Source organism: Schistocerca piceifrons, chromosome 4, assembly GCF_021461385.2.
Source record: "Schistocerca piceifrons isolate TAMUIC-IGC-003096 chromosome 4, iqSchPice1.1, whole genome shotgun sequence".
Classification (NCBI taxonomy): Eukaryota; Metazoa; Arthropoda; class Insecta; order Orthoptera; family Acrididae; genus Schistocerca; species Schistocerca piceifrons.
In genome coordinates, this window is record NC_060141.1 from 641,237,800 (window position 1) to 641,526,157 (window position 288,358).

General features: G+C 40.3%; 1 protein-coding gene across 1 annotated transcript; it reads right to left on the reverse strand.

The window, feature by feature from the left end:
- Positions 1 to 5,199: 5,199 nt before the first annotated feature.
- Positions 5,200 to 199,793, reverse strand: LOC124794805 (tyrosine-protein kinase hopscotch). Its single transcript, XM_047258461.1, has 17 exons — positions 198,902 to 199,793; positions 186,564 to 186,814; positions 186,262 to 186,381; positions 175,002 to 175,162; positions 174,745 to 174,876; positions 157,885 to 158,012; positions 149,768 to 149,980; positions 132,492 to 132,613; positions 121,020 to 121,173; positions 94,339 to 94,486; positions 94,090 to 94,200; positions 83,550 to 83,683; positions 72,831 to 72,995; positions 47,173 to 47,313; positions 24,376 to 24,543; positions 24,123 to 24,292; positions 5,200 to 5,750 (listed from the first exon to the last, which is right to left on the reverse strand). Exons 1-17 carry the CDS (start codon positions 199,628 to 199,630, stop codon positions 5,426 to 5,428), a joined length of 3,372 nt encoding a protein of 1,123 aa, XP_047114417.1. The 5' UTR covers positions 199,631 to 199,793; the 3' UTR covers positions 5,200 to 5,425.
- Positions 199,794 to 288,358: the final 88,565 nt, after the last annotated feature.

Here is a 288,358-nt window from a genome sequence, read left to right on the forward strand (position 1 = left end):
TGGCAAATACCTGGTCCAGTCATATTAATATACCCAGTGCCTATATCCCATGTCAACTTGCAATAACCACTCACAGAGAGCAGGTGGCACCACTAGCAGTGGAGGGAATACCCAGCATATCAGGGGGATGCAGAAAACATTGCAGTTGTTGTCATAATATAGAAGCAGAGTGATTTCTCTGACGTCCAAAAGGGTACGATCATTGGTTTTCAGGCCAAGGGTGGAAGCATTTCCAAAGTGGCTAAGTTTGTAAACTGTTAAAGTGCCACCTTGGTTAAATTACACAGTGCATGGAAAAATGTTGCTACCCAAAACCTGCGCTGAGACAACTGTGGTGCACCATGAGCTGTAGATGAGAGAGGTGAGCAACAGCTGCAGAAATGTGTACGGGTGAATGGAGTGCAGCTGTTGAACAACTGACTGGGCAGATGAATCAAGAGGCTAACAACAGCAGATAATGCAATGTGTCACACAGCTTGCACTGTACCTGACTGGTTTGAAGTGCACCAAGATCAGTTTACCATACTTTCCTGGCCACCAAACTCCCCGATGTTAAAGACAATTGAGACTGTGTGTGCCATGGTTCCTCACCAACGAAACATAATGCAGCTACTCACAGCAGTGGAGAGTCAGCATGGCTCCACAACCCTGCTGGTACCTTTCAGAACATCAATGACACACTTCTTGCATATCTTGCAGCGACCAATGCTGCAAAAGGTGGTTATTCAGACTTTTGACATGTGGTCACATTAAAGTGACTGGACAGCAAAATTTTTAACAATACTGATTAACAATTTCCAGGAACAATAAAAACCAGCCATGATGTTTGTCAATAATAAATATCTGTTGTGCATCTTGTAACAGTAGTCTAAGTCCGGTAGTCTAAGTACCCTGGCACTGGAACAGCATAACATTACACAAGAGTTTTCATTCAACAGCGCCAATGAAAGACGTTTAAAAGCAACTTTTGCATAATACAAAATCCAACTTAAACATCTTATTTTAACAAATCTTTAAAACATGTGGCTGTGAAGGTACATCTTACAATGGAAGTTCTTATACACTTATTAAGTTTCATTTTAAATCCACACTACATTTGATGAAATGTGAGAGGTTAATGTCCCATTGACAATGAGGTCATTAGAGATTTTATATGCATCTTTGTGTATTATAATGGAGAAGGAATCACAGCACACTAACAATAGGCAACGAAGTATTTCTTTTGTGCATAAATTTAAAAAAAAAATGTATTTTAAACCTAAATGTTCTTTACAAGTCTGTGAGTATGATTCATGAAAGTGTTTGTATACCTTCGGAACAAAGGAGTCACAACTTTTCCTCAACTGAGACACAAATTCCAAAGGGAGCAACTGAAACATTTATAACACTAATACATAGATCCAATTGCTGTGGCTATTTTAGAAGGTGATTTTGCTCGCAAGATAGGATTGTAGCCTCAGTCTAATACCAAATAAAACAGACTACAAATGAAAACTGGAGTAATCTTTTGTATAAATATTATTCATACACCCGCATATTTACATACCTATTTTACATGCACAGTTTGGTTCAGAATACAGTTCAGATTATGTGTGGCATATTACTTTATGAAGCATGAGAGAGTGGCTCACTGGACATTTCCACCAGGCACAGCAGAATACTTACAAAAATAAGCAATTGTCAGACAGATCACCTGGCATACCATTTACGTTGGGCAGATAATTTAGGACATACAGATAACTGCACTGTGAGCGGTTGTAAATTACTTTAAAATTTTCACACTGAGTTCTGATTACATTACATAATATAATGATATCTGTTTCAGAGTACAAATACTTATGTGAGAACCATTATGACAAGACCTCATGTTTCAAAAGTGATTCATCAAAAGAAATGGGCATTTTGTTTCGTGACTCAGTTTGAGAAATACATATATTATACATTGGTAGTGGTAACCAGAATGAATGGTATGTTGCAGTACGTTTCAAGAAGAAGAAAGCACTTCACAGATGCCTCTCTCTCTCTCTCTCTCTCTCTCTCTCTCTCTCTCTCTCTCTCTCTCTCTCTCTCTCTCACACACACACACACACACACACACACACACACACACACAGACACACACACACACACACACACACAAACAGTTTTAATGGTTTTTAATTCTCTTTCTGAAAGCATTTAATTGCACACTGTTCTTAAAACAATGAGTGCTTGTACAAAATGAAATGGAAACATCACCAAACGTTTTACGCATATCTTTTCTAACAGAATAACTAAACATTTGTCAGATATGAATTTTTCTCCCATTTTTGTCAACTTGAATTGTGATATAGGAATTCAGGATGTTGCTGGAGTTGTTGGAATACACAGAATATTCTGTTATAATTGAGATCAGCTGTGTTGCTCTCTCAAAAAATGTAACATGATCAGTCCCCTGCATAATGCCACATACTAAAGACATATTACCCACTAACAAAACATTAAAATGTTTAGTTTTCTTTCTGCCCATCAGATCTCACTCACTGATATAGGACAAAACAATTTTGCTGCCTTTATCAAATTTACTGAGGTTGTAGAATCCAAGATGAAGAAACTGATCATCAATTGGCTTTCAGTTATAAGAAAAAAAGTAGTTTGTGCAAAAAAAAAAAAACACCCTCAACAGATTAACAAAGAGAAATTATTGCACCAGGTTTGCAAATGAAACACTTATCACTGTCTCAAAAAATGAGGTAACTCCAATGTTTACATAATGTGATGTGCTAATGAATAAGATGCACAGATTTAAAATGGTTATCTTTTTTTAGCAACAGTCTTTAAAAATAATGAAAAAAAATGCTTACTTTAAAAGTTCAGTAAATGACACATTACTGATATAAAAACGATAAATTGTGTATACCTTTCACTTACCAGTACGATTTTCTTACAAAAAATAAAAATGCCCCTTTTTCCCCCTCATTGTTAAAACTGTCAAACTAATTAATTGTTTTAACCTGATAACGTAACAGAGAAACCTCCCATCTTGAAATGACAAAAGCCGATGTGAAGTTTCTATCTAGTTTTTAACTCACGGGAGAGCTCCTAAGTAGTGTATTGTCTTGGATTTATTTTGTTAATTTACCTTTTAATATAGGGCACCAAGAGTTATTAGTGAGCTGCTTGTTTTAATTGCCACTATATGAATTCAGCATGTTCCTGTACAAGAATTCTTTACTAGTTCAGTCACTCTCCCTCTCTTTCAATTCATATCACCTTTAGTTTCTTAACTGCTTATCAGTAATTAGATGAGTGTATTGTTCTATCTCACAAGCAGTCACTTGCAACTAAATCTGCACCAAATACTATAACACAGATGCTCTGGTGATACATAATATCAATTTGTTTGTAAAATTAGTTTGTGAAAGAAACATGAGAGAAATTTTTACAGTTATTTAACAATATTTTACCACACATTCTCTTCCTATATCATATGTGACGTGCACAATATATTTTAAGTGTGATGTACATGCCATACAGTAATACCCTGTAGCATCTGTCTATGTTTCTGACACACTAAACTCATTACTAGTATGCTGCAGGGAGAGAAATGTTGTGGAAAGGGTAAACTTCACTTTCCTTATGACAAATTATTATGAATCATATTTAGAGGCAAGTTTAAATGGAATCTGAAACTGCTTTGTAAGGTAATAGATGTTACAATGGTATATGTTGCAAAATTTGAAACATCAGTTTTAACCTAACTGTGAAAATAAAAATTGAAATCTTGCTTAATTTCACTGTGGCTGCTCATGCAGTCTTTGACTGCAGAAATAGGATTTGTCTGAAATCTTCCAACGTCAATCAGTAAAAAACTACACAGTTGTGTCTTAAAGCACAACTGTGCACCATAGTCTTCATCATACAGTGATGCCATGAGAAGAAATGTGTGTACAAATTTATATCTCATTCTAATCTGCAAAATGCAGCTGACTGAACACAGCGTTCCCAAATAAAAACACTGGAAAAAAACACAATACGCATAATATAAAAAAGATAAATGATATTTATTGAAGTTAGGTGATATGATTACTTAACAAATGGACATCTACAAATATGAAACAATATAAATCATTTAATGGCTAAAAATAGAAACGTCAATGACTCTTAAAGAACTCTGAAACAATACTTTTTAATCAGCAGCATAGAAAACAACAGTGCTATAAAGTTTTCATATAAAAGTAAACTAAGTTTGTCAACTTTATGTAACACACCAGCTGAAGGTCAGGTCTTAAAGCTCTTTGCTTGTTTTAAGTGCCATCACAAAAGTAATATCTCACATCTTGACTACTATACACATATATGTACACATATATGAAGAATTAATGATATCAATATAATGGAAGGAAACATTCCACGTGGGAAAAATTATATATAAAAACAAAGATGAGGTGACTTACCGAACAAAAGTGCTGGCAGGTCGATAGACACACAAACAAACACAAACATACACACAAAATTCAAGCTTTCGCAACAAACTGTTGCCTCATCAGGAAAGAGGGAAGGAGAGGGGAAGACGAAAGGAAGTGGGTTTTAAAGGAGAGGGTAAGGAGTCATTCCAATCCCGGGAGCGGAAAGACTTACCTTAGGGGGAAAAAACGACAGGTATACACTCGCACACACGCACATATCCATCCACACATACAGACACAAGCACTGTAATAGAACAGTTGGAGACTTTATGTAGTAAATGGTCATTTACTCAAGAACAGACGGCCAGTTTATCAAATGAGGTTAATGATATGGTGGATGTTGCCACTGGACAAACCAAACTACTCATCAAAGAAATGCTTGCACAGTACAGAGGGCTTATTGATGAATGTGAAAAAAATAGTGGGCCTGTAAGAGTGACAGAATCAGATTTGCAAGGTTGCTTGTGTCTGTATGTGTGGATGGATATGTGCGTGTGTGCGAGTATATACCTGTCGTTTTTTCCCCCTAAGGTAAGTCTTTCCGCTCCCGGGATTGGAATGACTCCTTACCCTCTCCTTTAAAACCCACTTCCTTTCGTCTTCCCCTCTCCTTCCCTCTTTCCTGATGAGGCAACAGTTTGTTGCGAAAGCTTGAATTTTGTGTATGTTTGTGTTTGTTTGTGTGTCTATCGACCTGCCAGCGCTTTTGTTCGGTAAGTCACCTCATCTTTGTTTTTACATATATGAAGAATACACTATATCAAAAAGCAATATGAGCAACACAATATATTTATAAGAGCAACAATATTGATGGTATAAAAAACAAAACTGTACAAAAAATCATATGTTTGTGCCACTTCTCCTGCACAGCAGTACATAATTTTGCACACAAAGAACAAAATATTTAAATGCAGCACCACAGAAAAATATGCACCAATTTCAACAAATGTATCACAGTATAAAAATTTGAAAACTGACTAGAATGCTGGTTGCAACTCGTAATGAATCATCAAATCCTCAATGCATTTAACAAGTTCTGAAAATTTTGGACGATGGTATGGTTCAGCCTGCCAACACGGACACATGAGCTTAATATAAAGTTCTTGTGGACAGCTGCATGGGCACGGCAGGCGTGCACCATTCTCAAGTGCTGTCAGCAGAGCCTGTTGATCTTGATGGTTGATACAAGCTGGCAGAATAGGATCTTCTCCACGGGAAAACATTTCATATAATGTCACTCCATATGACCAAACATCTGATTGAGGAGAAAACTTCCCATCTCTCAGACTTTCAGGTGCATACCTATAAAAATGGTGCAGAACATTAAAAAATAAATTAGTTTTCAACTACAAAAAAACTCAATTTATTAGTACAGCCTGTGGCACAAAGGAAATACAGAAGAATGTGAAGAAAAGGGAGGGGCAATGTTAGAAATGGGGCATTATGTTGTATTACATATGGATGAGAACGATAGTAGGCCGTACCATTATTGAAGGCTCAATCCCAACATTCCTTGCCTGAATGGGCTTAAGAAAATGACAAAAAAACCTACACTCAGAATCTGAACACTGCTGCTCACATATATGAGTCAGTGACACAATGACTGCACAGCTTCATTCAGCAAGAGTGAATGATGTAATGGAGCAAAGGCCTGACTCATCAAATGAAACTTTGCTAGGAAGAATAAACACGATGTCAACTGTGACAGTAGTACTGCTACAGAAGCACATTATTATTACCAGCCTAGAAGTTTAGCTTCTTTTATTACTGTTCTAAAGGTCCATGGTTTACTCTAACCCACTGCTCATACTCTGAATAAAAGCCCTGAGCTATGTCGGCTGAAGACTCCAGTCGCTTTAATTGTGTCAAGTGCCATGACAAAAGACGGGTGGTGAAGTGGATAAAAGTTCACAGCACCTCTAGCCTTTGGGATACGAAATTACCCCTACAAGCAAATTAATAAACTGCCATTCCTGAATACCTATGCCTTCACCCAAGTGAGCCATACAAGAACTCTTCTGGAACACTGCATGCATGGCAGCACCAGATGGGTGTGGGATCCTAGACAGCAGAATCAGCCAGTACAGAGTGTCTGGACTCATACACATTGGCACTAATTAAGTGATTGGTCATCATCATGTCCATAGCCAGAAAGTATAATACAAGCACAAATGTCCTGGCACCTGCACAGAAACACATTCTCATTCTGAGTGCTGGTGATGGCCCCCTCAAAATGCATAGTTGAACAGTGGCAGTAACTGCTAATGTATTCGTGTAACGAAGGTGTAGGAAAAGTTTTAAATAAACAGGCATTTGCGATTATATGAAAGGGTAAATGAGAAGACAACAATCTCGAAAGACAGATGAAGGAGAAGAAAATTTTATATGTACCTAACTCTGATGAACAGGTTGTCAGAGACTGACACATAATTTCCATGTGCCACATGTTCTTTATTTTACATTGTCACTAGCAAATGAAGTGACAATGTCCACTACACTACTCTCTTTACCACTCTTTTTCTTTCTGAGGTTTCCTCCTGACAGCATATGGTCTCAACTGTTTTGCTTTGGTTGATCCTTTGCTCATGTTACTATACCTTTTTTGGTAATCTAGTGAGAAACTATTGACTCAGGCTTCTACATTTGTCGAATTATTATTGGTCACACTGACATGTCCTGTTAATACAGTCATTTGCAGACTTACTAGCTGCAGCTTACAAATTGTGCAAGATATGCATTTATGTGCCCCTTCTACTTCCTATTCCACAGTCTTTGTTCACAACGGAACCCCCACCGTCACCACTGTCTTCGCACTTACCATTCCAATGGTATCAAAAATGTCTCAACTACTATCCTCTCCTATGGATTCTCTCTCCTCTACAGGCAGATCAAAATCTGTCACCACTTGTCCAATAGACTGTGAATGGCATGTCAGTGGAATATCTATGAGCCCTGTAACGAAAGGAAGGAACAAAGCAAGGAAGATTGTGTTCAACACTCCATAGACATTGAGCTCATTAGAGATGGAACACCAGCTCATATGGTGTCAAGGATGGGGAAGGAAATTGTCTATGCCATTGCAGAGGAAACATTCAGGCACTTGCCTGGAGCAATTTTGGGAAATCAACCCCAGAACACATATTGGCTCCCTCATTGTGAGCTGAGTGGAAGGTTTGAACCAGAGACTTTGGAGGGTCTATAATAAACTACACTATGACTTGCTAGGCTTATGCCACAGGATTGAGAACTACAGTGTCCCCATAAATGGGTTAAATGTACACTACCCATCAGAGCCTGCTAACCCATATAGCTGACTGTATGGTGTGCACACATAGTCCTTTAAGTTAGCTGACTCTCCATCCAGTCCATTTGATGGACTTCAGGAGACCCCAAAGTACGGTTTATATTCCAAATACACATGGATTAAAATAATAGTGATCAATTCACAATGAAGTGCCAGAGTTTGGAGTGCACCTAAAAAGCTTTGGAGGTCACAAAATATTAGGTACAGAAAGCTGATTAAAACCCAAAATTGATAGCAGTGAGATTTTGGGGGTAAAAATAAGGTTGGGCTAATGGGAAATTGAGGTGGTATATTTGTCACAATAGACAAGAAACTAAAATCCACTGAGACAGAAATAGAAGCTGCATGAGAGATTGTTTGGGTGAGACTGAACATTTAGGATGAATATAAACTTATAATTGGTTCTGTCTACTGACCACCAGACGCACCCTCAGACATAACACAAAACTTTAGAGAAAGTATCAGTTCACTAGTATATACGTTCTTCAATCATTCTGTCATCACTGGAAGAGACTTTGATCATTGAACCATCAGATGGTACAGCTAAAGATATGGAAGTAGTGACCATGACAAGACATCCTGTGAAACAACACAAAATGCCTTCTCTGAAAACTATCTAGAACAGATAGTTCAAAAGTTCACTCATGATGGAATATATTGGATCCAATGGCAATAAATAGACCTGAGTTTTTGAGGATATCCAAACTGAAACTGGTATCAGTGAGTACGAGTCACTGGCAGTAGTAATGGTTACCAAATTATAAAGGTCAACTAAAACAAAAAAGGCCTACATGTTCAGTAAACTTGATAAAGGGGACAGTAGTGTCATAGCTCAATGAGGAACCTGAAATGTTTGTAGGCAAGAGCAAGTACAGAAACTGTTACTGTAGTTTGGAGGTGTAAGTGACCAAACATTACACACATATTTACCTAGAAGAACAGTTCAATATGTGAAGGACCATACACAGAATACAGACGTCATAAAGAAACTTCTAAAAAAACAATTGCTACTGCAAAACAGATGTAAAACAAAACACAGGGTTACGGATAGGGCAATGCTAAATGAAACTTATTTGAGTATCAAAAATGCAATTTATGAAGCCATCAACAAATACAATAGCAGAACTATAGTGAATGACTACCCACAAAACTGAAAATAAATTCTGGTCACAAGTAAAGAGTATAAGTTTCAAAGAAGTTAGAGTCCCAACACTCACGGATGTCACAGTAAATGAAATGGAGGACAGCCAAGCAAACATAGAAATTCTGTTGATTGGCGACTCCATGTTGTCTTGTGCACTACGACCAGATAACAGGTATACTTGAAAAAAGACAGCATTGGTCGTATATTTTTTACTATTGCAAAATCGATTTTCTGTCACTGAGTGACCATCTTCAGTGCTATATTGTATAACTTAAACTGGGATGCACTGTTGTCACTTAGCTTACGGCAATCACATAGACTGTGATTGCCGTAAGCTTAGTGACAACAGTGCATCCCAATTTAAGTTATACAATATAGCACTGAAGATGGTCACTCAGTGACAGAAAATCGATTTTGCAATAGTAAAAAATATACGACCAATGCTGTCTTTTTTCAAGTATATAGAAATTCTGCATTATGTTTTGTAATGTTCCTTTAAAGAGGAAATTCGATAAGAACTGCCCCAGTTAAATTCTTGCACTACTACAAAGATGAGTAATACACATAGTACTGTCCATGGTGTTGAGAAACAATTGAAATCACTGGAACTGAGCAAAGCTCCATGACCCAATAAAATCACAATCAGTACACAGAAATTGCTGCCGAGTTAAACCCTGCTTTAACCATAACATCTTGCAGGTCCCTTGATCTTCAAACATATTCTGAGCTCAGACATAATGATCTATCTTCAAAAGAATGACCTTCTCCACACCAACCAGCATGGAGAAGCCACCTCCATCAGTTCTGCAAAGTCCATCTCACAGTTTTGTCACAAGACTCCTGAAAGCTATGGATCAAGTCAGTCACTCAGGTGCAGTACTTCCTGATTTCTGAAAAGCATTTTATCCAGTTTCACACATATGCTTACTAATTAAAGTACAATAATATACAGCATCATATGGAATTTTGTGACTGGGCTGAGGATTTCTTGGTAGGGTGGAAGCAGCACATCATTTTGGATGGAGAGCCAGTGACAGGTGTAGATGTTGACTTTGTGAATGGGCCTTTGATGCTCTTTTTATAGATTAATGGCCTGGCAGATGATATTAACAATAAACTAGATGATATTAACAGTAACCTCAGACATTTTGCAGATGATGCAATGATCTACGAGGGTAATCCCAAAAGTAAGGTCTCCTATTTTTTTATAAGTACAGAACTCTGTTTGTCTGGCAGTTGGTCACACTGTTATGAAGAGTGCTTCACGCACTGTGTGTAAACATGCGCATGCCACGCTGAGGTGCTCAGTCTTGGCTTGGCAGCCATTGAGAATGAAGCTTCCATTGGATGTTACCGCCGAGTGTGAATTGCGTGCAGTTATTCAGTTTGTGAACACAAAGGGCACAGCGCCGATTGAAATCTATTGCCAATTGACAGAAGTGTATGGTGAGTCGTGCATGGATGTCCAAAATGTTCGTAAGTGGTGTAGAGTTTGCAGCTGGTCGGACCAAAATTCACGATGAATAAAGGAGCAGGAGACTGTCAATTTCTGAGGAGACAGTGCTGAAGGTTGAGCAAAGCATGCGTGAAGATCGGTGGATCACCCTGGATGATATCTGCACACTGGTTCCTGAAGTTTCCTGAAGCACCGCTCACAGTATTTTAATGAAAACATTGAACTACCAGAAGGTGTGCACAAGATGGGTGCCACGCATGCTGACTGAGGACCACATGCAGGAACGAGTTGATGCTTCCTGCGCATTTCTTCACCGCCTTGCAGCCGAACAGGACAACTTTCTGGACTCAATTGTCACGGGTGACGAAACCTGGGCATATCACTTTACACCTGAGACCAAGCAACAATCACACCAGTGGCAGCATCCTTCTTCGCCAAAGCCATGGAAATTCAAACAAACACAGTCTGCCAGTAAAGTCATGAGAACCATTTTTTGGGATAGGAAAGGGGTATTGTTGGTCGACTTTATGCCTACAGGGACCACAATTAACGCTGACAGTTACCGTGAGACTCTGGAAAAACTCAAAATGGGCAATACATAACCAGAGAAGAAGAATGTTGAGCAAGGGCATACACAATCTCCATGACAATGCTCGTCCACACAACGCTCGGTGAACCGTTGCTCTCCTGCGACAGTTTCAGTGGAACATAATCACCCACCCACCCTATAGTCCTGACTTGGCACCCAATGCTTATCACCTGTTCCCTAGGTTAAAAGAACATTTGGCCGGAAAGCGATTCAGCTCCGACGGCGAGGAGAAATAAGAGGTGTATAACTTTCTAAACAGCATGGCGGCAAGCTGGTATGACATGGGCATACAAAACCTGCCACAGCGTCTACAAAAATGCATAAACAGAAATGGTGACTATGTCGAAAAATAGATAAATGTTCAAGCTGTAAATTGATGTAAAACATTGCAGAAATAAACAGGTCTATGTACTTTTAAAAAATAGGAGACCTTACTTTTGGGATTACCCTGGTATAATGAAGTACTGCCTCAAAAAAGTTGCACAAATATCCTGTCAGGATCTTGATAATATTTCAAAATGCTGTAGAGACTGGAAACTCACTCCAAATACTGAGAAATGTAACAATTGCTCTCTTCACAAAACTGTCCTATCTTACGACTAAAATATTAGTGTGCTACAGATGGAATCAGTCAATTGTTGTTGTTGTTGTTGTTGTTGTTTTCAGTCCAGAGACTGGTTTGATGCAACTCTCCATGCTGCTCTATCCTATGCAAGCTTCTTCATCTCCCAGTATGTACGGCAACCTACATCCTTCTGAATCTGCTTATTGTATTCATCTCTTGGTCTCCCTCTACAGTTCCCCCCCCCCCCCCCCCCCCCCCAATACTAAATTGGTGATCCCTTGATGCCTCAGAACATGTCCTACCAACCAATCCCTTCTTCTAGTCAAGGTGTGCCACAAATTTCTCTTCTCCCTAATTCTATTCAATACTTCCTCATTAGTTATTTGATCTACCCATCTAATCTTCAGCATTCTTCTGTAGCACCACATTTCGAAAGCTTCTATTCTCTTCTTGTCCAAACTATTTATCATCCATGTTTCACTTCCATACATGGCCACACTCAGTCTAATCATACAAATACCTACAAGGAACATGGACTGTGGGAAAATTGTACAAATGTTGAAAATTAAGTGGACTGATAAGACAAAGAATGAGGAGGTTCTGCACAGAATCGGAGAGGAAAGGGGTATGTGGAAAATACTGACAAGTAGAAGGTACTGGATAATAAGACACCTGTGAAGACATGAGGGGATGAGTTCCATGATACTAGAGGGAGCTGTAGAGTGCAAAAACTGCAGAGGAAGACGGTGATTGGAACACATTCAGCAAATAATTCAGGATGTAGGTTGCAAGTGCCACTCTGAAATGAAGAGGTTGGCACAGGAGAGAAATTCGTGGTGAGCCGCATCAAATCAGTCAGAAGGCTGACCGACTCAAAAAAAATTTGTACGGGTGTGAAATGGAATCATCATGTACACTTAATTGTATGTGAAGCAGGTGAAAGACTCTGATTCACTGTGAGCATACTGGAAAAATTCAATTAGCCTACAAAAGAGATTGATTAAAAAACACTTGTGTGTTGCATCCTAGAATGTTGTTCACATATGTGGAACCCACTGCAATAGGACTGATTGGGGATACTGAATATATTCACATAAGGGCAGCATTATGGTGACAGGTAAATCTGACACACTGGAGAGTGTAACAAAGACACTGAAAATCTAAACTGGCAGACACTTGGAGATAGACACAGACTATCTGGTGAAAAAACACTAAAGAAGTTTCAAGAATCAGCATTAAGTGAGGAATTTGGGAATATACTACAACTCCTGACATATCACTCCAACAGGAGCCACAAAGACAAGAATAGACCAATTGCAGCGAGCACAGAGTGATTTAAACAATTATTCTTCTCACTCACCATATCTGAAAGGAATGGGAAGGAGACCTAATAAGTGGAACAATGGGAAGTAAGTTTGTCATGCACAACACAGTCGTTTGTTGAGTTTAGAGGTAGATGTAGATGTGCAATAAGAACACTGTGTGAAGTTGATAACCAAAGACACCAAATTTCTCTCTTTTTGTGACACTTTACTATTGCTTATTTTGACTATGTTTAGGCTAACTGCCTCCATCAGATCAAATAACACTATAAAACATCAGTATAATGTATATTGTCAAATAGTACACATTTGTATGATATGTAGATGCACACCTCATACATATGTGTACTATTTGACAACATGCATCATATTGTGTTTTAAAGTATTTGATTCAATGATGCCAGTTAGCTGAAACATGAAATCAAAATATGAAATAACAAAGTGTGACCAAGACAGAAAAATTTGGTGTTTTTGTGCATGGTCATGGCTGCTGACTCACAAAGATGTCCTGTCTGTTATTTTGATAACCACCCATCTTGCAGAATCCTCCTAAGGGAGTGAGGGAATCTTACACTTATGTGCCCTTACATTTACTGTTTAATGGTACTTGTGGTTAACAATGACAGTGAATTTATGATGAAATGTATAATTCACAAAAAAAAAAAAAAAATCTATGCAGACTACACATCCCCATCTAGGGTTCAGAATGGAATTTTAAACTATGGTGCAAAAGTCTTCAACAGGTTGCAGGTAGATATCAGGCAGAAAATTGACCTCAGATATTCAAAAATAATGTAAAACAGATACCTCATTTGGCACTACTTACATAATTTATCAGAATATTAGGATTCAGGAACCTAACTTCTGCATAACTCTAATGATTATTTGAATGGGTACTGACTTTGCCACATTACAGACATGTGTATTGCTCTGTGTAAAATTTAAAATTACATAAATGATTTGTTTGAAGTAGAGATAAATTCAGCAGCTGAGTAGTATAGGGGTATGAGAAATTCAGAAGAGTAACAAAGAGGGCAAAGAAAATAGAAATATCTTGTATAGTTCCTAGACTACATAGCCCTCCAGGCAAAAAGTAAGGGAGTCTTAGAAGAAAGGGAATGTACAATACACTTCGTGTAAGATATAGGTGCAGGATAAACAAAGATAAGATGAAGATGATGAGTAGCGGAAATGGCAAGAATGACAAAGCAGTACTGGTAGTAGACTGCATCTATCTACCAAAATTATACGAAGTGCCTGAAGAAACAAGGGCATCAGAAATAGAATGGTGCATTCTGAAGAAAACATTCCTTGACAAAACAGGTCTGGTATCAGGTACTGATGTGGAGATGAGAAAGAAGTTCCCAAAAGTGTATGTCTTGAACACAATATTGTTGTTGTCTCCAGTCCAGAGACTGGTTTGATGCAGCTCTCCAAGCTAATCTACCCCGCGCAATCTTCTTCATCTCCAAGTAACTACTGCAACCTACATCCTTCTGATCTGTTTAGTGTATTCATGCCTTGGTCTCCCTCTACGATTTTTACCCTCCGCACTTCCTTCCAATATTAAACTGATGATCCCTTCATGCCTCAGAATGTGTCCTACCAAACGATCCCTTCTTCTAGTCAAGTTGTACTGCAAATTCCTGTTCTCCCCAATTCTATTCAGTACCTCCTGATTAGTTATGTGATCTACCCATCTAATCTTCAGCATTCTTCTGTAGCACCACATTTCAAAAGCTTCTATTCTCTTCTTGTCTAAACTATTTATCGTCCACGTTTCACTTCCATAAATGGCTACACTCCATACAAATACTTTCAGAAACGACTTCCTGACACTTAAATCTATACCCGCTGTTAACAAATTTCTCGTCTTCAGAAACACTTTCTTTGCCATTGCCAGTCTACATTTTATATCCTCTCTACTTCAATTATCATCAGTTACTTTACTCCCCAGCTGAGCGGTCTAAGGCACTGCAGTCATGGACTGTGTGGCTGGTCCCGGCGGAGGTTCGAGCCCTCCCTTGGGCATGGGTGTGTGTGTGTGTTTGTCCTTAGGATAATTTAGGTTAACTAATGTGTAAGCTTAGGGACTGATGACCTTAGCAGTTAAGTCCCATAATATTTCACACACATTTGAACATCTGAACTTTGCTCCCCAAATAGCACAACTCATCTACTACTTTAAGTGTCCCATTTCCTAATCTAAGTCCCTCAGTATCACCTGATTTAATTCGACTACATTCCATTATCCTCATTTTGCTTTTGTTGATGTTCATTTCATATACTCCTTTCAAGACTCTGTCCATTCCATTCAACTGCTCTCCCAGGTCCTTTGCTGTCTCTGACAGAATTACAATGTTGTCGCCAAACCTGAAAGTTCTTATTTCTTCTCCATGGATTTTAATTCCTATTCCAAAATTTTCTTTTATTTCCTTTACTGCTTGCTCAATATACAGCGTGAATAACATTGGAGATAGGCTACAACCCTGTCTCACTCCCTTCTCACCCACTGCTTCCCTTTTGTGCCCCTCAACACTTATAACTGCCATCTGGTTTCTGTACCTTTGCCATAAGAATGGGAACATTAGCACATTTGCTAAGGTATCCAGGAATAGGTAAGGTGGCACTTAAAGAAACAGCAGAGGAGATCAACTCTGAATGCAGACCAAAAGATGGACTGTATTACACTGCGTGTGATGCACTGAGTGAGATCTGACACACTTCTGAAAATAAAGCACATCTACAAAGAAGTAAAATTCAGTTGTGAAAAGGAATTAAGAAACTGCATGCAATTCAGTTCAAGCGCATTGCATCTCGCTAAACAAATAATATCAGAAGATCTCTTATGCCTAAAATTCCCATGAAACACAGCAACTGGAATAGACATACCTGCTATAATACTACACCCATAATACAGTAAATACCATTCTTTTTTCTTCTGTAATACATACAGAGTGATTCATGAAGATATGCAGATGTTTTAATATGTTACTCTACAAGTGAAAATAAAGAAAAAAGTTCATATAAACATAGGTCTGTAAATATTGAGTTACAGAGTTACAGCTAATAAAAGATTTTGCCTGAAATTTAGAATCTTCGTTAATATGAAGCCATCATAAAACTGTACGAGGTTGAAGTAAAGCATGATTTCCATTTATTTTGTTGTTATTGATTTGGTGAATCTAATAAAACATGTTCCAGACATGTACCTGCAGTAGTTTTCCAGAACATCCAGAGAAGCAAAGAAGTAATTTTGTAAAATTTTTAATTTGTTAACTATCTGGCCCAATTTGTTTTTTAAATTCCAGACAATTGCACAAAGTTTTCAACAGAAGTTGTAGATAATTTAATTTTGGAAAAATGATTGTAATAATCTTAACTGAAACTGTATGAATGTGTCAGATAATCTGCTTTTATTAATACCATAGAACACGTGAATTTATCTTAAACCGGAAAAAACACAGTGTTAAGGAAGTTGTATAGTGTACATACAATTTCACAATACATTCACAATAAATGTTCAAAAATGTCTTCACTGAGTTCAATGCATTTAGCTCCATGTGTATGAACAGATTTTGTTGCTCATTTCAGTTTCACAGGGTTGTTCTTAATTCCACATCTACATCTACATCTACATTTATACTCCGCAAGCCACCCAACGGTGTGTGGCGGAGGGCACTTTACGTGCCACTGTCATTACCTCCCTTTCCTGTTCCAGTCGCATATGGTTCGCGGGAAGAACGACTGTCTGAAAGCCTCCGTGCGTGCTCGAATCTCTCTAATTTTACATTTGTGATCTCCTCGGGAGGTATAAGTAGGGGGAAGCAATATATTCGATACCTCATCCAGAAACGCACCCTCTCGAAACCTGGCGAGCAAGCTACACCGTGATGCAGAGCGCCTCTCTTGCAGAGTCAGCCACTTGAGTTTGTTAAACATCTCCGTAACGCTATCACGGTTACCAAAAAACCCTGTGACGAAATGCGCCGCTCTTCTTTGGATCTTCTCTATCTCCTCCGTCAACCCGATCTGGTACGGATCCCACACTGATGAGCAATACTCAAGTATAGGTCGAACGAGTGTTTCGTAAGCCACCTCCTTATTTGATGGACCTATTGCATTCATAAAGTGAGCAAGTAATGTCTCATGTATATTTGCCATAAATAAACACCATATTGGTGTATTCCTCTGTCGTAAAATATTTCATAAATAATCTACAAACTACAACAGTTACTATGTGGTTTCATTTAAATACACTGTTGTTATTACGTTCTTTCACTGAACAATACATAAAACTAACTCATTTCAAGATTAGGAAATGACTGAAACAACTCACTAACAGTTGTCAACAATGACATAAACATTTCTACGTTCTTAATGGAAAGTAAATAAATTTACTTGTATAATAATCTTTGCTTTTCTGGATGTTCTGGAAAACTACTGCAGATACATGTCTGGGACATGTTTTATTAGATTCACCAGACCAATAACAACAAAATGAATGAAAATTGTGCTTTACTTTAACCTTGTACAGTTTTGTGATGGCTTCATATTAGCAAAGTTGCTAAATTTCAGGCAAAATCTTTTATTAGCCATAACTCCGTAACTAAAAATTTGCGGGCCTATGTTTATATGAACTTTTTTCTTGATTTTTACTTGTAGAATAACATATTAAAATATATGTATATCTTCTTGAATCATCCTGTATACTAAACTGGTAAAACTCTCGTTTAGGCAAAGTTGCATCTAGTAATCTGATATCGATTCCAAAGCACAGAATACACTGGCATTCATCACATTAACTACAAATACAAAACATTCACATTATTATCCATGCTATATTTTTGATAATCTTGTAATTCAGTGTACAGTTTCCAGGATGTATCTACCAAAAACACAAATAATTGATGCAGAAACATTTTCTTAGCAAAATATTCAAAATTCAGGGTTCACTAAAACTGTGTACTTCAAAATTCAACACCATTAATCAGTCTCTGCTTTAGGATTGACATGATTTATTCGGAATCTCCTCATTCATGCCTTTCTAAAGCTCACTTTGTCTTTCCTGAAAACTATATATTTCAAACGTTATCTTCAATCAAAATTATTGTTGTCATAAGAATTCTACAATGTTTTAATCTAAGAATGTAATGTTTCCAAAATTTCATTGTCTTAGTACTGTAGAACTGATTTTTTTTAAATATATAATTTTACTATTTAAGGATGTTGGGCCAATTGTCAACCAAAATAATTTTACTCCATAATGTGTATATTTATCCTCCACTTTTCTTGTCTTTTATATTATTATTAAAACATAATAACTTCATATTCAAGCAATCTGTAAAGTCTTACTCATTTCTTTAAATACAGGGTGTGCACAAAGCTACAGTCAGTGTGCACCAAGGTACAATAGATTAAAGTTACTTGCATATAGTCAACCTCTGTTTGGCCTTTATCTAGCAGCATTCCATGTTAGAATTATATTTAAAGTCAGTTTCATAGACTAATCTTTATACAGTCAGATGCTGCTACAATACACAGAAGAGCCAACGAAACTGGTACACTGCCTGTAGGTCCCCCAAGGGCACACAGCAGTGTCACAACACAATGTGGCATGGACTCGACTAATGTCTGAAGTAGTGCTGGAGGGAACTGACACCATTAATCCTGCAGAGCTGTCCATAAATCCGTAAGAGTATGGGGCGGTGGAGATTTCTTCTGAATAGCACGATGCAAGGATGCCAAAAAAATGGTTCAAATGGCTCTGAGCACTATGGGACTCAACTTCTGAGGTCATTAGTCCCCTAGAACTTAGAACTAGTTAAACCTAACTAACCTAAGGACATCACACACATCCATGCCTGAGACAGGATTCGAACCTGCGACCGTAGTGGTCTCGCGGTTCCAGACTGCAACGCCTAGAAACGCACGGCCACTTCGGCCAGCCAAGGCATCCCAGATCTGCTCAATACTGTTCATGTCTGGTGAGTTTGATGGTCAGCAAAAGCGTTTAAACCCAGAAGAGTGTTCTTGGAGCCACTCTGTAGCAATTCTGGATTGTGGGGTGTCACATTGTCTTGCTTGAATTGTTCAGGTCCCTCGGAATGCACAATGGACACGAACAGATGCAGGTGATCAGTCAGGATGCTTATGTACGTCACCTGTCAGAGTCATATCTAGACGTATCATGGGTACCATATCTACATCTTCATCTACATCTCCGTGCACGCTCGAATCTCTCTAATTTTACATTCGTGATCTCCTCGGGAGGTATAAGTAGGGGGAAGCAATATATTCGATACCTCATCCAGAAACGCACCCTCTCAAAACCTGGCGAGCAAGCTACACCGCGATGCAGAGCGCCTCTCTTGCAGAGTCTGCCACTTGAGTTTGTTAAACATCTCCGTAACGCTATCACGGTTACCAAATAACCCTGTGACGAAACGCGCCGCTCTTCTTTGGATCTTCTCTATCTCCTCCGTCAACCCGATCTGGTACGGATCCCACACTGATGAGCAATACTCAAGTATAGGTCGTACGAGTGTTTTGTAAGCCACCTCCTTTGTTGATGGACTACATTTTCTAAGGACTCTCCCAATGAATCTCAACCTGTTACCCACCTTACCAACAATTAATTTTATATGATCATTCCACTTCAAATCGTTCCGCACACATACTCCCAGATATTTTACAGAAGTAACTGCTACCAGTGTTTGTTCCGCTATCATATAACCATACAATAAAGGATCCTTCTTTCTATGTATTCGCAATACATTACATTTGTCTATGTTAAGGGTCAGTTACCACTCCCTGCACCAAGTGCCTATCCACTGCAGATCTTCCTGCATTTCGCTACAATTTTCTAATGCTGCAACTTCTCTGTATACTACAGCATCATCCGCGAAAAGCCGCATGGGACTTCCGACACTATCTACTAGGTCATTTATATATATTGTGAAAAGCAATGGTCCCATAACACTCCCCTGTGGCACGCCAGAGGTTACTTTAACGTCTGTAGACGTCTCTCCATTGATAACAACATGCTGTGTTCTGTTTGCTAAAAACTCTTCAATCCAGCCACACAGCTGGTCTGATATTCCATAGGCTCTTACTTTGTTTATCAGGCGACAGTGCGGAACTGTATCGAATGCCTTCCGGAAGTCAATAAAAATAGCATCTACCTGGGAGCCTGTATCTAATATTTTCTGGGTCTCATGAACAAATAAAGCGAGTTGGGTCTCACACGATCGCTGTTTCCGGAATCCATGTTGATTCCTACATAGTAGATTCTGGGTTTCCAAAAATGACATGATACTCGAGCAAAAAACATGTTCTAAAATTCTACAACAGATCGACGGTTTTGCACATCTGCTCGATGACCCTTCTTGAAGACTGGGACTACCTGTGCTCTTTTCCAATCATTTGGAACCTTCCGTTCCTCTAGAGACTTGCGGTACACGGCTGTTAGAAGGGGGGCAAGTTCTTTCGCGTACTCTGTGTAGAATCGAATTGGTATCCCGTCAGGTCCAGTGGACTTTCCTCTATTGAGTGATTCCAGTTGCTTTTCTATTCCTTGGACACTTATTTCGATGTCAGCCATTTTTTCGTTTGTGTGAGGATTTAGAGAAGGAACTGCAGTGCGCTCTTCCTCTGTGAAACAGCTTTGGAAAAAGGTGTTTAGTATTTCAGCTTTACCCGTGTCATCCTCTGTTTCAATGACATCATCATCCCGGAGTGTCTGGATATGCTGTTTCGAGCCACTTACTGATTTAACGTAAGACCAGAACTTCCTAGGATTTTCTGTCAAGTCGGTACATAGAATTTTACTATCGAATTCACTGAACGCTTCACGCATAAACCCTCCTTACGCTAACTTTGACATCGTTTAGCTTCTGTTTGTCTGAGAGGTTTTGGCTGCGTTTAAACTTAGAGTGAAGCTCTCTTTGCTTTCGCAGTAGTTTCCTAACTTTGTTGTTGTACCACAGTGGGTTTTTCCCATCCCTCACAGTTTTACTTGGCACGTACCTGTCTAAAACGCATTTTATGACTGCCTTGAACTTTTTCCATAAACACTCAACATTGTCAGTGTCGGAACAGAAATTTTCGTTTTGATCTGTTAGGTAGTCTGAAATCTGCCTTCTATTACTCTTGCTAAACAGATAAACCTTCCTCCTTTTTTTATATTCCTACTAACTTCCATATTCAGGGATGCTGCAACGGCTTTATGATCACTGATTCCCTGTTCTGTACATACAGAGTCAAAAAGTTCGGGTCTGTTTGTTATCAGTAGGTCCAAGATGTTATCTCCACGAGTCGGTTCTCTGTTTAATTGCTCGAGGTAATTTTCGGATAGTGCACTCGATGCTCTGTCCCTACCACCCGTCCTGAACATCTGAGTGTCCCAGTCTATATCTGGTAAATTGAAATCTCCACCTCAGACTATAACATGCTGAGAAAATTTATGTGAAATGTATTCCAAATTTTCTCTCAGTTGTTCTGCCACTAATGCTGCTGAGTCGGGAGGTCAGTAAAAAGAGCCAATTATTAACCTAGCTCGGCTGTTGAGCGTAACCTCCACCCATAATAATTCACAGGAACTATCCACTTCGATTTCACTACAGGAAAAACTACTACTAACAGCGACGAACACTCCACCACCGGTTGCATGCAATCTATCCTTTCTAAACACCGTCTGTACCTTTGTAAAAATTTCGGCAGAATTTATCTCTGACTTCAACCAGCTTTTTGTACCTATAACAATTTCAGCTTCAGTGCTTTCTATCAGCGCTTGAAGTTCCGGTACTTTACCAACGCAGCTTCGACAGTTAACAATTACAATACCGATTGCTGCTTGGTCCCCGCATGTCCTGACTTTGCCCTGCACCCGTTGAGGCTGTTGCCCTTTCTGTACTTGCCCGAGGCCATCTAACCTAAAAAACGACCCAGCCCACGCCACACAACCCCTGCTAGCCGTGTAGCCGCTTGTTGCGTGTAGTGGACTCCTGATCTATCCAGCGGAACCCGAAACCCCACCACCCTATGGCGCAAGTCGAGGAATCTGCAGCCCACACGGTCGCAGAACCATCTCAGCCTCTGATTCAGACCCTCCACTCTGCTCTGTACCATAGGTCCGCAGTCAGTCCTGTCGACGATGCTGCAGATGGTGAGCTCTGCTTTCATCCCGCTAGCGAGACTGGCGGTCTTCACCAAATAATATCACGCCAATTGCATGCCACCCACACCATTACAGAGCCTCCAGCAGCTTGAACAGCCCCTGCTGACATGCAGGGTCCATGGATTCATAAGGTTGTCTCCATACCTGTACATATCCATTCACTCGATACAATTTGAAACAAGACTCATCCAACCAGGCAACAAGCTTCCAGTCATCAACAGTCCAAAGTCAGTGCAATGGGTCCAGGTGAGGTATAAAGCTCAGTCTCATGCAGTCATCATGGGAGTCCAAAAGCCCACATCAATGATGTTTTGTTGAATGGTTCGCATGCTGACACTTGTTGATGGCCCAGCACTGAAATCTGCAGCAATTTGTGGAAGGGTTGCATTTTTGTCACATTGAACAATTATCCTCAGTTGTCGTTAGTCCTGTTCTTGCAGGATCTTTTTCCGGCCGCAGTGATGTCAAAGATTTTATGTTTTACCAGATTCATTATATTCATGATACATTCGTGAAATGGTCATATAGGAAAATCTTCACTTCATCACTACCTCGGAGATGCTGTGTCCCATCGCTCCTGGGCCGACTATAACACCATGTTCTGACTCACTTAAATCTTGATAACATAGCATTGTAGCAGCAGTAACTGATCTAACAACTGTGTCAGACACTTGTTGTCTTATAAGGCATTGCCAACTGCAGCACCGTATTCTGCCTGTTTACTTATCTCTGTAATTGAATATGCATGCCTAGACCAGTTTCTTTGTCACTTCAGTATATAATCACAAGCAGTCTTTAGAGTGGTCAGTTATACAATCACTTTTGTAAATTTCCATTTGAACGTTTATGGATGGACAAAATATCATAGCAACCTGTTATATTTTATTAGACATATCGAAGTCCAAACACAAATTACAAGAAAATGAAAATTTATCCCACTAGTGTTGAGTAAAGCTATTTTATAATTCATTTAAAGTTATAAACTGACAACTGGACTTTAGAAGAAGATAAATACTTTTGAGGAACACATTCAGAAAAAGTAAGTACAGTTACACCAATTGTCATCTTTACATAAAGGTATTAGGCAGCCTACTGGCAATAAAAAATAAATTAAAAAATTAAATTAATTATATGGATATAATAGAGGGAAACATTCCATGTGGGAAAAATATATCTAAAAACAAAGATGATGTGACTTGCCAAAAAAAAGCGCTGGCAGGTCGATAGACACACAAACAAACACAAACATACATACAAAATTCAAGCTTTCGCAACCAACGGTTGCTTCATCAGGAAAGAGCGAAGGAGAGGGAAAGACGAAAGGATGTGGGTTTTAAGGGAGAGGGTAAGGAGTCATTCCAATCCCGGGAGCGGAAAGACTTACCTTAGGGGGAAAAAATGACTGTCCCTTTTTTCCCCCTAAGGTAAGTCTTTCGTTTGGTAAGTCACATCATCTTTGTTTTTAGATATAATTAAATTAATTAAAAATACACTACAATCACCCTCATGTTCATCTGTAAAATCAGTTCACCAAATTTCTTATAAACTCCCAGAACAATACAGAGTTGCTTCAGCTCAGCAGCGCCCTATATGAAGATTCATTCTGCATATGCCAACAAGACAGATAATTAATACGCTTTTTATCTGTAAAGACAACATGTTATCTCATAGCTTACACACAGATAATGTCCTCAGCAATGCCTGAACAAGAATAAATTATGACAGCAAATTAAATGCATATGAAAAATGGTATACCTTGGGGTGAAAGATAATATGTTCCATAACACCAATGACAGAAATGCTTGTTTCACTGTCACATTTATTTACAGTTGCTCTTCAGCATTAGTTTCTTGATGACTGGTTCCAAACAAACACATAGCAGATTTTCTCCTCTTAACAATTTCTGCTTCTCCTTCAATTATGGTATGTATCTCTTGTTTATACAATTCTCTAATGTCTGATTTCTGTGTGTGTTGCGCTCCTGGTGCTATTGTGTGTTTGTTTATTTTTACATAATTCAGCACAGTCTGAACCTCCCAATTTAAAAATGTGTTGACATCATGACATTATCGCAAATTCATATTTTTAAATACTATTTATAATGAACAATTCTTACCATTTGATGGGAAGGTCCCTGCTTGTTTTCATCTTGTAGTATCCACTGTTGCCTATAAATTGAGCAAGACCAAAGTCAGATATTTTGACGTGGTGTTCATTAGCGACAAGGATGTTTCTTGCTGCTAAATCACGATGAACTATATTCTTTGTTCCAAGGTAATCCATACCCTATAGACAAAGCAAACAAATCATAAATACAGTTGTGTGTCTATTATTTCAAAAATGTATGGGGTAAGAAGTGTATTTCATACTTTTGCAACATCTAGTGCAAATTTTAAAAGATTTCCATCCTCTAGGGATTCTTTATGTATCTTGAGGTAGCTTTGGAGTGATCCATGTTGAACGTATTCCATCACAAGACTAATTTCAGGTTCTTCAATAACTCCTTTTATTTCAACAATATTTGGGTGTTTCACAGTCTGGAAAACAGAGAGTAAAGAGTTACAACTTTATAAAAAGCAGTTTTAGTACCAATGAAAAGATATAGCATATATTATATAAGAGTAGGAGTGATCGCATGGGCCGATTATTTATTTCCCAGTGACATAAAGGATGATGATCATCATCATTACTACTCGTTTAACTGGAAATGTGTCAGTACAACATGGGATGCAATCTATTGAGAGATATGATAGTCTTATACTTGTTATATCACATGAGATAATATTATAATGGTTTATCACTAACACATAAGCTATTTGTATGGTGCTGTAATGTGTGTAGACATAATGTTCTAAACTTCAATGACTTACAGGTTAATTGCTGTGAACATACAGTGCTTTACACGATTAAGTTTCTGCACTTCCACTGCACTTTGTATAAAACTACACATTAAAGCTTGATATCCAATACCGGGTCAGTTCAAACCTATTTCTTTCCATATGTGCGAAAATTGTATTATTTAAATAACTGTAACATAAAGGCCAGGGCATTAAATATGGGGTAATGGTATATATTTTTCTCATGAGAAGCTATTTCAGTAAGATATTCAAATTTCGGTAAGAAACTATAACTTCATTTTTCATTTATTTATTTATTTTTTGCTTTGGCTTACTGTAAATAATAAAAAAGTGACAGTCAGACAACATTCTCATTAATAGGTTTTCAGTTTCAGTGAACAATTGGCAGCCCTCTTCTCAAAAATCCTAGGAACAACAATATAGAAGGCATAGTAGTACTAAAAATGGCAGAAATCAAGATTTTCATACTGTCCAGAAAAACTCATTAACGTATGTATATCCTATAAAAACAGAAATTTATTGCCATTGCAAGAGAAAAAATGGTGAATTCTTACTGAGCAACCACACACAATTCAAAGAAAAACACAATTTTCTCTGACTTCTAGTAATAATAATACAGTAGTCTGACATGTGGCTGGCACTTCTCTCAACCACCTACTCCTGTTCTCTGGCTCTATAATATGGTAGTTTTCATTTTTTAGCATTATAACTGAGTTGCCTAGAAGCTAATGGAGTTAAGTGCAATTTCCAGATGTATGAAATTGAGTGTAGCATAAAATGGTTATGAATGTCCTCTGCCCACAGCGCAAGAAAGGTAAGTTGTAAGTCCAACAGGTGATGAGATCTAGTGTCAGAAATAAGTAATATGTCTCATTTCAACTTAATTCTCAATGGCCAGGGTAGGTAACTACATTGACCAATTATTATGCAATTGTTACTTTCCAACTGCTTGCTGCGATTCAGAAGGGCCAAATATGGATGCTGATTCTGACTCTAAACTTAACATGTTTCAGGACATTATATTTTCAAGCATGGGAAAATCACAAACCAAAGTGGATCAAAAAATAAATGAGACTAAATGCACAACTGAGCTTCATTGGTAATAGGTTTTGAGGTTAATTGCTCTGCTAGCAATGTACTATCTGATCTTCATTTTTTACCACTAATTTTCTTAATCTTTTTTTACATTTATACCTTTCCTGTGGAATAGCACTGTCATAGCACAGTGTCCTTATCTCCATTTATAAAAACTCTTGCTGCAATTGCCAATATAAATAATAAGACCAAGGCAATCAATCAGATTAAGAGAAAGCAAGACCACAAAATGGATTGTATCTGCAAAAAGCTGGAGAGTTGCTGATTCATGTGAGAAGGCATAAAATTATGTCAGTTGTTTTTATTGTTTCCAGTCTCCAGAAAAGAAGTTATCAACACCAGAACTTGGCATTGCAAAGGTGTCTTGTGTACAACAACTGTGAACCTACAATCTCTGCATGCACAATCCAACTGAAGGGACAGCGAATACATATCTTATAACTGTGGAATGAGAGCCAGCTGCATGGGGCTGCCAAGAAATAAGTACTTACTGACTGGAAATTATTCTCATAAATGTCATACAGATTTTTGTGTCTTGAAGAAACTAGATGTCACTGTTAGCAACGTTTTAATGACACAGAACAATGACAACATGAAGTGCTAAATATTCCAAAATCTTTACTGCCTTAAGAATGGAAATGAAATACAAGAATTCAACAATCAGATATCCATTTTACATCTACCTGCCTCACAACTTTTTTGGATGTGCAGATCACCTATTTGTAAAAAGAGCTTAGAGGCCTTTTAACAACATATACAAGTAAAACACACACACACACACACACACACACACACACACACACACAAACACACTTGTGTATTTAGCTACTGGGGCCCTAATAAGCCTCCCCCCCCCCCCCCCCCCCAAAAAAAATAAAATAAAATAAAATAAAATAAAAAAAATATGCGGTCTGCACAGCTAAAAAGATTGGTATCTGCTTGTCTAAATGATAACACATTCACCACTTAACAGTTAAATGATGAATTAGTTGTCATTTAAACACATTTCACAAAAATTAGTGCCAAGTCTTTACATCTGTGAAATATCACCTCTTCTAAACCATGTACTCCTTTCTGTCACAGTGTGCCAGCAGGAAATGCTGTTATCTCTTATGACCAGTTAGGTTCTTCTCTTCATGAGGTAGAGTAATTTACCATAGATGTTTGATTGTTCAACTCTTGTGTTTAATTTCCATTTCCATTCTTAAAACAGTAAAGATTTTGAAAAATGGAAAATCCAGGACAGAATGTAACAATATTATGAACATGGTAGTTGCTATTCACCATACAGCAGAGATGCTGAATCACAGATAGGCACAACAAAAAGGCTGTCACAAAATGAGCTTTCAGCCAGCAAGCCTTTTGTTGAAGAAAGACAACAGAGGCAGACACACATACACACAATCATGCAAACACTACACACACGCACATGACCACAGCCTATGGCAGCTGAAGTCAGACTATGAGCAGCAGACCACGACAGGAGAGGCAACCGTGTGGGGGTAACGAGGAGACTGGGTCAGAGAGAGCAAGGGATAACAGGGTAAGATTGGGGGACAGTAAAAGTGCTGCTAGTGGGAGCATGAAGGGACGAGGTGGAGAGAGGGAAGGACAGCTAGGTGCAGTCGGGAGGTTAGATGGAGGGTGGAGAAGAGAGAAGGGATAGAGGAAAATGATAGAAGTAAAAAGACTGTGTACATTGGTGGAATAGAGGGCTGTGTAGTGCTGCAATCGGAACTGGAAAGGAGCTACATGGGTAAGAACAGAGGGTTATGGGAACATAGGATATATTGCAGGGAGAGTTCCCACCTGCACAATTCAGAACAGCTGGTGTTAGTGGGGAGGATCCAGAAGGCACAGACTGTGAAGCAGTCACTGAAATGAAGAATGTTGTGTTGAGCGATGTGCTCAGCAACAAGTTGGTCCTGTTGTTTCTTAGCCACAGTTTTTCGGCGGCCATTCATGCAGACAGACAGCTTGTTAGTTATCATGCCCACACAGAATACAGAACAGTGTGTGCAGCTTAGCTTGTAGATCACATGACTGGTTTCACTGGTCGTCTTTGCACACTCCCACTAGCAACACATTACTGTCTCCCACCCCTACCCTGCTACTGCTATCCTCCCCCTCCCCACCCCAGCCTCCTTCTTACCCCACATATAGCGATATACCTTCCAGGCATTGCGCAATATCCATCCTCCTTTCACATAACCTGTAATATCTTGATGTAAGAATGTCAGTAAAGCTAAACACACTTGACAGTCTGCTAGGTTAATTTGTTCTTCCAGCTTGTCAGCTGTATTTCCATTCCTGAATCACTGCCAAAAACTTTATTTTTCACAGTTTTCGGCCACCCGATGTCATGAGCACTAAGTTTCTCCATATGACCCATGTTTGTAAGGATTCTTGTAGTTTTTCCTCTTCAAATGTCATCAATACATTAATGAAAGTAACGAACAATATACCATTGCCATCTGCACCTTGTCCCTGCACGCTCCCACTAGCAGCACCTTCCTCTCCCCCACACCTACCCTGCTATCCCTCCCCCTCCCTGCCCCAGCCCCCTCCATACCCCCACCTGGTTGCTTCTGCCATCATGCGCTGCTGCTCATAGTCTGACTTCAGCTGCCAGAGACGACAGTAGGCTTAATTCATAAAACATACTGTACAAGAAGGGGTGAAAAATATTTATATTTTTTTATAAAGAAAAGATTTGTACTTATTCCCTTAGCTATCACAACCAGATGAAAACTCAGAATCGTGTAGTCAATGTTAAAAAGAATATAATTGGATTTTTGTGTGTGTCACCCACAAGAGAATCAATATCTGTTTTAAAACTGGTTAATTTTAGTATCATATCACCTACAGTTTCTCGAAAAGCCCAACAATAGTAACTCAACTTGCATTTGAGAGTCCCGAGTTCAGCTCTCGGGTCATCCATCCACATATTGGTTTTCTGTGGTAATCCAGATCGGTCCATACAAGTGACAGGATGGTTACTTAGAAGGACCATGGTTGCTTCCCTCCATTCCAGTAGTAAGAAATCCAAGCAAAGCTCCATCTCTCATAATCTTAGCTGTGGTAAAACACTAACGATCCTCCTTTCTTCTAATGTAAAGATATTTAAATGAGTAAAATTAAAGCGAACAATGGAAACTCCAGGTACGAATATCAACAATGTAGGAAAAGACAGATTGCTACTTACAGTAAAGAAGATATGTCCTGTTGCAGACAGGCACAATTAAAAGACACTTACATAAAGCTTTGGGCTACAGCCTTCATCAGTAAAAGGGAGACAATCACCATTCACATCACACATACAAGGAAGCACACCTCACGCACGCACGACCACAACTCCAGCATCTCGGACCATCTTGGTGCTCATGTGGGCATGAGGTGTGCTTGCTTGTGCATGGGAATGGTGTGGCTGAAAGTTTTATGTACGTGTCTCTTAATTATGCCTGTCAGCAACTTGACACGTCTTCTTTACTGTAAGTAGCAATCTGTCTATTCCTGCACTATCAAAATTAAAGCCAGTCATTTTTGTGAACACTTGTGTCCAAGAAAATACCAATTCAACACATTACAATCAGATTGTGGCATGTTAAGGGCTTATGTCATGGCCAGCCAGCCACGGTCTTGGGTCAGCCCTGTAGTGCAATATGTATGTGTGTACTCTTCCAGCTGCCTGGTGACACATGATATTGGTAATTTTCAATATAAAAGAATACTGGGAGTCCATCTTAGTAGCTTCTTCTGATCCATTCTTTCTGTCTGTTAAAAAATACTGGGTATATTTCAATACAACACAATGGATAATTTTCCTGTGAATGGTATAGTACAGCAATAGAGGGTTTCAACTCGATTTCATTCTGTAATCTACACTCCTGGAAATGGAAAAAAGAACACATTGACACCGGTGTGTCAGACCCACCATACTTGCTCCGGACACTGCGAGAGGGCTGTACAAGCAATGATCACACGCACGGCACAGCGGACACACCAGGAACCGCGGTGTTGGCCGTCAAATGGCGCTAGCTGCGCAGCGTTTGTGCACCGCCGCGGTCAGTGTCAGCCAGTTTGCCGTGGCATATGGAGCTCCATCGCAGTCTTTAACACTGGTAGCATGCCGCGACAGCATGGACGTGAACCGTATGTGCAGTTGACGGACTTTGAGCGAGGGCGTATAGTGGGCATGCGGGAGGCCGGATGGACGTACCGCCGAATTGCTCAACAAGTGGGGCGTGAGGTCTCCACAGTACATCGATGTTGTCGCCAGTGGTCGGCGGAAGGTGCACGTGCCCGTCGACCTGGGACCGGACCGCAGCGACGCACGGATGCACGCCAAGACCGTAGGATCCTACGCAGTGCCGTAGGGGACCGCACCGCCACTTCCCAGCAAATTAGGGACACTGTTGCTCCTGGGGTATCGGCGAGGACCATTCGCAACCGTCTCCATGAAGCTGGGCTACGGTCCCGCACACCGTTAGGCCGTCTTCCGCTCACGCCCCAACATCGTGCAGCCCGCCTCCAGTGGTGTCGCGACAGGCGTGAATGGAGGGACGAATGGAGACGTGTCGTCTTCAGCGATGAGAGTCGCTTCTGCCTTGGTGCCAATGATGGTCGTATGCGTGTTTGGCGCCGTGCAGGTGAGCGCCACAATCAGGACTGCATACGACCGAGGCACACAGGGCCAACACCCGGCATCATGGTGTGGGGAGCGATCTCCTACACTGGCCGTACACCACTGGTGATCGTCGAGGGGACACTGAATAGTGCACGGTACATCCAAACCGTCATCGAACCCACCGTTCTACCATTCCTAGACCGGCAAGGGAACTTGCTGTTCCAACAGGACAATGCACGTCCGCATGTATCCCGTGCCACCCAACGGGCTCTAGAAGGTGTAAGTCAACTACCCTGGCCAGCAAGATCTCCGGATCTGTCCCCCATTGAGCATGTTTGGGACTGGATGAAGCGTCGTCTCACGCGGTCTGCACGTCCAGCACGAACGCTGGTCCAACTGAGGCGCCAGGTGGAGATGGCATGGCAAGCCGTTCCACAGGACTACATCCAGCATCTCTACGATCGTCTCCATGGGAGAATAGCAGCCTGCATTGCTGCGAAAGGTGGATATACACTGTACTAGTGCCGACATTGTGCATGCTCTGTTGCCTGTGTCTATGTGCCTGTGGTTCTGTCAGTGTGATCATGTGATGTATCTGACCCCAGGAATGTGTCAATAAAGTTTCCCCTTCCTGGGACAATGAATTCACGGTGTTCTTATTTCAATTTCCAGGAGTGTATGACCCTGATGACTGAACAGTGAAACCCCTGAAGCTCTCCATAATTTTTATCTTAACTTTAACCCTTGACCAGCGCTCATGGCCCACAGCCACACTGCCGACGGTCCAAAAGTGGGCTGCTGCCTATGGGTTGGGAACCACTAATTTAGACAATTTTACATGACTGATTCCTAATAATAAGAAAATTATTTTACAAGAATGCATAACAATTTGGTTCTTATTTACTGTATGTTACCCTAATAATGATGTAAAACACACAAGCCAAAAGAGATAAGTGGAATGCTCTATTAGAGGTTCTCTGATCATGGACCAAGTAATACATATTCAGTGGATTTCAGCCTCTGGTATAAATAGTGTAAATAAAGTGGAAATCATATTACATATGAGATTAAATGTAGTCAATCAGATTGCTCAATTTTGTGCTTCATTTTCTCAAAATGCAGTAAACTGCACTGACCTTCCATGGCTTTTAGGCACCTCAGTTACATCCTACACTCACAACTTTCAATCCTGCTAAGATAAATGTTTTAATATACCACCTTACACTGTCTCCTACGCTGTTGACTAAACATTAATGCTTAGTTATCGGATAATAAGAGACTCTTATGCCGTTTGTTGGTGCCCCATAGAAAACAGTAAACCGCGCTGCCCTCTGCAGCATGTGTGTTGCCATACACTATAACAGCAATGAATGATGTGAATAAATGTGTGGCTGAAATTACTCTGTTGTGAAGTTCTTTAAATAGTGGTAAGTAGCAACATTTTGGTGCAGAAATCCAGGAATGTATGAAGAGATTAACTGCTATAATACGTTTAAGAGAAGTCCACATCAATGGAGAACATCTTGTATGACTTAAGTCTTGAAATACAATCAAGCCACACCACATTAAACCTACACAGACAGCAGAGGTATCTGTTAGCAGACAGCAAACATTCCTAATGAGGGTAGATGGATATACTGGATGGAAGTACCATTTCTTAGCAACAACTGCCACCCATTAGGAGGGTGATCAGTACAAATGCACCCTCACAATGATAAGAAGAACCCCTCATCACAACTGATTCAGTGATCACAATTCTTCCTGAATTGTAATGCTGACTACACTCGAACACTGAATGGTTTTTGAGAAATATGCATACATTTGACATTCCTACATTGGCAGACGAAACTGGACACAGTCAGCACCACCCAAAACCCTAGAAGGGCTGACTACACTCAATGACTAAACATTAATGCTTAGTTATCGGATAATAAGAGAGTCTTATGCCGTTTGTTGGTGCCCCATAGAAAACAGTAAACCGCGCTGCCCTCTGCAGCATGTGTGTTGTCATACACTATAACAGCAATGAATGATGTGAATAAATGTGTGGCTGAAATTACTCTGTTGTGAAGTTCTTTAAATAGTGGTAAGTAGCAACATTTTGGTGCAGAAATCCAGGAATGTATGAAGAGATTAACTGCTATAATACGTTTAAGAGAAGTCCACATCAATGGAGAACATCTTGTATGACTTAAGTCTTGAAATACAATCAAGCCACACCACATTAAACCTACACAGACAGCAGCGGTATCTGTTAGCAGACAGCAAACATTCCTAATGAGGGTAGATGGATATACTGGATGGAAGTACCATTTCTTAGCAACAACTGCCACCCATTAGGAGGGTGATTAGTACAAATGCACCCTCACAATGATAGGAAGAACCCCTCATCACAACTGATTCAGTGATCACAATTCTTCCTGAATTGTATTGCAAGTGAACAGTTCTACACTCAAACACTGAATGGTTTTTGAGAAATATGAATACATTTGACATTCCTAGGTTGGCAGACGAAACTGGACACAGTCAGCACCACCCAAAACCCTAGAAGGGCTGACTACACTCAATGACTCAATTTGCTTGATGGCACTTGAATACACGGCCAGACAGAAGCCTGAGAGAATTACACTGAAAAATGCAAATGTTCTTTTCAAAAGATGAAAGTACTTTTATGAGGAGCATGTATAAGGGATATAAAATTTAGCTAATATGTGGATTTTCCAATCTCAGCAGCTCGTCAACATGCCTATCATCAAACTGTATCCTCCCAGTATGGCCTCGATTCTGGGAACAGTTCACGGCTTCCATAGATGGAAATCTGATGTTATTGATTATGAACAAGCAAATATTCCTCCATGGATATCTATTGTTTCAGCTGATGCAAATGAGTGGACAAAGTAAATTTTGAAATCCAATTACCAGGCTAACTACACGATTATCATGGACAACCTTATTGCTTTTGCTGTAGGTAGCTCAGAGGTTCTTAATACCAACTGCACTGACTATCATAAGCAGATCCAAGGACTACAAGCAGTAGGAGAGGAAGTGTATTCTGATGGGAGAGTGTTTGCCCTGAACTATTATGTGCACTCCCATAAAAAATTTGTAAACACTGGCTGATCCATGCATGAAGGCAAAAGATCCAGGAAGGAAAGTTACACAACTCATGGAGTTTATGACAAGGAGGTAGAGGGAAACATCATTACACACAAGATATATGGACACACTGTTCCACTAGAGAACTATGTAATCACAGCATCTGCCTTTCACATGAAGATTAAAATGGAGAGTGACAAGAAGAAGAAATAACAAAATTCAGACCTTTTCTGTGTGTGCTGTAAAGAAAGAGGACACTGGGGCCAAGATTGCTGAAAAGTTGCAAGCTTACAGGTTAGAACAGATATCCTGAAGAAAATGAAGTGCCGTTTCTTATGTCTGAGATGTTACTCCAGTCAAATGCTGCTCAAAAAGGCCAAATAGTGAAAAGTTTTGCAGAAATGTTTTTGACAAGTTTTCTATATGTTTTTAAGGGTGTTGTATTCAATCTTTACAAGTCCCACCAAACTTTTTGCCCACAATGGATGAAAAATGGGGAAAAACATGAAAAATGGAACTTTTTTGGGTTTTTCACTTATAACTTGGAAATTATGCTATTTTCGGCAAAGCTGTAAATAAAGAGGATAAAATTCCCCACAAACTAGGTACGAGTGACATTTTGCCAGATCAACTGTATGGCATGTAGTGCATGTCTTGTCATAGTGGAGGGGTAAGATGTTTGTGAGATGGCACTGACATCCCCATCCTGACATGGTAAAGGCCTGTCCTGTGTGTTGGCCTTTCGCACTGGCAATTGTTTACGAGTTCACCCTTGGTTGGTTGAATAGAACATACTTGTGATCGGTAAATTCAGTTTAAATGTATAAAATAGCCATACTTGATGAGTTAAAAGTGAGAAGTGTGTTCTATGTGAGGGTGACGATGGAAGAAAAAAGCCATCACTTAGGCCCGAAGTGGCTTAAAGAATGTTCTTGAAGCAAATAAAAGAGGGAGGATGGGACAGCTGCCCTTTTGAAGGGCAAAACTGTGGGTAAGGTTCACGAACAATGTCGGAAAAAGTACACTAACAAAAGATTAAAGAGAATGAATGGGCAAGATAGTCATGCAAACACAGCTCTGTAGAAATAATCTTCAATGAAATGATGGTAATATGTGTCACTCAGGAAAAATTTCTCTCAAATTCAAAGAATAAGGACTGCTTAATAGAACTGTTACTGGACAAGTTGGCCACGGCAGGCATACCTTCCAAGCAAGATGTGGAAGATGGTGATACTCTGCTTGTAAACATTGCACTATCTTTCATCCCCACACATTCAACTGTAGTTGTTGCAGAAGACTTGGATGTTCTTGTCACTCTAACAGGCCTCAATCAATTACGTAATGCATTATTGATAAAACCAGGGAGGGAGAAAATCCCACAGCAGTTTTATTCTCCTTAGGGAATTGGCTATCCTGCTCAAGAGAATATCCTGTTTTTCTGCAAGCAGTTAGTGGCTGTGACACTACTTCTGCCAACAAATGGGCCTCCACTGCTCGAAGCTCTGCCTTAACTGTGACACAGTTTGTGAGAATGTCAGCTACCTCAATTTGCAAGACTTACAAGAAGCTGTCTTGGCAGTAGAGGAGGAGCAAGGAGACTGAAACGATGACTATTTACAGCAGAAATTAAGCCATATTTCATATTGTTGTTGTTATAATTTCCTGTTGTGAAACTGACCGCACTACTGTAACAAACACTTAACACTGGTTTCAATTTTAATTTATTATAATTATAATAGATAAATAATTATTTAGCTATTCTCAAGTGAAGATGAGGGCACTGGTGCATGAAGTGTGAAGAGAATGAAACTTCTTTCAAATTTCTTCAAAAATTTTATATCAATAATAAAACATAATATAATAATAATAATAATAATAATAATATACAACTACATAAATCCGTAATTATTGATACATGTTCAATCACCCGAAAGTTCCTAAATGCAATATAACATATACCGTACAGTTAAAAGGAAGTCACGCTTGATCAAGGTCCGTGTCACTTTCCATTTTTGACCAGACATAACGTCTGAGAAAAGAAAGAAAGAATAATAATAATAATAATAATATTTATTATTATTATTATTATTATTATTACCAAATGCCAAATAAAGCACAATTGTTATATCATTTAAATAAATTATTTGAACATCTTTTACCTGCAAGAGTGATGAAAGCTATCATTGTGCTGTTTCAATAAACATCATAGCATATTGAGAGATAAGGAGTCGAGTTTTGGTGGTGACACTCAAAATTACGCTAACTTCAACACGCACTACACAGCATATAGTTTGTCTGATGAAAAACGTCACTCCGATCTATTTTGTGGGAAATTTTATCCTCTTTATTTTCATAAATTGTCAACTTCACTGAAAATTTCTACGCTATAAGTAAAAAACCCAAAGAAGCCCCATTTTCTCGTAGCTTTCTTGCATTTTTGACCAATTTCAGGAGGCAAAATTTTGACAGAGCTTTGAAAATTTATAGAAAACTTTTCAAAAAACTTCTACAAAACTTTCCACTAAGAATCAGCATTTGACTGGACTATGTGGCCACAAGAAAAATCATTGCTTCAAATGGGGAAAGGCACCCAGTGCAAAATGTAAAGCTGAGCACCTAATTTATATCTATAATAGCTACCTCATGAAAATGAACAAGACTGAAACAACAACTTCCAACTTCATACATTTGCAAACTGTTTGAATGGATATTTGAGGACCAACTGGTAGGAGTAAAGTGACAATTGCCATCTTTGACAAATGGCATCAGTCAAGTTTTATCCATCATTCACTGATCAAATCTCTCCAACTCAGTGTCACTGGAACCACAACTCTGGAGATAACGACATCTCGGCTACTTTACACTTCATCCCTCTCAAAGAGCAAGGTTCATTTTGATATGTGGATGTTGAAGCAGTATTCCACCATACCAGTAGTGAGTTTCAAAAGGAGCAATACATTCTCTTTTCAACTGGCAGTGGCACAAGATGTAGGAGACAGGGCACTGAGGGAGGGTACATGGCTAGCAGATCATAAAGGAGACACTGTAGATCGTCCTATTGAAGTCCTGATCAGCAATGGAAAATTGTGAGCTTGGAAGAACCAATTAAGATGCCACCTTGATTGTTTCTTCTTCCCACAACCTTCAGACATGTTTTTTGTGCAAACAGAACTGGTACTGCATTTAACAAGACAACCATCAATTTCATTCAGCGCAGTTTCAATGAGATGTTTGATAAGTATGTGTGCCACTTTTAGAACTTGGAGACAATTGACATAACACAGCATCAAGAGTTCCAAGAGTTATACCACATGGGTAAAGGTTGCAGATTTGTATGCCTGGTTCAGAAGGGGGATATCAACCACACTACTGTTGAAGAATCTCTTCACTCCTTATAAAACTGGTTGCCTGAGGATTGAGAACTGAAACTTATTTATCATGAAAACATGTCAAACAACATAAAGAAGGATCAAGTAGAACTTGCACCTGAGGACAATATAGTTGGAAATATATTTTGCCTGCCATACCATATAGTGAAAACACAAGGCAATGTAAGTCTCAAACAAAGGAATGTGTATGATGTATCACAGGAATCAGACTCTCCATCTCTGAATGATGCCTCAAAGCAAGACCAAATTTACTTGTAGAAATCCTCACATCCTTATCACTATTCCATAAACTACAGTGGGATTAGCATGTGATGTGGACCAAGCTTTCTTAAGTTGAATTTGAATGAATAAGACAGAGATCTCACTAGGTTTTTATGGTATCATGTTCAACAAGCTTATAATGGTGCCTATACCATCATGGATGATGTGATAATGTATTGTTTTGAGCATCGGTCATTTGGACACTTCCTTTTGTCAGCAGCCACAACTGAGCTAAAACACAAAATATTGATAAACACCCATGGGTGTCAGCAGTCAGCTGATTCTACATACACAGATGATCTTGTAGTAGTGAGAGAGATGGTGATGAGACTGCAAGAGTTTATCATGAACTGACAGCACACTACCTGTAAATAACCCTTCTACTTTTCAAATGGGTGACTAATTTGATTACACTGATGTACACACACTTTTTGATGAGTTACCTAGCCTGTAATGACAGTACAAGAAAACAAGACCCAAGGAAGTAGTTTATTCGCTGAATAGTGATTAAATATTAAAATAAATTTATAGCAGTCTTTGAAAAATTACGGAAATGAATTATCCACTCTACAACTCACCATTAGCCTATAAACACAAGTTACCAAGCCAAAAATAATACACAAACTAAAATGCATGACTTTGTTAGTTTATATCAGTGGTCTTATTCCATTACATTGTACACAGAATGCTATCCATTTATTTTGTACACAGAATTCTATCTTGTATAGTCCTAGAGACTTCTTTAAAATGCCTGTCCCTAACTGCACTTGTTAAAATCCAAACCAGCACCAGTAACTGACACTTACAAGTAATGTAACAACTCTTTGTCGTTTAGTTGGTCACACACAAGAACATTTTAGCAATGGGCCAGGAACATTTCCAGAGGATTCTTGAAGACCTACAGTCCCACCTGTGCATTAGTGGAAGCGCAACCTCAAGGCTGTTATCCGCAGTTCTGGGAACTACTGACTCAGCCTCTCAGGAGGTACACATAAAGGTAGAGTTCTGCATTGGGCCTCATTCAGCCAAGTCCATAAGCTTTCAGTGAGCTGGTGACTGACATGCTACTCTGGCGAACAGGACGCTCATATTGGCTACCCTGCAATCTTTCTCACACAATTTTAAAGAAACTACTCAGTAATAAACTGTGTTTTACATCAGTAATACCTTTGTGTGTCAGCTTCGTGGTGAAATACCTATCATTTCATAAATGGTCATAGTTATTGTGATATTTCATATGTAAGTAACACACTACTTGAAATTCAAAAGGTATACAATGAGAAATAGGGGTCAATATGAATTTGTGTTTGGTGCATGTTAGACCATATATTGCTGCATACGAAATTTAGCCAAGATACTGAATTTTTTGTTGGACTTGGGAGGAGGTCTCTATCTGCCAACAGTCTTGAGAAAATTGATGTTATATAGTGCACTCATCTATGATTCCATGTGCCAGTGATAAGGCTAGAATGAAATACACGTAACACCTCTCATATCTCACAAATGGTTTGAGATATCAAAATGATATTTTGGCAAATGATTGCATGGAAAGAGGAGAGTATTTTGCCATATGCTAAACAAGCAGAACTTTCTTATCTACCATGATATATGAGTAACTGCGGACTTTTACAATGAATTTTTTAAGAGTCTTCAATATCTGGTGAAATGTGAATTAGTGCGCCTTTCCAGCAAGATAAGTGAAGAAATCTATATTTATACTGAGAATGTGCTTTCTCATAAGCCTTTGAGCTGATTTTTTCTCAATACTTTGTACAATAAATCACAGTTTCAGTGTGCTATTGCAATTACAACTGCATTAAGATGTTAGTGAGGTGACATTCTGTAAACTCCACTTTGTTTTTTTTCAAAAGATGCAAATTTTGACATGGCAACCATACAAATATAGGGAATACTTGAAATTTGCCATTGATGAATGAGTGGTTTACAGGTGACAGCAACTTCAAGTTACTTAAATATAATGAAGAGGTTGGACCAATGACCACATTCAAAAACTTATACAACTGTACAGTGAAAAAAACTTATACAACTGTACGGTGAAATACCTTGTTTGTGAAAAGTGACACACAATAATTACACAAATAAAAATTATAAATAAATAGAGCATACAAAGATTTGGTTGAAACTTTTCTAGACATTATTACAACTGTTGATCAAGTGTTACAAAAACTAGCAACAGCATGAAATAAGGGAATACCTCAAAAACATGAAAGCAGACAGTTTTTCCTGATGTGAGTGAAAATACAACATAATATACCATAAGTAACATCAACATCTTTTGTAATGAACTGTTTTGAGATGCAGAATGCAAGGCAGACTGTAAATATGTTTCATTAAGGGCCACTGATGACGCTTTATTTTAATACAACAAAATGCATTTCGTGACAAAAATATGCGTTTTGTGTAGCTGCAAAGATGGATTTAAAATTCTTTCAGTAATTTCAGAAACAATCACAGAAATATTTAGGTCTCTTGAAACAAGCATAAAAGGGAGCGGGGGCAGGACGTTGTATACAGCACCAACACTATAGCGAGTGCCAATAAATTGTTGCTTGAATTATATTCATTACTGTAGCCTATTACCCATAAGTGTTGTGTTCATTATTTTACAGGTCTTACAAATTACTGTTCTTTACAAAGACTCAGACAGCTGGCGACTGCCACAATTTTCTTCCTAGTGTTGTCTACATGTTCTCTTGAAGAAATTAATTACTTTCAGAGTGCGAAAATGTACATAATAAATAAAATGGCTATAAAATGCTGCACAGTTCAATGTACGTGCAGTGTGACACAGTCGCAACTTCTGAAATCCATTGCCTGTGGCCTCTGGCCTGTCAAGCACACATGGCAGTTCTCAGTCCACAGATAAATCGAGAAAACCTGCCGATTTGCCCCCACACACGAGCAGACCCAGCTTGCAGGCTAGATCCAATGGGCAGGGATTGCATTTAATGGAAAACAATGGGCCTCAAATCAGTGGGCCAGATCCATCAGAGATATCCACGGAACTGGCCCAGAATTCTGGCACTTAGCAGGAATCTGCTTATGAGAGACCAGATTTGGTTATCGTAACATTAAGGCATTCGTGAGAGATAATGGTCCCCACCTATGCATTCCTAGGACAATGTTTGGAAGGATCATTAAATTTAAATAATTTTATATCATAACAGTACTTTAATTTGTGTACTGTATCATCATCAATTACCCTAAATCACGGATCATTGTTAGTGTGAACCAGTAAAATGTCATCCACAACATTACAGTCCAGACGACTTACTTTCTTAGTACATGTGCCAGAGAAGGCACTGTCTTTTCACATTCTTTCTGGCATCCAAGAATATCAGTTTCCAGCTCCACATACTTTCCAGTAGCATGGATTGATACATACAATAATACTTCATGTTGTTCGTCTGCATGGTTCAGACTTCTCACTTATCTCCAAAATTACAATGGATGCAGCAGTTTTGATGAGCCTGATGTACTTGTATGTAATTAGATCCAAACCATAATATGTAGCAATATTCACCCACAATCATGTTTCAAGATCATAGAATAATAGGCATATGAGATGTAATCAAAAGATAAGGTAACTTTATATTTTTATGCAAAAATATTTATTTATTCATCAATATTCATGATGTCCCCTTCAAAGTAATCCACCTCAGATACAATACACTTGTTCCAATGCTTCTTCCAATCCTCGAGGTACTCCTCATAAGCACTTCTTGGTACAGCCTTGAGTAGTTTTTATTTCCTCAGTCATTGAAAATCTTTGTTCTTTCATACGTCTCTTCAGTATTGGGAACAGAAAACATTGCAATGGGCCAAATCTGGTTAATATGGTGGCTGAGGCACGTCGTGTTGTTTTTGGTCAAAAAATCTCTCAAGCAATGATGAATGAGCAGGTCCACTGTCGTGATGCAAAAGCCATGAATTGTTTTTCCTAAATTTCGGACATTTTTGCATATTGCTTCTCGCAAGTGGCACATAATGTCAAGGTAATACTCCTTATTGACTGTACGCCCTTGAGGCAAAAATTCATGACGCACTACGCAGAGTAGTAGAAAAAAAAAACAGTGAGCGAAACTTTGACATTTGATCAAACTTGGTGTTCTTTTTTTTCGTCTTGGCTCTCCGGGATGCTTCCATTGGGCTGGCTGGGCTTTGGTTTCAACATCATAACTGTAAACCCATGTTTTGTCACCAGTTATTACCCTTTTGGGCAAATCAGGATCAGCACTGACATCATACAAGAGCTCCTGAGCGATGCTCATGCAATGGTTTTTCTGATCAAAATTGAGAAGTTTTGGAACAAACTTCACTGACACACGTTTCATGCCCAAAACATTTGAAAACATTGCATGACCTGAGCCGACCAATATGCCAACATCATCAGCAATTTCTCTTACGGTAATGCGATGACTTTCCAAAATAATTTTCTTCAGAGCTTTGACGTTATCATCTGTTGTTGACATGCTGGGCGTCCCGAGCAAGGTTCATCATTGGCATCTCCTTGACCATCTTGGAAGAGCATGTACCACTTGTAAACATTTGTTTTATTTAGAGCAGCCTCACTGTATGCCACTGTTAACATTTCAAGTGTTTTGGAGCACTTGATTCCATTTTTCACATAAAATTTTATGCATGTTCTTTGCTCTATTTTTTAATAATAATCGAAAATCACCGAGCACACTATAATATGTCTAACCTTTCTATCTGTCAAAAATGAATGAAGTATGGTATTGTGTACAGTTGAAACTGTGAACATATGTTTCGGACATGTGTACCAACATAAAAAAAAAAAAAAAGAGAAGAAGAAGAAGAAGAAGAAGAAGAAGAAGAAGAAGAAGATCGATAATCGAATGTACGTTGCCTGTGCAATTAGAAAAGTCACTTACTTTTTGAACAGCCTTCATATATAGTTGTTCCTCATTTGAAATGTTTACACACATGGTACCAACCTCTTTGAAAACATTGTCTCTGTCTTCAGTGCTCATATCAAAAGATCAGAAAATGGGGAGCACAAGAATGTTGCAGTATAGTGGTACAAGTGTAGTTTAATCCTATTATTTTTTTCCATCCATGTAACTTCTACATCTCAATTTAAGTATCGTCATGGTATCACTATCTAATTCATTAGGACTCACATGATCATCCAGAAGTTTACCTCAGCAGAGAAGTGCCAAATCGAGGATTGGATAGTTGTCTCACTGTAGAGTATTAAGAGCTTCTTTGAATGACATGACGAACATGATAAGCTCATTTAAGTTCTTCTCATCTATAATCTGAAGTCTACTCAATTCTCATTGTGTGGGCAACTACTTAATCTCGATCAGAGTACCACATACTGAAACCAGCATTTCCAACGAGGTGTTCCATTGGTCTCTGACCTCTAATGTGAGTGATTTTGTGAGTCTCTTTCAAAGACCAACTCTTACAATATGTCACTATTGCTTCGCATCATCTCCTCTACACAAGTTAGTTCTGGCTGTGATGCTAAAAACACCAACTTCAAAGTATGTTTGAGCAAAGTGCAACGGCAATTGACGGTGCAAGGAAGTCTAGTTAAGTCTTTCAGAGCTGCCACTATATTTGAACCCTGATATATTATCAAAGATGCTAACTTGATGAATTCTCAGAAATTTGCAAAGATGCAAAATGGTGAACAAGCTCCTATAAAACATTAACTGCTGCTTCTTCCTCACTGGGAAATTGGGCAGTAAACAGTACTCTGTTCTCCATATGCTAATTCTTTGCTAATAGAGGATACAATCACTGTAGTATAGGTTATTTTACATGCATCATCCATCCACATTACAGTTTTCGAAGCAGCTCTTATCTGTAAAAGCAGCATTAACTCATAGAATATGCACATTTTTAAGAGCATCTGCAGTGGATTTTACGATTCTTAACTGTAGTTGGTTGGGATAGTACAGCCTCCAATCGATTTTACGACCCACTTCGGCTCCTACAGGTATGAATGCTTCGGATATTTTTTTGAAACCTGAGTCATGAATGGCCTAAGATCTTCGAAGCACATGAGTGCCACTGAATCGTAAGTAGCACACTTTTACACACATCAAAAAAAGTTTTGCATCACCTCAGTTCCGAACCTGTACAGAAAATTGGAATAGAGATCAACATAAAAATCATTTCTGCCCTTTTTATTGCTCATGAAAACCAAACATTGCATGTTGTACCATCATACAGCAAGACAATCAGAGGTGGTGGTCCAGATTGCTGTACATACCGGTACATCTAATACCCAGTAGCACATCCTCTTGCAGTGATGGTTGCACTATCGGTTGGAGGATCGCATTTACATATTGTACAGCCATTATGGCGCCTTCCATGACCACTAGCAGCATATGTCGGCCTCATGTAATGCCACCCCAAAACAGCAGGGAACCTCCACCTTTTTGCACTCACAGGACAGTGTGTCTTAAGGCATTCAGTCTGACCGGGTTGCCTCCTAACACGTCTCTAATAATTGTGTAGTTGAAGGCATATGTGACATCCATCAGTGAAGAGAACATGAAGCCAATCCTGAAAGGTCCATTCGGCATGTTGTTGGGCCTATCTGTACCGCACTGCATGGTGTCGTGGTTGCAAAGATGGACCTCACCATGGACGTCAGGAGTGATGTTGCACATCATGCAGCCTTTTGAGCAGTTTGAGTTGTAACACGACAGCCTGTGGCTGCACGAAAAACATTATTCAACATGGTGGCGTTGCTGTCAGGGTTCCTCCGTGCCATAATCCGTAGGTTGGTTGGTTGGTTGTTTGGGGAAGGAGACCAGACAGCATGGTCATCGGTCTCATCGGATTAGGGAAGGATGGGGAAGGAAGTCGGCCGTGCCCTTTCAGAGGAACCATCCCGGCATTTGCCTGGAGCGATTTAGGGAAATCACGGAAAACCTAAATCAGGATGGCCGGACGCGGGATTGAACCGTCGTCCTCCCGAATGCGAGTCCAGTGTCTAACCACTGCGCCACCTCGCTATAATCCATAGGTAGTGGTCATCCAATGCAGTAATAGCCCTTGGGCAACCTGAGCGAGGCACGTCATCGACAGTTCCTGTCTCTCTCTGTATCTCCTCCATGTCCAAACAACATCGCTTTGCTTCACTCCGAGACGCCTGGACACTTCCCTTGTTGGGAGTCCTTCCTGGCACAAAGTAACAATGTGGACACAGTCAAACCACGGTATTGACCGTCTGGGCACGGTTGAACTACAGAAAACATGAGCCGTGTACCTTCTTCCTGGTGGAATGACTGGAACTGATCGGTTGTTAGACCCCCTCTACCTAATAAGCGCTGCTCATGCATGGTTGTTACATCTTTGGGTGGGTTTAATGACATCTCTGAACAGTCAAAGAGACAATATCCACAGTCAACATCTATCTTCTTGAGTTCTGGGAACCAAGGTGATGCAAAACTTTTTTTGATGTTTGTAATACGTGATTCTTCACTACCTACCTCAATATCCAATAAATATACATCATTTTCTATTGAATAATGTATTCGTTTTAAAGACCATCAATGATGAAATGGAAATCAGTGTGGGTTTGCAACAACATAAGTTGAGATATTTTATGTTTATTTTTATACTGAGAATGAGCTTTTTCATAGGCTACTGACCTGTCATGTCCTCTGGTACTTGCCTAGCAAAACACTGTTTGAGAATTCAGTCACAGTTATGATTATATTAGCATGTTTGTGAGATTAATCTTTGTAAACTGTGTTGAGCTTTGGCAAAAGACCCAAATTTCAACATGTTAACAGGAGAAGTGTAGTGGTTACTCAAAACTTGCCACTGATGGCACACTCCTGTGCACTTTAGCACGGGAATGAGTCAAGAGTAAGAAGCGACTGCAGTGCCACAGTTCTCAGGCTCTTTATACTCACAGAACTATCAAGGGAAGGAAAAGGCCAGTACAGCACCGACACAACAGCGACACCTTTATTTCTAAGGTACACAACCCTCAACACTGAACTTGTACTTGCTCCATTTCTGATCTCTGTAATTATCGTCAGGCTGTTATTTCAGCTGGTCACAGTGCTATAAAGGCCTCTTCCAGCTTATTCCACCCAACAAAAGTTGTTGATCCAGCATATTTTACACAATATATTTCTTTTCAATACCCTTAAAAACTTGATCATATCAAACGCTTTGAGACTTTCCTCGAAGTTTCATTGCAAGTGTTTTTATAAGTAGTATACAGCTGTGCTTCTTTTCTTTATTATGTGTTCCTAATATGATAGAGACAAATTGTAAATGGGCAAGCAGACTGATAGACCAAGAGCCCAAGGTCCTATCTGATGAGAGCATCACATCACAATTTATAACCACCACTTTAAAAGCCTGCCAAGCAAATGTATAATTCAATGTCAAAGGCTATGCATTCTGCACAAAAACCTGAATAACATGTGAAATTATCCTTTTACATGTTGATGACAACTACAAACAAACATGAAGTTCTTGAATGAGAAGAAACAAACTGTAATAAAATGTTTCCAGTAGTGCTAAAATGGATAAAATGTCATTACTTTAGTGTATGTGGTGCATCGTAACAAACAGAAAATGTGTATTTGTTGGTTGACTTGCTATAATATATTGTATAATTATAAAAACCATGAAACATTTCAAAAAAACTGGTACAGGTAAATTGCCAAGAACATCATATGTTCCAGTATGTGGAAGACAAACACTCAAAGTTTTTTTTAATATATAATGTTTATAAATGTTCTAAGTATCAACCTTTCATAACATGGCATATATCTAATTGGTAGTTCAGTTTTGCACATACTCAACCCAGCATATCGGGAGTGAGAATAAGAACAGCTGGTGTGAGGTGCTGTTGCAAGTCTTTGAGGATCTGTGGTAGAGGTGGAACATAAATGCTTTCCTTGATGTAAACTGAAAAGGAAAAATTACAAGGCGTAAAGTCTTCTGAATATAGAGGCCACTCAAGTAGTGCCAAGTCTGCAGTCACAACACAGCCTATCTCATAAGTAATGCTGTGCCAACATACCATTCTGGCCATCTCCTACACACTTGTGGAAATGTGGAAGGGGACATATTGTTGAAAGGTGAAATCTCTGCTATCAGTTTCAAAGAATGTCTTTTTGGACACGGTACAGAACAGGTTAACTTTCTCAGAATCCCAGAGATGCCAGACAGTTGCATGTACCTTCTCTGCCCCCACATGCAAAAGATGAGTTAGCTGACCTCCTCCGAAAGATGAAAAATGCTTTTGTCACTGAAGATTAATTTGCTTGCAAACTCGTCATTTTCAAGATGATTCTGCATATTAGTGCAGAACCGTACATAGTACAATTTCTCATCATGGCTTATGGATTGTGCATGAGCTACAATTTGTACAGCTTCACTCTTAATCGCTTATGAAGGATTTTCCAGACTGTTTGTTGAGCGATGTTTAGTTTTCCACTAGCTCAATAGGTAGCCTTTGTATGACTTTGCAACATCACGTCACTCTCTGTACATTCACTACCGATTGGCACACGGCAAAACATTTCTCTGCCTGGTTGCTCGTTTTCCACGCTAACTTTACAGCACAGCACCACATTAGAGAGAGAGACAGAGAGAGAGAGAGAGAGAGAGAGAGAGAGACTGTCTTTCACATATTGTATCATACTTCCACTAAACCATGGGTAAAAGACTTTTATATTAGCAAAACACACTTTGTTAAAAAGGCGAAACAGAAGGAATATACATTTAACAATCAACCACACTAATATGGCGAGGCTGCATAAAAACAAAAATAAATGATAGAGCTCAAATAAACTAAACAGACTTTACCTTCATAATAGCTATCTCACGCTCGAAATCTTGCATGCTTGTGGCAAGGGCACTCGTTTTCAGTTTTTTTATTGCAACTAACTGTGGCTCAATATCACCACCCCGTTCCATTGAACCTTTGTATACTTCTCCATAAAAGCCCTGTAAAAATAATGCATGATTAAAAAATACCAATATTGATGAGAGTTGATTTACTATCACCTGCAAAATAAAAAACAAGACCAAGGGTTGAGAGAACTTAAGAAAGAAATAGAAAACACATATGCACCACACTTCTGTACAAGAGTTCCCTTGGCAAGAGAAATTGGCAGACACTAAATAGAGAGGACAAACATGAGATGGGAAGATGTACAGGTACTGGGGGAAAAAAAAAAGGATGGATAGTTAAAGTTTAACACTCTACTATGATGAAGTCATTAGCTCAATACTGGATTAGGGATGGGGGAAGGTAGCAGTGGTTGCACTGTTAAATGAATCAACCTATCAATTGTCAACAGTGATTTAGAAATGTCATGATGGGACCCTTACCAGTTGGATCTCATTCAAGAGATTGAGAAGGTCCAAAGAAGAGCAGCAAGATTCGTGACTGGTACATTTAGCCATTGCGAGAGGGTTACAAATCTCATAGAAAGTTTGAAGTAAGATACACTTGCAGACAGACGATGCGCTAAACGGAAGAAGCTGCTCACTATATTCCGAAATCAGATCTTTGCCAAGGACGTAAAGCATATATTATTATCACCAACTTTCACATCATGCCATGAACACCACTCAAAGATAAGGGAAATTAGGGCTCGTACTGAGACGTTCAGACAGCCGTTTTTCCCTCGTGCAATCCGCGAGTGGAACAGAGGGGCGGTGGGGGGAGGTGGAGGGAATGTGACTTTGGCACGAATTGTAGCCTCCACCACACACCACTTGGTGCCTAGCGGAGTATATATGTAGATGTAGATATCCAGGCAGATATGGCTAAAAGATGGATCTGAATCCCAGTCTTCTAAAGTATGAAAGCAGTGGCTTGAGAATTACATTAGGTATAGCAAAGAAGCAATTTCACCCATATTCTGATAACAAGGGAGACTTCTCATCAAAGATAAGAGTAATTTTCCTTCCATACAACAGACATTGTGATACTTATTTAACTCACGGATCTGATGTATCTGCAGTATGGAATATTAAGTTGTAAGACTGTTTCACCTTTGTCCCCACTAGGAGTAGCTTCTCTCTCAAGAAAGATTGATTTGACTGTTGCTAAGGAATATTTTCTTGCCTCATCACAAATCTTTGTTACAGATTTCAGAGATTTCTGTGAATCCTTCACTCACCAAAAATTTAATTTCATCAATCATTAGATTTCTGAAGATTTTTATTGTTTTAACCTAATCAATGCACAGGGGTATTTTCACTGGTTTCATATTACAACAATAATTACATTTCTATCACTTTTCCCTTCTCAGTTAACATAATATATGAGATATTCAATTATCACTTTCAAATTGAGTGAAGTTGCATGGTGATAAGACACTGGATTTGTAATGAGGAAGATGGTGCTTCAAATTCCTGTCTGGTTATCCAGATTTATGTTTTCCACAAGTCCTCTCAATCTGGAGAGGACATGCCAAATTCCTTCCTCGTCCTTCCTCAAACCAAGCTATTGCCCCAACTCTGAGTACTCCATTGTCAAACAGATGCTAAACCCTAAACATCCGCCCATCCTTACTTCCTCATTTTCAAACAAATTTCTTTGCATGTGCATGAGGTGCTGCCTTCAGCATAAATGCTGTTTGTTTTCTACTACATACAATAATTTGTGGTTAGTTAACACTCAAGCAACACCTTGTGCTATGGCTGTAAATGTGACAATATTGGTCATGTTACTAAATTTCCAAATTTTAAATTATCGGTTCTGCCATGTTCCAGCTTTGTTTTTAATCATCAGTCTTTCAACTCGTTTGATGTGGCCCACCACGAATTCCTCTTCTGTGCCAACCTCTCCAATTCAAAGTAGTACTTGCACCACATGTCCTCAGTTATCGGCTGGCTGTATTTCGATCTCTGTCTTCCCCTACAGTCTTTACACTCTACAGTTCCCAAGTTCCAAATGGTACCTTGCTAGTTATTCCCAAATGCAGTAACACATGTTCCACAAACCTGTCACTGTTTTCCAAACATTCCTTTCTTTCACGATTCTGTGGAAAACCTCCCCCCTTTCTTATCTTATCAGTCCACCTGATTTTCAAAATACAGTGTATACATGAAGTCTGGGAGCACTTTCAATTATTTATTGCGCAAGAACTAAATACTGTACAGATGTCATACATATTGCATTTTGAAGAGAAACTCTGAAAGAGGTTTTTTTTTTTTTTTTTTTTTACACTCGACATTCACATCACACACACTGGGACGTTCGTTTCTTTTTGCCAGGCACAAGCAACCATCATAACGAATTTGTTGTGCTAGTGGTAAATAGCCTTCTTTGCTGGTGGCTTCTTATCGTACTTGGTTCTAAACATCCATTGAACAGCTGTAGCACACTTGTTTTTGTCGAACTTCAACTCACAGAAAGCTCGCTCCACACCTGAACTCACCATGTTTGTGACGAGCACTGACTATCGGCAATTTACCAAACTACGCTGTGGCGATATACATGGAAAAAAATAAATAAATCACAGTTTCTCTTCAAAATGACATAAGTATGATATCTGTATAATGTTTGGTTCTTGTGCAATAAATAACTGAAAGTGTTCCCGGACTTTATGTACACACTGTACTTCTGCAGTACCACATCTCAAATGCTTCGATTCTGTTCTGTTCCGCTTTTCCTACTGACCATGATTCCCTGCCATACAAACTGTGCTCCAAATGTACATTCTTAGAAATTTCTTCCTCAAATTAAGACCAATGTTTGATACCAGCAGACTTCTCTTGGCCAGGAATGCCCTCTTTGCCTTTGCCAGTTTTTGCTTTCCATGTCCTCCTTGCTTCACCCATCATGGGTTAATTTACTTTCTTAACTTTTTCTACTTCATGATCGCTAATTATAAGTTTTTCACTGCTCTCATTTCTGCTAGTTGTCATTACTTTTGTCTATTCACAGTTTATTCTCAATCCATATTCTGTATCCATTTGACTTCATACCACTGAACAGATTCTGTAATTCTTCACTTTCACTGAGTATAGCATGTCAACAATGTATCTCATCACTGATATCCTCTCACCTTGAATTTTAATTCCACTCTTGAACCTTTCTTTCATGTCCATCATTGCTTCTTCGATGTACAGACTGAAGAGTAGGAGTGAAAGATTGCATCCTGTCTTGCACACTTTTTAATTCCAGCACTTTGTTCTTGGTCTTCCAATCTTATTGTTCCTTCTTGGTTCTAATATATATTTTATATTAACCATCTTTCCCTACAGCTTACTCAAATTTTTCTCAGAATGTTGGAATATTTTGCACCAGTTTACATTGTTCAATGCTTTTTCTGGAACCACAAATCCTATTAGTACATCTTGATTTTTCTTCAGTTTTCACTATACTTTCAAGCCTAATGGCAGAACTGCCTTTCTGGTGCTTTTACCATTCCTAAAGCCAAACTCATCGTCATCTAACAGATAATTTTCTTTCCCATTCTCCTGTATATTATTCTTGCCAGTGACTTCGATGCACAAGTGTTAGGCTGATGAGTGATATTTTTTGCACCTATCTGCCTTTGCTATCTTAGGAATTGTGTTATTGATATTTTCGCAAAAGTTTGATCGTACATCACCAGGCTCTTAGATTCGACACACCGGCTTGAGTCTGGTTGCTATTTCCTTTAATGACTTTAGAAATTCCATAAAATTTGTAAAGTGTAAAATTTGTATATATTTTATGAAACAAAAATTCTATCTATGTACCTACAATTGAAAAAAAAAGTCCAACTTTTATGTCCATCCATTAAGCTAGAGTCTCTTGAGTATTTTATTATTATTATTATTATTATTAGTAGTAGTAGTAGTAGTAAAGTATGAGAGATGAAGACATGAAAAACTGGTTTGTTCCATTCAAATCTTTCAGCTTGTATTTTACTTGTTATGTTTCCTTATAGGGTAAGTTCAAATATTTCACTTTATTGCAGTTATGCACAAACTTACCTACTATATTCAATAGTCTTTCTGAAATTGTACTCTCTGTTCTGTTTATATGTGGCTAAGATTGATTTTTTGCACAACATGAGAATCCGAATGTCACACACAGAACTCGGAAGCATCAACACACAAATTTATAAGAACTTGAGACCAAGGGCATCCATACGAAGTTTGTAAGTATGGGGGCAGGGGTTAGACCTGAGGGTACAAAGTATTTTTAATATTTTGGAAGACAAATGGCAACTTGTTAGTTGCCATAAAAAGATTCCAGTTCTGACCCGGTTAAAAACCTGCATAACACTGACTTTTAAATGATTTTCTTGAAAGAAATACACCTGACTACATTATATTTTTTCTTTTCCCTGAGAACTATGTGGGGCTTGGTCACCCCTTGTCTAAAACAGAAAGACAGTAACTGGTGTCACTGGTTAGTTATGAGGTAACATATTTATATTTAGTGTGACATAAATGAAATTAGTGAATTATTCGAAGATAATTGCCCAATAGTATGAGGTCTGTTCAAAAAATACCGGGACATTCTTAATTTAGCACCAATGCTGTGTTGGAGAGGAATACAGGGTGATTCAAAAAGAATACCACAACTTTAAAAATGTGTATTTAATGAAAGAAACATAATATAACCTTCTGTTGTACATCATTACAAAGAGTATTTAAAAAGGTTTTTTTTCACTCAAAAACAAGTTCAGAGATGTTCAATATGGCCCCCTCCAGACACACAAGCAATATCAACCCTATACTCCAACTCGTTCCACACTCTCTGTAGCATATCAGGCGTAACAGTTTGGATAGCTGCTGTTATTTCTCGTTTCAAATCATCAATGGTGGCTGGGAGAGGTGGCCGAAACACCATATCCTTAACATACCCCCATAAGAAAAAAGCGCAGGGGGTAAGATCAGGGCTTCTTGGAGGCCAGTGATGAAGTGCTCTGTCACGGGCTGCCTGGCGGCCGATCCATCGCCTCGGGTAGTTGACGTTCAGGCAGTTACGGACAGATAAGTGCCAATGTGGTGGCGCTCCATCCTGCTGAAATATGAATTGTTGTGCTTCTTGTTCGAGCTGAAGGAACAGCCAATTCTCTAACATCTCCAGATACTGTAGTCCAGTTACAGTAGCACCTTCGAAGAAAAAGGGACCAAAAACTTTATTGGCTGAAATGGCACAGAAAACGTTCACCTTAGGCGAGTCACGTTCATACTGAGTTGTTTCCCGCGGATTCTCAGTGCCCCATATACAGACATTGTGACGGTTGACTTTCCCATTAGTGTGGAAAGTTGCTTCATCACTAAACACAATCTTTGAAACGAAAGATTCATCTGTTTACATTTGAGCAAGGATAAAATCACAGAAATCGATTCTTTTAATCTTATCAGCTGCAGACAGTGCTTGAACCAATTTCAGACGATAAGGTTTCATAACTAACCTTTTTCGTAGGACTCTCCATACAGTTGATTGTGGAATTTGCAGCTCTCTGCTAGCTCTGTGAGTCGATTTTCCTGGGCTGCGAACAAATGCTTGCTGGATGTGTACTACATTTTCATCACTCGTTCTCGGCCGTCCAGAACTTTTCCCTTTGCACAAACACCCATTCTCTGTAAACTGTTTATACCAACGTTTAATGCACCACCTATCAGGAGGTTTAACACCATACTTCGTTCGAAATGCACGCTAAACAACTGTCGTCGATTCACTTCTGCCGTACTCAATAACCCAAAAAGCTTTCTGTTGAGCGATCGCCATCTTAGCATCAACTGACGCTGACGCCTAGTCAACAGCGCCTCAAGCGAACAAATGTACAACTAAATGAAACTTCATAGCTCCCTTAATTCGCCGACAGATAGTGCTTAGCTCTGCCTTTTGTCGTTGCAGAGTTTTAAATTCCTAAAGTTGTGGTATTCTTTTTGAATCACCCTGTACAGTTGGGGTCCTGCACACACTTGTGTTTAATGCGTAACTGCCACAAGTTTCATTGTTGCATGTCTGTTAGTTATTGTTCAGTGCAGTTTTGAGTAGAAAGTTGTGGCACGCAATGTGCGAATTTCGAGATGCCAGAGTTAGAGGAAAAATGCATCTGTGTCAAATTTTGAATGAAACTCAGAAAACTTTTACACAGACACACCAAATTACGCTGGAACCCTATGGCGATGGGTGCTTGAGCTGTACTTGATGTTATGAATGGCTCACACAGTATAAAAGTATCCAGACGGAAGTTAAAGAAGACCCTCGTTCAGGACGCCCATTAACATCTACCGATGATGCTCATGTCAGGAACGCCAATGAAACTGTGCATGCCAATTGAAGACTGACTGACTGAGATATTGTAGAAGAATGTAACATTTCCATTGAATCATATCACAAAATCATAAGACAGCATCTTGGAATGTATCGTGTTGCCACCTAGTTTGTCCCAAGTCTCATGAGTCAAGACCAGAAAGACCTTTGCCTTGCAATCTGTGAAGAGCTTTTGGATAGCACAAACAAGGAAGAGGTGTTCGTTAAGAGAATCATAACTGGCAATGAGATGTTGGCCTATGGTTATGATGTTGCGACCAAGGTTCAGCCTTCACAAGGGGTTAGGAAAGGTGCTCCAAGACCAAGAAAAGCTCGTCAGGTCAGGTCAAATGTCAAATCTATGCTAATGGTTTTCTTTGATTTTGAAGGATTAGTTCGTCATGAATTTGTACCATAAGGACAAACTGTTGTGACATCTTTTCCAAAGCCAAAAACCCCATTGAAAGCATGAAGAATTGCGACAGATAAAATTTGCAGGTGGTGCTCCATGCAACCCAGCAAGAGGCATACCAAGACTGCTTCTGGAAGTGAAAACACCATTGAGAATAGTGTATCTATTGTAGAGAGGAGTATTTTGAAGGAGATTATGCACAATAAGTACAGGGTAAGCGCAGAAAAATTTTGTGGACAACGTTACAGAATTTTTTGAACAGACCTCATATAGTGGTGCCATCTGACATTGCTATGGAAACCTGACCCTCACAAATGCTGTGGCACCACTAACCAGAGAGAGCTCATCATTAGGAGCACCTTCTGGCAAGATCACACTAGAATCCAGCACATAAGCTGGCCCAAAACTGGTCTGAGTCAGCCGCAATGCAATTTGGGGAGTGTGTCAGAAGTGTGCAAACAGTTTGCCTATTGCATTTATACCGTGGACTCTATTTGTCAAAGGCAGAAGTTTGATATGACATTGACTGGACTTCGACTGGAATGTGTACTTTTGGCAGCTTGCAATGTTCCTGAGAAACATTTGTCTTCTTGTGATTAAACTGAGATGAGACCCCGGGAAATCAGACCTTTAATATTGTTGTAATTAGTCGAGATTGACGGTTTCCTCCCACAGAACACTCACAACAATTATTAACACAAACCACACAGGGTTATCAGGGATGACAACAGCTGTATTTACAGGCAGTTCAAGTGTTAGTGAATGAAGCTGGGATGTCTCTCTCACACCACCCTTGTTTACAGCTCTTCCAACATTTAATGAACAGCATGAAGAGTGGGACAATTTCTGCTGGTGATTGCAGTGATATATCTCAGCTTGTCAAAAAGACTATGTTCTTGTCAAAAAGTCCCATAATTACAGAAGACAGAAACTTGAGTCATTAATGAGTCCAGCAGAACTTCAGTTGCCTAGATTTTTATTTATTTTTATTTATTAATTTATTTTTACAAAAAAGCATTGCAGCCATGTTAGAACAATTTTATGTGGGCTGGTTTGCTGATCTACACAAATTAAGCAGGAACTGCAATTTCAAATGTTTGTTTGGGCAGAACTATGCAGACTTTTCAATCAGGGACTTTACAGTGGGGCTTATGCCCAACTTGGAAGTGAGAAATCACATATTAAGGAATTCAGATACTTCTCTGACAGAAGTAATGAGAACAGCTCATGCTCACAACACTATCCGTGCAGCTCAATGTTCATTCAAGATGAATATTTATTCATGCAGGATGTCATGCCATGTCCAGCAGTGCCTTCAACTGCTCTGCAGTCCAGCTATATTAGTGACGATGACACACATCAGCAGCAGCACTGTTGCTTGGCTGTAAATGTTTCTTTTCCAACACATCAGTTTTTGTTTTGTTTTGCTTTAAGGCGTAAAAACAACTGCAGTCATACAAACGCAAGTCAAAACTATAGAACATGAACACAGAGAGGAGTTAAACGACTATACGTCAGTCCCTATGGACAGAATAGGAGACAGATAAAAACAGGGGCATGGAAAATGGGCTAAAAAAAAAACCCTACAGAAGTGGAGATCCAAAACTAAAAATTAAATGGCCTTCACCATATTGCTTCAGCAGATGAAAAGTAAAACATGGTCGACAGCCCATGCGTCATTCACTAAAACGGCTGATAAATCAGATGGCAAACCCAAGCTGGAACATAAATTGTTAAAAAAGGGCATTCCAGCAGGAAGTGGCAGACAGTTAAAATTTGGGTGCAATGTGTACAAAGTGGTGGGGTAGCACCACTTAGCAGACAAACAGCATGCATACCTGCTAAGGAGGAAGTCACAGCGGTAAGACAGTGGTAGTTCAGCATGCATACTCTCAACCGGGCCGGTGTAAAAGGCACCCATGGCTGAACGGATGCCACTATGGTGGATAGTGTTGAGACGGTGTAAGAGGGATGGGCACGCAGACGCATAAACAAAGCACCCATAGACGAGTTTTGAATGGGCAAGAGACCGGTACAAACGGAGGAGGATGGTTCAATCGGCACCCTAGGAAGTACCACTGAGGACACATAGGACACTGAGGGACTGTGTACAGCGAGCTGCCAGGTAAGACACATGGGAAGACCAAGAATGTTTCCTATCGAGCATGAGCCCCAGGAATTTAGTAGTTTCAATGAACCGAAGGGCAAGAGGCCCAAGATGTGGAGATGGTGGGAGAAACCATTTGCACCACCAGAAATTCGGACAGATGGTTTTGTCTGGGGAAAAGCAAAAGCCATTGTCGATGGTCCACGAGTAACGACGATCAAGACAGCGCTGAAGATGCCGCTCAGCGCGACAGGTCCATGGAGAGCTGCAATAGACCGCAAAATTATCAACAAAAAGGGAGACAGAGATGTCTGGTCCGAGACAGGCCATGATAGGGTTAATGGTGATAGCGAAGAAGACGACACTCAGGACAAAACGCTGAGGCACACCGTTTTCCTGGATAAAGGTGTCTGACAAGGCAGAACCCACACACAACTTGAAAACTCGATCTTGTAAAAATGCCTGAAGGACACAGGGCAGATGGCTACGGAAGCCCCACGTGTAAAGAGTACAGAGGATACCAGTTCTCCAGCACGTGTCATAGGCCTTCTCCAAATCGAAAAACACGGCCACAGTCTGGGATTTCCGCAGAAAGCCATTCATGACATGGGTGGACAAAGTGCAACACATCAGTCATGTGCTTTTATTGACGTGCAACATGCCATGAGTACGGTAAAAAGACACACTTGCAAGAGATATGTATTAGCATTTCTGCTGCAATTATGTCTCACACAGCAGAAGTGACCTGAGTGAGTGATCGGTTTACAGACATGCAGAGTACTCAGAACAAGGCCAAAATATTGTACTTAGATGTGTTCGTTTGCAAATAACCTGTGAGGGTACTCATGCACACCAGCTCTTCTGTGGCCTTGCTAAACCAGTCTACTTAAGTTTAGGGTAACAACCTATGCAGGCAGCCAAGACTAATCTTGGGCCTATGGATATCATCATGTGCCTTTGATATGAACGTTTCCAGTTTTACATACTTACAACCAAATCACTCATTCTGTAAATTATCTGTTGGTTGCCAACACCAAAGAGGGCAACACTTTTGGGATAGATTTTTCCGCATTTTTGAATTTCATTCTCATAAAATATTTTTAGATTTCACGCTCATGAAATATCGCATGCCACACAATTTGAAGGGCTTTATGCCTCCATAAGGACTCTCCTGTGACAGATATGCTCAATTTTTCTCATTTGGATTAGTGGAGACAAATGCGTTCAGAGCTCACATCACTCTTCAAGTGACGGCTGCCCCATCTTTTTTCAAAGCTTGCCCGGTGCTCATGACTTTAAAGGATGCCTTCAAATCTGAAATGAACAGACTTATCCATAAAGCTGCATTAACACTTATTTTCCACAGTCACTTGGCCACTCCCCTAGTAACAGTATGCACGCACATACAACAGCACCATGAAAATTTATGGTGCTTTTAAATTCACTATAAATGCAAAGCCTGAAGTGGAAATTTATTCTCTACTGACCCCTTACAAACTTTTTGCAAAATTGGGCTGCAGCATTTCATTCAATAAAACTGACTTCACAGAGGCGTATTTTGAAAAACTGGATGCAGCATCATAATCTTATCTGATTCTAAGTATGCCCTACAGCCTTTACTGTTATAATTGGTTAGCTTTTGGAATCCTTTCAGCCCCTGCCATTCCATTTTATGGCCAAATTACTACAAGGTATTCCCAATTGTGCCACATACCTTGATATTTTGGTCACAGATGCAATTCCAGAGGAGAACATTCAAAATATTGAACTTTTCTTCCAGAGACTAGCAGTAAAGGGGCTTCAATCCAACTAGCACAAGTGTTCTTTCATGCAGTCTTCCCTCACATATTTAGGGTTTAACCTCCCAGCAAATGGACTGGAAGCAACAAGGGATTATGTTGTGCCAACTGATTAAATGCAGCCCCATGAATACAAAAGACTTACAAAGTATTTCTAGGTAAGATCAACTATTATGGCTGACTCACTGTAAACCTATCAGAACACTCTTGTCCAATGAATCAGCTATGATGTAAAGGCACTTATTGTTGCTGAGTCTCTTCCTCCTATTGAGCACTTGAGTGTCACCTTATTAGTTCAGGCCCTATCCAACATGGATCCTCGGGAAGATTTCCTCCACCATAGGTGCTTGATGTGTACTGAGGCATCCATCCAGACACTTCTGTGGTACCATCAAAATCAACTATGCCTCCAGCTCTCCTGGTCATTAGCCACCTGCTTATTGGTCCCTGGCAGACACTCTGACCCCATGGAGAATTTGCACCTTCCATGAAGCTTTTTCCTTGCTCCACTCCACTGGACTGCTCCTACTATATCTTTTCCCCCCAGCAGTCACTGCTTGAGTGGGAAAGGGATGTAGTGGTACCACCCATTATCAATATAGAAACACAACAGCTGGTGCAACATTATTGTTGACTACTGTTGCACCACTACTCAGAGGTGGGTGCTTGTTATAAGAATGCTCTCAGAAAAGACCACACCAGAATCCTATATATAAGCTGTCCCTGGGCTAATCTGAGTCAGTTGTGATGTGATCTGCAGAGTGAGTGATCAATGTGTTATAGGTGTTGCTAGGGTATTCATATTGAGGGCTTTGTCATAGGTGGAACTTTGTGGTGTCAACTGGACTTTGCTTTGGAATACAGACATACAATAACTTGCACTGTTTCCAGGGTGCATCCTGTATACATCTGTTGTTGTGAACAAACAGGGACAAGCCCCTGTTGGTGTTGTGTTTAGATTGCCTATTATAAAATGTTGTGTACATCTGTTTTATTTTTACTTACTTCTTTTCCAACTTCCCCTCTGTATTTTATTTTGTACACTGTCAATCAGAAAACATATGCTAATGAAATAACTCTCCAAATAAAACTTCAACCACATAAAATTGCAAAAAAGTGTTTGGTTATCAATTTTAAAGACAGTACACACATATCATACTGTTTCTGATTTTATCATCTTTATCAATAACCCATAAATACTTCTTGGCTGATAGCTGAATCACAGCACGTTATTAATAAAAGTTTTCATGGCACTCCTACAAGAGAAGCTTACACACATCTTTTTTTTTTTTTAAAAAAATTAAAAAGATACTTGGCATGAACAGAAACGGAAAAAGGTGTATAGGGACAGAAAACTTTTCAAAGTATAGTACAGGAAAGTCACCCATGACTTGCAGAGTATCATAGCACAAGACAAAAATAAACAATGGTACATAAGAGAGATGTTGAAAAATAAAAATTAAAAAAAAAAAAGACCTGAACTGGATTCAGGTGAGAAGTTAAAGCTCTTAGATCCTAGCGAAAACTCTCCTGAACCCATTTCTCTCCTCACCCCTATGATACCTTGCACTCCTATCTTCTATATCCTCCACAAAATCTACCATCCAAAAATTCTGGATGCCCTGTTATAGTTGATTAATGTGCTTATAGTGAAAGAGTTCCAGCCCTCATTGAACAACAGCTTCAACCAACTGCCGGGAGCCTAATCTTCCATGTCAAAGATACCAACCACTTCCTTCACTGACTCTCTGGTGTTCATACCCTTCATCTCCCGAATCTCTGCTTGTCACTGTTGATACTACTACCCTACTATACACCAGCATCCCTCATAGCTGCAGTCTAGCTGTTACTCAACACTACCACGCCCAAAGTCTTTCACACTCCAAAAGCAGTACCTCATTCCTCATACAGCTTACTAGCTTCATCCAAGCATGCAACTAATTCTCCTATGCATGAAAGGTATACAAACAAATCAGCAGCACAGTCATGGGCACCCACATGGCACCCCCCTATGCCAACCTGTTTATGGGCCATCTAGAGAAAACCTTATGAGCCTCCCAACTCCTGGTATGCTTCAGGTACATTGACAATATCTTCAAGATCTGGACTCACGACCAAGACACCTTATCCTCATTCCCTCACAATCTCACCACCTTCTCTCCCATCTGCTTCACCTTGTTCCCTCAATGCAGTGTGCCACATTCCTGCACATTGGCCTCCTCTCTTATGGCTCCATCTACACCTCTCTCAACATAAAACCCATCAACCACCAACAGTACCTGCATTTTGACAACTGCTATGCATTTCACACCAAAAAATACCTCCCTTACAGCCTGGCCACCTGGGGATGGTATACCAGCAGTGAAAAGAACTCCCTTGCCCAGAATGCTGAAGGTCTCCCAAAGGCCTTCACAGACAGGCACTACCACGCAGACCAAGTCCCTAAACAGATTCCCCATGTCATATCCTCACTCACTGCCAATCCTCCCACTACCTCCAAAAACTAGCTACAAAGGAGCATCCCCTTTGTTACCCAATACCACCCCAGGCTGGGTCAACTGAACCACATTCTTCATCAGGGCTATGATTATCTATCATCATGCTCTGAAACGAGGGATGTCCTACCCCAGTTTACTCCCACCCCTCCTAAAGTTGTGTTACGTCAACCAACAAACCTCCACAACACCCAAGCCCATCTCTATGCCACTCCCAGTGCCAGCCCCCCAGCAATTCATTCCAGTCATCCAGTCATGTCACAGGCTTATTATACCCCATCAGAGGCTGGGCCACCTGTGAAAACAGCCATGACATATACTAATCTACTGCAATCATTGCACAGTTTTTTTTATATTGCTATGACAAACAACTATAATCCATTTATCATAAGAATAAACCTGATGTAAACAAACACAAACGCGATGATTGGTCAGAAGCCGTAGCACACATACACTAGTGTTGTTACTCTCTTGAAAGTAGGTCCTACTTATGTATTAGATATCTTATTATTAAGTTACATTAAATGAAGCTTTAAGATATTCAAATGTACTAACAATCATCAACATTTTTCTTAATCACGCTTTAGCTACATAGTTTTCATTTCAAAAATCGTGTACAGTCACAGCCTCTGCAACGTTGTGCTCTGATTGTCACGCTGTTAATGCGCAGTATGAAAATGGCTGAGGCTGCTTTCTGTTCCATAGTGAAATACATGCATGGAACACGGTTAAAAAGTGGCAAGAAACAGGCTCTTCTTAACGTCTTTCATAAATTTATGGAGATAATTGGCTTTGAAGTTTTCCCATGGTTGTATACAACACAGCTGATAAACACAAACACATTCAATGTGTAGTGCAGTTGGTAGCGTGATGGAGTGTGAGCCAAATGCGGTAATTTGTGCAATGGTTCGAATGTCCCCAGTATCATCTGTTTTTTTTTTCCTTGTTCAATTTGAAATACCTATATCTCGTAATTATGAAACTCATCATCATTTTTTTATGAATAATGCACATCTTCTTGTTTCTAATTACATATTGGATGTAAAATTCCTGTTTCCATTCCAAATACAGCTTCTTAATTATCAAAGTTTTATGAAAGACTGTTCATAAAAGTTGTTGAAATTAAGAAAACAAAACAATTTAATTTTTTAAGGCAAAAATGAAAAACCAAATCCTCTTTATCTGGACTATGTCCATTGTTTTATACCACAGAGGTAGATAAGTATCATAGAAACATGAAAAACAACCATTTTCACAGCATGGAGCACATCATACAAATTCTGCATTTTTGCATTTGCTACTTTACCATCACAATATGAACCCAACAGAACTGATCTGGAGCAAAGCTGCGGGATTTGGCTTGAGTTGTAACAAGACTGTTAAGCTGCCAGACGTACCGGAATGCTGATAGGCTCATTACCAATGTAGCAGGTGACTGTTATAACATCAAGTTGAACACACATATTTCAAAACGACACGACACATACAAGTCACTGAGCAAGTTGACAAAGCAAGACGTGTGAACACGGTAACATTCAAATGAGCACTGAGTCCAAGTCTAGCGGTCGCTGGCTGGCTGGTCACTTAGGTGGCGTGGCTGCTGCATGGCTGGCAGACAGCACCCATGTAGAGGACGCGCGTAATTGCTCGGCGGCACTTTGAATGATTGGCGAGTCACAACACTTTTCCCCCCTTTGAAATTTTTTCACTGGTCTTGATGGAGGTGGCCTGTAGATTGCTAACGTCCATAGGCGTTGTTTGACTGGCCGTAAAGTCTCAAGGAGGAGGCTTCCTGTACGGACGAAAGTGTCCCTGATGATAACGGGTCAAGATGACAGGAGACGTAGGGGTCGAATCTGCTAGGGCCCCGTGCACCAATCTGCCCGTTGCGGCAAGTCCAGTTGATATAACAGGAGACATGGGCGATGTGTCAGCGTCTGTAGGAGGAGGAGGCAAGTAGATTGGCTCCGACAGATGATGGACATCCGGTTCCTGCATGGGCTCGTCTCCTGGTGGTGTCCGTTCTTGTACTGGCACCGAGATGACGGTGAGAGGGCTGCGTTGTGAGTAATGAGAGATGCCAAGATCCCGAGTGTCAGGTAGAGCTGAAGGTGGTGTAGTGACATTCGGAACAGGCGCTGCCGGCACACGAGGCCGAAGCTGGTCCGAATGACGCACTGCAACACCCGTGTCCATCTGGATTTCATACAGGCGTCGCCCACGGTGTCGTAAGATGCGGCCCGGACTCCATTTTGGGCGCCTGCCATATCCCCGTACCCAGACAAGGTCATCGGAGGGGAACCGGCCAAGCGAAGGCACCTGCGGCCGTGAGGTGGAAGGCCGGAGAAGATGAAGTAGCATGCGGGGCTGTCGGCCGTGTAAGAGCTCAGCCGGGCTGTGGTCGCCCATGGGGGTGAAATGGTAAGAAGCCAGAAACTGGAGAAGTGCATCATCAGCAGTAGAAGAAGTCAGGAGTTTCCGCATCTGAGCCTTAAATGTGCGGACCAGTCGTTCAGCCTCACCGTTTGATTGTGGATGGAATGGAGGTGCCGTGACATGCATAACGCCGTGATGAGCACAAAAATCTGCAAATTCGGAAGAGGCAAATTGCGGACCATTATCAGTAACAAGAGTAGAGGGAAGGCCTTCCAAAGAAAAAATGCGGACGAGAGCACTTGTGGTTGCCGCGGTGGTAGGCGACGTGCAATGGACAATGAAAGGAAAGTTAGAGTAGGCGTCAATTACGAGGAGCCAATAAGTATCTGAAAAAGGTCCGGCGAAGTGAGCATGAATGCGCTGCCAGGGCGTCTCAGGCGAAGGCCATGCTGACAAAGATGACTTCGGGGCGGCGGCCTGTGACGCACAAGGGCTGCAGGCAGCGACCATGTGTGCTATTTCAGAGTCGATGCCAGGCCAGTACACATGACGGCGCGCCAGAGATTTTGTGCGAGACACACCCCAGTGCCCTTGGTGAAGGAGGCGCAAGACCGAAGCATGCAAAGACACAGGTACCACAACACACGGCGAATCATTGTCGGTGGAAAGGAGGATAAAACCATCCCTAGCCGTGAGGCGGTAGCGCAAAGCGTAGTAGTTCCGCAACGGGTCAGAAGTCTTAGCGGACGGACGATCTGGCAAACCCTTCTGAATACAGCGTAAAACCCGGGAGAGGGTAGGATCAGAACCCGCAGCCGCCGCCAGCCGGTCCCCTGTGATGGGGAATCCGTCCACAACCCGCTGCTCGGCAACATACAGATGGAAACACAAAAATTTGTCCTTAACGAATGCCAGATCAGGACCCATGGGAAGGCGAGACAGTGCATCAGCATTCACATGTTGAGCCGTCGGCTGGAAACGAATCTCATAATTGAAATGAGACAAGTAAAGAGCCCAACGCTGGAGACGGTGTGCAGCCTTGTCGGAGAGGGACAATGACGGAAGAAACAAGGAAACAAGCGGTTTGTGATCGGTAACAAGATGAAATTTGGATACATAGAGAAAAACATCAAACTTATGATGAGCATAAATAATGGCCAAAGCTTCTTTTTCAATTTGAAAATACTTTTGTTGGGCATCCGTGAGCATTTTGGAGGCATAAGCAATGGGTTGTTCAGAGCCGTCTGAAAAATGGTGCGCAAGGACTGCACCGACCCCGTATTGAGAGGCGTCCGTGGCAAGAACAAGATGTTGGCCAGGTCGATAAGTAGCCAGGCATGGGACCTGTTTCAGCATAGTCTTCAATTTCTGGAAAGCCGCATCACATGATGCGAAAAGGCATGGCTTTATGCAAAAGGCGATGCAACGGCTGAGCCACTGAAGCAGCAGATGGTAATAACTTGTGATAGTATGCTATTTTCCCCAAGAAGGCCTGCAGTTCTTTAACAGATGTAGGGTGAGGAAGGGCATCGATCGCAGCGACAGTTTGCTGAAGTGGACGAATACCATCCTGAGAGAGTTGAAACCCCAAGTACGTGATAGATGCCTGAAAAAATTGTGATTTCTGAAGATTACACTTAAGACCAGCAGTCTGTAAGACATGAAAAAGTGTGCGGATGTTCTGAAGATGTTCTTCAGTGGTGGAGCCAGTGACAACAATGTCATCCATGTAATTTATACACCCAGGGACAGGGAGCAATAATTGTTCCAAGATTCGCTGAAAGAGAGCAGGGGCACTGGCAACCCCGAATGGCAATCGTTGGTATTGATAGAGGCCGAAAGGCGTGTTAAGGACCAGAAACTGCCGGGAAGCAGCATCGAGAGGAAGTTGATGATAAGCTTCTGACAGGTCAATTTTAGAAAAATACTGGCCTCCCGCAAGTTTAGTGAACAATTCTTCAGGTCGGGGCATAGGGTAAGTGTCGATGAGGCATTGCACATTTACAGTGGCTTTAAAATCGCCACAGAGACGAATATCACCATTGGGCTTGGCAACGACAACGACAGGAGAGGACCACTCACTGGAAGTGACAGGAAGCAAGACTCATGAAGTAGTGAGACGATCCAGCTCCTGTTTTACCCGATCATGAAGGGCCACAGGAATGGGCCGAGCCCGAAAAAACTTTGGCCGAGCAGTGGGTTTGAGCGTGATATGAGCTTCAAAGTCATTTGCATGGCCTAACCCAGGAGAAAAAAGGGACAAAAATGTCGTCGACAAGGAATCCAATTGAGCATAAGAAATAGCATCACAGACGATATTGACAGAGTCATCTATGGAGAACCCAAAAAAGCAAAAGGCATCAAAACCAAAAAGATTCTCTGCGTTACTCTGGTCGACCACAAATATGGGAACAGTGCGAACGATGGATTTGTAAGATACCTCAGCATTAAATTGTCCCAAGAGAGAAATCTTCTGTTTATTGTACGTCCGTGATTGCCAAGTGACAGGTGATAGGAGTGGAGAACCCAACTGAAGATACGTCTGAGAATTAATTATAGTGGCAGCAGAACCGGTATCCACCTGCATGTGAACATCCCGACCAAGGATTTGGACAGTGAAGAATAACTTCCCTTAAAGGGAAGAAGTGAAATTGACAGACAACACAGAATCAGAATCAGCGTCATGTTTATGACCATCATGTATGCGGTCGGATTTGCAAACGGAAGACACATGACCTTTCTTTTTGCAATTGTGACACACAGCAAATGTTGGGGACAATCCTCGCGTGAATGTTTCGTAAAACACCGCGGACATGAAGTAAGTTGCCGCGGGTTTTGCTGCAGTTTCTTAGAGAGTTGTTTACGGTTAGACCGAGGCTGCACGTGGGAGCACACTGTGGCCATGTTGGCCGGCGGGGACGCAGCGCATGCGTCGTCAACAGCACACAGAGGTTGTATTTCCCCGACATCATGCCATGCGTCTATTTGCACCCCAGCGGCGCGAGAAATTCCAAAAGACTGCGCAATGGATCGGACTTCATCTAGAGTCGGATTCGTCAACTGAAGGGCACGTTGCCGGACTTCTTTGCCGGGTGCCAACCGGATAATAGCATCCCGTGCCGTGGAATCGGCATAGGATTCTTTGTGAACGTCAGTAACAAATTGACACTTTCGACTGAGGCCGTGTAGTTCAGCAGCCCAAGCGTGATAGGATTGATGCGGTTGTTTTTGACAACGATAAAACGCAACACGAGAGGCTACCACATGCATTTGCTTTTGAAAATAGACAGACAGAAGTGAGCACATTTCAGCAAAGGACAAAGACACAGGATCTTTCAAAGGAGCCGATTGCGACAACAATCGATACATTTGAGGTGAAATCCAGGAAAGGAACAGAGACTTACATGTTTGTTCGTCTGTGACATGAAATGCCAAGAAGTGCTGTTGAAGACGTTTTTCATAATCAGACCAGTATTCTGCTGTCTCGTCGTAAGGAGGAAAAGGAGGTATAGCCAACAACGAGAAACGCCCCGCATTTGACGCCGCGACAAAATCGCGAATCGCTGATGTTAGAAGCATTTGGTGTTCAATGAGACCATGCAATAGTTGCTCGACAGTAGCCATGGAAACCTGTGGGTCAACGATGAAAAGGAAAAATCCACTACCTCGTCGCCAATTGTTATAATGTCAAGTTGAACACATATATTTCAAATTGACACGACACATATAAGTGACTGAGCAAGTTGACAAAGCGAGACATGTGAACACGGTAACATGCAAATGAGCACTGAGTCCAAGTCTAGCGGTCGCTGGCTGGCTGGCCGCTTAGGTGGCGTGGCTGCTGCATGGCTGGCAGACAGCGCCGCATGTAGAGGACGCGCTTAATTGCACGGCGGCACTTTGAATGATCGGCGAGTCACAACAGTGACACTTCCAGAACTGAAATGTATTTCTCGGATTCGGATAAGGAAGGAGCTAAGAGATTACCAGACGACTGACTGTAAGTGATACCTTCAGTGGCTTCAATATTTAACTATATGGTGAAATCCTTCAATACTCTCTTACATTACAAACAGCTTATGCAGAAAAATAGCCCTGTGGTTAAGTCAGGAATTTTCATCATTCTTGTTTTTAATTACGGTAGTACATTAGCTAAAAATTATAACATGTTGCAGTTTTCATCCAGTCATCTTAGCAGCATATTGTGGGAGATTTCATATTATTTAAAAATTAAATGACATTCGAAGCTGTATTGCTCCTCTGCTCGTCTCTTTTTTACGTGTGAACTGCAAGCTAGCTGTACCAGCGGACCTGCCAGTGCTGTCCAAGTTAAATGTGCCGGTAAAGCTGTTGTCCCGTATTATCGCTAAGTTGATGTACGTGTAAGCACAGCACCACATACCCTTATTAGCAAAGTTGACAGTACTTGAGAAAGTTTGTCTGCAGTCCCACATGGAACGGAAATCCAATGAGGTTCCAGCAAATGTGGAAGAATACATAGTGCAATGTTTACATCAGGTTTATTCTTATGATGAACGGATTATAACTGTCCACCAGTATGAATGGCCACTGCCAAACTGTGGCCAAAAGCAAAGTGGACCAACATGTGGCACAACATGCAGCTGAACATAACATGCTTGATTTCAATGGCTGCTTCACACCCTGGTCATCCGGATCCTCTCCTCCACCACTGGCTTTTCTGGATTGTGCAGATGGGAGATGAGCTGACAACACAATCTCTGGCCACAATATCATCCTAGCCTCAACGTACCATAACATACTGTCAGCACACCCTCCATACAACTGCTTCCACCTCCTCTGTCCTATCACATCCTCCAAATTGGCACTGCTCTCTGCCAATGGACCCACTGGTCTTTTCCCCTTCTCTGCTCTTCTCCTTTTCCATCACCCCTCCCTTCACCTCCCCCTCCCACTTCCACTTCCACTTCCACTTCCATTTCCTCATTCACAAGCCTCGCAGGCTTATCTTGCCATCATCTAGTCCTTGAACACACTGCCAAGCATTTCTCACTGCTACCCCCCCCCCCCCTCCCACTCACTCTGCTATCCCTACCCCTTCCCCACACCACTTGGTATTGCTGTTTCAGATCGGTAGAGTGGTTGGAGATAGTGGGTATGTGTGCGTGAGTTGTGCTTGCTTGTCGGAATATATATAGTGTGTGTGTGGTTGGGGGGGGAGAGGGGGGGCAGCGTGTGTGTATATCCTTTCTGTAGGAGACTTGGCGGAAAGCTCAATATGTAACAGTCTTTTTGTTGTGGCTGTTTCTAACTCAACATATCATCTTTACGGTGGGAAGCAATCTATCCTTTTCACAATATTTGCGTTTGATTTTTTTCAGTCTTTTTAACAAGTCTCTCCCTAATTACATTTTATATTATCATTCTCACTTTATGTAAAGGATATGTTAAAAGTTATGTGTAAATATTCTGTCAGTTGGAAAAGAAAATTGTACTTAGAGTGATGCACTTGTTTCAGATGGTAGTTACCATATATACCCTAAGCATATTTTTACTCATCACATCATTTAATTCTGTCAAAATACAATCAGATATGATAATCAATTTATAACTGAAGTTAATTTTATTATGTATGTAGGTAGTCATGGACTCTTTTTTTGACTGAATTCTTAACCCATTTCTTTGTCATCTTAGGCTGAGTGATGGATAATGGAAATCACTTATATTTTTATTATTATCTTTATGAATGTCATTGTTGTTTCCAAACTGTGACTTCTTGTTGACAGCAAACTTTATAAGGGAGTAAATACACTGTGTGGCTGTTATAAGTATGTTGAACTGTTTAAAACATTTATCTACAAGAGGTTATATAATTGACATTATGTATTATCCTTATTATAAATCTCTGGACAAAAAATACTTATTTGTATTTTTCCTCAGTGATGAGCTGTGTCAGTGGCCCCGAATATAAGGTGATAAGACATTAGTGATCGGGGACAGGTACTTGCTACTAGTTAAAATAGAAGGAAAAGTAGTGGGAGAACATGGACTAGGAGGAAAGGAATGCAAGAGGATGCCGGCTGGTTGAATTTTCCAGAGTATAATTTCATCACTAACATTTGTTTTAAGAATCAGATAGTAAATTGTATATGAGGAACAGACTTAAAGACACTGGAAAGGCAGAGATTTTAATAACAGGTATTAAACTGTTAGATATTTTCATGGTAGATGAGGACTGAAACCATAATTTATTGGTCATGAAGTGCAGATTAAAACAGAAGAAATCACAAAAAGGTAGGAAATCAAGGAGGTCATTTGAAAGAACCAGGGGCGGTTGAGATTTTCTACGGGAGCATGAGGCAACTACTCACTGAAAAAAGAGGAAATGGATACAGTAGAAGATAAATGGGTAGCTATGAAAAATGATATAGTGAAGCCAGCAGAGAATCGAATAGGCAAAAAGACAAAGCCTAGTAGGAACCCTAGGATAGCACAGGAGACATTGAATGTAACTCATGAAAGGAGAAAATATAAAAATGCAGAAAAGGAAGCTGGCAAAAGGGAATACAGATTTTTAAAAAATGAGATTAACTTTAAGTGTAAAATGGCTAAGCAGGAATGGGTAGAGGGCCTCTCACAGCAAAATTAAACAGAGTTTCGGAGGAAAGAAAAGGAGTGATATTACTATCAAAAGCTCAGTACAGAAGGACTACATAAGGGAAACTAACTTGATGGTTATGTTACAGAAAAGGAAAAGGAAGTAAGTGAAGATGAAATGGAAGAAATGATAAAGTGAAAAAATTTGCCAGAGCACTGAAAGATGTAAGTTGGAACAAGGCCCCTGGAGTAGTGACACTCCCTCACAATACCTGAAATCCTTTGGAAAGCCAGCCATGACAAAGGTGTTTTACCTGGAGTGCAACATATACGAGACAGGTGAAATACCATCAGACTTCAATAAGACTGTAGTAATTACAATTTCAAAGAAGGCAGGCACTGACAAATGTGAAGATTATCAAACTACCAGATTAATAAGTTATGGTTGCAAAATACTGACACGAAGTATTTACAAAAGTATGGAAAAATTGGTAGAATCTGACCTTGTGGAGGATCAGTTTGGATATTGGACACATTTAGGAACACACAAGGCACAATAACTCTATGACTTATTGTAGAAGACATGTTAAGAAAAAGCAAACCTACGTTTATAGCATTTGTAGACTAAGAGAAAGCTTTTGAAAATGTTAACTGGAGTATTCGCTTTGAAATTTGGAATGTAGCAGGAGTTAAATACAGGGACCAAAAGGTTGTTTAAAATGAGACTGCAGTTACAATATCCGAAGGACATGAAAAGATAAGCTGTGGTTGAGAAGGGAGTGAGGATGATGATGTTTGGTTTGTGGGGCGTAGTCAGTGCCCGTACACATTCTCAATCTGTACACAAGCCAATCTAGCCATTTTCATGAATGATGATGGAATGATGAGGACAACACAAACACCCAGTCCCTGGGCAGAGAAAATCTCCAATCCACCCAGGAATCAAACCGGGACCCTGTGATCCATTAGCCACGAGCTGTGGACGAAGGGAGTGAGACAGGGTTGTGGCCCTTCCATGAAGCTATTCAATCCATGTACTGAGTAAGCAGGAAAGGAAATAAATGGTAATTGATAATTCTGTAATGGGAATATAATTTCAGGAAGAAGAAATAAAAACTTTGAGGTTTGCCAAAAACATTATATTTCTGATAGAGGTAGCAAAGGACTTGGAAGTGCAGGTGAATGGACTGGTTTGAATCTTGTAAAGAGGGTATAGAATTCACAGCAACAAAAGGAAAACTAGGGTAATGGAATGTAGCTGAATCAAATCAGGAGATGCCTGTAGAACTGAATTAGGTAATGAGGCACTAAATGTAGTAGATGAGTTTTGTTATTTGTGCAGCAAAATAACTGCTGCCGGTTGAAGCAGAGAGGATAGAAAATATAGACTGGCTACAGAAAGAAGGGCACTCCCAAAAAAGAGTGGAATTTGTTAACATCTAACATAAATTTAAGCGTTAGAAAGTATTTTCTGAAGATATTTGTCTCAGGTGTTGTCTTGTGCAGAACTAAAATGTCGAACATAAGCAGTTCAGACAAAAAGAGAATAGAAGTTTCTGACATGCGTTGATACAAATGAATGGTGATGATGGATAGATGTGAAAACCAATGAAAAGGTACTGAACTGAATTGGGGAAAAATGCAATTTATGGCACAATTTTGCTAAATGAAAGGATCGGTTGATAGAATACAACTTAAGGCATCAAGGCCTCATCAATTTGGTAATGGAAGAAACAGAAGTATTTTCTATAGCCAACTTTGTTAACAGTCATTTAACTTAAGGAGAAGTTGGAGAATGTGTGAAGAAGGCAAGAGTGTATTGTGTGAAGCAGTTCCAACGATTGAAAACCCAGCAAACAAATGTTTGTAACAGTGCACTGTGTTTTCGGCACATAATGGTTACTGTGTTCTCACACCGAAGGTCCTGGATCACAGTCTCCTGCTGCACAGCTGTGGAGGGAAGATGAGACTTTATAACTGGCACATGAGCTTCCATATGCAAGTACATGCAGTTTGTAATACCAATAGGCAAATCTAACTGGGGTGCTCACTGCATATGGCATCGAAATTTATTGTACCTAGATCACCACTAAATGGTAAACAGTTTGGAAGTGATAAATCATGAGCAAAGAGTTTAATTCTGTACCTGGTTTTGGAACAATGCACAAGTAACTCTAAATTATTGTTTGTAATGTTTTAGTAACTGATGACGCATATTTTATTTGCTTGGTGTTTTCAATAGAAATAATACCCACAGATGGTTTCCATTTTCAAAGTCCTCCCAAAAAGACTCTCAAAGATGTGTTACGTCAGACACTTCAAAAAGTATTGCTAACACCTGATCAGAGCCCTCGTCACATTACAGAGTCATTTTACTGTCCTTAGATGACTGTTTTCCTGGAAAGTTGATAGTTTATCACAGCTTATCAGCTGGTCACAGAGATCTCCCAGCATCACTCAAGACTATCATTAATAAAAAGGAAGATTATGGTTTAATAAGTTTTATCAGTGTGGGCACCTAAATGAACTGGTGTGCCACACTGAAATTGCCAACTAAACTATTAAAGAAATGAAAGATTTGAGATACCTGTGAAGCTATAACAGCGGTGACATTTCGAGACTTCTTTTGGTGATGAATGCTTTCCCTGCCTGTGTTAGCCTTCTTGTTATATTCTCCTTGCTTCACCCAGCGTGTACTATTTTGCTTCAAACTTAGCAGAATTCCTTCACTTCACCTACTACATGGTCACCAAATTTCATGTAAAGTTTGCCACTGACATAATTTCTGCTTCTCCTCTTTCTTTCATTTGCTCGTAATCGATATTCTGTGCTCAGTAGACTGTTCCTATAATTCTTACTGACTGTCTCAGAGGATAGCAATGTTATCAGTGAATCTTCTCATTATAACCTTTCACTGTGAATTTTATATCAGTTATAGTCCTCTCTTGTGTTACCTTTTTTGCACCTTTGATATACAGGTTGAACAAGAAAGGTGAAAGGCATTTCTGCACTAGACCCTTTTTAATCCGTGTGCTTCTATCTTGGTCTTCCATTCTTATAGCTTTCTCTTGCAGATATTGTATATGACCTATTTTTCTCGGGAATTTCAAACATTATGCAACATTTTACACAATCAAATGCTTTTTCTGTGTCAACAAATCTCATGAAAATGTCTCAATTTTTTATTAAGTCTTGCTCCTATTGTCGAGTGTAGAATCAAAACTGCCTTTCTGGTGCCTTTGCCTTATTTAACAATGAACCTATCATCATCTAACAGATCCTAAATTATCTTCTTACTATTATTCTGTAATACAGAGGCATGTGGACCCCATTTTCAACAACTATTTAATATGAAACACAAATAGTCTCGTTTGCAAGCATGGTAACTGGCATAAAAACAATACTTATTTGCTCAAAATAATAACTTTAGAGAATTTTGAAATAAATCACATGTATTAACCACAAATCATCTTACCTGTCCAATTCTACCTTGTAAAACAACATTGTAGTCTTCATCCAGTTCAAATATAGCTTGCATTGTGGTAACACTATCAACAGAGGCATTATCTTGTTGGAAGTTGAAATTTGTTAATATAGATGATATGTCCGGTGTCAGTAGCTCCTCTTCCGAATACTGGTCCTGTACAAATCATGACAAACATTCAATCTATGACATTGTGCAGAAATTTCAGTAACTGATCAAAAAACTATAGCTAGCAGTCAAAAGAAAACATAATTTTAATGGTACCTACTCAGTACATCATTACCAGTAAGAGGGGAAGGGGTGAGAAATGTCTAAAAATGGTCCTCACTACAGAACTAATGAAAAATTATCTAAATAGCAAGAAAACATAAATTATTAAGGTCATAAAAATGAGGCACTATTGTATTATGAATTTTTGTTTTGATAACTCATTTCTTTTTGTTTTAAACAACATACTTTAAATAATTTAGGTGCTGTGTGTTTTATTTACACTTACTCTTCAATCAATTACTAACCAACTCTCTTGTCAAACAGGACAGAAAGGAACATTTCATGCCATAAAACTGCACATTTTGATGAAAACTTCAGGATGTCAGATGTGGTTAACATTATTTATTAGATGCAATTCTTCACAGGTAAACATCTTCCTGCATCTCAGACATAACTGCATAAAAATGAGAATGTTGCTTTACATAATGAATAACATTTTTCCATTATGTACCATGTGCCACAGTCGACTTGCTTGCATGCTTGAGTGATACAGCCAGCTATATCTGTGGAGAGAACAGATTTTCATATGGTTCCTGATGAGGGGCAAAACCTTTTCAGTAGTTGCAAGGGCAACAGTCTGGACGACTGACTAACATGACTTTATAACACTAGCCAATAAGGCCTTGCCATGTTGGTACTGCGAACAACTGAAAGCAAACCGAAACTACAACTGTTCCATTTCCTGAGGAAATGCAGCTGTACTGTATGGTTTAATGATTATGGCATCATACTGAGCAAAATACTAAACAGATAAAATAGTTCCATATTTTGATCAGAGGTGGGGACAACAAAGGATAATGATGTTATCAGTCTAGAGGTTGGAGCAGGTAATGTTAATTGATTAATTTAGGGAGGATCAAAATTTAAAAAGAGAAATGGATACAGAACTAGATACAGAGGGAAACTGCAACAAGCAGCAGCATGAAGAACACGGCTTATGGTCAGGTGAGTATGTTACTGTAAATAGTCTTCACGGGTTTGCTGCCGGATCACGTGCAAATTCCACAATATTTCCTCAGAACAACTGTCCGACATCTTTAGGTGGTTCAACCTTGCTGGTGGAGTCGCACCTAACCACCAACAAGGTTGAACCACCTGAAGATGTAGTCGGACAGTTGCTCTGAGAAAATATTGAGGAATTTGCACAACGTGATCCGGTGGCAAACCCTTGAAGACTATTTACAACACATCTGCGGGGAAAGCTTGAACAGTACATTACTAATGACATAAACTCAAATAGGGTAACATAGGAGTAGCAAAAATAATGAATAAGAAAATACAAATGCAGATGAGCTTCTACGAGCAGCATAATGAACACATTATCACAGCCAAGGCAGACACAGCATCTCATACAGTAGAAAAAGTTAATATGCCTACAACCTATGTCAGTGAACTGAAGAAACTGTAAATTAGACAAATTGTTCAGACATTTAATGGAGATCGGGAATTGCAATTAAATATTAGGAGAAGGAAATTAAGAAAAAATAGTACACAAATGTAGGCTGGGGGAGAGGAACACAAGGGGATGCCACGCGGTAAAATTTTGCACAGAGTGCAATTATAAAATTGGAAACTGTACAAATAGCAGTAATTAACATTGTATACACAAAAAATACTTGAAGACACCAGTAGGTTTCAGATAGTTTATACAGGTGTTAGTGGTCTAGACCTGTAGTCATGAGATGATGACTTTAGCTAGTAATCAAATCCTTTTGAATTCTGCATTACATCCCAGCCACTGCTAAAATTTTGAATAAGAATCACCAGCAATGGTGGCCAAATGCTTCTGGTATAAGAAGTCATCCTTGTTTTGCGTAAGGTCCATCAACGAGAGAGACAAAGGACAAAGTTTCAGGGTAACCTCTTGCTTTTGGGCTGGGGAAACTTCCCCTAAATGAGAACAAATCGGAAATGATCAACAGCTGGAGGTTGCAGATGACAACAGAAACTGCTGTGTTAAAGACACATAAGGCAGTACATGTGACCTGCAATTGAGAAAGCGTCATGATATCATTCCAGTAGTAAAAGATTATGGAACAGTCACTCATTTAGATCTGTAGAAGGCAACTGCCAAAAGGGAAGTTAACCATGAGAAAAGATTAAGTGGTCATCGAAAGAGTAACACTCTAGAAGTTGGAGCGTTGAAAGTCTGAATTCTGAATATGCCACGCAAGCTAGAAAATCTGAAAATGGAAATGCAGAGACTCAGTATAGATGTAGTGGAGGTCAGCGAAGTGAAATGAAAATAAGGAAAGAATTTCTGTTCAGATGAATATAAGGTAATATCAATAGCCGCAGAAAAGAAGTGGTGGTATACTACAATTTGGCAAAAGAATTCATAGAGGATGAAGTAATAATTTGAGTATGAATTAATTTTGTGTTACTTTTCTTATTCTATGTACATATAACAAAATGTGTTATTAACATCAGCTGTTCCCGGTTGAAGGTGAAATTTTACCACAATGACGACACGATTCATGTAGCACAACCAATGGTTTACATTAGGTATGTTATGAGAATCATAAACCACAACTGACAATTCACTGTAATTCCATCGGAAACACACAAGAATGGAAGATCAAGTTTAATGAAATGGGTAGCGTCCTGAATGAAGGCTATAAGACAAACATCGACAAAAAGAAAACAAGGGTACTGAAGTGTATTCAAATTAAATCTATGATGCTAAAGGATTATATTAGTAAATGACACACAAAAATCTGTTGGTGAGTTGTGCCATTTCTGCATCAAAATAACTGATTTTGACCAAAATAAACAAGATATAAAATGAAGGAATGAAGGTTGCCAATAGCAGAGCAAGCATTCTGAAAGAGAGAAATTTGTTAACATCTAATTAAAACTTAAGCCTTGGGAACTTTTTTCTAAAAGCATTAGTCTAGAATGTAGTTTATTATAGAAATGAGACATGGACTATATACCTTGCAGACAGGAAGAGTATATAGAAGCTTTTGAAGTATGATGTTACAGAAGAATGCTGAAAATTAGATGGCTAGATTGGATAACTAATTAAATGGTACAAAATTGAATCACAGAGATAATTCATGGCCAACATCACGAATAGAAGGGATCAGCTGGTAGGACACATCCCACAGCGTCAAAATAATAATCAATTTGGATATGGAGAGAATGGTAGGGAGTAAAAATTGTAGAGGGAGACCAAGGCACAAATATGGTATATAAAATTCAAATGGGTGTGGACTGAAATAGTTTCACAGAGATGAAGAGACTTGCACTGGATAGACTAGTGTGATAAGTTGCACCAAACCAATCTTCGGGCAGAAAATAACAGCTGCTGAGAATGGTGGAGTCTATGATATCACTAGCCATTGGTGTCATGCAAGAGGGAAACAATTTACAGTATACTGTAAGGATACGAAAATGTCTTTGCTAAGTCATTCTTGAATAAGACATGCAGAAATATGAATGACCCGTGTGGAGTTTGCTGGTCTCCCATCGGGCACCTCCCCAGGTGGCGGATAGGGGAATGCTCACCAGATATGGTGGGTACCGGGGAAATAAAATACCCGGGGTGGACCAAAACTAGCAACTGCTGCCTTGTAGTATGATATTGGCTTATCAAAGGCTAAAGGAAGAAAACCTTGAGTAAAAATTACCTGGTCCTCCAGGTTGGGGGTTGTGCAGTGGGCCAGCTCCTCACTCACATAAAAACATAAAAATGCTAAAAAACCTAATAATATGCCTTGGAAAAATTGGAACTTTGGACGACGAACTGGCAATGAGAAACGGAAAATTATGTTTGGATGCTGGAATGTGCAAGGTATTTCCACTAAAATAAATTTACTCCCCGCAGAACTTGAAATGTTCAACATGGATGTTGTCGTACTCTCTGAAACAAAGAAGAAAGGCCAAGGAGAAGAAGAACTGGATAATTATGTACATATCTGGAGTGGGGTATCAAAAGCAGTAAGAGCCAAAGCAGGAGTCTCCATTATGATAAAAAAATCATGGAAAGAAAGAATCACAAATTGGACATTCATCAATCAACGTATAATAACTGTTGAAATGACATTATTTGCTAGGGAAGTTGTGATTATTGGCGTATATGCACCCACGAACGACACAAAAGATAAATCCCAAGAAGAAAGGAACTGATTATCATGGGAGATCTGAATGGAAGGGTAGGAATTAGAGAATCTTGTAGAATAGTAGGAAAACATGGAGAGGACGAATATAATGACAATGGAGAACGATTGATTGCAATTTGTGAACAATTTGATCTAAAAATTACCAACACATTTTTCAAACATAAGGACATTCATAAATATACTTGGCAACAGAACACCAAAGAACTTCGTTCTATAATAGATTATATTATCATTAGGCAAACAAGTAGTTTCAAGGCAGTAGACGTCAGATCTTATAGAGGAGCCCAGTGTGGATCAGACCACTATCTAGTTAAAATGAAGTCTTTCTGGCCATGGAAGAATGCAAGGAGTGATACAAGTAACATAAATAAAACAAACCAGACTGAGAAAGATGAAAATTTACCTTTTAATATTGACAGCCTACAAGACGAAAGTATCAGAACACTCTTTGCGGCCAGGATGGAAAGGAAACTGGTTGAATCATTTGAAGGAAGTACAGAGGAAACATATGACTAGATAAAAGCTAATGTGAAAATCATGGCAAAAGAGGTGTTGGGTAAAAAAGATAGCAACCACAACCGTGCAGCAGAGTGCTGGTCAGAGGAACTAGAGGTCCTCATTAGAGAAAAACGAAATGCGTTCCTTCAGTGGTTGAATGATAAATCAGAAGAAACAAGGTCAATATACAAGGAAAAGAAGAATGAAGTGCCAAAAAAAATAAGGATGGCAAAAAATGAAGCATGGGAAAGAACATGTGCCAAGGTGAATAGCAAATTAGGATTTGGGAGAGCAAAAGAAGCATGGTCAGTATTAAAAGGGCTTCGACAGGATACAAAAAGCAAAACTAATCTCCAACTGATAACACAAAAGGAATGGGAAGAGTATTTCCAAAAATTATTAAATGAGGACAGAGAAGAATATCTAGAAGAAGGAACAGGGGAAGATAAAGGACATGAAGATGATGAGATCCATATTTTAGAAAGTGAAGTACTTCAGGCGTTGAGAACAGGAAAGAATGGTAAATCACCGGGACCAGGCAATATCAATCTGGAGTGTCTGAAATATGGTGGTGACAAAATTGTGAAACTGATAACACAGCTCTTCAACAAAATGATACATGGAGATTCAATACCCAACGAAATGAAGCTAGGTTACATTAATACAATATTTAAGAAAGGAGATCGCAAAATTTGTTCAAACTATCGAGGAATTTGTGTTACAAACACATTAATGAGAATTTTTGCGAAAGTAATTAAAAACAAACTGGAAAAAAATTTTAGAACCCAAGAAGAACAATGTGGATTCACGGCTGGGAGATCATGTGTAGACCATATTTTCACATTACGACAGATTTTGGAGAAACATAGGGAAAAATCAAAAAGTATAGGATTAATTTTCATAGATCTAGAAAAAGCGTATGATACTGTTCCAAGAAAATTACTTTGGAGAGCACTACATATGGCAAACATAAACCCTTCCTTGATTAAAATAATACAACAGATGTATAAAGATAACATTTGCCAAGTGAAAGTTGGTAATAAACTTTCACAGAAATTTAGAACAAGCAAAGGCCTTTTACAGGGCTGTCCCATGTCACCATCATTATTTAAAATCTATATAGATATTAGCCTTAGAACATGGTCTCGTAAATGTAATAGTATGGGATTAGAAATAAGAGATGGAGTTTACCTACATCATTTATTATTTGCTGATGATCAAGTAGTCGTAGCACAAGATGGGGAGGATGCTAACTATATGTGCAATCAACTAGCAGTAGCATACAAAACTTGGGGTTTGAAGATTAATTACCAAAAAACAGAATACTTGACTAATGATTCAGATGAGCTATACATTGAAGGAAAGAAAATCAAAAAGATAAACACTTTCTGTTATTTGGGATCCATTTTAGAAATCGAGGGAAAATCAGACTCAGAAATCAATAAAAGAATTAGTAGCGGACGGAGGGTCATTGGGATGCTTAACTCAGTCTTATGGAGCAGGAATGTAATGAGCAGAACTAAAAAATTAATATACAAATCCATATTAGAGAGTGTGGTTCTGTATGGAACGGAGACCTGGACAATTAACATGAAGCACATTAAAAAATTACAAGCTCTAGAGATGGACTTTTGGAGAAGATCGGCAAGAATCTCCAGGAAAGAAAAGATAAGGAACACCGAAGTAATAAGGAGAATGGAAATAAAAGAAAGAATATATGACGTAATGGATAGGAAGAAATTACAGTGGTACGGGCATGTACGACGAATGGAGGAAGCCAGAATACCAAAATTGATACTGGAGTGGGAACCGGAGGGGAGAAGAAGAAGACGACGACCTGTGACCACCTGGCTCCAAAATGTACAGCACACAATGAGGAGAATGGGCGCAGAGGAAGAGGACACGCAAGATCGAAACACCTGGAGAAATATTTTGAGAGTATAGTTTAAGAACGTTTATTGTTTGTATTGTCATTTCCAGGTAAATTATTATGTTGGAGATAAGCCTCTGTATTTAGGAAAAGCTCAAAATAAAAAAAAAAGAAATATGAATGAGACTAAATGTAAACTCAGATGTGAAACTGAGCTTTACCATACTGATAATGATAAAGCTTTTTTGATTTGCCATTTCATATTCATTTTACAAACTTTTTGTCTAACATATACTATGATTATATTATTAATATTCTGTAACTGGTCCTATACATGGTTTTGTTCTTTGTCGTGCAGTGTGTGACACTTAGTGCTGTTCTACAGCATAAATAATAGCACAATTAAATCAACATTTGGTAAGGAACTGAATTCCAATCCTTTCCTAGTGGAAGAAAAAGTCACAATTTATGTGGTTTGATCTCCACATTTTCTTTTTCATTTAGCAGTTTTACGTGGCCATGGTGGTATAGCAGGTAGAGCACTAGACTTCAGCCCTGGAGCTCTGAGGTTCAATTGCAAGCAGGGTCAAGCATGTTTGCTTGTTCCATTTCCTCCAGGAAGGCATCATGTCCACTTAGCCTGTTATCAAAATGAGTTCCAGAAACCTTTTCCAGAAGTAAAGGGTGGCTGGGTAGAAGAATCCATCATCCCAATCAATCCTCCTACCAGTGCCGTGGCAAATAAAGAGTCTGCAGTCAGGCTGATAGCCCCTGCCGGACTTGCACTACAGACTTTACCTATACCTGTACCCTTACCTTTACCTTTGCAGTATGTTGATAAGTTCCAAAGTGCCTCCACAAACAGTTCTCCAGTTCTGGCTGACTTCTCTCCACAGAAGTAGAACATTACTAACAGTCTGAACAATTGTATATTATTTCCATCTTTGCTTTTTCAATGTATAAACTGAACAGTATGAGCTAAGGACTGCATCACTGTCTTACAGTCTTTTTAATCTGTGCACTTTGTTCTTAATCTTCCAATCTTATTGTTTCCCCTGTTTCTTGAAAATATTGTACTTACCCATCTTTTCTTAAAACTACCTCCTATTTTTCTCGGAATTTTGAATATCTTCCGCCATTTTACAATGTCAAACGCTTTTCCCAGGTTGACATATCCCATGAATGTCACTTGATATTTCTTCATTCCTGCTTCCTTTATGAAGTGCAATGTCACAACTGCCTCTCTGGTGCCTTTACATATCCTAAAACCAAACTGATAATCATCTAAGAGACCCTCAATGTTTTTCTGTATATTATTAGTTTCAGCAACTTGCTTGCACCAGTTTTTAAGCTGACTGTGTGATAGTTCTCAAAATTATTTGTTCTTGCTCTCTTCAGAAATATGCGGTTGCTATTTTTTCAAAAGTCTGAAGATACATTGCAAGTCTCACAGATTCTACACATCAACTTGAATAGTTGTTTGGTTGCCATTTCCACCAAAGATTTTAGAAATTTTGATGGAATGTTATCTATTCCATCTGCCTTACTTTATTTCGCGTCTCCCAAAATGGTTTTGAATTGTGACTCTAATACTGGATCCCCTCTCTCTTCCATATTTACTCCAATTCCTTGTTCTCTCATGTCATTAGACAATTCCTCCCCATTATAGATGCCTTCAGTGTACTCTTTCCACCCATCTGCTCTCTTCTGTGTTTACAGAGAAATTCCCACAGTGCTCTTACTGTAGCTTCCCTTGCTTTTAATTTCACCAATGGTTATTTTGACTTTTCTATATCTACTAAAAGCGGATAAAAATTCGCTTGATGCCTTCCCAAGTGACAGTCTCCATTCCTCCTGAAATATGTAAGTGAAGACAAGACATGGCTTAAATTCAAAGAAATAGTATCAACAGCAACTGAGAGATTTATACAAAATAAATTAATAACAGATGGAATTGACCACCCCATGGTACAAAAAACAGGCCAGAATACAGCTGCAGAAGCACCAAAAAAAGCATGCCAAATTTAACAGAATGCAAAATCCCCAAGGTTGGCATAGTTTTACAGAAGCTCAAAATTTAGTACAGACTTCAATGTGAGATGCAAAAGTTTCCACAATGAAACTGTATCTTGAAGTCTGGCAGGAAATCCAAAGAGATTCTGATTATATGTAAAGTACATTAGTGGCAAGACATAATCAATACCTCAGATGTGCACCAGTGACTCTAATGTTACTGATGACAGTGCCACTAAAGGAGCTACAAAATGTGGTTTTTTGAAATTACTCCACCAAAGAAGACAAAGTAAATACTCTAGAAATCAAATCCATAACTGCTGCCAACATCAAGTAAGTGAGAATGAGATACCTTTCGTGTAGTAAAGCAGCCTAAATTGCTTAATAAAGGCAAGTCCTCTGATCCTCATAGTACACAATTAAATTCCTTTCAGAGTATACAGATATAATAGGTCTGTACTTAACAATCATATGCTACCACTTGCTCGATGAAAGACTTGTAACTAAAGACTGAAAAGTTGCACAAGTCACACCAATACTCAAGAAGGAAATATAAGTAATCCACTGAATTAAAGACTCTTATCACTGATGTCGTTTTGCAGTAGGATTTGGAACAATTACTGTATTCAGTCATTATGAATTACCTTCGAGAAAATCATCTATTGACACACAGTCAGCACAGATTCAGAAAATATCATTCTTGTGGAACAGAACTAGCTCTTTATTCTCACAAAGCAATGAGTGCTATCAACAGAGATTTCAAACTGATTCTATATTTCCACAAGGCTTTTGATACTAATCATCATAATCAGCTTCTTATCAAACTGCATGCCTACGGAGTATCGCCTCAGTTGTGCGACTGGATTTGTGATTACCTTTCAGGAACGTCACTGTTCATAGTAATCAATGGAAAGCCATCAAGTATAACAGAAGTGATGTTTGGCATTCCCCAAGAAATACTATAGGCCTTCTGCTGTTTCTAATCTATATAAATGATTCAGGAGACAGTCTGAACAGCCATCTTAAATTGTTTGCAAATGACACTTATTTAACATCTAGTAAAGTCATCTGAAGACCAACACCAACTGCAAAATGATTTAGACATGATATTGTATGGTTTGAGTACTAATAGAAATGTATTAAAGTTCAGTTACACGATTAATCGCAAAAATCTAAAGGCTGTCAATTCAACTAAATACCTAGGAATAACAATTATGAACAACTTAAACAGGAACGATTACATAGCTAATGTTGTGGGGAAAGTGAACCAAAGACTGTGTTTTATTGAAGATGATTTAGAATATGCAACATGCCTACTAAAAGAGACTGCCTTACTATACTTGGCTGCCCCCTGCTACAGTACTGCTGTGTGATATGGGATCCTTACCAGCTGGGACTGACAGAGGACATGGAAAAAGTTCAAAGGAGAGTTTTTTTTTTGTTTTATCACAAAATAGATGAGAAACAGTTATGAATATGACACGTGAGTTGCAGTGGCAATCATTAAAAAGAGGACTTTTCCATTGTGATGACATCTTTTGGCGAAATTTCCGTCTCCAACTCTCTCCTCTGAAGGTAAAAATATTTTGTTGAATTCACTTATATAGGGAGTAATGATCATAGTAATAAAACAGGAGAAATCAGAGCTTGCACAGAATGATTGAAGTGCTCATTTTTCCCACACACTGTTCGAGAGTGGAACGGTAGAGAAGTAGAGTGAAAGGCATTTAACTGTGAATTGCAGAGTAGTCATGTGGATGTCGAACCTGTTGCTCACATTAAAACCACTGTGAGTGTAGTATTAATTAATTACTGGAGATGGAAAAGGTTACTATTCTGACACAAGATGTATTACTGTGCATCTCACTCACTGTGTAAGTAACAGACATAATCCAAAATTTCATACTTATTACGAAATGCAATCGATAAACTTACCTTTGATTCTCTGTCTAGTAACCACGCACCTTCCAAGCTACTGCCTCCACTATATCGTGTTGAAAGACCACCTATTGACACATTATCTCCATCCAGAGTCCCATTGACTCTCGGATAATCAAGATCTGTCATTTCTGAAAATTACATTTTAATTACTTATTCTGCATGTCATTGTTACTGCGGCTTTGAGAAAAAAAAACATTTTTTTGTTCGGTTGATATTTTAAATGTTTTCTATGTTACCTTACATATTCAAGATTGGTATTTTGATTTTCAGATGTGAAACACAGTACTAGCAAAATAGAGAAAAATACATTTAAAAATTATGTTCAGAAAGTACAAAACCTGGCGACAAACGATCTCCAATTTTAAAAGAAATGATATACAAATTCTTGTGGCGTACTGGGAATCAGTATCAAGTATGTATGTACCAAAGGTCTCCTTATTTATTGTGAACTAAAGTACTAGTAAATTTAGGTGTTTTTCTAAAGTTTTCAGTTAATTCAGAACATGTGTCTGGTGGCCAATAGAAGTATTCAATTACTTCTTTTATCCTATTCTTGATAGTTATTCTGAACTGAATCATTTGCATGAAGACTTAATTGCTACTTCAGCTGACTAAAAATTCTTATCTATTGCTGTGAATACAGCATCTCCCATATCATGGAGCCTTTCATTTGGTATATGTTAAATGAGTCCCATATATCTGTCATCATTTATTGCAATTTTTTATTATTACTGTTATTATTATTGTTATTATCTCTTAGTATTGTACTACAACATCAGGCACTATTTTTCTTCAATGCTTTCACAGTGGATCACTAATGTAATATGATCCACCAATTCTGTATCTGTTGGGGGCATTTTTTGGGGGCTGGTATAAATGAAACATGACAAGGGACACAGAATATCCAACATATATAAATTACCATGCAGATAATTTGTCACTGCAGAAGATAAACTACAAAGTGAGCACCAAATTATATTCAATAATACAGGATGTATCAAAAAGAATCACCAAATTTTAAAAAATCATAACTATTCTGTTATTTGAGATATGTGCTTGAAGAATGTATTATAGGAAAGAGCAAACTATAGGGTTTTAGATGGTTCCCACTAGGTAACAGCAGTGTATGCCCACTTCAGTTCTAGTAAAAATGGTGTTGGTACAACAGAAAGTGTTTTGTGTTCTATGTTTTGTGCAGTGCAAGTCAGTAATAAATGTTCACAGTGACTTTTGTACTAGGTATGGTGTGGATCCTCCTAGGGCACAGAGCATTAGACAATGGCATGAACAATTCCAAGAAACAGGATTTTTGTGTAAAGGCAAATTGCCGGGACATCCCCTAGTGTCTGACACAGACGTTGAACACATCCACCTTAGTATCATAAGGAGTCTGCAGAAATCCGTTTGCCATGCACCTCACCATGCCCTCGATGTCCATCTGGTGTGTTTTGGGTTGACATTTATACATGAAACCATACAAAATTCAGTAACTCCAAGCTCTTTGTGAAGGTGACAAACAACAATGTTTGGAGTTCTGTAATTTCATTCTTGGCAAGATGGAGGATGATAGTTTTCTTCCACACTTAGTGTTTAGTGATGAAGCAACATTCCACTTAAATGGAAAGGCGAACTGTCATAATGTGAGAATATGGGGTTCGGAACAATCACATGAAGTTGTACAACATGAGAGGAACTATCCAAAATTTAATGTGTTTTGTGCAGTTTTCATGGGAAAAGGTATATGGTCCATTTTTCTTTGCAGAGAACACTGTTATAGGAAGCACATATCTCGATATGCTTGAGAACTTTCTTTTCCCACAGTTGAAGACTTCATTTACCAACAGGATGGGGCACTGCCACAATGGCATCTGGAAATGCAGGAATTTTTAAATCAAAAGATTACTGAACAATGGATTGGTCACACTGAACCAAATGATTCAGCCTTACATTACTGGCCTCCAAGGTCACTGGACTTGACTGTATGGGATTATTTCTTGTGGGGGTTTATAAAAGACTGTTTTTGTGCCTCCATTACCAACAACAATGAACGAACTGAGACATTATGTAAAAGCAGCTGTGGAAGCTGTAACTAAAGACATACTCACTGTAGTGTGGGAACAATTTGAATACCGCACTGACATATGCCATGCATATAAAGTGGGGCATAGTGAACACCTATGAATGGATATGAAAAAAAAAAAAAAAAAAAAAAACTTTCTGAGTTTCCTGTTTATCAAAAATCAAAATTCATTATATACGTTCATTAGTTTCATAAATACAGATGTGCCAAATTGGATGCACCACGTATATCAATATTGAGATGGAAATTATTGCAGCAGGTAACACCCTCAATAAGGACTAAAGCTGGGTTTCTCATGGGATTACGCCAGAGGCAGATCACAGTATGCGCTGTGGACAAAGACTAAAAAACATTGTCTTGAATCATACATGGCTAGGCATGAAAGGCATTAAGATTTGTAAATGATTTAGTAGTGTAGGTTACATTCTGCCAGAATTTTCCATTACCACATCAGCATTAGGATCTGTAATACAGCTATAAGAGGACAGTACTGTCAACTGTTTGATAGTCAGCAACCTCTGGCGACTTGGCCAAATGTTTGTGGGGTTTGACTTTGTTGGATGGCCGAGATCACTTTGTTACAAAATTATTATTCAAATAAATATGGATCATAAAACAAGTGGAACAGGTAGAAATCTTCAATTCACATTTTCAGAAGGTTTTGTTATGATACGAACCTCTGAAGAGAATTTTGGCATTCGCTCACTACCCATTTGGGTCTGCACTCACTATTCACATTTTCTTGTATGTGTCTTCCGAATTTGCCTCCTCATCTGCAATATATTTATTCTATTCACTGTGATAACTACATACAAAACTTAATTTCATTTTCTGGTACATTACTGAAAGTTCATAATCACTCACTCTACTTCTTGCTGTTTCACTAGCCCCTCATCCCATCTTCTGTCTTGTGTTAGCATCATACATCACTGTCACTGAGCTCTGGAGAGATACGCAGCTACTATAAAAGTTTGTGTTGGGAGGGACCCTTCTAAGGACACAGTGACTACAGAACAACGAGTGTAAAAAAGACATAGAGTAGAGAGAGAGAGAGAGAGAGAGAGAGAGAGAGAGAGATGCTAACTCAAATGCATTTGGCAGTTAAATGGGCAATGCTTGAAGCCCTCATTGAACAGCGTAGCAAACGCTTATCAAAACGCCACTCACGATACTCAAAGAAATACAAGTCATATAGAAAGGATATCAGTGGCATGGTAGTTAAGAGTCCAGACATTGATGACTGACACAAGAAACGAAATTATGGGTAGCAAAGCAGGAGTAGAAATGCTAAGCTCTTTTTCAAATGTTTCCTTACAAAGGAAAATTCAGGAATACTACCTTATTTTAATTCTCGTAACACTAGAGCGAATTAAAATAAGGTAGTATTAATTCTCGTAACACTAGAGGCCCCCCCCCATGAACCATGGACCTCGTCGTTGGTGGGGAGGCTTGCGTGCCTCAGCGATACAGATGGCCGTACCGTAGATGCAACCACAATGAAGGGGTATCTGTTGAGAGGCCAGACAAACGTGTGGTTCCTGAAGAGGGGCGGCAGCCTTTTCAGTAGTTGCAGGGGCAACAGTGTGGATGATTGACTGATCTGGCCTTGTAACACTAACCAAAACGGCCTTGCTGTGCTGGTACTGTGAACGGCTGAAAGCAAGGGGAAACTACGGCCGTAATATTTCCCAAGGGCATGCAGCTTTGGCCTTGTAACACTAACCAAAACGGCCTTGCTGTGCTGATACTGTGAACGGCTGAAAGCAAGGGGAAACTACGGCCGTAATATTTCCCAAGGGCATGCAGCTTTGGCTTTGTAACACTAACCAAAACGGCCTTGCTGTGCTGATACTGTGAACGGCTGAAAGCAAGGGGAAACTACAGCCGTAATTTTTCCCGAGGGCATGCAGCTTTACTGTATGGTTAAATGATGATGGCGTCCTCTTGGGTAAAATATTCCGGAGGTAAAATAGTCCCCCATTCGGATCTCCGGGCAGGGACTACTCAAGAGGACGTCATTGTCAGGAGAAAGGAAACTGGTGTTCTACGGATCGGAGTGTGGAATGTCAGATCCCTTAATTGGGCAGGTAGGTTAGAAAATTTAAAAAGGGAAATGGATAGGTTAAAATTAGATATAGTGGGTATTAGTGAAGTTCGATGGCAGGAGGAACAAGACTTTCGGTCAGGTGAATGCAGGGTTATAAATAAAAAATCAAATAGGGGTAATGCAGGAGTAGCTTTAATAATGAATAAGGAAATAGGAGTGCGGGTAAGCTACTACAAACAGCATAGTGGACGCATTATTGTGGCCAAGATAGACACGAAGCCCACACCTACTACAATAGTACAAGTTTATAATGCCAACTAGCTCTGCAGATGATGAAGAAATTGAAGAAATGTATGATGAGATAAAAGAAATTATTCAGGTAGTGAAGGGAGACGAAAATTTAATAGTCATAGGTGACTGGAATTCTAGAGTAGGAAAAGGGAGAGAAGGAAACATAGTAGGTGAATATGGATTGGGCGTAAGAAATGAAAGAGGAAGCCGTCTGGTAGAATTTTGCACAGAGCATAACTTAATCATAGCTAACACTTGGTTCAAGAATCATAAAAGAAGGTTGTATACATGGAAGAATCCTGGAGATACTAGAAGGTATCAGATAGATTATATAATGGTAAGACAGAGATTTAGGAACCAGGTTTTAAATTGTAGACATTTCCAGGGGCAGATGTGGACTCTGATCACAATCCATTGGTCATGAACTGTAGATTAAAACTGAAGAAACTGCAAAAAGGTGGGAAATTAAGGAGATGGGACCTGGATAAACTGAAAGAACCAGAGGTTGTACAGAGTTTCAGGGAGAGCATAAGGGAACAATTGACAGGAATGGGGGAAAGAAATACAATAGAAGAAGAATGGGTAGCTCTGAGGGATAAAGTATTAAAGGCAGCAGAGGATCAAGTAGGTAAAAAGACGAGGGCTAGTAGAAATCCTTGGGTAACAGAAGAAATATTGAATTTAATTGATGAAAGGAGAAAATATAAAAATGCAGTAAGTGAAGCAGGCAAAAAGGAATACAAAAGTCTCAAAAATGAGATCGATAGGAAGTGCAAAATGGCTAAGCAGGGATGGCTAGAGGACAGATGTAAGGATGTAGAGGCTTATCTCATGAGGGGTAAGATAGATACTGCCTACAGGAAAATTAAAGAGACCTTTGGAGAAAAGAGAACCTCTTGTATGAACATCAAGAGCTCAGATGGAAACCCAGTTCTAAGCAAAGAAGGGAAAGCAGAAAGGTGGAAGGAGTATATAGAGGGTCTGTACAAGGGCATTGTACTTGAGGACAATATTATGGAAATGGAAGAGGATGTAGATGAAGATGAAATGGGAGATATGATACTACGTGAAGAGTTTGACTGAGCACTGAGAGACCTGAGTTGAAACAAGGCCCCGGGAGTAGACAACATTCCATTAGAGCTACTGACGGCCTTGGGAGAGCCAGTCATGACTAAACTCTACCATATGGTGAGCAAGATGTATGAGACAGGGGAAATACCCTCATACTTCAAGAAGAATATAATAATTCCAATCCCAAAGAAAGCAGGTGTTGACAGATGTGAAAATTACCGAACTATCAGATTAATAAGTCACAGCTGCAAAATACTAACGTGAATTCTTTACAGACGAATGGAAAACTGGTAGAAGCCGACCTCGTGAAAGATCAGTTTGGATTCCGAAGAAATGTTGGAACACGTGAGGCAATACTGACCTTACGACTTATCTTAGAAGAAAGATTAAGGAAAGGCAAACCTACATTTCTAGCATTTGTAGACTTAGAGAAAGCTTTTGACAATGTTGACTGGAATACTCTCTTTCAAATTCTAAAAGTGGCAGGGGTAAAATACAGGGAGCGAAAGGCTATTTACAATTTGTACAGAAATCAGATGGCTATTGTAAGAGTCGAGGGACATGAAAGGGAAGCAGTGGTTGGGAAGGGAGTGAGACAGGGTTGTAGCCTCTCCCCGATGTTATTCAATCTGTATATTGACCAAGCAGTAAAGGAAATAAAAGAAAAATTCGGAGTAGGTATTAAAATCCATGTCAGAGACAGCAAAGGACTAGGAAGAGCAGTTGAACGGAATGGACAGTGTCTTGAAAGGAGGATATAAGATGAACATCAACAAAAGCAAAACGAGGATAATGGAATGTAGTCGAATTAAGTCGGGTGATGCTGCGGGAATTAGATTAGGAAATGAGACACTTAAAGTAGTAAAGGAGTTTTGCTATTTGGGGACCAAAATAACTGATGATGGTCGAATTAGAGAGGATATAAAATGTAGACTGGCAATGGCAAGGAAAGTGTTTCTGAAGAAGAGAAATTTGTTAACATCGAGTATAGATTTAAGTGTCAGGAAGTCGTTTCTGAAAGTATTTGTATGGAGTGTAGCCATGTATGGAAGTGAAACATGGACGATAAATAGTTTGGACACGAAGAGAATAGAAGCTTTCAAAATGTGGTGCTACAGAAGAATACTGAAGATTAGATGGGTAGATCACGTAACTAATGTGGAGGTACTGAATAGCACTGGGGAGAAGAGGAGTTTATGGCACAACTTGACAAGAAGAAGGGACTGGTTGGTAAGACATGTTCTGAGGCATCAGGGGATCACAAATTTAACATTGGAGGGCAGCGTGGAGGGTAAAAATCGTAGAGGGAGACCAAGAGATGAATACACTAAGCAGATTGAGAAGGATGTAGGTTGCAGTAGGTACAGGGAGATGATGAAGCTTGCACAGGATAGGGTAGCATGGAGAGCTGCATCAAACCAGTCTCAGGACTGAAGACTACAACAACAACAACAACAACAACACCAGAGAAATGACTGACTTAGATATTAGTGTCAGTGGCATTGAGGAAACACCTGAAATTAATAAAACTGAACAAGGCCGCAGAACCTGATGAAGTCCTTGTCAGAGTCTACACGGAATTTGCAGGTGAGGACCCCTTCTCTTACCAATGATATACCACAGAGCAATTGAACAATAATGTACCACAGAGCAATTGAACAAAAAACCTTCAAAGAAAGCACAGGTAACACCCACTTACAAATAAGGTAGTAGAAGTGACCTACAAAACAACTATTAAATACCACTGACATCCGTCGGTTATAGAATCTTACAATATATTCCAAATGCCTTTTCAGAAAATTACCTTGAGCTTTAATTTTAGAACTGACCCATGAGGGTACTGTCTCAGATCTCTTGGTTAAAAACTGGCCGGAACTTTACGATTCAGTTACACAGAGCAGGGTACCAATGCTCATAAGGCCATTACAACATCAATGACTATGCGTCAAACAGAAACATAAGAAAGATATTGCTGCATAGTCAGTGGGGCAAGAAATTGATTTCACATTACTTGACCAGTTAACATGAAAAATTCGTCTCTGAAACTGAAAATATTGGTTGTAAACGCACAAAGTTCAAGAGTATTGTATAATACACCTTAGACAGTTATGTGCCACATAAAAAGTGAGAGATGGGAAAGACTTGCTGTTTTTCAACAGCCTTGTTGGAAAGCTGTTCTGACAGCAAAGAAAGCTTCACTGCTAGTCAGTAAGTTAGTCAGTAAGTTATATATCTGATAGATCATTTGAATGATTCTTTTAATGAAATGATTTGAAGCAAGTCATTACTACTTATGCAACTAGAAGTTTAAAAATAGGCCAAAAACGCATATGGTGGGCCCTGAGTAAAGCATTAAACAAATTTGAAAGCAAAAATTCGAACTACTGAGCTGACAGAAAATCCTACAAAGTTTAAATGTTCTGTTATTAAGACCAAAGTTGTCTGGTTGGATACTCAGTGATCACAGTTGCATTCCAAAGGAGGATGACAGAGAGAAGGGCGAAACACTAAATTTTTTTTTCCAAAATTTCAACTAACTGAGATCCTACTGCGAGTTTTGCAGTGCGCACATCATGGTTTAGTGATTAGCACTGCTGCCCCTAGATCAGGGGGTCCCAGGTTTAATTCACATCTGGGTAAGAGATTTTATCTGCTTGGGGAATGGGTGTTTTGTTGTCCTCATAATTCATAATCATTTCATCATCATCGATATGCAAGTTGCCAAAGTAGCATCAAATAAAAAAAAATTGCACTAGGCAGCTAAACAACCCCAGATGGATCTTCTGGCCATTAATGCCATACGATCATTTCATTTTTATGGATGTTTCTTTTCATCATCACTCAAATGTCAAAACGAGATACATCAAAATAAACAGCCATGGGATAGGAAGTCAACTAAAGTCACTCAAAAGATGAAAAGTGATAGAACCTGATGGGATATGTATATGAGTCTACATAAGAGTATGCGAAAGAAGTTGATCCTGTTCTGCAGAACTCTACCAATGTCACTGGAGGAGCGACTGGTTCCCACTGATTGAAAAATGTGCAGATCATTCCTGCTTTCAAAACGGGTCATTGAATAGATGCACGCAACTATATGCCTACATTGCTGACCTCACTGTGGTGCAGAGGTTCAGGACACATTTTATGTTAGCATAATATGACCTTCCTGGAGGCTGAAAAATCTCTTCTGTAGGAATCAACATGGATTTCACAAACAAGTACCATGTGAAATGGCTTATTCTGTTTGTTCACAAAACTCAAAAGGCAATAAATATCAGCATCCATGTTGATGCCACCTTCCTTGACTTCTAGAAGTCATTTCATAGAGTTCTGACCTGTCACTTAATGAACAAAATACAAGCATACAGATTATCAGCTAGCTCTGCAATTGGACTGATGATTTCCTGGCAAAGAGAATGCATTGTTTTATTGAATGCAAGAATCCTCAGTAAGTGTAGTCCATTCATGTAGGTGGTAGCATATAAAAACCTTGTTTGATTGATGCTGAAATACTGCAATTCAGCCTGGCATTCATACCAGACAGGATTGATAGAGGAAATAGTGACGTAGCGAGACAAGAAGTCCACTTAATCACAGGTCTGTTCAGTAAGTGCTCTTCAGACTTCAATAGGAGACACTACAAAGGGCATTGTACATCATGGTTTGATTTACTGTTAAAATTCTTGGAGCGTATGTTCCTAGATATGTCGGCCAAACTACTATTTTCTTCTACATATCCCTCATGGAAAGAAATTAGACTGATTGAAGCTCACATGAAGGCTTACCAAAAATCATTCTACCCATGCACCATTCACAACCAAAACAGTGAAGTGGGAAAGAGAGAGTGCCAAGTAAAAATGTGTGGGATGGGAAAGACCTGCTGTTTTTCAACAGACTTGCTGGAAAGCTGTTCTGACAGCCACATACCATAACACAGCTTGCAGTGTATACATATAGATGTAGTTCTCAGATCAAACCTAATGAGGTACCTCAAACACAATTATCCCCTCCATGTCAATCAGTACAGACTTCATAATTAAACACTGGGCATGAAAAACCAAACACACAATTTCTCACATGACATCCTGAAAGCTGTGGATCACAGCAGTTAGGTGAGTACAATATGTCTAACTTCCAAAAAATCATATGACTCCATGCAACTCCATCAGTTATAAATGGAAATTGTTCAGCTCATGTTGTACATAAATGATTTGGCAAACAATATAAATAATAACCTCAGATTTTTTCAGATGATGCAGTTATGAATAATGAAGAACCACATGAAAGAAAGATGCATAAATTTTCAGTCAGATCGTAGTAATATTTCAAAGAGGTGCACTGACTGGAAGCTTATTCAGAAAAGTAATATTGTGAACTTCAAAAAGCTCAGTAGATGCTATTATATGACTAAAATATCGGTGATTCAAAACTGTAGTAAGTCACCTCATACAAATACCTGAATATAACAACCTGTGAGAAAATGGAATGGAATGATCACTTAAACTTAATCGTAGGTAAACCAGCTGGGAGACTTTCATTCATTAGTATAGGAAAATAGAAAAATGCCAGTAGTCTACAAAGGAGTATGCCTACAAAACACTCATGTAATACATCCTAGAATCTTGCTCAAATGTGTGGAACCCATACCAAATACGACTAACAGAATACTGAATGTACAAAAAGAAGGGCAACACAAATAGTCACAGGTTTGTTGGACTCATGGAAGAGCATTACAGAAATGCTGAAAGTCTTAACTGAAAGATGCTTGCAGATAAGACTCCAAATATCCTACATAAGCCAATTTACAAAGTTTTAATGTAGAAATTCCTCCCTGGCAATTAAATTACTGTATACACAATTTTATTGACCAAATGAGGGTAAAAGTGACAGAATACACTAGATTTCTTTCAGTAACTAAAAAACGTATATATAAAAATTGTAAAGCTAAAAATAAAAGATTTTCAGCCATTTTCCTTTTACCTGAATGACAATAAATGAATGTTAAATATAGGATAGTAAAAAATGTTCATAAAATTACATACCTGTTCCCATGGATGAAATACTAAGCTTTGAAGTGCTATAATCCTTTGTAAATGGCTTAAAAAGTTTTGGAAATGGTGATGCATAGGAATGAGCTCTTCTTGAGTTGAAAACTGAAAATAATATAAAACAATGGAAGTGATTAGTTGTGAATTTGATGATCTTGTAGTCATAAAGTATTTATCCATTATTAGCTAAGCTATGAAGTGGGTAGTAATTTGCTTCCTTGGCTGACCGTGATAGAAACATACCTTCATACAATATCTGATTAATGTCTCTCATTATAGCCTGTGGTTTCTTTCTTCTGTATGGATCTAGATCCCAGCAGTCTGACATCAAGTTATAAATTGCATCTGGGCACAACTGTGGTTTAGGTAATATCTTACCAGAAGAGTAGAGCTGGAAAAATTGTTAAAAATGTTTTCATTGACAAGACAAACTTATTATTGATATTGAGGCATTCCCTGGAACAACTTAAATGAAATATACAGAGTTCAAGATACACAACATCAAACATTTTAAATAGTTTTTTATTCATTTCAAACTCTCATACCTTGACTAAATTTCAGTGAAACATAAACAAAATGTTGTGGTTCCAGAATATATGATGCGATAGTGAATTTTTTAAGAATTACTGAGTGATTTGGATTTAAGTTACTTAGTTGTTCCAGAGAACATCTAAATTATTAGTCTGAAAAACGGAAGAAGTGTTTTTAATTATCAATGGTTAAAACTGGAATAAGTGAGTTAGAGCTAATATGTATTCAAATATGAACAGTTGCCTCATTTTGAGCACAGCGCTATAAACACTGAGAAGACACTGTAGAAAGCAAGCCAACCTCATATGGCAGTGCATCCTTCACATCATTATAACATTTTCTCATTTGCTTATCAGCATAGCTGAAAAAAATAGGTAGGTTCACTATGCAACACTCCATGAAAATAATTATTGCATAGTACGAAGGAATGGCATAGAAAGAAATAAAAAATGTACAAGATATTCACAAGGAAAAGCTTACCTCCTAACATAATGCAAATGGACACACAAAAAATCTACTCACCAAGTAGTGGCAAGAGAACAAAAAAAGGTTTACCTTTTACTAGCTTTTGAAGTCAGTGGCTCCTCCTTTTGTCACAAGAATTGAAGGGGAAGGAAGAGTTGTGAAGGAAAAGGAGTGGAGAGGTTTAGGGAAAGGGATACAGTTCAGAAAAGTCACCCAGAACCCCAGGTCAGGGGAGACTTACCAGGTGGGATGAGAGGGTAAGACTGATTGTTGTGACTGCACCGGACGAGATTTGAAAACCTGTGAGCGTAAAGGTGAAGGATGGGGCAATATGCAAGACAGAAGGCCAGGTGGGTGGCAAGAACTAAGGGCATGTTGCAGCACCAGTTCCCCCCTGCAGAGTTCTGAGAAATTGGTGTCTGGGAGAAGAATCTAGATGGCGCATTTGCTGAACAGGCACTGAGGTCATGACTGTCTTGTTGTAGAGCATGCTCTACAATGGGATATTGTGTGTTGCTGTATACACCCTCTGTCTACATCCATTCATCCTGACTGATAACTGGGTGGTAGTCATGCCGATGTAAAAGGCCGAACAGTTTTTACATAACAGCTGATACACTACATGTTGTTTCACAGGTGGCTCACCCTTTGATAGTATATGTTTTGCCAGTTACACAGCTGGAATAGTTGGTGGTAGGAGGACACATAGGGCAAGTCTTGCACCAGGGACGGTCACAGGGTTAGGAGCCATAGGGTAGGGAGATGGGTGCAGACGGAGCATTGGGCCTGACAAGGATATTGCAGAGATTGGGAAGGTGATGAAATGCTATTCTAGGTGTGGTGAGCAAAATCTCAGACAGAATGGATCATTTCAGAGCATGATTTTAAGAAGTAATGGCCTTGTTGAAACAGCTGATTAATACAATCAAGACCAGTATAGTACTAGGTGACAAACGGTGCACTCCAAAGTTGTTTTTTGGAGGTATCAGCAGTACCAGGATTGGATGTGATGGCCCGGCAAATCTGCTTTTGAACTAGGCTGTCGGTATAATCAGATCCAGTGAAGGCTGAGGTGACCGTGGTGGCATATCGCTGTAAAGAGTCTGCATCCGAACAAATACACTCCTGGAAACTGAAATACGAACACCGTGAATTCATTGTCCCAGGAAGGGGAAACTTTATTGACACATTCCTGGGGTGAGATACATCACATGATCACACTGACAGAACCACAGGCACATAGACACAGGCAACAGAGCATGCCCAATGTCGGCACTAGTACAGTGTATATCCACCTTTCGCAGCAATGCAGGCTGCTATTCTCCCATGGAGACGATCGTAGAGATGCTGGATGTAGTCCTGTGGAACGGCTTGCCATGCCATTTCCACCTGGCGCCTCAGTTGGACCAGCGTTCGTGCTGGACGTGCAGACCGCGTGAGACGACGCTTCATCCAGTCCCAAACATGCTCAATGGGGGACAGATCCGGAGATCTTGCTGGCCAGGGTAGTTGACTTACACCTTCTAGAGCACGTTGGGTGGCACAGGATACATGCGGACGTGCATTGTCCTGTTGGAACAGCAAGTTCCCTTGCCGGTCTAGGAATGGTAGAACGATGGGTTCGATGACGGTTTGGATGTACCGTGCACTATTCAGTGTGCCCTCGACGATCACCAGTGGTGTACGGCCAGTGTAGGAGATCGCTCCCCACACCATGATGCCGGGTGTTGGCCCTGTGTGCCTCGGTCGTATGCAGTCCTGATTGTGGCGCTCACCTGCATGGCGCCAAACACGCATACGACCATCATTGGCACCAAGGCAGAAGCGACTCTCATCGCTGAAGACGACACGTCTCCATTCGTCCCTCCATTCACGCCTGTCGCGACACCACTGGAGGCGGGCTGCACGATGTTGGGGCGTGAGCGGAAGACGGCCTAACGGTGTGCGGGACCGTAGCCCAGCTTCATGGAGACGGTTGCGAATGGTCCTCGCCGATACCCCAGGAGCAACAGTGTCCCTAATTTGCTGGGAAGTGGCGGTGCGGTCACCTACGGCACTGCATAGGATCCTACGGTCTTGGCGTGCACCCGTGCGTCGCTGCGGTCCGGTCCCAGGTCGACGGGCACGTGCACCTTCCACCGACCACTGGCGACAACATCGATGTACTGTGGAGACCTCACGCCCCATGTGTTGAGCAATTCGGCGGTACGTCCACCCGGCCTCCCGCATGCCCACTATACGCCCTCGCTCAAAGTCCGTCAACTGCACATACGGTTCACGTCCACGCTGTCGCGGCATGCTACCAGTGTTAAAGACTGCGATGGAGCTCCGTGTGCCACGGCAAACTGGCTGAAACTGACGGCGGCGGTGCACAAATGCTGCGCAGCTAGCGCCATTCGACGGCCAACACCGCGGTTCCTGGTGTGTCCGCTGTGCCGTGCGTGTGATCATTGCTTATACAGCCCTCTCGCAGTGTCCGGAGCAAGTATGGTGGGTCTCACACACCGGTGTCAATGTGTTCTCTTTTCCATTTCCAGGAGTGTATATTTGCCTCGAATGCCAAGGCTGTATGGGAGGGAATGTTTGATATGGAAAGAATGGCAACTGTCAAAATGTAAGTACTGTTGTTTGTTAGTACGTTTAATGTGGACAGAAGTGTGTAGCCGGCCTTTGGTAAGGATGATATCAACATGAAGGAAAGTGGCATGGGATTCTGAATAGGACCATGTGAAATTTAATTGGGAGACGGTATTTAGAGATTTCTGGAATTTTAACAGATTAGCTTTATAGGGGAAAGATGTCATCAATGTATCTAAACCAAACCAGGGACTGAAGACTTATGGATCCCAGGAAAGCTCCATCCAAGCAACCCATGAAGAGGCTGGCATTGGAAGGAGCCATCCCGGTTCCCATGGCCACATTCCTGATCTGTTTGTATGTCTGTCCCGCAAATGTGAAGTAATCGTTGGTAAGTATAAAGTTGATTAAGGTGAGCAAGAAAGATGTCATATGTCTGGAATCAGGTGGGCATTGACTGAGGAAATGTTCAGCAGCAGACAGACCATGTACGTGGGTGAGTGGGTGGGAGGGGGGGGGGGGGGGGAGCTTGGGGGGAGGGGGGTTGGTATAGAGGGAGATGGCATTGATGGTGACAAGCAAGGTGTGTGCTACGAGTGGGACAGACATGGATTTCAGAATATTGTGGAAATCCAGAGTGAAATTTCACTCTGCATTGGAGTGTGCACTGATATGAAACTTCCTAACAGATTAAAAGTGTGTGCTGGACTGAGACTCACATTTTGGACCTTTCCCTTTTGCAGGCAAGTGCTCTACCGACTGAGCTACCCAAGCACAACTCACAACTTGTCCTCACAGTGCGAAATGATGAAAAGCACATAAACTGGATGAAGTAAGTGTGGATATGGTGAGAGCAGCTAGCACTGGTGGAGAACAGTGGCTCTACTGGGTCATGAGAACAGTATGGATAGAAAGGAGGACTCCTGAGGCTAGAAAAAGGAAATGATAGTAGCAGTTATTATGACGGATTGCATGAAACTATGCCATGTTTATAGGGGAGTAACTCTGATGTGCCATGCTATCAGGATATTGGAGAAGATATGGGAAAAAACAGTATAGAAGATAGTGAAAGGAAGTCTGAGGGATGCACAATATGAGTAATATCAGCATAGACCTGGAAGGTTGACAGTGAATATAATTTTTAGTGTAAGGCAGCTCCAACACTGGCACTGCAGATATCATAAGGATTTAGTAACGGTATTTGTGGAAACTGAGAAGGCATATGACAGTGTGAAAAGAAACTAGATCAGGGAAATACTTCAGAAAGGGAAATGGAGGTCTGATTGTGAGAAGAATAAAGGGAAGTTGTCAAGGAAGTTTGAGTTGTGTACAAGTAGGAGGAGAGAAGATAGGCTGCCTGGAAAAGAGAAACAAGCTGATGCAAGAGAGTGTGCTATCCCCTCTTCATTTCATCATTGTTATGGATGAAATAATGACAAAAGTGACAGTATGAAAAAGATATTAGAATGGGAAAGCAATGATGTTTCCAGATGATTTTATGGTGTGGGGAAATGGAGCTGGAGAGGAGCAAGAAAGCCTATATGTGTGAAAGGAAGTTGTGCGACTTATGGATTGAAATTTAATGCAAAAAAGTGTGAAGTGATGGCGACAATGAGGAATAAGTGGAGAGTAATAATGGGTATACGTGTTGAGAAGGCAAGTGCTACAGAAAGTGGAAAGTGTCAAGTACCTGGGGGCCATACTAGAAGACACTGAGGAGTGGGGGGAATGACACAGACATCAGTTAAAAGGGATGCAAGCCCATGGATTTCTGCTGAGTGTGAGAAGCCTCGTCTGGAAAAAGGATGTACGAGGGTGGTTTGAAACGTTCTTTGAATTACCATGAGGGTTCAGCACTAGCACTACGAGTTGTTCACATGATATTCCAGACTGTTGCCTGTAAGCACGTGCCACATCAGTGCTCTTGGAAGAGAGCTGTGGCGGTGACGTGGTTCTGTTGTTCCCACGTAGTAATTTGCCGAGATGGAAAAAAATCAAGATTCGAGCAGTGGTTAAGTACTTCGTAAAGAAAGGTATGGAAGCAAAGGACATTCATGCCAATGTCCAGAATACACTGGGGGACTCTGCTCCTTCATATTCAACTGCTGCCAAGTGGACAAACAAATTTAAATTTGGTTAGGAGAGCTTAGACGATGATTCACGCAGTGGTCGGCCAAGACGTGTCACTATTCCAGAAATCATTGCAAAAGTGCACGAAATGGTCACGGAGGATCACCGATTGAAAGAGCGTGAAATTGAACAATCTTGCCACATGTCATCTGAAAGGGTATATCATATTTTAGAAATGAAAAAATTATCTGCAAGATGGACTCTTGATGCGCGCCTGCACACATGTGCCGTTGCCATTGCAAAATTACACAAACTAAGGTATGAACTGTTGCCACACTCTCCTTATTCACCTGATATGGCTCCGTCAGACTTCCATCTCTTCCCAGAGCTGAAAATTTTTCTTGGAAGATGAAGATTCACTTCAAACAAAGATTTGATAGCCACAGTTGACAACTATTTTGCAGGCCTGGAGGAAATTCACTTTCGAGATGGTATCAAGGCACCGGAACATCGTTGGACCAAGTGCATTAATCTACAAGGAGACTACATTGAAAAATAAAAAAAAGTTTCAGGGATGTAAGTACTTTTTTCTATTCCATTCTCTGAACTTTTCAAGCCACACTCTTAACACCAAAACACAAACAAATGTTGTAACAAACATTTTGCTTCATCATGCACGTACGCATCAGAGATGTGAGTACTGAAGAAAAAGCCAATGGGCAGGATACAGGCTTGCAAAATGAAATATTAAAGAAGCATGATAGGCCTAACAAGAATGGACAGAGAAAGGAATAAGAAGGTGAGGGGAAACAGCGACTTAGAAGCCACTGCAAAAGACCACAGAAGTGGCAAGGTTTAGATGGTATGTAGTACATGTTACAAGCATAGGAGTTGGTAGGATACCAAGACAGGCTCATGAAATGTGGTAAGAGATCTAGACCTAGAGGAAGACCGAGAGACAAACGGTGTTGTTGGCATGTATGACTGTACGAAGAAGAGGGGAGAAGATTTGGACAAAGTGGAGAGGGAAGAATGGTGGGAGAGCTGATGAACAGGATTACATTCCAAGCAGACCCAACAAGGGACTGGATACTGTAGAAGGTGACGATGGTGAAAATTTTAACATGTTTTTCTTAGTTAGATTTTTCATCTGTCTGTACGCTACAAAATCTGCAACTGATTTTACACTAAGTTTCAAATGAGTTACACACTTTACACTTTAAACATAGCTCAGAATTTGATGAGAATGAACCACTTCTTGCTTTTGAATCTGTATGTGTGGTGTGTGTCTGTCTGTGGTACAAACATTGCAGTTGATTTCTAACAAACTCCCTGATGAGCTAGAGACTTGAAACTTTCCAACATAGCTCAGCATTGGATGACAATGCAATATTAACTGACTGTCTTGTCTGGTATGTGGCAGAGAGTACTTTGAATACCACTGTTAATTCGCCCTTTTCCTGTCATGACTGTTTCATGGCAAGAATGGCTGCTGATAACCTTCCATGTGAATCGAATTCTCTCTCATTTTTATCTACACAGCCTTTTCACAAAATATATATAGGAGGAAGCAATGTATTGGTTGGCTCAGGTGAAGAGAAACTGAAATAAACCTGATACTTACCGCATGTCTCTGTAGTAATCTCAACAAAATGGTTGAAATTAACAGAAAAATTTCACACACACAAAACTAAAAAGCAGAAAATAATTATTTAAAAAAGAACACTTTTTTTAAAATGTACTAAAAGTATAAGATAATTTCTTCTAGACCCATGCAGATTCCTATTCCTTGAAGATTGTCCTGAAAATATGTGCTTATGAATTTTTAATAGCTATGACAGTACTTGTACAATTAATACCAAGAAATGTGGGGTGCATGCACCAGATAATAGTAACAACTGTAGAGAGTAGCTGGCACTGAGAAAAATCACACAGAAGTTCATATCATTTGCAGTGGAATAAAACTGTTAGTGACTTAAGTGAACTATTCATCATCAATTGGTCAGCAAGTATAGAATTAAATGGTTTAGTTGAAGAAGCAAGAAAATGCATTAAAAATGTCATATCACAAAATTTTAAAGCAACTAGATGTAGCATCAACATTTATCCTGAAATTAACACAATTTAAAAAGTTCTAAAAAAATTGAACAAATTTTCTCCAATTTTGTTATTGACATTATTTTCCAAAATATTCAAAGAAAGTAAGGTATTCAAGATCAGTTCACATTTAAGTGGAAAAAATATACTTAGCATATTTTAGTTTTGGTTCCTGAAAGATTGCTCAACTGAGAATGCTATTTATGCATTCACTCATCAAATACTACAAGCCTTAAATAATGTAGATCACTATTTTGTGATCTCTCCAAGGCCTTTGACTGCATAGATCATGATAACCTCTAAGAACAGCTCAAGTTTTATGGAACTGATGGCTTTTCACATTGCATACTTGACAAACAGAATGCAAAATGTTGTGCTGAATAATTCAGACAATGTCAGAAAGGTAGAAAATTCTTGTGACTGGGGTAAAATCACAAAGCAAGTCCTTCAGTGCTCATTTCTGGATCCACTCCTATTCTTTATATATGTTAATGATCTACCACTTAACATTCAACCAGCAAAATTGCTACTTTTTTCCAGACAATACTAGTGTAACAATAGATCCCATTTGAGGCAAAGCAACATAAGAGTTAGTAAATGATAATTTCCAATGAATTATTAAGTGGTTCTCTGAAAATGGACTCTCCCTACATTTGGAAAAACACACCACATTCAGTTCTGTACAAGAAACATAGTCATACCAACTGATGTAGCATAGGAGCAGGAGTCAGTAAGCAGGATAAAATGCTCGACATTTTTGGGCGTACATACTGATGAAAATTTGAACTGGAAGAAGCATATTACTGAGCTTCTCAATCAATCAAGTTCAGCAGCTTCTGCTCTTCATATTACTGCTAATATTGGAAACAAGCATATCAACCTCCTGATATATTTTGCACATTTCCACTCAATAATGTTGTACAGAATAATTTTCTGGGGTAACTCATCACTTACAGAGAAAGTATTGAGAACACAAAACTGAGCAGTAAGAAAAATGTATGGTGTTCACCCACGGATGTCACATAGGTACCTCTTCAAGGGGCTAGGCATTGTAACTGCACCATCACAATATATATTTGCTCTCATGAAATTTGTCATAAATAATCAATCACAATTTAAGAAAAACACTGCTGTACATACCTACAAAACTAGAGTGAAAAATGACCTTTATTACCCATTGTTAAAGCTGTCAGTGGCTCAGAGAAAAGTTCAATATGTAGTTATAAAGATTTTTGATCATCTGCTCAGTAACAAAATGTCCGACAGGTAGCGAAGAAAGTTTTAAATCTAATTTAGAATTATTTCTCCTGGAAAACTCATTCCGTCAACTGGAATTTCTTCTTAAAAACTGGAAGCCAGGAAAAAAACCCTAGTTTTTTTAAGTGTAGTTGCACGAGTAGGAATAAAATGACAATGTGTTCATTAATGTTAACACTAATCATGTACACATACCCTGTAAACTAACTCATTCCACATCATTTCGATAAAGAATCGTTCAAAGGATCTACAGAACATGTAACTAAGTAACAGCTTGCAGAACCAATATGTTGCAACAAACTACACATAAAAACGTGATTTTTTTTTCCAGGGCTCATACCTTGGGTTCTATTGGTGGTAGTAAGGTAGGCTCCAGTGTTTGGATAGCCCTTGCAGTAAGAACCATTTTCATATCCAGCAGATGGATCATCTATACTGTAACTATCCTACAGGACAGGGCTAAAGTTTGAATGTTACACACTTCCTACAGATTAGGCAAATGGAGAAAATTGGTTAGTTCTTTTTGCATCAGAAGTGGTCTACAGTATGATTTAAGGGGCTTATGAAGGCACCATTTATCCAAGGGTGGTGTGTGAGAAAATCTGAAAAAAGCATTTTTCACCACTTTTTCGCTATCAGCAGTGGATATCTCATTGATCGAGGAGTCTCATCTTTCTGTTTTGAAAAATCTTTATCAATTATTGAGAAACATCCCAAAAGCATGGTTTCTCGATTCCAAAACCAAGCCGCAGATTTCAGGATGACTATGCACAGCAAATAGCCGAATTTTTAAAATATATTCCCAAGCTCCTGACCTTGAACAAACTTGAAAACTTTCTCGATATCTTTACCCACTTCTGAAATCCAGAGTTTCAAAGTTACACTGCCTGTACACAGAAAATCTCATGTGAGGCAGAAACATAAATGGTTCAAATGGCTCTGAGCACTATGGGACTTAACATCTGAGGTCATCAGTCCCCTAGAACTTAGAACTACTTAAAACTAACTATCCTAAGGACATTACACACATCCATGCCCGAGGCGGGATTCGAACCTGTGACTGTAGCGGTTGCACAGTTCCAGACTGAAGCACCTAGAAACGCTCGGGCACACCAGATGGCGCAGAAACATAGTTTATAAAGTGGCACAGAATGGAGAAATATGGCATCAAGTATTTGCATTATTATAAGAAGGATTCTGGAAACCGCATGTTGTACTACTGAAGCTCTTGAAAATTTTTGTGCACACAAAATGCAGTCTGTAGTGTAAAATTAGTTTCACATATTTCAATTTCACAAAAGTACACTACCAAAATTTTACTGACCCTTTTTTTTCATATGATGACATGGCCTGCAGTAGAAGGGTTAAGAAGGGAACCAGTAAAAAATTCTCCTGTTGGAGCACAAAAAAGGTGAATATGCTTCTGTTCAAAAGACTGATTGAAAAGTGGGGTACAAGCTCCCTCACTGTAGCTTCCCCAGCACCTTTAAGAACTTTCCCAAGAATGTTGGCGTATAAACATCTTTGTGCTTTTTTATGTTAAGAGAGGAGGACACAGCAGCAGTGGGAAAAAGAGAGAAAAGTAATAAATGCTCGAAGATAGTAGACAGTGGTTGTGGTGTAGAAAGAACGGAGGAGCCAACGGCAGTGTGAGAGAAAGATAGGGGCCCAGTGGCACTGGAACAGATTCGACAGGGACAGAATAGTGCTAAGAAAGAATGGAGACAGTGTGTGACAAAGCAAGCTGGAATATTTTTACTTCCCCCTCTTGTTTTGCCATCTGCCCCCTTAAAGTTCATTTTTACATTTTTGAACTAATTACCATGAACATACGTAAGTATAATTACCATGAACATACATGAGTATAATTTGCATTTTCATAAAAGAGAAAGGTTGGTCCTCAGTTTTAAAGAATATAACAGCAGATCTAATTTTGTGCTTAGTTTTATGTATGTAATTGATTTTCTAATTTATTTCAACTATTCCTAGTTAGTATCTTTTGTTATAAAGTGAAATCAGTAATTATTTTGTAACTTAAATTCTATTGTTGACATATAAACAAATTTAATTCTGTACTAATTATAAGCATTTGGAGCAACAACTAATAGTATTCCTAAAGGATCTATTTGACTCTATCCAAAAACATGTTAGCCAAGCCAGCCCTTAATTAATTCCAAAGAAATTAACAGTTTTGTCACAAGTGTTGTTCGCATAATGATATTTGTTAATTTCATGATTTAAACAAATAATTCGGCCTAACTCTTGTAGTAGAAGAAACTGTTAAAAACACACAAGATTTCAATGTATTCAGTTAATTTAATGGGTTAAGTTTTAATTGTAATTTCTGTAAATTAAACTTCAAACAATGTGCAGTTTCAGCACCTATTATTGTGAGGATATATAAGGGCCCGATTTTTGGTCCTGAGACAGTCAGCCCATGGCTGAGTTTCACACCAGGAACCTGGATTAGTCAGATCAACAACAATGCATCTGTGAAATAAGTGTAACACAATTAGGCCATGTATTAAAACAATGACAGTGTCTGTTCCATGCATACCTTATTATTCTACAAGAACTGTGAACCCTGTGGTTGGGCTTTTAGTGCTTGTACATGTTCAACAGTAAACTATTGCAGCAGTATCTGGATATTTGCCTGCAACCTATTAATGAGGCTTATCAAAAGTTAAACTGTAGTGCACTGGACATATAACTGTAGTATTGGGGGGTTGTGAACAGTGAAAGTAAAAAACTGTGAAACGCAAAAGGGCACCTGTTGGCTACAGAATTTAAAGTAGTCAGTGTTGTACTTCCACACTCAATTTTTCAGCCAGTGTAGCAATGCAGTACCTCAGCACGGAAGACAATTAATGAGGAAATAAAGTAGGTGAACATCACAAGTGCCAATCGGAAAGGAATAAATAGAAGGCGAAACTGTAAGTGGGTGAGAGCCAGTGATAATGAAAGACAGAATCTATGACAGTAGCAATCAGAAAGAAAGAGATAGTGACAGTGAAAAGTGATAGCAGCAGTAGGGAGGAATGAATGACATAATAGCAGTAAGAGAGAGCACAAAGGAGACAGTGACAACAAGAGAAGAGAGTAAGAGCAGGACAGACTAAGAGAGACTGTAGCTGAGAGACAGGAGACAGTGAAGTTCGTAAGCTCCAAAGAGATTCTGACAATGAGTTGGACTGAATGAGTGAGTCAGAAAGGGCATGTGAGAGTGGAGGAGTATGAGTGACTTACAGTGATGGACTAGTGGGTATGAGCTAGTTACAGTTGGGTGTGGGTGTGAGAGATGAGTTGCATGTTAAAAAGAAGCTACAAGTTTTGGAAAAATTTTTAAAAGCACTGAATAACGTAGAATGAGGCAGCTGATACACTACTTTTCAGTCTTAGCCTTTTAATCAGAAGCATATTTGCCTTTTTGAGCTCCAGCAGGAGCATATTTCCGCTGGTTATCTATTGCCTGTGCCCCATGTTTTCCATTTTAAATTTTACAAGTCTTGCCACAGCTATTAAAACTTCACAATCCAAAATTTCCAGTGTTATCTGTATGGGGTTAGGAATCTGTATGGGGCTACGAGAAATGATTTTAAACTTTTTAGTTCATTTCAAAAATGTGTTATTTTTAAAACTTTTTCATTAAATAATTTGTTTTGGTGTGAGAAAAGACAGTAATGTGACAGTTGTGAAAGCTGCTAACAAATAATTCAATATAAGGTCACACCCAGAGCATATTTTGCAGAACCATAGGCCCATGATGATAATGAGGCTGTCACTGGAAGTTTGGGACCTTATCTGAAAGTGACATAAAAAGTTAACAAGAACCACTTTATCCCAGAACTTCACCATGAAAGATTCCGAAGCAATGTAGAACTTTATTATCAGAGTGCTGTGACTTAGAAGAAAATGTTGGTGTTCTTAGTTTGCATGATTTATGTTCTGTGTGTGGTGTCTAAATTAGGAAATTGTGAAACATGACAAGGGCTGCTCAATCTATAAATTAGCAGGGAAGATTTAGCAGAGAAGATCAGCAATGAGATTTAAGATGCTACATGCTTTCAAAGGGCCTGAGTGCAGGGTGCCAGCATAAGCAAGGAATGAGCAAACAAAGACCTACTCCAGTTCAAGTATGTGTCTTGCTGGTCTGACTGTTTCTTGAGTAGCAATGAGCAAACAAAGACCTACTCCAGTTCAAGTATGTGTCTTGCTGGTCTGACTGTTTCTTGAGTAGCAATGAACTCTTTCTAAAGCTAACTTTACAGTACACTTACAGTGTGAAAAGTGGTATATAACATTAGCATAAAATGAACCTCAGTATGCAACTTCCAAAACGTAAAATGAAATATTTTAAATACAAATACACATATATTTCAAGACAATGAAGATTCATTGCAAACAATAAACGCAAACCACATGTGGCAAGAAAAAGCTGTTTCATTTATTTGTGGCCACAAAGTCCTACAGTAGTAATTATCAGCATAATACTGCATGCAAACGAGGATGACAGGACAAGAATTAGTTAATGACATTAATAAAAAAGATTTCTAGTGGTGACAAAGGAGAAAAAAGAAACATGTTTATTTAGCTATCAGCTTTAAAAAAAGCATTCCAATTCAATAGTAATGATAATCACTTTTTTTTTTAACTAAGAAATAACAACACATCACAGGAAACAATTACGAAGTCCATTTTTTCCTAATATTATTCCATCTTCTAATTTCCATATCCTCATGAATATGTGCATTTATGTCAGTGTTAACTCTTATTATGCTAATGTATTTTTTTAATGGCAAAAGGCGTGATAAAAAAAGATTGCTAACAACAGCTGAAATACAATGAAGATTAAATCTAAAATCACGTGTTATATGTATTTTTAAGATCACTTTCGTAGAAGTTCAGGTCAACTGATACAAGCTGTGTAAACATGTAACTATTAAATATATCATTCTATGAATAAGAATTTTGGTAACTATTATTAAACCCTTCATTTTCTACATAATCAATCTCCCATTTATAAAAAAAGCTTCAAACTCCTGATTACATTAGAAACGAGTTAATACGAGGTTTGTTAAAAAGTCTCCAACACCTTACATTATTATTATTATTATTTCTTTCTTTTCTCAGATGTTATGTCTGGTCAAAAATGGAAAGTGACGCGGACCTTGATCAAGCGTGACTTCCTTTTAACTGTACGGTATATGTTATATTGCATTTAGGAACTTTTGGGTAATTGAACATGTATCGGATTTCTGTAGTTGTATATATATGAGTTTGGATGTAGCTGTATTGCACTGATGTACTGGTGGATATTGTGTGGTATGACTCCTGTAGTTGACAGTATAATTGGTATAATGTCAACTTTATCCTGATGCCACATGTCCTTGACTTCCTCAGCCAGTTGGATGTATTTTTCAATTTTTTCTCCTGTTTTCTTTTGTATATTTGTTGTATTGGGTATGGATATTTCGATTAGTTGTGTTAATTTCTTCTTTTTATTGGTGAGTATGATGTCAGGTTTGTTATGTGGTGTTGTTTTATCTGTTATAATGGTTCTGTTCCAGTATAATTTGTACTCGCCATTCTCCAGTACATTTTGTGGTGCATACTTGTATGTGGGAACGTGTTGTTTTATAAGTTTATGTTGTAAGGAAAGCTGTTGATGTATTATTTTTGCTACATTGTCATGTCTTCTGGGGTATTCTGTATTTGCTAGTATTGTACACCCGCTTGTGATGTGATCTACTGTTTCTATTTGTTGTTTGCAAAGTCTGCATTTATCTGTTGTGGTATTGGGATCTTTAATAATATGCTTGCTGTAATATCTGGTGTTTATTGTTTGATCCTGTATTGCAATCATGAATCCTTCCGTCTCACTGTATATATCGCCTTTTCTTAGCCATGTGTTGGATGCGTCTTGATCGATGTGTGGCTGTGTTAGACAATACGGGTGCTTGCCATGTAGTGTTTTCTTTTTCCAATTTACTTTCTTCATATCTGTTGATGTTATGTGATCTAGAGGGTTGTAGAAGTGGTTATGAAACTGCAGTGGTGTAGACGATGTATTTATATCAGTGATTGCTTTGTGTATTTTGCTAGTTTCTGCTCGTTCTAGAAAGAATTTTCTTAAATTGTCTACCTGTCCATAATGTAGGTTTTTTATGTCGATAAATCCCCTTCCTCCTTCCTTTCTGCTTAATGTGAACCTTTCAGTTGCTGAATGTATGTGATGTATTCTATATTTGTGGCATTGTGATCGTGTAAGTGTATTGAGTGCTTCAAGGTCTGTGTTACTCCATTTCACTACTCCAAATGAGTAGGTCAATATTGGTATAGCATAAGTATTTTTGTTAGTCTTTGTCTATATTTTTCTTTTAGTTCTTCTTTAATATTTGTATTATCTATTCCAATTTTTTGTCTGTATCCTAGATATTTATAGGCATCTGTTTTTTCCATCGCTTCTATGCAGTCGTTGTGGTTATCCAATATGTAATCTTCCTGTTTAGTGTGTTTTCCCTTGACTATGCTATTTTTCTTACATTTGTCTGTTCCAAAAGCCATATTTATATCATTGCTGAATACTTCTGTTATCTTTAGTAATTGGTTGAGTTGTTGATTTGTTGCTGCCAGTAGTTTTAGATCATCCATGTATAGAAAATGTGTGATTTTGTGTGGGTATGTTCCAGTAATATTGTATCCATAATTTCAATATAATAGAAGGAAACATTCCACGTGGGAAAAATTATATATAAAAACAAAGATGAGGTGACTTACTGAACGAAAGCGCTGGCAGGTCGATAGACACACAAACAAACACAAACATACACACAAAATTCAAGCTTTCGCAACAAACTGTTGCCACATCAGGAAAGAGGGAAGGAGAGGGGAAGACGAAAGGAAGTGGGTTTTAAGGGAGAAGGTAAGGAGTCATTCCAATCCCGGGAGCGGAAAGACTTACCTTAGGGGGAAAAAAGGACAGGTATACACTCGCACACACGCACATATCCATCCACACATACAGACACAAGCATCATCTTTGCCTCTGCACTTCCGCCTCGACTGACATCTCTGCCCAAACTCTTTGTCTTTAAATATGTCTGCTTGTGTCTTTATATGTGTGGATGGATATGTGTGTGTGTGCGAGTGTATACTCGTCCTTTTTTCCCCCTAAGGTAAGTCTTTCCGCTCCCGGGATTGGAATGACTCCGTACCCTCTCCCTTAAAACCCACTTCCTTTCATCTTTCCCTCTCCTTCCCTCTTTCCTGATGAGGCAACAGTTTGTTGCGAAAGCTTGAATTTTGTGTGTATGTTTGTATTTGTTTGTGTGTCTATCGACCTGCCAGCACTTTCGTTTGGTAAGTCACCTCATCTTTGTTTTTATATATAATGTATCCATAATTTGTATTATTTAGCATGTTGGATAGTGGGTTCAGAGCAAGGCAGAAGCAGAAAGGACTTAATGAGTCTCCTTGGTATTATTATTATTATTATTATTATTATTATTTGCAAACACTTGATGTATTTGAATCTAGTGAACCTGCAATAGCTGACCTCGAACCTTCCTGCACATTTGTGAATTTTTTCCTGCTTGTCGATAGCGTTAGTTGCTGGCAAGCAGCAGTACAGTGAGGTAGTGTGTGCTGTGCTCGTGTTGGTTTTCCATTTCAAGGGAAATGATGGAATGACTGGAGCAAAGCTACTGCATCAAATTTTGCTCTGGGCATCACACTGATTAAGGAATGGTACAACCTGTACAAAGACAGCTCCCCATTGGTGGAGAGCAAGCCCCACTCTGGTCAGCCACCAACATGATGAAATGACTGGTCATTGCCAACATGAACACTGTGGTGATGCGGAACTGTTGTGTGACTATCACAGACATTGCAGAAGAGGTGCGCATCAGCACTTTTCTGGCACATTTTATTTTGACCAAAGATTTGGCCATGGAGTGAGTGTTGGTGAAATTTGTGCCTAAGCTGCTGATGGCAGAGCAAAAGCAACTTCATGCTGAAGTCTTCTAGGACATGCTGGACTCAAGAGTGACCCCGATTTCATGAACACCATAATGAATGGTGACAGTTTCTGGGTGTACAGGTATGACCTGGAAACCAAACCCGGTAATCACAGTGGAAGCATTCCTTGTCAATAAGACCAATGATCTTGTGCCAAGTATGCAGCAACATCAAATTGATGCTGACTGCTTTCTTTGACTCCTGCAGAGTGGAACACCATGAGTATGCACCACGGGATCAAACAGTCACCAAAGAGGACAACAGGAACGTCCTCCATCACCTATGTGATGCTGTGTGGTGCAAGGGACCGGACTTTTAGTTAACAGGAAATTTGCGACTCCATCACGACAATGCTCCAGAACATTTCTCGTGCTTGATTCAGACTTGATTTTTGACAAAAATCCAGATTCCTGCGCTTCAACAAGCTCCTTACTCTCCTGATGCAGCCCTGTGACTTCTGGCTGCTCCCAAATTCAAGAGGCCCTTGAAAGGAGTGCGATTTCACACAAGAGAGGACATTATGGGAATAACAAGAGCCAAGCTAAACTCCATTCTGAAAGAGGCTTTTTAGGCATGCTTTCAACAATGGCAGTACCACTGGGAGATGTGTGTGAAGTGCCAAGGAACTACTCTGAGGGTGATTAGGTGTCCAATGGTCCATGTAAGCCACTTTTTTTCCCAGCCAACGGTCGGATGCTTTTCTAACAGACCTCTTATGTTACATTTCTGATAAGCATGCAAGTGAGAAAAAAATTTGGAACAGTTGTGGAATTATATTTATGTTTCATCGGAAGTCACTAAATGTTCTCATTATTAAACACTAGATGAGTACAGTGCGAGTAATTTGCACTCAGAAAAAGTTAGTTTTCCAAGGATCTCAAAGTTTATACATCATACTTCCTGAACTGTGTGTTGTACAATGAAATAATTTTGCAAGGACATTAAATGGCATATTTGAACGCTGTATTCAAAATTTGTTGTAAATAGAATTAGTAGTAAAGAAGTAATAAATTAAAATGTCATGCCTGATGCAGCAGTTTTACTGCATGAACAGCAACATGTAGTTCAGTGATTAACTTTTTTTTCATTTCACCATTTTGTGTGTGGTGTCAGCATGAAAAATGTTTGTAAGGCTTTGAAACTGTGTGTAAAAGGGTGTTGTAGGTCACTAGGTAGTCTCATTTTCAAATACTGGATGAATATAGCTGGGTACTGGCATGTGGCAAGTTGCACTGTCTCAAAACATATACAAACTGCTAACTGTAATACTTGTCTTACTGTATTAAACCTCTAACATAAGCTTATAGTTCTTTAAATTTGTTCAATAATTACATGAAATACTTAAAATCAAATTTTTGTTTCCCCAGGAAACTGTTAAATAGGAGGCCTGCAACTGGGTATGGTGCCATGAACAAGGTTAGCTGTTTAGTAAAATAGATGTCATAATTTATGCAATAGGGAATGAGACAAAGTCGTAAAGGAGTTTTCCTATTTGTGGAGCAAAATAACTGATGATGGTCGAAGTAAAGAGGATATAAAATGTAGACTGGCAATGGCAAGGAAAGTGTTTCTGAAGAAGAGAAATTTGTTAACATCGAGTATTGATTTAAGTGTCAGGAAGTCGTTTCTGAAAGTATTTGTATGGAGTGTAGCCATGTATGGAAGTGAAACATGGACCATAAATAGTTTAGACAAGAAGAGAATAGAAGCTTTTGAAATGTGGTGCTACAGAAGAATGCTGAAGATTAGATGGGTAGATCACATAACTAATGATGAGTTATTGAACAGAATTGGGGAGAAGAGGAGTTTGTGGCACAGCTTAACTAGAAGAAGGGATCGGTTGGTATGACATGTTCTGAGGCATCAAGGGATCACCAATTTAGTACTGGAGGGCAGCATGGAGGGTAAAAATCATAGAGGGAGACCAAGAGATGAATACACTAAACAGATTCAGAAGGATGTAGGTTGCAGTAGGTACTGGGAGATGAAGAAGCTTGCACAGGATAGAGTAGCATGGAGAGCTGCATCAAACCAGTCTCAGGACTGAAGACCACAACAACAACAACAACAACAATTTATGCAAAATGCTCCACATGCCTTTAAAAAAATTAATCTATAAGTTTGTGAATTTCATGTAATTTACAGTAACTGGCATCAGAAATTACTATAGCGGCTGGTACAGGACCAATGGGAGTTGCAATCACTAAAGAAATGAGTGCACTAAGACATTATCAATAGCATAGTAGAATGGAGTTGCTTCTGGAACACAGTGAAGAAAAATCTTTTTGGTCACAGGGATGACAGAAATTGCATATACGTCACCATACAGTGAAGACCTGTTGGACTTAGTTTTTTCTGGACTGCATACAGCAATATGTGTGCACAGCTGCTGTACTCATAAATTCAGGAATGAAGCCAAATTACGGATTTGTAAAAAATTATCTACTTTGGCAATGGACTGTGATCAACTTGGTAATGAAATTTAATTACAAACTGTAATATGATGATATTTAAGCCTTTATTTATTGACAACAAACACAGACTAGCAAACCCAGTTAGTTATTTGCTGAAAAATGTGTGTTTGATTAATAAGCAATTACAGTTCCCACAAAGCCACTGGTTGTCACATAAAAGACATTGAAAATTACTCCACTACTGCATAATATAGTAATTTTTTGCAGTTCATATTCTACAGTTAACTTTATGAACTACATACTGTGTTTGCACTGATGTATGATCATACCTAGACTAACAGACAGACAAGTTGAAGACATATAAAAAAAAGATCATGGATTTAGTTCAGAACTTCAAGCTCCCAATCAACCAACAGTTAAATTTAAAAAGAAGTGTCATATTGCACCTGCAACCACCCAGAAATGCTGCTATCCTGAGAGCATAGTGCCAGGAATCCTCATACCAATACACTGTAGGTGTCACCTGGTAACAAAATGCTTTATAGCACCCAAATAAAAGTCCAACTGCCAATGTTCTGTTTGCCTGAAGGAAATTACAAAGACTCATGAGATAATTATTAAAACAATCTGCATATTACTGTCTTCATTTTAATCACAGTGTGAGATAGAACCATATTGATTGCTTCAGAATGAATTTTTCAATGTGCTCCAAAATAAGATAAACTCTGTGAAAATAAAAGTGATCGAAATATGTGAGGGACAGTCAAAGTTTTAATGAACACATAAAAAGTATGTATTATATTTTTGTTTATGTACGCTTACATTTCTACAGCTTGGGTACATATTGAATTACCACGTCAAAGTACCATAGCACGCTGCTAGAAAAGCCAGATCAAAATGGTGCAGCCCACTGATAAACTGGAGATGGGTAGAGTTCATTTTCATTTGGCTCCTCTAGTGGCATTGTACGGGGAGTCAGCATATACTAAAACTGAATAAATGTCATTGCAAACAGCAAAAAATTAATTACACAATTTTTTTTTAAGGTGGTCAGTAAAACATTATGACTATCCCTCGTATTCCTAACTACATTCCTGCCATGGGTGCAATTATTTGTTTTATTTGATACTGATTGCAAATGATGCATATAAGTGCAAAATTCTTATCCCAAAGTGAGGTTAATAAATACACCACCACATAAAATGACCATCCATGTCTGATTTAAAATTTTCAAACTACAGTTCTGAACAAGGATTTAAATCCAGAACCATATTTTTGCTGGGTAGCCCAAACAAACTAAATCATCAAAGCACTCACAACGCCTCTCTCTTAACTTTCCAAATTCTACATAGGCCCAATCCAAAACCTCTGTACTATCCAAAGGCCTCACCTTCAGCCCCACTCCCAGATTCAACCAAACAGCCCTCGTCAAAGATTTACTGTCCTACACTCGTACTCTCTGCTGGAAACATCACTTTGCCACGAAGAAAAATGATCCTAATCCTACTCCTAATGATCCAACTCCCCAAGACACCATCCAAATTGAACCCTGCCTGGAACAGTTCCGTCCTCCGTCGCAGCGGGACCCGCCTCCTCTTCCTCAAAATCACCCTCTCCAAACCTTCCAAAAATTTCTGACTTCCAGCCTTGCGTCTCAATCCTTCTTAAAAAACCTTAATCCTACTCCCAACATCACAACTGCCGAAGCGCAGGCTATCCGTGATCTGAAGGCTGACCGATCCATCGTCATTCTTCCGGCGGACAAGGGCTCCACGACCGTGGTACTTGATCGTCGGGAGTATGTGGCTGAGGGACTGCGTCAGCTTTCAGACAACACCACATACAAAGTTTGCCAAGGTAACCCCATTCCCGATGTCCAGGCGGAGCTTCAAGGAATCCTCAGAACCTTAGGCCCCCTGCAAAACCTTTCACCTGACTCCATCAACTTCCTGACCCCACCGACACCCCGCACCCCTACCTTCTACCTTCTACCTTCTTCCTAAAATCCACAAACCCAATCATCCCGGCTGCCCCATTGTAGCTGGTTACCAAGCCCCCACAGAACATATCTCTGCCTATGTAGATCAACACCTTCAACCCATTACATGCAGTCTCCCATCCTTCATCAAAGACACCAACCACTTTCTCGAACGCCTGGAATCCTTACCCAATCTCTTACCCCCGGAAACCATCCTTGTAATGCCACTTCCTTATACACAAATATTCCGCACGTCCAGGGCCTCGCTGCGATGGAGCATTTCCTTTCACGCCACCCTACCTAAAACCTCTTTCCTCATCACCTTAGCCAGCTTCATCCTGACCCACAACTTCCTCACTTTTGAAGGCCAGACATACCAACAATTAAAGGGAACAGCCATGGGTACCAGGATGGCCCCCTCGTACGCCAACCTATTCATGGGTCGCTTAGAGGAAGCCTTCTTGGTTACCCAGGCCTGCCAACCCAAAGTTTGGTACAGATTTATTGATGACATCTTCATGATCTGGACTCACAGTGAAGAAGAACTCCAGAATTTCCTCTCCAACCTCAACTCCTTTGGTTCCATCAGATTCACCTGGTCCTACTCCAAATCCCATGCCACTTTTCTTGACGTTGACCTCCACCTGTCCAATGGCCAGCTTCACACGTCCGTCCACATCAAACCCACCAACAAGCAACAGTACCTCCATTATGACAGCTGCCACCCATTCCACATCAAACGGTCCCTTCCCTACAGCCTAGGTCTTCGTGGCAAACGAATCTGGTCCAGTCCGAAATCCCTGAACCATTACACCAACAACCTGACAACAGCTTTCGCATCCCGCAACTACCCTTCCGACCTGGTACAGAAGCAAATAACCAGAGCCACTTCCTCATCCCCTCAAACCCAGAATCCCCCACAGAAGAACCACAAAAGTGCCCCACTTGTGACAGGATACTTTCCGGGACTGGACCAGACTCTGAATGTGGCTCTCCAGCAGGGATATGACTTCCTCAAATCCTGCCCTGAAATGAGATCCATCCTTCATGAAATCCTCCCCACTCCACCAAGAGTGTCTTTCCGCCATCCACCTAACCTTCGTAACCTGTTAGTTCATCCCTATGAAATCCCCAAACCACCTTCCCTACCCTCTGGCTCCTATCCTTGTAACCGCCCCCGGTGTAAAACCTGTCCCATGCACCCTCCTACCACCACCTACTCCAGTCCTGTAACCCGGAAGGTGTACACGATCAAAGGCAGAGCCACATGTGAAAGCACCCACGTGATTTACCAACTGACCTGCCTACACTGTGATGCATTCTATGTGGGAATGACCAGCAACAAACTGTCCATTCGCATGAATGGACACAGGCAGACAGTGTTTGTTGGTAATGAGGATCACCCTGTGGCTAAACATGCCTTGGTGCACGGCCAACACATCTTGGCACAGTGTTACACCATCCGGGTTATCTGGATACTTCCCACCAACACCAACCTATCCGAACTCCGGAGATGGGAACTTGCTCTTCAATATATCCTCTCTTCCCGTTACCCACCAGGCCTCAATCTCCGCTAATTTCAAGTTGCCGCCACTCACACCTCACCTGTCATTCAACATCATCTTTGCCTCTGCACTTCCGCCTCAACTGACATCTCTGCCCAAACTCTTTGTCTTTAAATATGTCTGCTTGTGTCTTTATATGTGTGGATGGATATGTGTGTGTGTGCGAGTGTATACCCGTCCTTTTTTCCCCCTAAGGTAAGTCTTTCCGCTCCCGGGATTGGAATGACTCCGTACCCTCTCCCTTAAAACCCACTTCCTTTCATCTTTCCCTCTCCTTCCCTCTTTCCTGATGAGGCAACAGTTTGTTGCGAAAGCTTGAATTTTGTGTGTATGTAAGTGTCTGTTTGTGTGTCTATCGACGTGCCAGCGCTTTCTTTTGGTAAGTCACATCACCTTTGTTTTTAGATATATTTTTCCCATGTGGAATGTTTCCCTCTATTAATTCAATATATATATAATTTGTTATTAACAATCCGAATGAATTCAAAAGTAATAGCAGTGTACATGGCTACAACACTAGGAGAAAGGATGATCCTCACTACTCAAGGTTAAATCTATCTTTGGCTCAGAAGGGGGTAAATTATGCTACCATAAAAGTCTTTGGTCACTTACCTAATAGCATCAAAAGTCTGACCGATAGCCATATAACATTTAATTAATTAAAAGAATTTCTTAATGGCAACTCCTTCTACTCATTAGATGAATTTTTGGACATAGTAAGTGTGTAATTTCTGCAAACCCAAAAAAAAAAAAATTATTAAAAATACTAAGTGTCATGTAATATTTTGTGTAATGTAATATCTTGTATAGACTCCTTTTATTAACCTGACACGTTCCACATCATTACTAAGTGTCGTATTCATGATCTATGGAAAAAGTACTAATCTAATCTAATCTAATCTTTAATTTCTACTACCGGAACTTAAATTCCATTTTCAGATTCCTTCTTGGTTTCTTTTATTGTTTGCTCAATGCACGGACTGAATAATATCAAGGACAGGTTGCAACCCTGTCTCATCCCCCTCTCAACCCTGCTACTTGCCTTAAGTTCGTGTTCCAGTCAACATTTTCAAAACCCTTCCTTAAATCAACAAATGCTATAAACTTAGGTTTGCCTTGTTCAACCAATCTTCTACTAAGATAAGTCACTAATGTCAAGCATGTTATTACATTTTTTGAGAACCCAAAATTATCCTCTCCCAAGGTTGGCTTCTATTAGTTTTTCAATTTTTCTGTTTGGGGGGAAAAAATCAGTATTTTCTAACCATGACTTATTAAAGTGACAGTTCAGCAATATTTAACATCTTTGATCAAATACTATCTTTGGTAATGTAGTTATTACATTGTTTCTGAAGACTGAGGGTATTTTGCCTGTCTCATATTTCTTGCACACCATGTGAAATAGTTTTAATGTGACTGACTGTCCCATCAAACTCAATAATTCAAGGGAAGACTTAGATCTTTTAGTATTCTTCTTGCAGTACCATATCACTCATCTCATCTACTTCATCTTGAAGCTCATTTCCCTTGTGTAGCTCTTCTATACATCCTGGAACATTTCAGTATTGCCATCTTTGCTGAGCTCTTGATATTCATATAGTTGCATCCCCTGTTTTTTTTTTTTTTTCCAGAAGCCTGTTTAATTTTCCTAAAGGTGGCATCTATCTTTCCCATTGTTATGTAAGCTTCAATAACTTTACATTCTTCATCTAGCCACTTCTGCTTAGTTATTTTACACTTCATGGCTATTCTCTTTTGTCTGCTTCATTTGTTGCAATTTTACATTTTTTCCCCCTTTTATCAATCACATTCACTGTCTCGCGTGTTATCCAAGGATTTGTAAAGGGGCTTTTTGCCAATTTTACCTTCTACTATCTTCACTATTTCATCTTTCAAAACTATTCATTTGTATGCTATCGTATTCTTTCCCTCTGTTTCAGTTCATATTGGCTAATGTCCCTGTTGAAACTTTCAACAACCTCCAGTTTTTTAGATAATCTGTAATTTCCCCTTCCATACCCCCCCCCCCCCCCCCCCTTTCAGGCCATGTTCTCCCGCTGTTTTTTGTTTTTCCTTCTCTTCCTTTTCCTGCTACTGAATTCCAGCCCATCATCACAATCACATTTATTACTACCCTAACATTTTATTTTTTTTAAATAAATGCTTTTAGTCTCTTCATCATCTGTGGAGCTAGTTGTCGTACAAACTTGATTGTGGACTTCATGACTATCTTGGGTATGATAAAATGTTCCCTATACTGCTCATAGGAGTTTATCTATTTTCCTATTTTCTTGTTGATTTTTATATCTTCCATTCTATTACCCCTATTTAATTTTGTATTTATAACCCTATACACACCTGAACAAAAGTCCTGTTCTTCATTCCATCACACTTCACTAAGTCCCACTACATTTAACTTCAACCTATCTTTTCCCATTTTTAAAGCCTATAGATTCCCTATCTGATTAAGGATCTACCATTCCGCACTCTGACCCTTAGAAGCATTTTGTTTTTTCTGGTGACAATATCCTTCTGAGTAGCCCCACGAGAGATCCGAAAAGGCAATAACAGATTTTGGACAAAAATATGCAAACACCACAAGAAATACATGCCTGAACATAAATAATGATTCCAGCCAAGCCTGTATGTTGCACTGTTGTATTTGACAACAGACACCACCTGTGCAATGTTCTCATCACATTGGAACAGTCAGTCATGGCCAGAACAGTGTTCTGCTTAGTTGTGAGCACATTATGTGGAAGCTAAGTGGATTCAAATGTGGGCAAATTGTTGGTGCTCATATAGTGGGTGCTTCTGTAACCAAGGGAGTCGAAGTATTTGGTGTTTCAAGAGGCACCATAACAAAGATTTATACTGCATGCAGGAAAAGTGGAAAAACTTCATCTGCTAGTCACAAGACAGACAAAAGTGTGTGTTTCATGATCATAGCAGATGATCATCAAAGAGGATTGTGATGTAAAAAGTGGACAACTCCCTGTGAAAGTCACTGCAGAACTGAGTTTCGCACTTAAAAACCCTGTCAGGAACAAGACACAGTAAAGGGAGCTGCTGAAGCAGGGAAAACATGGTGCCAAAGCCATAAAACTTGGACTAAGGAGCAATGGAAGAAAGTCATTGGTCAGATGAGTCTCATTTCACACTATTTCTAATTTCTGACCAAGGCTACATCTCAGGAGTGAAAGATAGTCAAGTTTAGAGATGATATGGCTAATCATAATGTGATATTCCTTGGGCCCCACAGTTACTATGCAAAGACACATTATTTCCAAGGAATATGTTACTCTTCTGTCTGATCAGGTCCATCCCATGGTACAATGTTTGTTACCCAATGGCGATGTGTTGTAAGATGACAGGGTCCCTATTTACATAGCTCACATCATCCAGGACTCATTTTGTGAGCATGAGCCTGAATTGTTACATCTCCCATATCTACCAGTCACCAGATCTCAATGTTAGTGAGCCTTTGTGGTCTACTTTGGAGAGAAGTGTCTGTGATCACAATCCACTTCCATCATTACCTGAACTTGCCACTATTTTGCAGGAAGAATGGTAAAAGAGTCCCTTGAAAACAATACAGGACCAGTATTTATCCATTCTGAGATGACAGGAAGTGTTTTGAGTGCCAATGGATTTACTAAACCGTATTAGGTATGATAATGGGTTGGGTTTTTGATGTTTTCATATTTTTGTCCAGCTCTTGTATTTTATCCAAGAGAATGCCATTTTGATTACCCCCATGTCCTCCGGAAAAATATCAGCTGTAGTTTCCCCTTGCATTCAGCAGTTTACAGTAATGCCACGTTGGTCAATGTTACAAGGCAAGAGCAATCAAGTTTTTAGGAAGATAAATTACAGTGTACATTCCACTGCATTGTGAAACTTTCATTTTGGAGAGATAAAATTTTACTGAATAACATAAATACACTGGGTTACCTTCTTAATCATGTCAACATTGCTTGATTCTGGAGGATGCTCTCCATAAGCAAAAATCTGCCAGAGTGTTGTACTGAATGCCCAGACATCAGCAGGAACTGATGATCTTGCCATTTCAACATTTGTAAAATACTCTGGAGCAATCCAGTGAATACTGAAATGAAAAAACACACATACTTCAATGTAAAACCACTACACTTAAATATCTGAGTTAATTGTGTATTAATGAATTAACAGCTTCATTTTTGTGACACTCATTTAATGATTAATTGTGATTACTGGCTCATCGTCTTCAGGTGTTCCGTGAATATAATTACAGAGAGTTCATTAAGAGTTCCTACATAAATGTTATGCCATAAGAAGGGCATGTTAGCGCAGATCTGGTTTTAGTCTGCTCCACAGTAATATACACTTGTTTTAAATACATGATTGCAGGGAACTGTCAATAAACTTTGTGTGTATGTAGAACATAACATAGAATACCAGAAAATGTTTAGTCACTAACTGAGATGTGTCATGAAAATGAAGTATCACATGACTGAACTGGATGTTTCATATAATAAATTTCTACACTTGTAGGACACCCTATTGTCCTGGGAATCTTTCATAAAACAGCCTTAACTGCTGCATATTAAATTCAGCGAAAATTGGGAATAAACTAAAATACATCGATGCAGGCCTCAATAAATGCCACATGTCATTTGTCACAATTGGTGCCCATATATACAGGACACACACACACACACACACACACACACACACACACACACACACACACACACACACACACACACACACACACACGAGCAAAAACATTATAACAATCTCCTTAATAATGTGTTTCATCCCTGCTGCTGATTCTCAGCAGTTTGATGGTAATTTTATGGAGGAATAATGCTCCTAAACCACTGTAGCAGAGTTCTGGCTTCAAGAAATGGACAGTTATACTGCAAAGGTGACATCACTGCCAGGGAAGACATCAAGAATGAAGGGATTCAGATGGTTTGCAGCTGACAACATGTCTTCGATTATTACCAGATGTCCCACACAAGTGCAGGATAATGTCTCTCATATCATAATACTGTTCCCATAATACTGTTCCCACCAGCCTGTATTCATGGCATGCTGCATGTTTCAAGCCGCCATTCACCTCGATGGCAGCGTTTGTGGAGACGATCATTGATGTAGGGTAGCAAAACTGTGATTCATCTGAAGAGCCGACATGTTTCCATTGATTGATGGTCGAATTCCAATAGTCCCGTGTCCACTGCAATAGTAACTGACAATGTCTGTGGGTCAACACGTTAACATGTACGGCGATCTGCTGCTGAGCTCCATGTTCAACAATGTGTGATGATTGGTGTGCTCCAAAACACTTGTGCATGCACCAGCACTGTGCTCTTTTAGCAGAGATGCCACAGATCACCATCTATCCTACTTCATATGGCAGACAAGCTTTCAAACCCCACATTCTGTGAACAGTTGTGGATGTCGAACCATTCATTCAGCACCTAGTGATAGTTTCACTGTTCTTCTGCATCTTTTTGTAGATGCTCAAGACAGTAGCACACGAACACTCGACCAGCTTGGCTGTTTTTGAGATACTCATTCACAGGCTCTACGCAATAATAATCTGCCTTCTGTCAAAATCACTTATCTCAACAGATTTCCCCACTTCCAGCCTATATCTTCTCTAGACTTATCCCCCATCTGTGTCTGCTCCAGTTACATGCTTTTGTTACCGCATCATGTGCGCACAGCACCATCAAGTGCCACCTGATGTCACTGTTGGCAGTGTTTGTAATGTTTTGGGTTCTCAGTGTATATCTCAAATATTCAATGACAAAACAGAATGTAGGAAAAATAGATAGGGCATGCTGAAAGGTAATGTGTCTGAATTTTTTATGTGAAAAATCTTACATCTTGTTAAATAAAATTAACTTTACTAGAAATCTACGTCTTTATTCTTCATGTTTACATATTTATTTGTCAACATGGGCATGCTGGTGAAGAACAAATTTCTTTGAATGAGAGACCACTTTATTGATGCTCTCACTGGAGAATGTCTCACTTTGTTGATGGAGTCATAATTTCACTTCTGCTTCCACAGCTTCTTCACAGTCAAAGTGAAGCCCTCAAAGATGTTTTTAAATTTTTGGAAACAGATGAAAATCAGATGGGGCCAAGTCGAGACTGTTTGGAGGACAACTGATGACAGTGAATGCAAAGTATCTGATTGCTACAAATATTACAGCACTTGTGTGTTCTGACATTGTCATGCTGAAGGAGATGGTACTCCATAAGTGGACCAATTCTTCGAATTTGAAAACTGATTACAGCATGTTGTTCCTCATGTAGCTACATAGTAATGTTACATACCACCATGTTACATGCTACAATTCGGAGCTTCCTAGTGGCAGAGGATTGCAGGAAAGTCAACTTAGTAATATGCATGACAAGCAATACTTCAATCAATATTGAGAACAGAATAAGAAATTTGAAGGCATTACATTTCAGCACACCCTCGCAGATTCAGAGGACATAATATTATATAGCACATGTATTTAATGAAATATTGTAGAATGACCAAATACACTCTCCAGCATGTGGGAGCAATCTTCATTAAACACCAAGATAGATTCCATTATACTGCATATACGTTACACATAAATATGTTATATATAGAGTGCCCAAAAGAATTTTTCACTACCCTCATTACCTGTATAGTTTGTGATTTTTGATCAGTGAGCTCTTTCTTTACACTTTGATGACTAGCATAAATCTGTGTAAAACCAGTGTAATGAAGAGAAAAGTAAACCTCACATTTTCAGTGTACGAGGCACATTTTTTTAAAGTAAGTACCATTCTGAAATACAAGTACAACATGCACACTTGTTGAAAAGTCTATTTGGTTTATTTTTACTTCAAAATGGTACTTACTTAAGCAACACATCTTGTAATTCAGTAGTGTGTGCCGTATAAGTTGGATGATAAGGAGTTAAGGAACTAAACATGGAAGTCATCTGGCCCTTGGTCAACATGTAGTTCATCTGGAGTTAGTGACATAGGCCAGAAAAATGATCAAATTATGAAAGTATGTTGGAGTGGTAAAATCAAGTCATCAAAATCAGTATAGACTGAAGCGAGAACTGAGAAATAACTTAATAAGAAATAAAAGTATATGAATCAGGCTGTAACATACAGCAGAGCAGGTAGGGGCCTCGCAGGACTTGTCTGTGGCAACAGGAACGCCAGCCACATCTGACCCACCACCAACCTGATTAGGGGCAGAGACTGCTACAGAGTAAAGAATGCCGTCTATCTGGAAGATTTTACTTAGTTAAAAGTGACAAGGCTATAAATTTGGTGTACATCAACTGTGTCAATAATAATAAAAAAGGTGAAAGAAATAATTGTGGCAGCAGGTGAGTGGGCCCACAGCTCTGCATGCAACAGGTGACATCTCTCCAATAGTCATCCCCTTGAGTCAGAGTGTCAAAGAGGAGAACAGACTCACTATTCATTGGAGTATCACCCCTAAAATGAAAAATAAAGATTGGTAGAAAAAGGGGCTAACCACACAAAACCAATCAAAGCATAGTACAAGAATGATGAGCAAGTGTCTTGCATCTCCAGTCATGAATGGGACCATGTGGCTTATCTATACTGTTCTGTCTCTCACCACATCTCAAAGGGTTATTACCAGCTTAAATCACTTATGCACTGTCACTCTAGGAATTGTGCTTCATAGTGGTTGCCCATAGTCAACAACACCAGTTGATCAACACTGTGGTATCGACAGCATCTCCATCGACCGCACGTGACATGCCGCTCTCATGTTCATGGGATATGATACATTTAAAATTTGTCTCTGTGGGTCCTGCTCTCTCCAGTGTTCACCATCTCTGATGGGTAGCACCATGAATGCCACCAGATGACCTCGAATTCACTTTTAACCGTGTTCAATTGTTTCGTCAATAAATCTTTTCAAGGCACCGAACACTGAGTTCCACTCCCAGATCTCGGATGACTTGCAGCGAGAATACTGAGGTACAGCACAATTCTACTAATCTTAACAGTTATCCAGTGACTGTATCCTGTAACTGCAAGCAAGTGATGCAGACTGTGTAAAGGATGATTCAGAAACTGGAATATTACAGCACCAATGAAGGACTCATAGCATTACCAAAGTTGTGTGTTTCTCATGTTTTAAATTGTATATATTGTAAATGAATGTATTAATATTTCATCCTTTTCATAGATATCTGGTCTGTTAAGCTACCTCCTAAGTTATGGACACAAAATACATTCCTGGTGTGGAGGCTGGTTTGCTGTGATTCCATGGCAGTAGTTGGTACAGTGAAACACAATTGCATTTTCTTTTATAGAATTATTATATAATATTTAATTTGTGTATAGAGTGGCAACTTATGGAGAGCAACCACTCACTGCATTTACCTAGTTTCACAGCCAACAAACCAATTGTTGCTAGCAAGTATTACCAAACTGGAGGAAGCCAACAAACCCAGCAACAAACTACGACAGAAGCACAGAATGCCAGTGGCCAGGAGCTATCTCCACAATTTCGCTCTTTTAATGCAAGGTAAAAGGTATGGATGGAATACTGGATGCAGTTAGAACAACACTTTGCTGCCTACAAAAGTCAGGTGACTAATGACATTCATTCTTGTTTTCATGGCTAGGAGTACATATTTTACATTTATGTAGAAAGATGTTCCCTCAGTTACAGCCCCAAACCATAACCTATGAAGACATTGTTAGGAAATTGTACAAAATTTTTGAAGCTCAGGTTCATGTAGCTGCTGTTGCTCATTTCAATTTTTTTTCATATATATCATCATAATAAGAGAATGGACTGCTGATCTCAAGGGCATGACTAGGAACTGTAAATTCAGCTGCACTTGTGGAGCTTCTATTCAAAATAAAGTGCTTCATGATGCTGTTATCCATAACCTTGATGACAATAGAATATGGTCTGAGATTCTAAACCATCACAATCCTGTTCTCAATGATGTTCTCAAAGTAATCGAAGCTTAGAAGTAGAAGGCTTTGCGGACCTAGACTTGAACACGTCTGTTGTTGCAATGTTGGCCGCAGATAATTCTCAGAGGCCCCAGTCCAGCATGACACATGTTGACAGCAGTCGCCGAGTTCACTGCTAACTCAAGCACACCAGTCTTGTGTAAATGCACGACTGATCCTTCAACCACGCGCAATACTGACATTGATATGAATCAGGATACACACAGCAAATATGACTGCAATACATATTCAAAGTAAATTCTGTTCTCCACAAATTCTGAAGTGAGAATATAGAAATAAATATGACATCTCATGATGAACCTGTACCCGCTCCTCCTTGTAACGCACACACAAACTGTGAATGAAAGTGCAAAAATCACAACATGGCATGCACAGTTAAAAAAATCTGGCTCATTCCACTCAGTTCGTCTCTAACAGTGGAACAGCTACAAGCTCTATCAATCACAAATCAGGCAAAGACAGTCCTCTGAAACTAAAAAAATGACAGTTACATTCTGAGGACAAACCACACTCTGTTCATTTCCTTACAGATTTGCAATCCCTCTATGCCATTTCAGTCAGATATTGATGCTTCAATCACACTGATCAATCAAACTACTTACAAGCAGCTGGGACACCCTCAGCTACATAAATCACATCTGCAATTCACAGCCTACAACAGCAAAATTATCTCTGTTCCCAGGATGTACACTTTGCAAGCAAAATAAAGAAATACAGCTACATTGGTGTCATTCACAGTAGTTGAATCACACTTTAGTACCAATATTTTTGGCAAGGATACATTTGATTTGTTTGGTTTACATATTCAAAACAATGTGCTTCCTATTGATAGGCAAGGTTTCCACGCCAACACTCATCAACTGTGTGAAATACGGACATTTGTTCAATGGCATACTGGAAAATGCAAAGGATTTTCAAGAGGACATTATGCTTAAGGGCAATACTCAATTATGTGGATGACAACATTGTGTCTGGACAAAGGCTGGAAAAGCATAGCAAACATTTAGAATCTCGTTTTCAAGTTTCAACTTATGCAGGACCCAAGTGTAATCTGCAGAAATGTTCCTTTTTCAATACAAAAGTAGAATATTTGGGCCATCTCACAGATGACCATGTTGCTTGTCCCTTGACTAAGCATTTAAAGGCCATTCAGAAATTACCTTATTGTAAAAATGTACAGGAACTACAAGTAGATCTTGGAAAACTGACCTACTATATCAAGTTCAATCTAAACACAGTGTACATTACTGCTCTTTCACATCACCTCCAGTGTAAAAATATTCCTTTTCAGTGGACTGGAGAATGTGGACAATCAGCTTAAAAAATGACAAATCCATTGCCCAGTCACCCATGTTTTATTCATTTTAATCTGCAAAAACCAGTAGTACTCGCAATTGATGTAGCATCACATGGAATAGGTGTAATTTTGTCTCACAAGTTTTGAAACATTGAATGCCCCAAAGCATTTGTGTCTGAGATGTTGAATAAGGTCCAAGTCAACTGCACTCATCTGGAAAAGGAAGTCTTAGCAATCACATATGGCATCCTGAAATTTTGTAAGTATCTGCATGACACAAAAATTTTTCATATGACTGATCGTAAGTCACTGATTGCTCTGTTTCATCCAAAGTAAGATGTGCCCAATCATACAGCACAGAAGCTGTAATGTTGGGCACTAATTCTTTCCAAACACCAGTATGAAAGTCTTGATCACCCTGCAGCACAGTATGCTAATGCAGACACACTGTCTCACTTACCTATGAGAACTGATCTAGAATCTGATGCATCAGAAGCTCCTTGTCTTCAAATTGATCACTCGGGTTCAAAAGCACTGCCAGATTTCCCACTGATTGTCAATGGATTGCGCAAGCTAATGAGCAGGCTCACTCGCTACATTTACTACATTCGATTGGTTTGGTCTCAAAATACAAAATTGATTTCAGATGCACTAGCGTGAAAATACTATGCTTTAAACACAGCCTTTCTCTTCGGAATGGTGCAAATGCACTACATTCTCCTAGTGAACAAAAACCAGTCATGATTGCCTCATCATTGAAGCGAATTGTTTTGAAACTTTAACTATGAGGACATTGGGAACATTAGAATTAAGTAGCTAGTGCACCATCATTATACATGGCCTCGGCTGGATAAGCAAACAGAACACAAACCCGTTTGATGCCATGGATGCACATACAACATCCAAGAGTTTTTCAACTGGCTTTGATTTGGTGGTCCTTGACAATGCATCCATACTACATGAACTTGCTGGTCTTTTCTGGAACACAAAGTGACCAGTTATCATTGATGCATACAGCAAGTATTCATCTGTCATTCCACGTATCTGACAACTAGCACTAGCACTATCAAAGCACTTGCCTCTGTCTTTTATTTAGAAGGTTTGCCTCAACAATAACTGTTTCAGATAGTTGTCCAAAGTTTTCTTCATGGGAATTTCAGTAATTTGCCAGCAAAATGGAATTCATCATATATGAACAGCACAATTTTCTGCTTACTCCGATGGTGAAGCCAAACTTCTCATTCACACTTTCAAAGCTCAGCTGTCCAAACTTCATGCCTTAAACTTGAGGAGAAAATGCTTTGTTGTTGTTTCTCAGCACATATCACACTCTGCCTTTTAATGACACCGTGCCAGCAGAATTGTTACATGGTTGTCACCACTGTACTCTGCTGCATCTATCTCTTCCTCAATATCCTGCTAACTTTACTACAAAGTTCTGTAAGAAGGATAAAGTTTTCTATCACATCTATAACAAACCTCACATTGTCACTCCAACCTGGCACTGTCACTCACACGAGTGCCTAAGCTCATTATCCCATTTTCGCCAAAACAGGCACCCATCAATAGCACCAAAACCAACTTCGTTCTTGTGATTATTGTCATTCTCCCACAGATTTTCATATTTCAGAAATGTTGCCTGTATCCAGACTATTGGCCCTAAGTTGCCTTTGTCGATACCCAACACCTGGGCACATGGGTTGTCAGACAACTCTGGCATGGATGCTGACACAATTCCACATACACAGCTACTGCTGCACCATCCATCACAACTGTCAGCAATGTCAGACGCAGACACTGAGCCGGAATCAACCACACAATCTTCAGCATCATCAACAGCACCAATGCTGCATTCAGGTGCTGTTGGATGGAAGTGCTACCTTTGGTAGTTTTGGCAGATGGCCGGTGGTTCGCAAGTCAAACGTCAAGATGCAGGTTGGTTGGTGCCATCTCCCACCGCATGACAGCTACCTCTTCCAGCAGCACCGTGACATAGACCTCCCTCACATCATCTCACACATCCACACTGTGCTATGATAGTGCACATTTTTGGTGGTAGAGGAATGCTGCATTGATGGTGTCTTCATCAATTGCACATGGCATGATGCTCATATCTCCATGGAAGACAATACACTTAAACCTACCACTGATGGGCCTCCACAAGTCATGATTTCTCCAGCACTCACTGCCTCTGATGGATGGCACCATGGACACCATCAGAGAAAATTGTCTTCACATCATTCCTGTTGACAAGTCTTTTTAAGATGCTGCACACTGAGCTCTGGCGCCAGATCTCGAAAGACTTGCAGTTGAATACATTGTTACAGCATGACACTACTAATCTTAATGTCTAGCCAGTGACTGTAGGTTATAACCACTAGCAAGTGAAACAGTATGTATAAAGAACAATTCAGAGACAGCACCACTGAAGGACTAGTAGCATTACAAAAGTTATGCATTTCTCACGTTTCAGCTTGTACATGTTATGAATAAATGTGTTATTTTTTTTTTTCATTTTGTAGATGTGTTAAGCTACCTCAGAAACTCTGGACACAACCAACACTGTCTACAAATTATGGGTCTTAGGTACACCTAGGAGAATGCAACAGAACTGTGTGCTGTCTTTTTGGAGGCAACAGAGAGGGCTGTGTCAACCCAGACAGAACACAAAAATCTCCACATGATCTATTTGTCCTACAGCCATTCATTATTATTACCAATACAAATGTTCCAGCTCTACGGAGTCAGGCAGTGTGCACAGGAACACCTGGAATGGAACCCATATTAATGATATAGAGTTATATTCACCGATGAGTGCAGTATTTGTCTTAAGCCTTATGATCACTGTAGAACAGTGTGGAGGCAGCCAATTATTGTGCAGCAGTATCACAGGTTAAATAGGGAAATGGGTCAGTCACATTTTGAGCTGGTCTCATGAACAGATACTGTACATCTCTCAAACGTAATTTCAGGACTGTTTAGTACTGGGGAAGGACCCTCCAACCAATTGTCCATCCCCATAGTCAGTGTTCCCACAATGGGCTCATCTTTCAAGATGATAATGGACAAGCACACCATATCCACTTCGAATACTTTCCACCAGGAGGCAGGATCTGCTCAGTGGAATGGCCTGCAGTAACTGCTGACATAAATCTGAATGGACACACTTAGGACCAATTAAATATTGCAGAGTGTCATGTCACAGGAACCCTGGCATACTGGATCACCTTAGAAGAGCAACCATCATAGAGTGAAATACACTTGAGCTATAACGAATGAATCACTCTGTGACTGCATGTCAAGAAATATCCAAGCATTTTACAATGAACTGGATAGCACAACATGGTACTGAATATTACCCACCAGTAGATACTGATTTCACAGGTGTAAACTTTTGAGCTGACAATCTGTTTTAGTTATTCTTTTGTTTTTGTTTTAAAGTGAAGTTACTTCTTTAGTTTTGTGAGGGTTATTCTTCCATAATTACTACCACTGAAATTAAGACCAAACATGTTTGGCGATTAATTTATATTGCAGAAGTACATGCACAATAGCAGTATACTCTTTGGGAATAAAACCCCTCAACCCTTACTTGGGCCATGTTTCTCAGATTGGTTTTTCATTGTAGCAGAACTAGATGATACATATGACCTCTGTGAAAAAGCAAAACAAGGAATTTGGCTACACAAGGCTACAGTTATGTGTGCAGCAGAATTATTTAGCCTAAGAGTCACTATGAGTCACTATATTTGGTATACCTTATGGCAAAATAAGTACTGAGAATATGCAATTTATTGCTTTTTGAAAGGAACTGTTATAAAACTGAAGAACTTAACGTCCAAGAAAGTACTGTCAGCAATTCTTTGGCAGTTGACTGGAGGTGATCCAAGATGAATCCGTATCATACTATACTGTCTGTACCCAGGCTTAAAATAATTGAACAAACTCACATCAAACATTGGTCTTCTTTCTAAAAAAATACTTCTTTCTGAAACAAAACAATGCATTCCACTGAAACTGATTTTATACCACAGTTATCATGTGTTTTACTACAGAGGAACAAAGTAGTGTGTAGTCTTTACTACCAATGACACAGAGAAAAACAATATTTCCAATATTGAAAGAATCACAGCCAAGATAGTAAAAATTGTTTTAAAAATAAACAAAACATAGTCCATGGAAATTGTTCAAGTCCATGCATTCACAAAGTTTGTGATATGGAGGTAAAAACCTCTACAAAGAGTTATACATACTGACAAAAAACAGTCGATCATCACACTACAAGTTGATTATGTGGGATTTTAGTGAATCAGTAAGACAAAATCCAAACATCAATTTTCAGTGGAAAACTCTGAATACAATATCATAAAAGACATGGCTCACTGGTAGAATCTGCTGGGAATAACATGTCTGTTCATTAGAACTTTCTTCCACAAGGATAAAATAAACTTGAATTTGAAAAGAACCAAATGCCTCTAAACATGTAACTGACATTTTATCAGTTCATTTTGAGACACTTCTGGACTCTGAACATACAAGAGGCTGAAATATTTCTCTTGTGAATAGTTTTTGATTTAGAAACAAGAATCCAGTTGTGTGGTTATAATGGTTATTGGCTAAAGGCACAAAGTGCAACAGAATCAAATGAAAGAAGGAGAACATACAGAGTAATTATCATTTCTAATATGTTTCATACAGGAATGAACATAGCAAAAAGTGGGATATTTAGAATATATAATTACACATCTGCTTGTGGTCTTGACTGCTTAAAATATTGTTAAGTGGGCGAGTGGTATCTTTTTTTTCTTTTCTTTTTTTTTAATTTTTGGCCAAAAATAAATTATTTGGGATCATATACTACAACAGCAAATTCTTTTATCAGCTGCAAGTATATTTTTATTTTTAGAGCCCAGACCAGACAAAACAATGCAAACCATTAAAACTGTTACTTAATAGATTAAAATTTTGATTTCTTCTGGTTACAAGCATCAAATATTACGGCCACTGCACTACAAATATCTCTCAATTACTGTGTATAAGAGTACAGAATCAGACTTAAATAACCTCCTTATTAATTTAGTTTACTCTTTCAGTTATTCAGTGTTACCCACTCAGATGATGAGTATTCAAAGAGTCCAGGATCTGCCAGTTTCACCAAAAATGTATTTTCATTGTGAGTGTGAACTAGAAGCTTCCAGCATCTAATATTTCCATGAGCTACTCCACGCTCTTCCTGCATAAAATTTAAAAAAAGAAACAAATGTTAATGATAAAGAAATATTGCAAGTTATTGCAATTAAAGATAAAAATAGAACAGATTAGAAAAATAAGTTAAACATGGTAATAAACAAAATAACTGTGCATATCCTTGTCTATATGGAAACACCATGGATTTTCACTGATTTTCTTAAGAGTGATGTATGTTGCTTTCACTTGCATATAATATTTGTAGTGTACTTTACATAATGTATGTTAATTACTGTACTTTGCATAAAAATACTTGCCACTAAAACAGTGTTTTCAGTTTTGTACAGAATATGACAATCACCTTCATATTTTTAATAAAGAGTGGGCTTTCGTTCATACTCACTTTCAAGGAAGACCAGACATCGTACCACTTACTGTAATCCAAGATTCCACAATGTGTAGCTGTATGAAGTGCTTTCTTTGATATGACCCACATTTTACCCATATTATTAAGAGTTACATCAACATGAACACAATTCTCAGGAACATATTTGTGTATTCATTTGCAGAGTGCATACCATTCATTCTATACACAACTCGCAACATCACCACAATTTTGGATATAACAGGTAAAAATCAGTGGTCTCTATACAACCTGAATCGATAATTCTGGTCTTGGAGTCTGCATCATTTACCTTATGGCATTTAGGCAAAAGTCTGATCAGTCTGTATGTGATTAAGGATTATTTACTTATTTTTGGTTATAAATGTTATGTTTTTGACTGGACAGTACCTGAAGTGAGGAACTACTAGGTCACAACAAAATTGTGGTACTTACTTAAACGGCCACCACAAACAAAATTAATTCCTAAGAATTTTATTATAAATCTTGTGGTTTTGTTCCTGCATATGGTAACAGAAAATTATGACTAACTCATTAAATTAAAATTGTTAAGTCACAATTACTCTGCATATTCTGCACTACTGCCAAATGGTATTATGTGCCACTTCGACCAAGTATCCTAGTTGTTCAAACGGACCATGTGGTACAGTAGCCTGAAGCACATATTATCATCCTGAAAACTCAATAGTTAATCTTTTGCTAACAGAAATATATTGTCATATCTGTACTATCTGTGTCTATGACACTGAGTGATAATCATAAATGCTGACAACCAATGCTTCATTTCTGACAACAAATGTCTAAAAAGTATTTCAATTTAGATTAACAAGTAGGTGCCCTTGCAAATGTTAATATCAATTGCAGCTTCAAGCATACTCGCATAGTTCATTCAAAATTTTTATCATAACTAGTGGCATTTCTGAGTAGATGGTTTTTACTTTGTTCATCATTTGGAACATTTGATTTTTACTAGTTACACTTACTTAAAAGCTTATCTTCTATACTGTATAAGGAACAGAACACATAAGCAAAACATAAGTGAAAATAAAATAGAATGAATTTTGTGATCAGTCTCTCAGTTTCTGCATAACACTCAATTTTTGAAATAATACAGCATATCTGCCACCAAATTCTGCACTATATTTTGAAGTACCTGACTAGCAGAATAACAAATGAAGATAGACTAATGACCATAAATCATGCCAGATTTTGAAACAGTTTACTGTCTTCCTCTCCAGAACTGCACAACAAGAAGGAACTACTAACACTGATTATTTGTAGCCTACATGGTTTGGAGAATTGGACAGTAAAGGGGAGCCACAATGAAAAACACAACAAGCTTTCGAAGCAAGATGTTGCAGAAGATTTCATGGACAGAGAATGACCAATGAAGAAGTCTTCAACAAATTAGAAAGATAACATCATTGTGGAGGACTACCAAGGAACAGAAGGATTGATAGGTTGGACACCTATACAGAACTTGCTTGCTCGATGTGAAATTAATAGAAGGAAAAAAGCATGGGCAAAATGCACAATGAAGAGCAATACTTTAGTATATCAGGCAGACAAAAATATCTGAAATTGAAAATGTACTCAGAACAAAAGACACTTGCAGAAGAGGAAAATTGGAGAAGTAGAATTGCTGCTGATCAATTTATGGACTGAGAACAAAAGAAAAAGAAGAAGATTTTGAAACAGTTTACTGTGTTCCTCTCCAGAACACTGGAGCATATAATATAATAGACTCATGAGGATGCACAACTGAAAGGTACTTTTTTCCTTCCTATACTTCACTTCCTTTCTAACTACAATACAGTGCCCACCAAGTACGAAAATCATTGGTACATATGCTCAGACAGCAGCATTTAGACATTCGGAACAAGTAGAATCACTTGGTGAAATGTACCATTTAATCCAGTACTAGTTCTAGCCCCCATATATTACACCATGAAGAGCAATTTGTAAGAGAACTCACATTATCTAAGTAAGAGTATTCACATTATTAGATTAGATTAGATTTACTTTCATTCCAATTGATCCGTAGTGAGGAGGTTCTCCAGGATGTAGAACAAGTCAGAAAAACAACAATACATGACAAATATTTATAACTCAAACAAATAAGCTAATGTACCATTCCACAGGTTCCAAGTGGCATGGTCGTCATTTTTTAATGAACGCTATATGAAAGAATCATTTTACAAATACTAATGCACTGAATTTAAACTAAAAAAGTTTTTTTATTTATTTATAATGTAATAAATGTGTAATACAACTACTAAATACTTATTTACAATGAACACATTACTGCACTGAACTGGTGCAGAAGTTAGATTGTACTTACACACACACACACACACACACACACACACACACACACACACACACACTTATTTACAATGATGAACACATTACTGCACTGAAAATGTGCAGAAGTTATATTGTCACACAAATCAGTTGGTTCTACTGGGAAATTCATCAATGGAGTAGAAGGAGTTGGCCACCAATAATTCCTTTAGGCTTCTCTTAAACTGAATTTCATTGGTTGTTAAGCTTTTTATGGATGCTGGCAGGTAATTGAAACTGTGTGTTCCTGAATAATGCACACCTTTTTGTACAAGACTAAGTGACTTTAAATCCTTGTGAAGATTATTCTTATTTCTAGTATTGATTCCATGAATTGAACTGTTTGTTTGGAAAATTGATATATTTTTGATGACAAATTTCATTAAGGAATAAATATATTGGAGAGCAGTAGTTAGTATCCCTAGTTCCCTAAACAGGCTTCTGCAGAATGTTCTTGAGTTCACACCACATATAACTCTTACTGCACGTTTTTGTGCCCGGAAAACTTTAGCTTGGCTTGGTGAATTACCCCAAAAAATAATCCCATATGACATTATGGAATGGAAGTAAGCATAGTATGCCAGCTTTTTCATTTTTATATCCCCTATGTCTGACACAATTCGCATTGCAAATAGAGATTTGTTAAGATGCTTCAGCAGTTCTGTGGTGTGCTCCTCCCAGTTGAATTTATTATCAAGCTGTAATCCCAAGAATTTAACACTGTCCACTTCTTCTATCTGCTTGTCATCGTATGTTAGGCATATACTCATGGGACATCCCTTACAAGTTCTGAACTGCATGTAGTGTGTTTTGTCAAAGTTTAGTGACAAATAATTGGCTAGGAAGCAGTGATTAATGTCCACAAATATTTTATTAGCTGACCTTTCTAAGACTACACTTGATTTGCTATTTATTGCAATGTTTGTATCATCAGTAAACGAAACGAACTTGGCTTCTGGTAATGTTACTGATGAAAGGTCATTGATATACACAAGAAAAAGTAGGGGGCCCTAAAATGGAACCTTGTGGTACTCCACATGTAAGTAGTTCCCAGTTGGATGATGTGCCTGATAGCTTGATACATGTCTCTTTCCTAATAACACCCTTTGTTTCCTGCCAGAGATATAAGATTTGAACCATTTTGCAGCATTTCCTGTTACACTATAATATTCTAATTTAATTAAAAGGATATTGTGATTTACACATCAAATGCCTTTGATAGATCACAAAATATACCAGTTGCCTGCAATTTTTTGTCTAATGAATTAAGCACATTTTCACTGTAAGTGTAGATAGCCTTCTCAATATCAGAACCCTTTAGAAATCTGAACTGTGACTTTGACAGTATGTTATTTGAGATAAGATGGTTATAAAGGCGATTGTACATTACTTTTTCTAAAATTTTTGAGAATGCTGGCAACAAAAGTGAAATTGGACAGAAATTTGATGCTATTTCTTTATCTCCCTTCTTAAACAGTAGCTTAACTTCAGCATATTTCAACCATTCAGGAAATATTCCACTGATAAATGACTGGTTACACAGATAGCTTAATATTTTACTTAACTCAGAATCACATTCTTTAATTAACTTTGTTGATATTTCATCATATCCACTAGATGTTTTTGATTTTAAAGATTTTATGATGGATATTATTTCTGCTGGGGTAGTGAGGGTCAAATTCATATTATGGAAGTTACTTGAAATGTCTGGTCTGAGGTATTCCATAGCAGCATCTACAGAACCTGACAACCCCATCTTGTCAGTAACAGTTATAAAATGTTTGCTAAAAAGTTCAGCAAAACTATACATGTCTGTCACCAATGTATCATTTTACTCTTAATTCTATTTGTCCCTCTCCATGTTTGGTTCTACCGGTCTCCTCCTTCACTATATCCCATATAGTCTTTATTTTGTTATCTGATATGACTATAATCATCTAGTGATTGTACTGTTGCCACATCAGTACCTTTTCACAGTAGTAAATAGCTACCAGATCCTGGTGTCAAATTGCAATTACGTACATGAAGTGACCTGAAAAGCAGAATTATGGTACAACCAATCAATAATACACTCCTGGAAATGGAAAAAAGAACACATTGACACCGGTGTGTCAGACCCACCATACTTGCTCCGGACACTGCGAGAGGGCTGTACAAGCAATGATCACACGCACGGCACAGCGGACACACCAGGAACCGCGGTGTTGGCCGTCGAATGGCGCTAGCTGCGCAGCATTTGTGCACCGCCGCCGTCAGTGTCAGCCAGTTTGCCGTGGCATACGGAGCTCCATCGCAGTCTTTAACACTGGTAGCATGCCGCGACAGCGTGGACGTGAACCGTATGTGCAGTTGACGGACTTTGAGCGAGGGCGTATAGTGGGCATGCGGGAGGCCGGGTGGACGTACCGCCGAATTGCTCAACACGTGGGGCGTGAGGTCTCCACAGTACATCGATGTTGTCGCCAGTGGACGGTGGAAGGTGCACGTGCCCGTCGACCTGGGACCGGACCGCAGCGACGCACGGATGCACGCCAAGACCGTAGGATCCTACGCAGTGCCGTAGGGGACCGCACCGCCACTTCCCAGCAAATTAGGGACACTGTTGCTCCTGGGGTATCGGCGAGGACCATTCGCAACCGTCTCCATGAAGCTGGGCTACGGTCCCGCACACCGTTAGGCCGTCTTCCGCTCACGCCCCAACATCGTGCAGCCCGCCTCCAGTGGTGTCGCGACAGGCGTGAATGGAGGGACGAATGGAGACGTGTCGTCTTCAGCGATGAGAGTCGCTTCTGCCTTGGTGCCAATGATGGTCGTATGCGTGTTTGGCGCCGTGCAGGTGAGCGCCACAATCAGGACTGCATACGACCGAGGCACACAGGGCCAACACCCGGCATCATGGTGTGGGGAGCGATCTCCTACACTGGCCGTACACCACTGGTGATCGTCGAGGGGACACTGAATAGTGCACGGTACATCCAAACCGTCATCGAACCCATCGTTCTACCATTCCTAGACCGGCAAGGGAACTTGCTGTTCCAACAGGACAATGCACGTCCGTATGTATCCCGTGCCACCCAACGTGCTCTAGAAGGTGTAAGTCAACTACCCTGGCCAGCAAGATCTCCGGATCTGTCCCCCATTGAGCATGTTTGGGACTGGATGAAGCGTCGTCTCACGCGGTCTGCACGTCCAGCACGAACGCTGGTCCAACTGAGGCGCCAGGTGGAAATGGCATGGCAAGCCGTTCCACAGGACTACATCCAGCATCTCTACGATCGTCTCCATGGGAGAATAGCAGCCTGCATTGCTGCGAAAGGTGGATATACACTGTACTGGTGCCGACATTGTGCATGCTCTGTTGCCTGTGTCTATGTGCCTGTGGTTCTGTCAGTGTGATCATGTGATGTATCTCACCCCAGGAATGTGTCAATAAAGTTTCCCCTTCCTGGGACAATGAATTCACAGTGTTCTTATTTCAATTTCCAGGAGTGTACATTGAAAAACTATTTGGCATTGGCAGGGCCAGATGTCAGTGCCCAACAGGCACAATATTTCATTAAGTGACCATGTTGTTGTCATTGTGTGCACTGAAGAACTGACTACAGAGGACCTGGAGCAGCAAGATGCTCTCTTTGCATTGTTTCTGGTCTGCAGCTTTATCTGCCATCCATGCCCAGTATCTCATCCTTTACTTCTCCCAGCATATCATTGCTCCATATTGTGTTTGCACCCAGATACCTGTGCTGCCAGCACCTCTGCTGGTCCTCCGCCTTCCCCTGAAGTCAGTTCATTATGGGACAGCTCATTCATCTTCTCATAAGTGCAACTGCAGGTTACCAGGCCTTACTAAGGATGTAGCCACTATCAGGACTGATCAATGGTTCCCTTATTTGAATCGTGGTATATTCTCTAATGACACAGTCCCAGAAGTCTGTGTCAGAACCTTAGTATGGGCATAATCCATTCCATGTAATACCAATAGGCAATGTTCCATACCTGCAGGCTTGTTAGGCTGCTGCATTTGGTGTGCTGTTGGTATCCTCAGCAATGATCTTCAACAGTGAAACTTTCTGGCATATTAAATTGTGTGCCGGACCGAGACTCAAACTTGGGACCTTTGCCTTTCACAGCCAAGTGCTCTACTGACTGAGCCACCCAAGCCCAACTCACAACTACCGATGACCGTAGCAGTCTGGTCCCTTCAATCCCACTCCCAACTCATCCTCACAGCTTTAATTCTAGCAGTATCTTGTCTCCTACATTCCAAACTTCACAGGAGCTCTCCTGCAAACTTTGCAGAACTAGCACTCCTGGAAGAAAGGATATTGCAGCGACATGGCTTAGCCACAGCCTGGGCGATGTTTCCAGAATGAGATTTTCACTTTACAGCAAAGTGGTTGGAACTCTCATTGTCATAGATGGTGCAGTTCCTATGTTCTAATGTTTCAGCATCCCATTACTTTGCACCGGGTGGGGGCATCTGCCTGTGTGTAGGCATAGGTAAGTGTGCAGCTTCTTCCAGTTCATGGTGTGGCCCAATGTGCTCCCTTCATTTTACCATGATATCTGGAAAGAGGAGTGTCCTACTCACTCCAACTGATATTCTGGTGTATAGAGTTGAGATAGTTTGAGGAAGTCATTCAGTTTGTCTCTTTCATGAAGTAATATGACACAAGCATCATTTACATACCGGAAGAAACAAATAGGTTTCCACCGGGCTGATTCCAAGGCTTCCTCATCAAAATGTTCCATATACATGTTGGCCACAACTGGTGAAAGTTGGCTCCCCATGGCTATTCTTCCAGTCTGCTCATAGTAGCTGTGGTTGAAAAGAAAGTATGTCAACATCAAGACAGCTAAAAGGATTGGTCTTCTCTATGTCAAAGTTCAGGCTAATAAGTTCTAAAGATTCTTATAAAGTCAGTCATGTAAGAAGAGAGACAATGTCAAAGCTCACGAGGATGTCAGTATCCTTACGTCTGAAGTTGCTAATGCAGCCAACAAAATCCACAGATTGGCGAATGTGATTCGAACACTTCCGACGTAAGGGCTGCACAAATCTTCAGGTATTTAGTGAGTGAGTAAGAGGTGTGATCAAAAAATAATAGGAATTTTTGTTTTTCTTATAGAATCTTTATTTATTCATCAACATCAATTTTGTCCCATTCAAAGTGATTGTACCAGTTCTTTTTCCAATCTTGGAAGCACTTCTGGAACTCACTTTTCAGTCATGACTCCTTCAGTCATTCTGTTTTTATCTCATCAATGGTGGCAAAACGATGTCATTTCATAGTTCTCTTTAGCCTTGGGAATAGAAAGAAGTCACAGGGGCAAATACGGTGGCTGAGGCAGCATAACTCAAACATTGAGTTGTGAGTGGGAGCATTATCATGATGCAATTTCCACAAATTGTTTTGCCAAAGTTTTATTCATTTTCTTCAGACTGCTTAAGGCAAACAGTGTATAACTTTCAGCTAGTATTCCTCACTGACCGTACAACCATAAAGCAGGAACTCATGATGCACTATCCCATTGTAACTGAAGAAAACAATGATAAGAATCTTCACGTGTTTGAACTGGCTGAATTTTTCTTTTGGTCTTGGGTCTTGAGGCAGTTTCCATTGGGTTGATTACGCCTTGGTCTCAATGTCATACCATATACCCATGTTTTGTCACCCATTATAACCTTCTTTAGAAGTTCTGGATTGTTGCCGACTTTATTCAGCAATTCCTGAATTATGTCTCTGTGATGTCATTTTCTGTTGAAATTCAACAATTTTGGAACAAACTTTGCTGCTACACGTTTCATGTCAAAAACACCTGAAAAAATTGCTTGTCATGAGAAAAAGGATATGGCAAGTGTAATTGATGTTCTAGGGCATCCAGGGTGGTTGCCATCTTCAACGCCTTCTTGACCTTCCCTGAAATGTACATACACTCATAAACTCTTGTCTTACTCATAGCAGATTCACCAAAAGCCAGAGTCAACATTTCAAGTGTGGTGCTGCACTACCATTTTTCAAGAAAAATTTAACACAAATTCTTTGAGTCATCTTTTTTAAAAGTAAACATTTACTGAGCACTCTAAAACACATATAAGCTTTTCAACTGACAACAATAAAGTATAAATTCAAAAAAGTAGAAAAAACATACATACATCAGGAACATAGGTATCACCGTGACAAATTTTATTTTTTGAAACTTCGGTGTATAAAGTCTGTGAAATTAAAAATTTCCCATTACACTTTGATCACATCTCGCACATCAGGGCACCAATGTTGCTAATAACAGAACATAAAGGCACCCCATCTCTATGAATTTTCAGCAGTCCATGAGATCACAATGGAACTAGTGCTCTTTGTTGTAGTTTCTTAACAACCTCATTTGGCAAGCCGTAATCTTTGAGAAACGCCATGGTCTTCCTCTCTATCCTCTGCTAGGATCAGCAGTATCTTCCAGTGTGCACTGTCTTCTAGCAGGTCACAGATCTTTTCAACCGAATACCAGTGAGATACGACCACAGTGGACTGCCTTTGTTGGCAGGTAAGATCATGATATCTGAATCTTCTCTTAGTTCCCATATGGCAGCCCTCTCCCTGCTAGAGATGTTCAGTTTCATAGATGTTGTTCATGTGAGACCATAACAGATTTTGTGATGTACTACTATAGGTGTGTCAGCTGGAAGTCATGCAGCTGCTTGTTCTACTGTGATGATAATGTCCATGATAGGTGCAAATTTACGAGTGGGTACAAAATTGAGTCCTTTCTTAAGAACTGAAACTGTGTCCTCATCCAGTTGTTTGGCCATATGATTGATGTGGTCTTGCAGGGAGCATCAGAAGGATTTCTCTCTTAAGTATGCTCTCAAATTTTGATGTTTGACCTGGCCTTCCTTTGTGCAGAGCCTGCTTTGTCCTACACGACACTGTCAGTCTATTCCCACTTCCAAGAACTGAACTGGTCAGCCAGCTGTAGATATAATTTGAATAGTTCTTTGTTAGTCAAGTCTAGGTACCAGCAAGTAAAGTGTCCTCTCTCCCATACCATGGCTATGCTGGCATGTTTCTTGATTTTTCTGGCTGCTGCTGAGTCAATGAGATGCATTATCTTGGCAAAGCTTAGCACAACATGTTCTTCATTGCATCTCATAAGGAATGCAAAGGCACTCAGCAAACAGCTCTTCTGTTGCTGCAGCTTGTCAAGTCTTTTCGTGCTGTGGGACAGCTCCTCTGTAAAAGTATGTGATGTGATTTTTCATTCTCTCCTCATGAAGTAGTTCACAGGTGAACGGACGGATGTCAGTGTCCAAAATACACAATATTTCAACAAGCAACAACTAGGAACAGCAGAAGTGTTGCCAGAAGGAATGTCTGTGCGTGAAAATAGGATGGAGAAACAAGGTAGTAGGAGGAGTGGGGAAAGAGATGCTGGGTGCAGATGATGGACAGAGTGCTGATCAGAGAGGAAGGAGGGGGGGGAAGATAAAAATACCATGTCGGTCCTTCAGCAGTCAGTTCATCAGTGCACCTGATGATGGCAATGTGGTTGCTAGCTGTAACGTTGGCCCACTGGGCACTGAATGTAACATTAAGTGATTGCCTTATCATTTTAAATCATTCACTAATCGAGCAGTCGCTCGGCAACAGCTACAGTGAGCAAATAATGTTGTGAGAATGTAAAAGGTGAACGACCTGTGACGTAACTTGTTTATTGTCAAAGCACCGTCAGAGATGCTGTGAGTTATTGACTTTGAAAACCGCGGCGCGAAAAACAGACAGAAGAAGAACACTTTTTTACACATTTTTTTTGATGTACAAGATATTCTCGATGAACAGCTACTCATTCTTCTCTTGTCTCCTGTAACTTGTGTTGGACGCGTATGTCTTGCCGCCGTATTATTATTGTTAAAAAATAATATTGTTCTAGTGTAAAGTAAATGTGTAATACTAGAAGTGCCTAGCAGTAGATTTATTGTGCGACGTGTATGTGAAAATGTCAAAGGAATTGTTTTTCATTACGAGAAGTGCCAGTCAAAACGGCATCCATGTTAAATCCTTCGTTGCAGTGTAAGTTTGTCTATTAATCGCCATAAATTCAGATTTAAATGGAACTGGTGTATGGACTATTTATTTAATATAGAATCTATGTCTCACTCTTTCATGACGTTATTTAATTTTCTTTATGTTTCTGCCAAATAGAGAGTTCACAGTCACGAATTCTTTCGTCGAAATCGGACGGAAGTTGTATGCGGCGAAATATTTTCTCCGCGCCATGTTCTACTGGTAAATGCATGATAAACTACGGTCCCTTAGGAAATTCATGTTGAGCTATTCAAAAATAATTACATTTTGAATAGGCATTTACTCTCCTCCGCAATGCAACTTCTGACTGATCAGACGATCCAACAAGAAACAGCCGCACACGGTCGGCGTTCGCAAATATGTTTCCACCGCTGATTATAGCTATATGTTACAGCACAAAAGTAAACATATTGTTATAATTAGCGGCTACGAACGGGGACATTTATAACTGTATGTTTATGTATACACATTACGTAAACATATCATTATAGGGGGGAAGATAAAAATACCATGTCGGTCCTTCAGCAGTCAGTTCATCAGTGCACCTGATGATGGCAATGTGGTTGCTAGCTGTAACGTTGGCCCACTGGGCACTGACATCTAGCCATTCACACACAAACTATTTTGTCAAGAAATATGCCGGGAAAAGCTGAAGAATCACCATAACAAATACATACCCCATTCCACACCTAAATGAATTTCTTTTGAGACCAGCATACAAGAAACTTTTTATAAATGTTTAATTCACAGATGCTTATTGACAAATTTGTTAAACAAGAAGCTCAACACATCACTGTTATTAATACACCCTTCAACCTGCAGAGGTTCGCAAGTGTAAATGTTATTTTTCAAATACTTCTGGAGCAGCTAACCAAAAATGTACTAATGTACAAACTACATGTGTGACATTATTGTCAAAGACATGGATCAGCAATGTCGCTCAACTAAACTCTTCATTTTCTGATCCGGACTGCATGAAATAGGCCTAAAATTTAATTTAGACAAATGCAGTTTATTTCAAGAACAAAGGAACATATAGAAAACAGCACCATTCAGAAACTACAGACTCATTATTGAAACGAAACACCCTGATGAAACTAAAGGCATTTCTCGGAAAAATTAAATAATTCATTCAGGTAATTACAAATGTAGCTGAAACTGTGCACCCAATCAATTGCTCTGGTGTAAATCTATGCCACAAAAATTTCTGAGGAGTGTGACAGCATTTTTTATGCTTAAGAGAAAGCTTCAGTCTGCCCCAAGCCTAGCAATATTTGAAATTGGGAAATTATTAATTCTCACAGAAGATAAATGCAAATACATAAAAGTCTTGTCATACACAATAGAAACCCTGACGGCATTTAACCAATCAATTATGCATCAAAGACACGAAATCAGAGTCCAGTAAACTACTTCCTAATTAGTTATCATTTACATGATTAATTAAGTTCTACATTTATTAATTACAGATCACATGCCATTAGTAGCACTTACTGCTCACACAAGTGATTCTGTATATCCAAAATGAATTTAAATGATCCCTCACTATGCAATTTTTTTCCTCAATGGCACAAACTGCTGATAGTACAAGTGTCCTAATGAAAAGCACGTACGTGAACCAGTATCACACAGCAGTTCCCCGGCCACTACTATGACCACAGGTTCAAATCCCTTTGCACAAGGAACACTGGCGTGGCTGGTGACACAGAAAAAACAGTATCGCCTGGCGACAGGTATGCTGGATATGGTTATCCAACAACAGTGAAAAATTATCATGTTTTGACAGATTTGCTCTACAGTCAGGTTTTACTCCATGGCCAGCACTGAAACAAAAATTAGAACACCTCTACATAGACTATGCCAAACCATTTGGTGGTCTGAGTTTCTGCTGATGCATTATACAATGTCGTAAATGCCATCCATATAATAGCAAATGCTACTGCTGAAGCAATCCTGAAAGCACCACATAAAATTTTTACCACAGAATGGGTACTACAGGCAACTGTCCCAGATAATAGACCACAATACATTTTGGGTGTTCACAAAGTTTTAGGTTCAGCTAAATCTGATGTAAAATAGCATCTGCTATATAACTGTTATGATTATGAACAAATGGGTATACACCTGCAACCACTGCAGATACTAATACTACTACTAATAATAAAGCACATAACTCATCTGATGAAAGAAAGAAATGATTTTGTGGAATTTTGTTGTGTTGTACATAATTCAGTACAGTTTATGGCACAAACAAAATAATGTGTAATCTTTTGGTACTCTCTGTGTCACATTTTTGTTTAAGTGGACATTTAATGCTTTTTTACTTTTTTGGACAAATGTACATGATCCTCAACACCTGAATCAGTCCACGAATTATGCTTATTGACAAATCAGACACTGGTATGTTGCATCAATTCAACCACTTATGCCTACTGTACACTTCTTTGTTAAATTTTCATTTGAAGCACGTTTACTTGATTTTGTCACTCTTTTGATCAATGGTTCTAGTCTGGGAGACCTTAGTTCCTTTGCGGCTAAATTTTCCTGGTAATTTACCTTTCTATTAGCACTTAAAATAGATTCAACAAAGTTCATGTTGACAGTGCACATGAAAGCTGATGCCCACACAGTTAACAACCAAATTGAAACATGAACTGCCATTTGTGGAGATGATTAAATCCAACTAGTAATGTCTACCAAAACTGTCCCCTGTCTCTAGGTAAAAAAAAAAAAACACCTACTAAACTGGTGCACTCTCCTGTTAGGAATACAAATGGATTCTCTATGATAAAATGCAAAGCCTAATATACACTCCTGGAAATGGAAAACAGAACACATTGACACATTGACACCGGTGTGTCAGACCCACCATACTTGCTCCGGACACTGCGAGAGGGCTGTACAAGCAATGATCACACGCACGGCACAGCGGACACACCAGGAACCGCGGTGTTGGCCGTCGAATGGCGCTAGCTGCGCAGCATTTGTGCACCGCCGCCGTCAGTGTCAGCCAGTTTGCCGTGGCATACGGAGCTCCATCGCAGTCTTTAACACTGGTAGCATGCCGCGACAGCGTGGACGTGAACCGTATGTGCAGTTGACGGACTTTGAGCGAGGGCGTATAGTGGGCATGCGGGAGGCCGGGTGGACGTACCGCCGAATTGCTCAACACGTGGGGCGTGAGGTCTCCACAGTACATCGATGTTGTCGCCAGTGGACGGTGGAAGGTGCACGTGCCCGTCGACCTGGGACCGGACCGCAGCGACGCACGGATGCACGCCAAGACCGTAGGATCCTACGTAGTGCCGTAGGGGACCGCACCGCCACTTCCCAGCAAATTAGGGACACTGTTGCTCCTGGGGTATCGGCGAGGACCATTCGCAACCGTCTCCATGAAGCTGGGCTACGGTCCCGCACACCGTTAGACCGTCTTCCGCTCACGCCCCAACATCGTGCAGCCCGCCTCCAGTGGTGTCGCGACAGGCGTGAATGGAGGGACGAATGGAGACGTGTCGTCTTCAGCGATGAGAGTCGCTTCTGCCTTGGTGCCAATGATGGTCGTATGCGTGTTTGGCGCCGTGCAGGTGAGCGCCACAATCAGGACTGCATACGACCGAGGCACACAGGGCCAACACCCGGCATCATGGTGTGGGGAGCGATCTCCTACACTGGCCGTACACCACTGGTGATCGTCGAGGGGACACTGAATAGTGCACGGTACATCCAAACCGTCATCGAACCCATCGTTCTACCATTCCTAGACCGGCAAGGGAACTTGCTGTTCCAACAGGACAATGCACGTCCGTATGTATCCCGTGCCACCCAACGTGCTCTAGAAGGTGTAAGTCAACTACCCTGGCCAGCAAGATCTCCGGATCTGTCCCCCATTGAGCATGTTTGGGACTGGATGAAGCGTCGTCTCACGCGGTCTGCACGTCCAGCACGAACGCTGGTCCAACTGAGGCGCCAGGTGGAAATGGCATGGCAAGCCGTTCCACAGGACTACATCCAGCATCTCTACGATCGTCTCCATGGGAGAATAGCAGCCTGCATTGCTGCGAAAGGTGGATATACACTGTACTGGTGCCGACATTGTGCATGCTCTGTTGCCTGTGTCTATGTGCCTGTGGTTCTGTCAGTGTGATCATGTGATGTATCTCACCCCAGGAATGTGTCAATAAAGTTTCCCCTTCCTGGGACAATGAATTCACGATGTTCTTATTTCAATTTCCAGGAGTGTACATTATTCATTCAGAAATGCACAAAATAAGTTTTTCTATCTGACATCTCATCTAATTATACTATATACTGAGTGAATTGCTATTCTGAGCAGTGTGCTACTGTCTAGCAGGATTTATGCCAAGTTAATGGGGATAAAAGTCTGCTCCAGTGTGCTACCACCTAGTGGCACTGTCGCAAACTTGTAATTAAGTGGTAGGAGCTAGCTGAGTATGCCTTGAACTGTGCACATTGTTCATCAAATCCATATATATTAGACCCATAAGGCAATTATGTCATGTCAGTTGAGCATAAACAAAAGGTCCTTAAATCATGCACAACTGAAGATGATCTTGCAGCCCTGATGCCAAGTTTCGTAGAGACTAGAAAGTAGGAACATAGCACAGCCTTATATTTCAGATTATTGTATCTATCTTAGGTTTAATAGCTTTCAGAGAAAAATAGTCAATAACTTCACAAGGTGTCAAAAGTCATGGTGTTCACATATTCTTGTGCTCTTACACAGGGGCAGCCACTGCCCAAATTTATCCCTCATCAATTTGCAAACTTCTGTAAGGAATATGAAATCTCACATATTATCACATCCGCCACGCTCCATCCTCAAACAAAAGGGAGGCAAAGCATTTAGTTCTAGCACACAAAACCAAATGTTTAAAATTAGTACAGAATTTACAATAGATACAGCTCTCACTCTATTGTTGAGCACTAATAGGAGTGTGTCAATCATCAATAAAAGTCTGGAAGAATCCTGTACAGGTGGCAAATGGAAAAACTTCTGTTCTTACTCCTATGAATGGCAACACTCTGCCCACAATACATTCTACTGTTCTATTTTGGTGTAAAAGTCTGAACTATGAGTTTCAACTGGTGCCTAGGTTAGCAGTCGAACAAGTTTGAAGCCGCACGTGGTGGCCTAATGCATGTGGGGGCCTCAGGTAGGACACTTGTTGGCACCGCTGGAATCAATTGCAACTTAAGTGGTCACATCAAACGCCACTCCAGTCAGCACTGAATATACCACCACCTACTACAAAACAACTGACTTGAGAGGGTACAGCAGAAAGGGTGTTATCCTACAATGTCATACCAAACATTCTCGGTGACACAATGGCTCCAGAATACAACCTTCCTCCAGCATTCCAGAAGCACAAGTGTGTATGTTTTAGGCCTTTATTGCCCATTTCAAGTATGAGAGGTTCTAAGTTTCTTGAGATCAATAGTGACCCAGGAGGACCTACGGAATTCTCACAGTTTTGTAGGGAAATGCAGTGCCGTGCACATAATTGGTAATTAATGGGACTATGGGTGGTGCATCACATGGACCACACTCCTCAGACCTACTTCCTATAAAGGATACAGTATAGACTGACCACAGCCTTACCATGGTATCACCAATGCTAAGTTCACTGCTCTAACAGTTGGAACCTGAAACAATAGAACTTGCTCTTCAAGGGCTTGACACACATGGACACTCTTTGACATAATACTAACTTTGATGATATGTTTATGTGATATCACTGGAATATCTCATAGGACTGCTAAAGTGGCCATGCTTCTACACAACCAATGTAGCACTATACGCTGATCAATTCATCAATTCATTTATGTTGTATATTTTTGTGTCAATCTGCTTCAATCTGTTTCTGTAGACACAAAATGCTTAAGTTGTTCTTGTGTGTTCTATTCACTGCTTCTGAGTAGAAAAAAGACTTTTTTTATCAACTTCAGCAATAAAAGAGAAAAATAGCCTTTGGAATTATCACTTGCTTGACATTGTTTATGCACACATGTAAAAGAGAGCGAGGGAGGGATGGGGGAGCGTGAGAGGTGGAGGGGGGGGGGGGGGGGGGTTAACACCCTGGTACTGATGCCATAACAATATAGAAAATTTGCTGCATCCTGTTGAACCTTAAAACATATTTCTTAACTGAGTAATTCATTATGAATACGTTTGAAAACTGTGCTACAACACAAAATAACGTGAATAAAATTTTTGAAATATGATGTGTGTCAAATGATTACAGATCAAAACACAGAAAACGATTATAGTCTTTAACACGAAATAAGGAAAAATGGAAGATAAAGGCTTAACGGATATTACTGAGCACTTATCTTAAGTGTGTGTATCACTCACCAGATACCACAAGGCAGTGGCAAGATAGGAACCAGCTTCCACTAAGTCAACTTGTTTCATATCTGCCTTATGTTCTCTCAAGTAGGCATCCAATGGTCCAGCAGGCAGGTACTCCATCACCATGGCAAGTGGGCTGCTCATTGTAACACCATACAGTCTGACAATTGCATTTGAATGGAGGAATGCCCACTGCCCAGCGAGTTCCATGAATGACTGAAGAAAAAGACAACACAAACTGTTACAATATACCACAACACATTTTGTATATGTCAAAGTACATCTATACAGAAATGTAACTGCTTCCTCTCTTGTGCCAACCTCTTCAGCTTAGAGTGCCACTTGTACCTTAAGTCTTCAATTATTTGCTGGATGTATTCCAATCTCTGTCTTCATCTACAATTTTATCCTCTACAGCTCCCTCTATTGCTATGGATGCTATTCAATAATATTTCAACACATGTCCTATCATCCTGCCGCTACTTCTTGTAAGTGTTTTCCATATGTTCATTAACTCACGGATTCTGTGTAGTACATCCTCATTCCCCATCTTATCGGTCCACCTAATTTTCAACATACTTCTATAGCACCACATCCCAAACATTTCAGTTCTCTTCTTTTTCAATTTTCCTGTAGTCCACTACCCTACTGCATTCATAAAGTACATTCATAGGAATTTGCTGCTCAAATTAAGGTTGATATTTGACGCTACTAGATTTCTCTTGGCCAGGGGCAGTCTTTATGCCTGTGATAATCTGCTGTTGATGTCCTCCTTGCTTTGGGTGTGATGTGTTGTTTTGTTTCCAAAGTAGCAGAAGTCTTTAACTTCACCTACTTCATGGTCCTTAATTTTGAAATTATGTTTATCACTCAACTCATTTCTGTTAATTGTCATTTTTTTGTCTTTCTTCAGTTTACTCTCAATCCATATTATGTACTTACTAGACTGTTCATTCCATTCAACACCTTTTGTAACTCTTCTTCACTTTCATCAGTGAATCATGTCATTGGTATTGTTTCACTCTGAATTTTTATCCCACTCATTAACCCTCCTTTTATTTCCATCACTGCTTCTTTGATGTATAGATTGAGCAGTAGGGACAAAAGACTACATTCCTACCTTACACCCTTTTTAAAGTGAGTACACACTCTTGACCATCCACTCTCATTGTTCCCTCTTGGTTCTTGTACATACTGTATATTGCTTATCTCTCCCTATAGCTTACTCTGACTGTTCTCATGACTCTGAACATGTTTCACCTTTTTACACTGTCAAACACTTTTCCCGGTTGACAAATGCTGTGAAAATTTCTTGTTTCTTAAGTATTGCTTAAAATATCATTCATGCTTAAAATATCAATCACATCATAACTGCCTCTGGTGCCTTAACTTTCTGCAGTCCAAACTGCCTATCACCTAAGACATCCTCATTTTTCTTTTTCATTCTTTCATATTTTTCTGAATAGCTCACAGTATGACTCCACACTCATGGTTTCTGCACACTAACCTGAATAATTGCTTGGCTGCCACTTTTTCCAACAATTTCAGAAATTGGAAAGGAATGTTATCCATCTCTTCTGCCTTATCTGATCACATATAATTTAGAACTGTGGAAATTATGTAAAAAACTAAATCATGTGCATTTGCTAGAAATAAGCAAACTGAAATATGCAGAACATACCAGGCATGGACTTCACATAAGCAGAAATGGAAAGCTCAAGTTAGTGAACCAGAAAATGGAACTTTGTAAGGAGCTGCATAAAACCATGGACCCAATCATCTTAGATTATAATCAACAAGATTTTTTAGGCTCAATTTCAAGCAACACAATTTTACTGAATTAAACTCCTTGGGTTGTAAAGAACCCCGTTCACATACCAAAGAAACCGACTTAGCAGTGAGTAAATTGTCACTACAATGCAGTGTTAAAGACTTGTGTAATAATTTGACTGACTCAGAATACCATGTCACAAAGTGTTGTAAAATATCAGTGCCCTTTAGGATAATGCATCTAAATGTGCAGTATCTTAGGAATAAACTCAATTTGCTGCAAGTATTTGTGGATGAGAATTCACCACACCCGTTAATAATTACAGAACATGGACTAAAAGACAATGAAATTGAGTATTACAAATTAGATGGTTGTGTGTTAGCACTTAGTTACTGCAGGCAAAAACGCAAAGGGGGTAGGATGGCAATATTTGTAAATGAACATCTTCCATTTAAGAAAATTGCATTTGTTGAACAATACTGCAAAGAAGGAACATTTGAAATGGCTGGTGTTGTGATCCACATAAACACTCATTCAAGCAGGTTAGCTAAACATAAAGTTATTGGTATGTACCACACACTGACCGTAGCATAGCTGGAGACTTAAATATTGATGCAAACTCCTTTAGTATAACCTATTTGAAAATAACAGATATATTAAACTCATATAATCTCACAAATATACTGAACTCTGACACTAGAGTAACAGAGCCAAGCTCCGGTAATATAGATTACGTAATAGTGAACAAAAATGTAAAAGACAGTGTTAAATTTTAAAGTGTTGATTTTCATTACTCAGATCACTATTGTCAGGTGTTAGAATATTTAAGGTTTCCTGTACCAACAGCAACGAAGATAACTGAGAAGAAGTGGATCCTGAATAGCACCAACATCAGTGCCTTCAAAACTAAGTTAGCAGAGGAGAAATGGGACACTATTTACCAAACTAAAGAGTCCGAAAAGAAAGGGGAAAAATTTTATAGGACAGTGCTGAAGCATTTCGACTGCTGCTGCCCTCTCAAAGAAATGACCAGGGTATGAACCAACTCTCATCTTGAAAGTAATACTAGGCTGAAACTTACGCCTAGGCTGATTAGGATAAGGCAGAATATATATGAACAAAGCTACATATATACAAGGAAAAGTACAATCAAACGAAAAAAAAACTTTTATGACAGGCCTTTTACACTTGAGTAAACAGATAAACAATGAGGCAATAGAGCGTTCAGACAACATAGGTAAGGCATCCAGGAGACTAATCAATAAACATCGTAAAGCCACCAGCAAGGGGCAGAGTGAACCAGTTAGCATTAGACACGACAGCCATCTACTGAAAGATCCAAATGAAGTATATAATTTATTCAATAAGCATTTTATCCCTCCTTCTGACCATCCAGCGCCTATTATAGATCTACAGGCTGGCTCACCAAATGATGTCATGGATGGTATAGAGCTCGAATTTATGGAGGCAAATCAACAGGAAATACTTAACACAATACAAAACCTAAAGAACAAGCATTCATCTGGATGGGATGGTATCTCAAGTGTGGTGTTAAAGAAAAGTGCCAATGAAATAACTAGGCCCCTTACCAATCATATCAACTGTAGTATTAATAAAAACATATACTCAAATGCCTTAAAAATAAATGTAATTCAGCCATTCCATAAGAAGGGAAGTAAAGAAGAAGTTTCGAATTATAGACCAATATCACTCATCCCTACCTTCAGTAAAATATTTGAAACAGTTGTCCCATCAAAATTCACAATTTTTTCAAGACACAAAATGCTTACCGAATTGCAGCATGGGTTTAGGAAACACCTAAGCACAGCCACTGTTGTTACCAGTTTCTTCCATGATGTATATAACAATATAGAATGGAGTATGCACACAGTTGGCATATTCCTTGACCTGAGAAAAGCTTTTGCCTCCGTAAACCATGAGCTTCTCTTAAAAAATCTGTGGGTATACAATATCAGTGATGCATCAATGAAACTTCTACCCACCTATCTGGTGAATCGGAAACAGTATACGAAACTTACACATCAAATTGACAATAAGGTCTTAACTTTTAAATTCAAAAGTGAAACAGTGACACAGAGAGTCCCTCAAGGCTCAATTCTTGGACATTTCTTCTTTTTAGAATATATTAATGACGTTGTACACCCCATTAACTTGCACATTGTAAATTATGCTGATAAGACCTCAGTTTTATTTCATGGTAAAGATTGTGAGGAACAGAAATTTTCAGTAATGGGATACTAGAATTAAGTTCATATTTTCATGCACAAAGATTAAAGATCAACATAAATAAATCCCAGATGCTAATATTTACAACTGGCAGCTCACATCACTCACGCGTAAATGAGGTATGAAGCATAGTGGCAGAGGAAGCAAACGAGTGCAAATTTCAAGGGTTCATCTGGACTCAAATCTCCGGTGGATTAGCCACATTAAAGCTGTATATAAAAAAGTCAGCACTGAGCTGTATCTTCTTAGCCAGCTGTCCAAATGGTGCTCACCCATATGCTTAAAGCTGTGTATTATGGGACACTCTATCCCCAACTTAGCTACTGTATAGAAATTTGGGGTTGTGCTGCAGACATTCACCGTAACAGAGTACCATTGCTACAAAAAAGAGGGTTAAGGATTATACATGGAATAGGCAATAAAGACTCTTGCCGTGATCAGACAACACAAGTACTTCACCATATACTCTTGGTATCTTTATAAATTAATTACTTTTTTGTCTCACAGAAAACTGAAGTAAGTTCATTGTTGGAACACAACCTATGACCAGCTTAGAAACAGAAGTGATGACACTTTCTGCAGGACCTGACCATCATTTTGCAGGACACAATGCTCCAGCACATACAGTGCTATACCACCTACTGCACTCCCCTGATTAAAGCCCTCATAAGTTCAACTTGCTATTAACCTAGGAGAGACAGCGGGTAGGTAGAAAGAGAACTATGATGGGCTCTGTAAGGAGAAGGAGTCTAATAATGAGCTAGAAGAAGAAATGGGAATAACTATTGACGACATATGGTATCCAGTATTATAGTCAGAGTTAAGCTGAGCTTTGAAAGATATTTATATATTTATTTAGATTTTTTTGTGTGGAGTCATCAATATGATGGCTTTTGCAAATGTCAAGTACAGTTGCAAACATATGAGAGTTGGAACTTTAATAGTGGCAGCTTTTTATGTACAGCTCATACAAAATAGATGCATATTTCGAAGTTCTACAAACCTTCAGAGTAGTCACCAGCATTGTGTATAACCCATTGCTAGTGATGTGGAAGTTGTAGGATACTCTTAGCAGTGCCAGTTGTGTTGACAGTTCAAGCGGTGCGGTCTATTGGATGCTAATGCTGTTGCAGAGTGTGCTGCTAGGTGTTCAGCAAGGACTGATGGCTCAGTACACAGAGCACCCTGTAGGACAAGACTCTGGACAGTTGACTGTCACTGGCAGCCCAGAAAGCTATGAAGCTTGCCCCATCCATCACTGGCAGGCACCAAAGAAGGGAAGCACTTTCTTAGCTGGGGAGGGTATGGGAACAGCAGGGGAGGGGGCGATGAGAGGGAGACAGGGGTGGGGTAAGGAAGAGGTGGGAGGGTGAAAGGATGTAACAGAGGCAAAAATACAAGAAATCGACACGGGGTAGAGTCGGTCACGTTTTTGGTGAGCCTCAGCATGAGAGAGACAATTCAGGTTCTTGTAATCTTGGATCTTGCTTTCTTTTTTGTAAACTGGGCAATATAGTGAGCGTGAAGAGTTGACATCACGGGTGATGGAACACAGTCTCTTCCCTCCTCGAGTGAGTGGCCACAGTCAACACATAGAGGGTCTGCCATACAGCAGGAAGACATATGCCCAAAATGCAAACACCAAAAGTACCTCTTAGGTAGAGGGACGTACGGTTTCATGCCACATTGGTAACGCATAACCCTGACCTTCTCTGCAAGGGTATCCCCCTCAACAGCCAGAATAAAGGGGCCAGTATTGGTGTGATTGTCTTTACGATCGTTCTGCAGATGTCAAACACATGAACACTGCATCACTCCAGATTAGCCCAGAGTTCCTCATCAGTGTACAGGATGAGTTCCCTGTGAAAAGTCATTCTCTGGACCATATTCAGAGACTGGTGAGGGGCAATACACACTTGTATCACAAGAACAAAGGGCTGCGGATTGGATGGCAGAAGAAGCTTTGATCAATAGGGAACCCAGCTACATCTTAGTAAGACACTCCACTTCACCAAACTTGTTCTCCATACTCGCACACACGCGCGCGCACACACACACACACACACACACACACACACACACACACACACACACATACACACACACACACGGGCTTTGTGACAGTGAAAGTGTCCTGTCAGTCCTGATACAGAGCAGGTAGCATGGAAAGTATTTCATCCCATCCCAAGACAGCAAGCCTGGCTCTCCCCCCAGGGTGTAACTAATGAAGGGAAGGCAACAGGATCATATGAAGCAGCATTTAATGATCCACTACCACTGAAGAAACAGCCATTTGAGAACAGCCAAATTTTGATATGCTTTATGCACTAAGCACCTGCCATGAAACCACCCATTCTGACCAGGGGCTCTCACCACGGGTGCCACCCATCCACAGCAAAGGTGTGGTGTGTGTACTGTAAGACCTTCGGTACACGCACCATCAGATTATTTGACTTGTCGCTCTAACGAAGTAGGCGAGGGTCAGCAATATGTCTCGTGGTCTTATCGTGGCATGCTTATCTTCTGCCGTTAGGTCAGATGATAGAAATGCCGCTTGCACGCTTACAGTAGCAGATTGACGGTGACCAACTTTAAACAGAACTTGATTAATTTTCACACATATTTATTAAAATAATAAAAATCATAGATATTGCGTAACTTGATTCGGGATGCCGTTTACAATTGACAATCTGAAGTTCCTTTGGTCTTGGTACGTTAACCTTACTCTCACATATCTCTGATACTTGACAAAGTGTCTATACATTTCTCTTCATGGCTATGTACAGGAATATGATAATCTTATTAGGTGCAGACTGAAACTTGACTATAGACCGGTACAGACAATTGCAGACTAATGCAGACTAACGTAGATTGACTAATCGGAGGTCTGCACACTCGCCACAATACCTTGAGCGTTCAGGCATCACTGCGCGAGTGTGATCCACGAGGAGAAAAGGCTCTACATTAGCAGCAATCTCATTGGCTGTGTTACATATTAATACGTGGATCGGGGGAAGCAGAATTTGGTCCGTCTCTAAGACAGCGCCATCTCGTAGTGCGGAGATGGACAAGCGCTGCGCATGCACTGTTGTGCTTAGCGGGGCGTGCTCTATTGGGAAAGTTGTGTACGCGCTGACTACACGGCCCTATGTACACAACAAAATGTCATCCAACATGCGGCAGTTGCCGGGAGTTCCGATGCTCCAGGATGACAAGCAACCTCTCCTTGGTGGCAACAGCTCAGGTATCATTATCACAGGGGGCTCAGCCAGATGGGTACATAACAGCTCTACCACATGGACTGGCTACACATGCTGATGACCTAGCAGGACAGAGGTGGGCTGTGGCAGGGAAGGAGGAGGGAGGGGGGAGGGGGGGGGGAGAGGAATCCATGTCGTAGATGCTAGGAGGGAGTTCTTACCCAAATGGCTAACACTAAAGACAGAACATTTAGAAGTGGAGGTCAGACCCCAAGGGGGGACCAAAAATGCCAAAAAGGATGATAGAACAGGCAAGAGAAACAAATTCACAAGGAATACAGGAAAACAAGTGGATAGCCAGGTTGACATAAATAAAAACACCATGAGAGGAGAAGGAGGGGGCAGCAGGGAAGGAGCAAGGTTTGGGAGGGACGGGCACGGTGAAGAAAATGCAGCCCAGGAAGGAAGAATGGGCTGCAGTAGCTCAGGGCCTCATATGTGCCAGGCCAGGTCCTGATGTATGGCCTAGCTCTATCACACATTGAAAGCATATTATTTTTTATTGACTACTTTTAATGTTTGGGTATATGGATTCTGAAATTGATATGTGCATTTATCAAATGACCTCTGAATGGAAATGGAAGCATGGATTATGGTGTTATAATTTTGGAACATGGGATTCTCATTACAAAAAGAGTTCTGTGTCACATAACTTTATTCATGTCCAATGTTCCCCTTATGATTGACCAATACACAGCCTGTGAGATTAATAATATGATCAGTGGGATTACTATTTGAGACCCAATGCCATGTCTAACTATAGAAAATAATTAGCCTAAAGTATAAGCTGCTTTGAGCAGCACCAAAGATCAACCCAAATGTTTAGTAAAGATTCAAGTTACCTTTATATACTTGTCACGTGATTCCTGCTTCAGAATCTTCATTGCAACTTCAATCTTCTTTCCTTTCGATACTTTCCATATAGTTCTATATACAATACAGATTCCACTCCTGCCTTCTTTCTTCTGATCTAAAGAACAACAATGTATGTTATCTTCAATAATGCAAATCCATATTATAGTCACTCGCGCGCACACACACACACACACACACAGACACACACACACACACACACACACATTTTGATATAGTTCAAAAATTTTTTGTGACTTGTCAAGTTTTTAAGCCTATTTTCAAAAACCCAAAGCCTATAGTGTTTTTTGCATAATATAACTGCATACTGTGTTCCATTTAGTTTTCTCTTTCAAAAGTAGTGTTAATTGGTGACATCAAATTACATTAGCAATGTTTTAACATTGTTATATCAGCAGGACTACAGTTCAAGACACAAGTTATTTTTGGTAAATTCATTAATTTTATTCCAGGTTTTTCTCTCATCAGTTAAACAAACCACATGCTTAGTTATTGTAGCACCTACAGATCTTCAATGTAATCTGTTATATTTGTGGTGTTACATATATTTTGAAATTAAAATACTATTAGCAATGCTAATTTAAAGTTAATGATTTACTGATCACTTAAACATGGTATTAGTCAGAACACAGCCTTACTGTGAAAGCCGTTCTCAATCATGGGATAAATTAACTGCTGTTCCTAAGCAGATGGAAGTCACTCTGAATTCTGTCAAGTGATGGGCAGCTGCTTTTGCGTGGGGAGGGCTTTTAAGAAACATGTACCACACATACTGATCTACCGTACATCAATTATCATTCTCTCCAATGGGTGTTCTCTGCACAAAATACAAGATCCATTACTCCTCATCACCTTGACTGAGTAGTGTTCCAGTGGTAGGTCTTGGAGCCCTGTACAAGTACGGCAGGGAACAAACAGAAGTCAGGGTATTACATCCAGCCCCCCAGCCAACAGACCCAAAGTGCTGTCTTCCACTGAAACAGATGCAGTGACAAGTTATGGCATGCTGGGGGATGCCACACTGAAATAGCTGAGGATCACACAATACACCTCCTTGACTGCTGCATCCACCCTTTCATTCCCTGCTATACCCATACGCCCTAGTACCCAGCAAAAAGACACCACCTTCCCCAGTTGTTGTAGTTTAGGAGGGCATCCTGGATATTCTGGACTAATTTATCTGCTGGGTGCAAACATTTCAAAGAGTGAAGGGCACTAAGAGAATCAGAACAGACAAGAAACTTAGCACTGGAAGAACATCTCATCTGCTCCAGTACCCAAAGGATAGCATATATTTTTGCCTTGAAGACAGCAAAGTCTTGAGGCAATCGGATGTTGAGGACACGATCTGGAAAAACAACAGAGCAACAAACTGTGGCCCCTGTTTAGACCTATCTGTAAAGACAGGTACATATTTGTGGTGCTCAGATAAAATGTCAGAAAATATCATATGCAAAACAGAAGCAGGAGTGCAATCTCTTCTATACTGCACCATATATTCTTGACAATGTTCTTTTAACTAAGAAATTTTAAATTGTAATTCGACTTATAACTCATTGGTTAATAATGACATCATGCAGTCAGAAGTGGGTGGAGCCTCCATTATATAAAGTAAGACGTGCACTGGTTTCTCCAGTTGTGATTCTCCAACAGAAAGGGGTTCCTACTCAATGGTAATTCAACGTTTTATAGCTTTATAGCCGTATAACTCTATGTATTTTCATTAATGCATGTAGCCCTCTAATTAGTGCTTTGTATACATCTTGTAGGTCTGAAGATGACCACAGTAGTGGTCGAAACCGGTCACATTGTTAAATAAATCGTGATCAAGACTGTTTTTAATAGTAATTATTTACAAGACATTGATCACTGCTGTTCCCGTAATGCATTCAAAAGTAATATATAAAATTACTCTGCACCTCAACAGTAACCAGGGCAACAGACTGTTAAAACCCTGGATTTGGGGTCATACTTGGTCCACATGCTGCATGCAGACCCCAAACAGCCTTGTGGTTCTTGAACAGTTGGAGAAAAGGAGTATCAGAGGCAGATGAGCAACAGTATGGTACACAGGTGAAGTCAGAGCCGTGAGGAACTTAACATGCTTGACGCACCATGAGGAGCTCTCGCTAGATGGTGGGTGGTGGTTTACTGGCCTCATCACATAGACTGGGTATGGGACTAATCCTATAAGCACCTCTGGCCAGCCAAACCCCTGATGGTGGACAGCATCAATGATCTTCAAATAAGAAGGCCTCATCCAACCAAACACCATGCATCTACAGTCCAGCCACGAATACACAAAAGCCCCATAAAAGTGGAGCAGATGCGCCCTGTCTGTACCCCAAGACCTGTGGCTAAGACACATTATGACATTCAGTGCCTTGAAAGATCTGGCTTTCAGGTTTCTCAGGTGTGGCAACTACAACAATTTGGAGTCAAAAATGAGGCACAGAAATATCACTGAGACTCTAAAATGTGGGATGGTGTCCCTCATATGAGGTGTTTTTGCAGCCTACTCCTCTAACCTCCACAATGTATGTTGCATCTGATAGCTCACTTTTGAAACACTGGAAGAGGAACAGAAAACAGCAAAATCATCCACAAATAAGGAGCACTGCACAGGACTCCTTACCATAGAGATACTGTTGATGGCTATGGCAAAGAGTGTAACACTTAAAACCTGAGGGATGCGTCTCTCCTGGTCAAAATGGTCTGACAGTGGGTCACCAACTCAAGTCCTAAAAAACCATTGAGACAGGAAAGACCATAAGAAGATGGGGAGGTGGCCACGACAGCCCCACTGATGCAGTTGCGGGGGATACTGTGCCTCCAAGCAGTGTAATACGCCTTATTGATATCAAAGAAGACGCCAATACAGTGATGTTTGTGTATGAAAGGCTGCAGAATAGCTGCTCCTAGTGGAGTCAAGTTGTAGACAGTGCACCAAAATCTCTAGATCAGAAACTGAGAGCGGCCTAAGGAGTTGCTTGGTCTCTAACAAAAAGATCAGATGATAGTTAATCATTCACTCCACGGTCTTTCCTACACAGCTTGTTAAGGCGATACTCCTGTAACTAATGAGATATATGCAGTCCTTTCCTGGTTTGAGGAGAGGCGTCAGAATTATCTCCCTCCATGAGGCGGGGAAGTTACCTGTCTACCACATAAGATTAAAACATTTGCGGAATATTTCCTCTGACGCCGCTGGCAAATGTCAAAGCATGCAGTACCAGATTTGGTTGTGACCAGGTGTCACAAGTCTGGCACTGTTGATTATAGCTCCCATTTGGAGAAAAGAGAGTTGTAGGACGCAGAACAATTGGATTTGAAGGTCAAGTTGATAATCTCTACAGTCAGACTGTAGCGACAAAATGCCAGATCCCGGCTTCCATTGGCACCAATTTTTGCAAAGTGCTCTGCCAGTGCCTGAGTGCCAGATGTTGTCTGGAGACACCACTCTTTCAGCACTGCTGCTATTGGTAAACAACAGTGTTTACTGGAATTCCTATGGGTGGCTTCCCACACTTTTGTAGAACAAGTGGAACGGTTGATAAGAGTCCAGGAGCACTTGCTGTGACCTATTCTTGCTCTCCTAAACTCCATGTCAAGCCCTGGCTCTTGCGACTCGGAAGGCTAATAGGGTGTCTGATATAGGGCAGCATTTAAATTGTCGAAGAGCCAAAAATCGTCTCGGATTTGCTGAGTATCACTCATCTGTCCACCAAGATACAGGTCACCGCCTAAGATGACATGAGGACTTGGGAATGGATAATTCAGCAGCATGATCGTTTACTTGTGTGAGGTGGTCCACCCATTCCTGGACAATGCCATGATGTTCAAACACAGCCAGCTGTCTGAACAGCATCCAGTTAGCCTTGCTGACCATCCATTTTGGTGGCTTTTGTGTTGAAATTCATAGTGAAACATCAAGCTAAATTGGCATAAGCAGCAGGAAATTATACCATACTTGGAACAGAAGGTAATGCTCCATCCAATACATGAATGCACTGTGGGAAGTGGACACTGGAATGAAAGTCGTCAGTGACCTCCCACTGAACAAAGTGTGCAAGAGCTGGAGAGCAGAAAGGGAGGTTGACAACTAAGAATGACAACAGCAGTACAGAAATGAGTGTGAGTACCTGTGTTGAGGATGCACAGCTCATGAGACATCATGAGACTGTACAAAACCCGTCCCCGAGGGCAAGTAGAGGTCGAACCCCACAAGACATGATGGGCATTGAGGTCTCTCAGTAGGAGAGAGTTGTCACAGGAGTTGTTCCACAAAATCTATGAGAGCCTCAGATTCTACTGCATCTTGCAGAGGTAGATACAGAGAGCAAACAGTGATCCTTCGACACCCATGAATTTTGACAGCAACTGCTTGCAGGTCAGTAGCCTTGGGGGAGAGCATTATTGACAAACACAACTCCTCCCTTGGCTCCATCCCCAGTGAGGTCTTCCTTTCGGTATAGCATGTAGCCCTCTAGCACAGGGGCATCAGTACCTTCACAAAATATTTCTTGTAAACACTGGCACAGGGTCATTCCTGTGCTAGCAGATTAAGTTCCTCCACATGTGTCTTGAACCCATTAATTTTCCACTGGAGGATGGGAGCCATCTATCACAGAGGTAGCACTTTCATCCCGACTTTTTGCTGGGGAGTGGAGCCCACTATGGATGGAGGCTCAGTTTTGGGGTGAGATGATTGACCCAGTCCGACATCGAGGTCCATTACCTCCAAAGAAGTTTCAGAGAGACGTCAGATAGGAGACATTGTCAGACTGTGTACTTCCTGTATCTGTAAATGGCACCAAAGAGATCACCATGTGTACTCAAGGCCAAATGCACCAATGTTGATTACAAAGTAAGATAATTGAGGGTCCCATGATCACGGTTGAAGCTTAATCATGATTAAGTTGCCTCTGCACTGCACCTATGTTAAACACAATTAGCAAAACGTTTTCAGCAACTGGGAATCTGACCACAGTTCACTCCTTGCACTACAAAGGAAATTGCCCATTATACAAGCAAAGATAATGACAATCACTGTCTATGGTACTTATGCAAGCTTTTCAGTTTGTTATCATAATGTGAGTATTGTTACTGCATTGTGGAGAACAAGAAAAGGAGGTCTACTTTCTCAAAATTTGAAACTGATAGCATTTTAGAGCTGGATGGCTGGAAAGCAAAAATTTTAGAATGAAAAAAAGAAGAAGAAGAAGAAGAAGGAAAGATTCATGTACTGTTAAGAAGAGTCAAGCCTCACCAATGGCTTTTACAGAAAATAATACTGTATGACAATATGAGGTAGGTTTTAGCATAAATTATTCATTAACTCAATTAAAACTTCATCCCATTTTCAGCTTTATTGAATATAGAGTCTGCCTCGATAGCTGAGTGGTCAGTGCGACAGAATGCCCTGCTAAGGGGCCCCGGTTCGATTCGTGGATGGGCTGGAGATTTTTCTCCGCTTTGGGACTGAGTGTTGTGTTTTCATATCATCATCATCTCATCCCCATCGATGTGCAAGTCGCCAAAGTGGCGTCAACTCAAAAGGCTTGCACCAGGCAAACGGTCTACCTGATGGGTGTTGGGTGGCCCTAGCCACACGACATATCATTTCATTTCATTGAATATAGTTAAACTATTCTGTTTAATGTCAGTTTGCACATCCATAATATCAATATTCCATTATTGCATTGATTACCATCAGTCTGAAGTAATGTACTTCAACATCGAGATTCATTCTTAATTTCATTTGAATGGAGATGGAGGTCTTTCTCAGAGTTGCTTATTATCACTGAAAAAGATATTTACCAACAAGATACAACCATGAGGCTGTCCATAAAACCAAGAAATAGGTGTACATATTCCACACGAAATTTCATAATACAAAAACTTCCAGTGGGTGATTTGCATCTACTTTCTGATACAGACTGACAGTTATATTAAGATTCCTGCCCATTGGAATAACATTCCAAATGTTTGGGCTTTGCAGCAAGAATTGCAGCAGATACATTACTTATAATAAACAACATTGACTGCTGCATATAATACTTCTATTAAATTGAAAAGAAAGACTCAGAATCTATTAGAAAACGAGACCTGCTACCTTCTGGTTTACAGATCACCACTCTCTCAATTAAGCTATGGCTCCAATAGGAGTGAACTCCGCGAATAAGTATACACTGTGTAAAGACCATTGTGATATTCCTGTCTGGGGCCACCAGTATTTTATTTTGCTAGAAGCTCACCCTGATGCAGCTTGATGCATGTGAAGTAGCATAGTACAAAAGTGGAGTGAGGTACAAGTGACAGATGGTACAGTATGTACCAGTACCATGGGAGAGGCTGCCAATTATACTGACTTACTTCTTCTGACTGGTCGGAATGTTCGTGTGCTAGGTGCCAAAATGCCTAACTTCTCTTATTAATTGTTTATATATTTTTCATTGTATTTAACCTAGTTTTAGTATGACAATCTCTCATAGTTACCCTACTAGTCTATCATTTTGTTTATCCAATTTCACTAGTTTTGAGAAACATAACAGTAAGGATATTGCAATTGAAGTGCTTTGGACACCTTCAGGTGACTTTGGTGGGCCTGGGAGACAAATTACACCAGCTGCGCTAGTCACTCTGTTTCAGGTGTCCTGGAGGGCCGGACACGTATATCTGTTTTGGGCTTTCTGGAGGGTCGGACACGTATCTCAGTATCATGTGTTACTTTGGTCACTGAATGCCTCTGTTCTATGTATCAATATTATGAAAAGGATAGATAGTTGCTACTCCCATATAGCGGAGATGCTCAATTGCAGAAAGGCACAACAAAAAGATTCACAAAATAAGCTTTCGGCCAACAAGGTCTTTGTCAATAGACTACACACACACACACACACACACACACACACACACACACACGGGGGGCACGCACATGCAAGCGCAGCTTGCACACACATGACCACAGTCTATGGCAGATGAAGTCACACTACAAGCAGCAGCAGTGCACGATAGGAAAAGCAACTGGGTGGGGGTAAGGAGAAGGCTGGGGTGGGAAGGGGGAGGGATAGCAGGGTAAAAGTGGGGGATGGTGAAGTGCTGCTGGGGAGCGTGCAGGGATGTGCAGAGGGTAGTGCAGCTATGTGCAGTCGGGAGGTCAGGCAGAGTGGGGGAGAGGAAGGGGGGGGGGGGGGCAGTGGAAAAGGAGAGAAGTGAAAAGTGCATTGGTGGAATAGAGGGCTGTGTAGTGCTGAAGTGGGAACCAGAAGGGGTTGATGGGTGAGGAAAATGACTAATGAAAGTTGAGGTCAGACGGATTACTGGAACATAGGATATATTGCAGGGAGAGTTTCAACCTGCACAATTCAGAAAAGCTTGTGTTCGTGGGAAGGATCCATATGGCACAGCCTATGAAGCATTCATTGAAATGAAGAATAGCGTGTTGAGTGGCATGCTCAACAACAGGGTGGTCCTGTTGTTTCTTGGCCACAGTTTATCGGTGTCCACCCATGCGGACAGACTTCTCTCCTTTTCCCACATAGAATGCAGCACAATGTTTGCAGCTTAGCTTGTAGACCACATGACTGGTTTGATAGGTAGCCCTGCCTTTTGATGGGATAGGTGATGTTTGTGACTAGACAGGTCTTGCATATAAATCTATCACAGGGATATGAGCTACGAGGTACAGGGTTGGGAGTAGGAGTTTTGTAGGTTCGACGGATGGCAGAATACCATTGTGGGAGGAGTGGGAAGGATAGTGGGCAGGACATTTCTCATTTCAGAACACGATGAGAAGTAGTCGAAACCTCTCCTTTTCCGCCTCCACCCCTACCCCACCCTTCATGCACTGCTGCTGCTGCTGCTGCTGCTGCTGCTGCTCGTAGTGTGGCTTCAGCTGCCACAGACTGTGGTCATGTAGGTGTGAATTGCACTGTGTGTGTGTGTGTGTGTGTGTGTGTGTGTGTGTGTGTGTGTTGTCTATTTTTGATAAAAGCCTTGTTGGCCATGAGATTATTTTTTGAGTCTTTTTGTTGCGCCTATCTGCAACTCAGCATCTCTATATATCTTGCTTATGGCTTCACCTAGTATATAGTGCTTTGCATATTTACTAAATTTTCTTACATTATGCATATAACTCTAGCGTGTTCTTGTACCTTCTCTATTTATACAATATACCTCATTAACTAGATAATCTTGCTCGTGCACTGGTACAGTGTTTTATCATTTTCTTTATGGAATGGTGTGCCACAAGGTACGAGGGGCCCTCTGGCGGTTGCATTCCTATAACCACCTCTCACCTTTGCGGCATTTTGGTGGTATCGCCAACAGAGGGTGCTGATTATGTGTGGCAGTTCATTTTCATTCACTGGGCTTCTTTAGCTATTTGTTTTGTAATTCTTATATTATTCTTTGTACTTGGAAAGTTGTTTATTTTTTATGTCATTATCCAAAATATTGCCATTTGATCTGAATTATTGTCACTTAACTTTTTCCTTTTTAACAATCTAACTCTTGTCATGTTTGAACTCCTTGAACTTTATTACAGCAATGACTTTTATAACTTATAAGCCCACTATTGACTTTACTGATGGTATCCCTCTTTTAATTTTACGTTGTACAATTGTTGTTGTTGTTGTTGTTGTTGTTGTCTTCAGTCCTGAGACTGGTTTGATGCAACTCTCCATGCTACTCTATCCTGTGCAAGCTTTTTCATCTCCCAGTACCTACTGCAACCTACATCCTTCTGAATCTGCTTAGTGTATTCATCTCTTGGTCTCCCTCTACGATTTTTACCCTCCACGCTGCCCTCCAATACTAAATTGGTGATCCCTTGATGCCTCAGAACATGTCCTACCAACCAATCCCTTCTTCTGGTCAAGTTGTGCCACAAACTTCTCTTCTCCCCAATCCTATTCAATACTTCCTCATTAGTTATGTGATCTACCCATCTAATCTTCAGCATTCTTCTGTAGCACCACATTTCGAAAGCTTCTATTCTCTTCTTGTCCAAACTATTTATTGTCCATGTTTCACTTCCATACATGGCTACACTCCATACAAATACTTTCAGAAATGACTTCCTGACACTTGAATCTATACTCGATGTTAACAAATTTCTCTTCTTCAGAAACGCTTTCCTTGCCACTGCCAGTCTACATTTTATATCCTCTCTACTTCGACCATCATCAGTTATTTTGCTCCCCAAATAGCAAAACTCCTTTACTACTTCAAGTGTCTCATTTCCTAATCTAATTCCCTCAGCATCACCCGACTTAATTAGACTACATTCCATTATCCTTGTTTTGCTTTTGTTGATGTTCATCTTATATCCTCCTTTCAAGACACTGTCCATTCCATTCAACTGCCCTTCCAAGTCCTTTGCTGTCTCTGACAGAATTACAATGTCATTGGCGAACCTCAAAGTTTTTATTTCTTCTCCATGAATTTTAATACCTACTCCGAATTTTTCTTTTGTTTCCTTTACTGCTTGCTCAATATACAGATTGAACAACATCGGGAAGAGGCTACAACCCTGTCTTACTCCCTTCCCAACCACTGCTTCCCTTTCATGTCCCTCGACTCTTATAACTGCCATCTGGTTTCTGTACAAATTATAAATAGCCTTTCGCTCCCTGTATTTTACCCCTGCCACCTTTAGAATTTGAAAGAGAGTATTCCAGTCAACATTGTCAAAAGCTTCCTCTAAGTCTACAAATGCTAGAAACGTAGGTTTGCCTTTCCTTAATCTTTCTTCTAAGATTAGTCGTAAGGTCAGTATTGCCTCACGTGTTCCAGTGTTTCTACGGAATCCAAACTGATCTTCCCCGAGGTCGGCTTCTACTAGTTTTTCCATTCGTCTGTAAAGAATTCGTGTTAGTATTTTGCAGCTGTGACTTATTAGACTGATAGTTCGGTAATTTTCACATCTGTCAACACCTGCTTTCTTTGGGATTGGAATTATTATATTCTTCTTGAAGTCTGAGGGTATTTCGCCTGTTTCATACATCTTGCTCACCAGATGGTAGAGTTTTGTCAGGACTGGCTCTCCCAAGACCGTCAGTAGTTCCAGTGGAATGTTGTCTACTCCGGGGGCCTTGTTTCGACTCAGGTCTTTCAGTGCTCTGTCAAACTCTTCACGCAGTAACATATTTCCCATTTCATCTTCATCTACATCCTCTTCCATTTCCACAATATTGTCCTCAAGTACATCGCCCTTGTATAGACCCTCTATATACTCCTTCCACCTTTCCGCTTTCCCTTCTTTGCTTAGAACTGGGTTTCCATCTGAGCTCTTGATATTCATACAAGTCGTTCTCTTATCTGCAAAGGTCTCTTTAATTTTCCTGTAGGCAGTATCTATCTTACCCCTAGTGAGGTAGGCCTCTACATCCTTACATTTGTCCTCTAGCCATCCCTGCTTAGCCATTTTGCACTTCCTGTCGATCTCATTTTTGAGACGTTTGTATTCCTTTTTGCCTGCTTCATTTACTGCATTTTTATATTTTCTCCTTTCATCAATTAAATTCAATATTTCTTCTGTTACCCAAGGATTTCCACTAGCCCTCGTCTTTTTACCTACTTGATCCTCTGCTTCCTTCGCTACTTCATCCCTCAAAGCTACCCATTCTTCTTCTACTGTATTTCTTTCCCCCATTCCTGTCAGGTGTTCCCTTATGCTCTCCCTGACACTCTGTACAACCTCTGGTTATTTCAGTTTATCCAGGTCCCATCTCCTTAAATTCCCACCTTTTTGCAGTTTCTTCAGTTTTAATCTACAGGTCATAACCAATAGATTGTGGTCAGAGTCCACATCTGCTCCGGGAAATGTCTTACAATTTAAAACCTGGTTCCTAAATCTCTGTCTTACCATTATATAATCTATCTGATACCTTTTAGTATCTCCAGGGTTTTTCCATGTATACAACCTTCTTTCATGATTCTTAAACCAAGTGTTAGCTACGATTATGTTGTGCTCTGTGCAAAATTGTACCAGGCGGCTTCCTCTTTCATTTCTTAGCCCCAATCCATATTCACCTACTATGTTTCCTTCTCTCACTTTTCCTACTCTCGAATTCCAGTCACCCATGACTATTAAATTTTTGTCTCCCTTCACTACCTGAATAATTTCTTTTATCTCATCATACATTTCTTCAATTTCTTCAACATCTGCAGAGCTAGTTGGCATATAAACTTGTACTACTGTAGTAGGTGTGGGCTTCATATCTATCTTGGCCACAATAATGCGTTCACTATGTTGTTTGTAGTAGCTTACCCGCATTCCTATTTTCCTATTCATTATTAAACCTACTCCTGCATTACCCCTATTTGATTTTGTGTTTATAACCCTGTAGTCACCTGACCAGAAGTCTTGTTCCTCCTGCCACCGAACTTCACTAATTCCCACTATATCTAACTTCAACCTATTATCACTGAAGAATGTAGTGGCATGTGGCAAGCCTGCATTTCATGGCTATTGTACGACGGCTTGTTTTGAACAGTGTTGCTGTTGACAAGATGACTCTTGCATATACTATTATTTTTATATGTGTGACAACACTGGCACTGATTTTGTGTTTAGTTTTTGACAATTCCACTAAGGCTCCAGTATATTAGGACATGATTTTATAAAACAGGTATACCTCGTCATATTTAAAGTGCATAATTTTCATATGTATGTCAGTAATACTTTTCATCGTGGTATATTTCATTTTTTTCAGCTGGAGATAATCTGCTAGTTGTATTTTTTCCCATATTTTGCTGGGGATCTGAAGATGGTCACTGTTGACTGAAACCCGTAATCTGAGGACCTACATGTTTGTGACCATAGACATTAAATAAAAGAAATTCATTCTACATTTTTGGGTCACTGTTCCACCCACGACCACGTCACAGCTTATGGAATGGGAAGAAACCCTAACAAGTGGCAGCAAAGTAAGTACCTTCTGCCAGTCACTTCATAGTGTTTTTCACAGTATGCATGCCTGTATGTATGTGGAAGTAGATATAATAAATATAAAAACTTAAATAATCTAAATCAATATGATCACTTTCACACTTAGTCTTGGAACCTACATCTACACCTATACTCTGCAAACCACTGTGAGGCGCATGGCAGAGAGTACATCCCATTGTATCAGTAATTTGGGTTCCTCCCCATTCCATTAACATATGGAGTGCGAGAAGAATGATTGACTGAATGTGTCTGTGCATGCAGTAATTATTCTAATCTTATTCTCAAGATTCCTATGTGAGCGATACATAGAGGGTTGTATTATATTCCCAGAGCCATCATTCACGTCCGATTCACCAGATCAAACAAACCTCTGACCATCTGTGCAGCCCTTCTCTGCATATGTTCAATATCCTCTGTCAATCTATTTGGTATGGGTCCCACACACTCGAGCAATATTCTAGAACTGATCGCGAGAGTGATTTGTAAGCAGTCTCCTTTGTAGACTGATTGCACTTCACCAGTATTTTACTAATAAAATGAAGACTACCACCATGCAGGAACACTTTCTCAATTTTGCGTAATAGCACTTGCATACATTAAAAACAAGCCGTCGTACAATAGCCATGAAATGCAGGCTTGCCACATGCCACTACATTCTTCAGTGATAATAGGTTGAAGTTAGATATAGTGGGAATTAGTGAAGTTCGGTGGCAGGAGGAACAAGACTTCTGGTCAGGTGACTACAGGGTTATAAACACAAAATCAAATAGGGGTAATGCAGGAGTAGGTTTAATAATGAATAGGAAAATAGGAATGCGGGTAAGCTACTACAAACAACATAGTGAACGCATTATTGTGGCCAAGATAGATACGAAGCCCACACCTACTACAGTAGTACAAGTTTATATGCCAACTAGCTCTGCAGATGACGAAGAAATTGAAGAAATGTATGATGAAATAAAAGAAATTATTCAGATTGTGAAGGGAGACAAAAATTTAATAGTCATGGGTGACTGGAATTCAAGTGTAGGAAAAGTGAGAGAAGGAAACATAGTAGGTGAATATGGATTGGGGCTAAGAAATGAAAGAGGAAGCCGCCTGGTACAATTTTGCACAGAACGCAACATAATCATAACTAACACTTGGTTTAAGAATCATGAAAGAAGGTTGTATACATGGAAGAACCCTGGAGATACTAAAAGGTATCAGATAGATTATATAATGGTAAGACAGAGATTTAGGAACCAGGTTTTAAATTGTAAGACATTTCCAGGGGCAGATGTGGACTCTGACCACAATCTATTGGTTATGACCTGTAGATTAAAACTGAAGAAACTGCAAAAAGGTGGGAATTTAAGGAGATGGGACCTGGATAAACTGAAAGAACCAGAGGTTGTACAGAGGGTCAGGGAGAGCATAAGGGAGCAATTGACAGGAATGGGGGAAATAAATACAGTAGAAGAAGAATGGGTAGCTTTGAGGGATGAAGTAGTGAAGGCAGCAGAGGATCAAGTAGGTAAAAGGACGAGGGCTAGTGGAAATCCTTGGGTAACAGAAGAAATATTGAATTTAATTGATGAAAGGAGAAAATATAAAAATGCAGTAAGTGAAGCAGGCAAAAAAGAATACAAACGTCTCAAAAATGAGATCGACAGGAAGTGCAAAATGGCTAAGCAGGGATGGCTAGAGCACAAATGTAAGGACGTAGAGGTTTATCTCACTAGGGGTAAGATAGATACCGGCTACAGGAAAATTAAAGAGACCTTTTGAGATAAGAGAACGACTTGTATGAATATCAAGAGCTCAGATGGAAACCCATTTCTAAGCAAAGAAGGGAAAGCAGAAAGGTGGAAGAAGTATATAGAGGGTCTATACAAGGGCGATGTACTTGAGCACAATATTATGGAAATGGATGAGGATGTAGATGAAGATGAAATGGGATGATACTGCGTGAAGAGTTTGACAGAGCACTGAAAGACCTGAGTCAAAACAAGGCCCCCGGAGTAGACAATATTCCATTGGAACTACTGACGGCCGTGGGAGAGCCAGTCCTGACAAAACTCTACCATCTGGTGAGCAAGATGTATGAAACAGGCGAAATACCCTCAGACTTCAAGAAGAATATAATAATTCCAATCCCAAAGAAAGCAGGTGTTGACAGATGTGAAAATTACCGAACTATCAGTTTAATAAGTCACAGCTGCAAAATACTAACACGAATTCTTTACAGACGAATGGAAAAACTAGTAGAAACCGACCTCGGGGAAGATCAGTTTGGATTCCGTAGAAACACTGGAACACGTGAGGCAATACTGACCTTACGACTTATCTTAGAAGAAAGATTAAGGAAAGGCAAACCTACGTTTCTAGCAATTGTAGACTTAGAGGAAGCTTTTGACAATGTTGACTGGAATACTCTCTTTCAAATTCTAAAGGTGGCAGGGGTAAAATACAGGGAGCGAAAGGCTATTTACAATTTGTACAGAAACCAGATGGCAGTTATAAGAGTCGAGGGACATGAAAGGGAAGCAGTGGTTGGGAAGGGAGTAGGACAGGGTTGTAGCCTCTCCCCGATGTTGTTCAATCTGTATATTGAGCAAGCAGTAAAGGAAACAAAAGAAAAATTCGGAGTAGGTATTAAAATTCATGGAGAAGAAATAAAAACTTTGAGGTTCGCCGATGACATTGTAATTCTGTCAGAGACAGCAAAGGACTTGGAAGAGCAGTTGAATGGAATGGACAGTGTCTTGAAAGGAGGATATAAGATGAACATCAACAAAAGCAAAACAAGGATAATGGAATGTAGTCTAATTAAGTCGGGTGATGCTGAGGGAATTAGATTAGGAAATGAGGAACTTAAAGTAGTAAAGGAGTTTTGCTATTTGGGGAGCAAAATAACTGATGATGGTCGAAGTAGAGAGGATATAAAATGAAGGCTGGCAATGGCAAGGAAAGCGTTTCTGAAGAAGAGAAATTTGTTAACATCCAGTATTGATTTAAGTGTCAGGAAGTCATTTCTGAAAGTATTTGTATGGAGTGTAGCCATGTATGGAAGTGAAACATGGACAATAAATAGTTTGGACAAGAAGAGAATAGAAGCTTTCGAAATGTGGTGCTACAGAAGAATGCTGAAGATTAGATGGGTAGATCACATAACTAATGAGGAAGTATTGAATAGGATTGGGGAGAAGAGAAGTTTGTGGCACAACTTGACCAGAAGAAGGGATCGGTTGGTAGGACATGTTCTGAGGCATCAAGGGATCACCAATTTAGTATTGGAGGGCAGCGTGGAGGGTAAAAATCGTAGAGGGAGACCAAGAGATGAATACACTAAGCAGATTCAGAAGGATGTAGGTTGCAGTAGGTACCGGGAGATGAAAAAGCTTGCACAGGATAGAGTAGCATGGAGAGCTGCATCAAACCAGTCTCAGGACTGAAGACCACAACAACAACAACATGCGGATACTGTCTGCACACTGTGTTGTGAGTAGAGCCAATAGTAAAGAAGTAATAAATTAAAAATCATGTCTGATGCCGAACTTTTACTGCACTTTTCTTTTCATCCTTTTGTGAGGGGTGTCAGCAAGCAAAACTTTCTTAAAGGTTTGAAATTATGTGTAAAACTTGTTGGAAGTCTCTAATGCTCTCATTCACCAACATGATTACATCTTTTTCTCCGTCTGCTTCTTTTGTTGAGTATTAATAATGCAGCACCACACATCAGTGATTCTTTCTCTTCACTCTTGATGGGAATACTCAATGTGATATGTTTGCTACCAGTTCCGCATAGCAGGTGATGTGAATATGTACGAAGAAATTTTGGTTGCTATTGTAGACAGAGAGACGAACAACAAACATTGTTGAAACTTCCTGGCAGATTAAAACTGTGTGCCCGACCGAGACTCGAACTCGGGACCTTTGCCTTTCGTGGGCAAGTGCTCTACCATCTGAACTACCGAAGCACGACTCACGCCCGGTACTCACAGCCTTACTTCTGCCAGTACCTCGTCTCCTACCTTCCAAACTTTACAGAAGCTCTCCTGCGAAACTTGCAGAACTAGCACTCCTGAAAGAAAGGATATTGCGGAGACATGGCTTAGCCACAGCCTGGGGGATGTTTCCAGAATGAGATTTTCACTCTGCAGCGGAGTGTGCGCTGATATGAAACTTCCTGGCAGATTAAAACTGTGTGCCCGACCGAGACTCGAACTCGGGACCTTTGCAAAGGTCCCGAGTTCGAGTCTCGGTCGGGCACACAGTTTTAATCTGCCAGGAAGTTTCATATCAGCGCACACTCCGCTGCAGAGTGAAAATCTCATTCTGGAAACATCCCCCAGGCTGTGGCTAAGCCATGTCTCCGCAATATCCTTTCTTTCAGGAGTGCTAGTTCTGCAAGTTTCGCAGGAGAGCTTCTGTAAAGTTTGGAAGGTAGGAGACGAGGTACTGGCAGAAGTAAGGCTGTGAGTACCGGGCGTGAGTCGTGCTTCGGTAGCTCAGATGGTAGAGCACTTGCCCGCGAAAGGCAAAGGTCCCGAGTTCGAGTCTCGGTCGGGCACACAGTTTTAATCTGCCAGGAAGTTTCATATCAGCGCACACTCCGCTGCAGAGTGAAAATCTCATTCTGGAAACAAACATTGTTGTTGACCTTGGTAGAACAATGTTGCAATTAGAAACATGTTTTTAAACTCAGTGTAAATGCAGCTTAATAGACAGTTACTATATAAATACTCATGTGGACTCCATTATCCATTATCTTGACTTTTGCTAATCATTCATGTGTTCACCAGTGTAATACAAGCAAGATACTGGTTATCTGAAAAATGTAGGAAAATTAGAAATAATTAATTTATGTACAAAACATGTTTTTTCATACTTTTGTAAACTTGAAGGGTCTTCACGTCAATGCACTGTGGTGGACTTGACTTCAGTTCTTCTTCCAAGTTTACCCCAGATAAATCTTCCACAGTCATATAATCCAATTTGCACAGTAGTAACTGAGACTTGTCTGTAATGAGAGAAATGTAAATCACAATTTTAAACAGGTGTCTACAACTATGTCTGTACAACCACAACTGACAACAGAAGTACATCATATTTTAAAATATGTTGCAATATGACAAGAATACTAACCATATTCTGATGGAGGAATACATTCCAGAAGACATAAGCCCTCAGAAGTTGATCGGTAAGCAGCAACAAGTTGAGGTATAGATTTATATTCTTTCTCGTCTTTACTGAAATAATATCGTTCATTTCCCAGTTTCTCAATTTTGTATGTTTTCGGTTTCAAGCTGTAACAAAAAACATAACCCAAAGATTTATATGATTATTATATGAAGACACACAAGACCAACCCAACAGAAGCAAGGTTCATTTACCCCTACATATGGCTTTATCAAAAATTTGGATAACAGAAAAATTCCCCAAATATCAGATCACAGTAATACATCATCCAACCCATAAAACTGGAGCAATACAAATAACTACCAAGAGAGACATACCACTGCTAGACTTCACAGACAAGATTTTCTTTGCAATATTGTATAGCAGGATTACATGACAACAAGAGCAAGAATTAAATGAATACCAAGGTGGTTTTAGACCAGGTGTAGCTGTGCAGAACATCGCATTAAAATTACTCATACTAGAATGCAGGAAATACGTGTCTCTAGCAAGAACATTTGTAGATTTTAAGAGGACATATGATCTGTTAGATAACAAACAGTTCAGCTGTAGAAAAGGCAAAGGCACCAGAGGCAGTTCTGACTTTGTGTTTAACATTAGAGGTAAGACTTAGGAAAAATTAAAACCATTTCATATTATTTGTCGATCTAAGAAAAGTGTTTCACATTGTAAAATTAACCAAAAGAACTGGTATAACCTATGTGGAAAGAAAGGTAATATATAATATATGTAAGAATCAAGAAGGATCAATAATAATGGGAGACCAAGAAAGAAGTGCTCCAGAGGGGTCTAGGAGTGGCATTAAAATCCATACTGAAAGGATATTAATGAAAAATGTGGCTGAAATGAACTTGGTGAGAAACTTAACATCAAAACTGGGGGCCACAAGGCTGCTGAAGGGAAATAACACTACTACTTTGGAAGCAAAATAACATATGATACACAAAGTAATGAAGATCCAAAATGCAAGCTGGTACACATGAAAAAGGTATTCTTGATCAAAAGAAATCTATTAGTATCACACACAGACAAAATTTGAGAAAGTTATGCCTGAGAATGTACATCTGAGCTACTGTGTATGGAAATAAGTGATAAACTGTGGGAAATGTGGAAAAGAGGAGAACAGAAGCATCTAAGACATGTATAAACTGGATGTGCAAAATTAAGTGAAGTGATAAGGTAAGAAATGGGGAAGTCTTCCAGTGAATCAAGAAGGAAAGAAATATGTTTTAAAAAATGTGAGAAGAAGAAGGCACATGATGATAGGACATAAGAGAATGACTCATTATACTAGAGAGAACTGAAGAGGACAAAACGTGGGTGAAGACAGAGACTGGAAGATTTCCAAAAAATAATTGAGGACAATGTGTGTTAGTACTAATAAGGGATGAAGAGGTTGGTACAAGAGAGAAAATAATGCCAGAATGTGTCATCCATTACAAAAAGTGTCTACAGACATAAACACTGAAATTTTTTAAAAAAATGCAAAATTATTCAAACTAATAGGTCTCTCTACAACCAACATAATATCTAAAGTCCACTCCAGAAGCAAATTTTCTGTCTTTGAATGTACAGTGAGAGAATTGTTTAAGGTTAACCAGAAGAACATCAAAATTGGAAACTCAAAGATAACATAAATTTAAACTATCTGATGACCTTGCTTCAAAAACATTCAGGAAACCTGATAAGTTAAATCACTACAGAAAACAGTGAGGAAAATTGTCCTTACAACAGGCTCTGTAAAAACATAAATTACATTAACTAACCCAACAATCATCAACAAAACGTCATGAGAAGGACAGGAAATCAAAATCATAAAGCTACTTAAACATTTAAGAGAAATCATGCCATTCAACCTCAACAAAAAATTTAAGTGATGTAAATAAAATAAGCAAGCTGCACATCACCCAGAACAAATACAATAAAACAAGCCACTCCACAGCTTCAAATGAAAACACTACAAATGGTTTTGCCACCAGAAATAACAAATGCCAGTGAAACCAACCAACACTGTATAAGTAGACAGCTAACATATATGACGACCCCAGAAGTCAAGTGGTCTACGTGACATTTTTGACAAAAATGGGTTAAGTACAGGAATGAGACTGATAATACTAATCTGTTCGGTGGTAAAGGGATCCCAGTGATTTTATAGACAGTACGTGCCATCTATCATGAAACCCCTTGACTATTTGGTGTATTGTAGTTAAACAGTGGGGCACTAGAGGTTCAATACCACTAGGACACCCTTACCACCAAACAGTGCAATAGATTCTGTTCATGGAAGCAGGCATCAGAGCTAGTGATAAAGTGTGTCACCACATTATCTTTCACACAAGATTAGCTGACACGTGACCATTTGGTGCTGTGTTTAGTCACATTTGGGCATTTCATACAAAGTAACTGTAAATACATCGTTTGTATACAATGAATGGGAATGAGAAAGGTACATCCTAAGCTGCAAATGATTGGTACATTTTGTTACAATACAATTTTTATCTAGTTGCTTACATATTTCTATCTGGGTAACTATTTATTTATTTATTTACTTAGTAGTACAAGTACAGAAACTTTAGGCCTCTCATCAGTGTAGCAACAAAAAATGACATTGTGTATGAATCTGTTTTAAAAAAGTAGTTGCTTCCAGATCCTATGCCAAGGCTGATAATAGAAACAGTCTGGCGATACCAATAATGACAATGACAGTTATATTAGTAGTAGCAGTGATGCACCACTGTTTGGGGGTGGTCGTGATTCTGATAAAGACAGTGATTGGAATCCTTGTGATGACGATGATGAAACCAATGAGGCTTCTTCAGGTACATTACATTTTTAAGTTGTATATGTCTGAAGCCAGATACGTATCTAACATGTTTATTTTTGTGTTTACATTTTAATACAATTTAAGGTACCACAACATTGTTAGCCGACACTACAAAAACCTTGATTTCATATACATTATTTTTAGATGACACAGAAGAAGAAGCAGAATGAAGACCTGGTCAAATTGAGGACTTGCTAGCCAATGCTATTCCCCCTTGAACCACAGCCCGGGAAAAAAAGGGTGAGAAGGAAGCACACTTTGAAATCTCAGAAGAGGAAGACATTGAGGAACACAGGACAGTCTTGATCGCAATATGACGCTACAAGGGGCTAAAAAGTTATGTAATAACAATATTCCCCATGAGCAGAGGGAAGTAATATTTAGATATTATTGGACACCAGGTAGCTGGGAACTTTAGACATCGTTCTTGAATGGTGCCATAGACTTACAGCCTGTGTTGAGGAAGAAAACCACAGCTGTTACGCACAAAGAGGTATCGTCTATTTATAAACTGGATGGTTTTAGAGAGTGGAAAATCCTTTTTGTAAAAACACTTGACATATCTAACAAAAGGATAAGAAATGGTGTCATTAACAAAAGATCTAACACATAAGGCATTTCGCCATGTGACAAATGGGGAAGGAAGGAGTTCCCAAATAAAATTCCAGCAAACAGAATTGCAATAATGTAGGAGCATATAAGAAGATTCCCAATGTACACGAGCCTCCCTGCCGCCGTTGGATAAGCAGCTGAGCAGCAAGTTGTATACTCCTAGCCCACTCATTTGTTACATAGTTTAATTCTTAATTTCTTTGCGTGTTTTTGGTACTTGAATTGTTTAATTCATAAATTTCGGGCGTATTATAGTATTTGAGAGTTGTAGCATCGCGTTTTAGTACCTGAATAGTGTAAATTCACGTAGTCTCCTCCCGCCGCCGAGCAGTGTCAGCAGTGCGCAAGTAGCAGCATTACTGCATTTACTAGGCAATCTTGTATTTTAATAACCGTTTAAATTTTGTTGATTTGTTTGCGCTCTCTGTAGATTAGTTCAGACGTTCTTTGCAAAACAGTTTTTAGCATGGATAGGGACTGCAACTGCTGTGTTCGGATGCAGGCTGAGTTGGCATCCCTTCGCTCCCAGCTTCAGGCAGTGTTGGCTTCAGTCTCACAGCTTGAGGCTGTTGCCAATGGGCATCACTGTGGGGGTCCGGATAGGGGTTTGTCGGGGACGGCCAGCTCGTCCCACGCATCCCCTGATCGGACTACGACTGTGGTTGCCCGGGATACTGCCCGCATTGAGGCTCATCCCTCACCTGTGGTAGAGTGGGAGGTCGTCTCAAGGTGTGGCAGGGGGCGAAAGACATTCCGGAGGGCTGAACGGAAAGCCTCTCCAGTTTGTCTGACGAACCGGTTTCAGGCTCTGTCTCAGGCTGATACTGATCTTCGGCCTGACATGGCTGCTTGTCCTGTTCCAGAGGTTGCCCCTCAGTCTGCAAGATCCGGGCAGTCGCAGAGGGTGGGCTTACTGGTAGTTGGGAGCTCCAACGTCAGGAGCATAATGGGGCCCCTTAGGGAAATGGCAGCAAGAGAGGGGAAGAAAGCCAATGTGCACTCCGTGTGCATACCGGGGGGACTCATTCCAGATGTGGAAAGGGTCCTTCCGGATGCCATGAAGGGTACAGGGTGCACCCACCTGCAGGTGGTCGCTCATGTCGGCACCAATGATGTGTGTCGCTATGGATCGGAGGAAATCCTCTCTGGCTTCCGGCGGCTATCTGATTTGGTGAAGACTGCCAGTCTCGCTAGCGGGATGAAAGCAGAGCTCACCATCTGCAGCATCGTCGACAGGACTGACTGCGGACCTTTGGTACAGAGCCGAGTGGAAGGTCTGAATCAGAGGCTGAGACGGTTCTGCAACCGTGTGGGCTGCAGATTCCTCGACTTGCGCCATAGGGTGGTGGGGTTTCGGGTTCCGCTGGATAGGTCAGGAGTCCACTACACGCATCAAGCGGCTACACGGGTAGCAGGGGTTGTGTGGCGTGGGCTGGGCGGTTTTTTAGGTTAGATGGCCTTGGGCAAGTACAGAAAGGGCAACAGCCTCAACGTGTGCGGGGCAAAGTCAGGACATGTATCGGTATTGTAATTGTCAACTGTTGAAGCTGCGTTGGTAAAGTACCACAACTTCAAGCGCTGATGGAAAGCACCGAAGCTGAAATCGTTATAGGTACAGAAAGCTGGCTTAAGCCAGAGATAAATTCTACCGAAATTTTTACAAAGGTACAGACGGTGTTTAGAAAGGATAGATTGCATGCAACCGGTGATGGAGTGTTCGTCGCTGTTAGTAGTAGTTTATCCTGTAGTGAAGTAGAAGTGGATAGTTCCTGTGAATTATTATGGGTGGAGGTTACACTCAACAACCGAACTAGGTTAATAATTGGCTCATTTTACCGACCTCCTGACTCAGCACCATTAGTGGCAGAACAACTGAGAGAAAATTTGGAATACATTTCACATAAATTTTCTCAGCATGTTATAGTCTTAGGTGGAGATTTCAATTTACCAGATATAGACTGGGACACTCAGATGTTTAGGACGGGTGGTAGGGACAGAGCATCGAGTGACATTATACTAAGTGCACTATCCGAAAATTAACTCGAGCAATTAAACAGAGAACCGACTCGTGGAGATAACATCTTGGACCTACTGATAACAAACAGACACGAACTTTTCAACTCTGTATGTACAGAACAGGGAATCAGTGATCATAAGGCCGTTGCAGCATCCCTGAATATGGAAGTTAATAGGAATATAAAAAAAGGGAGGTAGGTTTATCTGTTTAGTAAGAGTAATAGAAGGCAGATTTCAGACTACCAAACAGATCAAAACGAAAATTTCTGTTCCGACACTGACAATGTTGAGTGTTTATGGAAAAAGTTCAAGGCAATCGTAAAATGCGTTTTAGACAGGTATGTGCCGAGTAAAACTGTGAGGGACGGGAAAAACCCACCGTGGTACAACAACAAAGTTAGGAAACTACTGCGAAAGCAAAGAGAGCTCCACTCCAAGCTTAAACGCAGCCAAAACCTCTCAGACAAACAGAAGCTAAACGATGTCAAAGTTAGCATAAGGAGGGCTATGCGTGAAGCGTTCAGTGAATGCGAAAGTAAAATTCTATGTACCGACTTGACAGAAAATCCTAGGAAGTTCTGGTCTTACGTTAAATCAGTAAGTGGCTCGAAACAGCATATCCAGACACTACGGGATGATGATGGCATTGAAACAGAGGATGACACGCGTAAAGCTGAAATACTAAACACCTTTTTCCAAAGCTGTTTCACAGAGGAAGACCGCACTGCAGTTCCTTCTCTAAATCCTCGCACAAACGAAAAAATAGCTGACATCGAAATAAGTGTCCAAGGAATAGAAAAGCAACTGGAATCACTCAATAGAGGAAAGTCCACTGGACCTGACGGGATACCAATTCGATTCTACACAGAGTACGCGAAAGAACTTGCCCCCCTTCTAACAGCCGTGTACCGCAAGTCTCTAGAGGAACGGAGGGTTCCAAATGATTGGAAAAGAGCACAGGTAGTCCCAGTCTTCAAGAAGGGTCGTCGAGCAGATGCGCAAAACTATAGACCTATATCTCTGACGTCGATCTGTTGTAGAATTTTAGAACATGTTTTTTGCTCGAGTATCATGTCGTTTTTGGAAACCCAGAATCTACTATGTAGGAATCAACATGGATTCCGGAAACAGCGATCGTGTGAGACCCAACCCGCTTTATTTGTTCATGAGACCCAGAAAATATTAGATACAGGCTCCCAGGTAGATGCTATTTTCCTTGACTTCCGGAAGGCGTTCGATACAGTTCCGCACTGTCGCCTGATAAACAAAGTAAGAGCCTACGGAATATCAGACCAGCTGTGTGGCTGGATTGAAGAGTTTTTAGCAAACAGAACACAGCATGTTGTTATCAATGGGGAGACGTCTACAAACGTTAAAGTAACCTCTGGCGTGCCACAGGGGAGTGTTATGGGACCATTGCTTTTCACAATATATATAAATGACCTAGTAGATAGTGTTGGAAGTTCCATGCGGCTTTTCGCGGATGATGCTGTAGTATACAGAGAAGTTGCAGCATTAGAAAATTGTAGCGAAATGCAGGAAGATCTGCAGCGGACAGGCACTTGGTGCAGGGAGTGGCAACTGACCCTTAACATAGACAAATGTAATGTATTGTGAATACATAGAAAGAAGGATCCTTTATTGTATGATTATATGATAGCGGAACAAACACTGGTAGCAGTTACTTCTGTAAAATATCTGGGAGTATGCGTGCGGAACGATCTGAAGTGGAATGATCATATAAAATTAATTGTTGGTAAGGCGGGTACCAGGTTGAGATTCATTGGGAGAGTGCTTAGAAAATGTAGTCCATCAACAAAGGAGGTGGCTTACAAAACACTCGTTCAACCTATACTTGAGTATTGCTCATCAGTGTGGGATCCGTACCAGATCGGTCTGACGGAGGAGATAGAGAAGATCCAAAGAAGAGCGGCGCGTTTCGTCACAGGGTTATTTGGTAACTGTGATAGCGTTACAGAGATGTTTAATAAACTCAAGTGGCAGACTCTGCAAGAGAGGCGCTCTGCATCGCGGTGTAGCTTGCTGTCCAGGTTTCGAGAGGGTGCGTTTCTGGATGAGGTATCGAATATATTGCTTCCCCCTACTTATACCTCCCGAGGAGATCACGAATGTAAAATTAGAGAGATTAGAGCACGCACGGAGGCTTTCAGACAGTCGTTCTTCCCCCGAACCATACGCGACTGGAACAGGAAAGGGAGGTAATGACAGTGGCACGTAAAGTGCCCTCCGCCACACACCGTTGGGTGGCTTGCGGAGTATAAATGTAGATGTAGATGTAGAAGCCATTACAGTAGAGCAAAAGCTCCAAACTGAAAGTACTTACATTCAAACTTAAGTGTGGCAATGATGAGTAAAATGTATGAAACATTTTGCCGCAAAGACAAAAAAGTGAAACCTAAAAGCTTTCACAAGCCTCATACTGATACCTGTGTTACTTGTGACAGGTTGCAAATGAAAATTGTACATGGTACACCAGATGAAAAAAAGGCAGCTGAAGTTGAAAAAGAATTTGAAGGCAGAAGCAGGAAAATAAGCCAAAAGGAAATGCAAGGAATTAAAGGATGGCAACCATGTTGCAATAAGCTTTGATCTTCAAAAGATGTTGCAGACACCAAATGTGACGAACTCAAAAGCCTACTATATGCGACAGTTGTGGACATAAAACCTCAATATTCACAACTTAACCAGTGGTACTGCCCATATGTTTATGTGGCATGAAGGACAGGCAAGTAGGGGTTGCCAGGAGATAGCATCTTGCCTGCTGAAGTATATCCAGTCTTCCTCACACTGTGAAGCACATCTCAGCCTTCAGTGACAACAATGGAGGCCAAAACCAGAGGCATCTAATAGTAAACTTTTGGTGTTATATTGTCACGAACACCCAAACTGAAACTGTTCATCACTATTTCCTCATTTATAGTCATTCATACAATGGATGTGATCACGACTTTAGGATCATTGAACTTAAAAGTGAGAGGAACCAATGTGACTGGATGAATCTGGCTGCCACAGTGAGTCAAAAATTTGTTGTTACTAAAATGACAGATGAAGACTTCATTGATCTTCAACCACTAGCGGTACTTTAGGAACACTGTGCCAGGGATACGAGGAATGCAGGTACTTCATTTTGAAAAGGCAAACCCGGGTACCATTTCTTATAAGACAACATCAGTTGAAGGTATTCTGCCTTACCAGAAACTGCCAATGAAAAAACAATGAACAGGAAAAATGCCTAAACAACTTCCCAGTCTTCAGTTCACTGCTGTGAAACCAAAGCTAAAATACACAAAATATGAAGACCTGATGGAACTTCTGCAATTTGTGCCACCGATACACCACCAATTTTATAAACATTTATCCCATGAAACAAAGACTGGGGAACCATTTGGAGCTATTAATAATGTGGGTGATGATGATGATGATGATGTCGCTACGGACTTGGATAACAACACCTATGACACAGATGGTGATTGTGATACGAATGATTTACAAAATACAAATAATCAGTACACTATTGACGCAATACTGTATCCTGTTATAAAAATAAATGTCTGTTATGTTGAGTATGTACTCTGAGCATTATCATTTTATTCTATTGTAAGTGATAAGTAAAGGGGTCTAAGTGTGTATTGCCCATTCTTTGTACCTGTCCAACTATAAACCAGATGTTCTACCTATTTATTATCACTGGTAATAAAAGGCTAAGGACCTGAGTATTCAACTGAAATGTTCAAAATGGTGAAAATCTCATGTCCCCTCCTATGAAAACCATTAAACTTTGACTTGCATTTTCTAGAAACTACGATTTTGTCATTTAGACCCCTTGACCTCTGGGGTCCTCATATTATACACAGCAGAACGATCAGAATGTGCGTAAGCACAAAATATCAAGAAAACGAACAATGGAAGCTAGCTTCTATGAAGGTCTACAAGGAAATGGAATTGAAAAGAGCATGATCAGCTATAAACATACATTATTTTTTGGACATCTGATCAAGACACAAGGCAGCAGAATCATCAAGGAAATATAACAGAAATGACAGTACGGTATGAGCAATACTATATGGATTACAGAAATTAAGGAAGATTTGAGATAAACACAATAGAAAATTTAAAAAATGAAACAGACAAAATCAAGAAATTTGAAGAGCAGCACAGCAGACTACAAACCATGATCAACAAACAGACAATGGAAAGAGTGATTTCAGAAGAAGAAAGAGAGTGGAGATGTGAGAGAATGAAGTACTGTGTCGACAGAAAACTGGAAAATTGCTTTTTATCAAACTGATTAAAATGAAATTCTCCAATGAAGAATACAAATAGTACTGTGTTTTGTAGAAACGAAATCACAAATTATATAGCAAAGAAAGAAATTATTGTCTGTTGTATGGATGTAATTCACCTGATGTGAAAGCAATTAAGAAATTTTATCATAAGTTTCTGACAACTGGAACTGTTCTGAAACATTCTGACGGTGCATGCCACAGCGTTTCAAAAGAAACAGTGGAGGACATCAGACAAGCCTTTCTCAGAAGGCCACAAAAGTCAATTCAGCAGGCACCTAGGCATCTTAATGTATCCTGAGCAATACTGCACTGTGTAGAAAACCTGCATCTCCGTTTTAATATTTACAAACTGCAAATTCTACAACATCTGATGCCGAATGACAAACCACGCTGACAACAATTTGCTAAGGATAAGCTGCAGTGTACTAACATGAATGCCAGCTCCCAGGAAAGACGTTTCTTCTCAGATGAGGCAACCTTTCACGCATGTGCAGCAGTTATGTGATATCATGTTCAGATTTGGGGCTTGAAACATAGGCATAATATCGTTGACCATGTTCATGATACCCCTAAACTGAATGTCTGGTATGGGCTAATGCATGGCCGGATTGATGGATCATTCTTTGCAGAAAGCGCAGTGCATGGGTCAGTGTATTTGGATATTTTGGAGCAGCTTGTGTGCTGTTGTGTAACGTGTGCTGTGGTCTTCAGTTCAGAGACTGGTTTGATGCAGCTCTCCATGCTACTCTATACAAGATTTGCAACCCAACATCAACTTTCAACAAGATGGAGCTCTGCTGCATTGGTCAGCAGCTGGATTCAAAACTTCCCGATCGCTGGATCAGATGTGGAGGATCTGGCTACCAAGTTCCCCTGACATTACCCTGTTGGATTTCTTCTTGTGAGGATTTGTGAAGGACCACATGTACGCAACCAAAAGGGATGATATTTCTATGTTAAGATGTCATGTCCCTGATGTGATTGCAACAGTGACAGAGGACATGCTATGAAGAACATGGCCCAAGAAACTTAACACAGACTCAATATTCCTCATGCTACAAATGATTCACATGTAGAAGTGTACTGATGATTATGAAATAATTTCTTTGAAATGCCCTACCATATGGTGCAATTTCATTATCATAACCATTTCAGTTTTCTATTCTTGGGTTTTTGAAATGTGGGAGGTTTGACAGGGTCACCCTGTACCCTGTACTATGTTTATTATCTACTATATTTCAAAAATGTGCTAAAATTTCAAATATTCTGTGAAAAAGCATACATCATCTACAGTACAGGTAGAATATTAAATAAATCTCACAACTTTGACAGAATTATGTTTGCAGGCTTGTCTTTTATGTATGTAATTAAGTTTCAGACTATTACATTAATATTCTTACAAGACATTTTAATTGTTTACTAAGAAATTTTGTATCACAATATTTACCTTTCTGTTGTGCAGACATCCAAATAGTAGACATTATACTTGGTTTCACTTTCTCTCAAAATAAAGCAACCAGCTTTGTTGTTCCTCTTTTCTTGTAACTTCGCATACGAAAATTCTCCTCTGTAAACAAAAGAGCCATTTCAGTTAAAACATAAGTCATTAACTGTAAATGTTGCCTTTGGCTGGAATTAATGATTCAAACCAGAGATTTTTAAAATTAAATCTTAAAGACAATACAGCACTTTTACTTCAATCGCTGCAATTGTAAAACACAACTAAACTGCAAAATATAGCTGACTTACCCAACAGGACCATGGCACTTCAGCATGTACAGCCTTTTCAGTGATGGTGTTGGAACATCTTTACACAAGTTGAAAGTCCATTTCACCATCAATCGATAATAACCATCCAGGAGGCTTACAAATGAAAGTAACATAGGAGTGGACTGAAATTTTAAGTATGAAGGTATTCCTGTTTTTCTTGATATTTCTATTGTACGATCACTTCTGACTGATATAAAACAAAGATCATCTATTGCACAGAGATGTGACCACTGGAATAAAGAAAGATATTGAATCAGTGGAATACTTATATTACAGCCCTTCTGATATAAAATTATGGAAGAAATTGCTTTGCATAAAAACTTTAATATTCTGGTACATTTTCTGAACTGCTTCTATTGCTCAAATTCCCATTTCCAATGAAAACTAATTAATTAATTCAATCATGCCCATCAGCCTGAGCCTGAAACAAATACAGTTTCACTCATTAATGCAGTGGAATTAAATTTATAAAACTTGCATTACATTTGTATTTTTAAAATGATATTGTGTGCCAAATCTGCTGTGAGCTGCAACATAGATAGTACACCTTTCATGAACTTTTATTCATCATGTTTGACAGTTCCCTTCATGAACAGGGACTTCCAGTGACACAAGTGAAATAACACAGTGACAACTGATGTATGTAAATGTAACTGTCATTAAGCTGCTGTAAATTATTTGTACTTGACACAGTAAATTTAAAAGGAAAACTTGCTCATTCCTCAGTAAAATATATTAAATAGCTGCATTAATCACCTGCACTAGCTATATGACTAGACAATCACAATGCTACTTGCAATACAACAGTTATGTAACTTACATCCACAGCAGCAAAAGTCTGTTTACATTACTTGTCATGCACCAAACATGGACATACAAACATTTGAATCTAGGTATAAAGATGTAAACTGTACAAGTGGCTAATTATGTATTTATTTAATTTTCTATTGAATATGTGAGGCTTCTGAATTCCTTATTTCATGTTTGAAGCTGATATAATGAGGATTTTTTCCTACCAAACTACAGAAACCCTGTTCAGAGTCTTACACAAAGAGGCAAAATATACATGATTTTTAACTGTATGAATCACAGTTCAGCAGGAGATGATTTATATTATTTACAACAAATGAAATTATGGAGTAAATGTATTAGACATGCAATTGCAAGTCTTTGAAAATGGCCTCTGCTAAATATTAGGGTACCTAATTCATACAATGTGATTGTTTTTGCTGACAATATATTTTTATTTCACTTTCATTGCACTTGAGAATCAGAGTTGCCACAAGTTCCCCCAAGTGAAATTCCCTGATTTCTAGACAAGTTTTAGCATTTTTCCCTGACAAATTTTGAGATCTTATGGGTAAGTAAAGATGTAAGTTGACAAAAAAAGTATGTACTTCTGTATTTCTAAACATGTAATTAATCCCATTTCATATGAGCACTACACTTTGTTCTATGTATTTGAAGTTTTCTGGCAAAACCATTGTTTGAATTTACTCATGTATAACTCACTTAAGTGACCACATGATGTGATCGCAAAATGGCAAAAAATGCAAGGGAACCCTCAGCTTGACTCACTTCTAAAGATTCTTTTATGGTTTTGAAAGGTATTGTTTAGGGTGCTGCAGTTATCTTGTGATTTTTTTTTTTGCCACTATGGCTTATATGTGAGCACAAGCTGCTAACAAAGTACTATGATGCAAATTTACTGTCACACAGCCATTCAGCACAACATTTCTGGGCATACAGTGCCTTTACTATAGCAATGTTTAGTGCTAAAAAATATCCAGTGATGTAAAAAACACCACATTAACACTGGCACTATGGGTAGGCATAATACATACAGCTACAGATTTATTCATTCATGCTGGAATGCATAACAATACAGGAACGAAGATAGAATACCATGTATTATAAATGTTTAGGTTGTACAAATTCAAGAGCTAGTAGACGTTAATAAATTAATAGTTTCCATATGTTGAATGGATCAAGTGATTTTTAAAAGTAATTTTATTGTAAAACCACACTAATATGTTTAAAAATATACCATAATTCCTACTCGCCAATAGACAGGTAATCAAAACCACCACAGTGAGAAAACTATTTAACTTAGTAGCAATGACACAGTGACAACCCACAAACGCAAGTCCAAACAGAGCACAAAACTGAGCAATATAAGTATACATTCTACAAAATGCGCAGAAAACAGGAAAAAGCACAGTCTATAACATGTCATGTGCAACTTCCCGATTCCTACAAACTCCGAGGAGTAAATCGACTAAAAAAATTAATAAGCAAAGGACTTCCCAGAATTGGCCAAAAACTGAAATGGAATTTTGAAACAACCATCATAGATTTGATGATCATAGCTAAAAATCAGGAGAAATAATGAAATAATCAGGAGGTGGAAGGAAATGCTGAAAATCAGGAATCTTTGTCCTAAATCAGGAGAAGACTAGAGGTTTTCAATAGATGGATTTGTCCAGTTTCAGAACACACATGCGATGAAGAAGACGTTAATGAAATCAACCCTCTCATCTAAAGAGGAAGCAAGAACAACAGAAACATTGGGAAAGCAGGGCAGCAAGGCATACCTTGCCGATCTTCCCTCTTCACTGAAAAACCAGTGGTAAGGTTTTATAAGTAACGCCAAAATTTGACATCAGAAAAGGATAGGTTATATCAAGCTGTGCAAGGATATGTCAAAAATGCCAAAATCTTTAGTTCACATTTGAGCGCCACTATGCTGGCGTGCAAGATGAATGTCCGCTGTCTGCTTGACCACCACAACTGCATTGGAGAGCTTAGATTCTTCCATATGGCTGATTATGGCCATCTTAACCTAGTTAGTGAAAACAAAAGACTTGCTGCATACTGTGCAACATGCCTGGAATTCTGACACCTTGTGGGCCTTGATGCCCTCAGACCTCCCGTCATTCATCGCTAATTTCACCTTTCTTGGTTTCACCATGATGTACTACTTCATTACTACAAGAGTTGTCGCATGACTGAGGATGGAAAGTTTTTTGTTGACAACACTCCTTCAACAATCAAAAGCTGGTGTGCCTTTGAAGGTGAGATACCAAACAAAAAACAGAGTTTCCCAAAGAGCCGCTGATATTTCTGGCGGATTCTTTGATACCTGCAGCCTCTGCCTGTGTGTTTGTGGAGGCTGGACCTTGAGATTGTACCAGCACAATGCAAGAATAAAATATTCACAGTGTCCCTCATGCCTCATAAGTGGCCCGAGTTAATGAAACGAGATTTTGGCAAATGATGGGAAGGAAATATCTCAGCATTTTTCTACATGATAAGCATGTGGAATTTCCTTATCTATCACATTTTATGTAATGGAATGATGTAATTTTTTAAGTCTTCGATAGCTGCCAAAATGAGAATTAATGTGACTTTGCAACAAGATAAATAAAGAAATTACATGTATGTTTTTATACTGAAAATGTGATTTTTCATACATTTTTGGCCTGAATTGACCACATTTCCTAATTTAATTAACCACTGTTTCAGGATTCTGTCACAACTGCAAGTGCATTAGCATGTTAGCGAGGTGACATTGTGCAAACTCCACTATTTTTAACAAGGAAACAAGAGAAATGTAGCTATCACTCGAAATTTGCCACTCCTGAGTGAGTGGTTTTCAAGAAACAACAAGTTTTACTTGCTACAAATATAACGAAGGGGCTGGACCTATGACAATATCACAACACGTACAACCGTATTGTGAAATACCTTACTTGTTAAAATTGACACATGGATGTTACACAAACAATGCTGTAAAAAATAGGGCATTCAAAAAGAGGGTTGAAAAATTTCTAGACAGTATTCCAACTGTGGACCACAATATTGTTATAAAAACTAAGCTGCGGAATTTGAAATGAAATTTCAGAAAAAATTTTTCATTTGTGTGACCATATTGTCTGTAGCTGCTTTGTAATAACTAAAGGTAAATTAAATCCATCTTTGCAGTACAGTACAAGAAACAATAGTGCCAAACAAGGAACTATATAAAAAAAACTCACAAGCTGATGGCACTTCCTGATGAGAGCAAAACTCTTAAGCAATAAAATCAATATCTTTTTTAACAAACTGTTTTTAGATGGAAAAAGGAAACCAAATGGTATATGTGTTTCATTAAGAGCAATGATGCTATTTTATTTCAATAAAACAAAACACATTTATTGACAGAAATACACATTTCCGTGGAGTCACAATATAGATTTAAAATACCTACAGTGATTTCAGAAATAACCACAGAAAAGAGGCCTCCGTTTGAAAGAAGTGTACATGGAAGGAATGAGTTGTGTAAACAAATACTATAGGTGACTGCCAATAAAATGTTGGCTCTACTAAGTTCGTTATTGTTAGATGTTACCCACTGTGTTATGTCTATTATCTTACATGTATTGTGTGACATTTCTTTTGAGAAATATGTGAGTGCAAAGCGTACAAACCATCAGCAACTGCTGACATTTTCTTCTTCTTATTGTCCATACTTTCTAAAATATAAAGAAACTACTTTTGTAGTGCTAAAATGTACTAGAGTAAATAAAATGTCTATAAAACTCCACACTGTACTTGCTGCCAGAATGTCGTAATTCCTGAAATCCACTGCCCATGGCCTCTGGCCTGCCAAGGAATACCGCAGTCCTGGGTCCGTGGATAAACCAAGAAAATCTTCTGCATTACACCACACACGAACAGACAAGCCTGCGGGCAGATTGGTGAGACTAGATCCATTGGGAAGGGGCTTCACATTAGTGGGAAACGACGAGTCCGATCCGTTAGACACACTCACAGAAATGGCCTGCAGTGTGGCCAGCTATTCACAAGTGACAGACACCGTGTTGGATAAATGACACCGTGATGATCACGCAACAGATAACTTGTGCAAGTACTGAGAGTCAATAATAATGAGGATAGTAACCAATTCACTGTAAAGATGATCGCTGAGCTGCAGACAGCCACACAGAAGAGACAATCACACTCTCACAACTAAAGTTTCAGCTATAGCCTTTGTCAGAAAACAGGAGCACTCACACATTTATACTGTCACTCAAACACAACTCGTGAACACGACTGCCATCTTCGGTCCCTGTGTTTACAGTCTCTAAAATCAGATCCAAACAAAGCACTCATCACACCTCCCTGTCTCTCATCGGCAGTTACTAGACTAGAGGCTAGAAATAGTGGCAGCAATGACTGCAAGCTGAGGGCAGTGGTAGGAGGAGACGCAGTAGGAGTGAGGGAATAAGGAAGTGGTGCACATACTCAACTGCACCAAACCAGCAACAATGCATGATATCCCAGTTAAAAACCATTTCATCTACCGAGACAAAAACGAGATTTTTCCAGTGTCCTTTTCAAATTTCTCTGATATTTCCCTGATTTCACTGACACTTTTGAAATTCCCTAATTTCCAATACTTGTGGAAACCCTGAGAATAAAACCACAAGACAACCTGGAGTAAAACGAAAACCTACACCATAATTACTGAGTCAACTTCAGGTTGCTGCTGGACCCTTGAACATATTCTTAGATTGAATACAATAAATTTTCTTGAGATTGAGAAGCTTATTCCATGAATCAGCATGCTTTTAGAAAGCACTGCTCGTGTGAAACTCGGCTAGCCCTTTTTTCACATGATATACTGTAAACTACAAATGAAGGGCTACAGGCAGATTCCATATTTCTAGATTCCTGGAAAGCATTTGACACAGTGCCCCACTGCAGAGTGCAAATGAAGGTATGAGCACATGGAATATGTTTACAGATATGCGAGCCGCTCAAAGACTTTTTAAGTTATAGAACCCAGTAATTTGTCCTTGATGGCGAGCGTTCATCAGAGACAAGGGTATCGTCAAAAGTGCACGAGAAAAGTGTGAGGACTGCTGTAATTCTCTATAAACAAAAAAATGATTTGGTGGACAGGGTGGTCAACAATCTACAATTATTTGATGATAATGCTGTGGTGCAACAGTAAGTTGTTGATGCTGCGTGGCTGCAGGGGAGGATACAAGATGACTTGGGCAAAATTTCTAGTTGCTGTTATGGAAGGCGCTAGCTCTAAATGTAGAAAAATATAAGTTAAAGCGGATGTGTAGGACAAATGAACCCTTCATGTTTGGATACAGCACTAGTAGTATCCTGCTTGACAGGCACTTTGTTTAAATATCTGGAGATGATGCTGCAAAGCGATATGAAATGGAATGAGCATGTGTGGACCCTGGCAGGGAAGGCAAATGGTCACCTTCAGTTTATTGGGAAAATTTTAGGAAAGTGTGGTTCATCTGTAAAACTACACATAGGATACAGGTGCGGCCAATTGCTGAGTACTCCTTGATTGTTTGGGATCCATACCGCTTCAGATTACAGGAAGACATTTAAGTAATTCAAAGGTGGCCTGTTATATTTCTTGCTCGCTAGTTCGAAAAACACATAAGCGTTATGGAGATGCTTCAGGAGCTCAAACGGAAATCCCTTGAGAGAAAGCGTAATTCTTTTCGAGGAACACTATTAACAAAATTTAGAGAACCAGCATTTGAAGCTGACTGCTGAACGATTCTACTGGTGCCAACATACATTGTGCATAAGGACCACAAAAGCATGATACAATAAATCAGAGCTCATACAGAGGCATATAGAGGGTCGTTTTTCCTCGCCCTATTTGCAAGTGGAACAGAAAAGGAAATGACTAGTAGTGGTACAGTGTACCCTCCACCACATACTGTACTGTGGCTTGCGGAGTATCTGTGTACATGTAGACGGGAGATAAGACAGAGTGAAAATAAGCAAACTAAGTTTCTTTATTAATTTCTCTTTATTTCGAAAAAAATCTTGTGGATGTATGGCTGTGTTGTTGTTCTGGTATTCAGTCTGCAGACTGATTTGATGTTGCTCTTCACACAGTCTGTCCTAAACAAGCCTCTTTATCTCTGCTAACTACCGCAACATCCATTTGAACATCCTTACTGTAGTCAGACTGCAGGTAAAACAGTTGTGGACGTAAAAGGATAGCAGTAGTTGAGAAGGGAGTGAGATACGGTTGTAGTTGAGCCTTATTTTATTCTATCTGCAACAGAGGAGGAAACCTAGGAGAAATCTGAAAGTGAATTACTGTTCTAGAAGGAGAAACAGAAACTTTTTGTTACTGAGGACATTGTAATTCTGTCGGAAATGGCAAAGGACTTGGAACAGAAGTTTAATAGAGTACAGAGTCTCAGGAAGAAGACAAAATATGAACATCAACTAAAGTAAAAAAAGGTAACGGAATTAGCCGAATGAAATCAACTGACACTGAGGGAATTAGATTAGGAAACGAGACACTAAAAGTAGTCTATGAGTTTTTCTGTTTCAGTAACAAAGTATCTGCTGATGGCCAAAGTAGACGGGATATAAAATACAGACTGGTAATAGCAAGAAAAACATTTCTGAAATAATGTCATTTGTAAACATCAAATATAAATTTTGTTGATAAGAAGTCATTTATCAATGTATCATTCTAGAGTGTAGTCTTGTACAGAAGTGAAATACACACAGTAAACAGTTAAGACATGAAGAGGATAGCAGGTTTTGAAATATGGTGCTACAGAAGAATGCTAAAGATTAGATGGTTGGATACAATAACTAATGAGGAGACACTGAATCAAACTGGAGAAAAACATTTCATGGCATAATGTCACTGGAAGAAGAGGTGGTTAATATGGCACATACTGAGGCATCAAGGAATCATCACATTTGTAATGGAGGGGTGTGGAGGGCTAAAAATTGTAGAGGGAAAGAGATCCCATTATAGACTATGGTAAGCAGGTTTAAACAGATGTATGTTGCAGCAGTAGTTGTTCTCTGCATACAAAAATGATTTGACAAACAGGGTGTGCAGCAATCTGCAGATGTTTACTGATGAGGCTGTCGTGTACGGGATGGTGTCATCATTAAGTGACCGTAGGAGGATACACGATCACTTTGATAAAAATTCTAGCTGGCATGATGAATGGAAGCCTGCTTTATACGGAGAAAAATGTAAGTTGATGCAGATGAGAAGGAAAACAATCCTGTAACGTTACAGCATTAGTAGTGTGCTTCTTGACATCATCACGCCAGTTAAATGTCTGGGCATAACATTGCAAAACAATATGAAATGGAACAAGCACATAAGAACAGTAATAGGAATGGCTAATGGTCAATTTTGCATTATCAGGAGAGTTTCAGAAGACTGTGGTTCATCTGTAAAGCAGAGTGCATATAGAACACTAGTGTGGCCTACTCCTGTGTATTGCTCAAGTGTTTGGGATCCCCACTAGGTCAGATCAAATAGAGACATCAAGGCAATTCAGAGGTGAGCTACTAGGTTTGTTATCAGTAGGCTCAATAAACACATGAGTATGACACAGATGTTTTGTAAACTCAAGTGGGAATTCCTGGCGGGAAGCTGATGTTCATTTTGCAGAGCATTATTAAGAAAATTTAGAGAACCAGATTTTAAAGCTGACTGGAGAACAATTTTACTGTTGCCAACAGACATTTCACATAAGAACATGATAAGACACATTAGGGCTCTTACGGAGGCTTACAGACAGTCATTTCTCCCTTTCTTTATTTGCAAATTGGTCTCTGCGAATTGGTTTGTGGAGTATGTATGTAAATGAAGAATCTTCCACAGGATAGACTAGCATGGACAGCTGCATGAAACCAGTCTTTGAACTGAAGGCCACAACAACAGTAACAACTACTTCATTATAGATAACTTCATCATCTGTGAAAAGTCTGAAGTTATTACTGAAATTGCATCCCACATCACTAATACACAACACAAACAACCAGGATCTGTATACCATTCCCTATGGCAGGGCTGAAGTTAGTTCTACTTTTGTCCATAACTCACCATCTGAGATAACAGACTGTGTTCTCCCAACAAAGAAATCCTCAATCAAATCACAATTTTCTTTGACACCCCATATAATCATACTTTCATTAATAATCATTTGTTTAGTACTGAGTTAAAAGCTTTCCAGAAGTAAAGAAATACTGCATCCACTTTATTCTCTTGACCCATGGTTTTCAGGCTGTCATGAAAGAACAACAATTTGTGTTTCACATGACTGATGTTCTCGGAATCCACGCTGGTTGGTGTGGAATATGTCTTTCTGTTTGAGATATTACATCATGTTTTAGATCAGAATATGTTTCAAGAATCAAGAAAAGGCGAAAGTTGATAAGGCAATAGTTTTGTGGGAAACTTCCGCAACCCTTCTCATAAACTGGTGTTAGCAGTGCCTTCTTCCGATCTTCTTCTTTTGTGGCACTTTAGGTCACTGTGAATCTTGGCATCTTCAACAATTCACTGCCAGTTATTACAATCCAATGCTCGAGATTTCCATTCCCCATAGCTCATTTCCTAGAGGTCCTATATCAGTTCTCGGTTGACCCTGTCCTTTTTTATCTAGTTCCGTTATCACTCATCTGCCACCACATGCTCATTCATTATGATTAAAATGACAGAGGACTTGGCCGTTAATTATGTATAGACTCTGAGAGGGATTCCATCACATCTTGCAATGTTGTTTAGTTTTAGCTGTTTCTCAACATCACTGACACTAATATCTGTGTCACCCCTCTCCGCAGAGGTGCAAGAAGTAAACTGGAGCAATATCTCTGTTTCTTCTGAAGTAAAGGAACATTTGAAAACAGAATCAGCATTTCCGCTTTTGCTTTACTACCTCCAATTTCAGTTGTTGGGTCATCCATGAGTGTCATGAATTACATGGCAAGCACATTTTAATAGCAGTTCCAATATAGAACCTTTCAGGGATAAACATAAGGGAAATATGGAAGCGTCCGATCCCGCCCGTCTGCTTTGACCCATGACGTCACAAATATGGCGGAAACAAAAACAAACACACACACTTTCCACAAGAAGCCTAATGACACTAACGGGACAAGCGCGGGAAATGGGGTGTTTTGGGTGGGGGGCAAACTAAATATAAACAAATTTAGACGCGTTGCGTAGCTACAACGTGTAAGTGAAGACAGCCATGCATGAATACCCACCCACCTCCACAGGGGTCGTAACCCCTGCAACCCATAGAAGATAAAGATGCTTCAGTAGCTGATTAGTGTTTTTTGTCTTTAAAAAAAAAAAAATCTCACGGGATAGAACGAACAGATCAGAAAGATAAATATAATAAACTAAAACAGAAATTGGAGGAAACAGATAATTAAAATAAGTAACAAGTGTTTTTAAATTAAAAAAAAAAAAAAAAATCTCACGAGATAGAACGAACAAATCAGAAAAGCAAATAAAATAAGATAAAACAGTACTGGAGACAGCCACACTCAAACCAAACTCCGCGCCGTCATGGCGTCACACACAACACCCTTACGTCACGGGTCAAAGCCGACGCATGGGATCGGACGCTTCTGTCGACCCAACAGAAGACTCCTCCTCAATGACAGCGTTCACAAAAACCATCACTGAATTACAGAAGTGGTAATTTATATAATTATGGTAAGGAATTCTAATGAGTACCTGCTCTATGGTAGAATAACAATACAATAGAGTTAACATATCTTATGAAGTAGATAAGTGTCTAACTTAATAGTCAACACAAACTGAATTGTAATGTTCAAAATAGGAAAAAAGATGAAACTTGTCACAAGCCTCAGACATGACATTTAACAGATTTGTCTGTATCAAGCCTTATACTAGACTATGTTGCAGGAGAAACAAGTAGTGAGAGCATGGAAAAGAAGAGACAAAAACTGAATATGGGCATGAGACCTCCATATATGGTATAGATATGGAGTAGGAAGTAAGAGACATGACATGACAGGGGGTTTAGAAACTGCAGGCAGGTGCAGCTTTCTCATGCAGAGAGCTGTTTCACCATTCTACAGTTCAGTATCAATGCAATCAGAGTTAAGTATTATGTTGAGTCATTTTTGATTAACGTAAGCCCTATAGGTAATACAGAGCAACCACTTCATTTATTCACACTTGATATGCCTTGCAAAAATGAGCTATCCCCAAGAATCCACACTAAGCTGGCAGACAGCAGCTTCATCTTCTGCACACACTTATTCGGACAGTGACATATGGATAACTATGTTATTAAGAAAGTGCTCTCACAGCTGTTAATGTCTGCTTTTGCAACCATAGTCAGTACTTCGTCTACAAGTAGCTACTGAGGTGTCATCAGTAGACTTAGTGAATACTATTCCAAGTCTCAAACAAGAAGGAATCCTCAGTAGTAGCAAAGAATTATTCTATGTTATCTTTATCAAAATCAGACAATGATTGATGGACTACAGATGCACATCAGGGATGTGGAACACACAAAAATATGAATTGTGGCAGTTTCAGCTATGGTAAATTACTTTCCACTTGTTTTCTTCAACATGCATAGGCTAAAGTCTTATTTACAACTAATAAAGTTCCATTTTTTATATTCAAGTGCAAAAGTGGCAAGACTTTTTCTATCCTTCTTGATTAAAAAACATAGCATAATTTGTGGTAAAGGTATCTAACAAAACACACAGTAATTTGTTGGGGACTGGAATTTTACTCTGAGATGAAGTCATTCACTGTGGAACAAGAAATCTCAGATTGGCACGAAATGTAGCTATAAGGAGTGTAAACTTTAAAAACTTATTTGTACCAGTTTCTAGAAATTGTAGCAATGTCTTATCCGTTATACGTAATAAATATTTATAAAACCCAAAACAGCTTTGCATAAAATAATCATCTTGGGGTAGAAGCTCTTTTTTCCTGTGTTTGTTTTAACAATACATATGTTTTTGGATGGGGTCCGTCTTTAGCAAAACACAATTTTGTTTTTTATGCCATACATGTTTCACTTCAGTTGCAGCATTTTCAGTGGGCTTTTATCTTTAACAGCCATAAAATAAAAGCCTACTGAAGATGCTGCAACTGCAGTGAAACAGGTATGGGATAAAAAACAAAATTGTGTTTTGCTAAAGGCGGACCCCATCCAAAAACATAGGTTTAGTATAAAATCATAACATACTGAAGTGACCTGTGGAGCCAATTTATTTGCCCATGATGATGTAATCTCATTGTTAAGCACATGGAATATTATTTATCAAGAGCTTTTCAATATTCATTTAAACAGAAACACACAGCCCACAGCTCGTTACATCGGTATGGCACATAAAATGGAATATCTGCTGCACGAGAACACGGCAACAGATCATGGACAAGTACAACAATTTAAACATATCTCAAAGTAATTATAGTAATTAATAATTGTACAAAGCTACTTAGGGATATATTATAATTTCACCTGTTTCTTTCCATCATACCGGAATGAAATTCCAGGCATTTCTTTGTGGAATGGGTTTATTTTCATCCACACTGCGACAATAGAGCCTCCCTCATCCATTAACGCCTTGTACTCTTCAGTCAAGTAATTGGGGGCCATTTCCTCAAACTGTTTTAGATATTCACCTTTCACATACCATGCATCATGTTTGCTACTACCATTACTAATTTGACATAAAGATTCATGTATTGGTCTTTTAATAAAAAACATATGATGCTTAACCACTTCTTTGGGTATATATTTCTTGTAATCACTTTCTACATTGTCTCTATCTACACCTGTCTCAAGCATCACCCTGTACATATCAGCTACACCTAAGCCAACAAGTTCCCATTTGTACTTGTCGTAGCTGATGTCTGGAATTTTATTGTTCATCACATCTTGTCGGGCTTGATTGAAGTAATAGTCATAGGCTTTAATGTCAACCTTCCTTAATCGTGAAAGACTAGGTACTTTAAATCTAATACGAAACTCGTACTGTTCATTTTCACACAAAGTCCTATAATCAGGGCAGAAAAATTTGGTGTCCCGAAGCTTCAGAGCAAAAAGATACCTAGCAACGGGGCCTACTCCAATCTGTTTACATATTTCTACGCAAGCGTCTTCTGCTGTTGGTGAAGCTGTTATGTCAATCTGTAGAACTTTATCAGTACACAAATAAACAGTGATAAATTTCGCATTTTGTTCCATTGCAGCAGTTACACTGTCACGAAGACGTAGTCATTACACCGCTGTCGCTGCAGCCGTCGCAAACGCCAGCGTTGTATTTTCTTCACCTTAATCTACATACCGACACCTATAGCACACTTTACTGGCGAACACAGCTAAATCAAAATATTTACTTGGTTCATTGTCCGCTATCTCTGACAGGGTTCAATATTATCTCTGGCAGAGACTATAAAACGTGCGGAACGATTCGATCGTTCTCATTCGACTTATATCAAATGTCCTGTTATCCTGCCTTCATCACACGAATAAACCTGATTAAATTGCAGTATTTTTCCATGTTTACTGGAATCTCATTGGATTTCATTTTAAGTATAGTGGGAGCCAAGCTGTCACGAGTATGTTCAAGTACGATAATGAGGATAAGTTTTATGCTGTGCGTTACGCGCAATTCGACTGAGCGATAATACAGGACAACAGCTTTACCGGCGCATTTAACTAGCTGGTCCGTCTAACCTGTAGAAGTGTGAGCAGTTTCAGTTACGGTTTAAAAAGAAACGAGCAGAGAAACAATACAAAGTTGAATTCATTTAATTTTTAAATGGAGTGAAATAATTTCGGCAAAACACCAGCAATACCGCCTTTTCTTAGGACAGGCATAAAGCATAACATCCTCGTTCTCAGATAACATAGTATTGTAATTAAAAGCAAGCGTGATAAAAATTCTTCTGAGACACAGGGTAATCTTCTGCTCGAGATATGTGTGACGCAAGATTATACTGCATAGTGATATAGTGAAGCCACTGGAGGTATTACTTCCAGTCAGTTGTCTTATAATCTCTCAATTCGTTCCACATTCGAATCCAAGAAAAACGTTTCGGTAGTGCTACAAAGATAACGAGTCGGTCACCAACAAAATCCACAAAGGCATCCAAGCGCTATATTTCCTCCTCTTCTTTTATAACATGCCGTTGTGCATCCCACCAGTGTTCAACAGTGATGTTTGACAAGAGCTTCGTACATTAGTTCCAGTACGTCTGCCGCATTTAAGTATCTATTTTATAAAATATCAATAAATAAATATTTATATTGGCAATGAAAACTGGAATTTTGTGTGCAACGTGTAATTAGAGACAAGAAGATGTGCATTTTCCATTAAAATGATGATTACATATGTGTTACTTAGCATAAATTTGATGAATATTATATTTAAAACTTGCTGGTGTGCCATACTGAACGAAAAAACTGAACATAGCGAGATTTGAATCCTCGATCCATGGTTTCAACGTTGCTGATTCAGCTGAGCATTTCGTATTAAAAAAAACTCCATAACTGTAGTAAATACAATTCCTCAAAAAAATCTAATGTTGATTTTTTTTCAGAGTTTGCGAAAAACATTAAGAAATATCCTGTTTCTCGCTGCTTTTTAACGGTGTGTCCACGCGCGTTTCACTATTGAGCAGGAATCACTGTCTTCTATTTTCATACTATTTACCATCAGCGCGAAAATCAGAACACAACAGTACAGAATGTGCGACTGTACATGATTTTTGAATTAAAAACTACATAACCAAAAGGTGATTAAGAAAAACGTTGATGGCTGTTATTACATTAGCGTATCTTAAAGTTTCATTTACCATAACATAATAATAAGAGTGCAACAACACCAGTGTACATGTGCTATGGCTGCTGACCATTCATCACATTTGTGTTTGTTTACTTCAGGTTTATTCTTATGACGAACAAAGTATAGTTTTACTATTTCACAACAAGGAAAAACATTCAAAATGTTACTATAAAAGCGAACAATAATAATGACTCTCTTTCACTTTCTGTAAAATGGTAATGCAAAGGCTGTTAAGAAAGTCGAGAAAACTCAATTATGCATTCATTTACGATGACTATAAAAACAAATTTATTGTGTTGCTTTTCTTAACAGAACTTCACAACTCAAAAATAAAAATTACGAAACACGTTAATTTGAGCATAAAGAGGAACCAGGAGTCCACTTGTCTAAAACGTAACATATAACAATTGAACTGTAACTTTCATATAGAAACCACTGTTTGGAGCATTGCACTGCAGATAACACCTGTATCGGTCTATAAAGTCTTACAAATCAAATTGTAATGAGAAACGATTTCACAATAAATTATTTTACATCGTGAACACTGAGTATAGCTAGAGATGTTATGGTGTTCAAACATAAATAGCATTGTAACTGACATAATGTGGTGTATTTACTGGAGGTAAACAAAAATATTGATTAGTAATATTTGTTAACAGTTTCCAATTTACTTCGCTAATCATAAAATCTCACTTTTTTCTTCTTTTATTCAAACTTCTTTTGTTGCTTTGTTGGTCTTTCCAACCTCATAGAACTCTAATGTTCTGTTTCAATTCTGTCACTGCAGTCTCTAAACTACTCACACACCACGAACTTGCGAATTAATATATAGTGGTGAAGACAATTACTGACAAACAATAACAAAACAAAATAAATATGTAGTATATTGAAATGAGAAAAAGATACAAAAATACCAAGCTCAAATTCTGTGAACATGATAAAGGTGCAATATAATTGCACGAAACTGTTCACAGTGCTTGATGAGATAGTTCATTAATTCTCTACAGAGATAACTTGCTCCAAGCATTCATGTGGAAACCTTAACGGCCTTCTTGAGTTCGATGCACTGATATTTACACCAGGCAACAAAATAAAAACTGTATGGGATATAGTGAAGACAGAGACAGGTCGGACCAAAAAGAAAGAGGGACAGATATCTCTAAAAATAAATGGGACATTTATAACAACTGCATGTAGTGCTGCAAACATCTTAAACAAGTAATTTGATTCTGTTACTGACAGCTTGGGTTTATAAGGTTCGGTAGGCAGGGCAATGGACTATCTGAGACCTATATTTACAAATAACTTCAGTAAAATGTAAAAGACACTCACATCTGTCAAAGAAGCAGCATCCAACATAAAATCCTTAAAACCTAAGTATTCTAGTGGTTATGATCAACGAAGTTAATCAAAGAGCGTTCATGCAAGTTGAGATTTATCTTAAGTTATTTGTGTAATGAATCTCATAAGCAGAACATTTCCAGACAGGCTAAAATACGCTGAAGATAAACCTCTTCACAAGAAGAGGGATAAAGAGATAGCATAAAATTATTGAGCAATTTCACTTTTTCTGACTTTTTCCAAAATATTAGAAAAGGTTGTGTTAAAGCGGCTCCTTCAGCAACTGACTGGAAATAATATATTGCCCAAGTTACAGTCTGGGTTCCTTAAGGGTCCTTGTATAGAGAAAGCTATTTACACATACAGGGAGAATGTACTTAATTCATTAGATAACATATTAGAGGCTACTGGTATTTTCTGTCAAAAGTCCTTGATTGTGTGAATCACAGCATTGTCTTACATAAGTTAGAATATTATGGTGCCACTGGCAGTGCTGTGAAATGGTTTGAGCCTTATCTGACTAACAGGAAACAAAGGGCGTTGTTGTAAAACACATGTGCAATAAGCAGATAGTCCTATCCGATTGGGAACTAATTACATCTTGTGTTCCTCAAAGTTCCATTTTGGGGCCATTGCTTTTCCCTATGTACATTAATGACCTATCGTCTGTTACACTGCCAGATGTTAAGTTTGTTTTGTTTGCAGATGATACAAACATTGCAATAAGTACCAAGTCAAGTACAGATTTAGAAATGGCTGCTAATCAAATTTTCACTGATGTTAATAAATGGTTAAAAGCTAATTCACTGACATTAAACTGTGAAAAGTAGCACTGTATGCAGTTCCGAACCCATAAGAGATTTCCTTCCAGCATGTGTATAACATATGATGACATGTGGTTCGAAGAGGCTGACAATGCTAATTTTCTGGTATTACAACTCATAACAAATTTAGATGGGAAGAGCGTACCACAGAACTGCTGAAGCGCCTAAACAAGACTGTATTTACAGTGAGAATGATGTCAGATGTAGGAGAAACAAATATAAAGAATATATACCTTGCTTACTTTTGTTCTATTACATTATACATGATCATATTCTGGGGTAACTCTTCAAAACAGGCAAAGGGTTTTAGCATGCAAAAGAGCGTAATGAGAATAATTTGTGGTGTAAATTCAAGAACATTATGCAGAAATCTGGTCAAGGAACTGTGTATTCTAACCCCTGCTTCTCAGTATATTGATTTGTTGCAAGCAATATATCTCTATTTCCAATCAATAGCGCAATACATACTATCAATACTAGGAATTAGAACAATCTATATAAAGATCTAAAATCACTTACCTTGGTCCAAAATGGGGTCCAATATTCAAGGACACACATTTTCAATAAATTGCCAGTAACCATGGTTTCAGATAAAGCACAGTTTAAACAGAATTTGAAAGACTTTTTGATAGGGAACTCCTTCTACTCTATAGATGAATATCTTAACAGGGACTGTTAACCAGCTTAGGTAAAAAAATTCTGTTGGACTTCAGTTTTTGGCAGCACTTGGTCACAACAGTAAAGATTAGGTATTTTACGTATCATAAATTTATTAAAAGTGCATACTATGTTTCAATCTGACATTGCCTTAATTCTGTAAATATTAGCAGTTCCAGTTTAGTGTAATATGTTCACCTATTATGACGATCTCTGGACGAATGATCAGTGTAGTGTGTATTATACTCAAATGTTTTATGTTTTTTATGTTATACTTTTTGATATGTTCCACATCCAAAAGAATCATCTCATTTTTGGATCCATGAAACGAAAACTGAATCTAATCTAATCCAATATTAGGAGGTGATTCCCCTGGGGTATATAGTGATTGGATATCATTGGGAAAGTTTTCCTTTTTTGGTTTTTCCTACAGATGATAGGCTGGTTTGAGCATGTCAACTGACACATTTATGTGTTTGCGTTTGCTCTCGATAATGAAATATTTTTCGTGCCGTACTATGACAGGGAAAGGACTTGCATATACACGTCCTAATGGTTTTCTAACCCTCTTAAATCCCAAGAAGACATGAGGACATGGTTGCAGGTCTCTTGTATAATTACTGATCTTGATGTGCTATATGTAGGCTACTAGGCTTCAGACATAACATTTGCTTGTGCAAATCAGATGCAAACAATTCAGCATCAATTGTCGTAGCTGGCTCTTCAAGAAATTCACCAGGAAGCCTTATAGTTCACATACTATATGAAGAATGGAATAGTTTGATGTCTCTTGTACTGCAGTGAACAATCCCAGGAGAACAGTAGGACACTTTCCGTCTAGTTAGAAGTGTTATGGGTCATGAATGCAGACTTCAAAGTTCTATATAGTTACTCAACATTGTTGTTAAAAGGAGGATGACATGGAGTTGTGTGTTGAGTTTTCGTTCTACATACTATTCCCAAATTACCAAACAACTGCGATCCAAACTGTGTTCCTTGGTCAGTCATTAACTGCCAAGGAATGCTGAATCTTACAATCCACTTCTGCTGGAAGGCCTGTGGGACTTTTTCAGCTGTGATGTCACTGAGTAGTATGACTTCTGTCCAGTATGTGAAATGATCAATACAACTCAAGCCGTAAGTTGTAGTAGTGGGACAATATTCGTTCCAGTGCAGTTTTAATTAATTCAATATGGCAACAATTCCTGGGTGCTCCCACCCCACTTCTCTGTTGCAGGGGATGAGGCAATATCCCTTTGTTGACACGAAATATATTAGCAATTGTAAATATGGGCAACCATCAGATGGATAATGGATAGACGACAATGAAAATTTGTACCAGGCTGTGACTCAAACCCAGATTTCCTGCTTATTGCAATGGTTGCCTTGCCATTAGGCTATCCAAGTGTGACTCACAGCAGACCCAAACTTCCATATGACATCAACCATGTGTCTTCAACCTGAGCTCATACACCTGTTATGTATATTACCCTACAGGTGAGAGCTTTCACTTTGAAGTCACTTATGTCCAAAGGGACTTTGTATTGTAATTCAGAATAATGCAGGTACTGTGATATTGTATTTATCCACCAATACTGGGGAAGCAACTTTCAAGCAAAATGTCTCGGCCTAATGGAAATATATGTAATGGGTGTACAAGCATAGGTTGTAGACACGTGATTGATGACATATGGAAGTTAGAGTCTGGCTATGAGTCATGCTTGGATAGTCTAAAGGTAGGGCGAGCACTTGTGATAAGCAGCAAATCCATATTCAAATTCCAGTCAGGCACAAATTTTCATTGTTGTCACTTCGTTATATGCCTGATGATTGTCCATATTCGCAATTGTGAATACATTTCACATATTTCATAATGACTGTAGTTGCTGCAGTACCTGTTCCTGAACTGGTAGGAAAAAGACTCAATCTGTGCAGTGACGTCACTGCAGTACCTATTCCTGAATTTGTGGGAAAAAGACTCAGTCTGTGCAGAACTGCTGGAGATGAGAGACATAAGTACTATGTTTGGAATTGTATTCACTTATGAATATGTATAGTATCCTGTTGGAAGTATTTCCTAAATTTTAGTTTGGAAATATAAATGACAATTACACTGTAGCCTTGCTGCTTGAAATTCAAATAAACACAACTGTTTAAATTTGGCAGGGTGATAGAAAAACGTTCCTGTGAAAAAAATGGATCTAATCATGCGAAATGGGCGGTAAATTTGAGTAACATGGTGTTTTTTTATTTCAGTATTAATTAAGTTAATTAATTAAATTGCTGGTAAATATGTTCAATTGACGAGATGTTGGTGTTGGAGAGAGAGGAGTTTAATAAGTGTATTACCTATAACCATATGGCTGATGCCTGCAGCCGTAGCCTCCTACACAAGGAATGGAAGGAGATGATAATGGATGATCATAGGAGGAATACTTTTCAACGAATAATGATGATGAAGCAGGATGGGATGAGGATGCTCCTCTTGGAATTCATAGAGGCTACTGCCTATGCTGAAGCTGTTCACGGTTTTTTTTTAATGGCCGGTGAATCCACAGTGCAGGAGACAATTACATCCTATTCCACTACCCCAGACTGAATGAACCAGAGGTGCTCGCCTTGGCATATGGGGCTCGAATGAGGTTGCTTGAAGCGGGTTTTCTTAGCCTTTCCGATCATGTGTATGTATATGTTCACCTTGCCATGCGATGTAGTCTACAATACCAATCCAAACTGGCAGGGAACTGTCCTGCTGCCACTGCCAGAAGAATTGCCTCCTACCGATCTACAATCGTATAGCTACTGAGCAACCCGTACATAGATACATCGTAAGAAGGGATAGAACAACGAAATATCACTGAAGTTTTGGAAGAGTAGCCTTCTACCGATCTGCAAGTGAATTAGTTACTGAGGAAGTTGTACATAGACATATATATATGGTAAGAAGAGGTAGGACAGCAAACTATCACTGAAGTGTAGGAATAGTAAACTCCTACTGATCTGCAAGTGAAATACCTGCTGAGGAACTTGTATACAGGTACATGGTAAAAAACGATAGCACAGCAATCACTGAAATGTAGGAAGGCCTATACATCCTATCATAACTGACAGAAAATGCTTCACAGTTCTAATTACCCATTGAAATTGTTGAAAGAAAACCAACGCTCATAAACAATGGATCGTCATGAAACACAGGCACCGGGAATTGAGAAGAATCATTGTAATAACACAACTGCTGCTAAATCCAACCCCAAAAGATCTAGCCAGGGGAGAGAGAATGGTGGCAACAGCATTTGTGTTCCCTTTGATGTGAAAATACAGACTAAGCAGCTTAGAACCAGCCTTACCTCCCCTCTTACCTCCTCTCCTCCTTCCCTCTCCTCCCTCCATTGATAGGGATACTAGTTTTACAGGCCTGTTGTCACCATCGTTTATGGTACATAAAGAGAACTATCTGCTGACAGTGATAAACTGTTTCCAGTATGCAGAAACCAATCACAGGCGAACACAAGACCCAAGAACGAGACGCATCTTGCAAGTTGTAAAACGTATTTCTCGGTAAGACTGCCTCCCTTGAACAATATCAACCCACGAACCCCCCCCCCCCCCCCCTGCGGTTTCTGACGTCAGAAAGTGCGCTTTGCGTGTTCTTCGAACACTTGCTGTCTTCAGAAACCGCAGGGGGGGGGGGGGGGGGGGGGGCTCGTGGGTTGCTGTTGGCAAGTGATCAGTCAAGGCTATCCAAACAGATATAGGTATAAAAGGGCTGCAGTAGATGGCAGATGTTCAGTTGTATTGCAGTGACAATGGAAACATAATGCCTAAGTCGAAAACATGGAAGGACAAAAAGACAGGCGCAACTCGTTCTTTACTGTGGGCTGCAATAAGAAGAATTAATTCTTCAAGAGCAGCTACATCTGCAACACGTGCTGCTACTGATACAGATGAGGTGCTTGGCGCCATTGTTGATTTGTTTTCTAATTTAGACGACGAACTACAAGAGCCACGAGACGTTATTCAAGAAGCGTCTGATAGTAGCGAATTAAACACTCCACCTATTGAGGAAACAGATAAACATTTTGGAATAAAGCGGAAAGCTGAAGGAGATCTTCGGCCTGATTCAGCAGAACATAAGCAACTACGTGAGGAATCTTCAGGTAACGAAATAGAAATGGCTGAAGAATATTCTGCACAAATTCGTTCTGTAAATAGTGACAGTGGTACTGATGGTGGTACTAATAGTGTGGATCAGTCATCAAAGTTTTTTATGTGGAAAAGTGTAGATGCTATTTTAAAATGGTGATATACATTAATACTCATTTGTTCCAAGTATGGGGCTATGGACACAGCTGGCAAGATATTAAAGATGCTCAAGGTAATATTTATGGTAAACGTTATGTAACGTCTGCAGCCTAATGGTATTCTAATCAATTAAGTCAATTTTTATCTAAAGCTCAATTTTATAGTTTACCTGATTATTGTTATGTTAAATCTATATCTACTGATTTAATTCCTGTTGGATTAGAAGCTTCATTTTCCACAAGTAGTAGATTAAGTGGATCAGGATCTATAACACATGTACCATTTATTATTTATACTAAAGGCGGAAATTTAGCTGTTGCTCATGAAATAGTTGAAATAAATAGCACATCTACTAATCCAATGTTAATTAGTGGTATTAAGGGAAAGAAAGATGTATCAAAAATTATGTGGGGAGATGGATATAACGATTATCCTTCTTGTACAACAGTAGTATGTAATTGGCCTAATTATGATTCAGGGATTATACCCTTTGATAATAATGGTTCAGGAAAAAAGAATATGTGGAGTATACAGAATGAAGTAAGAGGACCAGTATTATTAAATAAAATATATTCACAAGTTATAGCAAGTTGGGCAGTTGATAATTCAGAAATTTTTTCATGGACTTACAAGCCACAAATAGGTATAATTAAAACAGCACGGCGTGCTCATGGTATTGGTTTAGCAGATAATACATATATATTAGGTTCAACGAATAGAACTGCTTTTTCAACTGTAATGAAAAATGTAAGTCCATCTGGTTTTGCAATGCATGAAGAAAACGAAAAATTAAAACCAATATCTAATGATATAACATTATTTGTATATGACCAGTGTATTGAAAAAGGCCAGGAAATAGGTAAATTAAATGAAATTCATCAAGCACCTCAAATACCTAATTTCAGTTTAGGTATTAATCCTGTACCAAATAATACTCCTACAGAAGGAAATTCATTTGTAAATGCTAAAATGGTAATTCAGATGACAACTAGAATTACTACAGGCACTAATTATGAAACATATAATTCTCAAACACGTACATTAAGTCATACTGACGAAATGTGGATGACTTCTTCTACTAAATCATTAGTAGATGATTTGAGATGTGTTTGTTTTGATTCTAATGCAGTGGATAGTACTGATATATTACCTGGGTCTTCTACACGTGTTTCTAGTAATTTAAATGTACCAAAAAATAAAGAAAAAGAAGGTAGGAATCGTGATCATAGTCTATCACCTATTTTAGGTGAAAAGGATGTTGAGGATTTACGATAAAACAATATGTATTATTTTTGTAACAGTTTATATTCAATAAACAAATTGTACAAAGAAAATGGATTTAATTGTTTTTCTAATTTTATATCCCATGTAGTCCAATAATATTTACAAATCCTTTGTTCCCATACATCCCCTTTGAAATATTCAATATTAGAACATACAAATACAGGAGTTTTATCAAGAGTAAAATCTCCTTCAAACTGTATTTGAATATTAGTAGGATCACCACTAAAAATACATTTTAATTGTTCAAATGATCCTGGATCAAAATTGGGATCATCCATACATATTAATCGTTTATTAGTACATTCCATCAACCCAAATGTAAAATGTTTATTATTTTTATTACACCATCCTGTATTTATCATAGCACTTGCTACCACACGAGCGAATGTAGATTTAAAACTATTTGGAGGACCTATTAACTGAATACAATTTCGTTTTCCATTTGTTTTGTTTAATACATTATACAATGTACAGATACAATCATAAATAACATCCCAGTCACCACCAAATTGATATTCTAACAAATGTTTAATTGTATCTAAAGTTTGATTGTTTTTCATTGAAATAATATGAATCAAATTGTTGTGCATATGCTTGAAAATACACTTCCTTTGCATTCAAAAGATAATTATACAATTGTCATAAGGAAAAATCACTTAGCATAATTTGAATATGTTTTACAACATTTGAAAAAATCTTATCACTTAAAGTACGTAAAGAAATATTATTTCTCAAAAATAATGTATTTTGTTAATTGGAACAGTAACATGATTTTCTACGATATTACCTACTTCTGAAAACGTTGTACTTTTTTGTAATTTGGTCTGGATTTAAATTGTCCAGATAAATTTGTGCACTGGTTATCAAATTCCGGGCTGCTTGAGTCACTTTCAAATTGGGATTCTCCAAATTCACATACATTTGAATTTCCCTTAATTTGGCTTTGTACCAAACATTGCGGGCTAATGTTTTGATTTTCTGCCCATTGTAAAATTGACAAATCATAAATACATTTTCCGGTTTGTCTGACCATGACAAAGAAACATATCCGTCTTGGTTTCGCAATGAAATACTTGAGGAGATTGATTTTTCCATCAAAGTCATAAGGTCCGATGACCCTAGTAAATTCAGCCCGCCCAAAGATAGAAGTGATGCTGTTGTGGAAGATACATCTGCTTGATCTGTAATGTCGTTTACAGTTGTGAATGAAGTGGATGTGTTCTCTATTACTTCCTGTTTTTTCAAGGAAGAGAAAGACGAATTTTCCACGTTTTGTGTTTTGTGTGAATTTTCTATAAAAATTTGTAATGATTTTATAATTGTTTTTATATTGGTTTTGCCTGAAGACGTTATGTGACCAATTCCTTTCGAATTTGAGCATATTGCAGAAATTAACGAAATGCTCTGGTTTTTGGAACGGTTCCACTTGTCTTGAATGCAATTCACTATTTTGAATAGTGATACTCGTATATTTTTTGATAAAGTGGTTATATAACCATACAAGGAATCTATACATTCTTGTTCTGATTGATATAATTTAACAATTTTAATTAGTGAAGTTATAATTTCTAAATATGGTACTGAATCAGTACGGTCAGTGCTTTCAAGTTTTCTTTTTCTACCCCTTCTCTTAGGTGTTGAATTTGTATTGGTACCTTCTTCTTCTTCTTCTTCTGCTTCAACAACATCTAAATCTTTACCTGGGGTTTTAGGAGGTTCTTGGTCAGTAATGTCTTCAGTATCAGAATAGTCTGAAGAGGAAACAGTAGCACTAATTTTATTATTGGACATGATTTTAGATCCAAATAATTGGTTAATGTCTTTTTGATTTGGATGACAATAATAAATATTTTCTTTTCCTGTTTTCAGTAACCTAAAACATTTTAAAATTACACTTTAGTCTGTATTTGTGACACATCGTGACAAATATATTTATCAACAAATTTTGTATGTATTCTTTCTCCAAATGTTGCTTTTAAACATACACTCCTGGAAATTGAAATAAGAACACCGTGAATTCATTGTCCCAGGAAGGGGAAACTTTATTGACACATTCCTGGGGTCAGATACATCACATGATCACACTGACAGAACCACAGGCACATAGACACAGGCAACAGAGCATGCACAATGTCGGCACTAGTACAGTGTATATCCACCTTTCGCAGCAATGCAGGCTGCTATTCTCCCATGGAGACAATCGTAGAGATGCTGGATGTAGTCCTGTGGAACGGCTTGCCATGCCATTTCCACCTGGCGCCTCAGTTGGACCAGCGTTCGTGCTGGACGTGCAGACCGCGTGAGACGACGCTTCATCCAGTCCCAAACATGCTCAGTGGGGGACAGATCCGGAGATCTTGCTGGCCAGGGTAGTTGACTTACACCTTCTAGAGCACGTTGGGTGGCACAGGATACATGTGGACGTGCATTGTCCTGTTGGAACAGCAAGTTCCCTTGCCGGTCTAGGAATGGTAGAACGATGGGTTCGATGACGGTTTGGATGTACCGTGCACTATTCAGTGTCCCCTCGACGATCACCAGTGGTGTACGGCCAGTGTAGGAGATCGCTCCCCACACCATGATGCCAGGTGTTGGCCCTGTGTGCCTCGGTCGTATGCAGTCCTGATTGTGGCGCTCACCTGCACGGCGCCAAACACGCATACGACCATCATTGGCACCAAGGCAGAAGCGACTCTCATCGCTGAAGACGACACGTCTCCATTCGTCCCTCCATTCACGCCTGTCGCGACACCACTGGAGGCAGGCTGCACGATGTTGGGGCGTGAGCGGAAGACGGCCTAACGGTGTGCGGGACCGTAGCCCAGCTTCATGGAGACGGTTGAAAATGGTCCTCGCCGATACCCCAGGAGCAACAGTGTCCCTAATTTGCTGGGAAGTGGCGGTGCGGTCCCCTACGGCACTGCGTAGGATCCTACGGTCTTGGCGTGCATCCGTGCGTCGCTGCGGTCCGGTCCCAGGTCGATGGGCACGTGCACCTTCCGCTGACCACTGGCGACAACATCGATGTACTGTGGAGACCTCACGCCCCACGTGTTGAGCAATTCGGCAGTACGTCCACCCGGCCTCCCGCATGCCCACTATATGCCCTTGCTCAAAGTCCGTCAACTGCACATACGGTTCACGTCCACGCTGTCGCGGCATGCTACCAGTGTTAAAGACTGCGATGGAGCTCCGTATGCCACGGCAAACTGGCTGACACTGACGGCGGCGGTGCACAAATGCTGCGCAGCTAGCGCCATTCGACGGCCAACACCGCGGTTCCTGGTGTGTCCGCTGTGCCGTGCGTGTGATCATTGCTTGTACAGCCCTCTCGCAGTGTCCGGAGCAAGTATAGTGGGTCTGACACACCGGTGTCAATGTGTTCTTTTTTCCATTCCCAGGAGTGTACATTGCAAAACAGAATTGAACTCATATGCAATATTGTTTCAAACATATTTGTAATATCTTTACACCTAATTTCCATTATCTGAAAAGTATAATGATCTTTACTTGGAGAATAAGTTGCAGAGATACAAGGTCTGCTGCCAACATATGCATGTACATTAGTTAATTCTTTAAGTGCTTCATTATCTTTCTTACTAACAATTTCATTAATATAACATTCAGGATATAATGCTGATAATAATTGTGGTTTATAAACTTTACTCTTATGTAAATTAGAAACAACATGTAGTTTTCCAATATTACACACACGGTATATACAATTGACCAAAATAATTTCTGTAATTGGAACCTTATATTAATTTGGTCGTGACCATTTTACACAATATATATATGGTATTATAGACAAATACTGCATAAAATTTCCAGTCAATTGACCACTGAAAATTATTATCATTGGGATATATATCATAAGTTGTTTTTTCAATAACTTGATGAATGCATGAATTAAAAACGCATTTAGGCCACGTTAATGCAAAAGAATATACATCAGGTCGAGATGTAGTTCTATAGTTCAATGGATTTATACTTCGTATATCATTTGTACATTTGAAGGAAATATGTTTCAAACGTTCTTTTATTTGTAAATCAGAGATAATTCTATTTGATTCTTCATCTGAGTATGTAATAATATCATCAGATTCGTCTGAATCCCATTCTAACATTGCCCTTGCATCTGAAATAGATGAAAAAGAATCACTAGAATTGGTGTCCAAAGTCTCTACAGCTTTAAAGGATGGATCGTGTGACATTTCCGAAATAAAATTAATAAATAAGTTAAGTATAGTAATAAATACCTAATAGTGCTGTTACATAACATAAAGACTACTTGCCAGAAGAGATGGAGATCAGATTACTCCGTGATAGTAGTACTGAATACCTGCCTATTCGTCATAGATTAAAAACTGAATGGTCAATAGCAATGTGCTAAAACGTTCTGAATGCGCCGGCACCATCCGAAAGTGGTGCTCAACTAAGTAAAATCAGTCTCATGTACGAAAATCATTGAAATAATACATCCCACATAAACGTGACAGGTGGATCTTTACATTAGTCTGTGCCCGATCTGTCCCCCAACAGGCAGAGAGCAGTGCCAGCACTTGCTAGCTTCCCCCACTGAATGAGGTTACAACAAGTCATTGATCTTGTTTATTTTACTTCTTGAGGTAAACTATCCAAAGGCTGTGTGGTAGAGGTCTCAGATGCTCCACTGTGCTGAAAAACGGCTGTGTGTGTGTGTGTGTGTGTGTGTGTGTGTGTGTGTGTGTGTGTGTGCGTGTGTGTGTGCGTGTGTGCGTGCGTGTCTGAGCGTTCTTGTGTACCATGGAGGAATAGATGGTGGAGGAACTTTACACAGCTCACTTGCTCCTCATGGAGCAACACACATTGTGTCAGCATAAAGTGTTGCCATTTTAGTGTTGTGGTTGGCAGGAGAACCAACACCGTGTTACTAGAGGAGGCCGAAATGCACGCGTTTTAGCTCATGCAGGCTGGCATGAAGTCTGGAACAGGACAAGGAAATTAGAATTTAGAAAAATGGACGTAGCTGGTGGAATGCTTAACTTTAATCCATTAATGATGAACGTCGCTCTTGACAGTACATGATTCACAATATCAATAGTAACTGAATATGGCGCCTTGCTAGGTCGTAGCAAATGACGTAGGTGAAGGCTATGCCGAACTATCATCTCGGCAAATGAGAGCGTATTTTGTCAGTGAACCATCGCTAGCAAAGTCGGTTGTACAACTGGGGCGAGTGCTGGGAAGTCTCTCTAGACCTGACGTGTGGTGGCACTCGGTCTTCAGTCACTGATAGTGGCGACACGCGGGTCCGACGTATACTACCGGACCGCGGCCGATTTAAAGTCTACCACCTAGCAAGTGTGGTGTCTGGCGGTGACACCACATTCCTCCCCCGCAAATCGGCGCACGGTTGTGGTATAAGGCTTCCGCACAGCGTGGGGAGGACCCCATGTTGACGTATGCGACGAGGTGGGGAGCCTAACAACAGGCGAGGCTGTGCCACCCGCACCCTACCATTCGGACCGCGGGGACCTAGGAAACGCCTGAAACCTGCTCCAGGGTGCACGCCAACATGCGGTGTATGCGCCCGTGGAGAGACAGGAGGGGCCGAAGGGTCGACCTCCATCGGGCCGGGGCACCCTACGGGCGAAGACGACACATGGTCCAGAACGGGCAAGAGTTCCACGTCGGAGGACAACTGGTCCCGGGAAGCGATCGGCGGTGCGTGACCCAGGGAGGCGCCCGGCGGCTGCAGCGAAGCGTCCACTGCGGGCGTCGCCGGCGGGAGAACAGGCGGCGGCGGCGGTGCGTTGCCATGGGGCAAAATGGAAGGCAGCGTCGGTAACACCTGAGGCTGAGGCGAGCCAGTAGATGGGTCCCCAGGTCGCTGACCGGACGGCACCGTCGCTGAAAGCAGATGGCGAGCGGCAGATCCCGTGCGACGACAGAGGCGCAGCTGGTTGAGTTGCCGGCGCACCTCACCAGAGGCCCCCAAAACCAGATACATAGCGCGTCCGAGGCAGCGAAGAATACGCCCTTCGAGCCAACGCCGTGAACCTCGGTAGTGGCGGTAGTAGACAACGTCGCCTGGGGCAAAAGTTTTTTTTTTTTTTTTTTTTTGTGGAGCCCCTCCATGCCCACAATTTTTTTTTTTTTTTCTTTTTTTTTTTTTTTTTTTTTGTGGAGCCCCTCCATGCCCACAACGGCATGATGGCCAACATAAAAGGTCTACTGCCATCTCTGCATAGGGGTTAGTATTCACTAAAGTGAGGTGTCGCAGGATGTGGATACTGCGATGTTTGCGTACGTCTGGTTAGGATTAACCATTAATACGCACTCATCTGGAGATAGATTGGTCGAAATCTGACGAAGGGTAGCGGTTCGAAGGGTAGAGGAAAAAAAGTGCCAAGGCAAGAGCCAAGGGAAAAAAACCTCTGTGAAAGTTAGGTCGGGTGGTAAGAGCAGTAGCGGTTGTCTTGCTGCCTGCGATAGGTTGTGCAAGGATAGGCTTTGTTAGTAGTGGGTATCATGCATGTCGATACCTTGACGTTGTGCGTTTGAGCTGCTCGGCGGCTGGCGCTGGGTGCTGGTACAGAGTCCTCATTCATCGTCAGCAACCTGCAACAGTTAGGTTTGTTATCGATCTTATGTCCGATAGGTCATATACCGGAGACACAGTGTGAGGGAATGTTGGCAGATTGTTTGTGCGTCTGTGGGCGAGCTCGTCGGTGTCCCTGCTGTGGCCTGTTGGTCGGCTCTAATAGCAGCTGGTAGTTGCCAGTCAGTGTTGCTGATATGCAGGGGCTTACCGACGTTTGTCGCTGTTTGCGTATGTTAGTTTACCATAAGTGGCTATGCCCTAGCTAGCAGTGTCTTTGGCCGCTTGTGCTTCCACCTGTGGTTGTGATCGTAGTTTCCCAGAGTGAGGATGAAAGTATTGTTCGAGTGTCGAGTTCCTGTATAGTCGTGTGGCGTATTTTTTGAATACTTCCTTGAGGGTATCAAGGTGAAGATCCACGGTGCGTGTGTAGCGTGGAGCGTTGCTAATGATTCGTAGCACCTTGTTCTGTATGATCTGCAGGCGGCGCAGTCGTGTAGGAGCTGCGTATCTGCAGACGGGAGCTGCGTACGTCATCAGAGGTCTAATCAGTGTCATGTATATGGACCTCGACACCCTCCTATTCAGTGTGCTTTCCCTGTTGAGCATTGGGTAGAGCTGTTTGAGCCTCGCGTGCGCTCGGTTGGCAACGTATTCGATGTGGTCCCCCCCATGTAAGTTTCCGGTCCAGCCAGACACCATGGTATCTGACTTTCTCTCGGAAACGTATCGGGCGTGTATGTAGTGTTATTGGTCTACAGTGTTGGTGTTTGCGCAGTAGTTTCGGTCTGCGTGTGAACAGAACTGCTTCGCACTTGTCGACGTTTACTTTAATACGCCATCGCGCCAACCAAGGCTCAGCTGTTCTGAGTGCTGTCTGTATTCGTGAATTGATGTTCGACGGTTTCCAGTCTTGCGCGAGGATGGCTGTGTCATCCGTGTAGACGGCTAACGTCGTGTTTTGTGTCGCTGGGAAGTCATTAATGTACTGGTTAAACAAGATGGGCCCTAGGATGCTCCCTTGGGGTACTCCAGCTTGGATACCGTGTTGTGATGATTGTTTATCCTGCACGTTAGTGTTAAAACATCTGTTCGTGAGATATGAGTGTATGAGACGTACGAGTCCGTCCGGGAAACCAGCTTCGCTTAGTTTGCGTATGAGTCCATTGTGCCAGAGACGATCGAAAGCCTTTTCTATGTCTAGGAACACGGCCCCTGTGGCTTTGTTCATGTTGTAGCCGTGTGTTATATGTTCGACTACACGGAGGAGTTGTTGTGTTGTCGAGTGGTGATTCCTAAAGCCGAATTGCTCCGGTCTTAGGGTGTCGTTGGCGATGCAATGCCTAGTGATACGTTTTAGTATTACCTTCTCAACAATCTTGCTGAGCGAACACAGCAGACTGATGGGTCGGTAATTTTGTGGGAGGGAATGGTCTTTCCCTGGCTTCCTGAACATCGGGACCTTGGCCGCCTTCCAAAAGTCAGGGAAGTGTTGGTGTGTCAGGATGGCATTCGTTAAGTGTGTGAGGTATTCTACGGCTTTATCCGTGAACTCCTGGAGGACACGGTTTTGAATGACATCAGGCCCAGGGGCTTTTCTAGCGTTGGTGTGCTTGATAGCCCATGTGATTTCATCTGTGCTAGTACGTCTTATATCGTTGCGCGAGGGCTGGGCTACAAGTCGTGTAACCTCCTGGTCCGTTTCAAGTGTGAATGCTGGGTCTGAAGGAACCAGATTCGGCATGAAGGACGCTGCAAGTGTTGTGGCCATAAGCTCTGCCTTTCCGTCGCGGAGTAGGCTGGGTCGTCTGGTCCTTGTAACGTGGGAATGTAATGTTTCTCCCTGGTGAAGTGTCTGGCCAGCTGCCACACGCCAGGACGTGTGGTATCCAGCCCAGCGAGTTTCTGTCCCCATTGCTCGTTTCTGAATGTTTGTATTTTATTCCGTATTATGCCCTGGAGTCTGTTGACGTGCAGTTTATAGAACGGGCGCCTGGTACGCTGCCAGTATCTCCTGAGGCGGTTCCTCATTGAGATAAGGCGCAGAATTTCCTGGGGCAGGGCCGTCGAGTGTTGTCTTGGTGTTGTAAATGGAATGGCGTCAGTCATTGCGTCTTGGACGGCAGTTGTGAGAGCCTCCACAGCCTCATCGATTTGCTGCGTGTTGTTAATTTCGTAGGTGTCAGGAATGCGACTATCAAGCGTTTCCTTGAACAGTGTCCAATTCGCACGCTTGTAGTTAAGCATCCTGCGTGGTTCGATGTCCTGCAGTGGCTCTTCCATGTGCAGTATTACAGGCATGGGGTCTGAGTCCAGATCGTTTTCAACCATAAGGTTGAGTGTGCATGTGATGCCCTTTATGAGGGCTATGTCTAACACGTCTGGCCTATGTCGAGCCTGTGTAGGCACGAACGTGGGAACGTCCGGCCCAAGTATAATGTAGTTTCGGCCTAGTGCGTGTTCGTACAGTTTCTTGCCGTTGGAGGTTCGTATTCGTGAGTTCCAACCAGGGTGTTTTGCGTTGAGGTCTCCAGCGGCAATTACCCGCGGTGCTATGTTGAGTACTGTGCTGATATCGCGTGTTACTATGTTTTTAGGAGGATTGTATATCGATACCAGTGTGGTGTTGGCTCCGTTGAACTTGACCCTGATGGCCGTAGCCTCTAGTCTTTCATGTGCTGGGAGCTCGATGTTCGTGTGTTCTATGTCTCTGTGTATGATGATTGCCGTGCCACCACCCCTCCTGCCATCCGCTCGGTCGGTACGATAGACACAATACCCTGGGAAGTTTAGTTGTTTGCGAGGCGTAAGCAGTGTTTCGTTCACAAGAGCGATTCGGATACCCTTTCGCTCCATGAACGCGGCCATTTCGGCTTTTTTGCTTGCGATCCCGTTGGCATTCCAAAACAGGATCTGTGAGATTGTGTTTAAGTCTGCGTTTCGAGACTGGTGTGGTGTATTATCCATGTAGTAGTGTAAAAAGAGGTGTGATAGTGGCTTGGAAGCTAGTCCAGTTGAGCGTGCTCGACATGAACTGCATGAAGAGTTGTGAGACACACCCCGTAATCTTCGTGACTATTGCGGTGGTCGTGCGTCTGGGGAATAATGTTTCCATTATTCTCTGGAATGTTGTCGTAATGTTGGTCATGTCGGCCTGCAAGTTATTGGTCGTGTTAGCGGCCGCTTGTTCCAGTGTTGGCGTCCGTTGAGGGCTGGCCTGAGTGTCGGCTGTTCGTGTGGCACTTGTGGGCGCCTGTGTATTCTCTGTGGTGAGTGGGTGTGTTACGTGGGTTGTTGAGTTGGTGTCCGGGTTGTGTTCTGAGTGTTGGTGTCCTGTTGTCTGTGTACTTGTTATGGTGTGGTCGTGTTCCTCGTGCTGCGGATGTTTAGGCGTCTGCCGCTGCACAGGAACCTGATGCGGCGGATGTAGCAAAGACATCAAGGTTCGATGAGGGCGACTGTGGAGCAACTCAGCCGGCGAGCGACCATCCCGGGGCTGAGAGCGATACGAGGACAAAAAGAGCAATAACGCGTCCTCCCGAGAATGCGACTCTTTTAACTTCAACATCTGTGACTTAAAAGTCCTGACCAATCGTTCAGTGGCACCGTTTGACTGTGGCGAAAACGGCGCGGACGTCAGATGTTGAATACCATTGGCCTTACAGAATGACTGAAATTCTACAGACATGAATTGTAGGCCATTGTCGGAAACAATAGTCTGTGGAAGACCTTCAATGCAAAAGATAGCAGATAACGCTTGGATGGTGGCAGACGACGTTGTGGAAGACATCCGGACAACAAAAGGAAAATTACTGAATGAATCTACCACAACCAACCATCGAGCATTCCAGAATGGACCAGCAAAATCGATGTGTAAGCGTTGCCAATGGGAAGTGGCTTTTGGCCATGCAAAGAATTTCCGCGATGGTGCTGATTGTTGTTCGGCACACACCACGCAAGAAGAGCACATATTCGTAATCACGGCATCGATTCCGAACCAAGTACAGTGCTGACGAGCAAGTTGTTTCGTTCTCACTATACCCCAATGTCCTTGGTGGAGAAGCTGTAAGACAGAACGTGGTACCACGACCCTGGACTGATCATTATCAGAACGCAACAGCAAAACACCACGTCGTACAAAAAGTCTCTCCTGGTGAGCAAAAAATCGGCGAATCAACGGATCCCCAATCCGTGACTTTGACAAGGGCCATTGCGTAGCAACAAAACGCAGAACGGTAGCAAGGACAGGGTCGGCAGCTGTGGCTGTAGCTACACGACGAAAATCAATCGGAAAAGATTCGACCACGTCATCAGTTTCCGAATCAATGAACATGCAAGCAAGTTCGGAGGAAGCAAATGCTCTATCCTCAGCAACAGGCAAACGGGGCAATGCATCGACCTTTCCGTGCATAGCAGTGGACCGATACAAGATATCGTAGCGGTACTGCGAGAGGAAAATAGACCAGCGACTGAATTTCTGCGCTGTATGTGGAGGTGCAGGTTTGTTCGGATGAAAAAGCGATGTCAAAGGTTTGTGGTCTGTGATGATGGTAAAGTGACGACCATACAAGAAATCATGAAACTTTGTAACACCAAATACGAGAGCCAATGCTTCTTTCTCGATCTGTGAATAATGTCTTTGCGCAGACGAGAGCAATTTGGACGCAAAGGCAATAGGGCGATCGTGCGATCCATGCTAGCACAGCACCGATCCCAGAATCCGATGCATCCACCATCAACAAAAGGGGCTTCTGGGGATCGAATGGCTTAAGGCAAGTATTGGAAATCAACGCCGATTTCAACTGGCGAAAGGCGTTCTCATTCCGTCGTCCAGACGAAAGGAACACCTTTACGGCGTAAGCGATGAAGCGGAGCTGAAATGGAAGAGGCATGTGGCACATATCTGTTATAGTAATTTATTTTTCCCAGCACACTCTGTAGCTGCTTCAAATTCTGAGGCAAGACTTGTATGGCACGAAGATGCGTGGGACTGGGATGTATGCCTTGGGCATTGAGTACATGTCCCAGGTATGGCAAATCACGAGCAAAAAACACACATTTGTTCTTCCACAAGCGGAGACCATTTTGTCGCAAGACCTGAAATAATGTTCTGAGATTGGCCAGATGTTCTTCTTCCGTCTTTCCGGAGATCACAATATCGTCCAGATAGTTTGCTGCAATAGGGACCGATGCACAAACAGTTTGTAGATATTGCTGAAACAATGCAGGGGCGGATGCACACCCAAATGGCAGTCGTTTGAATCGATACAAACCAAGATGCGTGTTAACCACCAAAATGCACTGGGATTCTTCGTCCACCGGTATTTACAAGTACGCATCTGCTAGGTCCAACTTCGAAAAATATTTACCCGGGCACAGTTTGTCAAAAAGATCTTCCGGGTGGGGTAAAGGAAAAGTTGCAGTCACTAGTTGTGGATTCACTGTTGCCTTGAAGTCCACACAAAGTCTCAATTTTCCAGAAGGTTTTGGCAAAATTACTAAAGGGTGATGCCCAGAGAGAAGCCTGCATACGTTCAATTACACCTTGTGATTCCAAATCGTGTAATGTTTTTGCGACCTCATCACGCAATGCGTGGGGAACATTGCGCGCTCTGAAAAATTTTGGTTGCGCGTTTACTTTCAGTTCCAAATGTGCTTTATAGTTCTTAGTGCAACCAAGGCCCGGTGCAAAAATGTCTACAAATTCTTCACATAGACGAGAAACACTGTCGGAAGGCACAGTCTGGTTCACTGATAGGACCTGATTTATTATAGACAAGTTAAACAACTGAAATAAATCGAAACCAAACACGTTCACTGCAGAAGAAGAACGAAGGACCGAAGGATGTAAAATGACACAAGTTTTGTTTGTCCTTTGTATGTTGCAAGAAGGGTGCACTGTCCTAACACAGGGATCTCTTGACGTGAATAGCTAGTTAACTTAACATTTACAGCACACAACGGAGGTGTGCCCAGCAGTTTGTAAGTGTCTTGATTGATCAGTGAAACTGCAGCCCCGGTATCGAGCTGGAAGGGGATCACTTTGCCGTTAATGTCCAAGTCTACAAAAAGTTTATTGTCCTGCTGACGACAAGAGCGACTGCCTCGTGCAACATGAACTGACACTGGTACATAACCACTTGCGACTTGACGGGATTTCCGGCGATGTTGACGCACACTATTTGTGGGACGAACACAATCACTGTTAGAGAGAGTGGCACTGAGCGGAGTGGTATGAACTACATGAATTTCCATGGGCGAAGTTTCACGAGCCTGAGTATTATTGGTTCGATTCTGTTTCCGGCATGAAGCAAAGGGCCTGGAATGGTTTTGAGCTTCCGATCTGAGCTTTTTCTGGCAAACACTCTGAACATGTCCTTTTTTATTACAATAAAAGCAAATAGCTTGGCGTGACGGGCAAGTCTCACGCGAATGTCTAGTAGCGCACTGCGGGCAGGATTTGAGCACTGCATTTGCTTGCCGGCGCAGCACACATGGCTGAGAGCCTGGCGGCAGCGCCGCGGCTGGGGGCGAGGGCTGTTTACTGCTCCGTCAGCTCGCCTGGTGTGCCGGTTAACCTGACACACGGCTGGTGAAGTTTAAAATGATTCCTGAGCAAAGTCAAGTGTGTCCTGCCGATCCAATATGTCTATCACTTGTTGAAGGTAGGGATTGACTAGTTTCAAAATCTGTTCCCTTATACGAACATCAGAAACGTTCTGTGCAATTGCATCACGTACCATAGTATCTGAATAAGGGAGTCCACATTGACACTCAAAAGCACAATTCCTAGTAGGGCCTTGCAAGGTTGCAACCCACTCCCGATTAGTCTGACCTGCCGTACGTTTTGTACAAAAGAAGGTATACCTTTTCGCAACTACATTGACTGATTCTTTGAAATATGCATCTAATGCAGACAAAATTTCTTCGTAGGACAGAGTTGCTACGTCGTGTCAGGGAAATAATTTGACTATCACACGGTACATTTGTACGCCGACCGATGATAAGAGATAAGGCTGCCGCTCGTTACCTTGAATTCTGTAGGCGGCGAGATGGAATCCAAATTGGCGTGACCACTACGTCCAGCTTTCCAGTGCAGCATCAAAAGGTCGAAAAGTTGGTGTAACAGCGTGTTGTGGCTGCGTTAGCGGTGGAGCGTCGGCTGCCGCATCGTTTTGCATCGCACGTTGACCCTGGACGAGCTGTCCAAGGGCATCCAGTAAGGCCCGCATCTGCTGATTCTGTATACGATAAAATTCGGACAGTACTTCTGGAGATTGCGGTGAAGCCATTACACAAGTAAATCAGGGCAATATCAATAAGAACGCGGTTTTGCCTCGTCGCCAATGTTGTGGTTGGCAGGAGAGCCAACACCGTGTTACTAGAGGAGGCCGAAATGCACGCGTTTTAGCTCACACAGGCTGGCGGGAGGTCTGAAACAGGACAAGGAAATTAGAATTTAGAAAAACGGATGTAGGTGGTGGAATACTTAACTTTAATCCATTAATGATGAACGTCGCTCTTGATGGTACATGATTCACAATATCAATAGTAACCGAATATGGCGCCTTGCTAGGTCGTAGCAAATGACGTAGCTGGAGGCTATGCTAAACTATCGTCTCGGCAAATGAGAGCGTATTTTGTCAGTGAACCATCGCTAGCAAAGTCGGTTGTATAACTGGGGCGAGTGCTAGGAAGTCTCTCTAGATCTGCCGTGTTGCGGCGCTCGGTCTGCAATCACTGATAGTGGTGACACGCGGGTCTGACGTATACTACCGGACCGCGGCCGATTTAAAGTCTACCACCTAGCAAGTGTGGTGTCTGGCGGTTACACCACATTTAGCTGCTCAGCTGCTGTATTGTCAGCTCATTTGTTTTAAAAAAAGTGACTGAATAAACATGAACACTCAATTCCTTCATGAAGTATTATCATCGTGTATTTTCCAGGTGTGATTCTGATGCTTTCTACAACATATATGGTACCAGAAGACTTCACCTCACTTTGTGTTAAGGATGTAGTCTTATACTTTTGAATACGAATACTGTGACAGTGCATATAGTGGATACAGTACTAAAATCAATGAAATCTCCTACTAAATAAGTGTAAAGTCACTCTCTCTGTATGAACTTGTGCTTGCTACAATGAATACTGAATAGAGAATGTTGAATCTTGCGTTAAATATATCATAAAATAAGCACTTAACACCATCCAACAGTCTTCAAACATACATTCATCTTGCAAGTTCCACACAAAATGGTGAGTAGCAGACTCACCAATAACACAATGCTAGTAGAACTAACAACATGATAACCAATGTTGAGCGAACATTCCCGGATTGATTGACGTGTTTTTCTGTGAGTAGTACTAATGTGTCTTAGGAGGAGAGTGACATACCTCAATTAAGAAAGAAACTGTTAAAAAAATAATAGCAATGACTGTGTTAAACTCTGAGTGTATCTTGGCCTTGGTTGTACACGAAGATGAAACACTAATAACATCTTATAAATATCGAATAAGAGACGTTCCACCAAAACAGTGCATGTGTCTACACCTCGATGTGTGGATACAGACGAAATAGCTTAGAACCAGTTTTCCTCGCCTCCTACATTCCCTCCTCCCTCCCTCTCCTCCCCCCCCCCTCTATAGATAGGGATACTTGTTTTCCAGGCCTGATCTAACCTGTGGCTGATGGTGCACAAACAGGTCTATCCTCTGCAGTTACTGCGCTTTGGTCCATGTTCGGTTGACAGTGACATACTGTTTCTGGTGTGCAGCTGGACCCTCATGTAGGTAGTGATTCTTCTTTCCCAGGCATGTTCAAACCTCTCACTGAGGGTCACAAAGTGGTTCATATGCTGGCAATGCACTGCTTTGGTCGGTGTCAGACTGACAGTGATGTACTGTTTCAGGTCTGCAGGAATCGAATGTATTTAAAAGGATATGCCGACCCATGGAACAATAGTGAAATACTTGACTATTCATCATGAACAAGGCAAAGGCAGCTCTATGTGAGAAGAATGGCCAACAGCGTGCTACAGCCCTCGGCTATGTCTCACAGTGGGAAGAGGCAGCTCCAGGAGGTTCATTCGCCAGAGAGGTAGGTGCTGTGACCAGTGAACATTGATATCACTGTTGGCAGTCTCTATTCGGTACACTGGAGCCGACCAACCCCGCTGCCACTGGCTGCTTCCAGGAGCCTTGCGTAGCCTGTGTACTCAAAATTAGTGTCTAAGGCAGTCTTGTAAATAAATTGTAATGCATGTCAGTATGACATAGATTTGAGATGCATAAGTATCAGTGCAGAACTGGGTCTTCCATGCAATCTACTGACATATCGGAAAAAAACAGTCATTTTTACACCCAAAAGCAAGCAATAGCTCGCATCCCCTCCCTCCTCGTCATTTCATAACATGCAACTGAGCAAAACTATGAACTCGGTCTACAGGAGATGCATTCTGTGTTGGTGGAGTGAGGAAGAGAATTCGTGGGGTCCCTGCCTGGGAACCCATCACATGAAATAAGGTAATCGTGTTGTGTTTGCAACAGAACAATACCAACATCGACATCAGTGGATTGTAAATACCCTGGATGGGTTGGGGGCTTGTATCAGAATTGGAGGATATAAACAGAAATAGCAGACCGCACCTGGTAAGCAGTAAGAGCATATACTTACAGAAAATCGAGGCAACAGTAGCAGCAGGAGAAATCAGCTTCATACACAGGTCAGCTCCCTCTTGCAACTCTGTACACGTTGGAGCAGGAATCAAGTCAACATGCAAAACTGTTTCCAGACCCTTGAGTTTCCATCAAGCACTACATGAGTCTGCAGACACGCTCTCTGATGCATTGTTTCAAGTTTCCACAATGTCCTTCGCATGCAGCACTCATCGATGCCCATGCAGCAACAAAACAAGGATTGCTATACTAGTTTGGTTCCTTTCATACTTTTCCTATCCGAAATGCATGCATGTAGAGCATCAGAAAGAGGGAAATTCTCAGGATTTTTTAGTAGGCTGACAACTATTACCCATAAAAAATCAAGCCACACCAAGTTATGTAAGAAATATGACGAAAATTGACGGAAAATACGTATAAATTGAGGTAAAATGCGACGTAATGCGGAGAAATTGAAGGAGGAAGAGTACTTACAAGTCTGCTTGGTGCACGAAAATTTTTACACGTGGAAACGAATGTGTGATAGCAAGAGAAATACGAGAAAAAGTAGATATGGAACCTGGGAAACAATAGTTGATTGTGTACAGCGATAGCATAAGATGGCTGTTTTAACATGGATGAGCATAAAAAGTAGAGTAATGAATTTATGTATGTCAGATCACAAGTCTAGGTGTTACCACAAAGATATTAGCAACCGTTTTAAAGATTTTTATAAAGCATCCAAAACTGTGACTTCAATAAACTTTCCATCTTCATCAGCGAAAAGGAGACAACTAGAGAATGGACCACTTATTTGTGCATGAGTGTTTAAGTGTTTTAAATTCTAAGAAACAGTATGTAAGTATGTACAATGTGCTTCTTTGTACTGTCATAACCATGCGATGTCAGTTAACAAACACCTTACAGAAGAATTGCTGCAAAGTTTTTAACAACATACTGCAGCATGTCTACTGGGGTAATAGGAATACATGAAAGTTGATTGGTGTCTTGGATGCTTTCCTAGAAAAGGGATCCATCTGCCTCTAAATTGACATGGATCTGCATTAAAGGATGATAGAAAGTAGATGGAGTAATTGGTTGAGAGGAGTTGTAATGAGGCAGATTGATGATGTATTCTAGAGAGAGGGAGATGTGGCAGGTCATTTATTGCACATATAAACATTTTTTCCAGTTGTTCTCTTGGGCTGTATCAGATGTGTGGTATAACCTGCATTTGACTCATTTACAATTACGTATCTGGGTGTGACTTAACAGCAAACCTCCCCATACCTTAGCCAGCAGGGGGCTACCAATGCATGTGTGACAAATCATGTCCACCAAACCGATGGAAAATTTATTTTGGCACCCTCCTCTAGATGAATGAAGACGCATGTGGAGTGCACCATTTCCGCACGGTATCTTGGACATAAATGGAGTCTTCAGTTTCATAACTGCAGTGACGACTTGTACACAATACCGTGTTCTGGGTGTGACATAGAGCGCTATCCAACTGCAATCATTAACAGCAAACCACTCCACATCACAGCATAGGGCTTTCAACCCATGTGTGATGAATCATGTCAACCAAACTGATGGAAGACCTGTTTCGACACCTTTCTCTAGACATACAAAGATGCATGCGAAGTACTCCATTTTTCTGTCACATTTGCTTGACAGCTCTTGAGTGTGGAAGAGACTGTATTCTGGTCACAGAGTTAGTGCAGCGTGGCACGTAATTTCACATGGCAAACACTGCAGAGTGAATGTATGACAGGTATTGGAAACGTATTGGAATGAGAACAGCGTTCTATATCATTAGCGTCAGGTGGTTGTGCAAGTTTGGAACATGTGTTACGCTCTTTCTGAAACCAAAACATCGATATGTATTGGTTACATTGAACTCAGCACATTGTGCTCTCTCACGAGACATTGAATGTAGATGGTATAGTGCCCTCCTATTTTTGGTCAGTTCCAAATTTAATCAAAAACAATGTAGCAGGAAGGTTGGTTGAAGACAGAGGAACAGTTACAAGATGCATAGAGAGAACATCTAGAATTTTGATCAGGATCCATACTCAATAAAATCAATGAATGGGCAGCTCATTTCGAAACAGAGGACAGAGTGCTGCTATGGATATGATTAGTTTGTTGGGAAAGCAGTCAACAAAGGCGTTGGTGATATCTTTCAATCTCTGGCCTCATCCTACAAATGCGAGAATAATTTGACTCCCATCCATATAGGGAGAGACGTCCAATTGTAATAAAATCTTACCAAATTTATAAAGTTTCCCAGGTAAGGAATGTAGTTTCTGCACTTCCTTTCTGCTGATGGATATTTCCCACACTACGAAACCGTATTTGTGTCATGTCATGTAGGCAGCATGACAAGATTCATGATGTGACCAGAAGTATACAACACACACAAAGTAATGAAGGGGGTGGTTTAGCAACGGAACAGAAACTGAGGACCATGCTGCAGTGTCACTGGCCGATAAAATCAGGAGATTGGCGTGATAAAACGTTTTGTTGAAGAGACACGTCATCGAGAACAGTGGTTTGGAACTCGAGTAATTGGGTAAAATGCATTGACATTCCAAAAAGACTGGTAAAATTGCAAAAATTGATGGAAAATACGTAAACTTGACGAAAATACGACAAAAGTGAATGTTATAGAGCTACAACCTCAGCAGTTAGTTCATACTTCATCGCCAACAGTATTGTAGACCGATTTCATAGTTTTATGCAGTTGGATGTATGTAAAAATGACTGTTTTGTCCTGATATGGGAACAGATAGCATGAAAGCCGCTGTTCTGTACTGATACTTGTGTGACTGCAATGTATGTAATATGCACATGCATGACAATTTATTTACGACTTCCATAGGCATTAATTTTGAGTGCTTGGAGGGTAGGAGAGTGCGCAGGCTGTGGGAGGCTGCTGGAAGTAGCCAGAGGCAGTGAGATTGGTCAGCGATAGCTTACTGAATAGCGACCACCCACAGTGGCCTCAATATCACTGGTCACAGAGCCCTCCCCTCTGGCGAGTGCAGCTCCTGGAGCTACCTCTGCCCATCACAAGGCATAGTCGAGAACCATAGTGTGTGCTCCATCGAAGACGAATTGTCAACAATTTTGCTATTGTTCCATGGGTCGGCATTTCCTAGAAATACATTTGATCCCTGCAGACATGAAATAGTACATCATTGTCAACTTGACACCGACCAAGTAGTGCATCACCAGCATATAGATCACTTTGTGTACAATCAGTGAGAGATTAGAACAGGCCTGGGAAAGAAGAACCACTACCTGTGTGAGGGTGCAGCTGTCGACTGTAAACAGCATGTCATTGTCAAGTGAACACTGACCAAAACAGAGCACCTGTAGTGGATGAAGCTCTTTGTGTACCATAAGTGACAGGTTAGAGCAGGCCTGGAAAGCCAGTATCCATACCTACAGAGGGGGGGGGGGGGGGGGGGGAGGAGCAGAGGAAGGGAGGAGAGCATGTAGGAGACGAGGTAACACTGGTTCTATCAATGGAACCTCCCCATCGCACCCCCCTTAGATTTGGTTATGAGTTGGCACAGTGGATAGGCCTTGAAAAACCGAACATAGATAAATCGAGAAAACAGGAAGAAGTTGTGTGGAACTATGAAAAAAATAAGCAAAATAGACAAACTGAGTAGTCCATGCGCAAGATAGGCAACATCATGGGGAGTGTGAGCTCCGGAGCGCCGTGGTCCCGTGGTTAGCGTGAGCAGATGCGGAACGGGAAGTCCTTGGTTCAAGTCTTTCCTCGAGTGAAAAGTTTATTTTCGCAAAGTTGCGATCTGTCCGTTCGTTCATTGACGTCTCTATGCACTGTAATAAGTTTAGTGTCTGTGTTTTGCGACCGCACCGCAAAACAGTGCGATTAGTAGACGAAAGGACGTGCCTCTCCAATGGGAACCGAAAACATTTGATCGCAAGGTCATAGGTCAACCGATTCCTCCACAGGGAAACACGTCTGATATATTCTATACGACACTGGTGACGGCATGTTCGCCACATGACAGGAATATGTTGACGACCCACCTAACTTGTACACTTGGCGAATGGGTAAAAAGATTCTTCTACCTTGCCCGATTTAGGTTTTCTTGTGGATCTGATAATCACTCTCAAAAAAGTGATGAAAACATAAGAGTTTGTCACATAAACTGCAACAAATGAATGCAACAGTTTCACAGTCGCACAGTTTTCCCTGTGCTCTGTGAAAACATACGTTTTTAACGTTTTCAAATTTTTCCGCGTGTAGACCGTCAAAACCTGCATATGTCCAAGCAAATCTGAACATGTACTGGAATTTTGGAGAGCGAAGTTGATTATGTGTGTGTGCCTGAACTTTGATAATTGACACACGGTCACGTAAACAATACTGCTCTTTGTACCTGTGCAGCTTCGCATAATCATAGAATCTTTTCACAAAGTATTTCACTTGCCGAAAACCAAACACATCTAACGGTTGCACAAGAAGTGTACAACCTGGAGGAATGGTAATCACGTCTACTCCCACACTAAAACTTTACAATGCCTGATCCTTCTGTCCTGTATAGCTGTCAAGGAGTAAGGCAAAATCTTTGTCCTCTTAAGGAACAATCACACATTCATTAAAGTCTTTCACTAGTCTTTTCTCCATTTTTCCTGACGCACTGCAGTTCGCAATGACATTCGGCGTTTGCGCAAGTACGCTATTCACCTGTTGCTGAACTTGCGGTCCAAATACACCATTTTTTACCTGCAGACATAAATAAAATGTAGGTAAAAGAAATCCTGCTTTGTTCAGGGCATATTGTATGGTATAACTATGTGAAGTGGCATGCAGCTGGTCTACAGTACATTCCGCGTCGCCTTCTCCAACTAACTGTAACGTGCGGGTCGATTTCATTTCATAGTTAAAACCGGACTGATCTGTGTTGATAATGCATGCGTCTTCATACTGTTGGAATCTGACGTTAGTTTCTGTAACAAACGTCTTGGAACACTCTAAAAGTTCTTCTAGTTTACTCGCGTAGTTCTTGCTTACATATTTCGTAATCTTCCTGCTCGTAATTTTGTATTTTCTTTTGAACGTGACAAGCCAATGAGATGAAGCCTTGAAGTCCAGGCCGATTTGTTTAGCGTAATACAATCCCCAAATCATGCACTGCACATAATTCATTTCTGGCTTTAATAAATTGTCGGTATACGTGGTTTTCTAGTTAACTTAACTTCTGTCTTCGCGTTCCACCTCGTTCCACGACTTCTTTGCAATATTTAATTGTGCTTTTTTCCTCCATCCCTTTTAATTTCTTAAATTTAATTGTTACTTCACTCCATAATCTATATTTGCGTCTTTTAATTGGTTTGGACGGTAACCTGTATTGGAGCATTTCCTTCTTGTAACCCAAAGAAATACCATCAGATTGAAGTCACAGTATTTCCTCTTCGTGTTCTTCGTACGGATCGTCAACAATCTCATCATCTGCTACATACAGCCCCGCAGCAATCAGCAAGCTATCGTCATCACCACACGCACTGTTTATCAACAAATGTAGGAAACTTGCCCGCGAAAGGCGAAGGTCCCGAGTTCGAGTCTCGGTCGGGCACACAGTTTTAATCTGCCAGGAAGTTTCATAATCATACAAATGTTCGACAATCGTTCGGTCCCTTAAGTAACTTTCCGATTCCTTACTGTTCGGAAAATATTCATTGACCTTGTTATTGAAGTCGCGAGCTATATTTGCTGGATTCATATCGCCCACGGAATACATCTCCCGTATTTAATGCACTCTCGTCCAAAGTAGCGAACAGTCAACTGCCAGCCAGGGAGCCTCGTTAGCAGGAATACTCTCTCTTACGTGCGCTGTAGTCGACTGACGTCGTGTGTTTCGATGTTTGTTTAGGTGTAGCGTCCCCATACTACGGCGCAGTTACCTCGCATCGGACAGACGGACGGACAGATAATAATTGTCTGATAATAAAAAATTAAACTTTTCACTCGAGGGAAGACAAACCAAGGACCTCTCGTTCCGCAGCTGCTCACGCTAACCACGAGACCACGGCGCTCCTTAGCTTACGCTATCCTTGATGTTGCCTATCTTGCGCATGGACTACTCAGTTTGTATATTTTACTTATTTTTTTCATAGTTTCACACAACTTCTTCCTGTTTTCTCGATTGATCTGTGTTCAGTTTTTCAAGGCCAATCCACTTATAACTAAATCTGAGGGGGGTGCGATGGGGAGGTTCCCTTGTAAGCTGTTTAGTCTGCGTCCTCACAGTGAGGTGAGGACATATGCATTGTTCTGATGGAAGGTTTTTTCCCGATAGTTATTTGAAGGTATTACAGTGTTTCATCTTCTGGCAGAAACAAAACTGGGTTGCGCTCATAGTCTAACATGGTCGTTGCTTTAGTGTTTATTTCTTAAATGGTTGCTCGCTTTTCAGAGGATTCTGTGTGTCTCTCTCCTCCTGAGACAGACTGGTACCACTCACAAGCGAAACACATTATTTACCCATCCTGAAATGTTCGCTTAATATTGGTTATTGTGTTGTTGTTTGGTTCTACCAGCATTATGTTATTGGTGAAGTCTTCTACTCACCAAAGTGTGTGGAACTTGCTAGCTGAATGTATGTTCAAGGACTGTTGGATTTGTAGTATATTCAATGCAAGATTCAATATTCGCGGTTTAATTCTCGTTGTAGCAAGCATATGTTCATATTGTGAGAGTGACTTTACACCTATTTAGCAGTAGATTTCATTGATTTTAGTGCTGTATCGACTATCTGCACTATCACAGTATTTGTTTTTAAAAGTAAAAAGAGCACACCCTTTACACAACGTGAGGTGAGGTCTGTCTTTACAATATTCTTTGTAGCAAGCATAAGGATCACACCTGGAGAATTCACGATGGTAATACTTCACGCAGTAAATGAGTGTTCATATTTCTTCAGCCACTTTTGTTAAATAAAAGAGTGACATTACGACAGTTGGGTTGTTAAGAACGGCAACACTTTAGGCAGACACACAGTGTGCTCCTCAACGAGGAGCAAAAGAGCTGTGTAAAATTCCTCCACCATCTGTTCCTCCACCACCTGCACAGCAGGAATCTCACTGTCTCATGGTATACGAGAACACACACACACAGCTGTTATTTGGTACAGTGCAGCATCTGAAACCTCTACCAGACAGCCTTTGGACAGTTTACCTCAAGAAGTAGAATAAATTAGATCAATGACTTGTTATAACGGCTAGCGATTGCGAGCACTGCTCTCTGCCTGTTGTTTGGGGGGGGGGGGGGGCAAAATGGACATACTGATGTGCACAGTGAGGTGACTAGCATAAAGGTCTGTGTGTATCTCATTTACGTGGGACACATTATTTCAATGTTTTTCCTACATGAGACTGATTTTACTTAGCCAAGGACCATTTTCAGAGAGTGTCAGCGCAGAAAGAATGTTTGAAAGCACATCTTTCAGTTCTTAATCGGTGACTAACAGGCAGGTATTTCGCTGTTGTTCCAATGGGGGCAGTCTTCCCAATAAATACGTTTAACAGCATGCACAAAGCGTCCTGTTCTTGAGTCTTTTGTGCATCTGTGATGATTTCTGCAGACCAGAAAGAGCATATCACTGCCAGCAGATGGATCTCTTTATATACTATCATGTTAGAACAGGCTTTGGAAAATTGTGTCCCTATCAATGAGTTGAGTAAATGTAGAGAGGTGCGGAGTTAGAAGGGGAGGTAACACTAACTCTAAGCTGCTTAGGCTGTATCTACACTTTGAGTTGCCCACATGTGCCACCTCTCTCTTTCCTGGCAAGATTTTTTGGTGTCTATTCTTGCAGGTGTAGTGTTGATACAGTGATGTTTCTAAGTTCCATGTGTGTGTGTGCTGCATTTTGATCCATTGCTTGTGAGTGAAGGTTTTTGCACTTTAATTTTGATGTTCAATTAGAGCATGATGCACTTTCTGTCAGTTGTGGTAACATGTATTGGCCTTCCTACACATCAGTGATAGTTTGCTGCCCTGTCCATTTTTACCATGTATGTGTGTGAGTGTGCAAGTAACTCAGCCACTATACTCTTGTAGATCAATAGTAGGCAACGTCTACACTTCAGTGATAGTTTGCTGTCCTGTCCCTTCTATGTACGTATGTACGTGTACAACTTCCTCAGCGGCTAATTCACTTGTAGATCTCTAGGAGGTTACTCTTCCAACACTTCAGTGATATTTTTCTGTCCTATCCCTTCTTACCATGTATCTGTGGACAAGTTCCTAAGCAACTATACACGTGTAGATCGGTAGTAGGCAATTCCTCTGGGAGCAGCTTTAGGACAGTTTACCATCAATTTAGAGCGGAATTGTGGACTAGATCACACAGCAAAGTGAAGATACACACAAGCAATTGAATAAGGAAACAGAACCTGTTTCAAGTGTCCTCAGTTGAACTGCATACACCAGGGTGAGCTCAGTTCGCAGGACATTACCTTATGTGCTTCATCTCCAGCAGCTCAATAAAGTTGAGTCTTTTTCCCACGAATTCACAAGTGGAGGATTGGAGGAGAATTGGGGGAGGTCGGGGAGTGAAGGTGTTGGTGTCAAGAAAGCGACATTTCCCCCTTCCTCCCCCCCCCCCCCCCATAGAGAGATGGTGAGAGGACCATCCAGGAAGAGCCGCCATCTTCAATAAATGAATAATCATCGTTCCCCTATTAGTCATACCAGTTCCTTTTCCAATTTCCTTTTTCCAGTTGTTGGATTACAGTACCAACAGCAACATCTGATGAGTCTGTGCATAGAGCTAATGGTAACCCTAACTTAGGAAAAGCAAGTAATGCAGCATTTGCCTTATCATTTTTACAATTCTGGAACATTTCCTGTGTTTCTTCAGTCCACTGAATTTCTCTGTTATCCTTCCTGTTGCTCTTTTAAGATGACTAAGTTGTAACGGCATTTTTAAGGTAATGATGGTAGTAGCTGTCAGTACCAAAAAATGTACAGATCTCATGCAGTTTGTCAGGTAATTTGTATTCAAAAATTGCTTGCACTTTCTCAAATAGCAGACGGGATACCTCTCGTGTTACCTAGTACTCCAGGAATTCTATTTAATGTACTATAAAGATGGATTTTGAGATGCTGATTCGAAGTCTGTGATTAGCCAATCCATCTAGAACGAGTATGAAGAGCGCACGGCATTCTTCGGTACTGGAGGAGGAGATTAAAATATCGTCCAGGTAAGTAAACACAAAAAACACTCCAATCATAACCTCATTAATGAACTGCTCGAATGCTAAAGGTGTATTCCAAAGACTGATACTCATTACATTAAAATTATACAATCGAAATGGTGTGATTATAGCTGATTGTGCTTATTTCCTTCAGAAATGGGTATTTGATAACAAGCCTTAAACAGATCAATTATAGGAAACGTGGTTTTGCCTTGCAGAAGACAGTGTAATCCTTTATTAAAAGTGCAGGATAATGGTTAGGAGGTCTTCTTTCGTTTAAACATCTGCAATCTCCACACAGACATAATGAGCCATACTTCTTGGGTGCCATGTGAAGAGGACTAGCCCATGCCAATCTATATGGCCTAATAATGCCTCTGTCTAACATGAATCTAAATTCTTGTTTTGCCACTCTCATCGATTGGAGTGTAACTGTCTTGCCCTAGAAAACATGGGTGAGCTTCAGGGTAATGTTGTATTTGACTTCATGTTTAATTTCGCCAGATACCAAATTAGGTATAGCTATATATGAATACTGCATCAATAGATTTATTTCTTTTGTGTTTTGGCTCATGGTACTTACGACTTTTTCGTCTGAGATTGAAGTAACTTTATTTGCAGGACTGAGCTTGGTTACATCATATATTAATAACCTTTGAGTTGATTGGATCAACAGAAACATCACTACTGCCATCAATAGAAAGTTCGAAAGCTGTTCTTTTGTCAGTTTTGCTGTATTTATCTCTGATTCAGACCAGTTGTATAGAGGTACACATTTTTCAGGTTTCCAGTGCTGTACAAAGCGAAAGAGGTACTAAGAGTACCTGTCCTTGAGTTAGTACTTATTTAAAGACTTACTGCAGCATTGTTACATCGATGGTCGAAGCATCTATGGTGAGACGTGCCGCAATAATCAGTTTCCAACCCAGGTATTTGTTGCTCAAGCCCCGAAATTACTGTCATTAGGTAGCCATTGTTACTGGAACAGGACTAGTTACAAGCATCACTTTCCATGACGAACAATTTGTTATCTGGATTCATTTCAATTGTTCTGTCATAGCTACTATAGCTGTCATAGCTATAGTTATAGCTACTTTCTCAAGTTCCTCTTCACTGAAAATTAAAATGGCTTTTATTGAATCCAGAATTTTTCATAGCCAGAGTGTCTTAAGGATCTTTTCTGACACATCTACTTCTACCAAGGATTGCAGCTTGCGTAGTAACCGGATATGGTGTCCCAAATCAATTCCAGTGACTAGTTTCTCAATAGGCTAATTTTCGCTTTCTATGAATATGTTCAGTAGATGTTCCTTAGCCAACGAATCTTTATTCGCTTCTATGCTGCGAATAATGTCTGAAATATGCTCAATGTGTTTTGGCGCTAATTGTGATTCTAGAGGGTTATTTTTTTTTTTGTATTCCATGTGTTAGTAAGTTACCAAGAGACATGAAATATCGTGAAATACATGTAAGAAAGGACGAATCAGTGACATAAGTTACAAGTCATTCATGAAGAAACACTTCCAAGTATGTCTATATTTGCAGCTCATTCCACTGAAAGCAAGAGAATATAAAAACATTTCATGTGTGAGAAGTATGTATTTATGTTGTTGTCCGTTGTTATTGTCATAGGGATTTTGCTTGAAAATTAAAAAAAATATATATATGGGGTCCAGTAATTCGCCCTTTCTAACACAGCACTCGACTTTCTAATACACGCGTATTTTTGTAAATGTAGTTACTTTTGCTTCAAAAACGAATATGTTGGAGATTCTTGCCATTTGTAGCTCAGATCTAGCACCAGTTGTGGAACTAGTTTCTTCTATGTTGGGAAACAGTTTTATTGATTTTGACGATTTATTGTCATCTTTGTGTGATTTGCCCTTATGCTACAGTTGTGGTGGCCTATTTGATACGTTAAATGATTTAGCTAAGACATTCCGAATGGGTTTCCTGCTTTCCACATTCACTGATTTGGCTAAAAGTTCAGCGGGCAAAACTCTGCTTTACTGGATAGTTATACGACATTATTCAGGAAGTGTCTGTCCTTCACAAGAGAATCGTAAATAAACTGCCCTGTAATGCATCGTTTCATATCTTTCGGGGTACTTTGGTATCTAAATAACCACAAATATGGTGTATTTTTGTTTTGTTTTGTCGATCTTCATGACTCCACATACACTCTCTATTGTAAAAACTGTGTTAAGCGTAGGATTCGAATTCATCCCAAATCGTATTCAGAACTGTTGCTTGCTATCCGCTAGGGGTGTTGCTATTGCTATAGGTAACAAAAACGAGAGGGAGTGTCACGATTCTTGTGTAAGACTGTATTATCATCAAGTTGGTAAGCCAGAAAATTATATTTGAAACTATTACTATAAGACTCATAAATGTGTCTGATTTAGCGTACAGTTCTAAGAGGGCTCAAGCTAAGGAAGTTACCTGAATCCAACAACCCTCAGAGCAATCTTATGTCCACGAGAAGTTGAATGTAGAACTTCAGGCGACTTTAAGAGCTGCAGAGACACTAGACCAGTCACAATCCTGTCGCGTTTTAGATGCTAGGCGTCACATGTCTCCTACAGCTTCCAAGATGCTTGAAGACTCACAACGACGGCGTCATTTAAAGCCTGTACAACAAACAGAGAGTTGTACCTTTCCTTGTGGAATGTGGGAGGCTTCTAGTGAGGCTGCATTTGATTATGATCTATTAACTGACAAGCATAAATTAGTCATTATACGGGGATGGATAAAAAATGTAGGTGCCATAACACATTAAAGTGGAAGAGAGAAACGGTTGGTCTGTGTTACTCTGATGGCAAAACCTCACACCCAGTGAGCCAGATAAACCCATAAAAACTCTATTTCAGCACGAATGTAACGAATGAAGGCAAGTATTAGTGGGAAAAGGTTCGTTTCATGCATTTTGTTAGTGCAGGTCGCCTGATTGGATCTTGCTGAATTTACCCACCAAACTGCTGCTGCTACGGGTGCAGGAGCACTGTCCGTCATTTTTTTTCCTGCAGACGAGACTTTCAGCAGAAAAACTATTTTGTACAGATCGCCATATTGCACCGGCAGTTAAACCCTCCAACAGTGATCTACAGATCGTCAGATAAGGAAAGTTAGTTGCTCAGTTACACTGCTCTGCCGCTGAGGATGGAAGCTTGAATATTACAGCATGAAAGCGATCTCCAACCTGGCAGTATATCACCACATACCATGTAGATGAAGTAAACATACAATTCGTATCTTGCACCGTACCAAATCGTCGCTTTTGTGTCATGCACATGGCTATCGACGACGAGACACTCGTACATATACCGCGAAGACAGATAGCATAAGCACATGCACCGTATATACTCCTCGCAGCACTAGATATTTCCCATGAGGTCGGTATAACATTGAGAGCCTTTTAGTGGCACCTTGCGACAGTAAGCTGCTAAGCGAACATTTCGCGGTGATGTGTCGGTCAGAGTAAACACATGCACAGCTAGACGCATCTTGCATGTCCCATTAGGTTTGCTAGGAACAATTCACTCTGTGCTGTTCTGGGAAGCATTGCAACACATTTCTATAGTGCGTTCAGACACAGAGACTTTACTGTTATTTACACATATATGTGACATCACTATAACATTGCAAACCTTTCATCTGCACCTACGATCGTTAGTCGCTCAGCAATTAGGTCTTCGCTGGACTGCAGGTACAGAGGCATCGCGTCAGCAACAGTAAGCACATGCCCGCGGCCCAGAGGCATCTCGCATATGGGAGGGGCGTGAGTGTGCCACCTAGCATGTGCACCTTGGAGTTCTGTAGAGGGGCAGTTCACTGATAAATCGCAGTTGATGATAGTCTGAAAGTGTTTGTGCACTGCATTATTTTCGGCTGTTTAAGTGTTGATTGTTTGCACAGTGTTACACATGCATTATCTTTTGACAATTTACGAGTTGTATTCATGTTTGTTGCATTATTTTGTGAACAGGTCTGTAGGCTGTGCAATGCATTATTTCTACAGTAGAAAATTAGCAGGCGTGTTTACAGAGCCCTTTAAATGCATTATTTTGACAATTTACGAGCTGTTTGCGTGTCTGTACATCAGTGCACTGCATTATTTCGGTGATTTACGAGTAGTTTACAGGTCTGTAGGTTATTTAGTGTGACCCCAAGCGCGTCAGAGCGAGTGTTTTGTATCAATGTAATAAATGAACTACGTGAAATCCATCACTAAATAAATTGTTCCAAAATAAATAAAGTGCAGCCGGCTGAAGTGGCTGTGCGGTTCTAGGCGCTGCAGTCTGGAACCGCAAGACCGCTACGGTCGCAGGTTCGAATCCGGCCTCGGGCATGGATGTGTGTGATGTCCTTATAATAGTTAGGTTTAATTAGTTCTAAGTTCTAGGAGACTAATGACCTCAGAAGTTGAGTCCAATAGTGCTCAGAGCCAATAAATAAAGTGCACTCCTTCCTCCCTCTAACAGCCCAGAACAGGCTGAGTCCTTTTCCCGCCATTTTTCCTCCAGACCGCCATGGGATGACAGTGCCCTCTGGTGGCAGTACTGCGTACTAGGTCAGTTGGACTCTGGACCTCATGGTGAACACACTGGATGGAGCTACTGCCTGTGACAACTGAAATTGTTTAAATAAAGACTGCCTGCAAAATAAAGACTTATGTCCATCCTATCCAGCAGCCCAGCATAGGCTGAGACGTTTTCACACCAATTCCAAAGAAGAGGTGGCGCTCAGATGACTTAGGTTGGTGGAGGTAGCCCAAGTGACCTGTTTTCTGCCAATTTCCAGGAGTGTGGGTTACTAGAGGGGAAGGGGTTAATTGCAGAATCTAATTAAATAGTTAATGAAATTGATAAGAGTGAGAGGGGCTGTTCCAATAACTCAGACCTGAACTGTACCTGTATCAGTGAGGGCGAGGTGGTGGGTTGGAGGTTTCCTGAGGGGTGGGTGGGGGAGGGGGTGGGAGAACAACAGTTTAAGGAGCTTTCAATCAAAAGGAAGGATCATCTTAGCAGAACAATAGGTTAATAACCTGTCAATCAAAGAAGAACAATAGGTTTTCCCCTGAGAGCATACCTGACCCTGATGTAGGCAACCCACACTAATAAAATGCATGAAACGAACCTTGTTACACTAATGAGGCATTTTTAAAATACAATCGGAAAATATGTTGTATGCTTTCAGATTTGACATGCAGCGAAATAATAGAAACATGTTGCTTATGTACCTACATACCTGCACTTCATAATCTTAACACCACTATATACACATACATCTCGTAAAATGACTAGCTTGCTTATCACTTATCATAACAAAATTACTGATATGCGAACAAAGCAGTGGGTAACAGCTAGTGTTCCCATAAAACTGTCATTATCTCCGGATGGAAACTAGGAATATAAATGTGAATGTCTGTTGAGAACATATGTAAGCCGAATGTGATCATTAATCAGACTTCTAGAACAAATGAGAAAGAGTTTTAGAATTGGAATATACCATGAGTCTCAAGCATCTCCATAGGAGACCAGTCCGACTGACCACTTGTTTCACAAATTTATGAGAACAGCTGAGTACTTTAAACTTCGCTTTATCATAGGGCAGATTACAATGTTTATCAAGCAAGAAGAGTTACAAAATGCTTATGTGTTAGAGTCTTGTAATTGGGAATTCACCTGACTTGCCTTTCCCTTTGATCTTGTGGCTCTACTACAGGAAATGCATTGCTCACATTATTGAAAGCCAGAGAAAGAAGAAAATGTCTCATTGTAAAACTCCATGTCGACAGTTTATAGGATGACAAGCTTCATGAAAGTCTAAACAATTTCTCTCTTGTGCACCGAACATCTAGGTGACGATACCACAACTGTGGTAGTGCTCTTCTACAAAATGTCAGCACCAGTTGTACTTTTATTTTTATTTTAAATCACGACTACTTTTGTTTCTCTGATATATTCAGTCGTGTTTTAAAATAAAAGGAAAACTGCATCTAGTGCTGACATTTTCTTCAATACAGTTTACATTAGTGTTGAAACTTTCAATACAGGGTCTGATAAGATTATGCGATGAACTTTGTTCCTAAGCATATTTCTCATTTCATGAAAGCCAGTTTTTCACGTGCAACAAATTTGGAAGGAGCTGAAGTTCTCAAAAACGTTGACATTTGCCTGGAAATTATTTAAATTATATGAATTGCTTCAATATCATGTGCTTCTGTGGGTTACCAACCAAGCAACCGATATCTCGTGGTGGCACCAGTGAACTACGGAAGTCAACACACTTTCTCTTCTTTCTCTGTGAATGAAAGCAACAGTAAACTGTCTTCACTAGGACCTTGACTGTTGTTACTTTTTGATGAATCCTTGTGCACAGTATTCTCTGTAGTATTATCAGTATTAATGGTCAGGGAATTAAACTTGTTTCACATGTACAGTTTTCCCCTATTAGGCTTGCTATCTCACTTGCCTGACTCACCTGAAATAAAGTATATCACAGGAGCCTCAAGCTGTAATTTTATTGTAAATTGGGTATAAATATCTGACCTAGTCTTTCCTAATGGAAGGCAACTAGATGATCTGACTTTTTAATGGGTACCTGTGTTTTCTTCTTTACCGATTACACTCATATGATTCCAATACTAATTCTAATTATACCAAGACACGATTATTTTTTCCACTAAGATCTTGTATACTGAGTATAGTCATGTTTGGATCATAGTGATGGATCACTATGAATACTCGCAATTTTGTAATTGATCTGGTCCTAAATCTTGGATCTAGACGTTTGGAAACGATAACTTTACGATCAGCCTTCAGAACAGGTGACAGCAGCAATCTCGACACTAAACACTAAAATAAACAGTACTGATGTTGCGCAATAACATTTATTTTATAGTTCATTGTGAACTAGCTTTCAGATTTATAGGCCATTCTCAGACAACTAAAGACGATTAACGTGTCTGATAATGGCCTAGACAGCTGAAAACTGGTTCACAGCAAACTATTAAATAAATATTATACTGAATGATCAGTATTGTGTATTTCAGTTTTTAGTATGTTTATGTTCGTCGAAGTACCGGCGGAATATTCCATAAATGTTAATCTCGTCCGTTTCGCCTGTGGTAGCTTGAGTCAGCTACATGCGGTGTTATTTACTGCTCCAGGCACTCAGAGCACTCATGGTTAGCCTTCACATCCGAAGGGGCACAGTTCCTTCTATATGGTTGTTATTCTTACATCGACTGTGCCCTTTGAATGTCCCTTGGCAATGACAGCCTAAAGTCATTTACAAATTGGACATTGTTAAACAGAAAAAAATTTGAAAAAGGTAACATCACAAAGTGCTTCAATATTATCAAACAGACAAGGTGAACAATAATGCTGGAAAGTGACGTCCAAAGTTAAGCAAGTTTGGAAATCAATATTATTACATTACTTACACATGAAAATTAAAAGTACCACATTGGTTTCAGTACAGCAATGGTTAACTTTATTTAAATGTTGCATTTACCTGATGCCACTGAGAAGTTAATTTGTGTTTAAGCACTGTATAGCGATTTGTTGTTTAAAGTCAATGACGTAAGTATTCTCCAGAGAATACATCACTGGCGTATATAATGAAATCTATGTAAAATACATGAATTAGCTGTTTTCAAAAGTTGATCTATGACTTAATATTGCTTCATCACTTGTCTTCTGCCTCTTGTACACTCTCAAATCGATGTATACAGCAAGACGATGTGTATTTATTTTAATAATATACTGAATAATTAGAAATGCATTTTGTTTAATGCAGTTTCATAGTTATAATGATCTTGTCTTACTAACTGTGAACCATCTGTATCTTTCTAGCTCATTAGGCCATTAGAAGTGGACAGTTTGATGATGTGACAATTGTGCGCTGTCAGTACACTGTCATATGTAGCCTTATGATCTCTCAAGTTGAGTCTGCAGTCTTATTTCCTTTTTTATGATGCCTGATTATCACTGATATTGACATGCAAACCATTTATTACATTGAAATTTAATATTATTGAGGTACACTCTCCAGTGATGACTTCTGCACCTGACTTTTGCAAAAAGTTGAGTTATCAAGTAACTGAATATTCATCAACATGGTAGGAGTTCCAATTTCATCTTTAATATAAAATTATACCTTTTCACATCATAATTATACTCCTCCTGTCATCAATGTGATATTTCCCACCTGTCAAGCAGTGAACGTTCAAAAATCCACTCATCATTTTATTTATTTCATTTTTATGGGACACATTACATCTGTGATATTTTATCAAGAGATTAATTGAATGCAAATACCAAAAATGCTTTCCAAAGTAAGTTATCTATCATGTATTTAATCTAGTGATAAATCTTCAGTATGATTAAACGAACAACATATTGAGACACTGGTCACTGGTTTGGCTTCTTCACATTTACTTGAACACTGTTGACTTTGTGAGGTTAATGATGAGTCTTCTGTAATCAAGTGTGGCATAATAATATTAAGTTACAATTGAATAAGTAATCATCCAGAAATTTTTTGCCATATATGTAACGAACTGTTAGAGAAAGGTTTACAATACAGCATGGTGTGACAAGTGAACTCAAATCAAACTAAATAAGTCATAGGAGAAAGTAAAGCAGTTAATGGAGCCCCTGAAATGGATAGAATTGGGTTTTTATAATACTGCTGTCAAAGTTTCTGAAACATCTGTACAACAAAAGAGTAATAACACCAAAAATTTTGGCATCTGCTACCTGAAAACCTTACTAGAGTAGAAAGCGAATAGGCTGTAGATATTAAAGCCAATACAGGTAGGCGAGGTACATAAGGATCCTACTTACATTTTGTAAGTGGGCTCACAGAAAAAAACAGAGAGCTTTATATTTTTATTTGCAAAGAGATATACAGGAACTTCTACAATTAGGAACTACAGCATCAGTGAATTTGGATTTCAGGTAGAAATACATGAGAGTGGCAATCCCATTCGACCTTTTGTTAACTATTGCACATGTCCCTGTCCCAACTGTAAAGCGAAATTGGAAGCAGGATTCACATTTCATGAATATTTTAGAGGTTGGAGTAGCTGCGAGATGGCTAATGGCGTTAAAGATATTATCATTCTTGATGATACAATTCTGGCATGAGTTGATTTCACTAATCTTTATACTAATGAGATTATAAAATGTAATTTACTGACTCATGAGAAAATTAGTATATTAGAAAACTAATGGACTTGTTGTAATTCTAGAATTCATTCTTCATCACAACTTTTATACTTTTAATCTGCGACATCACCAACGAACGGACTTTGCTGCAATAAATGAGTGAATCCATCGCAGAATATAAAAACATCTTTGCCATAGTCAGCATAGTGACTGTTGTTATTGCTAGTTGTTTATCTATCATTGGATGTTCATCCTACGCGAGTACAATAAAGTTATTAGTGAAATAATCGAGTAACTATTTTTGCGGACAAGAGATAAGATATGAGTTCCCATAAATGATAAAATATGTTGCCCAGAAACAAGGAAAGGCAAGCTGAATGCACGTTTTCAACAGCTTCAGGTTTCCGGTATCACTGATAGATTTAAAATTGTAGTTTCGCATCTGAATTTAGAAGTGATAGAGCAAATCGAAGAAAGTTTGTCACAGCAAAGTTACGCTACACTAATATAAGCTCTCTCTTAGCGCTACACAATGTCACTAGAGCGGCAATTACAAAAAACTTTCGTAAATGAAAATATGGTCAGTCACAAGTGCTCATTACATACGTGTTAGCAAGCCCTGAAGTTCTGCCTGAACAACCTTTACGTGTATTATGCCTCATAAACTTCCAGCCACCATTCGCACTGTCACTGCATTTGTGTGTGCAAAAACGAGCAACAGCTAAGACACACACTCAGGAACGTGGATAGTAGTGGAAGTTGACCCCACTAACCCTGGAACGTGCATGAATACTTCACACCAGCAGCACACATCGACTGAAACCACAACAGAACAGCTAGCAGCACAAGTGGCAAAACTCAATGTGAATGTAGCCACGCACCAACAGCAGCTCCAAAGTACAGTTATGTTGTTCCCAAACCCATAGCATATCTCGTTTCACCAGTTATTGGTGGCCCTTAAAAATTACTGTCTTTCGTTGAAAACGTCTGTAGTTAGTGGAATAACATGTTAGATAGTAAAATTTTGCAGAATAAACATATGGCAAAATTGTCTCCTCTTTGCCTGCCATTTGCGAAAATCTCTTTTCCGTATATCAAATCATTTACGAAGTATGAGGAATGCTGCAGGTTTTCACTCCGGCACGATCTCAAACGTGTGAGCTACATCAGATCAATTTTCTCGAGATTGGTGACAGATAGAGACCTCCACCCAAGACTAAACAAAAATTCAATATGTTAGCTAAATTTCATATGCAGCAATATTTTATGTAATATGCATCAAGCAAAAAATCATAGTGACCCCTATTTTTCATTGTCAACTTATTTTTCATTGCTAAATTTTATTTCAATGTAAATATCACAATAAGGAAATGATGATCACATGAACATGAACCTGACATATAAAGTTCCAAGTAACACAAGAATGTTTTTTTCCAAATAGTTTAGATAAAATCGTCTGAGAAAGGTGGCAAACACCGTCGGCCTCACCTTCTGAACAAACGAATGAACTCGTCCAGTGCTTTGGACCAAACCGATTCTGTGCGGCATTTCAGCAAATCAGCCCGTCAATGCGCTCGGTCCTGAAACTGCCCGAATTTCAAAGACAGGTATTAAAGTGTGTAACATCCGTCAGCAACACCACATGTGTCTGGTGTGTAGATATGTAAATGTCATATTAACAGCAATTAACCAGTCTCACCGATTGCTTATGTAGGAGCAATTATCAGGTGGGGAGTCTCGCACTGATACAGATACGGAAGTCATTGTCTATCCAAGAGGGACCAGTGACATACTGCCGGCAACAATGCTATTTATGCTTGTTGTGGCCAACAGCTCCAAGGTCACTACCTATCACGAGAAACAGCATTGTATCTGGATTCAAAGTTCCACCTGACATGCACTCCTGTGGTTCCAGACGTGCCTATCCCATAATCGTAGAGAACTTTTCACGTAACTATCGACTTATGTTCGACCTGGTCTACCGCTGTTTAGTACCAGTACCCAAAAAAGGATTTGGCCTTCTGCACCTTCCGTGTCGGGTCAAATGTAATGTGATGTGCCTGTAGCTCTGCATGTGTAGATGTGTGGCACCTCTACCGCTACTTCCACGACGGAGTATTTTGATTCAGTTCCATGTCCACACCTAGGGTGCACGTGTGTGCATCATGCAAGAAGTACGCCATGGTTTATAGCGATTTGTGTACTGCAGGCAATATCACAGAGTTATCTGAGGAGGCATTTTTCATAATCTGCATCAAGATTTTGAGCACTCACCAAATTCTGCTGTGGCACCAGGTTATGCACACACAATACTCAACACTACATCCCCGTAACACGTGGCCAGCCCATTTGCATTCTGCTCTCGGTACCTGCATCCAGAGAATCTACTTGCGGCACAGAGTTCGACCGACTTCTTGAAGCAGATGTTGTGACCAGATCAGATAGTCACTGGGCCTCCCCAATCCACATAGTTCATAATAACGATAATTCCTGGAGAATTTGTGGAGTTTATGGAGTGCTCCGGTACCCACACAAATCCAGATCGCTACATTGTGCCCGACGTTACTGATTTTAAAAGCATCATTGGCAGTGCCAAAATATTCAGTGTGATAGACGGCGCCAGGGCACATTCACAAATTTCAGTGGCAGCAGTTGACATAAATAATCAGTAGTGATCACACCTTTCGGCTTGTACAAGCAATGATCACACCAATTCACCCAGAACAATTTCATACTATTTGACTTCAGGAATGCGGCCCAAACTTGGCAAGAGTTCAAGCACGAAATGCTTCGAGAATTCCGTTCGAATTTCACTACTTGGACGACATTCTTGTATATTCTGCTTCAGCAGAACAGCATGTCACACAGCTGCGGCAGCTCTTCCACCCACCTATAAGAATATGACATAATTATTAACGAAGCGAAGTGTGGGTTGGGAAAACGTTAAGGTTAACTTCCTGGGCTACTTTGTCTCCCCGGCAGGCCGATCACCATTACCTGAGTCGGTCGAACCTGTACAACAGGTGCCCCCTCTCGCAAATTACCCTCTCCAAACTTACAAGGGGCTTAGCAGATTTCTAGGCATGCTAAACTATTGCAAACGTCACTTGCCTAAGGTATCTGCCAATCAAAAACCGCTGACAGCGTTACTCGCCGGCAGAAATACTACAGGAGATCGTAAAATAGCTTGGACTTCGGGATACTGAAGCAACTATTCATCACTTCAAGAAACATCATCACAGGTAACGTCGCTGGCACACCCAAGATTGAGCGCCCCTTTGACACTTATAGTGGATGTGAGCCAAATATCAATGGGAGCAGTTATGAAAACAAAACGTCGATGGAAAATGGCAGCCACTCGTCTTTTTCTCTATGAACCTGACTCAACAGAAGCAAATACGGGGTGTTACTGATCTAGTCTGACTAGATTTTAAAGAGAAAAAAACTGGGAAATATGTGTTTGTACTTCATACTTAACTTCAATACTGCACCTTTCTTGTCAGTTATTATGATATTTTGAAATAGACAATAAACTTTATTAGTGCACCTTTCTTGTCAGTTATTGTATTATTTTGCAATCGATAATAGGCCTTTGGTGATGCAGCAGCTGAAAACCCCATAGCCAGAATGTATCTTCAGTTTATGAATTGGAAAGGAAAATGTTATTATAATACAGACAAATGAAATTCAGTAACAGAAAACTCTGATATATATTTTTCTATTACAATCTCTTGGTGTATTTTCTACAGTGCTTAGTCACTTACTGTTTTAAATAGGTACTATTTGTCTGAATTTGACTGACAAAAATAGAAAATATAAAAATACAGTAAATGAAGCAGGCAAAAACGAATACAAACGTCTCATAAATGAGATCGACAGGAACTGCAAAACGGCTGAGCAGGGATGGCTAGAGGACAAATGTAAGGAAGTAGAGGCATATATCACTAGGGGTAAGATAGATGCTGCCTACAAGAAAATTATAGAGCCCTTTGAAGAAAAGAGAACCACCTGTATGAATATCAAGAGTTCAGATGGAAAACCAGTTCTAAGCAAAGAGGGGAAAGCAGAAACGTGGAATGAGTATATAGAGGGTCTATACAAGGGCGATATACAAGTGAGCAATATTATGAAAATGGAAGAGGATGTAGATGAAGGTCAAATGGGAGATATGATACTGCATGAAAAATTTGACAGACCACTAACAGACCTAAGTCGAAACAAGGCCCCGGGAGTAGTCAACATTCCATCAGAACTACTGTTAGTCTTGGGAGAGGCAGTCCTAACAAAACTCCACCATCTGGTGAGCAAGATGTGTGAGACATGCGAAATACCCTCAGATTTCAAGAAGAATAGAGTAATTCCAATCCCAAAAAACTCATTTGTTGACAGGTGTGAAAATTACCGAACTATCAGTTTAATAAGTCCAGTTGCAAAATACTAACACGAATTCTTTGCAGACGAATGGAAAAACTGGTAGAGGCCGACATCGGGGAAGATCAGTTTGGATTCCATAGAAATGTTGGAACATGTGAGGCAATACTGACCCTACGACGTATCTTAGAAGATAAATTAAGGAAAGGCGAAACTACGTTTCTAGCATTAGTAGACTTACAGAAAGCTTTTGTCAACGTTGAAAATTCTGAAGGTGGCAGGGGAAAAGTACAGGGAGCGATAGGCTGTTTACAATTTGTACAGATACCAGATGGCAGTTGCGTGGATGTGTGTGATGTCCTTAGGTTGGTTAGGTTTAAGTAGTTCTACGTTCTGGGTGTCTGATGACCTCAGAAGTTAAGTCCCATAGTGCTCAGAGCCATTAGAACCATTTTGAACCAGATGGCAGTTATAAGTGTCGAGGGGCATGAAAGGGAACCATTGGTTGGGAATGGAGTGAGAAAGGCTTGTAACCTATCCATGATGTTAATCAATCTATATATTGAGCAGGCAGTAAAGGAAACAAAAGAAAAATTTGGAGTAAGAGTTAAAATCCATGGAGAAGAAATAAAAAATGGCTCTGAGCACCATGGGACTTAACATGTGTGGTCATCAGTCCCCTAGAACGTAGAACTACTTAAACCTAACTAACCTAAGGACATCACACACATCCATGCCCGAGGCAGGATTCGAACCTGCGACCGTAGTAGTCGCGCGGTTCCGGACTGAGCGCCTGAACCGCTAGACCACCGCGGCCGGCAAGAAATAAAAACTTTGAGGTTTGCCAATAACCCTGTAATTCTGTCAGAGACAGCAAAGGACTGGAAGAGCAGTTGAACGGAATGGACAGTGTCTTGAAAGGATGATATAAGGTGCACATTAGCAAAAGCAAAACGAGGAGAATGGAATGCAGTCGAATTAAATCAAGTGAAATTGAAAGAATTAGAATAGAAAATGAGACACTTAAAATAGTAGATGAGTTTTGCTATTTGGGTAGCAAAAAGCTGATGACGGTCGAAGTAGAGATGATATAAAATGTAGACTGGCAATGGCAAGGAAAGCGTTTCTGAAGAAGAGAAATTTGTTAACATCGAGTATCGATTTACGTGTCAGGAAGTCTTTTCTAAAAGTATTTATATGGAGCATAGCCATGTATGAATGTGAAACATGGTCGATAAATAGTTTAGACGAGAAGAGAACAGAAGCTTTTGAAATGTGGTGCCACAGAAGAATGCTGAAGATTAGATGGACAGATCACGTAACAAATGAGGAGGTACTTAATAGAATTGGGGAGAAGAGGAATTTGTGGCACAACTTGGCTAGAAGAAGGGATCGGTTAGTAGGACATGATCTGAGGCATCAAGGGATCACCAATTTAGTACTGGAGGGCGGGGTGGAGGGTAAAAATCGTAGAGGGAGATCAAAAGATGAATAAACAGAGTAGATTCAGAAGGATGTAGGTACTGGGAGATGAAGAAGCTTGCACAGGATAGAGTAGCATGGCGAGCTGCATCAAACCAGTCTCTGCACCGAAGACCACAACAACCATTTGTCAATCCGAAAATAATGTAATGTAACGAATCAGTAATCAGATACAAATTATACACTTTGTCCAAAGACTTGTCCTTGCTACATTTATCAGAAGAGTGAATTGATTCTGGCAGTTTCTTGTTACAAAGAAGATAATCCTAAAAATTCGTGCAAGGTAGACTGAAATGAGCTTTCACAATAACAGATGTCATTGTATGAAAACTAGCAAGACCTTTTTCATCATACCAGTACATGTTAATTAAAATGAAAACCTTTTTAATGCAGTATATGTACCTGCAGTATGTAGCAGTCAGGCCTACTAGATGTGTGGCCTGCCAAGCGAGTGCTTTTAATATTTGTGCATCGGAAATGTTGATATGACTTGTCGTAGCCACTGCTACTGTACATTGACAGCAAAGCCCTATCACACAACAGTTGTGCTGTAATTTTTTCCTTTTAGTTATCTCAACACAACGGAATTAAACGCATCTGCCTAATAAATTTTAAATATGGTACTGTCTGTAAACATTTCAATGGATTCACTCCACCTTGGCAAGACCACATTCCCATTCCATTGCATTCATTTTAATCAGAGCTTGGCTGTTCTAGTGATATGGAGCTCATGGCAAAAATATCTGACAAAATGACTACCCTCTGCTGCATGATCATGACCACCATTTTGTGTCATATCTCCTCTTTTATTTTCTTAGATTCTACAACCGCAATGATACAAAATTTCCTCCAATACATTTAAACATAAAAGAAAACAAGGAATTCTCTTCCCAGTGGGCTTGATACTATGTATGCATTACAATATCCTATGGTCTCTTAATGTGTTTCCTTATTAGTATAGTGCACTTTCTGGATTGGTACAGATATCCACTACTATTCTCTCTCTTACATTCTCATAAGCTCATTCATTAATAACCAGGAGAATTAATCAGCGGTCCGGCTTTTTAAAGAAAATTGTTTCTTTTTGGTACAGTACTTGTAATTAAATCACCACATTCAATTTACACGGATTAAAATTATAAAATAAAACAGAACAACCGACATTAGCCAGTTTGTATCAAATCTTCTCACAACAAAATTTTAACCCTGATTAGCAAGACACAGACCTTCAGATTAAATTTCACATGCAACCTTTCCTACGGACCTACCACATACTCTGAATGATTTGTGTTCATATCCAACTGCCATGTAACCCTCCTTGTGTTGCTGGGCATATGGCTAACTCATCTTTTCTCTCTCAGAGTACCAATATTTCTAACTTGCTTCACACAACTGTAATTAATAATGGCAATTTTGGTATCATGATTGCTTAATTATCTCACACACGGATCCTCAACTGAGAGCCTGCACAAGCACTTCTGTTTTCCATTGTCTCTTGGTCAGATTGAGACAAAGTCAGTACTCACCATGTGGAAGTGCTTGTTCCTAATTCAAATTTTGCATACGCAGTTCTTAAATATTCTCAGCTTAAATTTACACACCCAAGTACCTCAGCTTGAAATCACCACATGCAAGTATCTCAGCTTAAAATTACCACACGTGGTTTCGTCATGACCATTGATCACTACCAAAAAATCTTAACTTCCCCATGAGTTTTACCTGCCTACCTTTATATGAATCTCCCACCAAAATGTTTAGATCTCGTCGATATTCTGAAAAGCAAGTCATTATTTCTAGCTACTCTTAAATATCCCACATGCATAGCATTCCCATATTCTTTAGTTTTACGGAGCACACTGAAAATAGGTGTTTCAGCTTCAGGGGCCAGCGACGGAGTGTCGGAACATGGCCGTTCACCAGGCCATCCCACGCTTCCTCAGAAGTGGGGGAGGATCCTGTTACCGTATTGGTCAGCTACACTCCAAGCTCTCTAGTGCTCTGGAATACTTCCTTTCTTTGTTTCTACCAAGGGTGACCAGAGGACTGTCTCAAAGATAATTACAGAATCTACATCCACTATCTGTTGTCCACAGACAACAAACCGTTCATTCATTTCTCAAACATCACAAAACTGGATTTACAGATCTGTTTTTGAAGGAAGTGCACATATGAATAATTAAATATACAAATGGTCCTTTTCCACATCAGTATCCGGTTCTAGTGTATTAAATAAAAATTGTGTTACCATAAAACCGCTGTTCTGACACGAACAACGAAGTATGTTGTTATACAATGGATATTACTGTACCCAATGAGGCAATTCTTTTCTATATCGGGTAGTACTGTACCCTTTCATGTTGTTCCACTTTGTTCAGAATCATCGAATAAAAAATCTCATTAAAAGCAGACAGAGGAATACCACACTGAGACAAAAACGTAGGAGAATCCTGAACATCAGTCCAGTGAGGTAAACGGTCGCAACGAATCCAAGATAGATCCCAAATATCTAAATACTGATCAGAGGTCCACTTTTTTGTATAATTCACATGGTCATAAAGAAACGGTTCGACTGATTTGAAGAACTCTTTTTCTATAATAATTCCTTCTTCCACAAGATCTTTCAACATTTCTTTAGCCGCTGTTGTTATGAATCTGTTGACGTTTCTAGAAATTAACTTTTGTATAAGATTGTCAATTACATCAGAAGTATCAATGAGTGAGATATTTTGACTCTTAAGTTTGTTTAATGGTAGCAACAAACACTTCTAACTGATCAGCTGAAAACCTCAACCATTATGGCGAACAGCTATTAGAGAAGAAATTTAGTAAACTCTGAGAGCAGTTGTCAAGAGACAAATAGTCTAACTTAAATCCTTCAAAAATATCCAGGACCCTCTGCAAGGCAGGAAGAAGAGAGTCAACGAGTTTTGCTGTTGCTTAACAGGGTCTTGTATTCAACACCAGCAAACTCATAGAATTATTGCAAGGCATGGGTTCCAACAGTAAACGTGTGAAAATATTTGTAAATTTCAATAGAATCTATATATATGACGGTAGTATCCGTTCCTGAAAGAACGGTTACTGTAGATGACCAAGCAGCTTTGTTAGAAATAAAATGATAATTGAATGGACACCATAGCTGCATATAGGCGTTGATGTACTTCATTGGGGACATGTTGAAAATGCGTGCCCCGACCGGGACTCGAACCCGAGATCTCCTGCTTACACGGCAGACGCTTTCTCTAAGTCTACAAATGCTAGAAACGTAGTTTCGCCTTTCCTTAATTTATCTTCTAAGATAATTCGTAGGGTTAGTATTGCCTCACGTGTTCCAACATTTCTATGGAATCCAAACTGATCTTCGCTGAGGTCGACCTCTACCAGTTTCTCCATTCGTCTGCAAAGAATTCGTGTTAGTATTTTGCAACTGGACTTATTAAACTGATAGTTCGGTAATTTTCACACCTGTCAACAAATGCTTTCTTTGGGATTGGAATTACTCTATTCTTCTTGAATTCTGAGGGTATTTCGCATGTCTCATACATCTTGCTCACCACATGGTGGAGTTTTGTCAGGGCTGCCTCTCCCAAGACTAACAGTAGTTCTGATGGAATGTTGACTACTCCCGGGGCCTTGTTTCGACTTAGGTCTTTCAGTGCTCTGTCAAATTTTTCACACAGTATCATATCTCCCATTTGACCTTCATCTACATCCTCTTCCATTTCCATAATACTGCCCTCTTGTACATCGCCCTTTTATAGACCCTCTATATACTCATTCCACGTTTCTGCTTTCCCCTCTTTGCTTAGAACTGGTTTTCCATCTGAGCTCTTGATATTCATACAGGTGGTTCTCTTTTCTTCAAAGGGCTCTTTAATTTTCTTGTAGGCAGCATTTATCTTACCCCTAGTGATATATGCCTCTACTTCCTTACATTTGTCCTCTAGCCATACCTGCTCAGCCGTTTTGCAGTTCTTGTCGATCTCATTTTTGAGACGTTTGTATTCGTTTTTGCCTGCTTCATTTACTGCATTTTTATATTTTCTATTTTCGTCAGTCAAAGATGGATAGATTATCTACCATGTAAGCACGAGATCCCGTGTTCGAGTCCCGGTTGGGGCACACATTTTCAACATGTCCCCAATGAAGTACATCAACGCCTGTTTGCAGCTAGGGTGTCCATTTAATTATCATTTCAACAGAATTCTCTCCACAGCAGTTAGCGGACCATCTGCTGCTAACTAAACATTATTGTGCAAAACTTGAGCACCACAGCCAAAATAAGAATTATTAAGTCAGAATTACCGTCAGCTGTCCCAAAAACAGGTAGACTTGAAATTTGGTCACTGAGTGAGTAAAATCTGCCAATAATTCGCCGCCCTTTCGTTTGACTGTTTACTGTTAGTGCAAGCGTGCATACATGCCAAACAAAATTCATAACCACTGTTAACACATGCCGTGTCGCTCACTTGCTTCGCAAAATTAATTTATATACGGCTACAGCTCCGCTAGGAGAAATGTTTGAAGTGTTGCTTCTTAATACTTCCTTTGGATTTGGTTTCAGTTGTCTCGAGGGTCATAATGTGGAAGGTCGGCACTAATGTCGAAGTAAGTCACTGACAGAAATTTGAAAAAGTTAGCAATGAAAAATAGGGGTCGCTTTGATCTTGCGTTCAGTGTTGCTGCGTATGGAATTTAGCTTACATATCGAATTTTTCTTTAGGCTTGGGTGTAGGTCTCGATCTGTCAGCAATCTCGAGTAAATTGATCTCATATAGCACACTCATTTGCGACCGCGCAGCGCCTTCGATAAAACCAGAGTGAAGTATCCACAACATTCCTCATACTTCGTAAATGATTTGAGATATCGGAAAGAGATTTTAGCAAATGATAGTACGGAAAGAAGAGAGCTTTGCCACATGTTTATTACGCAAAACTTCATTTTCTGCCGTGATATTGCACTAACTACCGATTTTTTTAACGAAAGAATTAAATTTTAAGGGCCATCGATAGCTGCTGAAACGAGAAATTCTATGGGTTTAGGAAGACATAACACATTTATTCTGTACGGAGGATGTGCTTTTTAATAAGCTGCTGACCTTACTTTTCATCAATTTCTCACTTGACAAAACTTAATAAATCACCGTTTCAGAATTATTTCGCAATTATTTCTGCACAACATGTTAGTGAATGTAGAGAAAAAAATGGTTCAAATGGCTCTGAGCACTATGGGACTTAACATCTATGGTCATCAGTCCCCTAGAACTTAGAACTACTTAAACCTAACTAACCTAAGGACAGCACACAACACCCAGCCATCACGAGGCAGAGAAAATCCCTGACCCCGCCGGGAACCGAACCCGGGAACCCGGGCGTGGGAAGCGAGAACGCTACCGCTCGACCACGAGATGCGGGCGAATGTAGAGAAGTTACATAAAACTGCATCCAGTCTCTTTTTTGAATAATTATGTTTTATTCCATGAACCAGTTTTCAAACCTTTTCAGTTTCATCTTCAGATCGTTTCTGGAAGTTACATAATTATTTCTAGCATAATGTTGGGCGCTGGCTTGCGACAGTATGGACGGCTTATTCCGTTAGTGTCCATCTGTCTGTCTCCATTCCGATATCGTCAAGACCTTTGTTACAAGCAACAGTTGTATAGCACATGCTGGATGCTGGCAAAGTTTCGCTGTCAGAAGGCAAAATTAATATATATTGTGTAAAAAGTGTGTGAAGTGATATACCATCTGGCCATCAAAATGGAAGCAGACAGATGGACATTAATGGAAAAAGTCGCCCATTCTGTCGCGAGCCAGCACCCAGCATTGTGCTAGAAATAATTATGTAACTTCCTGAAACCACTTGAAGATGAACCTGAAAAAATTCAAAATTCGGTTCATGGAATAAAACAAGATTATTCAAAAAAGTGACTGGTTGCAGTTTTATGAGACTATTTACATTCAGTTAACAGTCACAAGTTCTAAAATATCTGTAATGGATACGCATAACATGTTAGTGAGGTGAAATTTTGTAAACTGCACTGTGTTTTGGTAAAGGAAGCAAATTTTAACATGGCACCTTGAGAAATGTGTAGGTTTTAGTAAAAATTCGTCACTCTTTAGATTCGAACCAAAGCAGAGGTGACAGACTTTTTGAATGGTCACCATGCAAGTGCGGAAGTGGACGGGCAGTACTTCATATTAAAAAAGAAAAAAAATGTGAGTTTCACTTTAGAACGGCACTTCTCCTCCAGTGCTCGGCATTTCCCCTACAGCGCCTGTCTGTAACCCCCCACCACTACAGCTCTCTCCACGCGTGCCCTGCCGACTGCGCCTCTAGGGACCACAGCATTTTGCGCTGATTCTACAGTGCGGTTCCCCCGAAAGCGTGTTGCCCGTAGCATGTGCTACACGTGCCTCAGAACCCGTGCGAGCAGCTGGGATAATTGCTAGTCTCTGACTGACATCCTCCGACGCCACGGATACGCGCAGTCTGCCGCTGACCTGAAATTATTCCGCTTCAGCGCGGCCACTGAAGCGTCGCGTGATAGGGCGCTGTTGAGAGACCATTCGCCGGCGGCTCCTCTTGTCCCGATGCCAGCCACCTGGCGCGCCACTGCGCATGCGCGAGAGTTCCTGGCAGCGGGCGCTGATCACTTTGCTGCCCGTCGCCCACGCAGCGGTTTGATTAGCTTCTGTAGTGACCCAGCGCCCGTGCTGGGAGCAGATAGATGGGGAACATTGGCCGCTTTCAGGCACTGCCTCTCCCGGGGTGAGGAAAGTGCGTGGACCGCTCAAAAGAAGTCTCCCCTGCTTTCACCACCAGTTCTCCACAGATACAGCTGTGTAGCGTGATCCAGCCTAGAATCGGATTTTACAAATCCCTGGCGCCTGTGCTACGTAACTAAATGCATTCCGCAGTTCGTGAGCCATATCAATGCAGAAGAATTCTGGTGAGATTTTGAAACACATGTATGTACAGGGCTTTTCAAAATGATATAGATGCATTCAAGTGACTGTAAAAGCGAAAAACACGTTTAGCATCCTAACCAAGGAAATATATCAAAATTCTCGACGGCAGGCTCTAGCTATTTAGATTATATTCCACAATTAGTAATGATTGAAATCGTTTGCCAATGCATGAAGGTGCCATTTTAATTTTTTAACTGCACTCAATACTTTTGAACCAATACACTGAACAAAATAGTTTTCATCCAGCCATGTTTTCACATAATATGGTTTGAAACGTTCATTTCACTTTTTTTAATTGATTTTAGTGTTACACACAGGGCATGACGTAAGGAAATAAAGTTATTAACATGTTGTTGATGTAAAACGATCTATTACAGTCTTGCACCTAGTCGTTTATCCTCGTGCAAGAGAAGGATCAGAGCCGGGCGTTGTGGCCGAGCGGTTCTAGGCGCTACAGTCTGGAACCGCACGACCGCTACGCTCGCAGGTTCGAATTCTGCCTGGGGCATGGATGTGTGTGATGTCCTTAGGTTAGTTAGGTTTAAGTAGTTGTATGTTCTTGGGTACTTACAACCTCAGATGTTAAGTCCCACAGAGCTTAGAGCCATTTGAACCATTTAGAAGGATCAGATGCCAGACTCTCATTGTTCTACAACAATGAGTTACTTAGCTGTTTATTGCAGAATGAAAATGATGTCTCAAAAACAGCGAAACAATTTAACGCTGTAGTAACAGTATTGCAGACAACTATGTAACCTGCCTCACACGACGCAACAATGGAATTCCGACTGCGCTGTCCTGCATAATGCTTCATGGTTTTGGGTGTGTAACTTTCATCATATAACTAAGTCTGCGATTTAGTTCCACTTCGTTCGTTACTCTGTGAACTTTATTTATCGCTTTCGCCATGTAAAATACTGGTACACATGCACTCCTCAATCTGTCTTCTCCGTAATTACAAGAGGGCTCAAAATTACTTAATTGTGGATCCCTGTTGAAGTATGTAAAGAGAAATATGGCTCCTCAAGTAATAAGTACAGATAGTAAAGCTCAATCAAATAAAAAAACATGCCTTTATGCAGTCTTTCCCACACGAATAACATACCGATGCACCGACATTACATATTTCTCTGAAAATGATCACTCGTAAATTACGCCAGGTGTTATTACTTGCCGGCCGAAGTGGCCGCGCGGTTCTGGCGCTGCAGTCTGGAACCGCGAGACCGCTACGGTCGCAGGTTCGAATCCTGCCTCGGGCATGGATGTGTGTGATGTCCTTAGGTTAGTTAGGTTTAACTAGTTCTAAGTTCTAGGGGACTAATGACCTCAGCAGTCGAGTCCCATAGTGCTCAGAGCCATTTGAACCATTTTTGTTATTACTTGCCGAGCTTCCATTTTGACGCTGTCTTAATTTTCACAGCCGTAATCCTCAGTGTACTTCCTTTCGATCGCTCTTCCGTGGGTAAATAGCCCCTCCCCTGCCCCATGGCGATAGAGTGAACGGAGCTGCGCAATCAACACCACACAGAGCTGAAAGAGCAAGATACTGGGAGCAGCCAACAAAAGAGCGGGCTAATAACGCAGGCTGGGATATATCTCTTGAGTAACACCTTCTGAACTGTCGGCTGCGGTGTACGTAATTCGATTTGATCCGATTCATGTTTATCAGCACTAAATTACTATGGGAAAGAACGCGAAACGACCCGATCTGACTCAACAGCGTTAAAGAACGTACCACAGTTGGGGTGAACACGCATCAAATTGTACTTTTACCTTGGAACGATACTCCTCATATGATTATACGAGGGTCACTCCAATAGAAATGCACACTATCTTTTTTTTAAATCCATCTTTTATTCTACATGTTTGAAAGTTTTACAGTGTGTACATACATCCTTTAGGAACAATATTTTCATTTCTCCACATAATTTCCATCCCTCTCAACTGTCTTACGCCATCTTGGGACCAGCGCCTGTATACCCGCATGGTAAAATTCTGGACCAACCTGTTGGAGCCACTGTTGGGCAGCGTGCAGAAGGCAGTCATCATCTTCAAACTTTGTTCCACGAAGAGAGTCTTTCAGTTTCCCAAAGAGATGATAGTCACTAGGAGCCAGGTCAGGACTGTAAGGCGGGTGTTTCAGTGTTGTCCATCTGAGTTTTGTGATCGCTTCCATGGTTTTTGACTGACATGTGGCCGTGCATTGTCGTGCAACAGCAAAACATCTTGCTTTTGCCGATGTGGTCGAACACGACTCAGTCGAGGGTGAAGTTTCTTCAGTGTCATCACAGATGCATCAGAATTTATGGTGGTTCCACCTGACATGATGTCCACAAGCAAGAGTCCTTCGTAATTGAAAAGCACCGTAGCCATAACTTTTCCAGCAGAAGGTGTGGTTTTGAATTTTTTTCTTGGGTGAATTTGCATGATGCCACTCCATTGATTGCCTCTTCGTCTCTGGTGAAAAATGGTGGAGCCATGTTTAATCACTTGTCACAGTTCTTCCAAGAAATTCATCTCCACCATTCTCGTACTGTTCCAAAAGTTCGCTGCATACCGTTTTTCTTGTTTCTTTGTGAGCAAGTATCAACATCCTAGGAAACCCCTCTGGCACAAACCTTTTTTAACGCCAACACTTTCAGTATTCTGCAAACATTTCCTTCCCCTATCCCAACTTAGCGTGACAATTCGTTCATTGTGATGCGTCTGTCAGCAGTCACTACTTCATTAACTCTCTGCACATTGTCTGGAGTGTGTGCAGTACGAGGCCTGCCGCTGCGAGGACAGTCCTCCATATTGCCGTGCCCGCTTTCATCACGTAACCTGCTTGCCCACCGACTAACTGTACTGCGATCCACAGCAGCATCTCCATACACCTTTTTCAACCTCTTGTGGATGTTTCCCACTGTCTCGTTTTCACAGCACAGGAATTCTATGACAGCACGTTGCTTCTGACGAACGTCAAACGTAGCAGCCATATTGAAGACATGCTGTGTCGGCGCCACTCACGGGAACAGGTTGAACTACGTTTAAAAAGAAGCGGGAAGGATGTATCTACACACTGTAAAACTTTCACACATGCAGAATGAAAACTGTATTTTTACAAAATTAGTGTGCATTCCTTTGGAGTGACCCTCGTACGTATGGAAATAGCAACTGAAGAATTTAGTTTTTTGCTACGGTGACCTCCATCAACATGGCTGTTACACTAGTGTTGAAGGCATTTTGCGCGATGGAGTTCTGCGAGAGCGATTTCGCCACCGCATGGCGTCGGAAATTCTGTACTTCATTTACGAAGGCCCCACCTACAGACAATCCCCTCCCGAGTTGGGATAGATGCTTAAGGAAACAGGGAGCTTTGGAAAGACAAAAGTAGAGGGTGGCAATCAAAATCTAAGGAACTGTTTGATTGGGTCAAGGAAACGTTCTTCAGAAGTCTACCCAAGTCAACGTCTCGTACTAGTTGCGGCCCAGGAATTCCACAGTCATCTGTTCAGAGGGTGGTTCAAAATGCCTGCAAACGAAACCGTATCGGATTCAGTTGCGCCAAGCCATTACTCATGGCGAAAGACATTTGCAGAAACAGTTTTGCATTGATATGCAGTTGCAGATTCACTCTCGCAGAGCATAATCAGCATTCCTGTTGCTGTAGCTCACCGTAAAATAAAAAACAAACAAAAAAATTCTGGAGCTGATGTTTCCACACATAAAAGCATATAATACCTTACCTCAACACAAACACTTTTTAGAATCACTTGAAAATCTCTAGGTGATTTTCTGTAACCCTGTTCTGCGTATCAACATTGCGAAATATCTCGAAGAAAATGATCTATCGACACATAATCAGACTGGATTCAGAAAATATCGTTCTTTTGAAACACAAATGGCTCTTTCTATATTAACACGAAGTTATGGTTGTTATCGGCAGAAGATCTCAAGTTGATTCCATGTTAGTGTCGGAGAGTAAGGCTTCTTATTATTATTTTTTTTTTCAAGACAAGTAAATGCCATACACAAACGATAACAACTCCAACATTCACCATTAATTTGTCATTATTCAATATAACAATAATCTTCTTCGACAATTCTTCCCAACCTTGAGACAAACATGTACAGCCGTGCGGTAAAAATCTTGTTCTTGCTTCCGTAGCCACTGGTCCACAAAATTTTCCAAATACTTTGCGTCTTCAAAGTGACGCCTTCCGGATGGCTTCTTTGAGAGGATCGAATAGATGAAATTCTGATGGTGCAGTGTCTGGTCTGTATTGTGGACGGGACAAGACTTCCCAATCATTTTTTGCAGTTTCACCAGCGGTGAAGTGGCTTGTGTTTGGTCTTGTATTGTCGCGCAGAAGAAAAACATCCGCCTTCACTGGTGGTGTACAAGCTCTGCCGTCCGGAGTGGCCGAGCGGTTCTAGGCGCTACAGTCTGGAACCGTGGGACCGCTACGGTCGCAGGTTCGAATCCTGCCTCAGGCATGGATGTGTGTGGTGTCCTTAGGTTGGTTAGGTTTAAGTAGTTCTAAGTTCTAGGGGACTGATGACCTCAGAAGTTAAGTCCCATAGCGTTCAGAGCCATTTGAACCATTTGTACAAGCTCTATGAAGACGCGCTTTCAACTTATTGAGGGTTCTCACGTGCTGTTGTCCTGTTTCTAAAAAACTAATCAGAATCGCATTCTCTGCATTGTAAAACACTGTCACCATTACCGTTGCACTGATCTAAATTTTCTCCCTGTCGGCCATCTTGTCTGATCCAGTTCCATCGACAGCCTCTTGGACTAAGATTCCAAAAAGTAGAACGCAAGTATCGGTTACAGTCACAATTTTCTCCAAAGACACTCTCCCATCCTTACTGAAGTGCTCAACAGATTCTATGCAATTGTTTTCCTTTCAACGTCATTCCGGTCAGTCAACAGTTTCGTCACCCAGCGTGTACAAATCTTGCACTAGCCCCGTTACTCAATAACGGCCAACGGCCACGACACTGCCGCTGCCAATGGGTAACAGGACAATCATTTTATTCATTACTACCTAGCGGTCGTCACGGATGGTTTGGTGGAGACGCTGGATGTGCGAAGTCACTGGCAGTCGCTGGTCGGTCACTCCGAGTTGCAACAGCCAACTGTGTACGCCCTTCGGCTTCTCTACAGTAACGAACCCATCCTCTAGCAGTGGTTACGTGCGCCGTAGTATCTTCATACACCTTCTCCAACCTTCCATGAATGTGACTGCGCGTTTCACTTTCTGAAGCAATGAATGCAATTAACAGAACGTTGTCTGATAAGTACGCCAAAACCAACCAGTCTCTGAACGTACACAGTTGATGTAGGAGACTGTTATTGGAGTGGATTGTAGAACCAGGTCTGCGGAAGTGATTACTATATTACCAACTTCATCGAGGTGAAGGAAATAGAGGAAGTTAATTTCTGACTAGTCCTTATCTTTCTAGATTTCCGGGCGTCTTATGGCACCGTTATTTACCAGCGGTTTCTAAACAAACAGCGTGCTCATTGAGTGTCCTCTCAGTTGCGCAGCTGCGTTTGCGATTTCTTTTCATAGTGAAATGACATCACGGTGTGGCATTATTGACCGCTGGTACTGGGGTTGTTGGACCGCCTATTCGACGCGACTTCGCAAGTTGCATGTCTCTGATAAAATGATTACGACAACACAAACAGCCATTCCCCGAGCGAAGAAAATCTCCGACCCGACCGGGAATCGCACGTGGGACCCTGCGATTTAGAGGCGGCGAAAGAACCCTTATTTGAGGTCGTGATACACAAAATCACGTCCACAATTTAAAACAAATGAGATTCGAAATCGAACGGTACGCGTAAGTTAAGCATTATGTAAATACATCACGCAGTTTAAACGAATTCGAACATGTACCATTATACAAGCCTGTAAAAATACGTGGATCAGACCAGACACAACCCGCCAACGTATACATTTCGTGCAAACACGAACTAGTCCATTACGGCCAATAGGAAACACTGATTACAGTCAAGTGACTTCCATTCCCCTCACTGCCAGACGTTCCCGGCTGATCAGCTGTTAGCGTCAGTTTGCGCTTCTGCGCCCCCTCGTAATAATGCTGCATAGCACTAATATTAATAATTATTATTACGGGGACACAGTTACTTACTTTCTGAGACCATTTCAGGAAGAACAGAGAAACGTCTACGAAAAAGGCCAATAACTGTAACAGAAGAATAATATAGCTTAATAAGGTCTACCAGTCACTGTCTGAAGCAGGAAAACCTTGGTGAAGATTGGAGAGCGATAGACGTCAAATCCATATCTAAAAGCCTACGAAATTTAAATTACGTAACTGTAATGAAACGAATTTTCATATACAAATACGAAGATATGGGAAACCCTCATATTAATATGGAGGCAATTGAAATCTGCACGTCACAGCAAGATGTACAAGGATGGTGTTCTCTTCTGAAACGCGATTGGACAATTGCAAAAGTCTTTTCTTAACCCTCTAACCGCAGTTGATAAGAAGAAATAATGTTGATGGTTTACTGTAAACTGTTTTCGGAGAAAACTAGCGAAATCAAGAGAACTGAAGTTGGTATGTATCTATACGTCCATCACTGACGATATACCCATGTTGTTCAACACGGAGATAGAGGAAACTGGTTGTTACTACTTGGAAGATGATTCTGTTTTATATGTTTAAGCGTAACGGTTACCTCAAAGAACGTTTCTACTATCAAGAAATACAATTTTTGCTCACTGTATTTTGTCGAGGTGATTTGAAATTTTTTAAATAATTGTGAAGCAACAATAAAATAAGAACATTCCATAAAATACTGAAAAGGAATATCTGTGTTACAAGTTAATACATAATTTTTTGCCATGATATCACACATTAAATTTTTATAAATAAGCAAAATGATATAGTATGGCAAGCATTAGACAATAATACGTAAATTATTTTGAAGGCAAAACAAGATTTGCTTTTGGGAACCATTCAAAGCGGAATATGTCCAAATGATTCATTCAAATGAGAACATGTCCACGTTTAAATCTAGTTTTTAAAGGAGTATTTTAATTGCAGATTTGATTCACAAATATGAACTGCCTTTTGACAAAAAAGTTAAGACAAAAAAATTAAGACGTCTGTATTAGTTTGTTATTTTCATTCATATATGCTGCAAAACATTCGGCCGCTTGTAGTAACTGATTCAAAGTCGTCTATTAAAACCGAAGTGCTATTAGGAGTTCACTAAGGAAGTTTTACAGGCCCTCTGGTATTCTTAATCTATATAAATGATTTCGGAGATAATCTGAGCACCCTCCTCAGAGTCTTTGCAGATGATACCGTCGTTTACCACTTAATAATGTCATCGGAAGATCAAATCGATTTGCAAAATGATTAAGAGAAATTATCTGCATGATGAGAAAGGTGGGAAATTGACCTTAAACAATAAAAAATTTGAGCTGCCCCGTACGACTACTAGACGATAAACTGCAGAAGTTTAAAGGTTGTAGGTTAACTAAATACCTACGGACTATAATCACCAACAAGTTAATGGATCTGAAAAAACGCTTTATTTGTCACTGGGAAAAGTTAAACGTCGCGCAGTTTTAAAAATGCAACAAAAAGCGTGGCTAGCGGCCGCTATATATATCGACTAGATTGTCAATTTGTGTAAACCATATTTATGAGCAAAGCCTGATGTCGCAGTTATTGTCGACAATTACTAAGCACAGCCCGAAATTAAATTAAAACCTTACATTTTTGCCTCTGAACAGCACATATCCATGTGGCCGAGGCATTAATAAACTTGAAATTACACTACTGAAACCGACTACTCACCAAATACTTGCCCACAATCGAAGCAAAACTAGACTTCCCCATCAGTTGTTAGAGACATTAGATATGTAGAATTCTGTAATTCTGTGTCCGCCCCCGGTAGCTGAGTGAAGGTGCTAAATTGTGGTACTGCTAAAAACTCATTTTTTGAATGCTGTAATTTATGACTGCAATTATCTGTCACCATATGTATGTCATTTCATTGTAGCCATTTTTGTTACTGTTTTTGTGGAATTAAAAAAAAAGTGGTCAGCGCGACAGACTGTCACTTCTAAGGGCCTGGGTTCGATTCCCGACTGGGTCGGAGATTTTCTCCGCTCAAGGACTGGGTGTTGTGTTATCCTAATCATCATCATTTCATCCCCATCGTCGCGCAAGTCGCCGAAGTGACGTCAAATCGAAAGACTTGCACCAGGCGAGCGGTCTACCCGACGGGAGGCCCTCGCCACACGCCATTATTATTATTATTCTGTAATTCTGTGGCATCGCAGATAACTACAATTATTCTCATCGTGTATGTACATATGTATGCATGTATTAAACTGGGGATCTAGAAACGACGGAGAGGCTTTGTCCCGCCGTAGACCTCGGTGGTTCACAACCCCACAACAGGCCACAGCAGTCCACCCACCCCACTGCCGCCCCACACCGAACCCAGGGTTACTGTGCGGTTCGGCCCCCAGTGGGCCCGAGGAACGTCTCATACCAGACGAGTGAAACCCCAAATGTGTGCATGGTAGAATAATTATGGTGTACTCGTATGTGGAAACGGTGTTTGCGCAGCAATCGCCGACACAGTTAACTGAGGCGGAATGAGGGAACCAGCCCGCATTCGCCTAGACAGAAGGAAAAAAGCCTTAAAAACCAGTCACAGGCTGGCCGCCACACCGGACCTCGACCTAATCCGTCGGTCGGATTTTTCTGTCTTCTTCCTTTCTTTTAATTTGTTTTTTTGGTCGATGCATGAGAACGTGGATAAGGTTGTTGCATCATGTGACAGGTAGGTATGGCACACCCCAACTTTTAGGGGGGTCAAGGAAGACGCTGCGGAGATAACCGGCAAAAGTTTGTCGGTAAGATGGTTTTCGGGTGAGGGTGCTATGCGCGGTCACAATTTTGTACCAGAAGTCAAGGACTGTATGCGGACCACTCTGAAAGAGGTATTCTAAAGCCTATCCTCGAAACCAGATTATGGTATGGTGCTTAGAAAGAGGGTAGTGAAATGTCTGGGGCAACAACAGGAAATCCGAGGTTACCGTCGTTGGCGGGGCACGGAGGTAAAAGCCCACGATTCGTTGGATGAGGAGCCATACATTTCGTTTCAGGGGGCACGTAAGACGGTGCTCGTCGGTGTCTTCGAGCTGACAGTCAGGGCAGAGTGGGGAGGTGGCCAGTCCTATGCGATAAAGTCGACTATTAGTCGGGAATGTGCCATAGACTAAAACATACCAGAGTGCAGACACAGACGACGGTAAAAAGGGCGCATGCACACACCCCCAAACCGTTCGCCAGTTAATGTCAGGATGCTGTAGCACTATGGGGACGCAAGGGCTGGACAGCATGAACAAACGATCTTTTGTACGGGGAGGACGGGTGACTGGAAGATCGGCCCGAACGTAGCTGAATTCTATGAAACAATTGGCGACGTGGTACAATAATGGAGAAATAGGTGCCACTTTGATCGGTGGATCGAGAGAAGCTGGTCGGAGGATATCTAAGAGACTGCGTGTTAAGGACGGGACCAGCCCGTGCCAGCATCGCGACATAGTGTGGGCAAAGAGTGCAGAAGATCGTGCCCGCACGTTGACGAGTCCGAGGCCACCTTTTGCAGGAGGCAGTGTTACAGTGTTGTAGAGGACTTTGAAAAGTGCCCCTGCTGACACGAAATATCCAAAGGCTGATTGGATGCGGCGGCCAAGGAGTAACGGCATTGGGAGGATCTGGGCGACGTGTACCAGTTTAGGGGCGACGTACATGTTGACATAGGACACACGTTGGAGTTGGTTTAAGTTACGGTGCACTTCACCGCGGACATGGTGCCGAATCGACTGCAAAAGCTGCCGGTAAGCGAGGGCCACTGTGCGGTGTGTGGAGCTCGTAAATTCGATACCCAAGTATCGAAGGGTTGTACTGACTGGGAGTGGGGTCGGCACCATAGCCGGGAGGCCGCACCAAATGTGCATCATAGTCGATTTACGGACATTAAGAATGCTACCAGAAAGACGTCCATACTGGTGGATCCATTGGATGGTGTCATTGAGTTCCGTGGAGGAGCAGGTGAGAAAGAGAAGGTCGTCCGCATAAGCCCTGCAGTGAAAGGTGTAGTCACGCAAAGTGAGACCCTGCAGTCTTGGGGTAAGACCAGTGATGAGGGACTCAAGTGCAATGGAATATAGTAAAGTAGACATACGGCATCCTTAACGCACAGAGCGGCGTATGGGGATAGACCGCGCGGCTAGCCGGACGGGCATTCTCATCATGCGTGATTCTCCAAGTAGAAGATTCTTTGTCGCCTCAGGAATCAGCAGATTTTGAAACCGAGCCGACCCATAATGAAATGTCGCAGAAAGTTTTTACGTTATTAGAATGGTGAAGGGTATCACTGAATGAGTTTGTTTACAGAGCCGATTATGGCAGGCGATGACAATCTTGTCACTGTTCAGAGCTCAAAAGATAGCATCGATATACACAATGAAATCAGCACTGATCCAACTGTGTCATAAACGTGAAAAGTATTACCAGCCACTTAGATGCATATTTGAGTGGCGAAATGAATAAAACAATGGACGATATCGAACAATTTTTTGAAATTTGGATACTAAAAACACACTCAAAAACAAGATATTCGCCAAAATACTGTAATTCTGTACATTATATATAGATTTCCTGCAGCAAATATTAGGAGGAAACAGAATTATTGTACACGAATAAAGTTAGACGAAATCAAAAATATGGCATCACTTAACAGGAAATTCTTTAAACTCGAACAAATAGTTCGATTTCCTAAGTATCCTGTTAGATATTTTACACTACTGAGCAAAGTTATCTTTTTATAGAAGGAAATTTATGTGTTCCGCTATGTTAGCTGCATCTCATTTTGCGAATCTTGTTTAAAATGTACTCTTAATTTTGCACAGTTTTTCTCATTATTTTGTGAAGAGTATGTTACTTACTATTCTATACTAGAGCAAACAAGTCATATAGACACAACAATTTTTCAGTCACAGAATAGCGGAGAAACAGGCAACAGAATACTAACGAGTCGAATTTGTGGAATGAAAGATTAATATGGTTTTTAAGATCGTGCATTGTTAATGACTATTGTAGCTTAATTTTCATAATTTTCACTTTTAAGCATTTTTGGACTGAAAAAAACCTACGTGCAGTAGTTTATAAATGATTCAAAATGTTCTTCCGAAAGAATGTTGAGACAATAATAAGATTGATTCCTTCAATTTTGAAAGACCTTTTGGAGTATGTAAATTTGTTACCATCTTTTACTTTTCAGATTTTTCGAAACTTTGGGCGATGTGGTTGCATTAGACAAGGAGCACACAGCTTAATGAAAAGTTTCGCTAAACCTAATATGTCACAAAACTTGCTCTTACTAGTGAAGTAAAACGCTGTATACACATTGTAATCTGAATTTATTTCCAATTTTTTTTTTAATTATCTGAATCTGAACGCCGTGAGATATGTTGCATGCAGACTATTCTTCTCAGTCATAAAACAGTATTACGACGAAACAATGAGCGTAAAGAACAAGAAGTAAAACTATGAATACAATAAATTGTGGCTTGATAACGCAAGGGAATCACTGTAGAAGGGAGAAAACTCCTAGACGCTTATTGTTACAGTGAAATCTGAAGCACTAGGCGTTCATGCCTTGAAAAAATAATTTTATTGAAGTGCACACTGTGTCTAACTTCCTGCAGCTGAATCAGAATACAAATGTATACTTACTTTCATACAAGTTCACATATTACCATCAAATAAAGCTGGTTTTAGTTTTCGTCTCATTGTTATTATAAGTTCTCCCTAAACGACTGGATTGCTGTTAAATATTGCTTATTGGGGACGTATCTGTTTGGTATTGTGGTATCGCAAGTGTTTTTTCTTCTCTTTTCTATAAGAGAGTAAAAAATTAATGTTCAAAGACATGGCGGAAGACTCAACATGCAAAGGAAATGTACATATAGAGCTGCACCTGTTGATGTGAGTCGTGATAAACAGAACTGTGGGCATGCTGCCACAAGAAGACCGTGAAAAGCTTGCTCGGATATTACAGTTCAGCGATGCAATACGGACTTGAAGAGCAGCGGCTATATTACTTGTTCCGCTTTCTACAGCAGACGCCCCGGGGGTACCGGCGAAAGCGTCACGTGAGGATGTCTCTGTTCAGCAAATAAATACCCGACCGTGCGGGCGGACCTACAGCTAGTATCTTGCCGTTGAAGCCATCGATATACCGATGTCGAATATAACGATTATCTCTCTTTTCTGTATACGGAATTTCATTAAGAACTCTGTGTGCTGTGTAAGACGAATCTGACTTTGTTCATCGCTACTGACGCCGGCGCACTCACAAAAGTCGAAACGTTCGCTTTCTGTGGCGTTTTCGGCCATCGTAGATATTGGTTTCCATCCCCCTGTGGTTTGAGGCAGTGGCCTGACTATAGTCTGATTAAAATAATTTGACAATTGACGTCTGTCAATTGCCGATACAGTGTTGCCACGTCGATCGGCTGCCGGCTACAGCTCGTCTATAGGCGGCACACAAACATAGAGGGTCACTCAAAATGCGCAAAGAGGAACTATGTTGGAAGCGACCGCCGCGAGGTATGACGGCAAGGTGAGATGTTCTGTCGACGGCTGATTTTAAGTGACCAATGGTTGAACTACTGCAGACAAAGCATTTTGTAGCCGTGAATTTAAACTATTGTCCTAACCTAGCCACAACCTCTTGAGTCCAAAGTATCCGAGAAAACGGCGATCAGCAGGCTGCGTCAGAACTAAAATCAAGATCGCTTTGTTCACGGCGATTACAGCTAACCTTTACGAGTAAACGCAAGACAGAATAAATCAATTTTAGCTTTAAAAGCAAACTGCAATTTCTCGGTATTGTTGGTTAATCTATCCTCACGCTGGCTACAAGAGCTGCAGCTTTACCAACCAATGAACAGTCATGGTTGGCACTTGGTTGCAGACTGCAGGCGACACAAGCAGATTCCAAACGAAGTAAAAAAGATAGGAAGAAAAATAAGAGCAAAACAAAATCGTCGATACGATGACGAAAATGCAGCGGCAAAGTATTAGAAATAAAAAATTATATTTCAATCAATTAAGTGAATAAAAATAATAATCGAAGTATTTTTATCAATCGCTGAGTTTGACAAGATTCTAAAGTACTACCTCGTACACGAATGGTTTATATGCTGACTACTGCACTACTCCACGACGTTGCTTTAGGTTTTTGTATTTAGGAATAAAATGACACAGTCGCATCGACGAATTGCAGCCTTTCAAAATTCGGCTTCACTCAGTGTCATGTAAAACTTACGTAATGTAAGGCGACGTCTGTGATTGTAATAACTGTAAATGTGACGTTGAATGGCGTCTTGCACGGAAGAAACCAGTATCATTTGCTTAGTGCTGTGTATAAAGCGGTTGTAGGTTGTATTTCGTTAGCGTTCCCTCCTGTGTGTTTGTGTGTACGCGCGCGCGCGCGCGCGCGCGTGCGTGTGTGTGTGTGTGTGTGTGTGTGTGTTGCTTTTGGCCGGCCGTGGTGGCCGAGCGGTTGTATGCGCTTCAGTCCGGAACCGCGCGACTGCTAAGGTCGCAGGTTCGAATCCTGCCTCGGGCTTGGATGGCTGTGATGTCCTTAGTTTAGTTAGGTTTAAGTAGTTCTAAGTTCTAGGGGACTGATGACCTCAGATGTTAAGTCCCATAGTACTCAGAGCCATTTGAACCATTTTGTGTTGTTTTCGGTGTGGTTATCATGTGTGTTGAGAAACGGAATAAAAGGGTCGGACCCAAGATTCGGTATCTAAATATGTCAAGAAAGAAAGCCTGACAAGGAACTAAAAAACTGACCAATCGTTGTTTGGCAACGGCGAATGGTTTGGGCGTGAATATGAGCGCACTGATTGAAGGAATCCAGCTATTAACTATCAAGTAATTTTAATCGGACTATAGTTTGCACCAGGCTACGACACAAAACTTGACTACCGGAAAGTACGTGGAGTAATCCCAAAGTTTAAATTGCTGCCCTTGAAAAAAATTTTATGTAATTAATTTTTAGTTTGTTTGCGGATATAGGTCTGCAGTCCTGATATTCTCGCCTCGAAGTACCGTAGCAAGTCGCTAGAGAAACCGAAACAAGATGGCGCAGTTCATTCTCTTCCTGCAGCAGCGTAAATGTTTCAGCTGTGTCAGGCCAATCCAAACGGATTAAAAAGCCAGCTGAATTGAACTGGCACAACTGCAACGTTTCCGCTGCAACTAAAAACGAAATACCGCTCGATACTACACCTTATCGACGAGTTGCGCCGTATTATTTTGCCTCTTCCAGCGGCGTGCTACGTTGTATGTACAATGCAGGTGTAATGCCAGATTTGAGTAAGATAACAGTGGAATTCTGCACTGTTCTATTTGAAGAATTTGAACAGACGTGCACATATGTTTATGACCTGGAAGTGAAGACTCAATCACAGAATGGATTCACACTTCCTCTTCATGTACGAATTTTAACACCTGGTAATCAACAGAGGGTCGTGTCAAGTTTTTCGGCATTGTACGGGCGTTATTCGGGGATTTCAATGTGTGGTACAGCAGTGCTGCGCGGGATTTCAGTGTGTACCAAGGCCGGAAACAAAACACAAATTACGTAAATATATTTTTTGAAGTTATAATTAAAATGTTATGAATACCCCTCGTATGTACAATGCAGGTGTAATGCCAGATTTGAGTAAGATAACAGTGGAATTCTGCACTGTTCTATTTGAAGAATTTGAACAGACGTGCACATATGTTTATGACCTGGAAGTGAAGACTCAATCACAGAATGGATTCACACTTCCTCTTCATGTACGAATTTTAACACCTGGTAATCAACAGAGGGTCGTGTCAAGTTTTTCGGCATTGTACGGGCGTTATTCTTCTGGAATTCCTAAAAAGTAGGTATCGGTACATTGGGAAACTACTTAAACGCAGAGAAGCCATAAATAATTCAACTTCGCCGTATACTTTTAGCAATGTGTTGGAGGATCGGAAAATCGGGTCGTAATGTGGCCCACTATGCGCCCTCTGTTCGGTGGAATAAAGAACACTTTACGACAACTATTTGATGACACAGACGAGGTGAAAACGGCTGTGAAGAAGTAGACACGACAATGCCAACCTGACGTTTTTCAAAGGGGATTCGAAAATTTGTTTTAACAAGGACCGTTAATGCATGAAAGTAGATGTTAATGTAGACTATTTGGTATTCACTTTGTATAATGTAGTTACATGTGCAGTTTCAATGACTTACATCAGTTACTGACGCTCCAAGCAGGGTGACGTAGTGATTGGAAATGCATTCGGCACAATGGCGATTTGAATCCCTGTGCAGCCGTCTAGATTTTGTTCTTCTGTGGCTTCCCTACATCACATGACGCAAATGTCAGGATGGTACCTTTGAAAAGGACACGCCTGATTTCATTCCCCAGTCTTCCTCAACCCAGGCTTCAGCTCCATTTCAAGTACGCGTGTCGTCAGCGGGGCGTTATAACCTATTATTCCTTTTCTTAGTTCGTGACGAAGTTATAAGGATTTTGGTAAACATTTCGATATAGTCCTCACATGTCGATGCAAATACTCCTAGTCTGCCTAACGACACAGATGGTAGAAGGGAGGCTGATATTAGAGATGAGCAGACTCGTTTATCCTTGGGAACTGGATTACTGTTAACTGTATCATCGGGACCTTTTCATTTGTACTCGTTCGTAGTTACTTTTCTTCTCTAACTGTTTAATGTTGCATGGGGTTTATAAAAGTCAAAATTAAGCTAGAAGAATCGTGCCCAAAAACAAGAGTGCACCCAATGTGAGAGTGAACTGTTGGCAGGGCAGAAGGGGTGTGGGGGAGGGGACAGAGAGAGCATCGAGAGGGAGCAAGTTATGTTAGTTTCATAGTGGATGGCGAAAAAATTTTGAGATTTCACTAGAAATGGTTCTGGCAACAGTTGCTACAAAATAATACACATTGCATGATACGCATTATTTCGACTGGTACTCAATTTATACATCTGTTTGTGTGGTGGGTCATGGTGGGAGGTCAGTTTGTGAAGATTAATTTTTTCTAGGAGTGGGGGACGTAGCAACTGTGTCTTTTTCTGCGCATGCGCTATAACAGCAATGCTAAAAGGTAATATTATTCAAAAAAAATTTTACGATGAAAATTCAGAAAATGTTTCTAATGAAAATGTTTTAAATGAAAGCTTTCTCTCTCGTGATACTCCATTCCAATAAAAAAGTATATTCGGATTATACTGCGACTGTAGTTCTGTGATGTGAAGTTGTTACTCAGTTCGTGTATATTTAATTAATTGTATCAGTCTTGAACGTTTAGTCTGTAGCATAAGAACTGTCTATTAATCTTTACACCCAATATATATCAATTTTTCCCTTTCTTATTTTTGTATGGTCTTTTCTGATTGCAAAAGGAAATGTTAACCAGGGAATCTGCGACATGCAATATTTATTCTCGAGCACCAAATCCTACAGTCCTTGAATTAAAAAGTGGATCGTGATCCGCTATCTACGCTTAAAGGAGGAGGTTCTGGAGAATGCCAATAATAACATGAAATGATCGTAGGGTATTGTTGGCCCGGAGGTCCCATTCGGGTTCGACCGCGAAGTGCAAGTGTTATTCCAGTCGGCGCCACATGTGGCGACTTGCGACCGATGATGAGGATGAAATGATGATGAGGACAGCACAACACCCATTCCGCAAGCGGAACCCAGGCCCAGTGCATGGGAAGCAAGCACGTTACCAGCCAGCTAAGCAGGCGGACAATGCCAAAAAGTGCTCTGATTTACTTCAACATGGCAACGAGCGCTGGTTGACTGCGTCGTTTCTTTCATGCTGACGTTATGTGGAAAGATAAAGAAGAAACCACAATATGTCGTTTTGAGCTGTAAATTAACATTGTTCACTTTGCAATTCGACAACAACTGTTAACATAAAAAACTAGTATCGACTGAACAACCATGGTTAATCGTACTAGAATTTTTTTCGAACCTTGGCACCACTTCTGTACTTGTTTCATTATTTTGCTTGTGATACTTGCATCTTTCTAGCCCCCTTGACGTTCTATCGTAACTGTTAATTTTGTCAGTACTTTGCATGTACTCTCACATCATCCGTCGTAACTTCCATCAACACTACAGTCCGACTCACACTAACTTGATGTCCATTTCGACAGGGTATCTACTTGCGCCGCACGCTGTTATCACCTGAAAAGCACACAGAGGTCGACAGCAATGAAACTTGCGCCTCACACGTAACCATCAGAGAGGTGCAATACTCTTCTTTACGGAACTGTTACAATAAAATGGGTTCCATCAAAGGAACACTGAGTTCAGATTCGAATTTAAATATTCATTTACATATAAAGAATACGAGTCACCTGTGCACTAACAAAAATATGAAGTGATAGCTGAGATGTTTGAGGAAATGTTTACCTTACAAGGTAATGAAAACACTGTCATTTTGAACATGGAAATATTTGCTGAAATTTCGTACACATATCAAACTGAAGTGATATCAGAAACGCTCGAAATTCGAAGTAAAAGAATTGGAGAGTCGAGCGAACAAAAGTGAGATTAAGATGGTCTCCAGGTTGTCAGACTACCCTTTAACTCCTTCAGAGTAATACTAGCTGTGCCTCACAACCAAGAAAGTGAAAATTGAAGAGGAAAGTGTTTGATAAATTCATTTAATTTCTGAAGTTAAAATCTTTTGGGTTATGAGGCCTCGTCATGTTTCTTCTAAAATGATCGACGTTTCGACGCCTCTGCTGGGATCTTCCTCAGGATCTTCTGGTGTCCACTACTGCTAGAAGTAGTGGACACCAGAAAATCCTGAGGAAGATCCCAGCAGAGGGGTCGAAACGTCGCTCATTTTAGAAGAAACATGACGCGGCATAATAACTCAAAAGATATTAACTTCAGTGACAACGGCCACGAAAGCCTGCAGACATACTTCATTTAATTTTATTTGCAAAATTTATTTTTAAAGACTTGTAGAATATGCATACACAAAACTCTAAATTACCATTGATAATTATTATTTGTGGAAACTAAAATGCAAATTATACTCACTTTCAATTCAAAAAACGTGCACTAAAATGCCAAAAGTTCCAATGAATATTTTAATTGATATACGCATATCTATAACAAAGTTATAAATTTCTTTTACTTTGCGTCTATGGTCACAAACTTTTTGTTAACAGATTACCGGCTTCCGTCTATAATGACCACCATCAGATCTGTTTCATAAAAACAAAGTCCTAATGTTTTTATGAAACAGATCTGATGATGGTCATTATAGACCGAAACCGGTAATCTGTAAACAAAAAGTTTGTGACTGTAGACGTAAAGTAAAGGAAACTTATGGCATATACGTGCCACTGTTTTACTCGCAACAATGTCGCAGCTTGTGAAAGTTATAAATTACCTGTAGTGGACGCTGGATGGCGTAAGCATAGAAGTCTAGATGTCGAAAACGGTCTGAAATGGCGCAAAAACGAAAGGATGAAATAAAACAAGAAAATTAAAAAATGATACTAAACGAAGTGCGATGGAACTAGAACGAGGAACGAGTAGCCGCCCGAAAAAGAACGAGACTGAGGCGAGGACTAGAAACGTCGGAGATAGAACGAGGGCACACGAACGAGTGACCACTCATAAAAGAATGAGACCGACCGAAGGAGACCGAGGCGGGAACGAGATCAACCTGAAGCGAACGCTGAACAAGTTTAGTCCTTCCTCGTTCCTTTCGTTCAAGTAAGTTAACCGTTCCTTTGCACCTGTTCCTTAGCGAACAATCTACCTCTAGAGCGTAAAACCTCGGAAGAAACGTTTGTCTTGTACAGCCGGGGGCAATATTCCCTTGGTCTAGACTGTTGATATTTCGTGACACATTCTCAGTTTGTGGCTTCCATCAAATCATTCCAGGCAGAGGCTAGGACGGTTCTTAACAACATACCAAAGCTGTCACCTTCGTCATTCGCTGCCAGTTATTAGTGATGTGTAATTAACGCATTACACAGCCACTTTATTATTATTTTATTATTGTACATATTTTTCACGTGTGCCTTCCCTACTGCAATACAGTATCACATTTTACAACTATTGTAAAAGAAATGACACACTATGAACATAGACTCATCGGCTGGTTTGATTCATTGGCTCATTGCTCAATGGTCAGCATATTACTATCTGTATAAAATCAAAAGACACGCTCTCCCGCCGGAAGTTCAAGTCCTTCCTCGGGCATGGGCGTGTGTGTTATTTTTAGCATAAAATAGTTTAAGTTAGTTTAAGTAGTGTGTAAGTCTAGGGATGACGAAGAAATTGAAGAAATGTATGATCTACCATCTGGTGAGCAAGATGTATGAAACAGGCGAAATACCCTCAGACTTCAAGAAGAATATAATAATTCCAATCCCAAAGAAAGCAGGTGTTGACAGATGTGAAAATTACCGAACTATCAGTTTAATAAGTCACAGCTGCAAAATACTAACACGAATTCTTTACAGACGAATGGAAAAACTAGTAGAAGCCAACCTCGGGGAAGATCAGTTTGGATTCCGTAGAAACACTGGAACACGTGAGGCAATACTGACCTTACGACTTATCTTAGAAGAAAGATTAAGGAAAGGCAAACCTACGTTTCTAGCATTTGTAGACTTAGAGAAAGCTTTTGACTATGTTGACTGGAATACTCTCTTTCAAATTCTAAAGGTGGCAGGGGTAAAATACAGGGAGCGAAAGGCTATTTACAATTTGTACAGAAACCAGATGGCAGTTATAAGAGTCGAGGGACATAAAAGGGAAGCAGTGGTTGGGAAGGGAGTAAGACAGGGTTGTAGCCTCTCCCCGTTGTTGTTCAGGATAGAGTAGCATGGAGAGATGCATCAAACCAGTCTCAGGACTGAAGACCACAACAACAACAACAAGTCTAGGGATCGCTGATCTCAGCTGTTTGGTCCCTTAGGAGTTCACACACATTTGAACATTTCAAAAGACACGTAAATAATACTTGTGGGAGTACTGGTACTGGATAGGGCATGTCGTGAGGTTGTTAGCTGAGAATACTGCGGGCAGCTGTGGCCAGGACCCTAAAGAAGCACCGAAGAACGACTGGTCGGTCTCACACAGTGCGTGTTCCGCCACGGCCGATTTCTCCACCTGCAGTGTCGCTTATGTCTAGCGATTCTGGTATTGATTGATCGGCCAGTCATTCCAACACTGACTTCTCCGCATGTACGCGGTATGCGGTATATTCAAGACATTGCAAGTGAGTCGCATTTCTTCTTTGCTGATCTGAGGCACTTTTTGATCTTATGGCGTATCTTGGACGATATTGCAACTGCAGTAGCCAGGTAGAACAGGGAAGGGTCTCAAGAAATTCGTCTTCAAGGCAGTATCTACTCTGTCAACCATATGCAGCGAAAACAGTTGTGGTCTGCGGCAACAAAAGGAAATGGATGACAAGTCACCCCGGTTCCAAAAACTCTTGAAGATAGACGTTGACTGTGGATATTGTATCACAGACACAGTCCCTTTGACTGTTCAGAGATGTCACTAAACCCGTCCAAAGATGTAAACAACCATGCATGAGCAGCGCCTATTAGACGGAGACGGTGCGACAGCCGATCAGTGCCATTCATTCCATCAGGAAGGAGGTACGTGGCTTGGCTTGTGTGTAGTTCAACCATGCCTAGACAGTCAATATAGCGGTTCGATCGCGTCCGCATTGTTACATTGTACCAGGAAAGGCTCTCAACAAGGGAAGTGTCCAGGGGTCTCGGAGTGAACCAAAGCGATGTTGTTCGGACATGGAGGAGATGCAGAGAGGCAGGAACTGTCGATGACATGCCTCACTCAGGTCACCCAAGGGCTACTACTGCAGTGGATGACCGCTACCTACGGATTAAGGCTCGGAGGAACCCTGACAGCAACGCCACCATGTTGAATAATGCTTTTCGTGCAGTCACAGGACGTCGTGTTACCATTGAAGCTGTGAGCAATAGGTTGCATGATGCGGAACTTCACTCTCGACATCCACGGTAAAGCCCATCTTTGCAACCACGACACCATGCAGCGTGGTACAGATGGGCTCAACAACAAGCCGAATGGATCGCCCAGGATTGGCATCTCGTTCTCTTCACCGATGAGTCTCGCACATGTCTTCAACCAGACAATCGTCGGAGACGTGTTTGGAGGCAACCCGGTCAGACTGAACGCCTTATACTGTCCAGCGAGTGCAGCAAGGTGGAGGTTCCCTGCTGTTTTGGGGTGGCATTATGTGGGGCCGACGCACGCCGCTGGTGGTCATGGAAGGCACCGTAACGGCTGTACGATACGTGAATGCCATCCTTCGACCGATAGTGCAACCATATCGGCAGCATATTGGCGAGGCATTCTTCACGGATGACATTTCGCGCCTCCATCGTGTATATCTTGTGAATGACTTCCTTCAGGGTAACGACATCGTTTGACTAGAGTGGCCAGCATGTTCTGCAAACATGAACCCAATCGAACATACCTGGGATAGATTTAAAAGGGCTATTTATGGCCGACGTGACCCACCAACTACTCTGAGGGATCTACGCCGAGTCGCCGTTGAAGAGTGGGACAATCTGGACCAACAGTGCCTTGATGAACTTGTGGATAGTAGCTATGCCACGACGAATACGGGCATGCGTCAATGCAATCGGTGTGTACTGCAATCTGGACCACCACCTCTGAAGATCTCGCTGTATGGTGGTACAACACGCAATGTGCGGTTTTCATGAGCAATAAAAAGGTCTGAAATAATGTTTATGTTGATATCTATTCCAATTTTCTGTACACCTGCGGGAACTCTCGGAACCGAGGTGTTGCAAAACTTTTTTTGATGAGTGTGTGTGATTATCTTTTAGGCACATTAATGACATAGGTGCAAACGCTGCTGATCAGTTGTGCTGTGCCTAAGGAATCTGAAAGACGATGACTGCTGAGTGGGGTGGCTACAACATGCGCCTAGTGGCTGAAGAATCTCTGACACGTACGAAATTATTAAGGCTTTCGTGGCCATTTGTTAACAATTTGCCTGTTGGCATCTGTTTTGGGTTCTTCGTCCGACGTTTGTTTAATAATTCCTCTTGACTCTTTGTCAGCATGACTGGCTGGCATTGTCAAAGCTTCACGCTCCACTGCTGGTGAGGACTTCAGTCAAGCTAGCGGTCGCGGACTATATGTACCTGCCGCGCCAACGCCCAAGGGCTTTTCCGTGGTCATTACCGCTGCGGTTCTCCTCTTCCTGCCTGCAACGGTCGTTCTCTGCAGCACGGGAATCTAGGGTCCGTTCACACGGAAGCTTTCTTCTTTCCTGTTGAAGCTATTGTCATGTTTTTGTATTTCTGTAGCTTCTCTACAGCAAGAACTTCCGTGTCAGCGAATTTCACTATATGGTCGGTCTCACATAGTGCGTGTTCCACCACGGCCCATTTCACCACCTGAACCAACTTGCAGTGTCGCTTATGTTCAGTGATTCTGGTACTGATTGATCGGCCAGCTATTCCAGCATAGACTTATCCGCATGTACAAGGTATGCGGTATATTCCCGACATTGCAAGTGATTCCGTTTTCTCCTTTGCCGATCTGAGACACTTTTTGATCTTTGCGCAATATACGGTGGATTCTGTCCGTCACTATGGGAATGCGTAACAGAAAGGCCAAACCCGACATTTCCTTTTCCGATATGTTATCAAAAGTTCAAATGTGTCTTAAATCTTATGGGACTTAAGTGCTAAGGTCATCGGTCCCTAAGCTTACACACTACTTAAATTATCCTAAGGACAAACACACACACCCATGCCCTAGGAAGGACTCGAACCTCCGCCGGGACCAGCCGCACAGTCCTCGACTGCAGAGCCCCGCCGGCCGCGGTGGTCTAGCGGTTCAGGCGCTCAGTCCGGAACCGCGCGACTACTACGGTCGCAGGTTCGAATCCTGCCTCGGGCATGGATGTGTGTGATGTCCTTAGGTTAGTTAGGTTTAAGTAGTTCTAAGTTATAGGGGACTGATGACTACAGATGTTAAGTCCCATAGTGCTCAGAGCCATTTGAACCATTTTTTTGCAGAGCCCCAGACCGCTCGGCTAATCGCGCGCGGCCCGATATGTTACTTCGCAGAGTGTTTGATTCTGTGACAGTAACTGGTGCAAAACCCATTGCTCCTCAGAACGATTTACAGGTGTTGCATTTCGCGCCTGAGATTCTGCGGCTCACAAATTAGTCATACTCGTGTTACGAACGTGCTAATCATGCTTCTTTTCTGACTCGGATGGTTCGTACAGTTATCGGTCCATGTTTTTCGGTTTCCGATACACGCTGTCCCCCACGTTTTCACAATCCCACGTCACCAGCATATTTACAAACGTTAACTATTTGTCATTTTCTACCCCGGTAGCTGAGTGATCAGCGTGACAGACTGTCAATCCTAAGGGCCCGGGTTCGATTCCCGGCTGGGTCGGAGATTTTCTCCGCTCAGGGACTGGGTGTTGTGTTGTCCTAATCATCATCATTTCATCCCCATCGACGCGCAGTCGCCGAAGTGGCGTCAAATCGAAAGACCTGCACCAGGCGAACTGTCTACCCGACGGGAGGCCCTAGCCACACGACATTTCCATTTCCATTACCTCCATGGTAAATTTTGTATTGGCATGACGACTGTTCAGGTGTCTTAGAAAGTGACCGAGCCATTCCTCACAATTGCTCCGCACAACGAAGGTACTGTCGACTTACCTGCACTAAACCTTAGGTTAACAACTTGACAAGTTCAACACCTGTGCTTCGCAATGTTGAAAAATGAAGAAGTAGGCCACCACTAAACTAAGTGTTCTATCCATGTGGAATGCAACTTCTTCGAATAGCTGGAAGGCGTCGCCACGGGCAGTCCATTTGTAAGTAGGCTGTTTAGGTTTTTATGTTGCTAACGCCACGTAGCGCTCTGTATGAAAATCACCGACTGTGCTGTGTGCAGTCTGTGGCTGGTTGGCATTGTTGGAATATTCGCTATTGTAGTGTTGGCCAGTTGGATGTGAACAGCGCGTAGCGTTGCGCAGTTGGAAGTGAGCCGCCAGCAGTGGTGGATGTGGGGAGAGGGACGGCAGAATTTTGAGAGCGGACGATCTGGACGTGCGTCGGCCAGAAAAAAGAAATGTGTAAGACTGGATGTCATTAACTGATATATATATATATATATATATATATATATATATATATATATATATATATATATATATATATATACATTGTTGTTATAGTCTTCAGTCGTGAGACTGGTTTGATGCAGCTCTCCATGCTACTCTATCCTGTGCAAGCCTCTTCATCTCCCAGTACCTGCTGCAGCCTGCATCCTTCTGAATCTGCTTAGTGTATTCATCTCTTGGTCTCCCTCTACGATTTTTGCCCTCCATGCTGCCTTCCAGTACTAAATTGGTGATCCGTTGATGCCTCAGAACATGTCCTACCAACCAATCCCTTCTTCTAGTCAAGTTGTGCCACAAACTCCTCTTCTCCCCAATTCTATTCAATACCTCCGCATTAGTTATGTGATCTACCCATCTAATCTTCAGCATTCTTCTGTAGCACCACATTTCGAAAGCTTCTATTTTCTTCTTGTCTAAACTTTTTATCGTCCATGTTTCACTTCCATACATGGCTACACTCCATACAAATACTTTCAGAAACGACGTCCTGACACTTAAATCAATACTCGATGTTATCAAATTTCTCTTCTTCAGAAACGCTTTCCTTGCCACTGCCAGTCTACATTTTATATCCTCTCAACTTCGACAATCATCAGTTATTTTGCTTCCCAACTAGTAAAACTCCTTTACTACTTTAAGTGTCTCATTTCCTAATCTAATTCCTGCAGCATCACCCGACTTAATTCGACTACATTCCATTATTCTCGTTTTGTTTTTGTTGATGTTCATCTTATACCCACCTTTCAAGACACTGTCCATGCCATTCAACTGCTCTTCCAAGTCCTTTGCTGTCTCTGATAGAATTACGATGTCATCGGCGAACCTCAAAGTTTTTATTTCTTCTCCATGGATTTTAATACCTACTCCGAACTTTTCTTTGGTTTCCTTTACTGCTTGCTCAATATACAGATTGAATAGCATCGGGGATAGGCTACAACCCTGTCTCACTCCCTTCCCAATGACTGCTTCCCTTTCATGTCCCTCGACTCTTATAACTGCCATCTGGTTTCTGTAAAAATTGTAAATAGCCTTTCGCTGCCTGTATTTTACCCCTGCCACCTTCAGAATTTGAAAGAGAGTATCCCAGTCAACATTGTCAAAAGCTTTCTCTAAGTCAATAAATACTAGAAACGTAGGTTTTCCTTTCCTTAATCTTTCTTCTACGATAAGTCGTAGGGTCAGTATTGCCTCACGTGTTCCAACATTTCTACGGAATCCAAACTGATCTTCCCCAAGGTCGCCTTCTACCAGTTTTTTCATTCGACTGTAAGGAATTCGTGTTAGTATTTTGCAGCTGTGACTCATTAAACTGATAGTTCGGTAATTTTCACATCTGTCAACACCTGTTTTCTTTGGGATTGGAATTATTATATTCTTCTTGAAGTCTGAGAGTATTTCGCCTGTCTCATACATCTTGCTCACCAGATGATAGAGTTTTGTCAGGACCGGCTCTCCCAAGGCTGTCAGTAGTTCTAATGGAATGTTGTCTACTCCCGGGGCCTTGTTTCGACTTAGGTCTTTCAGTGCTCTGTCAAACTCTTCACGCAGTATCATAACTCCCATGTCATCTTCATCTACCTCCTCTTCCATTTCCATAATATTGTCCTCAAGAACATCGCCCCTGTATAGACCCTCTATATACTCCTTCCACCTTTCTGCTTTCCCTTCTTTGCTTAGAACTCGGTTTCCATCTGAGCTCTTGATATTCATGCAAGTGGTTCTCTTTTCTCCAAAGGTCTCTTTAATTTTCCTGTAGGCAGTATCTATCTTACCCCTCATGAGATAAGCCTCTACATCCTTACATCTGTCCTCTAGCCATCCCTGCTTAGCCATTTTGCACTTCCTGTCGATCTCATTTTTGAGACGTTTGTATTCCTTTTGCCTGCTTCACTTGCTGTATTTTTATATTTTCTCCTTTCATCAATTAAATTCAGTATCTCTTCTGTTACCCAAGGATTTCTACTAGCCCTCGTCTTTTTACCTACTTGATCCTCTGCTGCCTTCACTATTTCATTCCTCAAAGCTACCCATTCTTCTTCTATTGTATTTCTTTCCCCCATTCCTGCCATTTGTTCCCTGACGCTCTCCCTGAAACTCTCTACAACCTCTGGTTCTTTCAGTTTATCCAGGTCCCATCTCCTTAAATTCCCACCTTTTTGCAGTTTCTTCAGTTTCAATCTACAATTCACAACCAATAGATTGTGGTCAGAGTCCACATCTGCCCCTGGAAATGTCTTACAATTTAAAATCTGGTTCCTAAATATCTGTCTTACCATTATGTAATCTATCCGATACCTTTTAGTATCTCCAGGGTTGTTCCATGTATACAACCTTCTTTTATGATTCTTGAACCAAGTGTTAGCTATGATTAAGTTATGCTCTGTGCAAAATTCTACAAGGCGGCTTCCTCTTTCATTTCTTCCCCCCCAATCCATATTCACCTACGGTGTTTCCTTCTCTCCCTTTTCCTACTGACGAATTTCAGTCGCCCATGACTACTAAATTTTCGTCTCCCTTCACTACCTGAATAATTTCTTTTATCTCGTCATACATTTCATCAATTTCTTCATCATCTGCAGAGCTAGTTGGCATATAAACTTGTACTACTGTAGTAGGCATGGGCTTTGTGTCTATCTTGGCCACAATAATGCGTTCACTATGCTGTTTGTAGTAGCTTACCCGCACTCCTATTTTTTTATTCATTATTAAACCTACTCTTGCATTACCCCTGTTTGATTTTGTATTTATAACCCTGTAATCACCTGACCAAAAGTCTTGTTCCTCCAGCCACCGAACTTCACTAATTCCCACTATATCTAACTTTAACCTATCCATTTCCCTTTTTAAGTTTTCTAACCTACCTGCCCGATTAAGGGATCTGACATTCCACGCTCCGATCCGTAGAACGCCAGTTTTCTTTCTCCTGATAACGATGTCCTCTTGAGTAGTCCTCACCCGGAGATCCGAATGTGGGACTATTTTACCTCCGGAATATTTTACCCAAGAGGACGCCATCATCATTTAATCATACAGTAAATCTGCATGCCCTCGGGAAAAATTACGGCTGTAGTTTCCCCTTGCTTTCAGCCGTTCGCAGTGCCAAAACAGCAAGGCCGTTTTGGTTAGCGTTTTGGTTGGCAGGAGAGCTAACACCGTGTTACTAGAGGAGGCCGAAAGGCACGCGTTTTAGCTCACGCAGGCTGGCGTGAGGTCTGGAACGGGACAAGGAAATTAGAATTTAGAAAAACGGACGTAGCTGGTGGAATACTTAACTTTAATCCATTAATGGTGAACGTCGGTCTGGACGGTACATGATTCACAATATCAATAGTAACTGATAATGGCGCCTTGCTAGGTCGTAGCAAATGACGTAGTTGAAGGCTATGTTAAACTATCGTCTCGTCAAATGAGAGCGTATTTTGTCAGTGAACCATCGCTAGCAAAGTCGGTTGTACACCTGGGGCGAGTGCTAGGAAGTCTCTCTAGACCTGCCGTGTGGCGGCGCTCGGTCTGCAATCACTGATAGTGGCGACACGCGGGTCCGACGTATACTAATGGACCGCGGCCGATTTAAAGGCTACCACCTAGCAAGCCGATGATACCTTCGTTGTGTGGAGCTATTGTGAGGAACAACTCCATCATTTCCAACATAAAATTTACTATGGAGGTAGAAAAGGACAAACAGCTAACATTTGTAGATGTACTGGTGACGTGGGACGGTGAAAACTTGGGACACAGCATGTATCGAAAACCGATGCACACGGACCGATATCTGCACCAACTGTAAGTCAGGAAAGAGGCATGATTAACACTCTCGTAACGCGAGCATGACGAATGTGTGCGCTGCAGCGCCTCAGACGCGAGATGAAACACCTGGAAAGCATTCTGAGGAGCAACGGGTTCTCCACCAGTTACATAAGAAATGTGACAGAATCAAACATTCGGCGAAGTGACATATCGGAAAAAGAAATACTTGGTACGGCCCTACTACTGAACATTCCCGCAACGACTGACATAATCCGCTGTACACTGCGCAAAAACGGCGTAGAGACTGTTCATAAACCGACGAAGATCAAAAAGTGTGTAACCTCCCCACAAAATTTAAAATTGAAATTAAAAATAATTATTATGGATAGCGATTCTCATTTTTGTGTGACCTCAGAACAAAACTCGTTCCCATTTAATGTACCCACAAAATTCTTTTCTCATTTAATGTAAGCACGAAACAGAAAAATTCCTAAGCCTCATAATAAAAAAATAAATTCAGTAACCTGGTAAAATTTGGACGACAGCAGTGCTGCGTCGTGGCCCTGTAAGATCATTCTGAATAAAAAGCAAAAATTCTTACCTCAATAAAAACGGCGAATATATCTGCTCTTACATAACATTTTTCCGGCCAAGCTCCGTGCAATGCTGGCCTATACATTTGTGATTTGTGAAAGGAAGCAACTGATTTTTTTTTTAAATGAACGCTTTTTTTTTAAAAAAATTACTTTATATTACCAAAAATTATTATTAGGACATTTTTAAAACATTAAGATGACAGTTCAGATACATTACTAGATATGCGCGACGCTGCTTCTTTACCTTGTACAATAATACTCCATCTCCATATTCCCTACCAGAGCAGACTGCAGACAAGCGCAGACAACCTCAGACAAGCGACTAGCCACAACTAACTGCTACAGTTACACAGTTCGTACTGCAGTCAACACTGCTCTCTGGTCAGCGATTCTCATATCGCAGACAGCGCATACCTCTTACATAACCCTCGACTGGGGGGCAAAAATTTGGCAGCGATGGTGAGTCAATTGGTCTTGCCATGAGCAACAAATTTTTCTTAATTAACTAAGTTTACAGTCACAGAATATATACATATATATAAGTGCAGAACATGAAATAAAATATAGTGCACATGCACTGAGTACAGAACATGTCAAGCAATGACAAAATGTGTACGCAATGAGTACAAAACATATTAACAAATGACATAAAGTGCACACACACTGTAGTACAGAACGTATCAGGTAATGACAAAATGCATACGCAATGAGTACAAAACATATTAACAAATGACATAAAGTGCACATGCACTGTAGTACGGAACATATCAGGAAATCACAATATGTATACGCAATGAGTACAGATCATATTAACAAATGACATAAAGTGTACACGCACTGTAATACAGAACATATCAGGAAATCACAAAATGTATACGCAATGAGTACAAATCATATTAACAAATGACATAAAGTTCACACGCACTGTAATACAGAACATATCAGGAAATCACAAAATGTATACGCAATGAGTACAAATCATATTAACAAATGACATAAAGTGCACACGCACTGTAATATTTTTTTTTTTTACCATTTTACAAGAACTAGGATAGGAAAGGGAAGGATTGCATCATGGTTGTAGCACAGTAGGTTGCACGTAGCTGCACTGAAAGTCCATATCTTTCTACAGAAGCACAACACCAAGTGAGACAATCTGAAGTTCTCTTCCCTGAAGAATTAATCAGTGTAACCAAGACACTGAAATGTCGTGTTAATACTCAATGTTATCATTTTAGTAGTACATTAGGAACACCAAACAGTGGGACCATAATAACATCGCCATCGCTCAAGGTGGTGGACAGCATGTCGTGTCAACACCACGTTCTTGTAAGGTACACCAACGTAGAATTAGTGCAAAAACCAAATATAGTGCTCCATGATCATGAGGATAGACAGGACAAACGGATATTGCATTGCGTTGGGATCGATAATTAATTGTTGGGGCATAACAATATTTACTCTTGACTTATTGCTGCAAATGAGGATAGGTAATGTCATTCGTCATGAGTCAGCTGTAGCAAGGTTATGAAACAAACAAAGTATATGTGATCACATTCATGAATGACACACACAAATGGGTAAAAAAAAATGCAAGTACTAGAACAGGTTTAATGACCAACTGCTTATAGCACATTAACTTCATGAATAGCTTCTCCTGGAAAAAAAAATACAAAATGGACTATTAAGCTGAAAGAAGAAACGCATATTATGCTGAAAAATAGTGAACTTCGAATTAACAGGTAATGAAATGTCTATTAAATATATATGTTCTCTAGCTGTCCTTTCCAAAACCTTCAGTCATCATACCATGCGACATAAGATATACTGTCAAAACGAACTGCAACAAATACTTAAATAACTACATAGCATAAATACATAAACTTCATCATTGTCCTCATCTGCAAAGAAAAACTTAAAAGCGGTGGGTTTAGTGGCCTTATAAATTTTATCACTATCAACACCTGTAAACAAAAAACTTCATTATTCATATCACCGTAACTCCATTATTATCATCACCTGTAAAGAAAAACTTCATTATTCATATTACTATATTCTTCATCATTATTCATCACCATTCATTATCATCTGCAAAAAGACACTTCATCATACAACTATTCATAGTATAGAGTTCCTTATTTCTAGCATATTTCATCACTAAAACTAAGATGTGTAGTTCTGTCTGACAGCCTGCATCAATCGCCTCGTATTCTGAAAGAAAAAATTAGTTAAGACCGCTATCATACGATGTGTATAGTATATTCTTGTTAATGCTTGTTAATTATGATCCATTTACTCTTCATGACGAGGTATTGCTTCTACTTCCGTTCATTCCGAAGGTGAAATTCCCATTTCATAGTAATCCACTGTGGTTTGTTTAATTTATTTCTTTGACACGTTATTGCTTTCTGACAATGATGAACAATGATTAATGTCTTGCATTTAAATCATACACCCATTAAATAAAAACTGGTTTCTAGTGATATAATTGAGCATACAGCATAGCATGACAGAAAACGTAATATGTCAAAAAAC

Bases quoted from the DNA above. Each gene is read 5' to 3' on its own strand.
- LOC124794805 (XM_047258461.1), bottom strand. From the start codon at position 199,630: ATGGAACAAAATGCGAAATTTATCACTGTTTATTTGTGTACTGATAAA. The intron at 175,163-186,261 runs GTAAATATTGTG...TTTTTGTTACAG, and splicing joins GATGTCTGCACAACAGAAAG to CTTGAAACCGAAAACATACA. The intron at 94,487-121,019 runs GTAACCCAGTGT...CAATTTTTCCAG, and splicing joins ATGTTGACATGATTAAGAAG to CTCTACTCTTCTGGTAAGAT.